This window comes from Macrotis lagotis, chromosome 5, assembly GCF_037893015.1.
Source record: "Macrotis lagotis isolate mMagLag1 chromosome 5, bilby.v1.9.chrom.fasta, whole genome shotgun sequence".
Taxonomy (NCBI): Eukaryota; Metazoa; Chordata; class Mammalia; order Peramelemorphia; family Peramelidae; genus Macrotis; species Macrotis lagotis.
The window spans coordinates 2,961,846-3,207,271 of NC_133662.1; the positions used below are offsets into that span (position 1 = coordinate 2,961,846).

Genomic DNA, 245,426 nt, shown 5'->3' on the forward strand with positions numbered 1-245,426 from the left:
AGCTAGCTCTGGCAATGACTGTGTCAACCCCATTATCAGTGTGTACCTCCCTGGAAAGTACACTGCCAGAGTAAGTGAACTTATCCACCCTATTCAAATCTTCTCCATTTGCTGTAATCAATGGTTCCACATATGGATGGTGTGGTGCTGGCTGATGGAGCACCTGTGTTTTCTTGTTGTTAATTGTTGGGCCAAAGTTAGCACAAACAACAAAGAATCGATCAATCATACTCTGTTCCCTCTCAGCTTCAGAGGCTACATTGATTGTACAATCATTAGCAACAGAAGATCATGCGCCAACACTCCCTCTACTTTGGCTTTGGCTTGTAGCCTTTTCAAGTTGAAGAATATACTGACCTTGATGCTGTGTTTATCCTCAATGAAGGCATTTGATAATATGATTGAAAACATCATGCTAAAAAGCATGGGAGCAAGAACACAGCCTTGTTTCACTCCATTGTTGATTGGAAAATCTTGAGAGCTCCACTATCCAGAACCTGGGCAAGAATATGTCATGAAACTGATATACAATACTGATGAAGTTCTCTGACCAACCAAATTTTAACATAAACTCTCAGACTGATAGTATCTTGGTCAGATCCATAAACATTGTTTACAGACCTCTATTCTGCTCCTAACATTTTTCCTGGAGTTGGCAGGCAGCAAACACCGTTTCAACTGTTCCTTGACTCTTTCTGAAGGCGCACTGGCTCTCAGGGAGGTGATTATCTTCTAAGTGAAGGATCAACTATTGAGAAGGACTCTGGCAAAATTCTTATCAACGATGACCAAACAAGAATCACCCCTGTCCTTGTCTATTCCCTTTACCTTTATAGAAGTGGACAATGGAAACATCCTTGAACTCCTGAGGATAACTTCCTCCTGCCATATGACCTGGAAAATTTAAGTCTCCTTTTTTTTTAAAGTTTTTGCAAGGCAATGGGGGTTAAGTGGCTTGCCCAAGGCCACACAGCTAGGTAATTATTAAGTGTCTGAGGCTGGACTTGAACTCAGGTCCTCCTGACTCCAGGACTAGTGCTCTAGCCACTGTGCCACCTAGCTGTCCCATCAGGCAACTTTTGCATAAGCACTGAACCCCCCTGCCTTGTAGATCTCAGCTAGAATAGAATCAATAACAGGTGCTTTGCCACATCAAAGAAGCCTAATGGAATTCAAAACTTTTTTTTCAGTTAGAATTTCAATTAGGGACTGACTGACTTCAATGTAAGGTAAATGGTCAGTCTGTTAAGAGCAGTATGGAAGTATTCAGTCAATTTCTCCAGGATTGTGTCCCTATCACTAATCAATGTGGTTCCATCAACACTGAGTAGTAGAGATGCACCATATGTTTTTGGTCCATAAATAACCTTCAGAGCATTATAAAAGGACTTTGGATTGTTACTATTTGCATAAAATTGAATTCCTCTGCCCTCTTACTTAATCAAGACTCCTGCATCTCTCTAAGCTTCATTTATACTTTATTTTTAATGGAATTAAATGCTACCTTCTTAAGAAATAAATGAATTATCCTGCTGCTTAACCCTATGGAGTTTTCATTTTTTTTCATTTAGCAGTTTCTGTATTTCTCCATCATTCTCATCAAACCAGTCTTGATATTTCCTAGGGTTCCAACCCACATGAGCAAATGCTGCGCTGTACACCAAATCTCTTCTTCTGTTTCACTGTTTCTCACTCTTTTTCTGGTTCACTGTTGCCAACTATGGATTAGCTTAAATTTCTTTTTTTTTTTTTGTTTCCATGTTGTGCATTAATCCAAATTGAGTGTGATGAGAGAGAAATCATATCCTTAAGGAAGAAACATAAAGTATAAGAGATAATAAGATCAGACAATAAGATATCAGGTTTTTTTCTAAATTAAAGGGAATAGTCCTTGAACTTTGTTCAAACTCCACAGTTCTTTCTCTGGATACAGATGGTATTCTCCATTGCAGACAGCCCCAAATTGTCCTTGATTGTTGCACTGGTAAAATAAGCAAGTCCATCAAGGTTGATCATCACCCCCATGTTGCTGTTAGGGTATACAGTGTTTTTCTGGTTCTGCTCATTTCACTCAGCATCAGTTCATGCAAATCCCTTCTAGGCTTCCCTGAATTCCCATCCCTCCTGGTTTCTAATAGAACAATAGTGTTCCATGACGTACATATACCACAGTTTGCTAAGCCATTCCTCAACTGAAGGACATTTACTTGATTTCCAATTCTTTGCCACCACAAACAAGGCTGTTATTAATATTTTTGTACAAGTGATGTTTTTACCCTTTTTTCATCATCTCTTCAGGGTATAGACCCACTAGTGGTATTGCTGGATCAAAGGGTATGCTCATTTTTGTTGCCCTTTGGGTAGTTCCAAATTTCTCTCCAGAAAGGAAGGATGAATTCACAGCTCCACCAACAGTGTAATAGTGTCCCAGTGTCCCAGATTTCCCACAACCCTTCCAACAATGATCATTATCCTTTCTGGTCATATTGGCCAGTCTGAGAGGTGTGATTGACTTAACTTTCCCTACAAGTTAGCTACAAACTGTTCCCACTCAGAGAAGCACTCTTATCTCTTGACATTAATTCTTCTCATAGTCACTTTGCCTTGGGGTCCCTGCTTCAGTTGAATGTAAGTGTTTAGCTTGAAGAGGATGTGTCTGTGATCAGTCCAGCACTCTGTACCACACATTACCTTACCATTGTCACTCTCACATCTTGTCTTCTCTTTTTCTTACAATCAGATACTTTATTAGATGCCAATGCTTACTGTGAGGATGCTTCCAGGAAGCATTTTATTTTATTGCAATTAAGTAAATAGAAGACAATGAGAATGTCTTGGGATGCACAAGTCTTCAGTAATAGGTGACCATTGCTATTATTTCTAACTCCCTGCTGTGTCAGGTAGTCTGAGGCTATTCTAGCATTAAAGTTGCCCAGAAATATAAGCTTGTCTTTTTTTGGTACACTGATGATAAGGATCTCCAGGACTCATAAAATTTTTCTCTGACTTCATCAGGGTTCATCATGGTGGGAGCATCCACACTGATGATGGTGGCATAGTGTTTTCCTGCAAGCGGCAATCTCATTGTCAAGAGCCTGTCATTCACTCCTTTTGGTAGGTATTCAAACTTGTTGACTAAATTAATTTTTAATCCCAAAACCTACCCCAGCTTCATGGTTCTCTCCTTCACTTTGGTCACTACAGAAAAACATGTATCTGGCTCCAACTTCAGTAAGGTGAACTTCATTTGCCATTTTTGTTTCACTCAAGGCTGCTATTTGGAAGTGATATCTGCTGAGTTCTCTTTCAACAAGAGCTGTTCATCTTTCAAATCTGTTAGATCTTGTGTTGTCTATGAGTGTGTGTGTGTGTACATGTTCCAAGTACCAATGGTGAGTGGAATCTTCTTTGAAGAAGTTTTTGTACTTTTTTTGTATCTTGAAAGGGTAGGATCCCTGCCTGCAGTGGTAATCAGGCCAGGGTTGGGTAAACAGATAATTTTTTAGGGCTCTTTTCTAGCCCCTTTCTCACACCAGGAGATGAACAGTTCAGTCCTTAAAAGGGCTGCTCAGACATCCAGGGTGGGGAAGGGAGCTGCCGAATCCTTGTGGGTTCCAGTGAGAAGATGACCCTATGGCCTGTGCTGCTGTTGTGCAGGGTTGTGACCACAACTCCCAGGGTATCTGCACCTGCTGTTTCATTACTTGTCTGTTACCACAGGACTTTGATATCGGAATGGTAAAGTGGTATGGGTGATGTCTTTTGATTCAAGAATAGATTGGATTTAAGTGAAACAGAGTTGCAGGAAGTAGTTGGCCTCACACTCTCTTCCAAAGTTATCACTGTCCTTTGACAAGACAGAGTCAAGACAACTGGTGATAGCTTGAAATGCAGTGGATGACCTGGGCATCTTCAATATCTAACCAAACTCTTCGCAATCACAGTGTCTACTTCAGGTGTTTTCACAGCCCTTGGAATGAATTATTTTCATCTGCCCAGGCTACCAATGGAACATTTCACAAGCTTGGGATAGACATCTTCTCCTTGCAACTCACTGACAGATTTGAGACCCCCACCTCTTTTACCCTTGACCTGGGTTAGCTTGTCTGCTGAAATGGTTTATCAGGGTGTGACATACAAGAAGAGTGCTGCCCTTCTTGGAGTCACAGGTGAGAGTTAGGTGGCTCAGGTAGACATGATAGATGGAAAGCAGCCCTGAAAAGGACTTGACAGCCTCACACCTGAGGTACTAATCCTCCTACACATCCTGTACACATCCTACACCCTCTCTGGCTTCTTCTAGGTCCTATCTAAAAATCTAGTCTCACAGCAAAAGCCTTTTCCAATGCTTAAATCTAATAACTCCCCTCTTTTATTATTTTCTAATTTTCTTGTATATAACTTGTTCACATACATTTGTTTGTCTGTTGTCTCCTTCACTAGAGGGAGTGCTCCTTCAGGCAGGGATTTTTTTTTTTTTTTTAGGTTTTTGCAAGGCAAATAGGGTTAAATGGCTTGCCCAAGGCTACACAGCTAGGCAATTATTAAGTGTCTGAGGCGGGATTTGAATTCAGGTACTCCTGACGCCAAGGCCGGTGCTCTCTATCCACTGCGCCGCCTAGCTGCCCCTTATTTTTTTTTAAAAAGATAACTTTTAAAAGGAAAAAGTAAACAAATTGAAAGTATACTAGAATAGTGACTAGATTATTCTTATCTTTTGGCCCAAGGTAAATACTTCCAAAAATATGAAAGGAACCATACATACCAAAGTATTCCTAGCTATGTTTTTGTTTTTGTTTTGTTTTGGTGGTAACAAAAAAAGGGAAACAAAGTGGTACCTATCAATTAGGGAACTACTTAACAAATCATAGCATACAAATGTGTTTTTCAACTTTGTTTTGCTTTATTCTCAGCTTACCAAATACTAAATAAAATAAACATTTTCATGTAAAAACAGAATAGAAAAAGATCATACATGAAACATTCCGTTATATATAACTTGCTTTTCCTTTTAAGTGTATCATACATTCAACAAGTAACCTTCAAAGCTGTCTTACTTTTCTTCTCTCTTCTGTGCTTTTAAAAGTGCTTTAATTATTCTCTTATCTTTTTCTTTCTTTTTTATTTTTTATTGCTAGACTCCCTCTCAACTATCCTCCCAAAATTTAAAGAGAGAGAAAAAAAAATGAAAGCATATCCCTTGTAATGGTCAAGAAAAAATAAATTTCCTTAAAGACTTTGCCCAAAAACGTATTTTTTTCCTGACTCTTAAGTCTCCTCAATAAGGAAGTGGCTAACATGTATAATCATTAAATCCTCTGTTTTTGGTCATTCTATTTACAAGTTCTTTATCTTTCAAATTTGTGGTGGTGGTTCTCAGTGTTGTTATTATATATATTGTTCTGGTTCTGCTCACTTCACAATATTGATCAAATTTTTATTTTTTAACCAGTATCAAATAGTTTGGGTGATTACTATTTTGTAAAATAGCTGGAGATCTGGTCCCCTTCTTTCTGTTATTCATTATTGTTCTTGAGATTCTTGACCTTTATTTTTCCAAATGAAAATTCTTTTTATCAATTATTTTTTTCTAGCTCTAAAAAGTAATCCTTTGTTTGTTTGATTAGTATGGACAAGTAAATTAATTTAGGTGCTGTTGTCATTTTATTTTATTGGCATAGTCTGGCACTGATGAATTGATATTTCTCCAATTATTTAAATTTATCTTTATTCTTATGGATCAGAACAACTGGCTAGGTTACATCTTTTTTATGATTAATATCTTATTTTTATTTTCACATAATTCGTTGAAGGGTCAATAAGTTCACATTAGGGGGGCGACTAGGTGGCGCAGTGGATAAAGCACTGGCCTTGGAGTCAGGAGTACCTGGGTTCAAATCCGGTCTCAGACACTTAATAATTACCTAGCTGTGTGGCCTTGGACAAGCCACTTAACCCCATTTGCCTTGCAAAAACCTAAAAAAAAAAAAAGTTCACACTAAATTTTAGTCATAACTGAGATGACCTTTTTTTAATTATATACACAAATTAGCATAGCAGGCACAACAGAATCGATCTTCAGGTGGGTAGATCAAATAGTTGTACAGACTGAAATCCAATGGTGGCTACTGATGGTCAGAGTAATTAATGAAGCAGAGGTCGTAAATACAATTTAGTCCAACTTGATGAAGCCCATGTCTTGCACATACTGCCAGAAGCACTGGCAGCACATGTTCAGGCCATATTTGTGGATCAGGCCTTGGAGGTTCCAACAGACCCAACATGACCCAGACCCCTGGCCGAATTTACGAGGGTGGCTCCAGTAGAGCTGCTGGTGACCCATGGTGCCACTAGCAAAGACGCAAGACAAAAGGCTAGGTTACATCTTAAATTTGGATGTTTTGCAACTGTATTCATATATGACTGAATGAACTATTTTCTTAAGCTTTTTCTCTGCTAATAGAAAAGTAAGATAGTCTCTGCTCTTAAGGTGCTCACATTCTTTTTTTTTATCTTAACTTTTTTCCAATTACAAGCACAGATAGTTTTCAACATTAATTTTTTGTAAGATTTTGAGTTCCACATTTTCTCCTTCCCTGTCTTCCCTCCTTCCTCCCCTCAGCAGTGAGTACTCTGATATAGATTATATATGTACAATCATGTTAAACATATTTCCATATTAGTCATATTGTTAAAGAAGAAGCAGAACAAAAGGGAAAATCATGAGAAAGGAAAAAACAAAACAAATGTTAAAAAGTGAAAATTATATGCTTTGGCATGCATTCAGGTTCTATAGTTCTTTATCTGGATGTGGTATTTTCTATCACAAGTCTTTTAGAATTGTCTTTGATCACTGTATTGCTGAGAAGAGTTAAGTCTATTATAGTTATTCATCACAAAATGTTGCTGTTAATATAAGGTACTCATATTCTAATGGAAGAGAAAGCACATATAGAAGGTTTTAACTATAAAGTATATGGAAAGGTTCCATAGGCCTTAAGATGCAACAGCAAATCAGATAGTAATTCCTCTTCATTGATATCTTTTCCACTGATATATTTCCTGTGGTGGCTTGGTAGTTAAACTCTTAATTATCTTTTTTTTTATATTCTGTAACTGTTTTGAATGAAATTTCTCTTTCTCTCTTTTCCAGTTCATTGCCAAATCTTGTGACATCTACTTTCACAACATTTCTTCTATATATCTCTCATTACTTCACCCATACAGCCACCATTCAGGCTCTCTTCATTCCCACTTGGACTATTGCAATAACCTTCATTTGGTCTCTCTATTTTATGTCTCCACTACATGTTCCATTCATCTATCAAAGTGATTTTCCCAAAGTGTAGTTTCAACCACCCTTCCCCAACTCAATAAATTCTGGTGGCTCCCCATTACCTATGCGATAGCATCAAATATAAAGTTCTAAGTCTAGACCCCTTCCTGTCTTTCCAGCCTTCTTATTTAACTTCTTTAAGTTTTTAGATGCTAGGTTATTGGGTGCACAGCTTAGTATTGCTATTAATCCATTGCCTATGGTACCTGTCAGCAAAATATAGTTTCCCTATTTATATATTTTAAATAAATTTATTTTTGCTATTGGTTGTCTGAGATTATGATTGCTCTCTGTACCATTTTTACTTCAGCGGAAGCATAATAGATTTTTCTTCCATGATTTATTTTATGTCTGTATGAATCTTTTTTTTTAGGGTTTTTTTTTTGTTTGTTTTGTAAATGGGGTTAAGTGGCTTGCCCAAGGCCACACAGCTAGGTAATTATTAAGTGTCTGAGGCCAGATTTGAACTCAAGTACTCCTGACTCCAGGGCCGGTGCTCTATCCACTGCGGCACCTAGCCTCCCCATGTCTGTATGAATCTTATGTTTCAAGTATGTTTACTGTAAAGAATATATTTATTGAAATATTATTGGATTCTGCTTTTTATCCATTCTGCTCTTTCATTTTATGAGTAGGTTCATCCCATTGACAATCAGTAGTTATTGATAATTATGTGGTTTACTCCATCCTCTTGATGTTCATACTTTAAATCTTACTCTCTTCATCAGTAAAATAAATCAATCACCAACTTGTTTTCCAGCTCTACAATTAATTCCATGATTAGACTTCAGAAGGTATTCCCTCTAATTCAAGTTTTTTTAAGGATTTGATGAAAAAAATGTTTGAGCTTAATCCACATTCTTGGTTATCATAGAGCCATAATAAAAGGTTCTAATCTTTTTGGTTTTCTCATAAACATCATCTGTTTCCTTCTCTTAATTATCTTGTAAATTTTCCTCAAGACCCTTTTGGAGTCATTCTCTTCTTCTGGATTATGACTGATTTTTTTGAATGTAGGGGGTGGGTGGGTAGGTTGCTTTCTGTTTTGCTTTCATTCCACTCATCCATTATTGCTTACAACTCTAATTTGTGATTTGAAATTTCTTATCTATCCTCAAATGTCACAGACAGATCTGAGCTGGGGTGGAAGGATGGAAAATGATAGAAGTAAACTGAGAGTGAGTGGGACCCCTGGTGTCAAGCTTGTGAGGGTTTTAGTTAGCAGGTCCACTGCTTGGGTTTTCACCATATACAAACATATAATGTTTTCTGATTCTTACTGGATGATTTCATTTTAGAAATGTTAGCAAACTAAAGCTTCTAAAATAGCTGTGCCATAAAAATAAAGATGTTCAGCTTTTCAGGCTTTCATATATACTAAGTCAGTTGAGAATTTAGAAGCTTTGGATTTGAAGCCTATCTTTAGTTGTATCATTTTACTGTGCCCTTTAATTTTGTGGTCTTAATGATACAATGTGAAATTCGGGGGTGTATACTTTTTGATACTTTACATTTAGAAGCAAATGTAAAAAAAACCCAACAGTCATTCTTGTAAGCAACTAGATGGTGCAGTGGATAAAGTGCCAGCAGATTAATCTTCCTGAGTTAAAATCTGCCTCAGAGGGGTGGCTAGATGGCCCAGTGGATAGAGCACCGGCCCTGGAGTCAGGAGTGCCTGAGTTCAAATGTGGCCTCAGACACTTAATAATTACCTAGCTGTGTGGCCTTGGGCAAGCCACCTAACCCCATTGCCTTGCAAAAAACCTAAAAAAACAAAAAATCTGACTCAGATACTTATTAGTTATGTGATCCTGGACCAGTCACTTACCCTCTTTGCTTCAATTCCTCATCTGTAAGATGAGCTAGAGAAGAAAATGGCAAACCATAACATTATCTTTACCAAGAAAACTCCAAATGGGGGCATGAAGAGTCAGACACGATTCAGAAATTACTGAACAACAACAAACTCATTCTTAAAACACATTGCCTTCCAATAATAATATAGTTTTGAAATTAAATTACTTTTAAAAATACTCATAAATAACCATCATTCAACACAAATTTAAATTAACAATATTTTCTTTCCATTAGATCACTAAGTAGGCATTAAACATTCTAGACAATTGGGTATCCAGTTTCTGCTTGAGCACTTCCAGTGATGGGAATTCACATTCTATCTAATGAAATCACCCACTTGATTTTCACACTTCAGCTTCTTAGGTCTTACTGTTTTCATCAGTAAAATGAGTCAATCACCAACTTGCTTTCCTGCTCCACAATTTTATGACTAAACTTTAGAGAGTATTCCCCTAATTCAAGTTTTTTTAAGGATTTGATGACAAAAATGTTTGAACTTAATGCACATTCTTGCTTATCATGGAGCCATAATAAAAGGTTCTCTCTTATATGTAAATGGTTTTCTCTTATATGTAAACTGTTCCATCTCCTTGATTATCTTAGAAATTTTCCCTAAGACCATTTCTTGTTTCATTAGGTTTTTTTTTCTAACCAAATTCTTATAAACTTAAGCAAGTTATGTCTCTAATTTCTCTTTGTTTGGGATAAATTCTGTTTACATTATTCTAAAATACCTTTACATTGGGGATTTGGCAAATAAGGATGGGGACTGTGATTTCATTTGTATATGAAAGTCTCCCTACTGTGCAAGTCAGCATGTTCTTTGCAGTTGGCTTAGAGAATTTGCTAGAGCATTAAAAGGTTAAATTATTTGTCAAGATTTCCACTGCCAATCTCAGAGTCTGTTTCAGTCTCTGTTATCAAAGATATAATTTGAACTCAAGTCTTTATAGCTCTAAGGACAGCTCTCTCCACTGTACCATAGCAACCTCTCCTTCATTTCATGAAAACTCTGAGGGTCTTCCCCATCCCCAGATTGATTCTTTTGGCAAACTAAGCTTCTTATGCCTCAGTTCTTACTTATCACTGAACAAGTGTTGCCTCAGACACACTGAGATAGCTTAAAAAGGCCAATATCTCCTACTACATCTGGGGCCATTGACAGTTGTCTTGATCTATGTCTTGCCACTGGATTCTCATGCCTCTGTATGGGAGAGTGAGGCTTATGACCCTACACAGCTCTGCCTCACTTAAATCCAGTTCACTCGCAAGTCAAGACAAGACCATTCTGATGTCATTAGTTCTCTTTGAGAACAAAGGACCAACAACAATAACAATAAGGAATCTGAGCCAGGTTGTTGCTTGCTTCTGAACTTATTGCTTCCTCAATATTCAGTCTAGGTTTTGCCACCACAGTACTCATCTTGGAAAACCATTCTTGCCTCCCCTGACCAGTCTGCTTTGGATCTATGACTTGGATCTGAGTAGTAAGCAAAAGAATTGCCAATTGGCACCTGTTCCTTCCCTTCACACAAGATTGGACCCTTTGGGGTCTGGAACCTCTCCTTGCCTGGTAGACAACCTTGATCCTCTTTCACTTGCCTGGAATGCTCTGCTCAGAGATTCTGCTTAGTCCCTATCCCATGGTCTGTACATTTCTTTATCTATCTCTCTAGGTTGACCCAGGCCTGGAAAAATAACTTATTGTGACTTTTTTTTTTCCTTGGTTTTCCCAACCAAGTCTCTGTTGCATATTCTAGGTTGGAGTAGTTGTGGTAGGGAGCCAGGCTCTACTTCTACTACTCCATCATACTTTTTGCTCACTTATTCTTCACAAACAATATTCCTTAGCACTTATGCTCTGAACTACACAATTCTATTTTGCCATATATCTCCCAGTCCTGTTTCATACCTTATATCTCCAATATAATATAAACAACAAATAATAACAACATGGACATACCTTGCCCTATTTCTGTATCCATCCAGAGTTTAGAATAATAACATCAGGCACATAGGAAGGATTAATAAATATGTGTCAAACTAATGATTAACATATTTACTGATTGAGAGATGAGTAAAGCTGGGGTGCAAAGAAAAGATAGACCCCACTTCATCTATGACTTCTAAGAGTAGGTTTATTTAAAATTTAGAATTGTACATCACAAATCCATTGTATTGACAGCCTGGAGGAAAGAAAGTGGATAGGATGGATCAGAGAGCTCCTGGCACCCTGGTTCCCTTTCTTCCTCCTCTGGTCCCTCTGTTTTAGTTTCCACTGACTGGCTCTTAGGGCTTAAGGCTAAGTCAAAGACCAGTATCCCGGGGACCTCAATTGTTTGAAGCCAGAAGTCACTTGGAAAAGGTGTACCTGATCACACCGTGGATTGGTACAGAGTTTGAGGGCATGGAACCCCTGGACATTATTTCTTTTAGAAGATGGCTGGTTTCAGCCACAGTCCTCCTAAGTCATGGTAGAGGGTCTTTGTGAGGCTAGTTGGTTGGTTCCAAATTGAGTTGCTCTTCTTCCTGAGAGGTGGGGGAAGATTTATCCCCTTTATTTAGAGGCTCCTGGGGCTCACAATTGTTGGTTGCAGGTGTCTCACTGTCCCGGGATCCCCAACGAGATAGACGTTTGAGAGAGGAGTCTCGCCGGGCTAGCAGTGGAGGCTGGAAACTAGGGAAGGAGCTGCTCATGGGAGGACGCTTGTCTGTCCAGAAAGAAGGGGAGAAGAATGATGGGAGGTTTCATAAGGAGAGAGATGGTACCAGCCCCCCCCCACCCGCAACCCAAGTCATTTTTTCCTTTGTGTTTCCAACCTCCCAGGACATACAAAGCAACAGAGAGGGGTCTCAGAGAGCTGGCCCCTGCTTCAGTCTGGCATTAGAGCTAGATATAGACTATAGCAGTTCTGTTCAAAATACTATAGTAATAACCTTTCACTTCACCTGATTTCCCCCTTGTAAACTCCATAATTCTAATATCTGACTTACTTGCTATTATCCCATGCTCAGAAGGCTGTCTTCCTACAGTCTCTCTCCATCCCTGCCTCTTGCTCTCACTGCCCTACCCTAGCTGTCAACCCAGAGGCCTATGGAAGCCTCTGGCACAGTAGTCCCAGGCACTGTCCCTCTCACCTCCAGGCTTGATTGGATGCATGAGTCGACTCATCTGAACATTCCAGTGCTTGACGTTGGTGCTGGCCTGGCGAAGCTTCCGCTGAGCCGCCTATTGGCAATAAGGGAAAGAGTAGAGCTATCCGAGACAGAGAAGGGCCCAGAGGAGAGAGAAGCATGGCCTGACAATTGCTCCCAGCACAGAACCACCTTTCCCAATGAACTGTGCTGGCTGGACTGGGGACAAGCCCAGGGTAGAGCCTTCCTTCCTGGAATTCCCCCATAAACATACTGTTTATACCTCTCCTAAGCACTTAATTTGTTCAGTTGGGCCAGTTATTTATTTTTTTATACATTATACCTCTACCTATTCAACTCCAGGGGGATCAGGTTAGTGTCTTATTGATCTCTGTATCTCTCCCAACATTAACAGTTATCAGTAAACAGTAGGTGCTTAATAAACATGCATTGAATAGAATGGAATTTAAAAAATCAACACAGTGAGGGGGGGAAATCTTGGCTTTGAAATATGAGGATCTGGGTTCAAATCATGTATCTACTCTTTACTGCTTCCAAATCTAAATCTATGATTCCATGATCTTGGGAATCTATAATCATGGCCAGGTGCCAAGGAGAAAGGGGGATGCGAACCAACCCATACTGGTATAGAATCTGACAGGTATACACACACACACACACACACACACACACACACACACACACAAAATCTTTATTGTGTCAACTTTTTATCTGACATTTACTGAACACTGTCCTGGATGTAGATAGTTTTCTAAGTATAGAGTCAATCAGGAAACCTGCTGAGAGAAATAGCTCCAAATATTTCTAGTAGCTGCCTTTGTTGTTAAATTGCAAAGCCTTTTTTTAGGGACTTACAGATCCCACTTTAAAAAAAATGACAACAAGCAAACTCTAGTGCCACTAAAGTGGGAATAAACAAATAAATACAGTGAAGAAAAGGGTAGGGTCGTTGGCTAAAAAAGCCAAAAAACCCCACATATCAATATGTCATTTTTCCCCCTTCTAAGATCAATTGGTATTCTTTTCCAATTGTATATTCCAGTTATGATCTTGGAAAAATCTCCAAGAAAAAAAAGTATATGGGTTCTTTCTTCTGCCCTTGGATTGTAAATGTGTTGGAGGTAAAGACAATCTCCTATACTTCTGTCCCCTCACAATGAAGACACAGTAGATGTTCAATGATGATTTATTGATGTATTTGTAGGAAAGGCACCTAGAACTGGGTAGATGGATTGCTGAACCCCTGGGTCAATGGTGTCTAAAGAAGTAGGTCTGGAGGGCAACTAGATGCCATAGTGGTTAGAGCGATGGCTCTGGAGTCAGGAGAACCTGAATTCCAATTCAGCCTCAGCCAGTCTGATACAGCTTAGCTGTGTGACCTTGGGCAAGTCACTTAATCCCATCACCTCACTAAATAAATAAATTAAATTAAAAAGAAATAGATCAGGATCCTGTGTTCTCACCTCCACGTCCTCATCAGCCCTCTGGCGGTTCTGCCGAACCTGCTCCAGTTGCTGCTGAGCCTGCTGCAGAGAGCGGCTCTGGATCTCCATCTCTTGTTGCAATTCTTGCTTCTCCTGTTGTGCCTGCTCAATATAACGTTCCTGCTCCTCCTTCAGCTGCATCAGCTGCCTTAGCTTCTCCTCTTCCTCTTCCAAAAGCCTGTCAAGGGGTTGGGAGGTTAATAGAAAGAAGTACAACCAAATATTGGGCAGCTAGGCGGTGCAGGGGATAGATGGGTCTGCAGTCAGGAAGATTTACCTTCCTGAATTCAAATCTGACCTCAGACTCTGTGTGACCCTGGGCAAGTCACTTAACCTTCTTTGTCTCAGTTTCCTCAACTGTAAAAAATGGAGCAAAATAATAGCACTTATCTCCCAGGGTTGTTGTGATGATAAAATGAGATGATAATTGTATCCACATAGTAAACACTATATGAATGTTAGCTATATTATTATTATTATTATTGTGAGCAGCTAGTGGCACAATGGATAGAGTGTCTGACGTAGAGTTAGGAAGACTTATCTTCCTGAGTTCAGATTCCGCTCAGACACTTATTAGTTGTGTGAATTTGGGCAAGTCATTGAGGAAACAGAATTAAATAACTTGCCCAGGACACATAGTTGGTAAGTGTCTGAGGTCAGATCTGAACTCAGGAAGGGGAGTCTTCCTGCCTCTGGTTCCAGTTCTCTATCCACTGGGTGTGTTAGATAGGTGTGTTAGAGCCAGTTCACACTGGACCTGAAAAAGTCAACTGTTAAATTGTTCACTCAGAAAGTGACCATATAACTTTGGAAACTGGCAAAGAGCAGATGCTACAAAACAGGGTTTGATATATTGTTTTGTTTTTGTTTTTTGTTTTTGCAATGCATTGGGGTTAAGTGACTTGCCCAAGGTCACACAGAGCTAGATATTATTAAGTGTCTGAGGCTGGATTTGAACTCAGGTCCTCCTGACTTCAGGGCCGGTGCTCTATCCACTGTGCCACCTAGCCATCCTGATATATTGTTTGGTGAGAAACTGATGGAGTTAAGAAACTGATGGAGAAAATATTAGAAATGTAAATTAAACTTAAAAGCCTATGTTTTCTATGTCAAACATTTTATCAGCACATTGCTGATTATGCAAATCTCATGTCTAGTTAAGATGTTCCAGCAGTATTGCAGGATAATTACCTGTGAATCAATGCTGTGACCCAGGAGAACTCTGAAGGATATGATAATGACACATGCTTAAAAAAACCAAAAACCTCATACAGCAATATGTGTCATTTTTTCCCCTGCTAATCTCAACTATTACCCTTTTAGTCTTTGGTGAATCCCATTATGATCTTTGTAAAATCTCCAAGAAAAAAAGTGTGTGACTTCTTACTCCTGCCCTTGGATTGTAAATGTGTCAGAAGTAAAGAAAATTTCCTATACTTCTGTCCCCTAACAATGGGGACACAGTAGATGCTCAATGAGTATTTGTTGTTGTGTTTGGAGGAAAGGAAATTTGGAATATTTCTATCCCATCCCAAAGACAGAGCTGATAGTATCTGAATGCAGATTGAAGCATACTTTTTTTTTCATTTTATTTTTCTTGAGGTTTCTATTTTTGGGTGGGGGTTATGTTTACTTTTACAACATGACTATTATGGTAATGTTTTTCATGACTACATATATTTAACCTATATCAAGTAACTTGCTTTCTCAATGAGAGGGTTATGTTTACTTTTTTTATTAAAGATATTATTTAGTTTTACAATTTTCCCCCCAATCTTACTCCCCCCCCCTCCACGGAAAGCAATCTGTTGGTCTTTACTTTGTTTCCATGTTGTACATTGATCCAAATTGAGTGTGATGAGAGAGAAATCATATCCTTGAGGAAGAGACAAAAAGTCTAAGAGGTAACAAGATCAGACAATAAGATATCTGTTTTTTTTTCTAAATTAAAAAGAATAGTCCTTGAACTTTGTTCAAATTCCACGGCTCTTTATCTGGATACAGATGGCACTCTCCATTGCAGACAGCCCAAAATTGTCCCTGATTGTTGCACTGATGGAATGAGCAAATGAGTATCACCCCCATGTTGCTGTTAGGGTGTACAGTGTTTTTCTGGTTCTGCTCATCTTCCTCAGCATCAGTTCATGCAAATCCCTCCAGGCTTCCCTGAATTCCCATCCCTCTTGGTTTCTAATAGAACAATAGTGTTCCATGACTATGTTTACTTTTATAACATGACTATTATGGTAATGTTTTTCATGACTACATATATTTAACCTATATCAAGTAACTTGCTTTCTCAATGAGGAGGAGTGGGGAGAGAGGAAAGGAGAGAATTTAACAGTTTGCCTTTTCAGGTCCAGTGAGAACTGGCTCTAACACACTTATCTAACACACCCAGTGGATAAAGGTTTTTGGAAGTCAAAGCTGAAACTTCTTTTTGCATATAATTGGGGGAAAATAAAATAAAATAAAGATTAAAAAAAATCATTGTTTTTTCCTGTGCCCTGAAGGGATTTAGTGGGAGGATCAGAGAGAAGTCTCCATTCACCTTTAATGAGATGAAGAGTTTCCTTTGAAGGAAATCAGAGGGACTGAGTAGTTTTAGGAAAATGGTGAAAGATTTGCCAAAATATTATAATAATAATGTTTGTCCTTCATTTTCAAAGAAGACTACAACATCAGTAAGGTGATGTCATGACTATGAACTGGATTTGAGTGAGTGGGGCTAAGTTGCCAGACTCACTTTCTCCTCCAGAGCCACCTGGATCCAATGGCCAGATATAAATCAGGATGACTGGAGATGGCTGTGCATGCAAGGCAATCAAGGTTATCAAGGTTAAGGGACTTGCCCAAGGTCACATAGGTAGTAGGAGTCAAGTGTCTGAGGCTGGATTTGAACTCCTGTCCTCCTGACTCCAAGGCCAGTGCTAGCTTCCCTGTCAAAAGATTAAATGAGCTAAGCAGAACACTGATTAGATTTAAATTAATCTAAAACTAATTTTTAAAGAATTGTTTCTGGCAGGTTACAACATAGATTATAGTATTTTATAGTATTGTTATTTTTTCTTCTACATGGGGCTGTTATGAGAACTCTAAGATAAGTAAAGAACTTTGTATATAGGTAAATTCTCTTACACATGAGCTGTTAATATGATTTAGCAGCTAGGTGGTGCAATGAATAGAGTGCCAGACCTAGAGTCAGGAAGATCTGAGTTCAAATTATACCACAAACATTGACTAATTGTGTGACCTAGGTAAATCACTTAAATCTGTTTGCCTCAGTTTTCTCATCTGTAAAATGATCTGGAGAAAGAAATGGCAAACGACTATAGTATCTTTGCCAAGAAAACTCCAAGTGGTATGACAGAGTCAGACACAATTGAACAACAAAGATGTATGGGGGTGGGGGGAAGATTAGAATATGGAACAGGAATATTAGTGGAATGGGATGAGGTCTATAGAACAGTTAGGGTGAGATAAGTTCCAGTAGATCCAGGGAAAGGGTTGAGAATGGGCTCAATTAGGGGGAAGGCCAGGGTGTCCTAATGGTTCACAGGCACGACCTACCTGGTCTGGGCATAGCGCATGGACTCCTCATCCCGGCGAGCCTTCACCTCTAGCTGCAGAGCTTCCTGTAGCCGCCCCTGCATCTCCTCTAGCTCAGAGATACGCTGTCGCTGCTTAATTGCCTCTTCTTCCTTCATCTCCATTTCTGCTTTCATGGAGGCTCTTGCCTGATCCAGAGAGGAAGCACAGGGTCACAGAGGTGACAGCAGACCGGCACAGAATTGGACAGTTTCTGAGGGCATTGAATCAGAAGCCCAGTTTGATTATTAAATCAGTCCACTAAATGATCAATCAACATGCATTTATTAAGTCCCTACTATGTGCTAAGCTCAAAGACATATAATAATCCCTGCCCTTGAAGGAACTTCACTGGGGAAGACAACGTGTACATAGGTAGAAATCAGACTACAATGGCAAAGTGATTTGGGGGAAATTTTAGCAGCTGGAGAAGATATAGAAGGTAGTGTTTGAACTGAGCTTTTAAAAAAATAAAAAGAGAGACTCTGAAGAACCAAGATGAGGAGAGATTGTATTCTAGGCAGGAGGGAACAATAGTTTGTGTCATAATAATCTCCAAAAATCCTCCTGAGATACCTTGTGGTGACATGGAGGAGACCTCAAGATCCCAGAATATTTTAAACACATTTTTATTTATTTCATTAAATATTTCCCAATTACATGTAAATTTTTTTAATATTAAATTTTTAAAGTTTTGAGTTCCAAATTCTCTCCTTCCCTTCTGCCTTTCTACCCTCCTTGAGAAGGCAAGCAATTTTATATCAATTGTATATGTGAAGTCTTGCAAAACATATTAGTCATAGGGGCGGCTAGGTGGCGCAGTGGATAAAGCACCGGCCTTGGAGTCAGGAGTACCTAGGTTCAACTCCGGCCTCAGACACTTAATAATTACCTAGCCATGTGGCCTTGGGCAAGCCACTTAACCCCATTGCCTTGCAAAAAAAAAACCCTAAAAAAAAACCATATTAGTCATGGAGGAAAAAAATGCAGAACAAAAAAAATCAAACTGCAATGAAAAGAAAGGTAAAAAAAAGCTTCAATCTGATATAGGGGGCAGCTAGGTGGCACAATGGATAAATGGATAGAGCACCAGCCCTGGAGTCAGGAGTATCTGAGTTCAAATGTGACCTCAGCACTTAATAATTACCTAGCTGTGTGACCTTGAGCAAGTCAGTTAACCTCTTGTCTTGCAAAAAAAAAAAATGAATAAAAACAAAAATCCGATTCAGAACTCATTATCTAGGGATAGGATTTTTTCATCACAGGTCCCTGAAGACCACATATTGACTTAACCCCCCCCCCATTAACATTATCTGTGTTGTACTGGATTGTTAATTATTTGGTGAAACATTTCCTGGGGCAAGTGGGTGGCATAGTAGCTAGAATCAAACTCAGGTTTGAGTTCAAATTTGACCTTTATACTTACTATCTGTATGACCCTAAGCAAGTCACTTAACCTATTTCCTCATACTGTAAAATGAGCTGGAGAAGGAAATGGCAAACCACTCCAGTTCTTGCCTAGAGACCCCCAAATGAGGTAAGGAAGTCAGGCACCAGTGAACAATAACAAACATTTCCTAATTACATTTTAATCTGGTCCCGACTGCACCAGATTTGCAGCCTTGGCATTGGACAGCACTCTTCTAATCTAAACCCTTCCTTTGACAGAGGACACCGAACCTCAGGCTTGCCCAAAGGGACGCACAGTAAGTGTGAGGGCTGGATTTGCATTCAGCTCTTGCGCTTCTGGCCCGGCTGGCCCCAAGTCCCATTCCAGCGGGGCTCAGCCCCGGCTCACCTGCTCGGCCTCCCGCAGCTGCTCCTCCAGCGCCTCCTGGAGCTCGCGGTGCTGGCAGCGCCTCCGCTCCTCCTCCTCCTGCAGCAGCCGCTCGGCTTGTCGCTGCGCCTCCTGCAGCAGCTCCAGCTCCTGCAACTTCCTCTCCTTCTCCTCTTGCAGCTGCTGAAGCCGAAGCATCTCCTCCTCCTTGGCCAGCCGGCGCCGCTCCCGCTGCTCCCGCTGCTCCCTCCGTTTCTGTTTCAAGTCCTTGTGAAGGGAGGTCTTTCCCTCAGCCTGCAGCCGGATGGCTGTCTGGATTGCTAAAGAGGCAGCAAGGGCTACAGGTTGGTTAGGGACAGAGGATCCGGGGTCCAGGTTCCGTGAAGGGCAAGGGACAGTTACCCGCTCAGGCTAGAGAGCCTGGGATCGGGAGGTCGATAGGCTGAGAGAGCCCAGCCACATGGGATGCTCAGAAGGAACCAGAGAATGACAGATTTCAGAGGCAGAGGGGACCCTGAGCCATCATCTTATACATAAAAGCAAGGGGTGCCATGGGTAGACCTGGAATAATGAAGATTAACAAGAGATATCTGTAAAATGCCTTGCAAGCCTGAGAGTCCTATATAAATGCTTAGGAGAAAGAAGGGGAGGAAAAGGAGTAGTAGTGGTAGTAGTGGTAACTAGTGGTAGTAGTAGTAGTAGTAGTAGTAGTAGTAGTAGTAGTAGTGGTAGTAGTGGTAGTAGTAGTAGTAGTGGTAGTAGTGGTAAGTAGTGGTAATAGTAGTAGTAGTAGTAGTAGTGGTAGCAGTAGTAAGTAGTGGTAGTAGTAGTAGTGGTAGTAGTGGTAGTGGTGTAGTAGTAGTAGTGGTAGTAGTGGTAGTAGTGGTAAGTAGTGGTAATAGTAGTAGTAGTAGTAGTAGTGGTAGCAGTAGTAAGTAGTGGTAGTAGTAGTGGTAGTAGTAGTGGTAGTAGTGGTAGTGGTAGTAGTAGTAGTGGTAGTAGTGGTAGTAGTAGTAGTGGTAAGTAGTGGTAGTGGTAGTAGTGGTAGTGGTAAGTAGTGGTAGTAGTAATAGTGGTAGTAGTGGTAGTAGTACTGGTAGTAGTGGTAGTAGTAGTAGTGGTAGTAGTAGTAGTAGTAGTGGTAGTAGAGATGGTGGTAGTAGTAGTAGTAGTAGTAGTAGTAGTAGTAGTAGTAGTAGTAGTGTTGCTGGTGGCAATGGGGAGTGGTGGTGGTGGAAATGATAGTAGTGGTATTAGTAAAAACGGGAGTGGTAATAAAAGTACTTTGTCTTCCCTTAAGTGATATATAATTGTTAGCTATTATTATTTCTATCTGCATCTACCCCTACCTTGAGCCAGTTAAAGCTTTATGGCGCTCATTTTACAGATGAGGCAACTAAGGCCCAGGGAAGCTACATGATTTTGTTTTTCTAGTAAGTGGCAAAACAGACTAGAAATCCAGTTTCCTGATTATTATGGTAAGTACTCCTTTCATTATTACATCACAGAACCAACCTGCTGTCCACTCCTGGCGCTGACGGGTATCCGAAGCACTCATCTCATATGTACGTGATGCTGTCTTCACACAGAACATGCAGCGTTTCCCTTCCCGGTCGGGTAGTACCTGGTTGGGGAAGATGGACATCCTTCCTCATAATCACCTTGGCCTGAGTGATCATCCTGGGCATCTTAGGTGCAGACTGTTTGGACCAGTACAGCCCATTCACAGTGATCTTTTTTCTCTTTGAGTTTCTCTAACACCACTTATTTGGCACTTATATACTGACTTGTAATGAGTGTTATCTTTGCATGACTATAGGTTCTTACAGCTAAACAGGAGTTTATAAACTTTTTAGGGGATCTTGGATCCTTTTGGCAGTCTGGTAAAACCTATTGTTCCCTTCTCAGAATAATGTTTTTAAGTGCATAAAATTGAATATATAGGATCAAAAACAAATTAATTACGTTGAAATAGTTAAAAAATAATATATATATATTTTTAAAGTTCAACCCAGATTAAGATCCCCTCATCTATTGTTATAAGGGCTTGCTTAGAGGTTATCTAATCTAGCTCTCTCATTTTAGAGATGAGAAAACTGAGGTCCAGAGAGAAGTGATTTGCCTAAGGTAATCTTGCTATTAAGTGTCAGAGGATTAAATTTGAATTTGGGTCATCTGACTTCCTTCCTTGCCCTGTGCTGCAGTCCTGATTTGTATAACAGCTTATACTACTATTGTACTTTTTGAAAAAGGATGAACTTCTTTCCTGTACTCCCCTAACAGCTTTGTGAATTAAGAAATAGAATTATCTCTATTTTTTTAATTATCCTCATTTTACCTGTGAAAAAATAGGCATAGAAAGGTTAGATAATTTTTCACTCATTCACATGACTAGTAAATGTCAGACAAATTTTGAACTCACATTTTTCTGCTGAAAGACCAGGATCTCTTTAATCAATCAATTAATATTTATTAAGCACCTAGTATGAACCAAGCAATGTGCTAAGTACAGAAGACACAAAAAGAGACAAATAACATTCCCTGTTCTCAAGGAGCTTGCTATCTAAAAGGGAGTCATCAAACAAACTAGAATGCATATACTGTATATAAACAGGGCATACTTAAATGAGGGAAGACATCCCCCAAATAGATTGGCTTATGAATTCCTTAAGAGCAGGGATAATGTCTTAATCTACTTTGTTCACAGGAACTAGTCCAGAGTTGGGCACACTGTGAGTACACTGAAGTGGACCATCAAAGGGTTGGTAGCTTTGTCTGATCAAGGCTTTTCCTTGGTCCTGCTCCTCAGCTTATGAGTTAGCTCTCTGCTTCACAGGACTAAGGACAGCTAGGTGAAGCAGTGGACAGAGTGCCAGACCTGGAATCAGGAAGACCCAAATTCAACAGGCTCAGACATTTACTGTGTGACCTTGGGCAAGTCACTTACCCTGTTTGCCTCAGTTTGCTCCTCTGTAAAATGAACTGGAAAAGGAAATGGCATACTACTACAGTATCTTTACAGAGAAAACCCCAAATGGGGTCATAAAAAGTCAGACTTCACTGAACAACAGAGTATTAAAATACCCCCAATTCCTTTTTCATTTCTCTGCCTTTTAGTTTACCCATCAACTGTGCCCATTCTCCCATGACCCACAGTCCCCCTGACTACCTCAACTACTCTGGGTAACCCCCTTGACTCTCTGAAACTCAGACAGTCTCTTGAAATTTATGTAGAAGATAAAATAAGAGTCCTGGAAAGGACCTTGGAGGCCATCTGTTGCAATTCTCTCATTTTATAGAAGAGGTAATTAAAGTTCAGATCCCCTTATTTTTCTGCTGACTCCTCACCTCCACGCAGCATTGAGAGTCCAGGAGAATAGTTCCCCTCTTTTCCTTACACTCCTCAGTTCCATAGTAACACAGACTACCAGGTAATAGCTGGAACCACCGCTCTGCCCAGTTACGCCTCAGATGGCCCCTCTTCCATAGGTAGCCCTGCATGGGGAATAGGGGTGTGGTTAAGCACTTGTTCTCTCCCACCTCCCCACCACCTCCCTGAGCATTGCCCTTTCCTGCCTGTCTCACCTGCTTAAGTACATCTTGTATGAGCTCCTGGTAGACCTCATGAATGGCCATACTGAGTGTGTCTCGGGCCACACCTCGCAGGCAGCGGCCAGAGTTGATGAGTTCCAGGAACTGCCAAACACTCAGCCCACCTGGAGATTGGACCTCCTGGGCCAGCAGTTCTTCCACCTCCCCAAATCCCAGCTCTAGGCTCATACTGCTGTGAACCTTCTTCAGGAGGTATTCTACCTGGGAAGTCAGGGGAGCCAATGAGAGAGGGAAATCAGGACAGGATATAGGTGGGGTACCAGGGACTCAGTAAACCAAGACTCAAAGAAGATGCTGGAATAACTAAGGGCCAGCGACTATTTCTACATACAAAGTATGGATTCATGCTTCATAAAGACAGATAGAACATGGGTCCTGGAGTCAGGAAGACTTTAATTCAAAACCTACCTCCAATACTTACTGGCTATGTGATATTGGGCAAGTCCACCTCAGTTTTCCTATAAAATAATAGAACCTACCTCCCGGGATAATCATGAGAATAAAATGCAATATTTATAAAGTGATTTTCAAAACTTAAAACACTAAATAAAATGTTAGCTATGATCCCTATTCATAATTATTATAAAGGTTTGGGCTAAATTGTAGGATTGTTTGGTTCATTTGGCTTTTCAGTCTTGTGACACCAGTTTGGGATTTTCTTGGCAAATATACTGAAGTGGTTTGCCATTCCCTTTCCAGTTCATTTTACATGTGTGGAAACTAAGGCAATTCAGGGTTAAGTGACTTGTCCAGGGTCACACAGCTAGGAAGTGTCTAAGGTCAAATTTGAACTCAGGAAGATGAGTCTTCCTGACTTCAGGCCTAGCACTCTATGTATTATGGCACAACCTAGATGTTCTAAAAGCATAGTATTATCGATTTATAAATTAAGGGGGAGGGTGCCTCAGAGACCCTTCATTTTATAGCAAAGAAATCTAAGGCCCAGGGAAGGTAAGAGATTTGTCTAAGATCACACAGGTAGGCATCACAAGTAGGATGTGAAGCCAGGTTCAGTTTCATCAGATCCAGTACTCTTTCCATTGTAGTTCAGTAAATCCAATTCTAAGTTTCTCTGACAATCTATGATTCTATGACTAGTGAGAACCTCTAGAAGATCCAGTTCTTTTCACAGTCCATCCAATTCCTATGCATTTAAGCCTGCATTGCTTTCTTTTCTGCGTAAAGAAATAATGATGGTATACAATTGTGAGGACCAGGAAAGATCTAATATTGAAGGAAGGATAGGAGCTAAGACATGAGGGAAGTCAAGGGTCCTGAGAGGTGGAAGTAGGGAAGAAAAGCATTCCTGACACAGAGCATAGCTAGTCAAATACATGGAGATGAGAGATGGAATGCTGTAGGGAGCAAATGTACCAATATTTCTGTATAGGAACATCTACCACAATTTGTTCAGTCATTTCGACTATTATCAATATCCAAATTAACTACAAAGGAACTATGAAGGAAGATGTTATCTGCATCTAGAGAAAGAACTGCTAAATAGGGGGCAGCTAGGTGATATAGTGGATAGAGCACTGGCCCTGGAGTCAGGAGGACCTGAGTTCAAATCCAACCTCAGACACTTAAAAATTACCTAGCTGTGTGACTTTGGGCAAGTCACTTAACCCCATTGTCTTAAATAAAAAAAAATAAATTCAAAAAAAGAAAAGAACACTGGAGTTCAAATCCTGTCTCAGATATTTGTGACCCTGGTGAAGTCATTTAACCCTTCTCAGCCTTGGTTGTCTCATCTACAAATCGGGGATAATAATATCTACTTCACAGGTTAGTAGGGAGGATCAAATGAAACAGTTTTGTAAACTTTAGAGAACTATGCTAATGTTAGCTATGATGATGATGATGATGATGATGATGATGATGATGATGGTGATGATGACACTGGTGGTGAGGAAATGATGAAGAACTTTAAATGCCCCAAAATAGGAAGGGGAAAATGGTCAGACTTGAGTTTAATGATAATCATTCTGGCAGTTAAGTAACATACATTGGGGAGAGAAAATACTTGAAGTGGGGAAAAGAATTAGGAGGCTATAGTGAGAATTTATAACCCAACCTTACCACTCTGGCAATCTTTCCATCCCCAATAGTCTCCTGAAATTGCTATCTTCAAGGTCCCTGCCAATCTCCTTATTGCCACATCTAACAAACAGCCTTTTTTTTCAGTGCTTATTATTCTTGAATTCTCTATAGCATCTGGCTCTACATTTCTTCCCTCTGCAATAATCTCCTCTTCCTCTGAGAGGATCTCCAGTTTATTTCATTTCTACATTTTATTATCCCATTTATATGTCTTATTTGTACATAGTAATTTATATGTTGTCTCCCCATTCCTTAAGAACAGGGATAATTTTTTTGCCTTTCATTGTGACTCTGCCACTTAGCATAGTATTGGACCCTAGAAGGCCCTTCATAAATTCTTGTTGGCTTGACTTTCCATTCCCATCCAAGTCTTCAAGTGTAAGTAACCCCAAAGCTCTAGCAGTGGACATTTTCACTTCTCTTTTGGGAATCTCAATCCCACCCAATGTTCAATGATCACCTCTTCTAGAATGGCAATAGGTACCTGGTGCCCAGTTCATGGAGTGCTTGGCTCCAGAATCAGGAAGACCTCCTCCTGAGTTAAAATCTATCACAATACTTGCTAACTATGTGACTCTGGGCTAGTCACTTAACCCTGTTTGCCTCAGTTTCCTCATCTGTAAAATGAGCTAAAGAAAGAAATGACAAACCAGTCCCATATTTTTGCCAATAAAACCCTAAATGTGGTCCTGAAGAGTCAGACATGACTGAAATAACACCATGCTGCTTCTATGATGGGCAGGGAATACTTAATTTCACTCTCATGTCTTCAGTGGCTCATGGTTCATTTCATGGCTGATGATTAATCTGTCAATCAACAAGCATCTATTAAGCACTAATAACATACCAAAAAAAGCAAAACCCTGGGAGAAAGACATGAAAATAAAATAAAGACATACATGTTATGTGCAGAGTGGATGGAAAGTCAAAGGAAGAGTACTATTAACAACTAAGGTCTTCTTCAGAAGGTCTGATTTGAACTGAGTCTTAAAGAAAGCAGGACATAAGAGACAAAGGTGAGGAGAAGATCCAGCCAGGGCAAAGATGTGGAGGACGGAGATGAAGGAAAGCAAATGGGTCAGTATTGTTGGATTGTTGCAGGATTAATTGAGAGGAGTAGCAAAAAAATTTGGAAAGGCAGGAGGAAGCAGGTTTTTATTTTTTTCTTTCAAAAAATATTTTATTATTTATTTATTTTTAACATCCTTCTTTTCTTTTTTTTTATTTTTAAGTTCCAAATTCTCTCTCCCTAAAGTCCCTCCTCAACCCACTGAGAAGGCTAGTAATACGTTGGCAATTAAACCTGTGAGAACATTCAAAACAGGAAATAGGTAGATTTTAAATAAATCTATGTTAAATTATTAAACATTAGAACTGGAAAGGCTCTTAGAAATCTTATTATTTGACACCCCCCCCCCCCATTTTACAGGGAAGGAAACTGAGGTCCTTAAGTGGAAGTGACTTGCCCAGGGTCACACAATTGCATTTGGGACAGTTGGGACCACAATTCAAGTCTCTTGTTCTGTTACATCAGTCTTCCACTTGGAGGAAAGATGAGGGGATGGGGGTGGGAGGGTAGGGAGGGTGGGGTACAGGGTAGGGCCAAGAAAGTCTCTTGCAGAGGAACAGGAAGTGGTTGGGCTACTTGTATCCTGCTGCTGTGCACAAAGTTGCTGACGCTTTCTGGGCAGGTCATAGAGAGCTATCTTCAGTCGGGTCCCTTTCTAAAGGCTGCTCTGGTCCCAGGGTACCCACCTAGTTCCTCACCAACCTAGCCCCACCCCACCCCACCCTAACATACAGGCCAGTTGCTCCCACCCATGACCTATCCAGTAGCTTTTGGTAGAAAAACAGCAATAATGATATAATTTAAAAAATAGTGGATTAGGGAGAGAGCAGTCTGACACTAATTACTGTGTCAATCAGTCAATAAGTGACTACTGTGTATCAGTTACAGTATTAGGTGATAGGGATACAGAGCAAAGTTGAAGACAGTCCCTACTCTAAAGGTGCTTATGGTTGTATTAAGGAGACAATCTGAAAACTACTTATGTACAAACAAGATACAGATGGGATAAAGTGGAGATAATCAACAGAAGGAATGCACTAGTATTAAAGGCAACTGGGGGGCGGCTAGGTGGAACAGTGGATAGAGCACCAGCCTTGGAGTCAGGAATACCTGGGTTCAAATCCAACCTCAGATACTTAATAATTACCTAGCTGTGTGGCCTTGGGCAAGCCACTTAACCCCATTGCCTTGAAAAATCTAAAAAAAAAGGCAACCAGGAGAAGCTTCCTGGAAAAGGTAATAAAAAGCTAGAGAAGCCAGGAGATGGAGATGAGGAGGGAGAGCATTCCAAATGTGGGGTACAGCTGGAGAAATGCCCGGAGTCTGGAGATGGGAATGTTTTATGGGAAGAATAGCAAGGAGGTTATTGTCACTGGATCTCAGAGAATGAGGGAGTAAGAGGTAGGAAATCTGGAAAAGTAAGAGTGTGAAGGGCTTTGAATGCCAAAGTATTTTTTATTTGATTCTAGAGGTCAAAGGGAGTCATTACAGGGGGAGTGATATGATCAGATCTGTGCTTTGGGAAGGTTATTTTGACAGCTGATGAAATATGGAAGGGGAGAAACTTGAGGTAAGGAGATTTTGAGCAAGTAAGTTTATCAAATCATTTCATTAAGCATTGATAATGTGCCAGGCACTATATTGAGTACTAGAAATACCAAAAAAGGGACAAAAACAGCCCTGCTCTCAAGGAGTTCAAATTCGGTCTGGAGGAGAGAGACATGAAAATAAATGGAAACAAACATGATATGTACAGAGTGGATAGAAAACCATCTCAGAAGGAAAGACTTTACTAACAGCCAGGAGGGTCTAGGGAAAAGTCCTCTTGAGATTTGAGCAAGTCTTAAAGAAAGCCAGGGAGAGAATTCAGGTGCCAAATGTCAGAATGAGGAAAGAAATCCCTTCCAAATTCCCCTCCATACAACTGAAAAACTGCCTCAAAATTGATCTAGGATCAAGGAAGGAGCTCACCAGCCTGGCTAGAAAAATCTATCTCACTGGAGTGGGTAGGAACTAAGGTTCAAGAGCACAGCAGCCAGCCTATAGTAATGGTCCAAGCCTGGGACAATCCACCAGTGAGACCCTACCCACCTGCAAACTAGTGGCCCTTATGCTAGTTAGCAGTCTGTGCAGAGCACCAATGCCCCATCCCAGTGACCCACTACCAGTACAAACCACCAGGAGGCCTTGATCTCATTGCTGACCAGTAGTGAACCCTGGTTCAGTGGTTGGCCAACCACAAGACTCCAACTCCTGGGTCCTACCAGCAGAGAGACCCTGTTTCTATAACAACTCAGCAGCAAAGGCTCACCCCTGGAACAGTCCAACAGCTAAACCCTACACCCAGATGACACCAACTGGAAAATCCCAGGTCCCATCATAAGCCAAAAGGGAAGCCTACCCTCTTAAAGATAGCAAACAACTAAGCCCTGAAGCTCAATGAAAGCCAACAGTAAGACTTAGAGCCACATGACAAAAAACTTTGGACAGTCTAGGACCAGAGCCCAAATCTCACATAAAAATACCAAGTCACAAAAAGGGCAGGGAAAAAAAAATCCAAAAAAGAACTTGACTATAAAAGTAACTATCATGATTGGAAGACAGTAGTGTCAAAGTGTCCACACGTGAAGTCTCAATACATACACATATATATAAAATTTGATCTCGGGCTCAAAAGGAATTTCTGGAAGAGCTTAAAAAGATTTTAAAAAGCAGATTAGACAAGTAGAAGAAAAACTGGGAAAGAAATGTGAGAGATGCAAAAGAATCATGAAAAAACAGTCAATGGGGCGGCTATGTGGCACAGTGGATAGAGCACTGGCCCTGGAGTCAGGAGTACCTGAGTTCAAGTCTGGCCTCAAACACTTAATAATTACCTAGCTGTGTGGCCTTGGGCAAGCCACTTAACCCCATTTGCCTTGCAAAATCCTTAAAAAAAATACAGTCAATAGCATCGGGAAAAGATATACAAAAATTTACCAAGGAAAGTAACTACCTAAAATATAGACTTGTCCAAATGGAAAAGGAAATTCAAAAGTATACTGAAGAAAATAATTACTTAAGAATTAGAATTGAACAAGTGGAAACTAGTAACTTTGAGACACCAAGATTTGATAAAAACAAAATCAAAAAAGAAAAGAAAATGTAAAATTTCTCAATGGAGAAACAACTGACCTAGAAAATAGATGCAGAAGAGATAATATAAGAATTATTGGTCTACCTGAGAACCAGTATTTTTTTTTTGAAAAAAGCATTGATAAAATATTTCTAAAAATTATTAAAGAAAACTTCCTTGATATGTTAGAACCAAAGGACAAAATAGAAATAGAAAGAATTCAACAATCACTGCCTGAAAGAGATACCACCATAGTCAAGTTCCAGAGCTCATAGGTCAAGGAGAGAGTACTCTAGGCAACCAAAAAAAACCAGTTCAAATATTGTGGAGCTGCAGTTACGATTACACAGAATTTGACAGCTTCCTCATTAAGGGAACTAGAGAGCTTGGAATATGATATACCAAAAGTCAGAGTTAGGATTACAATCAAAATTGAATTTAATCTTTCAGGGGAAGAAACTTATATTTAATTAAATAAAAACCTTTCAGGCATTTCTAACCAAAAGATCAGAGTTGAATAAAAAAAATGAACTCCTAATACAAAACTTAAGAAAAACATAAAAAGATTAAAACAAACAAACAAACAAAAAACCCGAGAAAGCATAAGAAATTGTTTCTACTTCAATATGGCAAGATAAAATTTATAAATCTTAACTTTATTACTATAATAGCAATTAGAAGGAATATATGAAGAAAAATAGTGTGAATATAAGATGACTTTGATGAATAACGAGGTGAGAAAGAAAATTGCATTGAAAGGAAAAGGAAGGGATGGGGGTGGCTAGGTGGCACAGTGGATAAAGCACCGGCCCTGGAGTCAGGAGTACCTGGGTTCAAATCCAGTCTCAGACACTTAATAATTACCTAGCTGTGTGGCCTTGGGCAAGCCACTTAACCCTGTTTGCCTTGAAAAAAAAAAATTGAATGGGAATATTCACACAAAAATTGACCATGTATTAGGTCATAAAAACCTCACAACTAAATGTGGAAAAGCAGAAATAGTATAAACATACTTTTTAGATCATAAAATAATAAAAATTATGTTCAATAATGGACAATAAAAATTAAAAATTAATCAGAAACTGAATAATCTCATCCTAAAAAAACAAGTGGGTCAAAGAACCAATCTTAAAAGCTATAAATAATTTTGTTAAAGAAATGACAACAATGAGACAGTATACTAAGATTTGTAGAATGCAACTAAAGTAGTACTTAGGGAAAAAATTTATATCTCTAATTGCTTATATCAGTAAAATAGAAAAAAAAGCAGATCAACGAATTAGGCATGCAATTAAAAAATCACTAGGAAAAAAGAAAAAATTAAAAATCCCCAATTAGGGGCAGCCAGGTGGTGCAGTGGATAGAGCACTGGCCCTGGAGTCAGGAGTACCTGAGTTCAAATCCAGTCTCAGACACTTAATAATTACCTAGCTGTGTGGCCTTGGGCAAGCCACTTAACTCCATTTGCCTTGCAAAAAAAAAAAACTTAAAAAAAAATCCCCAAATCCTGAAAGTCAAAGCAAAAATTAATAAAATTGGGAGTAAAAAATCATTAAACTAATAAAACTAAAAGCTGGTTTTATGGTAAAAAACCAACAAAAAGATAAACCACTGATTATTTTGATTTAAAAAAGGAAAGAAGAAAATCAAATTGCTAGTATCAAAAATGAAAGGGTACATTCACAACCAATGAAAAGAAAATAAAGACAATTGTTAGGAACCATTTTGCCCAATTATATGCCAATTAATTTGACAATCCAAATGAAATGGATGAATATATACAAAAGTATAAATTACTCAGATAAATAGAAAAAATAAAAAAAACTTAACCCAATATTAGATAAAGAAACTGAACAAGCCATCAATGGACTTTCTAAGAAAAAAATTCCCAGAACCAGATAAATTCACAAGTGAATCTGCCAAACAATTAAAGAGCAGTTAATTCTAATACGACATAAATTATTTGGAAAAATAAGAAGTCCTATCAAAGGCTTCCTACCAAATTTCTTTTATCACACAAATGTAGTGTTGATATCCACACCAGAAAGAGTCAAAACAGAGAAAGAAAATTATAGACCAATTTCTCTAAACATTTTAAATACAATACTAGCAAAGAGATTACAGCAATTATCACAAGGATCATGTGCCTATGTGACTATGACTGAGTAGGCAGGATTTATAAGGAAAGCAGGACTGAAGCAACATTAGGAAAAACTATCAGCATAATTGATTATATCAATAACAAATCCTATAGAAATCATATGATTATCTCAATAGATACATAAAAAATCTGACAAAATATAGCATCCTTTCCTATTAAAAATACTAGAGAGCATTAGGAGTAAATGAAACTTACATTAAAATGATAAGTAATATTTATCTAAAATATTAAGCTTTTAAATATTTATCTAAAACATTATCTGTAATGAGGATAAGATAGAAAAACCTTCTCAATACAATCAAGGTTCATGAAGAAGCCCATTATCACCTCTGTTCATATTGTACTAGAAATGTTAGCTACTGCAATGAAAAGAAAAAGGAATTAAAGGAATTAGAATATGAAATGAGATGATACTTTGCTATGATATGATACTTAGAAAATCCAGGGGTGGCTAGGTGGCCGTGGATAGAGCACAGGCCCTGGAGTCAGGAGTACCTGAGTTCAAATCCAGTCTCAGACACTTAATAATTACCTAGCTGTGTGGCCTTGGGCAAGCCACTTAACCCCACTGCTTTGCAAAAAAACAACAAAACAAAATCCTAGAGATCAACTAAAAATGAAAAAAAAGAAAAAAGAAAAAAGAAAATCCTAGGGGCAGCTAGGTGGTGCAGTAGATAGAGCACTGTTCTGGAGTCAGGAGGACCTGAGTTCAAATTCGACCTTAGACTCTTAGTTGTGTAACCTTGGGCAAGTCACTTAACCCCACTGCCTTGCAAAACAAACAACAAAACAAAATCGTAGAGATCAACTAAAAACTACTTGAAATTATTAACAGGTTTTTTTTAGGGTTTTTTTTTTTTGCAAGGCAAATGGGGTTAAGTGGCTTGCCCAAGGCCACACAGGTAATTATTAAGTGTCTGAGACTGGATTTGAACCCAGGTACTCCTGACTCCAGGGCCAGTGCTCTATTCACTACGCCACCTAGCCACCCCTAATTATTAACAGTTTTAACAAAGTTACAGGATACAAAATAAATCCACATAAATCACCAGCATTTCTATATATTACCAATAAAGTCCAGCAATAAAAGATAGAAAGAAAAATTCTATTTAAAATAACTGGAGACAATATAAAATAATTGGGAATCTACCTATCAAGACAAACCCAAGATTTATATGAACACAACTATAAAACACTTTTCACACAAATAAAGGCATATTTAAATAATAAAAATATTAATTGCTCATGGATAGGCCAAGCCAATATAATAAAATATGACAATTCTACCTAATCTATTTATTCAGTGCCATACTAAACTATTGAATTATTTTGTAGAGCTAGAAAAATAATAAGATTCAGTTGAAAAAAACAAAAACTCAAGGATATCCAGAGAATTAATGGAAAAAAGTACAAAAGGGGGGCAGCTAGGTGGCGCAGTGGATAGAGCACTGGCCCTGGAGTCAGGAGTACCTGAGTTCAAATCCAATCTCAGACACTTACTAATTACCTAGGTGTGTGGCCTTGGGCAAGCCACTTAACTCCATTTGCCTTGCAAAAAAACCTAAAAAAAATTTTTTTTAAATGTACAAAAGAAATCTAGCTATACCAGATGTCAAACTGTATTAGACAGGTTAATTATAACAATCACTAAGAAATAGTGATAGATCAGTGGAATTGATTAGGTATAAATCACATTATAGTAAATTACTATACTAATTTATTAATATGATAAACTCCAACACCCAAGCTTTTGGAACAAAAATCTTATTTGATAAAAACTTCTGGGAAAACTGGAAAACACTGGTAGAAACTAAAGTTATAAACCAATACCTCATACCCTATCTCAAGATAACTTCAAAATGGGTACATGATTTACACATAAAGGGTGATACCATTAGCAAATTAACAGAGCACAAAATAGCTTATCTATCAGATATATAGAACAGGGAAGAATTTAGGGCCAAAGAAGATAAAGAGAGCATTACAAAATGTAAAATAGATAATTTTGATTATATAAAATTTAAAAGCTTTTGTACAAAGAAATTATAAGTAATACAGAAAACCGGGAAAAAATTTTACAAGTATTTCTGATAAAGGTCTCATTGCTCAAATACAGAGAGAACTGAGTCAAATTTATAAAAATACAAGTCATTTCTCAATTGATAAATGATCAAAGGATGTAAATGGGCAATTTCCAGGCAACAAGATCAAAGTTGTTTATACTTGGCAGTACCACCTCACACCTATCACAGTGGCTAATCATAAAAAAGAAAAATGTTAGCTATTGGAAGGGATGTGGGAAAATTGGAACATTAATGCACTGTTGCAGAAGTTGTGATCTGATCTAACCATTTTGGAGGAGAACAATTTGTAATTATATCCAAAGACTTATAAAATTGTGCATATCCTTTGATCCAGAAATACTACTGCTAGGTCTATATCCCAAAGACATTTTTTTAAAAAGAAAAGGATCTATTTAAAACAAAAATATTTATAGCAGCTTTTTTTGTGATGGGTTAGAACTGGAAATCAAAGGGAAGCCCATCAATTGGGGAATGGAGTATTTATTGTTATAAGAAATGATAAGCAGAATGATTTCAGAAAAACCTGCAAAGACTTGCATGAAATGATGCATAATGAAGTGAATAGAATCAGGGGAATGCTGTACACAGTAAATAGCAATATTATTCGATGATGAACTGTAAATAACAGCTATTCTCAGCAATACAATAATCCTAGATAATTCCAAAGGACTAAAGATGAAGTATATTATCTGCCTCTAGAGAAAGAATTGATATTGATTGAATACAGACTGAAGGATGCTATTTTTCACTTTCTTTCATTTTTTTCTTTTATTCACATCTTGTACAAAATGACAAACATGGCAATGTTTTACATAATTGTAGATGTATACCCTTTAGGCAGATGTCTTACTGTCTAGGGGTAGGGATGGGATAGAAGGGAGGAATAGAATTTGTAACTCAAAACTTTAGATGAAAATATTAAAAAATTAAAAAAAAATTTAATGAATGCTAAAATAAATAGATACATAAAAAAACAAAAAAAAAAAAAAAAGAAAGAAATAGGGAAAACTAAGAGGCAGAGGTAAGAAGGGAGAGCATACAAGGTGTAGGAGACAGCCAGGCCAAAGTCTTGAAGATCAGACATGAGGCAAAGAATGTGAGGAAAGCAAATAGATCAGTTTATTCCCTGGACCTTATCTTTTATGTTTAACCTAACTTTAGGATTTAGAGTCAAATGGTCCCTTTGAACTCTAACATTTTAGGATCTGAAGAGCATTAAATAATTAAAGGATAACTAGATGGCACTATAGTGAATAGAGCCCCAGACCTGGAATCAGGAAGACTCATCTTCCAGAATTCAATCTGTCCTTGGACACTTTTCTAGCTGTGTGACCCTAAGCAAGTCACTTAATCCTGTTTGCCTCAATTTCCTCATCTATAAAGTGAGCTGGAGAAGGAATTAGAAAACCACTTCAATATTTTTGTCAAAAAAAATCTCAAAAGGGTCATAAAGTCAGATATGACTGAAAAATGACTAAACAGGAATTAGACATTTCATGAAACAAAGGACACAACTAGAAGCAATGGGTGAAAGTTAAAGGGAAGTGGATATCACAAACAACTACAAAAAAGATTTTTTTCAATCTTTCTTCAATCTTTTCCTTTTCTTTTTTTTTTTTGCAAGGCAATGGGTTTAAGTGGCTTGCCCAAGGCCACACAGCTAGGTAATTATTAAGTGTCTGAGGCTGAATTTGAACTCAGGTACTCCTGACTCCAGGGCCGGTACTCTATCCACTATGCCACCTAGCCACCTCAAAAAAGATTTTTTTTCTAAAGAGCAGCTCTGACTAGTTATCACTCTCCTCAATAAACTGCAGTGATTACCTCTTACCTCTACATCTGTTTGGCATTTAAAATTTTGATTTCTAACCTTATCACCCATATAAAACTGCTCTCTCCAAAGTTACCAATCATTTCTTAGCTGCCAAACATAATTTTTTCCCTTCAGGCCTCATCCTTCTCCATCCATCTGTTGCGTTTGACTCTACTGATCACTCTCTCCTGGATTCTCTCCTCTCTTTGGGTTTTCCCAATATGGTACTATCTGTTTGACCTTCCCATTTTGTCCTTCTCTGCTGGCTTTATCATCCCCTTCAAAGCCCCCTAACTGGTATTCCTCAAGGTTCTGTCTTGGATCCTCATTATCTTCTCTCACTTTTCCCTTTCTCAGTAAACTTTTCATGTCCCATGGCTCTGACTATTGGAGAGTATGATGAGGGACTGACCAATTGGGACATGGGATGGGCAGTCAGTCCTTAGAGTATACACAATAGACTCTACCTTTTGCTAATTTACTTGGTGATTCCAATTCTGGAAGTATGTGATGATGTGTTTGGAGGGGTCTGCCCTGTTTCAAAGCATGTGCTGATATTCTATTATTATTTCTGGTTTGCTTACTATGTGGTACAAAAGGAAAAAAACCAAACAAACCAAGGCTTTTAATTGGCTACTAAGTTAATTGTTTCTTTCCTTCCTGGTAGTGATTGAAGAAATATTTGTTTTAAGACTCCAGGTCCTTATTTCCCACATGGCGTTACCATGGGGGCCATAAATACCTAGCTCTTTTTGTCCCTTTGCATTTAATGTTTTTCCTTCTCTTAAGTGAATGAATGTTGGAGATATAAAGGACTAGGCTACATCCTTATGAGTTTCAAAAGGTTAAAAGAGCCATCAACAGTCCCAGAACTAGAGTCTACTCCAGAGATCAATGGCAGCTTAGTCTACTGAGGCATTTGGCCCCAAGGAGCAACTTGTAGAAACCAACAACAGTGAACCAATCTAGTAGATTAGACAGTTTGTCCTTCAGCATCTTCATCCATGTCACACCTGGAAGTGACCTTGGTGGGACAGATGTTCCTACATAGCATCAATGAGTAGGTCTTCAGGAGATTTTCAAACCTACTTGGGAGTGGGAATAATACACTATTATTTCTGTGCAGATGGCTCAGAGATCTATGTCTCCTCTCAGCTTCAGTCCCTCCCTCATCACCAGTAGTCTATTGAACCCTTCCAGCTGGATTTTCCAGTCATCTTAAATTCAACCTATCCAAATTAGGACTCATCAACTATCCCTTCCCATAAAAACCTTCCTTCTCACAAAGTTTCTTATTTTTCTATCAAAAGTATCACCATTCTTACAAGTCACTGAAATTCATAAATTTTGATTCCTCATTCTCTCTCACTGCCACCTGCCATATCTCATAGATTTCAAATCTTGTTGTTTCTATCTTCACATCTCTTGTATCTGATCTCTTCTCTCCATTCATACAGCTAGACCATCACTCAGTGCAAGTCATCACCTCTTGCTAGTTTATTGCAGTAGTTTCCTTATGAATCCTCCTGCCTAGATTCTCCCCACTCCAGTCCATCTTATACTGCTGTCAACAGGATTTTCTTTAATCATAGATTGGAACATGTGACTCCCCTACTCAGTCACTTCCACTGGTTTCTATTCTCTAAGATCAAAAAAGGGATTTCCTCTGTTTAGCTTTTAGAGCCCTGTGCAACTTAGCCCCAACCCATCTCCTCAGCCTCATTTAAGAGGGACATACTCCTTTTCTTGTTGTCTGCCATCCAGACAATCAACCTTTTCTCTGTTTTACACACAAACACACACACACACACACACACACACACACACACACACACACACGCCTAAAATTCACTCCCTTCTTACCTCTACCTTAAAATCACCTAAATAACAGTGTGTGTGTGTGTGTGTGTGTGTGTGTGTGTGTGTGTGTGTGTGTAATACATATTACTCATACATATATTTGTGTGTATGTGTATAATAGCTAAGTGGTACAGTAAATAGAGTGCCAGGGCTGGAGTCAGGAAGATTCAGCTTCTTGAGTTCAAATCTGACCTCACACACACACACACACACACACACACACACACACACATATATATATATATATATATATATATATATATTAATCATACCATATTACTATGTTTGCATGTGTATGTATATATGGCAGCCAGGTGGTACACTGGATAGAGTGCTGAACCTGGAATCAAGGAGATAGCTTTCTGAATTCAAATTCTTTTTTTTTTTTAGTTTTTTTGCAAGGCAAATGGGGTTAAGTGGCTTGCCCAAGGCCACACAACTAGGTAATTATTAAGTGTCTGAGATCGGATTTGAACCCAGGTACTCCTGACTCCAAGGCCGGTGCTTTATCCACTATGCCACCTAGCCGCCCATCTGAATTCAAATTCAGTCTCAAACACTCACTAGCTGTGTGACCCTGGGCAAGTCACTTAATCCTGTTTATCTCATTTTCCTCATCTGTAAAGCAAGTTGGAGAAGAAAATGGCAAATCACTCAGTATCTTTACCATGAAGACCCCAAAATCAGATCAAAAAGAGTTAGACATGACTGAAAAATAGCTAAACAACATGTACTGGGTTGTGTTTGAATGCTATGGATTCAAAGAAAAGCAAAAGACAACTCCCCTGCTTTCAGTGTAGTGAGGAGACAACATATAAACAATGACTTACACACATGTGTATATGCATATAACATGTGCATATAAATACATGTGTGCATATGTATATACTTTTATTGGAGATGGTCTCAGAGGAAAGGACAAAGAAGAGATAAAAACAGCAAATGGTTCATTGTGAGAGTTGAGTGAACCACACTGACTCCATCTTATGACTCATTCTGTAGCTAGCTCAGTTCCCTTTCTTTTTGATTATGGGTCCAATCCCAACTTTTATCCTATGAGAAAACTATTCAGTTGTGGGAATTGGAAGATAACTCATTGTATTGTTTGAACCTAGTCCTGAGTGTCTGGGAAACTGAACCGCCTCTCCCTGCAGTTTAGAGACCCTTAACTCAGGACCTAGGTTATGCTGACCAGAAACTCAGTCAGATCCAAAGATGGATGCAAGTTTTCTCACAATTGTACATCTTGAGCAGCTTCTATGTTTTATCTGAAAACTGGCTTCATACCGATGAATCAGTATTGTTGTTATGTTCCTTTGATTGTTTACAGACACTTGAGGAGAGTGTGACACCTCTTGTTCAGAATTCAGGGAATTATATGTCTACTCCCCCTCCCCCCCCAACTTGGAAAGTCCCTAATCTTTCATTTAATTAGAAATTAGATTACCTAATGTGGTATTGGTTCCTTCTAATCAATTGGTCTTGTTTGATAAATTATTCTTTAATATATAAAAGACCGTCTTCCCCGTATCCTGGAGTCTAATCCTAAACTGAGGAAGGTTCTGGTTCCAGGTTTGTTGGGCAGTTGGAATGCATTGCTTAAAAATTGATATGCTGTAGAGATTGAACCTTTGTTTTCCTCAATTTCATCTTCTACCTGCCACAGATTGAGAACTGGGAAAGTTTGTAGGAGTGTAGTTGAACTTTGAAGGAAGCCAGGGAAGCCTAGAGAAGGAGATGAGGAGGGAAGATCATTATGGTATGCAATACAGCCAGGAGAAAAAAATGACCTGAGTCAGGAGCTGGAGCATCAGGTGAGAGCAACAGCCAGGAGGCCAGTGTCACTGGATTGTAAACTATGTGGAAGGGAATAAGCAGTAAGAAATCTGGAAAGATAGAAGGGGGTCCACTCGTGAAGGGCTTTGAATCTAAACAGAGCATTTTGTATTCAATCCTGAAAGCAATAAGGAACCATCAGAGTTTACTGAATAAGTGAGAAGGGGGAAGTATGGTAAGATTTTAGGAAGATAATCTGACAGCTGAGAGTTGAATCTATATTAGAGATTCTATTATCTCATGTAGGGGCAAGGATATATGGCTAGTGTCAGAAGCACTTCCTGACTCCAAAATCAGCTCTCTAACCATGAAGCCTCACCACCTCTCTGTCATAAGTTCACAGATTTAGAGCTGAATGAAGCCTCAAAAGCCATCTAGGCCATACCTCCCCCCCCCTTTTTTTTTTACAGATGATCTCAGTTTGTTTGCCCTATATTACATATCTAGGAAGTGCCTATGGCAGAGTGCGAGAAATTCTCTAGATTTCAAGTTTAACACTCTTATTCACTAGAAACTGCTTAATATACTCGTATTTTCTATTTTTAAAATTAAATTTTATTTTCATAAAGCTCTATCCCTCTCTCCTACCTTCTCCCCATTTTCCATTGAAGAAGAAAGAAAACCTGTTACAGAAAAATAAAATCTTTTACAAATTATATGCACTTGGGCTCCTTCTCCTCTTTTATCAGGATATAGCCTGTATTTTCCAAGGAACCAGATGACCACCCCCAATTCACTCTTCTGTCCCTCTTCCTGCTTCTGTGGGTACTTGTTCAGTGGGGCCATTCCCCTGGAATGCTCTTATTTGTCTTTACTACTCTCATCTCCATTGGCTAAAATAAGATACCACTAAAATCCTATAAAAGTCACTTCCTCCACAAAAGCTATCTTGATCCTCTTAGTCAGAAGTGAATGTTCCCCTTTTTAAGCTTCTATAACACTTGATTAATAGCTGACCATAGAATTTTTTGAGTTTTACTAAAAAAAAGAATTTCCTTAGTGGAATCAGAGGAGCAGTAACTTGCCCACCTGGATACCCAGTTAAAATATGTTGGGGTCTGTTTCAACTCAGATCTCCTGCCACCACATCGGCATGCCTATCCTACTCTCCTATGCATATAAAAATATCCAAATTTGCAGCATATTTCTTTGTAGAACTCTGACTTCCTCATAGATAACTTAATGTCTAATTTACTTTTGTATTTTTTTTAACTAAAGTTATTTATTTATTTTGAATTTCACAATTTTCCCCTAATTTCACTTCCCTCCCCCCCATATCTTTGTATTTCTTAAGATGCTTTGCATATAGTAGATGAAAAGAAATGTTGATTTGGATTGAACTAAAGTCTAACTTTTTAATCAGGTATTGAGAGGAAGGGGAAAATTTAAAAATTTTAAAAAGGTAGAGAGAGAGATAGACAGGGGAGGTTAGTACTTCTTTGTCATCCTATATAAATCAGGGAATGATTTCTTAGATAAGAGATTCTTTGCTTGAACTAGTGATTCTTTTTTTTTTTAGATTTTTTTAAGGCAATGGGGTTAAGTAGTTTGCCCAAGGCCACACGGCTAGGTATTTATTAAGTGTCTGAGGTTGGATTTGAACCCAGGTACTCCTGACTCCAAGGTCGGTGCTCTATCCACTGTACCACCTAGCCACCCCAAACTAGTGATTCTTGAGAAGAGCAAGGACCTATTTTATCCCAGCAGGACACTGTATGAGAATCCAATTTCTTTAACTAAGATTGATAATTTTTCAACTAGGGCTCCTCTGTCTGTCCTTATTCTAAGTGTGGTTTATAATAAACATTATTATTGTTGGTTTAGATTGATCTGTGGTTTAACTGGTACAGTGAACAGAGTGGGGGGGAACCTATCTTACCATTGTGGATAGGTCCCTATGGGGTAATTGAGAGTCTTAGAACATTGCCCAGGGACTTGAGAAGTCAAGTGACTTCTCCAGGGTCACACAGACAGTATAAGTGTATATATATATATATATATATATATATATATATGTGTGTGTGTGTGTGTGTGTGTGTGTGTGTAGGTGGGTATATGTATGTGTAGGTATATACATATGCATGTGTATGTATATAATACATTATAAATAATCACAAGCAGGAATTGAACCCAGGTCTTTCTGACTCCACGGTCACTCTCTATCCATTTCAGAAGTAGCCTCTTATCACCTCATGCCTGGTCTGTTGCTATGGACTTTTGCTTGGTATCCTTGTCTCAAGCCTCTCCCCATTCTGGTCCTTCTTTCATTCAGTCATCAAATTAATCCATATTCTGCTCCTAGATAATAAATTCTAATGATTACCTATTTACCTTCAGGATTAAATGTATAATCATCTAGCAGTACATATTATAAAAGTTCTAGACCTGGAATCAGAAAGATCTGAATTTGAATTTAATCTCTGACACTTGATAGCGATGAGACTCTGGACAAGTCACTTAACCTTTGTCTACCTGCTTCTTTAATCTATAAAATGGGGATAACAATAGCATCTACCTCCCAGGGGTGTAATGAGGATCAAATGAGATATTTGTAAAGTATTTTTGCAAACCTTAAAGTAGTATATAATGCTATTGTTATTGTTATTATTATTATTATTATTATCATTATTATTAGCAGCTGGATGCTACAAAGAATAGAGTGCCCAACTTGGAGTCAGGAAGATCTGAGTTCAATCCTGTCTCGAATACTCAGTAGCAACATGATTCTAGGCAAGTCTTTGTTGTTGTTTGGTGGTTTTTATCATGTCTAATTCTTCATGACCTCATTTAGGGTTTCCTTGGCAACAATACTGGAATGGTTTGCCATCTCCTTCTCCAGTTCATTTTACTGATGAGGAAACTGAGGCAAAAAGGGTTAAGAGACTTGCCCAGAGTCAGACAGCTAAGAAGTGTCTGAAGCCAGATTTGACTCAAGTAGATGAGTCTTCAGGATTCTAGGCCTGGCATTCTATCCACTGTACCAACTAGCTGCTTCTGGGCAAGTCACTTAACCCCTATTTGTCTCAGTTCCTCATATGTTAAATGTGTATACACTGGAGAAGGAAATGACAGAACATTCTAGTAACTTTGCCAAGAAGGCCTCCTGTCTACAGGGAGTCTTATATAGTTGAACACAATTGAATAAGAAAAACATTATTAGTATTTCTGACAAAGGACTCATTTCCAAAATATACAGAGAACTGAGTAAAATTTTTTTTAAGCCATTCCCCAACTGACAAATGGTCAAAGGATATACAGAGGCAATTTACAAATGAGGCAATCAAAGTGATATAGTCATATGAAAAACTGCTCTAAATCACTACTTATTAGAGAAATGCAAATTAAAGCATCTCTGAAGTATCACTTCACACCTCTCAGACTCACCAATATGACCAGAAAGGATAATGATGAATATTGGAAAGGATGTGGGAAACCTGGGACACTAATGCATTGTTGGTGGACCTGTGAACTCATCCAATCTTTCTGGAGAGTAATTTAGGGCAGGAAAAATGTGCATAGCCTTTGAAATAGCAATAACACTAAGAAGTCTGTACCCTGAAGGGATCATGAAAAAGGGTAAAAACATCATTTGTACAAAAATATTCATAGCAGCCCTGTTTGTGATGGCAAAGCATTAGAAACTAAGTGAATGTCCTTCAATTGGAGAATGGCTTAACAAACTGTGTTATATGTATGGTTTTTTCCTTCTATTTGGATTTGTATCTTCTTTCATAACATGATTAAAATGGATCTATGTTTAGCATAATTACACATGTAGAGCCTATATTGGATTGCTTTCTGTCAGGGGGATGATAAAGGGAGGGGAGGAAGGAAGAAAACTGTAAAACTCAAACTCTTACAAAGGAAATTATTGCATTGTTGCATGTTGTTGGAAAAACAATGAAATAGAAATTTTTTTTGGAAAAATGAAAAAAAGAAAAAAGTGCTAGATGGAGAGCCAGAAGAGACCAGGGATATGCAGGCAGGGAAGGCAGAGGAAGCAGAACCTCCCCTGTTACCACAAAAAAGTAAAAAAATAATATGATAAAATAAAATAAATATTAATACTTGCTCACTGAGCTATTATATTTAATTTCTGTATGATCACAGTCATTTTCATAGATAAAACCAGCTGAATTTGTGTATTTTTAGATCAAATATAGAGAAATACATGAGGTGAGGCAGCAGCAAGCTGTACCTCACCTCAAGAGTGCAAAGCCTCACAGACTGGATTGGGTGTGTACAATAAGCTATTTCTCTTATGTCACCAGGGTAATATTTGTGGACTCCTTTATTATGTATCTCATTTTTCATAATCTCAATGATGCATTTCATGTATGTATGTGTATAAGATATTCAGCATTTGTGATCTTAATTCTAACCACCTGATAAACAACCAGGTGAAGTGGTCAGTATATCTGCCTCACTGAAGTGTGTGTGTGTGTGTGTGTGTGTGTGTGTGTGTGTGTGTGTGGGCTACCTCTATTAGGCTCATACAGTGCAAATCCCATATCTCCTTAGTCACCCCACTGCACATCACTGGGAGAGACATGAGATTAAATCTCACTTTTTTGGTGGGGGGAGTTTGCAAGGTAATAGGGTTTAAGTGACTTGCCCAAGGTCTCACAGCTAGGTAATTATTAAGTATCGAATTTGAACTCAGGATATCTTGACTCCAGGGTTGATGCTTTATCCACTGCACTACCTAGCTGCCCCTAAATCTCACTTCTGACACTTATTAGCTGTGGGAAGTTACCCTAGATTGCCCATCTGTAAATTGGAGGTAAGATTATCTATGGTTCTTTTCTCGGAGGGTTGTTGTGAAGGTCAAATTAAATGATGTATAGGGCATCTCTATTGAACCCGTGGTGGGATTCAGCCGGTTCACACCAGTTCAGCAGAATCAAATGACACATGTAGTCAGGGTTATCTCTAAGGTGGGCACTTTGGGCAGCCACCCAATGTGGAAATCACAATTTTACATTCCTTTTTTTTTTTAAAGGTTTTTGCAAGGCAAATGGGGTTAAGTGGCTTGCCCAAGGCCACACAGCTAGGTAATTATTAAATGTCTGAAGCCGGATTTGAACTCAGGTACTCCTGACTCCAGGGCCAGTGCTCTATCCACTGCACCACCTAGCTGCCCCAATTTTACATTCCTTACTCTTTTTTTTTTAACATTCACATGTGCAACAGCATTTTCTAAGCATCCTGTGGGGAAAAAAATTTACAGAACTATGCTTGTAATAATTTATTTATTCATTTCTTAAAACTCATTATACCTTTGATGAAATGCTACATATGAATTCCCTCATTTTTGTTACATCAGTAAACAAACATATAACATAAAGAGAAAGAATGTCTGTCAAACAATCAAGGGGTGACAAGTTGTCATTTGTTTCCGCTGTGTTCTGCCCAAAAATTCCCCTGAGATGTTATAAGTGCGCTGGTGTTCCCTGAACAATGAAACCAATAGGAAGCTAGGACACAATGATTCAGTAGAAATATAGATTTCAAGGGTTATTTTATCACCATTTTGGAAGCCATGGAAGAAGAAGAAAAAAGACCTAGAATAGAGAGAATGAGTTTTGGTTCTGCATATGTTCCTATATTGGCTGCTGTGTACCTCTTTTATTGTTCATGTTTGAGTATTAAATACATGAAATAGTAAACTACCTCCAGGTATATCTTTTTATATACTTAAAATGGTCAGTAGGGCAGAGAACCAATTGTTAATTTATTTGAATCCTACCATGGGATAGAACCCTAGAATCAGGAGGACTTCAGTTCAAATCTGCCCTCATACACTTACTAACTGTGTGACCTTGGCAAATCACTTAACCCTGATGTCCGAGTTTCCTAATCTGTAAAAAGAACTAGGAAATGGCAAACCACTTCAGTATCTTTGCCAAGAAAAACCCTAAAGAGTCGGACATGACTAAACAACAACAAAAAGGAAACAAATCCATCCCAGGCCCAGATTCCCTGGTGAAACTTCCTGATTATCCATAGGAATAAAAAGATTTTGCCATATTAAGTCGGGTCCTCTTTGAACTGGTGATTTATGAAGATCACTTGAGTCAGTGCCCTTCATCATATTCTGCTCATGTGACTAGATAATTTTTTTTCTAGATAGAGATGAAGGGAGACTCTTTTGAGAAATTAAGTGCCATCATTTCCTTATTGTATATCCTTGCTGTGTTAGGGCAAAGCAAATATTTTTTTAATAACTGTTTGACGACTTTTGAGTATTATATTTTGTCCTAGCATTGAACCTAAACTAAAAGAAAACTGGCATTAGAACTGCCTCCATCATCAGCCCTACCACACATTCATAATCCCTTTAACTTACTCTCACCTTTTTCATCTTTTTTTGTAATTTCAAATCAACATTTTTGTGTTATGGTCCTCTTTCCAGTAAGTATTCCATTCTTTCTTCTTCTTTTTGTTTTTTTAGGATTTTTTTTACAAGGCAGTGGGGTTAAGTGGCTTGCCCAAGGCCACACAGCTAGGTTATTATTAAATGTCTGAGGCCGGATTTGAACTCAGGTACTCCTGACTCTAGGGCCAGTGCTCTATCCACTGCGCCACCTAGCCACCTCTATTTCTTATTATTCTTCATGTTCTCTTCTACTTTCAAATTTTTCTGCATAATCTAAAAAGCTGTTTGATGAAATGAAAGATAAAGGATTCTAGAGAATACTGATTCCAAAAGGAGTCTGAGGATTCAAATCTGGGGGTTAACTACTTCCCTACCTTTATGATCTTGGGCAAGTCATTTAACTCACCTCTCAGTTTTTAACTAACTCTCAGTTTTTTCTTAATTCTAAATCCCCTGATCTATATTCCTAGAACTGAATAAAAATATTCACAGTTGCATTATTGGAAAGGTAAGAAAGGGACAGGTGGTGAAGGGCTTTAAATGGTAGAAATTTATATTCCATCCTGGAAATAATAGGACAGCTAGGTGGCACAGTGAGTAGAACACCAGACCTGGAGTCAGGAAGATCTGAATTGAAATTTGACCTCAGACACTTTCTGTAGTGTGACCTTGGACAAGTCACTGATTCCTGCTTGCCTCAGTTTCCTCATGTTAAAATGAGCTAGAGAAGAATGCAAACCACCACACTATTATGTTTGCTAAGAAATCTCCAAATGAAATCACAAAAACTTGCCTTGAAATGCCTTGAACTTGCCCGAAATGACTGAACAACAGAAGTAATAGGAAACCACTGTAGTTGATTTGGATAAGGAAATGATATGGTTAGTACTGTGTAAATCATTTGAATAATCGAGTGAAGGATGGACTAAAATGTATTTACAAACAAACCAATTTGGGGCAACTCACATTTTCAACAATTAAAGAATGGATTGATAAAGGCTGGCATATTAACAAAATGAAATAATATTGCTTTATAAAAAATGAACAAATATGAAAAAAACAAAGACACATAGAAGAAAGACATATGAAAGGATGTGGATCAAAGAAACAGGAATTAGAAAACATACATATAGATAGACTATATATAAAAGATGACCATCAAGAAAGGACTGTTGAGGCCAAATTTTACAGATGAGAAAAATACAGAGAAAATTAACTCTCTGTGCCTTATTTTCCTCATCTGTAAAGAGAAGGGACCATTAGATGGTTTCTGAGGTCCCTTCCAGATCTAAAACTATGATCTAATCCTGTACCCAGTGAACTTTCAGTTTGATAATATTTTCTTACATATTCTTATATACACATGCATATTATAATATGATTTGTCCAAAATATAATTCTTTTAGAGCTTACAGTTTTATTGGAGACTATATTCCTGATTTTATTTGAAACTATATGGTGCCCTGGAAATGTGAATTAAATTGTTTCAATTGTTATTAAATTTATAAGGAAAATAAAGAAATGCCCCAGGCCAAAAGCAATCATATTGTCTAAAAGGCATGATCTGACTGGTCCAGCATAGGCCTCCCAGTCTCCAAATACCTCCCCTCCCAACCTGCCTGGGCACCAAATGCCTGAAATTCCAATTACTACCATTCATCTCTTTGGGGGAAGGGCCCTTCCAGGTAACCTCTTTTAAAATTCAAATACTGGGGCCAAGGTTAACCCTTTAATAACAATAATAATGGACATTTAGGCTTGTAAAAACACTAACATATGTTATCTCCTTTGAACTTACCTCAGTAAGGTATTATTATCCTCATTTTACAGATATGGAAACTAGTTTAGTGACTTTCCTAGATCATATTGCTCCTATGTGACAGAGGTGAAATGCAGCCCAAGTCTTTCCTAATTTTAAGTCCAGAACTCTCAATTATGTCACCTTGTGATTTGGACTTTAGAAGCAAGGAAGGAGAGAAACAAGCATTTATTAAGAATCTCTTTACAAAAACCTAAAAAAAAAAAAAAAAAAGAAAATTAAGGGGCAGCTAGGTGGTGTAGTGGATAAAGCACCGGCCTTGGAGTCAGGGGTACCTGGGTTCAAATCTGGTCTCAGACACTTAATAATTACCTAGCTATGTGGCCTTGGGCAAGCCACTTAACCCCATTGCCTTACAAAAACCTAAAAAAAAAATCTACTATTGCTTTGTGCTTTACAGATATTCTCCTTTGATCTTCTCAATAATCCTGGAAAATAGGTTCTGTCATTCCCATTTTACAGTTGAGGAAACCAAGGCAGGCAGAAGTCAAGTGACTTGCCCAGGATTACACAAATAGTGGCTGTCTGAGGTGAGACTTGAACTTGGGTCTCCCAATCCCTGTGCCACCTTCAGAATTCATATAAACATACAGATCAGGTCTATTTGAAGATAGCTAAGGACTGAGGATCAAAAAAGGGATGATTTTGGAGCTTTGGTAGGTCTTCATCTCTAGCTTCTAGCTCAAGGATCACTTCCTGATTGAGCGACATCTCCACCTGTTAGTGCTTTTTCTTCCCTCTCAAAAAAAGGAAAGGGGGAAAAATTGCCTCATATTTTATTGAATTTTGTTTAATATATGTGGTAGAATAGAGAACTGGGCTGAAAATCAGGATGGGGTTTCTACCTCTCACATTCTGGCTGTGTGATCTGGGCAAGCCACTTGACCCCTCATTATCCTAAGCAACTCTTTTTTTGTTCTCCTCCAAGACTTTAAATTGAGGAGAAAGTACCTACTTGCTTTGATAGATAGACCATGTCTTCATTGGGGAGTTTCCCTGTATCACCAAAATCACTGGTCCAGACTTTATCCCTTATGTACATGATATCTCCTCCACAGAATGTAAGTTCTTTGAAGGAAGAGTCTTTCATTTTTGTCTTTTTGATTTCAGCACTGAGTCTGTAGTGGGCACTTAAGAAATGTTTGTTGATTGATTATTTTTAGAAGGCAAGCCTTCAAGGTAGTTTTAAGTGGCCAATAGCTAGGGGGAGCCACTGATCTTCTGGGAGTAGGGAAGGGGTGGGTCTCAGGATGGGGAAAGGATGGCCAAAGAAAAAGTGAAGAGCTCTCTGTACTCTTAGGGATCAATCCTCCTTGGGCCTGTCTGCCACCTATTGACTATTCCCCAAGTTCCTGTCCCCTTACCTCATCAGGTACCATGACGAGAGGATACTTGTCCTCAGACAGGAAGTTGAAGAGGCACCAGAGTCGGAAAGCATCCTGATTGGACAATGTGCTATTCCCGTTTCGGTTGGGCTGATAATTCTTCTTGGCTGTCAGAGTCCAGCATAACTCATCAAAATGCTCCTTGACAAAAGCCCCCTCTACCACCTAGGAGCAGAGCCAAAATGTCAGCCTATTTTCAGGATGGGGGGCTTACTAGTCTCAGTTTGATTTACCCTGCCAAGTCCTTACAGTATCAGAGTTCTAGGTTTGGAGACACCTGAGCTGATTTGAAGTCAGCCTGGTTGGTTCCAAACCTAATGCCATCCCAGCTAAAGGAGGGAGAAGACAAAATTCAGGGGAATTTGGGAGTAGAAGGGAAGCAGAGGAAGGAAGCAGACTAAAAGGATGTGGATAAAGCTGGGTAGGGAGAAGAGGTAACTGGAGTCAAATTGGTGAAGGTGGATATGTAGAAGTTAAGATAGACAAGTAGGTTTTGGGGTAGATGTAAGACATGGATATCAGTAGTGAGGAAAGTAAGAAATGGCAGTTTGGCAGCCAAAGTAACTGGGAATGGGTTGAAGGAAGATTGAAGGATAGAAATGTCAAGGGAATTGGCAGGTGGGAAGTAGGAGAGTAAAAATGGATTTACAAGGGCAATGGGGTGGGATCAGTGAGGAATAAAGATAGAGGGAGTGGGCAATTAGGTATAGAGAGGTTCAAAGATGGTGGGTGTAAATGTAAGAATGGGAACCACAGCTTGGCTCTCACCTTGTCCAGGATGTACTTGTTGAGATAGGGCATGTAGCCCTGGCTGGAGACTGGGCCATCATCATCATCCCGAAAGTGTTCCTCCAGGGCCACAGGATCATGGGGGATGTGCAGCACTGTGTACAAGTTGTGGGACAAGACCTGGGGAAATGGTCATTGTTTTAATCCTCAAGTCCCCAAACAAGATTGCTGTTCCATCCCACTGTCCACAAGACAGTCCTTGCCAAGCATGGGAAAGGTCCTTCTTAGACAAAGACTACCAATGTTCCAGAGCCACTTGGATGAGAGCACCTTTTATGCTTAAGAAGATCATAGATTCCTAGGATGACAGGTGGAAGGGACCTAAATGGGGTCTCAAAACCTACAGTGGACCAGAACCCCAAAACTTAGCCTGGATTCCAACACTCATTGTTTCTCCAACAATGTTTCCATTCCCAGGTGTGTCTTCACCTAAAATTCTGCCTGTGGAGGCTATCAGGTTGATGCAACTTCAAAAACACTTAAAGATGAGTATAGGAATGATCAAAAGAGTAGGCATTGGGGATGGCCCTATGAGAACAAACCAAAAGAGGCATTTTGATGCAGTGGGAAAAGCAATGGTCAGAGAACCTGAAAACACTAGAGAGATAGTCCAGGCATGGTCATTATGTGACCTTAGGTAATGACATCCTCTCTACCATCCTGCCATTGTATGACTTTAGGCAAGTCAAGTCATTTCCCCTTTGGGGCCACTGCTATTGTGTGACCTTGGACAAATCACCTCCCCTCTCTCATCTAGTCATTGTGTGACTTTGGGCAAGTCACTTCCTTTTCAATTTCCCCATATGAAGAATGAAGTAAATGAGCTCTGTGATCTCCCATCTGCAGGAAGCCTATTTTTGATTAAAGTACATTTTGTGCCTCCCACTTAACATAAAAGTAGGGTAAAGGAAAGGGTTGTAATTTGTGCTTTCATAGATACAGAGAACTCTTGGGAGAGATGGGAGGGAACCGTATCCATATGGCCAAGGATTCCCAACAGCATCTACACCTTCAACAAAAGTCCTGTTTCCCATCAAATCAGGTCATGGAGTGAAATCATTCTGGGAAAGGCAGTAAGAATGATGTTTTTGCACAATATTCTCCTCACTTATTTTCAACATAATGTTCAAATTATGACACAATTCATTTGATGTCATGGTTAAATGATATCAGTTATGTTGGTTCTTCAATTATGAAGGACACCACCAATAAACAAAACAAAACAACTCAGTCTAAAAAAGGATAGAAGCCTTCACCTTCTCTCCATATCATGGTCTCAGAGTGAGAGGTTAAATGATTTTCCCCAAGGTCATACAGGCTGTTTATATCAAAAGAACCCAAGTTTTCTTAGCTTTTAGAGGCCAGCTCTAGGACTAGGCAGCAGTGTAATAACTTGCCCTTCTTAGCATATTGTTCTGTTAAATTATTTTTCAGATATCTCATGTTTGTACATGTGCTCTAAGTGACTTAACCACTCTGAGCATCTGTTTCATCATCTATATAAAAGGAAGGAATTTGGAGCAGATGTTCTCAAAGCTCTCCTCCAGCTGGCTGGGAGACCCTGGGCAAGTCATTTAATCTTTCTTGTCTTAGTTTCCTCCCCTGTAAATTGAAGAGGATGCACAAGACATCATCTAGGGTTTCATCCAACTCTAAAGAGATGTCCTATGACATTATATGTTGTATGTTTTTAAAATCCTGAGAACAGAACAGATCAAAGTTTATAAAATCATAATGGGAATGGGCAGGAGAAACACTGGCTCATTTGACAAACCCTGGCCCTACTAGAACAAGGGGGCCCCTTGAAACTCAAGAAGCAAAAATTTCTGGTAAATAAGAGTAAGTACTGCTTCTGTACTCTAAGTCAGGACATTGGCAGACTTTCAGAGCCAACAGCCAAAGTTTCATTTATCCAAGGCCATGCAAGTGGGTACAGGGAGGCGTGACTAGGTGCTTTCCAGAGCAATGTATCCCCAAGCTCTGACCTCCCCCCCAGTAATAATAACTGATCCTTAAGTAGTCTCTTAAGATTTTTGAAGAATCTTTCCTTACCTTATTTGAATCTCTCAATCACTCTGTGAGGTAGGGGCTAAAATTACCATTTACTCAGATAAGCTGAATAATTTGCCCAGAGTCAGTCTTAGAGGTAGCTTTAAACCCAGGTCTTTGAGACTCTGAATCAGGGGTTCTTAACCTGTTTGTGTGTTATGGAACCCTTTTGGCAATCTTGTAAAGTCTATGGGTCCATTCTCAGAATAATTTCTTTTTTAAAAATATTTAAAAATATTTTTAAAATAACATTTATTTTAAAATATTTTAAAAATAAAAATTTCCTTCATAATGGAAGGAAATACTAAATTTCAGTTTATTGTTGTTATTCAGTTATGTCTGATTCTTCATGATCCTATTTTGAGTTTTCTTAGCAAAAATACTGGCGTGGTCTGCCATTTCCTTCTCTAGATCATTTTACAGATAAGGAAACTGAGGCAAACAGGAAAAAAGTAACTTGCAGGTCTAGCCCTGTATCTACTATACCAACTAGCTGGCCAAAATTTCAATTAAAGGTTAATGAAAATTGAGATGTGAATTTTTTTCTTATCTAAACTCATGGATCCCCCCCTTCCATTCTATCCATGGGGATAAAATAGTACCTGTGGAGCCCATGTGAAGAGCCCTTGATTGAAGTTCAGTGCTCTTTATACACTATGCTGCAGACAAAAGGAAATGGGCAGTGCCAAGGGATGGATACCTCCCTCTTCTACATGGTCAACTTGGTTTTGCTCAATAGCCTTGACACAATGGCATCATGACCTCTAATATGACATCTAATATGGTAGCATCATCTCCAACACTTGATCTAATACTTCAAGTGTTAGAATGGATTAGGTCAAGAAAGATTCCAGAAAATCCATGAATGATATGTACAGAACAGATCACTAACAGGTGTTTGGGAACTATCCCTGTGAATGTGTTGTTAGGGAGCATACAGACCATATAGTCTTCTACCTTTTGCCCTGACTATACTGATAGAGGAACAGAACTTACCAAAAGTGGACAATCCCATGAAGACTGGCTTCCCCAGCCCAATTCATGGGACAAAAGTACAAATAAAGCAAGTGAGGAATCCATGCATTAGTGATATAGATTTGAATATATGCATAGATACATGTACAGAAATATATGAATATACACATACATATACATATTTACATACACACATTTTGTTTTTTAGTCCAGACCTGTAAATGTAAGGAAATCTCTCCACTAATACTGACTGGCAACTCTCCTCAAACTTAAAACTTGGAGAGTTACTTGGGGAGACTGGAAGGACAGTGAGCCAATCTGCCTTATTTTTAGTGCTTTTTCCTGTTTATGGGCAGCTAGATGGTGTAGTGAATAGGAATCAGGGAAACTCCTCTTCCTGAGCTAAAATCTAGCTTCAGACACTCTGGGCAGGTTACTTAATCCTGTTTGCCTCAGTTTCCTCATTTGTCAAATGAGCTGGAGAAGGGAATGGCAAACCACTCTAGTATAGTTGCCAAGAAAACTCCGAATAAGGTCACAAAGAGAAAGACACGACTGAACAACTTACATATACTTATTTTCTTTCAAAACCTGGCTAAACGATCAACTAAAAACAAAACAACGCCCCCCTCTTTCTCCAGAAAACCTTTTCTAATTAACCTCAAAGAAATGATTGTGCCTCCCTTCTTCACACAAAGGTCGCCTTGTATTAACTCTCCTCATTCTGTATGAGCCTGCCTCAGGTTTGTGCATTCCTTCAGGAAAAGGCTCCTGCTATCTTCTTTCTCTGAGCATGAAGTTCAGAGCACAGTGGGACATCACAAATGAACAGAGATCTTCATGTATCACCTAAAGCCTCTCTGCTGTCAATGTAAGCCTCTCCTTGCTCCATTCCTTTAGCTGGGTGACTGAAGTTAAGGCACATTCCCTTCTCTCAGAAATGGTCTCCTCATTGATTAAATGAAGAAGAATTATAGAGGGAGAGATTCTAACATGTTTTGTGTTATAGACTCCTTTGGAAATATGGTGAAGTCCTCAGAATGTTTTTTAAATGCACAAAATAAAATTCACAGGACAATAAGGACACCAATTATGTGGAAACACAGCTACAAATATATTTCTAATGAGTTTTGGTCTTTTTTTGTTAAGTCCATGGCTTCCTCCTAGCAACTAGAAGATCTCTAACTAATGTCCCTTGTTCCTCTTCATGCTCTTGACTCTTTTACTATCCATGTATGGGCAGTTCCTCAGTCCCCACCTTACTTTAATCACACTAGTCATCTCCTCTGAGCCCAATTTAACAACCAGTTTCTTCATTTCTCTTTCTTGCTACTGCCCTTCCCCGGCAGGGCCCACGCAAGTCCAAGGCTGGGGGAAGGGCTGGAACTCATCGATTCCAGGGCTATGGCTATCAGTGTGGACCTGAATATCCTTGTGGGGTATTAGGACGATGAGAAAGGGAGGGCTTCAGGAAGCCAGGGCCTCAGAGTCTGTCCCCAGACAGAGAGGTTGGCAAACCTCAGAGAGCTATGGCTTCCTGAAGAGGGTGTGCTCTGGCTAGCGCAGCTGGGGTCAGGAAAGGGGTGTGGTCACCTTGGAGTGTGGTAGCCAGGACCTAGGGATCCCAAGCATGGTGAGCAATGCAGAGCCAACGTAAGATATCAGAGAACCCCAAGTTGGGTTATATTTTTCCTCTAGCCTCCCCAGAGAAATATGGAATAGAATCATAACCCATTAGAGCTGGAAGGGGAATCTTAGAAGTCATCTATTCCCATAGTTTTGTGGGGGAGAAAACTGAAACACTGAAGAACTTTAGAAAAGTGACTTGCCTAGGGTCTCACACAGTCCATGAGGGAAGGAGTCAGGACTATTTCAGGTCAGAGTTTTCCCCATATACATATACGTATATATCCATATATATATATATATATATATATATATATATATATATATATATATAATATAACCCCTCCATTGGTTTAGGGGTTGGTCACTGTGTTATTCCACCCTCAAGTAGGGTGGAGGCGATGTTGGCTATTAAATCAGGATAAGCACCAAGGCTGCTACTGGTCACCACAGCTGGTTTGGCACATTATGTTAAAAGATGTCAAACAACAGGGAGACTGAACCAGATCAGAATGCAATTGGGAAACATTTCATGAAATAAAAACACAACAGAAAACAGATAGTTTCTATGTGACTTTCTAAGTCAAAATGTGGGGTGCAGGAATCCTTATGGTCCCTTTTCTGGTTGAGTTTGACACCACTGCCATACAAAACTTTATAAGGGAGAAAGCATTGTTTGTTTATATAGCACTTGCTGACACAGGACAGAGGACTGGATCTGGAATCAAAAAGACTCATCTTTCTGAGTTCCAATCCAGTCTCAGAAACTTAACTAAGCTGTGTGTCCCTGGTCAAGTCACTTAACCCTGTTTGCTTCAGTTTCCTCATCTGGAAAATAAGCTAGAGAAGGAAAAGGCAAACCATGCCAATATCTTTGCCATGAAAACCCCAAATGAGGTCACAACTAAACAACTACTACATTTTGAACCCTGTGCTTATAACTGAGGTTACAAATAAAAAATGAACAAGTCCCTGCCTTCAAGGAGCTTACATCCAACCAGGAAAGCTAATATGAACTTAGGTAGAATATTATATAAAAATGCATACAAAATACTTTTGTTGATAGATGGCATTGGGAGCTGGGGTAAGGAAGGACACAGAACCATGACAGGCTTCATATAGATGGTGTTTGAGTGGAAATTTGAAAGAACAAGAGATTCTAAGAAATGGAAGTGTGGAGGAAGTGAATCGTGTGCATGGGGAATAGTCAGCAAGGGAGTCATAGAGATGGGAGATGGAGTGCCAGTGGAAGACAGAAAAAAGCCAGTTTGAATTGTAGAGTCTACAGAAGACATGGGATGAAAAATGAGGCTGGAGAAGTCTTACAAGACCAGGTTTAAATGCCAAACAGAAGAGTTTATATTGGATCCTAAAGGTAAGAAGGGAATGCTAAGAGTTTACTGAGGAAAATGACTAATGTCATCAGACCCATACTCAGGGAAAGGGCACCAACTAGGAAACAAGGAAACCTCAGTGACCATCAGATTTTTGATCTCACCCTCTGAAGGAACTGCTTTGTATGAGAGGAGTCAAGCTCTCTCATTTCAGGGATATTTGACTTGACTATGCATATTTGTTACAAATAATTTGTTTTCCTTTTTTTCCCTTTTTCTTTTTCTCAATTCCATGGGAGGGAGAGAAAACAAATTTTTGTCAATTGAAAAAAGTTAATTTTTAAAATTCTTAAGGTTTTACCCTTTCTTTCTCTCTGGATGGCACTGAAGGAGAAGGAAGTATTTGTTTCCCCCAAGCAGAAGGCCTTGAAGGTCAAGAAGGAAGTGTTTGAAGGGTGTACATAAGAATAAAACTCAATATCCCTTACCCTTTGGAGTCTCAAGACACTTTGGCTTTGCAGATAACCCATGAACCCTTGGAAATGCCCCCTTAGCTTTCAGTAGGGTATTTGGGATTCAGTAGGCACTTGATAAATATTTATTTATCGACTAGATCATCAGTTTAACCAGTTTTGAACAACAGAACTGTGGTATTTATTATGGACACCAAGGTTAACAAATATCAGATGAAGTAGCCTGTGACATTAATGTCCTATCATTGTCAATGCACTGTTCTGGCTTGATGGAATTAAGAAGGTCTATGTCTAAATATAACAATAAGGTTGTCTACTTTTAAAAACAAATAAAAAACTAAAAAAATACTTTATAGCTCCCAGTTGTTATGAAGTCACAAATATCAAGCTTTAACCATGCTACTACAGTTCAAGACCCTTTCTCCTAGTTCTGTTCTTACTGTAAATGGACAAAGATATTTTCTACTCTGTAAATAACCTTTCAAAGAGCAAAAGAATTATTTGGTGCCTTTCTTTTTTTCTAGGTTAAATAATTCCTGACTATTTTGCCTTTCCTAAAAAAAAAACATTTTCCTTCTTTCCTCTCATGATCTCTCCTTTTGTTTTTTTAGGACCAGTCAAGAGCATTTGAGGCAACGTCAGTCAGCTTGTTTCCCCCAAAGACAGACTGAGGACACCGGAAAGTCCATTCTCCCTCAAAGCACCAATGTTAGGAAGTAAGGAGAGGGAAAGGTGGAGAAAGAGAAAGGCAAGGAGGAATTCATTCTCCATTTTGGCCATCTGGTTTTGGCATTATTTATCTCTATTAATCTCTCTTCTTAACTTCTTCCTCTGTCTTCTGACCACTTCTCTATTGCTCTTTTGCCCCTTCTGGCCTCTATGACCAGATCATTACTTCCTCCCATTCCAGTTCCCTTGTCACCACTGAAGAGACTTCCTAGGACTTTTCTTGGTCCTCTTCTTCCCCTGCATATCCTGTAATGTTGACCATCAACTGCTCCACTTTCCCTGGAGTTCTTCATTATTGTGAATCCCAGGGAATTTAATTTAAAGTCAGAGAATACCTACTAGGACTAACCCCATCATTTTGTAGTAAACTCTACCAGTGTCTTTTGTGTGACTAAAGTATTATAATATTATAGTGTTGGAAGAGAACTTAAGGGACATTTAATCCAACCCTCTCATTTTATAGATGAGGAAATTGAGACCCAGGAAAATGGAATGACTTGCTCAAGGTCACAATTGATGCTCAGCTTGATTCTCATTCAAAATAAGATGTAGCTGCAAAGAATCACAGGCTACTATTAGACTCCCATCATCATAAAAGCACATAAACCAAATAACCTAATCTCCTAGTACACCCTTTCCTGGAGGAATGCACTGTCCCTAAACACTTCAGACACTGGGTCTGGATTGGGTAGGCCTCTCTGGATGAACATATAGCTAGAATAGTAAAGCCATAAATCAGGTTGGAGCCCCTACATAAAGGGGGCACAGAAAACATGGAGTTTTGAAAAACTGGATGCCCTGGTGAAGGAGGATAAATCACTGGTACCTGGAATGAGGAAAACTAAAGGAGTGAGGAAAGATAAAAGTTTTAGATTAAGTAAAGGAATTGGGGGACACTGAATAACAGAGAAATTTTTGGAGGGGGTTAGTATTCAGCCAATGGAATCAAAACTATACTTTTCTGCAGCAAAAGGGATTCAAGAATAAAAGGGAAAAAAACCTGTGAATATTCTAACACATTCAGGATGGCCATGGAATCTCCTTCTTTAGATGTCTGTTACCCTTAAACTTATGTCTAAGGGGATTAATTGCCCTAGTTATGAGGCAGTGGTAGATAGAGGGTAGGTTTAGGAGACCCCTTTCCAGATCCTCCACTAAAAGTAGGGTCTCAGGGGACGGCTAGGTGGTACAGTGGATAGAGCGCTGGCCCTGGAGTCAGGAGTACCTGAGTTTAAATCCGGTCTCAGACACTTAATAATTACCTAGCTGTGTGGCCTTGGGCAAGCCACTTAACCCCATTGCCTTGGGTGGGGGGGAGTAGGGCCTCAGGACTTTGACATTCCACTATGATGGGTTGTTTTTAATTGTTGTTTCATCATTTTTAGTCATTTCCAACTCTTCATGTCCCCTTTTGGGCTTTCTTAGCAAAGAAATTGGAGTGGTTTGCATTTTCTTCTCTGGCTCATTTTACAGATGAGAAAATTGTAGTAATCCAGATTAAGAGACTTGTCCAAGGCCACTTAGTAAGTCTCTGAGGCTGGATTTGAACACAGATCTTCCTGACTCCAGGCAGGGTACTCTAGGAGGGCAGGGGGTTGTCTTGCCCTTCTTGTATCCCTAGTGTTTAGCCACGTCCAGCACATAGTTTATTGATCAACTGAGGGTGAACTGAGGCCCTGTCAGAGGCACCTTACAATCCTGAAGTCAGATTTTCAGGATAGCATTACCTGAGGTAGGAGGTGCAGGAGGGAATGGGACTGGAGTAGTTTTGGAGTTTTGGTAGAGCTCTTCCTGGGATGGGGTGGGGTGAAGATGTGGGGTCTAGCCCAGTCACCTGAGGAAAGCTTAGAGAAGACAGAACAGTCTGGGAAACAGGCTGACTTGCTCTGACTTGCAGTGACTGATCAAACTGCCAGGAATTAGTCCTGGGTATCCTTTTGAGGGATGGGTGGAGTAGTGAGAGTTCCAAAGCCTCCAACACTTTCCTTGTAAATTGGCCCAGGAATCCAGGGAGGCAGAAGTTGGGTGGGACTAGGCTCATTCATCCCTGGGGCTTCATTTTTCTCATCAATAAAATGAGGGGGTTAGATTAGGGGGATTGAGGTTCCTTCCCATTCTAGGTCCATAATCCTATGATCCTTTTATCTCTTTACCTCAGAGAACTCCTATCCCCAGGGTCAAATACAAATTCCTCTGTTTGGCAATTAAAACCCTTCACATTTTGGTTCCCACCTATTTCTTTTTCAGGCTTATTAAATGTTAAAGTATTATATGGTTCAAATAAATAGACTTCCTTACAGATTCTAAATGACCATTTCCCATCTCCATCCCTCTACATGAGAAATGTATTTTCTCTTCTTCTTAAAATTCCTGGAGTTTCCTCCAACTTGAGAGCAGTAATCCATGAGGTTCTCTAGCTGATTTCTCCAACTGCTAGTGTCTCCTACCCCTGGAGCGGACTTTTATACACTTATATGCTAGTTTATTAGATGGAATAAGGGAATTGAAGCTGGGGATTATTTCCTTTTTGGCACCTAGCCCAGTTGCGATGTTCGAGAAACCTGCCTCTCAGATGCCTTGGGTTTCCAGGATCAACAGGTTGGGTTCGTCAAGGCAGGGCAGATGTGTCTCTCTTAGCCCAACTTGTTGCAGACTTGAGGACAAAAGGAAGGAGAGGCTGCAGCTTACAATTACTTAGATAGCAGCTTTTTGTTGAGCAATTGCCTTTGGAGGCAACCCCTGCTTACCCCTTCTACCTACCCCCCCCACCTCAAGCAATAATTCTTCAGCCTCCATGTCTGGCCAGGAGGGCCAGGCAGGGCTCCAGTGGAGGAAAGAAGGTGTAGTGGGATGGGGAGAGCTTTTCTCCTGTGTCCTGGGTGGGAGTGGACCGACTCTGCCTCTACATGGACTGGGGGCAGGGGAGATGCAGCCCCCAGGCCCTGAGAGGAAGTGACTGAAGAGCTTTCTAACTGTCTCCTTTCAAAGCCGCCAGAGGAAATGGGGCAGGAAGATGCTGGCTACACGTCCCAGCATGAACGGGGAGGGTGAGGGCTTGGGGGGCCATGTGCGCTCAGAGTCTGAGTTAGGAACTTCCAGCCTTCTGAAGCTCCACAGTCTCCCTCCCTTCATACCCTACTAGTCTCTAGCCCTTTGCTGGGGGTTTGTGGGAGCTATCCCATGCTTAGCAGGAGTTCCTACCAGGATATTGGATCGATCCCTTCAGTCCTCTGGTAAGCCTCTGGGTACCTCCACTGCCAGGCTGGCGCTCTCCTGGGGCAGTGCAGGAGCAAGCACAGCCAGAGGTAGGGGCCACCAAAAAACACCCCTGCCCTAGCCTCATCCCTCCCTCCCTCCTCAGACCCCTTGGGTAGCCTCTGCCTCACCTTGAGCTGGGACTTGGAGACCTTGCCGCTCTTCTCCACATCCAGGGCTGTGAAGGCATACCAGATGGATTTGAGCAGTTCCTTACGGAGGGCCATGGCCGAGAAGCCTGGGACCCGGAGGCTGCTCTGACACCCAGGAGATCCGGTTTCAGGAAATGCAAACGGCTTTGGAGACCGCAGAGGGGCCATACTACAGAGCACTAGCTCCACCTGTCTGCTCTGAACTACTCTAGGTTCCTCCTTGAAGGGGAGAGGGGGTGGGTATCCAAGATGAATAGGAACTGGCCTCATATATTTGTCAGGTCACTGAAAGCACAGATCTCACCAAGGACCCCCTTGGCTAAAGAACTGGTGGGGGGGTCCTAAGATCATTCTGATGACTTGATGCTCTTTAGTTCTTGGAGACTTCTTGGTGATGGATGGAGTGGAAGATGCTTATCCCCGGGTTACATTGGTAACAGCGCCACCGCTGTAGAATTCTCACATCAAGTAGAGGCAAAATTTCTTATTATAAAATGACTGAAACACTTTCCCTACTCCCTCTGCCGCCAGTGTGCTTCTTCAGAGAATTTAGGACATGATTCTGCTCAAACTTTGAAAGATCTTTACTCAGAAGGCCCTCCCTGACCCATATGAGAATCCAACTTCAGGGAAATCATTTTCCAGAGAGGAATCAGGGGCACTGATCCCCAGATTCTTTTAAGAAGCTGAACTAAGGGGGCAGCTAGGTGGCATAGTGGATAAAGCACAGGCCTTGGAGTCAGGAGTACCTGGGTTCAAATCTGGTCTCAGACACTTAATAATTACCTAGCTGTGTGGCCTTGGGCAAGCCACTTAACCCCATTTGCCTTGCAAAAACCTAAAAAAAAAAAAAAAAAAGAAGCTGAACTAAGGCAATTTACAGATGAGGAAATTAAAGGGATCCATAGTCATATGAAAAATTGCTCTAAATCATTACTTATTAGAGAAATGCAAATTAAAGCATCTCTGAGATAGCACTTCACACTTCTCAGACTGGCCAATATGACCAGAAAGGACAATGATCAGTGTTGGAAGGGATGCAACAAATCTGGGGCACTAATACATTGTTGGTGGAGCTGTGAACTCATCCAACTTTCTGGAGAGCAATTTGGAATTAGGCCCAAAAGGCAATAAAAATGTGCATACCCTTTGATCCAGCAATACCACTACTGGGTCTATACCCCAAAGAGATCATGAAAAAAGGATAAAAACATCACTTGTACAAAAGAAGCTGAACTAAGGGCCTGCTCTCCAAGTGCAAAGTTCAATTTGTTTAGTGATTTTCTGTGGAGGAACAGTGCTGTTCCCATCCCTACAGTATTCTCCTTGGGCATTTCTCATCACACAAACAAACCTGGGGAAGTATGAATTGAAAGCATGGTTATCACCAATTTATAAATGAATAAAGAAACTCAGCTTCAGGAAAGATTGAGTAATTTGTACTTCACCCAGCTGATGAGAACTCTGACCTAGGTGTTCATATCTGATAGTCAATCCAGTACTACCTCTGTGACATCATGTAAAAGGCTTGTCCATGGCCAAAGAGCAATGCCAGCTAGATCCAGGTCATGCTGAACAATGGGAAGTCTCACAAGGAATTCTCTTAGTAGAGAGATGAACATGGGGCTGAAAGTCTCCTGGAATTTGAAAGTTTATAGGTGGCAAAGGAAGCCTGGCATACTTGAGAAGAGCACAGAGATTAAGAAGATGGGACCCTCTTGGACCCCCTCTGCCTAGCCAGTATGACCCCACACTACAAAAGGCCAAATTCTTTTGTAACAATTTGTTTCCTGACCCACACCCGAGCCCCAGTATATTCTAGTCATAGCTAGAGAAACACAGGGCTCCCTTGGCTCCATGTGAGGGTTCAGAATTACTGAGGTCAGTGTTGGTTCTTATCACAAAGGGAGAGTGACCAACTCATATGGAAATTTGAGACCTTTATTAAATAAGCATCCACCCATTCGCCACCAACACCCTTAGCAGAAAAAAAATTATAAAAATGGAATTAAAAAACAAAAACCACACACACACACACAATTCCCAAACCCAGCAATCCAAGTGCAGGGACCACTCTTTGCTCCAACCACAGTGTAAGTGACTGAGGGTGAGCTGAAGGATGTTGCTTCTTTTCTCCTGTCTGCCATAGGCCCTTCAGGAAATAATTGCCATTTGTCTTGACATCTTGGCCCTCCCTTTCTGCCATAGTTATTGCTGTATGTGGCTAGATGGGCTCTAGAATATCCCGGTGGAGCCAGGTGCTCCCCTCTCCCCTGCCTCAGCTGGGGCCTCCCACATAGTGGGGAGCAACTACCAAGGGCAGAAGGCCAGCCCCCAAGGCATCCTTGGTCTCTCCTCACTGTCCTAAGGAAAGGAGTAAGGGCAATAGGGTGTTCTCAAGAGCAAGAGGAGCACCCAGACAGGCTTCAGTGGGAGCCCCAGGGCAGTCTGGTGACCTAATGGGTCTTTTTCACCTTCTCAGGATGTCTAGAACTCCCCCATTTTGGCTGCCACCCTTATTGATGGCAAAACCATTCCTTCCCCCAGCTATGCTTCTCTCAACGCTGCTTTCTCTGGCTCAGCGACCTCTCCGTGGCCACCTTCTGTGGTTCATCCACAGGCTGGACGCTTGGAGACAGTGATGCCTTTACCACACGGCATCTTCTTTGCCACTGTGTGGGACCCAGCTCGCTCTAGGGTCTCAACAGCCACTTTCTGCTATAGATGTCTCCAGGGTCACGGCCCCCTGCTGCATGGCAGCAGTAGCCATACTGATGGCCTCCTCCAAAGTCTGCTGCTCCTCAAGCTACAATGGAGGAGAGGAAGAGAAAGAGAATGAGACTCATTGTAGGCAAGAAGCAAGTATTTTGTATCCTCCACTTACCCTGACACTAGCTGTACCTCAACTACTCAACTGCTTGCTATTTGGTTGATACATAGGAAAATAAACATGGTCAAGGAGACTGGAGGAGTAAGGGGCCTGAGTCATCTCCTAGGGGAAAAGGAGTCAAAATCATAGCAACACAGAACTTTTGAGTTAAATAGGTTCTTAAAGATGCTAATATGTCTCTCTCTTTCTCCTCTTACAGATGAGATTACATACTGAAAACTCACAAAGTAAACATTTCCAAGACAACTACTCCATCTTAGTTAAGTTAGATTAGTTGGCCTTTTGAAGTTTCTTCTAACTCTGTGATGTCATGAATTTGTAATTCAGTACATTACTGGCAGACTAAGGTCACCTGATTTTGCCCAGTGTCTTTCCTACCAATACCATAGCACATTACCACTCAGAGTGAGGAGAAGCTGCAGGGAACAGGATGCAACTGTGGCCTAGTAAAGAGCACACTGAGTTTGGAGTCAAAGAACCTGGACTGTGGTCCTGGTACTTCTGATACTGGACCTTATTAAAAAAAAAGTCTCTATTCTGATGCTCAGTCACTGCACTTGTAAAATGGGAAGAATAAAATGTGCATTAGCCATCTCCCAGAGCTTTCTGGAAGTATGTAAAGTTCTTTATAAAACCTTAAATTATTATTATGACAGAGTACATCCAACTACCTTATCCTAAAGGGGCATAGAAAAGATACAAAGAATGATGCTGAATAACTATAGGAAGAACTGGACAGAATATCTCTTGTGCTCTATTCTCAGCCAGGATACTTTAAAATTCTACTGTGTTCTCAGAGAAGTCCCAGAATCAATTCCCTTGATATAGGGTCTTTCTAAAAATCCATTTCCAATTTCTTTTTTCTCTGGACTCCTGTAATAAATAGCCTGCTCCTGTTCCTGCTTCCACATACCTGCACTGCAATGTGAGTACCATTGGCAGTGGCCAACAGTGCCACTTGCTGGTGATGAAGGGATGCTACAGCTGAATCTTCAGTCACCATGGCTCCGGAGGTTATGATGGTAACCTGAAACACAGAAAAGTGTTGTGTATTGTTGTTGTGTTGTTTCCCCTCTCCCAGCATATTTTCAGGTATCCTGGAATAAAAATCTTCTAGAAAGACCAAGGAAAGAAGAAAAGACTATTACCATTTAGAAGCTTACTAGCCTGAAGTTCAGGGCTAAGTAAGGCTGGTCTTTCTCCAGGCCCATAGGTTTCAGATCACAGAATTTCAGAACAATAAAGAACCTTGGACTTTCTCTAGTTCCCTTCCCACAGCCACATTTTATAAAGTACAAAAATGAAGCCCAGATAGGAAAAGCTCCACAGAAGGAGATGGGACTAATGTCCTGAATGAATACATTGGTCTTTAAGATAACACTGACTTAAGGGAGAAATCCTCAAGGAATCCCCTTGAGAAGGGGAGAAGTCATTAGAGTTGTAAGAGTTGAGTAATTCCACCCATGGTCGGATGCCTCTACCAAGACAGGGACAGAGAGAGAATAAAAACCCTTGGTCATACTGGCTGGGTCTCGGTGCCGTCAGCGCTGACCATGGTGACAGTATGTGTGCTGGAGGCTGCTAGGTCTTCAGGGCTGGGGATGGCAAGGGCTGTGCCACCATGCTGGGTCACCATGCTGATGGCACTTCCCAGGGCCTGTAAGTCTTCAGGGGATAAACTGACCTGTGGGTAAGAGGTTTGAATGAAAAAGAAGATTGTTCTGCTATAGGGTCTGGATGCCCTTTGTTAGCTGTTTATCAAACCTTTCCTATAGGGATTAAAAGGGCATAACCTGGACTTGCTCTGTTCACAATTCAACAAACATATATTAAACTATGGTCTTGCTAAAGTACAATACATTGGGGTGGCTAGGTGGCATAGTGGATAGAGCACTGGCCTTGGAGTCAGGAATACCTGGGTTCAAATCCGACTTCAGACACTTAATAATTACCTAGCCATGTGGCCTTGGGCAAGCCACTTAACCCCATTGCCTTGAAAAATCTAAAAAAAAAATAATAAAGTACAATACATTGTACTAGGTCTAAGGGAGATAAACAAAAGAATAAGGATACAATCTCTATTGCCCAAGAGATTATACACTAGTCACCAAGGACAAAATAAATTTTGGGATGGAGGACTATGGCAGAGCTAGGGAGTGTGGTAGAAAGAAAACTGAATTTGGGCATCAGCAGACATGGGTTAGAATCCAAGCTCTGTGTATAACTTTGGACAAATCACTGTCCCTCTGAGCTTCAGTTTACTCATCTGTGAGGAAATGAGGAGGGTGGATTAGATCTTCTCTACTGTCTATAAAGTCTATATCATGGATCCACCTTAAAGTCTTATGATCCTGTATATATCACCAATATTAATAACTTGCATTTGTACAATGTCACATATATAATTTATGACTATCTTTATAATAATTGCATGAACAGGGGAAGTATCTTCTTTTGACATATGAGGAAACTGAGGCAGAGAAATGAAGTAACTTGCCAGAGATTATCAATCTAGGTTGTAGATCAGAACTGAGTCTGTGGTTAAAGTCTAGAGCATCCGCTGTATCCCTTCTGTCTTGTTCAGACAGTTAGGAATCCCCCTTATTCCTCTAGAGGAGCAGAACCAGTGTGTTGGGGCTTTCTGCCCAGAACTCACAAGATGTTCATATAAGTCTTAGACTGGTCAGTCTATTTTCTGGGGATTGTGCAGCCCTAGCTTCTGCCAATCTGCCAATCTCTGAAAGTGGAATGTTTCGGAGCCCAGCAGCCATCACAGACAGACACAAACACGTGTCCTGTTGATGACAACCTCTCTTACAATAACCATGTGATTTGGTCAGCCATGGGGGATCTCCTCCCTCTACCCTGAGCTCTAGAGTCTGTACCTGTTGGGTGCCATCCTGGGTGATCAGGGCCACCTGGGGAGCCCCATCCTCCTCTGTTACCATGGTCACCTGTGCTGGGATGTCACCTTCCTCTTTCACTTCAGATAGGAAAGTGATGTGAGACCTTTTGGGTGGGGGGCTCTCCTCAGCCACAGAAGCAGCTGGGGGAGGGAGGGAAGGCACAGGTTAGTTGCTGGGTAGCACATCAAAGCTTGATTTTTCCCTCTCCCCTGAGCATCCTGGGGGTGCTGGTGCACGGGGTACGGAGGAAGCCCCCTGCTCCTTACCTTCTAGCTGCTGCTGCTCATAAAGGGCCTGTTCACTCTCCTCAGTGGCCTCCAGCTCGCCATGGGCACTGCGCTTGTGCATGGCCAGGGTGGAGGTCTGTCGGTAGGTCTTGCCACAGCTACTACAGGTGTAGGGCTTGCAGTGTGTGTGCACCACGTGGTGCTTGTAGAGGCTTGAGTACTCAGTGAAGCGCTTGCCGCAGCCCGGCACAGTGCAGACGTACGGCTTCTCCCCTGGGGACACTGGGCTGTGAGGGGGGTGGGGACTAGGGCTGGCAAGGGGGGAACTAGGGGGACAGAGAGGGGAGGATGGGGCTGGTGAGTGAGGAACTGGGGGACAAAGGTGGTGAGAGGAGAACTAGGGGGACCAAACAAGGAGAAGGGACCATGAGAGGGGACTCAAGGTGACAAAGGGGGAGGGATGGCTGTGAATGGGGACACAGGGCCTGGTCCAGGGTGTGAGAGTTGGTGAGACAAGAGGGAGACAGAGGGAAAGATGGAACTATCAAGTGGAAAGTGAGATAAATGCTTGCTTGTGGCCTCGGCATGGGGTGAGAGGGACAACATAAAGCCAAGGAAGGGGAAGGGCTACAAAGTTGTGGGGAAGTGACATGCAAGGCTAAGAGTGTGGGCCCTGAAACCAGGAGATGGGGAAAGAAGGTGAGGGAGGTGGCAAGTACAAGAGTCCTGAGGCAAGGTGGATGGGGGGACAAGGGGAACATTACAATTGACCTTTCCCCCACATGTTCCCATCTTAGTTTCTCTTCTGGGGCTACAGCTGAAGAGGGAAGAACTTGGAATAGTTAAGTAGAGGAGCAGGGAACTGAGACCTGGGACCTGAGTCTGTCAATGCCAGTCAGAATGGAGAAGCACATTATCAAAAAACCAGCCAAACAGTAACTTTCCTGCCTATCACGGGAGTACTTAAAAAGGAAAGGCTATCAGGTTGTGAAATGAGATAACTGCCTGGGTCAAGAGCAGCTAGAAGGGTGGGGAAAGGTCCTGGGCTGGAGCCAGCTGTCCCACCTGTGTGAATGCGCACGTGGTTCTTGTAGTTCGTAGCACTGGTGAAGCCACGGCCACAGTGGGGCTCCGGGCAGGTGTAGGGCCTCTCCCCTGTGTGAGTGCGGACATGTACCTTTCGTATATTAGATGTGGTGAAAGATCGGCCGCAGCCCTCAAAGGGGCACCTGAATGGGCGTTCACCTGTAGGAGACCAGGACAGAGGAAGGCAGCATGTGAGACCTGAACAGAAGGTACCAGAGAGGTGCCAGGGCCCTAGCATGAAAGTGTGCTGTGTCTGAAATGTTAAGAGCTGGGATGGGGCAATTTTCCTTGAGAATATAATCATGTTTGGAAGGAATGGGAAATTGTAAAAGGGAAATTATAAGCTGTTGTGTCAGAGGCAGGGAGTACTGAAATGAGAAGAGAAGGCAGAAGCCCACCAGTGTGGGTGCGGACGTGCTTCTGCAAGTCTCCTGATGTCTTGAAGGCCTTGTTGCACAGTTCCTCTGGACATTTGTAGGGTTTCTCACCAGTGTGGGTACGCACATGGCTCTTCAAACCATACCCTGTGGGAAGGTAGAAGTGGGTATTAGCTGGTATGTCCTAGAATCCTAACCTCTCATAGAGATTTCCTCCACCAATTCTCTTCCCTTCTCATCATGAACATAATTATCTACTCCAAAGGCCCAAGATCTTTAGGTGCTCCCAGCTCCAGCTTTCCCAACCCTCAAATCTTGAGTTCTTAACCTCTGCCTGTTTTCTCCAATCTGCTCTAAATCAAACAGTCACAAAGGGACTATGGGAAACAGTCCTACTTCTCTCTTGGGCCAGTCTGAGTCTTTGATAGAATTACAGAGCTGGGAGGGATCAGAGATAATCTAAGCCCACTGTTGTAATTTCATATATAAGACAATTGAGGTTAAGAGAGAAGTAATCTATCTATAGTAACAGAGCTAGAATGTGACACATACAAGACAAGAATCTAGTTCCCTTGATTCCTGATATGATACTCTTTCCAAGAGATTATGTTAACCCTTATTCCTGGGAAGAGGAATCTTTCAGAGCCACTATGTAGAAATCAAAAAAGCTCCACAAGGTGGCACAGTGGATAAAGTGAAAAGCCTGGAGTCAGGAAGACCTGAGTTCAAATCCAGTCTCAGACACTTAACTAGCTGTGACCCTGGCCTTAATTTAACTGTTTGCCTTAGTTTCTTCATCTGTAAAATGAGCTGGAGAAGGAAATGACAAACCATTATAGTATCTTTGCCAAGAAAACTCCAAATAGGGTCATAAAGAATCAGAAATAACTGAAATGACTGAACAACCAACAAGAAGAAGCATCTTGGACTTCCCAGTTATTCCCAAGTGATTTGGTGATGCTGTTCCTCCCCATTTATAGTCCCCCAGCCACCCTAATTGTTTTACCTGTGGCAAAGGCCTTTCCACAGCTGGGAAAATCACACCTGTATGGCCGATCACCTGTGTGGGCTCGTTCATGTACCTGTGGGGTCAAGAATGAAAGTGTTTCAGAAGGCAGTAAGTAGTGACCTGGGCTACTCTGCTCTTCCTTAAGCCCCAGGGCACTAGGGAGTCTTCCAATTTTTTCCTTTATATTTGTACATTTTCACACTGCCCCCTCCACCCCCACCCCCTCTGCCAGTCACCAAGAGGAGCAAAAGGTTTTTCAGACTGACATTAATGGTGTCATTCCTCTACCTGAGGGAGGAATCAGATAAGAACTCGAAAGGTTATCTCAAAATAGTCTTCAAAGGAAGGTATAAATTTATAGCTCTATTTTGTATCTGCAGCCTAGTCTCCCAGAATAAACACATCACTACTACTCTGTTGCTGAATCCAGTCTTGGATATTTCCTCCCTCTGCCTCCTTTTCCTTCTAATTGGAGGACTGAAAGGTGGAGTCCCAAATTCTCCCAATACCTTCTTTTATGGAGGACAGAACTTGGTCTTCCATACCACTCTATTCTGCTAATTCAAGTTTTCAACTCCACAGAACAAAATGTTCCCCAACTCCCCTGTCCCTGTGTACCCTTTTCCCTCCTTTCTTGCTTCCTTTTGATTGCAATCTTCATTAGATTGTAAACTTTTTGAGGGCAGGAACTATCTTTTTTTCCCCCTTATTTGTATCCCCAGTGCTAAGTATGATGCCTCCACATAGTAGGGGAATTGAATAACTATTTCAGATATGTGATATTTGGATTAGTGGTGTGGTACCATGTGATAACATGGAAAGAGCCCAAAATATAGAATCAGAAGACTTGTTTCAAACTCCAGTTCTGCTATTGACTAAAAGCAAGAACCTCTCTTAGCTTAAATTTATTCACCTGAAAAATGGGGACTGTTTCACAGGGTAATTATGCCACTGAAATGAGAAAAGTTATGTCAAGTTCTTTGTAAGCAAAATGCTATGGAACCTATGATCACCATCTGATCCCTCTTATGAACACAAAAGGGACTTTTAGGAATGTCCAGAGAGGGACAAGAGAACACTGGACAGGTGTCAAAGACACACCTGTTAGGGAGGAGTCTGACTGATGTACACCTGATCAGCTAATGGAAGGGAATGTATATCACTGTCACACAAGCTAGAGAAAGAGTGGCAAAGCAGATGTGTGTATTGGACTTGGAGCCAGAAAAAATCTGGGCTCTGACATGAGCTGTTCCATTATCTAGAAAATGAGAAAAATAACTCTAGTGCTCACCTCACAGGTTTATTGTGAGACTCAAAGGAAATAATGTATGTGAAGCACTTGGAAAACTTTAAGATTCTACAGAAATGTCAGATTTTAAGATTTTATTGACAGATTTTGTTTTTAAAATGACCTTCAATTCCAAATATGTCCCTCCTCAGAAAGCCATCCCTGAAAACAAATGATAAAGAGAGGAGAGGGGAAAAAGCAGTTCAGCAAAATTAACTAAGCCTCAAGATACTTGACACTAGTTGTGCAAGTCACTTAGCCCCAATATCCATCCTTCCCACCCCAAAGTAAGACTATATAAGATAAATGAATAAGGGCTGCATTCTCTTTTATAGTTAAAAAAAGACATTCCTGGCTTTTAGAGGCCAGCTGGGGCTAGAGAGGGATTTTGAGGCCCCTGGCAGCTCCCAATGCCAGAGGGCCCTCTAAAATGTCTTCCTTCACTGAGAAGGGAAACTTCCCTTTCTAATGTCCCTATATCTCCTAGCCTCCTGTTTCTACATTGACCCCATGTCATCTCAAGTAGGGTCCTGAATAGTAAGGACAAATGTGCCAGGGATGCTCTACTCCATTTTAGATAGCCTGGAAGGAGTTATAGCCTCAGGAATGGCACACAAAGTCATCTGATGCAAACTTACTTTCAAGTGATGAGCAGTGGTATAAAGGCGGCCACAGCCCTTGTACCCGCAGCGGAATGCTCTGTCTCCAACCTGCTGCCCTTTACCATTGTGAGAGGTCTGGCTATTGTGCAGGACCTGCAAAGGAGAACTGGAGATCCTCACTCCCATCCTCCTGCCTGAGAGGAGTGGAGGATAAATGTGGCAGAATAAACAAGTTAGCTGGCACAGTTCAGACCTAAGAAATGAGGTTTGATCTGCTAGGGAATCCTGTGGTGCATGCTGCAAAAGAAAGGACTAATTATATTTACACCAGGATGAAAAAAAGAGGAATGCTGTAATTAAGGCAGAATACAGAAGAGACATGTACTTGAGCTGCATGTGAGCTGCAAACTGTTGTGATGGCCAGCTTCGAGCTCCCTAGTCCCAGACTTCTAACAGAACAGCACACACCTGAGAAGCAGCAACACCAGTCTCATCCATCTTCAGCTGGGAATGGACACCCTCCTCCACATCAGACACCTGTGGTGGGAAGAAGCATGAATGTGGGTGTTCCCTATTGTGTACATGTACACTGACTCCAAAGTGTCTGAGAAAACCTAAGATCAATAAAAATAAAAGTAACATCCCCTCACATTTTAAAGTTAAGCAAACAATTTAATAACACACCCAAAGCACTTAATATATCTTATAATAATAAGTGCTAAAGAAAATGGGTTACAAGGTGGCTAGGTGGCACAGTGGACAGAGTACCGGCTCTGGAGTCAGGAGTACCTGAGTTCAAATCCAGTCTCAGACACTTAATAATTTCCTAGCTGTGTGGCCTTGGGTAAGCCACTTTAACCCCACTGCCTTGGCAAAAACTTAAAAGAAAAGTGGGTTAGTTTTTACATATGGGGAAACTGAAGCCCCAAAAGGGAAAATATCTTGCTCAAGGACACTTAGGACAAGTGGTAGAGCTGAGACTAGAACCCGGGTCTCATGATTTTCAGTCTAGTGTTTTTTTCTACTACACTAAAGAAAGTGACTTTTGCTCCTTGGGTCTTCAAACAAATGGGCAGGATAACCAGCCTCTGAAGAAATAAAATTTACTCACCTACAGGGCACAGAATGAGCCTTGTCTCTTTAAGTTCTCCTTACATAGATGTCTGTGGCTGTTACTGTTTTATGTTCTAAAATGTCACAGATGCTTTAGAATATCTGAGCAAACCTCTACCCATTGAGATAACTTTTCCAAAGAATCATGAGTAAGAGGGAAAGGGAGAGGAGAAACAGATGGAGGGAGGGAGGGAGAGGGAGAGAGAGAGAGAGAGAGAGAGAGAGATTGTGTGTGTGTGTGTGTGTGTGTGTGTGTGTGTGTATGAAGGGAAAAGAAAACAGAAGGGTTGCTGATTTAAGTGGCCCTCACAAGAACATGAATCATCTATTTAGTCCCTCTCAGACAAGATAGCTAAGCCATGCTCAGCTTCAAACCCCAATGAATAGAGCCCCCTTTGCAATCAGGGCAGATGAGGTCAATGGCAAACAGTCTCCTTCAGTGCTCACTGTCCCTCACTCCCCTGGAGGCTGGTGTGTCCTGCAGGAGGGTGAGGGAGGCAAGATGATGGTGAAATATGCTATGGAGCTGAACAGTTGGTTTTCTTCAGCTGCCAGCTATCATCTTACCTTGCTAGCATACTGCTCCAGGGCTACCACAGCATCAGCACTGAAGGCTTCATCCTCCTCTGCTGCCAGATCCTCCAAGCCCACTTCTGTCTGTACAGCCAGGACAGTACTCTCAGAGGGCATGGCCACTGGATGATGGATGTAGGCAGTGGAGCCATCTTCCAGTTGGACAGCTTCCAGGGCATTAGGGTCATAGCCCTCTGTGGAGAAGGGGAAAAGTGGCACAGTTGGCAGACAGATATCATTGCTTTAATATAAGTATGCATCATCTCAGTTGGAAGGGTCTCTTTCTCCTCTGAGGGCTCTCTGAGGCCCTCTCCCTAGAGCTAAGGGACAGGATTTCTTGATCATGGGGCAGCAGTACAAGATCTCCTAAAGATCCATCGTCAGTGATTTCTAAACCTCACCTCCCTGGAGAACAATGATATGACAAGAAGTCAAAGGGAAAGGGGCAGCTAAGTGGTGCAGTGGATAGAGCACTAGCCATGGAGTTAGGAGGACCTGAGTTCAAATCTGACCTTAGACACTTATTAATTACCCAGCTGTGTGACCTTAGGCAAGTCACTTAACCCCATTGCCTTGCAAAAAACCAAAAATCAAACAAAAAAATACATCAGAGGGAAAATAAAATCATCCCCTGTCCCCAGTTAGGATATTCAGGGATACTGTTCTTTTTCAACAATAAAGACCTTGTGGGATCTTGCCACCCATTATGCCCACACTTACCCTAGCCCCCTGCAAACTCCTAGGAGTGAAGATAGTGTTTGGCTCTATATCACCCCCTTTCCCTCCAGTCCCCTGCTGACATGCACCTTTGGGTGTGCGGTGTATATAGGCCATGCTACCATCTTCCAATTGTACAGGCTGTCCATCTTCAAAGGAAAGAGATTCTATAAAAACAAAGAAACAAAAGAAATGTTTTCAATGACTCCCTTGCCCCAGATGTTTTTTTCACATTTACCTTCTAGGGCAGTTGTCTTGCTTTGGAGTCTTTGCTTTGGAGATCTGTTCCAGGATGTCCTATGCACAAAGAAGGCCTTTCCTCACCTTTCTCAACTGTCACTTGATGGATATAGGCTGTGGTTCCATCCTCAAGCTGTATCATTTGCCCTTCAAGTAGCTTCTCTCCTATAATAATAGAAATGAAGGAAAGTTGATGAAATACTATGAAATGACTAGTCTAATGGGCTGAGAAATGGTTGATCTAATAATGTTACAGCAAGCATCTAACTAAATTTCTAGACCTTTTTATCAACATAATGGGGCATGGCACTGACACTCATTACCCTCCCCTAAACATCCAACTTGTGTGAGTGGAGAAAACTAGGATAAAATCAGCTAATGAAGCAGGAACTCTTTTTTTTTTTGGTTGTTGTTTTTGCAAGCCAATGGGGTTAAGTGACTTGCCTAAAGACACACAGTTAGGTACTCTTCACAGCACTCTTTCTGCCTGTGTTTTCCTAGGTACCTACTATTAAGTGCTTTCTTAAGTATCTACTATTTGCCAAGAACTATGTTAAAAGTGCTAGAAATACAAAGAGAGAGATGAAAGAACATCTGCTACTAAGGACAGGTGGATTTCAGAAAAGCCTGGAAAGATTTCCATTAACTGATGCTGAGTGAAGTGAGGAGAACCAGAAAAACATTGTATACATCAATAAAGCAATATTGTGAGATTAACAACTATGATGGACTCAGCTCCTCAACAGTTCAGTGACCAGGAACAATCCTGAGAGACTTATTATGTAAAATTTCATCCACAACCAGAGAAAAAACAATGGAGTCAAAATGCAGAGTAAAGCATACTATGTTTACTTTTTAAGCTTCTTTTATGCTTTTTTCTTTTTTTCACATGGTTTTTTCCTCTTCAGTTCTAATTCTTTCACAACATGACTAATATGGAAATAAGGGTAGCTAGGTGATACAATGGATAAGAGGACTAGCCTTGGAGTCAGAAGGACTGGTGTTCAGATCCAGCCTCAGACACTTACTAGCTGTTTGACCTTGGGCAAGTCACTTAACCCTGATTGCCTCACATCCAGGGCCAGTCATCCTGATTCATATCTAGCTACTGGATCTTAGATGGTTCTAGAGAAGAAAGTGAGACTGGTGACTTAGTATAGCCCCTCTCTCTCAAATTCAATTTATGTGCTTGTCATGACATCACCTTCCAGATGTCACAGTATTCTGCAAGAATGAAGGACAAATAAAAAAAAATATGGAAAGATGTTAAACACAATTACATGCATAACCTATATCAAATTAGTCCCTGCCAAGGGGAGGGGTTAGGGAAGGGAGGGTGATAAAAAAAAATGTGAACTAAAAGAAGATGAATGTTGAAAACTATCATCGCATAATAGGAAAAAATAAACTATTAAAAAAAGAAAAAACAAAGTAAGAAATACAAATTATAAGACTGGTGGTGAGAGGTAGCTGAGTGACAAATATGTGGAGGCAGAAAGACTTGTCAACCAAATGGATATTGGAAGTAAAGAAGAATGGACAGTTGAGGATGATTCTAGCGTCTCAAATTTGGAGACTTGGAAGCAAGATGGTGCTCTTGAAATAAATGGGGAAGTTAAGAAGAGGGTTGAGATTGGGGGAGAGATCACGGGTTCCATTTTAGACATTGAGTTTGAGACACTTATGGGACATCTAGGTAGAGATGGTGACAGAAGAATGGAATTCAGGAAAGAGACAATGGTTAGATTGGTAAATTTCTTTTTTTTTAATTTAAATTTATTTTTTATTAAAGATATTATTTGAGTTTTACATTTTTCCCCCAATCTTGCTTCCCTCCCCCCTCCCCCCCACAGAATGCACTGTGTCAGTCTTTACTTTGTTTCCATGTTGTACCTTGATCCAAATTGGGTGTGATGAAAGAGAAATCATTTCCTTAAAGAGAAGTCTAAGAGGTAACAAGATCAGACAATAAGCTGTTTTTTTCCTAAATTAAAGGGAATAGTCCTTGTACTTTGTTCAAACTCCACAGCTCCTTATCTGGATACAGATGGCACTCTCCTTTGCAGACAGCTCAAAATTGTTCCCGATTGTTGCACTGATGGATTGAACATCACTCCCATGTTGCTGTTAGGGTGTACAGTGTTTTTCTGGTCCTGCTCATCTCACTCAGCATCAGTTCATGCAAATCCCTCCAGGTTTCCCTGAAATCCCGTCCCTCCTGGTTTCTAATAGAACAATAGTGTTCCATGACATACATATACCACAGTTTGCTGAGCCATTCCCCAGTTGAAGGACATTTACTGGATTTCCAATTCGTTGCCACCACAAACAGGGCTGCTATAAATATTTTTGTACAAGTAATGTTTTTACCCTTTTCCCTCATCTCTTCAGGGTATAGACCCAGTAGTGGTATTGCTGGGTCAAAGGGTATGTACATTTTTGTTGCCCTTTGGGCATAGTTCCAAATAGCTCTCCAGAAGGGTTGGATGAGTTCACAGCTCCAACAGCAGTGTAATAGTGTCCCAGATTTCCCACATCCCTTCCAACAATGATCATTATCCTTCCTGGTCATACTGGCCATAGATTGGTAAATTTCAAAGCCCTAAACATATAAATGATGTGATCACTTAGAAAAAGAGAGGCTCCAAGACATAAATCTAGGGTAAACTTATTTATAGGAGTATATAAATAAAGCCCAATTTAAATCATTATTATATTTACTCATATGATTTTCCCTTTTTATCCACTGCAATTTTAACTCTTAATTGGGGAAGAGTTATGTGGTTAACTTGGTTTTGGCCAACTGCTGTCCTTCATAATTGCCTAACTCTGATAATGTCATTCCCAACATACTTTTATTATTTTTTTTATTTTCTTTGAAATTTTATTTTATTTTTCCAATTACATGCACCAACATACTTTAAAGGGAATGAATTTCATAATTAGCACATGGCAAATAGTAGAAATATTAATAGAATCTAGGTTTCTTAAAATTCTTGCTTTCATTTGTCTCAGTTCATTTCAAAAATGTTTTAACCAAAAGATTAAAAAAAAAGGACAGGGAGTGAAAAGGTATAAGAATTTGTGTATGTGATAAGAGAGAAAGAAAGTATAATAGAAGTGTCATTATGTTTCTGAAAGAATTCCAATAAGAGAGAGAAAATGATTACTGGGTAACTGAAGGATACTATTTATATTTAGGATTTACTTCCTTTTTTGCATACTTTTATCCAGGAAAATAAGAATCTGGTAGTAGAGGGTAACCCCAAAGAAATGCTTTTGTCTAGAGCAAGGAGAGAGAGAGAGGGAGGGAGAGAGAGGGAGAGAGAGAGAGAGAGAGAGAGAGAGAGAGAGAGAGAGGGTTTGGAGAGGGAAGTCGAGTACAAAAGTGGAATAAGCTGCCCTGAGAGGTTGAGACTTCTTCATAACTGGAAATTTTCAAGCACATGTTGGGAGATTCACTTTTTGCAACTGAATGTTGCAAAAAAAAAAATTCCTACTCAATTATGTTTTGGAATAAAAGGCTTCTAAGATGCAACCCAATCCTGAAATGGTGACTACTGAACAACTTCCAGAAGGCAGCTGGATGTTCTTTTCATTTTGACCTGGTCTGTCAGGGGCAAGTACAAAAACTGGTGGGGTGAATTTACATAGGGGACATAGTTTTTTCCCCCAGATTTTCTTCTCAAAATGAGAAAAGAATCTGTGAAGAGGAAATGAATAACTAAAGATGGAAATCCAAGAAATTTGAAATAACATTTCAGAAGCCCTGTTAGTGAAATAATGTTCATGATGTCTCTCCTTAGAGCTCATTCGTGTGAATTTTCAGGACAGATATAGACACTGCAGAAATCCTCATTATTCAAGAGAATCAAGATTCAACCTATGCTTCAGAAAAAATCCTTACAAGGTCATAGATAACTAAGATGGAAATATTTACTTGGTTGCTCATAGCACTGTGACCTGGGTATGTGCATCAGAATGAAGAAACATAAATTCACAAAGGCAGATAGTAATAAACCAAAAAAAAAAAAAGAGGGATAGGAAGAAAGAGACAGAGAATGAAGATACTAGAAAGGAAATAAAGGAGTATGAAAAAATGTGGGTTTTCCAAGCAAAGTAAAATAACATCACTTACTTAGAGGGGAAGAATGTACCATGTTATATTTTAAATATGGAATTAGTTTGCAATAGGAAATAAATAATGTCCTGGAAATAATCTTTAAACTTTTCCATTGTATTTGCAATAGAGGGGAAAGATATCAAGGGATTAAGGATGTACATGTCATCCTTTTCCTCTTAGAATTCTTAGCTTCTTTCAAAGCTCAGTTTAAGTACCACCTTTCACAGAAAGCTTTTCCTCTGTTCTTCTGACATTTTTTTTCCCCTATCTGATTGATAGTGTTCTCTCTCCTCTTGCATTTATGTATCTGTTTATATATTGTATTTTCCAGTAAAATTTAAGCTCTGGCAGGGATGATTTAACTTTCTTTTCATCCCATGGACCAAACACAATGCTTTGCATATAGTAAGTGTGGCCAGGTGGCATCATAGTGAGCAGAGGATGTCATCTTCACAATTCCAAATCCAGCTGTGTGACCCTGGGCAAGTCACTTTACCCTGTTTCCCTCAGTTCCCTTATCTGTAAAATGAGCTGGAGAAGGAAATGAAGACTACTCTAGTAGCTTTGCTAAGAAAACTCCAATGGGATCATGGAGAGTCAGATATAAGGGAACAACAACACAATAAATCCTTTTCGAATTAAATTGAATATTGTGAATTAGAAGGAGATATAACTCTTCATTTTGTAATCAAGGTTAGACATTTTTTCCTTTGAATCAGACATGAAAAATTTCTCTGTAACAGAGAACTCTCAATGAAGGAGATGAGTATCTGCCCTCCTTGGGGGAAACTGCCTCTCCAAAGTCATAAATCTATGTGATGCACACACAGTATGCCTTAAAAGTGGGACCTGACATGAATCGTCCTGCTCCAAATCAGCATTGCTGACAACTACACTACACTGTCTCTTTAGATTACATCAATCTCTAAAACAAGATGCACTCTTAAGTCTACAGTCAATGTTATGAAATATGTTTTCAAAAGGTTCAGAGAAAATTCGGGTAGAATCCCATGGATTGATGCTTCAGGGGAAGTCCATCCAGGAAGGATGGGAGATGTCCAAGAATTACATTCTGGAGACTCAAGTGGAAACTGTTCCAGTAATGAAGAAAATTGGGTTTTATATGAAGAGGTGGATGTGGATGCACAGGAGAAGCAACTGAGATTTCTTGTATGGAAGATGGAAGGAAGCAAGACCAGACAACAGAGGATGAATTTAAGAATGTGACATGCAAAAACACTGTCAGAATTGCTTAAACACAAAACAAGCTGAACTTGCAAGGGAAGCTAAGGACAACAAGAAAGGTTTCTTTAAAGTTATACTGGCAGATTGGTTGTTATCCTTTGTTCTCAAAGAGGATCAAATTGACATCACAATGTTGAGGTCAAGGTACGGTATGTACTTTGGCTGTGACTGAGCAGACCAAAATGAGCTCAGAAGGTTCTACCACAAATTGGGTACAAATAGTTCACATGAACAAAATTTACACATCTCATATTTCTTTTGTGCTATTACAATTCTGCTTTGCTCACAGAGCATAGTGACTTTTTTGATGCTGCAATACAATGTTAGGTGGTCCTCTACCATTGTTTTCCATGTCACACACTCTAGAGTTCTTCAGAGAGACCTTGAAAGTGCTTATATCACTTCTTCTGACCTTCATGTGAGTACTTGCCTTGTGTGAGTACTTTGTAAAATAATCTGTTAGGCAAATATATCTTTTGGCATTTGAATTATGTGGCCAACTTGGAGTTGGAATCTCTGCAGCAGAGTTTGAAGGCTTGGCAGTTTAGCTCAAGAGAGAACCCCAGTATCTTAGACCAAGTGATCTTCAGAATCTTCCTAAAACAGTTCAAATGGAAGCAGTTCAGCTTTCTGGTATAATGCTGGTATACTGTTCAGGTTTTCACAGGCATACAAACATACCTTCAGTTTGCTAGTCAATAGCTTCTCTGTCACACTCTCCTTTGGAGCCTCCCAAACTCAAGTGTTTAGCTAGCTCTGGCAATGTGTACATCAATCTCATTATCTATGTATTCATCCCTGGAAAATATTCTGTCAAAGTAAGTGAACTTTATCCAGAGCATTCAAAATCTCTCCATTTGAAGTAACCAATAGTTCCACATATGGATGGTGTGGTGCTGGCTGATGAAAACCCTGTGTTTTTTTGGTGTTAATTATTAGGCCAAAACTAGCATAAGCAGCAGATAATCAATCCATATATGTTGCATATTAGTCTGAGAGATTACATTGAATGTAAAATCATCTAGGAACAAAAAATCATGAACCAATTCTCCTTCCACTTTAATCTTGCTTTGTAGTTCTTTTCTTTTATTCTTTTTTAGGTTTTTGCAAAGCAATGGGGTTAAGTGGCTTGCCCAAGGCCACACAACTAGGTAATTATTAAGTGTCTGAGGCCAGATTTGAACTCAGGTACTCCTGACTCCACAGCCAGTGCTCTATCCACTGTGCCACCTAGCCATCCCTGCTTTTGTAGTTCTTTCAAGATAAATAATTTTATCATGAGGATGGTAGATGACTTTGATGTCATTTTCATCTTCATTGCATACAGACCTCTGTTCTTCTGGCCTTTTTTTTCCTAACAGTATCTTTTTTTTTTTAAGGTTTTTGCAAGGCAAATGGGGTTAAGTGGCTTGCCCAAGGCCACACAGCTAGGTAATTCTTAAGTGTCTGAGACTGGATTTGAACCCAGGTACTCCTGACTCCAGGGCTGGTGCTTTATCCAATATGCCACCTAGCCGCCCCTAACAGTATCTTTTTTAAAATGATCTTGGTTAGATCAGCAGTCATTTTCTTTTTAATTTTTTAAATTTATTTATGACAATGAGATTAAGTGGCTTGCCCAAGGTCACACAGCTAGGCAGTTAAGTATCTGAGGTCATATTTGAACTCAGGTCCTTCTGACTCTGGGGCCAGTGCTTCATCCACTGCGCCACCTAGCTGCCCCCAACAGAGTCATTGTTAAAGTTCAATGTCAGTGTGATAGGAGGTCTCCAATGAATAATTTGGATAAAGGTATATTTGGTATATGCATCAAATCTGAAGATGATACAAGGATGGAAAGGAATGACTAGATAGGGGGATTCAAAAGAATATTGATAGGCTAGAGCATTAGGCTGAATCTAATAAGATGAAATTAAATAGGGATAAATGGAGTCATACACTTGGGTATAAAAAAAACTTCATAAAAATAAAGAGGCATTATGGTTATCTAGTAATTTTCTAGGAAAAAACTAGATTTTAGTGAATTTCGAGCTCAGTATAAATGAAAAGTGTAATGTAGCAGCAAAAAAAGCTAATGCACTACTGAGCTGCATTAAAATAAGCACAACTACTTCCAGGAAGCCAATAGTTCCATTGTATTCCGCCTTTGTAAGACCTCATCTGGTAGATATGTTCTTTTTGAGGAGTCACAGAAATGATGGTTGGGTTCTGCCCTCTGAGAGGTCTTCAAGCAGAGGCTGGTTAATCCTTAGGTTATTTCTTTTGTATATGGGTTGGTCTAGGTTGGTAAGTTCCCTTCAAACTCTCTATCTTCTGTAATGCCATTCTCAAATTAAATTTAACAAGCAACCATCCACACACATCATGGATTAGATTAGTTGTTTATAAGAAACTCATTCAAAAAGTATTTATCCCAAATTATGGTTTGGAAAAATATGGCTTTTTTCAACTACATTTTAGCCTTTCCAAGTAATTTTTATATTAGAATATTATAGGCTCTAAAGAACATACTCTAGTCATGTGGTTACTGATGAATGCAAATATAGTTTATTTCAACATCACTTAACCATTAGGAGCACTTTAAAACTGTTCAACTAGCATCCCCTATCCTTTTTATGTAGATATAAATTAGAGCACTGGTAGTTTTGTTTACAACTGAAGTCAAAGGTCATCTCAGAAGGATTAAAAAAAAAAACCAAAACCCAAACCAAGCAGGATCCTGTTGCTCAGAATTTCCATTTACACAATTCCATTTCAATCTTCAAAAAAATTTGAGTTGTCTGGGGATAAGTTATCAAGAATTAATTTTTCAAGAGTCTGTTTTAAATATCCAGATTCTTGGATTTAAGTGAGATCCTCCTGATAAGACCAACACGTTCTATTGAGTTGTTATTTTTCCTTTAAGAAATTATGCCCAAACCTTTCATAACTCAGTGTATAGTCACTGAGCTTTCTTGGTTCCATGTGGAAACACTCAAAATCTGAGGAAGCAGACATTTCAGACTGTCACATTTGCTCCCAAGTTACTCCTCCCCATAGTTTCAGCTATTCCTTTGCAGTGTTTTAGAATCTTTTCTTTCCCTTCTCCATGAAATAAGAGCTCATCTTTTAAAGTCTCTCTTCTTCTGTGAAACCTTCCCTGATGTCACCTCCCAGTGATCCCAACTTCTCCTATACTCTCACAGAAACTGGCATACCCTGCTTTGCAATGCTAGTTATTGTTTCAGTCATGTATGATGTAACCCTTGAGTAATAAATGATCTCTCCTTAAACCATACAGGGGATCATTACATTGTAGTTTACCTACTCAAGTCTACTTTCTTGCTCTCATCCCCTCAACTTTCTCAGCTCAGTACAGTCTCATCAGAACACACAGTATTGAGGGAATAAACAAAAAAAAGGCTGGACCCTGGATCTGGGCCTGGAGAACATGTGTTTGAATTCCAGTTCTGCCTCTTGGATGTGTCTCACCTCCTAGGGTCTCTGAGGTCTCTTCCAGTTCCACACACTATGATCTTATGTTACAGAGAAGTACAATGGAAAAAAGACTTGGGAGTCAAGAAGACTTAGGTTTGAATTTGACTTCTGATACCAGCTTGGACAAGTGACTTATTTACATGGTTATTGTTAGGGTAGAAGGAAATAACAAAGTGAAATGCTTAAAGCACTAGATAAATGTCCACTGTTATTAAACTAAGTGAAGACAGAACTCTGATGGCATGTTGAGAATGAGAACTATTAGGCAGCAGATCCTGCTTCCTATACCTGAGATGATTTGAAGATTAGTAGTTAGGATGGACGATCCATATATACCTTTCTCCAGGTGACTGCAGTGTACTTTGCAATGAAGGGCCCCACAGCTAATGGAGGATTAGGTTTGAGAGCAACCCTAAAAACCTTTACCTTTGACAGCTTGTTGGATGAAGGCTGTTGTCCCATCACTGAGGGTCACCGTTTGCAGTCCCAAGTTCTCCATGGCACACTGCTGCTTGTTCTCTCAGGCATGAATTTTGGTTTGGGGGCAGCCCTGGAAGCCACAGCTGGATGAATAGATTTCCTTTTAGGTCACAAATCTGATAAGAGAGGACAATGACATACTATCAATCACACAACTCTATTCTGTTGAAAAAGTATTTGGGAAGGAGTAGCCAGGGCCTAGAAAGGAAAATGGGTGAACCATTTCAACATAATTATCAGAACTTTCAATAAACATGTTAAATAATTGATCAAAATGGAGAATACAAATGAAATGGAGACATTATGGTCATAAAACTTGGAAAAATAAAGAGTTCATTTATCAAAACCCATTTTCCAGTGTAATGCTATCTTAAAGAGGGGCAGAACAGAGGGCAGGCATCTGATGCTTCCCACTGTTCCTACTTTTCAGGGTCCATTATTACCAGAGCAGGAAATCATCAATTGTCAAGATCACAGCCCCAAAGATTTAACCCTCTATCTATGCTGTAAGTCAAAGTTAACATCACCTGCAGAGAGGTATCTCTTTCAAACTCCAGGAGCATATATGCTTGTGACTTCTTGCCTACCTCCACAGAGAGTATATAGGGCAGAAAGTAGATATCTTCTGCCCCAAGTTTAATAGGCATAGCTCCTATTGTCTGCTGATAGCTTTTCTTGATCCTGAACCCAATCTACCTACATGGACACTTGCAGCCTACCTATACTGCTCTGGTTCTGTACCCAGATCCTAAAGCTGGATTTATATGCCCCTATCTAGTCTAAAGTTCCTCCCAGCAGTAAGGTCTAATTTGTCTCATCCAACTCCTGGTCAAGAACTTTTCTGTCTCACACAGGCACAATCTAGATCTCATCACAACGTGGGGCTAACTGCTACAAAGTGAATTCCTCATTCTATAAGAAAAGCTTGATAAGAAGTCCATCTTTTTAATCAAAATGAAGACAGTGAAGAGCAATGTGTCACCAAAAAAACCAAAACCAAACAACTGGATTTCCTTAAGGAAATGTAGGTAAAATTCATATCTTAATTTATCAATGATTTGGTTATTAACCTCCACCAAAGTGTCATACAGATATCACTGGTTCAACAGAAACTTTTAAATCAGATTGTCAAGAAAGGTCAAGTCTTCCTCATTGCTATCAATGAAAAATTAATGAATATAGACTGCTCTTCCTGCCCTTTACCCCTAATTTGGCTTGTAAAAAACCTCAGTGTGACATATATCATATTCTTAGTACATTTATTATTAAACACTTATTAAATGTTTATTTACTGATAATAGGTAGAGAAATGAATGATAATCAAAGGAGTTAAGAGAACAGGGATGATAGTAATAAAAACTCCTTTATTTGAATAGATTTTTTCAAAAATAAAGATATACATATATATTTTAATGATAAATTTTTATCTTTTGCTGTATGCACATATATATGTATATATATTATATATATTCCCCCCCTTTCAAAAGAAACAGGTTTTAGGGATGAAGCCTTTATTTTGGAAGGGCAACAAAAGATTGGATTGGAGTTGAGTTCAAATTGCTCCTCTGACTGATCATGAGCCAATCACTTTACTTGTCTCAGTTTTCTAATTTGTAAAATGTAGTAATATCTCTAATACTGATCTCAAAGGGTTGATAGAAAAATACATGTAAAATGCTTTTGACACTTTAAAACATTAAAATATCAGTAGAGATAGTACACACACACACACACACACACACACACACACTCTCTGATGGATACAAAGCAATCTTTAGAGTCATGAAGTTCTGGGTTCAAGTTTCTGACACACAAAGTCTATGTAATCCAGGAATATCACTTAATCCCTCAATGCCACACAAAAATTATAAATTGCACAATAGTTACCATCTACATTGATAGAGGAAGTTTCCTGATTGAAAATTTCCTAAGTTAAGAAAATTATAGATCTGGAATGGAATGGAAGTATTTCTTTATTATACAGTAAGACAAGTCAATTTTTACCTCCTGGTCTTCTCCAAATTAACTCTAGCACATTTACTATGTGTTCTCATCGATTTATAAACTTTTAACAATTTTTAACACTCTTCCTCAACTTTCCATAGTTCACAATATATACTATATATACAAACCTCTGTGTGTATGTATATAATTTTTAAAGGAACTTTAAATAAAGTTCTGAATATAGTGAGATATCATAAGATTCCATCTAAAATTTATCATTTTCCATCTGTTAAAGGCCCACCAAAATCATCATGGTGTTGGGGGAGCCTGTTTTCACAACCCCATAATAATGTTTGTCCCTCATTTTTGAAGAACATGACATCAGGGAGGTGATGCCATGGCAAGCATATGAATTGGATTTGAGTGAGGGGGGATGCTATACTAAATCATCAGCCTCACTTTCTCCTCCAGAGCCATCTGAGTCCAGTGGTCAGATATGAATCAGGATGATTGGATGTGAGGTAATGGGGGTTAAGTGACTCGCCCAAGGCCACACAGCTAGTAAGTGGCAAGTGTCTGAGGCTGCATTCTAACTCCCACCCTCCTGACTCCACGGTTAGTGCTCTATCCACTGTGCCACCTTAGCAGTCCTATATTAGGGTGAGATCTGACCTACCAAAATAGTAAGGATTCCAAGATGAGTTTGGAAATGGACTAAGATGGTCTTGACATAGCCAGTTAAGTTCTATGAGGCTCATCTCTAAAAGATAAGCATTTAATTACAGAAATTTACATTTATATAATATATAAATTAAAGGTCTATCTAAAGCACCTCACAGCAATGGCACCAATTAATTTTAGGATCCTAAATAGCTGTTTAATATAATTTCAACTCAGCTGCTAGAAATCTATATACATAATTTACATCAGATTTGTAAGGAAGATTAGGTAAAGTGGGTTAAGGAATGTTTGGGGCCATAACAACTCATGAGAATGTGTAAGGCATGTCTATTAGGGTACTCTTCTGCAAAGAGTATCCACAATGATGAAATAATGGTATCTTTAATTCAAAGAGGAACGAACATACAAATTTGTCACAATTTTTTAAAAAACATTATACTGGGGCAGCTAGGTGGCATAGTGTATAGAGCACTGGCCCTGGAGTCAGGAGTACCTGAGTTCAAATGTGACCTCAGACACTTAATAATTGCCTAGCTGTGTGACCTTGGGCAAATCATTTAACCCCATTTGCTTAAAGAAAGGAAAAATTCAAAAAAATTAAAAAAAACAATTAGGACCTTCTGATATTTTCCTGTTCATGTGCTAAAATGGAAGGAGTAGTAATCCTCATCTGTGAGAGAATATCCATTCAGATGAAATCATTGATCTAAAGCAAGGGCTGAGGCAACCACTGAGCCTAAACATATATCAAAGTAGATGGTTTTGACATGGTGAAAATTGTTTGCCATCCTCCCCCACAATGACTTCAATACTGCAACGAAATAGTGCATACTCCAAAAAAGTCTTGTTCTGTTGTGTTGTTACAGCTTGGTTTGCTGATATGTTCCACCCCACCACCACCACCAAAAGCTCTAAGGGTGTACTGGGACTTCAAGCAAAACAGATGATGAGAGGGATAAGAGTCTATCAGAGTCAGCAGTCACTGAAGAATCAGATTTATTCTCCCTTTAAACTTTTGTCTAGTCTGACACAAGCAATTTGATTCTGTGTAATAACTTTTCAATAATGTAAAGATGGTGAGAAAATTTCAAAAAAACAGTTTTTTGTTTTCTCTCTAGCTATGAAATTGACCACTAGTCTTAACCCTACACAAAATCCAAAGTAGAAAAATAAAAGTATATTATGGGTTGTGAATTTTGTAAGGAAAAAAACACCTCACATTTTTTCTTGATTTTCTTTTTAAAAATAGGTGGAGGGACAGCTAAGTGGCGCAGTGGATAGAGCACCAGCCCTGGAGTCAGGAGTACCTGAGTTCAAATCCGACCTCAGACACTTAATAATTACCTAGCTGTGTGGCCTTGGGCAAGCCACTTAACCCCGCTTGCCTTGCAAAAACCTAAAAAAAAAAAATTGGCTCTGAGGGCTTCTACAAAGCAAAACCCAAATGGAAAACAGGAAATTAAATGCAGAAATCTGCATTAATACAATACTCTTATTAAAAGCATATCTAAAGCAACTCACAGCAACGGTACAAATTGATTTTAAAATCCTAAGTAGCTTTTTGATATGATTTTAACTCAGCTGCTAGAAATCTACATACATGATTTACTTCAGAGCCATGAAGATTAGGGAAAATGAATCGTTCTCCATTCCAAAGGACATTCAAATATGCTGGATTTTAACAACAAGCTGTAATCTATTTAGCCAAAACAAATCCTTTTAAGAATCACATTTTTATGTGGAGTTTGAACAAAGTTCAAGGACTATTCCCTTTAATTTAGGAAGAAAAACAGCTCTGTTGACATCTGTTGCTCAGTTTTTGATATGTTTCAGTTATGAGTATGCTAACTAGTACACTGATTTAGTCCATCTACTAGCACGTCCACTTATTTGTCACTAGGCAATATTTGGAATACCAATATTTACATCATCTTGAGTATCTTTTATACAACTTAACTCCTCTCTACCATTCCTTCACCATTATATACAAGCAGGAATGGGGGTTGAGGGAGTCAAACAAAATAGAAAGTTATTTGGTTTTTTTCTGTTTATATATACAATGGGCAAAGATGTCATTATCAAGTGCAGAGACTATTGATGACTGGATTTTTGAAGTGGACCTGTCAGGCTATTCCTCTTAAAGAAGATTAAGTTTGTTACTGGAACTGAAAGTTTTTCTAGTACAATAACCATGCATTCCATTGGTATATCCTTGGAAAACCTGGGGTGATTTCCACTGTAACCATAAAGAGAACTTTGAGGAGGAGAAATCGTTAGCCATCTGTCAGACTCCTCTAAGAGCATTTTTTTTAGGTTTTTGCTAGGCAATGGGGTTAAGTGGCTTGCCCAAGGCCACACAGCTAGGTAATTAGTGTCTGAGACCGGATTTGAACCCAGGTACTCCTGACTCTAGGGCCGGTGCTTTATCCACTGCGCCACCTAGCCGCCACCTAGCCGCCCCCCCAAGAGCATTCTTAAAAGTCTTTTCACCTCCACTCTTTTCTTCCTACAATCCATCCTTCATACAGTTATAAAAATAATTTTTGTTATCCACAGAGTTAAGATCATTTTACTCCTCCGCTCAAAATTCTTTGATGGCTCCTGGTCACTGAGAAAAGGGTCACAGAGGGTCCTTCATGGTCTAGTACCACTTTACTTTTCTGCCCTTGTCTCATATTACTCCCTTCTATTCATGCCATCCCCAAATCATATCTTTACCTCATATATCAGTCTCTATTCCCTAAATCTGAAATCTCTTCCTTTGTCCTTTTACATTAGGGAACAACCCAAGACTTCTGAGCAGAGAAATGACATGACCATATATATATGAATAAGAAAGGCAGTATAAAGAAAAATTCAGTGTTTTCTTAATTGAATATATATTTTTAGGTTTTATTGGTGCCTTTTGTTTTATATCAATCATTTTCTAGATATATTCCTCCCACACCCTGATCAAGAGAACCTTCCCTTGTAACAAAGTGGAGAAAAAAAAAGCCTTCATCTTATATTCTTCAAACAGATGGACTACACTGTGATACATTATGTGCTGTGTGGGGGCACATTTTCATTGCAAATTGCTACAAATGAGGGCAGATATCACAAGCCTCTAAGTTTACCTTAGGGAATCTTGGTAATATTTAAAGGAATGCTCCAGGGCATGCTTAGCTACAAACAAGTCTAAGATCTTCTATTCATGAGATATATTGCTGGTTCAATGAAACTGCACAGTTCTAGGGCACTGTTGGGTTCAGAATTTTATACTTCATGTATATTTCTTTTTTGTTGTTGTTTTTTTGCAAGGCAATGGGATTAAGTGGCTTGCCCAAGGCCACACAGCTAGGTAATTATTATAAAGTGTCTGAGGCCAGATTTGAACTCAGGTACTCCTGACTCCAGGGCCGGTGCTCTACCCAGTGCAAGCTCCCCTTCATGTATATTTCTTAAGAATTGCATGTGAAGGGGCAGCTAGGTGGCACAATAAATAGAGCACCAGCCCTGGAATCAGGAGTACCTGAGTTCAAGTCTGACAAGTCTGCATGTAAAAATGACCAAGCTTAATGAGGCATTATCCATATATAAAATATAACAACGTAGTGAGTCCCACAATACATCTATTTACTATTCTGTGTCATGGAGACACAGCACTAGAAGAGAAAGGCTTCCAGGGTTTCTGGTATTAGTAGGACCAGAGTGACATCTAGTCTTGTCTAATCCATTAAATTATTAACAATCATTTCAATTATGGGCTACCACTATATAGTCCCTGTCCCAGAGAAGTGCTCAGATAGCTGATATCAATGTTTTGTTTTTGCTATGAAAGCACTGATCACATTTTAAATCTAGATTTTTATCCAAATTAAAACCACAAGGGCTAGGGTTCAGGGGGATGATGTCACAGGTCCACCAAAAAGCACCTGAAGACCAATTAACTGATCCCTTCAATTGAAGAAGCTACATTCATTTATTCATCACTCATTCATTCTTTCAACAATTCTAAACACCGTGTGTACCAGGCCTTATTTTAGTGTTGTTTCCCATCCAATTCTCACATTCAGGAGGCTCATTTTTATTGCCAATGGTGAGTGAGAGAACACAATCTATATGCATGTGGGCTTTAAATGAATTCTGTCCATGACCTGTCAGACAAATAGGATAACAATGGGTGTCTCAGACTAATAGAGAGATAACTATTCCTATGATGTGAGGAGCAAAACATAAATTGAAAATTAAAGGCATATAGAGCCTAATGTGTAAACTGTTCTTTACTATCCTTGAGGCATTTAAGGAAATGTTTACATAGGAAACTCTCAATAAGTATTTTTTATGTAAATTAGGTATATATATTTATCATTTCATAAGCTCTGAGGATAGGGCAATAATTCACAGGCAGTAGGCATTTAATCAATGTTTGCTAAATTAACTATATGCAAAAAACTTTTGATAAGTATTTAGTAATTAAAATCTTAGCAAAGCAAAGGCCCACAGGGACCAAATGAATGATAAATAATTTTGTATCTCAATTTCAAACTAGGCCCAAATTTGAATTTAGATCCCAATGTTCCTTTTTATTTGTTGGGATGCGCTCTCAACTCCCACTCTAGCCCTCCTAACTCTAGCCTTCTTTACTGCCATCAAATAACCTCCTGTCTCCCATTCATCTAATCTGAGAGTATTTTACTCACCAACTAATCCTCTGTGGAAGTCACCTTACTATAGTTTCTGTTCCTGCCTCCACTCATGTTTTCCCCATCTTGCTTCCCCTCTGTGATTCACATGCATAAACCACTTCAAGACCCAGCTCAAAACAAAGCTTTCTCCAACATCTCACCTTCAAATCACTTCTTAGTCAACAGAGACAACCAACCAAGTGATCTCCAAAGGTTTCTTCTAGATCTACCATACTGAATTTGAAGTCATACTTCCACTCACTATCACACTTTAGTTTTCAAATGCTTAGACACACATTTTTTCATTGGATCCATAAATTCTTAATAAATGTTTGTAAACTTGAATTGAATCACTTACATATTCCCCTATCATTGTTCCTTTTTTATTTCATGTTTTATGGAATTCTGGCTACCTTTTCTATACTGCCTATACTTTTCAGGCCTCCAAGTTATCGAAAATGCCTTGAAGAAGGGTCAAAAACTGAGGTTTACTATATAGCCTTCCCATGAATTGTGGTCTTTCTCCTACTCTAGTCCCTATGATCCACTGCCTTACCTGGTTTACCCTGGATCCACTACCTCCTCCTACTCACTAAGGGAAGTTGCCAGATGGTAGCAAAGGTATGGTGTTAAGGGTGGGCAAGAGAAGAACTAGGGAGTAGAGCCAGGGCAGGACAATTAATTACAATACTTGTGTCAGGACTGAAAAAAAGAACGGAACAGAATGAAAACACCCAAACCACCAAAAGAATTAATTGCTCTAGGGTGTTGATTTTTGTTATCAGTGTATTAATGAATCTTGAGACATCATCTCCTCAAATTGCATAAATATGACTCAGGGCAAGCTGTGTACTTTGTAGCCTTTCCCCAGTAGTTGTGATGATTTAACACCAGACTGAGACTCATGCAAACTAACCATATACTATGACCTAAATATGTGCTTGTCTTAAGTACCAGAAATACTGAGTAGTCAAAGACTAACACTTATGATAATTAAAGTGGGGGACTAAATCATTACCTTTTGAGGGACACATTTATTCAATGCGTGTAGAAACCAGCACAGATTTTATGCACCTCTTAATAGTATTATTTTTGACTGTGAATTAAAGCATTGGCTTTTTCTTCTTTTCTCCTCTTGGAATTTGCTAATTACTGGATTTGGGACTTCAATACCTAATTAATAATTCATTCACCATTGTCGTAAAAACCAAGTTTGGGATAAAATCCAGTCACCATAACTGAATTGAATATTTAAGTAGTACACCTTAACTATCAATCAGGTTCTGCTACTCCTCAGCCTATACTTTTTTAAAGTGTGAAAAGAATGGCTCCAAAGATCAGAGTTTGTAGGCTAAACATGGGGCAGTGTATGCATGTACATATTGAAGTATAAAGCATTCTATATGAAAAGAATACATAGGACAATGCTTTAAAAATACATTTATGGCAGTGATATGTGCTTCCGAGGGGAACTGATGGCTTCAAATACTTTAAACCAAAGTAAGAGTCCTTGGTGACTAAACTGCTGTCCAGAGAGTTAGCTTTAAATAGTTATGGTTCTTTAGACAAAGATGAAAATGATGATGTTGTGAAGCTGAGACCTCTTGGTCAAAATTAAATGAACAGGGTAAAGTGTCTGCAGCTCAAGAGAGAAGAAAGGCATAACTTTGGGAAGGAAGAGGCAGGTCCTTGCTGAAATCAATTTGTTAGGAAGGTAAGCACAGGATCAGATGGGAGGAAAAGGACATTGGGAAACTAGTGGGGTCCAGAGGTGAAGAGAAGGGGTGATGTTTAAGAAGTCATCCATGGGGCGGGGGGAAGTATGATGGGGAAAAATTGTAAAACTGAAAATAAATAAAATCTTTAAAAAAAAAAAGAAGTCGGGGCAGCTAGGTGGTGTAGTGGATAAAGCACCGGCCTTGGAGTCAGGAGTACCTGGGTTCAAATCCAGTCTCAGACACTTAATAATGACCTAGCTGTGTGGCCTTGGGCAAGCCACTTAACCCCATTTGCCTTGCAAAAAAAAAAAGAAGGCATCCATGAGAATTGAGTTAGGACAGGTGTGAGTCAAGGAATCTGAGGGGCAGTATGACATATGGGATGAATTGCATTATGACATAGGAAGCCACCAGAGTTCATGGTCCCTGGAAATCAGAATCATTATGGGGAAAGAGGAGGGGAGCTTCAGGGGATCATGTGCTTTTAGGCCTATGGGGGCATTGTCAGTTAACAAGCATTTATTTCTTAAGCACTTGCTATATGCCAGGCACTGTGTGAAGGCTGAAGACTAGCTAGCCCTGGGGATTCAAAGAACAGCATAGGCGTTAAGTAATGGGGACCAGAAGGAAGGACTATGAACATAAGGGGTAAAGAGATTCTAGGGCAGGTTACTGAAAGCGAGAGACTGAGTGTTGTGAGCAAAGGGACAGGCCATGGAGTCAAACTATCTTAATATCTGCAGGAAAAATACTTATTATCCTTTCCGGATAAGGTTATTATCCTCTCTGGATTCTTTTGGGGAGGTGGCACAGCTGAGAGCTGGGCCTGAGGTCAGGAAAGAAATAAGTCTAAAAATGGACCCCAGACACTAGCTTTGGAACCCCTAAACCTTGTCTTTCTCAATTTCCTCAGCTGTCAAAATAGGGAAAACAATGGCACCTACCTCTCGGCTGCTGAGAGAATCAAGTGATGTAATATTTGTAAAAAGTCCTTTGCATAGTGCTGGGTACATAGTAGGCACTTAATCAGTGCTCAGTTCCCCTCCCTTCCCTCGGGGCTCTGAACAAAGGGCGCGGGAGCGGGCGAGGCCTCGGGAGCCGGCTCTCGTGCCCGCAGCTTGGGGGCTTGCGGGTGGGGAAGCTGGGCCCGGGCACACGGCCGGGCACACGCCGCTGCCTGACAGCTGGGCTCCCCGGGAGGGAGGGATCCCGGGGGCACGGGCCGAGGGACCGGGCCCCTGCCCGAACTGAACCGGCCCACGGGGACGGAGGGGGTGGGTCCAAGCGGAGGTGGAGCAAAGTGCAAAGGTCACGGGGGCAGGGAGGGCGGCGGCCCGATCACGCGCGGTGGGGGAGGGGCCCGGACTCTGCTCTGGGGAGGGGGCGCTCCGAGGGGCAGCCGGGCTGGCCCAGGCCGGGCCTACCCTCCTTCCCGCCCGGATGCCCCATTCGGGCTGGAGAAGGCCGGGCATGGCGGGCTTTGGGCCTCCGCTCCCCGTAGGGCCCCGGGCCCGCCCGGCTCCCCCACCCCGGGACGGCGGCCCCGCTTTCCCCGCAGCCACCAACCTGACAGCCCCCGAGGCCGACTCCGCCGACAGACCGCCATGCACCGGGCCCCTCTCCCGGCGCCGGCCCCGCACCCCGCCTGCGCCATAGCCCTCCCGCCCGCGCGGAGCGCTGCCTCGCCTGAAATACAGGTTCCGGGGCCGGAGCCCCCCCCCACGCCCTCCCGCCGGCCGCGCCCCTAGAGCCACCCCGGAACCTGCATGGCTACGGCACCGCGCGCCCGGCTTCCGCCCCCTGCCGAGGCGATTCTTCTGCTTATCCTGGTTTCGGGGCCGCCGGAGCCTCGGCCGCCCGGGCTCGGGTCGGAGCCTCGCTGAGCTTCCCTCCCAGCCCCCGCCTCGCCCCTCCCCCCGCGAGCGCCGACGTCGGGGCTGGGGGAGCGGGGCCATCCGGAGCTGGGGCGTGATGGCGTCACGACGTCGCGCCTGGGAGGCGTTCCCGATGCTAGGCGTCGTCATGACGACCGGCGAGCCGCCGCCCCCCGGCCTTCCCGCGTGGATGAACCGGCTCTTCTCCCGGAGGGGCCGGGCTCTCTTGAGAGAGGACTGAAAGACCCCGGCCCGGCCCGGGCGCTGCTCGCCGCCCTTCCGGCGGCCTAGGCTGCCTTCAGGGCGGGAGCCCGGGCCCGGGCCCAGGCTGCAGAGGAGAGAGGCCTGCGGGGCCCCCAGCAAATGATGCCGGGCTGGGGCCAGGTCGCGTCACAGCTGAGCCTGTGTCCTCAGCCCTTCTCCCGCTAATCGCTTCCTAAACAGTCGTCCAAATGAGGCTGAAGAGAAAGCTGTGGAGTTTGGACAAAGACAAGATTGTCACCTTTAGTTTACAAAACCTGCTACTTTATTGTCTGATCCTTCTATCTCTTATACTTTGTTTCTTCCTAAAGGATGTGATTTCTCTCTCATCACATTCAATTTGTATCAATGTACAACATGGAAACAATGTAAAGACTGACAGACTGACTTCTGAGGGGGGGTGGAGGGAAGGAAGGAAGATTAGGGGAAAAATTGTAAAATTCAAAATAAATAAAATCTTTTTAAAAAAATGAAATTGAGGGGCGGCTAGGTGGCGCAGTGGATAAAGCACCGGCCTTGGAATCAGGAGTACCTGGGTTCAAATCCGGTCTCAAATACTCAAACACTTAAATAATTACCTAGCCGTATGGCCTTGGGCAAGCCACTTAACCCCATTTGCCTTGCAAAAGCCTAAAAAAAAAGAGAGATTTAAAAGGGAGTTTATGGTGTGGCAGATCAATTAATGCTGAAAGTGTTAATAGTTGATAATGACTTAACTATTGGCCCTACATATTTAGTTACTTAAAAGTCAATCCATCAAAATACTGACAAATACAAAATAAAGGGACTGTAATGATAGTGTTTTAGGCATATTGGTGAGGATGGGTGTTTTTGATTCAGGGCATCCATTCCTTCCTCTATAGGTGACTGAATATGCAGTGTATTAAAGTTCTAATTAATGCAAGCTTTTAGGAAGTGGTAGATGGTCTTGCAGTCAGTGTGGTCAAATGAATTGAGCACAAAATTTGTAGTAAGATGTGAATTTGAGTTTTGACTACACCATATTAACTTTGTAATGTTGGGCAATTTTTTAACTTTAGTTTCCTCAGTTATATATTGAAGATTTTAATTGTATTATAACTTATTAGTTGTCCCAATGATAGAGTTGAAAGGTAAATCTGGATAGGGACTAGGCAAAATTTCAGGGTCCACACCTTCTCTCTAGTGCCTCCTTCTCAATTCTTTTAGGTATGTCTACCATTGCCAGATGTATAGGGCCTCCATGTTGCTTGTTAATTATCATAGGGTCATTGACTGTGATGCTCAGTCCTGGCTTTCTCCTATTTCATCTCCTCAAGTAAAACTTGCTCCTCGTGTGTGTTTGTGTGTGTGTGTGTGTGTGTGTGTGTGTGTGTGTGTGTCTGTGTGTGAATTATTTGTGTTATGACATTCATTACTCAACTTCTTGTTTTGTAATGCTCATTTACCATGTCATTTTCCATTTTTCTTCAATTGATTTTCACTTTTACTTGGAAACTGTAGAGTTCCATGATTTGAAGCCATAAAACAATAGTAGAATATTGGTATTAAAAAGATGAAACTTTGCCTTAAATAGAAACTAGGAACATTAAAATAATGTTGAATCTTCAACAAAGGCAATCCAAGCTCATCTCCTTTTGGTCCATTCTAGACTCAATCCATCTGCAAAGTCTGTCTACAGTTTACAAATGATGAAAAATATCGATGAACTTTTGGGTTTTTTTTTTTAGGTTTTTGCAAGGCAAATGGGGTTAAGTGGCTTGCCCAAGGCCACACGGCTAGGTAATTATTAAGTGTCTGAGACCAGATTTGAACTCAGGTACTCCTGACTCCAGGGCTGGTGCTCTATCCACTGCGCCACCTAACCACCCCTTGATGAGTTCTCCATTCAACTCTATAGAATAGCCATGACAATATACATTTTTGTGTGCTTGGTTTTCCTGTATGAGTAGTTAAGGCCAAATTCTTTTTTGATTGATTTGTGGGTCTCATTCAGAATATTCTACAGTGTTCTAGGTCTAGATGCAGTCAGCATATTGTTATCTGCAAATATGACATCTGAAGGCATCTGTAGAGAATCTCTCTTCAGCAAGTATTCTGTTCTGGATTTCCTCTATGATACTGATGAATACCCCTGGTGAGCATATGTATTCTTTTTTTATGCTTTATCTGATATTAGTAATCAAATGATTGTCAAGATTATTTCTATAGAAATCATGAAATTTTATATAATTTCGATGTTGTATAGAGTTTTTTGTAAGAGTTTTCCTCTATTGAGAGAATATTTTCTTCTGTTGAATGAAATGCTTTTTAATAATAAACAAAAAAATAAAGAGTAAATACCAGGGATCTTTATATTCTCTACATCTTTTTGTTAGTTGTGTAAGGTAAACTTGTAGTTTGCTAAGAAATGTTGTTTGCAGAGGTGTACCTAATATCCTGATCAATGCATGTGTATATTTGTCTGATTAAGAAGTTTTGGTTTTGATTCACTCCTACAAAATGACATATTCACACCAACAAAACTAAAATGTATATTTAATAAAGTGATTATGAAACAGATAGAAATAAATCAGTCTTACAGCAAAAGTAACCAATAAGTCCCAATATAATAAAAAGAAGAGCAAAGCCTACATAAACATAAACATTAAGACAAAACATCACTGAATTGGGGGAGCTTCAACATCTGAATCAACAGTGGCCTGGGGAGACCGGGCTACAGCCTCCAGAGTCCCAATTGGGAAGGTCCTTGGCAGAGCATCTTCTCCATAGGTGAGACTCTAATTAGGCTAAGGTCTAATTAGATCTTATATAGCTTGAGAGCAAAGAAAGGCTTCTTGCCAATTTTTTTGTGGAATAAAACCAAATTTTTCAGGTGGTTCAAGGAGGAAGTCAACTCCTCCCCAAACCCCAAGAATTATTTACATTCAGGAATGGCTAGTTCCTAAAGAGATAAGCAATGTTAATCAAGTACAGCCTTGAAAGTCTGGCCAGGACCAGTCAAGGACATTCAGTGGTTCTTTTAACTACTCAAGCTGTTTTAAATATATGCATTAGATCAATCCTGCTCATCTTCCCTTCTTGTACATCAGGGGTAATTGGGGGGTCAGTAATTCTCTGTACACCAGAGGTGTGAGGGTCAAGTAATTCTCTGTAGCTAAATTATAAGGCTTTACCATGGAAAATCTTATATCTTATGCATTAACCATACAATATTAGTCTCATAAAAATCATCTATAGATGGGATAGTAGGACTATGGTAAGTGGTTGTTTACATTCTTTCATTTAACCTTTTTGAATAATTATAAGTTTTGAGATTTAAAATTTTTATTTAATTTTTTTGTTTAGAATTGTTTTTTTTTTTAGATTTTTTTTTCAAGGCAATGGGGTTAAGTGGCTTGCCCAAAGCCACACAGCTAGATAATTATTAAGTGTCTGAGGTTGGATTTGAACTCAGGTACTCCTGACTCCAGGGTCGGTGCTCTATTCATTGCGCCACCTTGCTGTCCTTAACATTTTTTGAAAGTGCCTTAGTGTTACAATTTTCTCACATCCCGTCCCAAATTTATCATGTTTCTTTTTTGTTATATTAGCCAATATGATGGATGTGAGGTGGTTCCTTAGGTTTAAATTTGCATTTCTTTAGTCATTAGTGATTTAGAACAATTTTCATTTGACTTTGATTAGATAGCTTTGATTTCTTTGTCTGAAAACTGCTTATTCATATCCTTTGACTATCAGTTACGGAATGACTTTTATTCTTTAAAATTTGACTCAGTTCTCTATATATTTGAGAAATAAATTATTTATCAGAGACACTTGATGTAAAAAAAATTTCTCAGTTTTCTGCTTTCCTTCTAATTTTTATTGCATTGGCTTTGTGAACTCTTTTAATTTTATAAAATCAAAATTATTCGGGGGGCGGCTAGGTGGCGTAATGGATAAAGCACCGGCCTTGGAGTCAGGAGTACTTGGGTTCAAATCCGGTCTCAGACACTTAATAATTACCTAGCTGTGTGGCCTTGGGCAAGCCACTTACCCCCCTTTGCCTTGTAAAAAAACTAAAAAAAAAATTATTCATTTTACATTTTGTAATGCTCTTTATCTCTTGTCTGTTTCTAAATTCTTCCCTTATTCATAGAACTGACCATTAAACCATACTATGCTCTCCTAATTTTCTTATGATATCATCCTTTAGGTCTAAGTCAAGTTCCCATACCTTATCTTGTTACCATTTACATGGTGTGAGATGTTGGTCTATACCTAGTTTCTGACATATTATTTTTCAATTTTTTCAGCAGTTTTTGTCAAATAATAAATTTTTATCCAAAAAGTGTAGCTTTTTGAGTTTTTCAAACATTAAATTACTATGGTCATTTACTATAATGTATTGTGTACCTAATCTATTCCATTAATTCACCATTCTGTTTCCTAACTGTACCAGAATGTTTTGATGCTTAAAACATTATAATAACAAATTTGACATCTGGTATGACTTGGTTAACTTCCTTTACATTTTTTCATTGATTATCTTGATATTCTTGACTTTTTGTTCTTTCAGATGAATTTTATTATTATTTTATTTAGTTTTATAAAATAATTGTTTGGTAGTTTGGTATGGCACTGAACAAGTAGATTAATTTAGATTTGTTTTTTTTTATTTTGCAAGGCAATGGGGTTAAGTGACTTGCCCAAGCCCACACAGCTAGGTAATTATTAAATGTCTGAGACCGTATTTGAACTCAGGTACTCCTGACTCCAGGGCCGGTGCTCTGTCCATTGCACCACCTAGCCACCCTACAAGTAGATTAATTTAGGTAGAATTGCTGTTTTTATTATATTGACTTAGCCTATCCAATATCAAGGACTTGCACTTTAAATGATGATGAGATTTTTTTTTTGCTGGTTCCAGAACTAGATGAGTCAGTGATTCAATGAATATTTAAAAGGGATGATCCTCTCTTTCAGTTTTCTTTTTTTCTTTTCAGCTCTGAATCACGTCAGGACTTTTTATGCTATTGTATAGAGAGGGTTGGGACACAGGGAGGCTTGTTCTAGCCTTACTCTGCCTCGATACGGCCATGACATGTAGTATTTAAAGTACTCATTCTGCCAATGCAAGCCTGATCCTGGGTTTGGTTTCTTCTTCTGTGTTTCTTCTTTTCTGGCCTTGGGTGAAGAAGTATTATTCCCAAGATGAATATGTCTAGGGTTGGAGGTGAGTTTATGAGATGGGGCGGGAGGGTTCAAAGGTCCTGAATTCTAGTCAAGTCATAGCTAAATAGTGGCAGCTTGGGAATTCTTTGAAGTTTATTTTTATCAAATGCATGATAGTGAGCTATTATTAATTTTACATGTAGGAAATAAATGCCTGTCTCACACCTGATTCAAATTGTAGATTGAATACTTTTCTAATCTGTTTTACAGAAACCTCAGGGATAATCCAAAATCATCATCAACAGCAGGAATTTATTAAGCACTTTAATATATTCTGTGCACTGTGCTAAGTGCTGGAAATATTAAAGAAAGGCAAAAATACAATTCCTACCCTCAAGGAGCAACAGTGTGAGCAAAAACAGAGTCAGGAGATGCTCAGGCTGCCAAAAGGGGGACACAGGAAGAAATGAACAAAGAGAGCATCACCCTTCTCACTAAGAGTCCATGCTCCCCCAGAACTGAATCCAGTTGAACTGTATGCCTGGGTCCTGAATGTAACCTAAATGTAACCTAAATGTAACAGGGAGTCATAGCACACCCTTGATTTACTAATGTTAGAAAGAAGATGAATTTGTTGGATATGTGCACTAGGCACTGAAGGAACCAGGAATGGCTTCATACGAAGTTTTTTTTTTATATAAATGTATTTATTTTTCCAACTATATGCAAAGATAATTTTCACAACTAATTTTTTTATCAGATTTTAAGTTCCACATTTTTCTCCCTCCTCTTCTTCCCTCCCCCCCAACAGCAAGTAATCTGATATAGTTATCTATGTTAAACATATTTCCATATTAGTCATATTGTGAAAGAGGAATCAGAACAAAAGGGAAAAAAAGTTTCAAACAAAGTTTTGAAGGAAGAAGTAAGATTTTAGGTGCCATGAATGAGGTGGAAATGCAGTCATTTTTGTATAATAACATTCCTTACATTTATACACTCAGTTTGCTCAGCTATCCCAAATGATAGATAAACGTTTTTGGAACCATTTCATTGTTACTGCAAAAAATTATTATGAATATTTTGTAATGTTTTAAGGTCTAAAAGTTATTCTCTTTCTCTTACTGCTTTGGTATCTTTTTCTCATTCAGGTACATTGAAAACCATTCCCTCAATTCCTTCAAACTTCTGATGTCTATGGTACAATCTAGTCCTACTATTTTTTTTCATATTTGTTTTCCTCAGTATCATTTCTATATTCTCTATAACTTGTGTTAGATTCCAAATGCAATTTTGATAGTACCTTGTTTTTTGAGTAAACTTTTTGACTTGAAAATTTTTGCAGATTTTTTTCATCTTTCTTCTCTTTTTTGTTTTTCCAGGCTCATCCTTAAGGAACCTCCAGAATCACTTTCTTTAGTTGCATCTTTCACTAGGCCTTCTTTAAACTGAATTTTCTGTCCATATTCTTTGATCCAAAAATTTAACTGTGACACACATAATCCAAGGAGAATAAAGTTATAAGGAAATGTCCTGTGTATACCCAAATATTTATAGTAGCATTTTTAGTAGTAAAGAACTGGAAATAAAATAGATTCATATTGGGGAACGACTAAATAGTTACATAAATTTAATAGAATATTACTGTGTCATAAAAAGTAAAGAATATGAAAGAAACATGGGAGGACATATCAAATGATACAACAACATACATGATTACAAAAAGGAAATAAAACGAATCTTCTTCCCCCAAATGAAACTAAATGCATCATCATCATCATCATCATCATCATCATCATACTTGACCCAAATGAAGGGAGAAAAAATATATCCTGCTTCCCTCTCTGTAGAGATGGGGAATATGCATGACAAATAATGCTAACAGACTCATTTGATATATTGGTTAATTTTCTGAACTGCTTTTTCCTCTGTGTGTATTTATCCTAGCTATAGGGCATGGACCTTAGCAGATATTTCTATCCCACTTGGAATCCCAAGTGCTTTCCTTTGTAGGGTGAACTCAACTCAGAGTATGCTATAAATCTTTTTTTTTTTTTAGGTTTTTGCAAGGCAAATGGGGTTAAGTAGCTTGCCCAAGGCCACACAGCTAGGCAATTACTAAGTGTCTGAGACCAGATTTGAACCCAGGTACTCCTGACTCCAAGGCCAGTGCCTTATCCACTACGCCACCTAGCCACCCCAAGTATGCTATAAATCTTAAGACCTCAAATAAAGCCTGTGTACAGATGTGAGCCAAAATGTGATAATGTGACAAATAGATTTACATTTAATTCTGGACCATTGATTACATATTATATTTATACAGACATTTCATTCTTTCACATTCTTTGAAGGCAATCTGTTTTCTATTTGATTTTTGTATCTTCAGTCCACAGTGCCTTGCAATAGTATATAGATACTTTGTCAGTGTTTTTAAAATTGTCTTTCAGATTGAATTAATTGGAATATTTCATGATTGAATGATGATTAACTAAAAGTTAGGCACTCTTCAGAATAAGGTGTCAATTTATGCAAAACAACATGTAAATAAAAAACCCTATGACCTGACTATGTCTTTTTAAAAAATGAGATTACTGCTCAATTCTGAAAACTAGAGCTTATTTCAGGAGGTTTCTGTTATTTTCCCATATTCTATATGTTGATCCTCCATTTTGCCTTCAAGTTTGGGAAAATCATCTAGAAATCCATGTGGCTGAATCTGAAAGTTGTTCCTTATGGAGAAGGTGGGGGAAAAGAAGCAGTAACTTGCTGCAGTTTTTTCCTATGATACACCTTCTCTTCCTAATCCCCCCACTCCCACCCAAAAAAGACAATTTGTTAATAATTCTGGTGTGATTTGTCCCAGTGTCTGTCTTTCTTTCTTTCTTTCTTTCTTTCTTTCTTTCTTTCTTTCTTTCTTTCTTTCTTTCTTTCTTTCTTTCTTTCTTCCTTCCTTCCTTCCTTCCTTCCTTCCTTCCTTCCTTCCTTCCTTTCTTCCTTCCTTCCTTCCTTCCTTCCTTCCTTCCTTCTTTCCTTCCAGGGTTGGTACTCTATCCACTGTGCCGCCTAGCTGTCCCATGTTCCAGTGTTTCTTGTTGGCAGCTGCCATCTTTCCAGCAGTTCTGTTTAGGTTTTTCTGATCCTGAGATGTCAGTTTCCCTCCTCTAGCCTGGTACTCTCCCACCATCTTGAGGCTTTCCAGGGCTTACAGGACTCTTTAGCTAATTCTCTGCTGTAGTGACTGAGCATGACCCCATGGCACTGGTGCCTACTGTAGTTCTTGTGCCACGGATCCCACAACTGCACCACCTTGGAGGTACAGATGATGGGCTGTGGAAGTAGCCCAGGTATAGAACCAGTTCTCATCATAGGGTGCCAGCTCCTTATGTTTGGTCAGTTTGACCATGACTACTCATTCAGGGACTTTTAACTGCTCTGACTTTTTCAGGATGAACTTCTGCTGGGTCACTTCTTTCACAGTGACTTTGGGCATCAGGTGAGCTCCATTTGACCAAGCTTTTTTTTTTTTTTTAATAATCTTTTTGCTTTATTTTTGGGAGGCAGTCAAGGTTAAGTGACTTGCCCAGGGTCATATAGCTAGTATCAAGTGTCTGAGACTGTATTGAACTCAGGTTGCTCTGATTTCAGGACTAGTGCTTTATCAACCATATCATTTAAGGTCATAGGATGTGAAAGCCAAAAAAAGATGTATTATAGATGCTCATCCCCCATCATTTTATAGCGGAGGAAACTGAGACTCTTAGAAATTGTGATATGCTCAGGATCACAAAATAACAGGATTTGAATAGAGACCCGCTATTCTGTTTCCATTTTCAGTATTCTTTCCGCTGTATCAAATAACTGCTTCTCCATGATGTGTTCTACTTTGTTCAGTTATTAGCTAGCTGGGGTTTGCAAGATTAAATGAAATATCCTGGTTCTTCAGGGAATTAGTTTTATGACCTTAGGCCAAAATTGCACTCTACTTAAACTATTGGCCTTGGTCTACTCATCTGGAAAATGAGAGGGTAACTTTCAAGATCCTAAATTTCTTTAGATCTGAAATTCTTTCATTCTTTGTTTGCTGTGTGGGTACTGGTCCAATTACCCTTTTCATTTTTTTTGTAAGTCAGTGGGGTTAAGTGACTTGCCCAAGGTTACATAGCTAGATAATTTAGTGTTTGAAGTTAGATTTGAATTTAGGTCCTCTTGATTCAGGGTCAGTGCTCTAACCACTGTACCACCTAGTTGCCTTCAGATTACCCTTTTCTAAGCTGAAATTTTCCTTTCCTTTTCCCTTGGGACCTGAGCTTCCATTGCTTCTGATCCTTTTGAGGCTTTGAAGCTCCTAAGGACCGAAAAACAGGGAATGAGTTACTTCATCTGAAGATATGTTAGTATATTTCTCATATCTTTTGGGACTGATTGATTGATATAATGGGATTTATTAGTGGTTGATATTATAGGACTTACTCTTAGATAGATTATGGTGGTCATGGGGGAAGCCCCCAGGAATGCTCAGCATTTATGTATACTCTACTGGAAGAGGAAGGACTCAGGACATCTTTGATTCTCCCAATGCAGGCAAAAACAGGACTATGAAGTGGGAAGACTTTGCCCAAAGTCTCAGGGCATCTTTCTTTCTAAATTAAGCCACCTTCTTTTGACCTAGGCCTGCTGGAGAACCAAGGGCCTCTATGCCTTGTGGCTGGACTAAGCCAGCCCTTATGGCTGTCTCTCCTTTCCCTCGTAGCCAGGTCTCCTAGCTATTTTCCTTTTCACTAAAACCTTACCTAGCCTTTGTTACTCTCCTACCCTCCAGCAGCACCCTCTAGGTGCCTGCTGCTTCTCCAGGAGGAGAAAAGATTTTAATCTGTATACTTTGTAGGCTTGTATAATAAATCCTGAGCAGTCTCATTATTTATTTATTTTTAGGGTATTTTTTGCAAGGCAATGGGGTTAAGTGGCTTGCCCAAGACCACACAGCTAGATAATTATTAAGTGTCTGAGGCCAGATTTGAACTCAAGTACTCCTGACTCCAGGCCCGGTGCTCTATCCACTGCGCCACCTAGCTGCCCCATCCTGAGCAGTTAAAAAAAAATGTTTTAGGCCTCTAAACTTCCTTACTCCCCAAGTCTCTTCTAAAGGGGCATCCTTTGCTGCTATTACTGCACCAAAATCACAAGATAAACAAAAGAACTTTCTTTGCAACCTTTCTATATGATTCTCTGTGTGCCTGCATGCATGCAGGCTCTAGGATCAAATATGTACACAAATTCAAGAGAGGATACTGGCTAGACCAGGGGAAATTTCATTTAGTAATTTAATAATAACAATAATAATAATAATAATAATTAAAAAAGACAATACAAAATCCAAATGTTTCTTTTTACAAGTTCAGATACAAATTTTTTCCCCCAAGTGCAAAATACTTTATGAACTGCATTGGTTATTTAATGTTGATTGTGTAGGAGATGCTTCAAGTGGCAGTGGTGGAAGGCAGATAAACAGCATTTCAAGATTTCTTTTGCATTTAGAAGTAAAACTAAAAACCCATATTACCCCTTATTTCTTTTTGGGAACATTCAAACCAACCCTCACAGAAGGATGAAATTTTTAGTTTGTTTAAACCTTATCTCAACTGTGCCATTTAGCTGGACTTCAGGCGTAAGATTCCACTTGATAGCAGAACTAGGGGATTCCTTACCTCCAATTAGACCTTTTCTTAAATAACTCTTGGTCCTAATAAAGTTTCAAGACTAAGAGGTGTTTTCTTTGTATAAGGCCAAATTCCAGCAACTTCTTTAATCCATTTCCATTCTTTCCCCACTGTGCTCAGGAAAACTAAACAGGTAGACTGGTTTGGCTTCATTTTCTGAAGTAATTAAAAATTTTATCCCCCTTCCTTATTTGAGGATGGCATTTTGGGGCTGATATGTCAGATAAAAGAATCTTAAATTCCCGAAAACTTCTTAGGGACATTCAAGGAAACAACATCCCAAATTTGCCTTAAGTGTGATTATGGAAAGCACCTTTTTCAGAAATCAAAATCAATTTTGAATTAAAGCCCCTGGACTGTACACTAAATCTGCCCAATCTTTCTGACTGACTGACCAAATCCTGGGGAAGAGTTCAAATCCCTAGGGAGGGAAGCACCACTGCCTGGGTCAGTCCCAGTTCAATGTCTATGCCCTTAAGAGTTTTCCAACCTATTTCAGAAGGAGGTGAAATGCAGGCCTCCCTAGTGAGGCCCACTGTAAGCTGCCCAAGAGTCTAGAACAAACAAATCCCATCATCAAGGTATCCATTAGAGTTTCATCTAATTTTGGAAATCTTAACCAATCCAGGACTCAGGCCTAAACTGGCAAAATACAAAGAGAGAGGCAGAAAAGAGAAAAGTTGGCATTGAATTGTTCTTTTGCTTTTCTGGCATGCCCCATATGTCCATCAACAGTCCTTTGAAAAGAGCAATGATACCTCATTCTCAGAATGATGCTGAGCTGAACTAAGTGAATAAAGCCCCAGGAGACTTTAAATACTGGGAGAGCTTCCTCTTGTTTACGAGTTCCTTGGATCCCACGGGAAGAGTCCCCATTTTGGGGGGCTCCAAATCCTCTGTGTGATTTAGAAAAGATCAATCAATATTCCTGGATCATTGATCCTTCACTCTCTGTTAACACTCCTGGAGATGGAACTCCTGTTCCATCACCAGCAGCCAGATATTTGGGGAGTTGCTTCCCCAAAGTGGATTTTCAATGATCCTTGTGTCCAACACACTTTGTTCTTTATATCAGAGGAATTCAGCAAACTGTTGGAAGTCACTTTCAAGTCTCAGGAACCATAAAACTAAGATTTGGGAGAAGGCAGGAAGAATCCAAATCGATGAAAATTTTAAAGAAATCTAGCTAAAACCTGAGGAATGCCTCATAAATTGTTTTCTAAGATGAGAAGTAATGGAGAAGAGAATCAAGGAAATTTCCCAATCTCCTGTTGGGCAGCTAGTTGGGAAGGTCAGTTAGGGGGAAAAAGTCTACAAAGCACTTCCTGGGAAGTGTTATCATCTTGGCCAGTTAATTTTTCTTCTGCAGCATCAGACTGTCTTACTTACCCCAGGAAACAGTCAGCCACCTACTCCTTAAGAGCCACATAGTGATGGCTAATGCATGAAAAAAATGTCAACTGGTTACAAGGTCCATCCAAAGAGCTTCATTCCTTATTACTGAGCCTTGAATGGGAAAAGGAGGGATATAGGCAAACAGCATTTTCTCTAATATTCTGCCTTATCTCCACATTCTCTAGAAGTGATTCATAAAAACTGGATGATATCGTGGGGACCCACTGTGACTACTTTTTGAACTTAAAGGAGAAAAGAGGTATAAAGGGTATGGGATGCATATTTTGGTTCCATTCCCCCTCTTCCCTTTGAAAAAAAAAGCAGCACTTGAAGATAAAGCCCTTAAAAAGGGGTTTAGAGGATTTAGGAGTTGGGACAGGGCTAGGTAGACTGGCTGAGATCTGTCACACATCTGGTGACTTCCTCAGCCTTATGCTTTGGAAGGAGTCACTTTCATGGTCCCTCTACCCCTCCTCCTGGCCATAAGAGTCTTAAAACACTCCTTTTTGAATGCCTTTTGGTTCTCTTCCATTGAAACCCAGGGATATAATCTAAAGAAGGCAGAACAGCAAGATTTCCATTCTCAAAGTTAAGGGGAAAAAAAATGTAAGTTACTTCTACTTGCAATGGACAACTAATGACCACTTCCATCAGGTCTCTGGAATCACAATATCCTAACCACTTCTTCCAGGGGAAACAGAAGGAAAATGTAGCATGGACTGAGTGATTGCTAGGCTACTCTGCTTTCTACTCCCATCAGGTCTCCAGAATTCCCACCCTTGTCTCTGAACTATAGCCCTGGTCCAGCCTGGCCCATGCCCCTTGCACGTCTTATAAGTGGCTGCTGAGAACTAAAAGATATTCCAGGTCTGAAAATTTCAGTACACATGGTTCATGTGATTCAAAACCCTCTCTTCTTCCATTCCAAACATATATTCTTCTTTCTTGGGCAGCTATAAATAGGATTGTTTCTAATAGAAAACAAAAACAAAAACAAAAAACTCCCTCTACAAATATAAAGACTCAAAATGATTGCACTTATTAGATGTGGACAAGGTGGGCAAAAGGCTCTCCAAGTGCACACACATTCCTCTCATTGCCCAGGGCCTGGGGCCAGGGGTAGGCAGCTCTAGTCCACAGGGCTGAGCCCTCCTTGGTGGAGCCATTGAGACACCTGGGGCTGCCAGGTTAGCCCAGGGTGTTGGCAGCCATGGTTCTTTCAGGATGTGACTTAGGAAGTGGTGCAGGACTCCCCCAGGGAGCACTGGAATAGGGGTAAGGGAGGATGGCTGAGCCAGGGGCTATAAGTTGGGTTAAAGGGTTAGTGTCTGTGGTTAGTATTCATTCATTCTGTAGTGTAGTCTTTTAGATTTTTTTTTTCTTTTTTGGTGATGCTTAGAAACCTGGTTTCTCTTCTGAGGAGTTTTATGTTTTCTCCTGGAAGCCACAGCAATGTGATCTGCATGGCAATAGCCCATTCCTCAACTGTTCCTCACCATTTAGTTCAGGGATCACCAGCTCAGTGGTAAGTATCATTGTGAGTTCTTGAATGGTAAAGCTCAGACAGTGTATGTGGGAGAAGGAGGAGGAATACTCGGGCAAGCTAGACAAGACCCACCAGGTCTCAGTGGTGGTGGAGTGTGGGGCTGATGGTAGTGCCCAAATGTGCCCCACAGAGGGCCAGTGCTAGGGAAATGCCTGCAGACCAGACTTCTTTGGTAAGACCCTGGGCTGCCTGAGTTGCCATGGGTTGAGGGATATGTATCAGAGAGGAGGGGAAGATTCTGGCTCTAGACAGTCAGGGCACAGCCCTGAGAATGGCAGATACACCCTCTCCCTGCCTTGCTTCAAAGGCATAATTGCCCTATGACTAATTGCCTTCATGGACCCCCTCACCCCTTTCAAACTGATCCTGACTCCAGAGGCTGGGGAAAAGGCCAGTTTGAGGGGCTGTTACTCCATCCCTTAAGGGGAACAGAGCTAGTATTTTATGGCTTTCCCAACACTTAGGGAGCATGTAGGAAATGGAAAAATGGGTAAATTCGAGAAAGGCAGGGAGATGAAGGGACAGAATGGGAAAGCAAGTAGTCTGCATAGTGAATATTTGTTTTCCCCAAAAAGAGAGTTTCTTGACGGTGGATTGGGGGGAAGACTGTGGGTTTGGAGGGTTAGGCAACCAGGGAGCTTTGAAGCTGGGGTCTGTGGTGCTGGGGAGGGCTATTTGTAAGGTCGAAGGAAACTGGAAACTTTGGAGCGTAGCAGCTTGATGAAGGATCGGGGTAACATCTCCTTGTGCTTCTCTGTGTACTTGAAGTAGTTCTGTGGGTGAGCTAGCACTTCAAAGAAGGCCTTGATGAGCTTCTTATCCTGTAGAGGAAAAGATGGTGCACTGACTATATTAGCCTTAAAGCTAGGAGTTGGAAGTGGAGAGGGGGCTGCAGTGAGAGGACCAGAGTGTGCACAGTGAAGATGATAGGCAAATGAAAACCAAGACTGGGACTTGCACAATACTGTGCACATAGTAGGTGTTCAACAAATACTTGTTGAGTTAGTTAATTAAATGGCTTGCCTCCCCCTGCCCCCCCAGCCTTCCTTTTTAATCATTCTAAGCCCCTTGCCTAGTCCTTTGTACACTTAAGAACTCCACCTAGATCCTCCACTATTTAAAGATGGCTCCCAGGGAATCCTCTGCTTCATTTCCCAACTTTCTACTTTCCTTAACTTCATCATCTCTAGAAACTCATCCTTCCACAAGATGAAATCAACTCAGATGCTCACACCTCCTCAGATCATTTCCCACCATGGTTACATGACTTCATCATGCCCCTACATGCTTTGCAAGCTCCTCGAGGATATTTAAAATTATAACTATCTTAGTTCTTTGTATCCCTTGTCCTTACTTGGAGCATACATATTTATTAACTCTGACTCCTTTGTGGCACTGAAAGCCTATTTCTAAGCTTACTACTGTAAGCCATATTCTTTTTCTTTTAATTTTATTTATTTAAGGCAATGGGATTAAATGACCTGCCCAAGGACACACAACTAGGCACTTATTAAGTGTCAGAGGATGTATTTGAACTCAGGTCCTCCACTGCACCACTTAGCTGCCCCCTATAGTCCATATTCTGAATGAGTTTCCATTTTCTTTATCCTTGCTATTGTTCATATTGTTTCAGTCATGTTTCCATGACCCTATTTAGGAGTTTTATGAGAAAAGATACTAGAGTCTTCAGTTCATTTTTCAGATGAGGAAACTGAGGCAGACAGGTTAAGTGACTTGTCCTGGGTTGCACAGCTAGTAAATGTCTGAGGTTGGATTTGAACTCAAGAAGATGAATCTTTCTGATTCCAAGGTCAGTGCATCTAGTTGTCTTCATCCATAAAGGAGATCAAAGAATCATAAAATGTTAGAGCTTGGAGGGGGTCTTAGAAATTATCTAGGCTAGAATATTTTTTATCTGGAGAAGAAATGGAGTCTTAGATAGAAAATGAGTTTCAGGGTTAATCAGTGGCAGAGTTGAGGCTAAGAACTCTGCTGACTTCTTTTTTGGTGCCTCTTAGTCTTATGACCCTATAATACTTTCAATGCCTACTCATTACCTTCTTTTCCCTCAGCCTCCCCCCCTACCCCATATACTTCCCCTTCTTTTTTCTCACCTTAAGAATCTCTTGGTGGTTTTCAGAGGCATAGAGCCGACCATCTCTTACAATGTCCTCTACTAGCTGTTCATAGTCCTCTGCAAAGCCAACAGATATGGTAAGGCTCAGGGGTAGGGAAGTTGCCCACTTCCTAGTTCACTCCCTGGTTTTTCTTCTTGACTATCACTGAACTTGAGAGAATATATAAGCCCCCCACACCCCTGACCTCCTAACCATCATAGGTGACATAAGGTATCTGGAAGCCCCTGGCACTGTTGGCTTCACTTGTTTTGAAGTTAATCCAAAGTTTTCGGGAGCGAGCAGTGAAGGCAATGGGCCGCTCATAGGTCTGGCATGTCTCATAAGTGGTGATGGAGGATGGAGAGGCTGAGGACATAAAGAAGAGGGAGGTAGATGAGGAGAGGAAGTGAACAGAGTTTGCCCTAGGAGCAGAGTTTAGAGATGAGAATTGGACAGAAAGCATCATCTTGAGAAATTGTCATTGTCATTATTCTCTCCCCTTTACCCCACCACATACACAAATCTAATACCCCATTATGCTGGAGTGCTATTTCTATGGAAAACTGGTACCCAGAGAATATTTAAATGTTGGCATTTGAAATTATAAAAAGGTCAAATTTCTAGGATGAGGAAGGAGAAAAGCAGCTTCTGCTTTTCTTAGCACCTCCTTCCTTCAGACTCTTCTCCCTGACCCCAAGTTCCTTTCTTCTTTTCTTGGTCCCCCATCTTCTTCCCTCTTTGCCTTGGTGTTTGGTTCCTTCTCCCATCCATTTTAGCCCTCCCCAGATCCCTCACCCCTACACGATGCTGCTACTACCCACAGTTCTTGCGCATGACAAGGACATCCCCGCACTCATCCTCAGAGGGTAGGAAAATCTCTGGCACGACAATGAGGATTTTTCGCTTGGGTGGTGGGTTGATGTTCCAGGTGCACTCTACTCCTGCTGGGTAGTTGCCAGGATAGTTGGGGGATTCAATATATCCGGTGAACTCACCTATCTCCCCACCACACTGGCGATCTGTAGCCAAGCCCAGGTGGATAGGGAGATATGAAAAGAGAAGTAAGTGTTAGGGGTACTGAGATGGGGAAGAGAATGCAAGGATCAAAAGGATTTCATGGGGGAATCTAAAAAGGACCTCCTGAGGGGCAGGTGTTGTGGTCAAGCGTGTGGTTTACCATATTGTCAGCATATTTCCTTCTTATGGTGACTTGGATGATCATAGGATGACTCTGGGATCACTCTCCAAGTTCTTTATCTATCTTTCTTCCTGCCTTTCTTTTCCCCAACCTCCCTGCCTCCCCAGTACCAGATTTGGCTGCTACAAGTGTATATGAGAGTTTAAAAGAAGTAGAAAGAGAAGCTTCCCTGCCCATTATCCTTCTAGCCCTGGGTCTTCTTGTTCCAGTCCCCTCCAACTTTTCCTGGTGTGTCTCACCCCTAGTCCTACCCACCTTCCCCATCCAACCCACTGCTCCCCTTCAGCACAATTCACTGTCCCCTATCACTTGATCCAGACACATACTTTTACATTGGCTCACGCTGGTGGAGCCATCAAAGTCAGTGCTAGTGTTTCCTGGACATCGGGTGCAGAAGTTCTGGCGGAATTCAGGTTGGTAGGAACCCAGGGCACAGCGGATACAACGATGGATACTGGTGTTATAGTAGTGACCTGGGGAACACTGGACTGTGGGAAAAGAGAGAAGTAGAGAGGGTCAGATAGGTCTGCAAAGGAGCACTGTCTCAGGAGTCAAGCACACGATGACTTGCATGCAATAAGCTAACAGCCAGCCTTTCACAGAGTTGTTTCAGGGTTTGGGACCATAGTGTCATTCAGTTTAATGGGGTGGGGGTGTATAGGACCCCAACTCAGGCAATGACTAGAGTCCTCCTCTGCCTCCTAATAACCCTGTGCTCAGAGCTTTTCTATGTCCAGCCCCTCTTCAACAGTAAAGATTTGTTGCCTTCAAGCTGAACTGAACAGGATAAAGAAGACCTCACCAACTCCTGTTTGTTACTTAGGTTTTTCTATTTAGTGATGATAAAGGCAGCTAGGTGGCCCCATCGTGCATAAAGTGCCAGGCCTGAAGTCAGGAAGACTCATCTTCTGAGTTCAAATCTGATTCAGACACTCCCTAGCTGTGTGATCCTGGGCCAATCATTTATCCCTGTCTACCTCAGTTTCCTTATCTGTAAAATGAGTTGGAGGAGGAAGTAGCAACTACTCCAGTATCTTTGCAAAAGAAAATTTCAAATGGGACAACTAGGTGGTGCAGTGGATAGAGCACTGGCCCTGGGGTCAGGAGGACCTGAGTTCTAATATGGCTTCAGTAATACTTACTTAGCTTGTGTGACCTTAGATAAGTCATTTAACCCCATTGTCTTGCCAAAAAAAAAAAACTCCAAATGGTGTCATGGAGAATCAGACAGGACTGAAGGACAATAACAATATCCTCTGCTAGGCCATCTACCATCAAGGTTGTATCCTCCTTTCTTTTATTTGAAAAACTGGACACATGCTGATTTTTCACCAGTGCAAGTAGGTGTGGTAGCGTTTGGAGGTGAAGGGCCTGGTGGATCTAAATGGTGTTCATTCTGATGATTAGAACTCTAGGACTGAACCTGATGATTCTCTGAAGTGGCTGGGTGGTGCCGGACCAATAGTAGCTCTAACCAGTGATAGGAAGGCAGCATTGGAGCAGTATTTACTGGCCCAGATGCCATCAAAACATGAGCTTATGAGCACTTGTTTCCTGCCCTACTTCCCTCCCAAAGTTGCAGTGATATCCAAGATTATATTTTGAAATCATACATGAAATTTGAAATTTCAGCCTATGTGGGGACAGGGATACAAATGCCTTGTGAAGGTGAGAGGCAATCTGACTAAATAAGGATAGCCAGAGGACCTCAGAATATGACCTTGGGCAAATCATTACTCTCTCTAGACCTTAGTTTCCCCATCTGTAAATTAAGAGAATTAGTCTGCTATCTAAAGACCTTTCCAATTCTAAATCTATGATCATAAGGAGTTTATAGTTCACATACCTTTGGTGTCGCAATCTTGGAAAGATACAGCTCCTTCATGCTTGGTGGTGAGGCCCCCGCCACATGGGAAGCACAGTGTCCGTCCTGACTCAGGCTGATAGGTGCCACGTGGGCATTGCTGGCATGGTTTGAACCCATCTGTTGAGTATTGACCTGGTAGGCACTGACCTGCAATAAGCCAAGGCCCAGACTCTGATGGGGGTGGTCCTAAGGCCCTGCCCATAGGCTCACCCAGTCCCATGGGGCAGGGGTGCATGGGGCAGCAATTAAGGTAGCAGCCTATGGCTTTGTCCTGTCCCCTCGGGAACTTCAGCCCATGGGCTTCCCTTATCCCACCCCTCCCCAGGCTGGATTGCTTGTTCCCCTGGCACCTGTACATGTGGTGATGTTGGTGGCTCCGAGGGGCCCATGGGCATCACTCCCAGGGCACAGGTCGCAGGAGAGCTGCCCTTCCCTCTCCTGGAAGGTGCCTGGTGGGCATGGCACACACTGCTCCGTCTGGCCGTGGTAATACGTTCCCTGCGGGCAGCTGACTGAGGGAGAGTCGGCCGTGCTAGCCACCCCCCCCCTCAGCCCTAGGACTGCCCTCCCACTCCCCCAGAATAGGGACCCTTTCCCCATGGGGGAAAAGTAAAATCTTATTTGGAAGGTATATGATATGGGTTGAAGCCATATTTAAGAGGGATGGAAGAGTATGAGAATATGAACCCAGACTGGTAAATATAATCTTAGTATATCTAAAGGACATGAATGGGACAGGATATGGAATGGTCATAGCTTGAAAATCTGGAAAGCCACAAATTGGAGCAGTTCAAATAGTTAGGAATAATAAGGGGGCTAGCTTCAAGAATCCATGCCTGTTTCCTAACCCAAATCAGCCCCTTCTTTGACCCCCCCACCCAGTTTTGTATCCCCATCACACTCTCTTACCACACTTGACCCCAGAACGATGCTGCCCAGGCACACAGGTCTCTGCCTGCTCCACTCGTTCCCCAGCTGGGCTGGGCTTGTGTGCCAACTCATAGTCCAAGCCTGCAAGGCGCAGTAGGAAGCGATCCTGATTGATGGATTTCCTTAGCATCCTCAGTGACCCTCTAAGCCGCCGTTCCATCCTCTGTCGGAGGCAAGGCAGCCCACAACTTGCTGTGGAAGGAAGCAGCTGTGAGTAGGAGGGCATATGTGTCTATTGGGGAAACAGTTAAGAATGGGGAGGGGGTCAAGAAGAATGAGCATGTACAGAAGGATTTAATGAGGAGCAGCCAGCAGCCAGGATGGGGCAAGTGCAGGCATAGCAGCACTAAGTACATGATGGCTAGGGATGGGAATGACTCTCATGATGCTTTCTCTTTTTTCCCATCTCTTATTCTTCATTCCCCAATTTCCTTATAAGCCCAGCTCTTCTCATCTAATCTTCCCATCTCATGCCTCCATCTCATGCTTGCTCACGCCCTAGCTTCCGAAGTTCTACCTGTGGTTTCTTCAGCTTTGACTTCAGCCTCCAGTTCCAGAGTGACACGGGTGACTTCCTTGCCAGGAGGAGTCCGAGCACGGCGTCCTTTCCCCTTACGGGATGAATCACACTTGAGGTGGATAAAGGTGACTTGGCAGTCAGAACAGGGAGTCCCTCCTGGAGAAGAGAACAGATCAGTCCCATCCCAGATCCCTAAAACTAAAATCCACTTCAACTAAGGAAAAAGAGCCAGCTCCAATGCTTATGCCTATTTCTCATTCTCTTGCTTCTAGCTTTACCTAATGAATAACTGTCTGTACTTCCAAATCTCCTTTATTTCTCAGACACAAGACTGAAGTCTTGGAAGGGTTGGAAGGATACCTTCCAAGGATCATATGAGCCTTCCCCACTCTATGTAAGGATCTCTTCAAGTGACTTCTTTTATCTGATTTGATCCAGGCTCTAAAGCATGAAGAACTCACAAATTGGAGCATTTATAGGGCACCAAGTCATCTGGAGCCAGAAAGAGGATCAAGAGCATAGAATGAAAGAATATTAGGGCTAAAAGGGACAGATTATCTAGTTCAGGGTTTTTTTAACTTGAATTCTGTGAACTTGGTTTTTAAAATTTTATTTTTATTGTAATTGGCTGCCTTTGTAATGCTCTGTATTTTATTTTATGCATTTAAAAGCATTCTTAAAAGTGGCCCATATCCTTTACCAGAATATCAGAAGGATCCATGACACAAAACAATTAAGAAACTCCTGATCCAGTCTAACTCCTTCATCTTAGAGATGAAGAAACAGACCCAGAGGGGCAGTAGATTGCCTGAGGTCATAGCTAGTGGCAGAGCAAAGGAGCAGGACTCAGGTTTCAAGTGCCTTTTTCTTTACATCTCCTGCCGCTTGTTCCATGAAACTGGGCACCAAGAATCCTGACCTGAGGATGGAACTCTGCCTGCCTCTTCCAGCTTGCCCTTGTTTCGAAGGTGCAGGCGACACTTGGCATCTTTCATCTTGAAGGAAATTCGTTGTTTAACAGATAGCGCAGCAGTTTCTAAATAGAATACCAAAGTTTCAGATTAATCTGAGTGCTGACTATGGGCTGACTCTGGAGGGAAATGAGTAGCTGATGTGGGAAAGGAATAAAGTAGGGATTTGGAGGATATGGTGAGATGGGGAACTGAAGAGTTAAAAAGGAAACTGGAAGCAGGGAGTCTGTAAGGTTTGAGGAGGAATGTTTTAGGATAGATTAGAAAAAGAATAGTAATTAGTGCAAGACATAAAGGAAAATTAGGATTAGGGAATTTAAGAGCAGGTAAAGAGGAAATGAGACTTTCCAGAGATGATTGACATTATGGGAATTGGGATAGGAGCTCACCAAGGCAGTGATGGGTACTGGTGTTGTTACCACTCTTGGATTGGGAGGAGCGGGGACTGGGAGTGCCACAGCTCACCATGAAGCCATTCTCTGATTCTGGGGGAAGGAGTGTGTTACAGATATGACCCTCTCCCCACCCCTAAAGCTCAGATGCTGAAAGAACCTCAGGAAGAACAGGGCTGCTGTCCAGACTTCCTGTGATCTTTTCAGTTCTCCTTCCCTACCACCCACAGTCTTCTCATCACCAAGTCATTTACCTGGCAAAAATCGAGCCCGAGAGGGGCAGGTCAGAGCACAAGTGTCCTTCTTGCCTGACCTGCTACAGCTGATCATGGCCCGAGGAGCACCAAGGCTGCCCTGGCACTTCACCAGCTCTGGGAGAAGAGACAGGACACTAATATATTCATTTGCCATTAAGGAAGGAGGAGTGGTTAGATAAGACAGACATTTCCTTTTCTTCTATTGTCCTCTCTATATTTTTCTCACTCTAGATGCAATTAGAAGCAAGAAAGTCTTTTATATTGTCTTAGGGATTCTTTTCCACTCTCCTCTTATTAGAATGTATGTAGCCTTACCCTTTATAGTCATTGGCTCAGAATGGAGAGCTCTCCACCTGCCACCCCAGTACTCATCCCCTTCCTAATCCCAAACTCTGAAAATCCTTGAAGGCCCAGTGCCCACCATGGCCAGCAGAGGGCATTACCCACCTGTGCAGTCCTTGCCATTCCAGTGAAGGCGTCCCTGGCCTGAAGGGCAGGTGCACTGATAACTCCCAGGGGTGTTGATGCAGCCAAAACGGCATCCTCCTCGGTTAATGCTGCACTCATCCACATCTGGAGATAGGAGGAGGATATCAGTAGGCAGGCGTGAATGGGGGTGTGGATATCCCTAAGATAACTACCGGCCCCAAAGAAAACCTATAAAGAAACAATTCTTGACAGAAGGGGGTTCTTAACCAAATCCTAACCTCTTCACACTTGAAGTTTGCTTAAATTTGCTTTCTCATAAGTTCTATCCCTAGACCTGTTCTTAAATCGGTAACACAGATGAGCTGCAATGAAAAGATCTGTTAAGCACAGATCTACTAAAAAATGATGAGTCTTGATCCCTCTCCTGCCATTTCTTGTCCATAGCTGCTGTCTGAAATCTTTTCTAATCCTGTCTTCAAAGCTCTTTCCCAACTAAACCATTTTTTCTCTCCTGACTACCTATGTGTAGACAACACTGTAGGGCTTTAGTCAAGAGGAAAGGTCAAGGAGGAAGCTTTGGGACTTTACAGGCTGGATGCCATTATCAGACACTTAATTGCTTATAATGTAAACAGGAATCTTGAGCATATGGTTATGCCCTAATTATTATTGGAATACCTTTTCGCTTGGCATGGCACCATCCCACCTTCTTAGTCCTTCTCCTCAGGAAGGAGAGGGTGTTTAAGTACTGGTTTGTTTAGGCAGGTCAAACATAGTCCTAACAACAGAATTTATTACTGTCTTCTGAGGTCCAGGCTAGATAAGTTCAGAGAGGCTTATCATTAGAGAGGGATTGTAGCCTGCACCAGTAGAGGGAGACCCCTATCACAGGTGTTTGGGCTGTTGAAGTATCTCAAGTCCTTGGTTGTTTCTTTATATGCCTGGGAGAACAATGTTTTTTAATAATCTAAGGGTATTTGGATGGATACTGTGCACCAATCTTATGGACTTAGGAATAGTGATGCCAGCAGGAGAGGATAGAGCTGTGTTACTTGAATTTGATGATTTAAGTTCAAATGTTTCCAAGTATTGGCACCTTAATAGATATTTGTGGGATACTGAACACATAGGATGCTTGCCAATATAACTTAATTCTATCTGAACTTGAAGTACAATATGTCATCTAATATGGAGATCTGAAGTATGCATCAAGTTCTCCTTTGGAGCCCCAGCAGTAGCCTTGTCCATTGCTGTCCAAAGGAAGTGAAGACATCACGGGGTAGACATGTCAATGGTAAGGTGTCACATAGAAATTCCTATAAAGGTGGATACAAATTGGAGACCCAGAAATCCTACCTCTCAAAGTAGGTCTTAGTCTTTTCCTTTTCATCATAATTCATTCAGACATCAATAAACATGTACATGGAGTTAGAAAGATAGAACAGGATTAGTTCATTTGGTGAGGTAAAGGGGGTCACACTTGGCTGGTGAAGGGGAAGGGCCCTGGGAAGGTAAGAAGGACTAGGAAATAAAGATCAGTTTGGGTTAATGGCAAAAGGTCTTTGGCTCACCCCCACAGTGGGTGAGCCCGTAGAGCAGGTAGCCTCGGTGACAGAAACACTGGAAGCTTCCTGGGGTGTTGACACAGATGTGGTCACAAGTTCGGTCGAAGGAGCACTCATCAATATCTAGAGGTGAGATGGGGGATAGTAGTACAGGATTCCTTGGGGATTTAAGCCCCTTAGCATGCACTATGGTATCTAGATCCCCCCCCCCAACTTCTATCACTTGCCAGGGCAAGATCAGAATGTTGGAGAAGGATATAACCCAACCACAACCCTCCACCCTCACCCCCACCCTGAGAAGGACTCCTTGTCCTTTATGTGTCCCTGCCTAGATTTCAGAGGTGGGAAAAGGAATGGTAAGTGACTGCATCAGAAGATGAGAACTGAAGAATTCAAGGGGTTCTGGTCTTAAGAACCAGGGAAGAAGGAAGGGGATCTCATATCACTGATTATTATAGTGTTTACTTGGTCTTAGATGCCCACTTTCCCTCTTATTGCACCCTCTGCCACCCCAAATGAGAATTGCCTGCCTCTTTGCCCCTCACTCTGTCCTTCATTCCCTTCATTCTACAATCACTCTCCTAAACCTGTTCTCTTGACTCCTATACCCAAACTCATACTCACCCTGGCAGCTTCTCTCATTGATGAGTAGTTTGTAGCCTTTCTTGCAACTGCATTCAAAGCTGCCAACCGTGTTTCTACATATGTGGTCACAGCCCCCATTGTTCAGGCGACACTCATCTATGTCTGAATTGGAGGGATTTTAAGGACAGAAACAGGGGAAAAACAGAGATGAATAAAGGAAGACTCAGAAGATTGAGGGAAAAGGAAAAAAAACCCAAACCACCAAAACAAAGGAGAATCATAATAAGTCAAAGGACCTGGGACAAGTTTGGGTTACTTAGGCTCCATATCTGCCCCCCTCATTTCTTTCTTCCTTGCTTCCTCCCTCTTATTCCAAGAGAGTGTGCTTGAAAGACAACTTCTCCTTCCTGAAGCTGAGTTCCCAGATGAGGAGTTGGGGCTAGGGAAAAAGATGACTACTAAACTTTCAGAGCATGGACTAGGATCCCAAGAGCAGGGGCAGAAGATTAGTTGAAGAAAGGAACTGGGGACTATTTAACTTTATCTTTCATTCTCCCTCCCTACCCATGAAGGTATTTGGGAGCTGAAAAAGGGAGTCTTTCTTTACTCCTTGACAATGTCATTGTGGGCAACCCTGAAGAGAGGGCCTGAGAAAGGGGCACTAAAGTGGGCATTGAGAGGTATGGGCATTGAGAGGTAGGTGGTGTAGAAAGGAAACTGGGAAAGGGACCAGGTTGGAAGGGAGAGATAGAGGGAAACCAGTAAAATGTAAATGAGAAGGTGATGGGAAGCCAAATTGGAGGACTGGATTGGGAGGGTTCTGGAGAGAATTAGGCCTGAGGCAGCTTTCAGCACTAACTTGGAGAAGATTCCCAGGATCACAGTCTTTGAGTTGGTGACAGACAGGACCCAGGCTACTCACCTCTCAGTTGGGAGTGGAGAGGGCAGACTTCTGCTCTCTCTTTACATACTTGTCAAAAACCCTCTCAAGACAGAAGCCCCCTAACTCTGGCTGGCTGACCTCTGTGTACCATACCTCCCCACCTTTTGTTGCAACAGTTCCACAGAGAGACATAATGAACAAGACCAAAAAGCTTATAACAATCCCCACTCCCATTTCCTCAGAAAAGGAGATGAAAGGGAAGAAAAGAACAAATGATAATGGGTCAGTGTTTTCAATATGATTCCTTCTCCCTCATGAGAAAAAAGAATGTGGGTAGAATGTAGGGGGTACTAAATAGGATAGAAATAGATTGTAACGCTATATCCCTTGGACTGAGCTGAGAAATGTGAATGGAAAACCTGGAACTATTAAAAATGGAGAGGCAGCATGTCATAATTTTTTTTTTTTTTTAGGTTTTTGCAAGGCAAATGGGGTTAAGTGGCTTGCCCAAGGACACACAGCTAGGTAATTATTAAGTGTCTGAATCCGGATTTGAACTCAGGTACTCCTGACTCCAGGGCCAGTGCTCTATCCACTGTGCCACCTAGCCACCCCTCTTTGCAAGTCATTTCAACTCTCTAGGACTTATTTGCATATATATATATGAAATTTAATTTAAATTTAAATTATATAGAATTGAAATAAATGAAATTTAATTTAAATAAATATGCAATTAAAATAAACTAAATTTAATTTAAATTACTTCAAATATATATATATATATACATATATATATATATATATATATATATATATATGTATATATATATATAGTCCCTGCCCTTCAACATCTCTGCATCCACTGAGAACCAAGATTTGGTTTCTTAGTTGAAAAAATGAGGGATTTTAAGAAGATAATCTCTTTAAGTTCTCTAATTATTCCTAAATACCATAATTCTATGATGGTGTGAGATAAGTGTTGGGGATAGAGTGAACAGGAATATCTGCTATGAAGAATTTTTGATACATATGTTTGAGTCCGCCCTTTCTTCTATTGCACGCATCTTCAAACAGGAGCCTGGGTACTTGGAGGATAGAGATATACTTTAGATAGGATACAGATGTCCTATAAGATTGAGATATATTTTCTATTCTCTGAAGTTAGAGGGTCCTCCATGAGCATAGGTTAGGGAGACAGTTGGAACTGCTATGGCCTTAGGTGGAAGGAAGGAAGTTAGCTCTTTCCCCTCTTGCTCCCTCCCCCCACTGGGGGCTTCCTTACCTTTGCAGGTCTTTCTGTCAGGCTGTAACATGAAGCCCACTGGGCAGCTGCAGTGGACCCCAGTAGCTGCGTCATGGCATTTGCTGTCACATCCGCCATTGTTGACAGCACATGTCTCTGTTTTGGAGAGGGAAGTGGGGAGGAGGAAAAAGAATATTATTGACCAGGAGTGGCCCCTAACTCAAGGTCAGTGGAGGCAAGTGAGGCCTGGAATGGGAGACCTCAGCCTGCTCAGTACCCTCACTCAAACTTAGAGGAGGAATCTTGGAGGCCAGGCTCCCATCCCCCACTCTGTCCCCCCCTGCAAGTGCAGCCAAGCAGTCAGCTTCCCTGCCCCCAACTTGATTGAAACAAGGTGGACATCAGTGAGGCAGGTACAAGCCAGAGCTGTCAGGCAGGAATGTGCTGAAGGGGGAGTGGGGGATGGGAGGAGTTTAAAGGGGGGAAAAGTCAAGTGGGGTAGAGGGAGCTAGTGGGTCTGTCTCTCAGCAACAAAGATAAGTAGATAGGGCTTCCCTTTCTTCCCATCCTCCATACCCTTCTTTTAAGACTGTTGGGGATGGGGATAGGGAGAGTTAATAGCCTATGGGGGAGGGGCATGTCTAGGCACTGACTCTTAAAGGACTGGGTCTGGTATCATCAAGAACTTAGCTTGGCAAAGAATTACCAGAGATCACTGAATGCATTCCTTTCCTTCTGGAACTATCTGACAAATGCCTATTCATCTTTAGATGAGACACCAGGACATCTCATGGTTCCAGTGCTTTCCACTCCTGGCCATCTGAAAATGCATCTCCTCTATCCTAAAGCCCTCCTGGTTTAGGTCTATTTCTTTCTGAGTTCTGGATGGAATTGATGCTCTTGTACTGACAAAGGAATTTTTTCCTCCTCATTTCGTCAGTAAGGACATCTGTGAGGTTCTGGGGAAGGATGGATTTGGGAGAGGAATGGTGAAGAGAAAATCTTGTGAATAAGGGATGAAAGAAATGGAGAGTCACAGAGCTAAGAGGGAATCATTTAGGACCTAATAAAAACCATTTCTTTTAAGCTTTATTCCTTCTATTACCTCTACTCTGATCTATATAATCTTTTGGACCTGGAAGGTATCAGTATTTGGGAAAAGGGAAAGGGTTGAAGCTGGTTCCCCTTTTTACCTGAGGCCTGAGGAAAAGGAAATAGGCTTAAATGGCATCACAAGAGATTTAGTTTATATGAAGGCAAAATTGCCCATTTATAACATGCAAGGCCTGAAAATGGGTAAACAAGAGAGGCTATGGGCTTTTCTTAGGACAAAGCTGAGATTCTCCTTTAAAATGAGAAATCCTTAAATTGTAGCTTTAGCTTCTATTTTTTTAAATTAGCCACTTTATTACTCTTTATTAAAGAATGTTAAGATCCCTGAAGTGGTAACAGAAGCTTGAAAACCAGGACACTTGATGAGATGAGCTCTAGAAGCTGCTGCCAGCTTGAGTAATCTTTGACCCACAAGTTCAGGCCCTACTCTTAATATTAGGATAAGGGTTCAGAATGTCCTAGAATTACCTCACTTCTGTCTCTCTTTACTCAGATCTTCAAGACATGTCCCATATTCTCCTTGAACGAAGAGTCTTGCCCATGACAAAAAGGGATGGTATTTTATTCAAATGAGTTGTTGTGTTTTATCCAACTCACCTCCTCCCTCATCCTACCTCCTAGATTCTAGAGTTTATTTCTCTTTGACTTTCAAAAAAGGAAATCTTAATAGATGTAAGACTTCTTCAGGATATTCTTTAACCCATTCCCAGACTCAGACTATCCCAAATCTCTCCAAAGCATTGTGGAGAATTTGAGAACTTTGGGATGGAACCCTGAAGTCTTCCCTGAAACTCAACTTTAATGTTGGAGCTAATTTTTTTTTTGTATTAGGTTTTTGCAAGGCAAATGGGGTTAAGTGGCTTGCCCAAGGCCACACAGCTAGGTAATTATTAAGTGTCTGAGACTGGATTTGAACCCAGGTACTCCTGACTCCAGGGCTGGTGCTTTATCCACTATGCAACCTAGCCGCCCTGGAGCTAATGTTTTAAAGTGGGGTTGAGACCAAGAGCAGGAGAACCTCAAGTTGGGGGAAAAGGAACATTATTTAACCACTTTCTTAGGGTCCTGAAAAAGAAGAGATATACTTGGGTAGAAGTAAAGGAAAAAATGCCTATCTCTAAGACAGTCCCAGAAAGCCAAGCACTAACTACTATCATTAGAGCAGGGCAGCACTCTCAGGCAAGTAGAACAGCACCAGGGGCAGATCAAAAGAATTTAAGTGTCTTGTCCTTGGGCTCTCCAGATCATCAACCCTTATTTTTTTTTCAAAAGCATGGGGTGGGGGGGGCGGGGTAGGTGTTCTAAAGTGGTGAGGGTTAGGAGAGTGAAATTCAGGTGAGAATGACCTCCCATGATCAGCATACTCTTCCCTGGCTACTTAGAGAGGTATGCAGGGTGGAGTTGACTGAACATTTAGCTGTATAGAAGAAGGTAGGAAAAGATAAGAACTGATAACTCTATTTGAGGAATTCAAATGAAAAGTAAGTGAGGGAGACACTGGGGGCAAAGGGAGGAAGAAGGATTGGGGAGGGGAAGGAAAGCAGAGAAAATAAAGAATAAAGACAAGATCAATCAAGACTTTGGCCAGTTCTTGGGGACCCAGGATTCCTGCCATCCAGGTACCCTCCTGCCCCTTCAGTTGGGCTGATGCCCAAGTTGCCAGGGTGAGCCTGTTTGGTAGGCTGGGGCCCAGCCTGGCCTAAGTGAGAGTAGGCCTGGTGGGGCATGCAGTTAGTGGGAGCCCCAGCGGGTTAGCCCCTCCCTGAGCAAGCGAGCATGGGAGCATGGAGAGAGCAGATATATTTACCATTAGAAACGGCCTGGGGGGGGATGTGCTGTTCTAGCCGCCTTTCCCCTGTTTGACATTGTAAAAAAGCTGTTTAGATGATGGGCAGGAGACACCTGACCCTCTGAGCCCTAGCTCCTGCCCTGTGGACTAGAGCTAGCAGTCCCAAATAATGAACCCTGGAATTCTTTATTACCTCTATTTCCAGAGTCCTTTTTTCTTTCTGGCATCTTATTTTCCTAATTATACCACACAGGCACTAGGTTCACCCTCCCCATGTTATAGTTGGGAAATTCAGGGTCCAGAGGCCAGTCACAGAGCACATTGATGGTAAAGATAGGAATTAAACTCTCAGTTTTCAAATCCTAATTGAATGCACTTTACTTGTCTCTGAGACTAATTGTCTCAGTCTTCCTAAATAGACTAAAAGCCCTCTCATCCCCAAACATTCTTCAGAAGGCTTCTTCCACTAATAAACTTGGAATGGGGAGAATGTGGAACGCAGGAGAAAGACAGAAAATTAACTCTCTAGGGGAAGGGGATGGGTGTTGGAAAAGGAACTAACTACAATTCAGGGAACAATCACATTCTCTTTTAATTGTAAGACAGGATAGCAGAAAAGGATATGGGAATTAGAATGGAACCCAAGCTAAACAGCCATTCTTGTTTGAAAAAGAAAAAAAAAGGCAAGCATGACTCTGGGACATCTAAATACAAAGAAGCCAGGCAATCTCTCTATTAGCCTTGAGCCTGTCTCAGACTATGACTAAAAATTCCATCTGAGCTTCATGATTTATGCGAACTGGGGGGACATGGAACAGGTTCAGAGAGCCCCAGAGAGTATCAAAAGGAGAAGGAAAAATGAAAGAAGATGGAATAATCCAGCTTGAAAAAGTGAAGGCTGTACAAATATTAAAAATAGAAAGAAAATATAATGGCAAGGATTTAAAGTTAAAATAAGGAAGAACCGTTAGGATGTTAGTTCTGTGAACAAGTGACTAAGGGAAGTATTCAAAGACTATGGAGATCTTTGAGTTCAAAAGGACTCTCTTTAGGACACATAATTAGGACATGCAGAGACCAATCTAAAACATGTATATTCTTTCTAACTGTGTGATCTTGGGCAAAAAGCCCAAGTTGGAGCTTTTTAGATACTTTCTATCTATAAAAGTAATAGGATTGATTGTAGTGAGAGTACTTTGTAAACTTGGAAGTGATAGTGAAATGGGAGTTGTTATTAGGATTCCTGCCATTTTATTATCCACAGTGGCTGTTCTGAAATACCCATCAATGAAAACAAACTCTATGGAAGGAGAGAAGAGCAAAAAAAACGGGGGGGGGGGGGGGTGTTTGGGGTTGACTAATTCAGGAAACAACCACATTTTCGTATGCTTCTCCTGACTATAACAGCTCCAATTTAACCCAAGATTCAAATCCCATCTAGACTCAGCCCCATGGAATCCTGTTAAAGGGAAACCAAGGAATCTCTAGGTCAAATTCCCTTTTGGTCCCTCACCTCTCTGAAATGACTGCCTTTCCAATCTCCTCCCTTACCTTCCTAGGAAATTTTTCTTCCTGATTCTGAGAGAGGCATAGAACAGATAAATGCTTATCCATTAAATCTATTAAATGCTTAGTGAACTGAACTATATATGGGACAGAATTAACTTGACCCTATGACATGAGAGACAGCATGTAGGGTTCAGGAACTAAGGAAATAATGTTAAGATATATAAGCAAAGACTAAGAGAACAGAGGCCTGGGATTGAGAGGGGTGAGAGCCTGGCGCCGCTGAGAAAGGGAAGAGTCAAAAGGGGATAGCTGAGAGGTTATACCACTCTCAAGTCACAATGGAAAAGAAGAGGGAGAAAGTAGATGCTATGGGGAGGTGCCAGAAAGTGAACAAAAGGAGAGAGATAAGTGTCATAAAGACGAGGGGAAAGATACCTAAAGTCAAGAAAATCCCAACCATTTGCCCACCTATTCCAGGCTCTGCTTCCTATAGCTGAGAAAGGTGCCTGGCTGCCCAGTCCCTTCTCCCACTACCTTGGTGTGCAAAGAGGATTGTGCCAGGTTTTACTCAGTTCCGTCAGTCACTGTCAGGGATTGGCAAACCCCACAAGTCCTCTCTGATTTGACCCCTCAGTCAGGGTCAGGCAGTTCCTGTTTTCCAGTTCTTCCCCTTCAGCCACAATCTCAGAGCAGTCAAGGTTTCTGAGGTCTATTATGCCAGGGCTGGCAGTGGCCTGGATCCAGTACCCCTCCCACACACACACATGCAAACTGTATCTGTCCCCAGGGCTGCCCATTTAGTAAGACTGTAATTATTTGGGCTCCCTACCTCTACCCCTTGCCCAGTGCACATTTGACACTCCGTTCTCATGCTTCTTTCTCCCAGAGCTTTACCCACCAATGCATGTCTTTCCATCAGTGTGTAGCACAAATTTGACATGGCAGCCACATTTGGGTCCTTGTTCGGTATCATCACATGTATGCTGGCAGCCACCATTGCCGTAGTTACATGTCACTGTGAGTGTGGGGAGAGAAGGCAAAGTAAGGTGCTGAATGGCTAAGTACTCCCTAGGTATGACCCCTAAATTAAGAACACTGACCCAACTTGGTGAGTAGTTCCTTTTCAGAGAACCCTGACCCTTCCTTTCCCCACCTTTCTTTACCCTGCTACTCCTTAGCCCCACTCTGTCCTCTGAAGCCCTCTTTCCATCCCTTCAAATTTTTCCTTCCTTTCTCTAGTACCCCAACTTACATTTGCAGTCTCGCTGGTTCTTGGTAAGCTCAAAACCTGGGCGGCATTCACAAGCAATACCCCCCTTGGGTGTTTCACGGCATATATGGGCACAGCCATGGTTCTTATTCATGCAGTTCATTCCTTCTATAGGGGAAGAAGAATATACCAGGCGTGCAGCCTCTGGTTATAGGGAATCAGGGAACTTCTTAGAACTGCTTGGCTCAGTGGTCAGGAAGATCCAAACTAAGAATCTTTGATCTAAGAGGCTTTCTTTGTTCCTAGCATACACCAAAGTGCCACTGGTTGAGAGGTACCAATTGACTCAATAACCCTGGGTTAACATCTATTCATTCAAATTATGTAGTGTTGCCCATTTGTTCCTCTTCCTAAGATATCCCAGTCTGCTCAACCTTCTATTCAGTCAACCAGGAAATGTCTACTAAGCACCAGACCTCTAATTTACATATGACTTCATCTATCCCTACTTTAAGGACTAGTCTTATAGGGGAGATAAGCATAATATGAAAAATTAGTTAACTCCATAAAGTCAAGTGCAAAATGGGTCAAATGAATGGGACAGATATTAAACACTAATAGTATTCAAAAGATGAAGTCACTCTGGGTTATAGCACAACCCATTCTTTTGTTCTTTGTTACTTACGTGCAATGTACCCACTGTTCAGTGTTGGCAGTTAAGGAATCTGTAGTGAAGAAGGTTCAGCTCCCTCTGCCACACCCCAAGAACAAAATATCCCATCTCCTCTGCTTCCTCTGCTTCCTCTGCTCTGCATCTGATTCCATAGCCTCTGTCCCCAATCACAGCCCAGAAGGTCTTCACATGCTGGGCGAGCACAGGCCTAAGGACTTGTGCTGGGCACAGGCAAGCCCAGATGTCTAGTTATACTCTACATCTACATGGATACATAGGGTACTCCCTTGATTCCCCAACTTTATATTGCCCACAATCCTTCTTATCCCTTACCTACCCTAACCCTATGCGTTATCTCAAACCTATGCTGACTGCCATCTCCTCCTAATCCTACCTCATCACTGACTTCAGGCCTATACCCACCCTATATACACAGCTAGGTGCCCCAGGGGATGGATAGAGCTCTAACCCAGTGTCCAGGAGACCAGAATTCAAATGCAGCCTCATTAGCTTATTAGCTTTATGGCCCTGGGCAAGTCATTTCACCCTGTCTGTCTCAGTTTTCACATTTCTAAAATGGGGATAATAATAATAATAATACCTACCTCCCAGGGGTTGTTATGAGTTTCAAGTGAGATAATGAATTGCCTGCCACATAGTATGTGTTACATAAATTGTTATAATTACACTAACCCTTACCTTTATATCATACCAATTCCTAATCCTCTACTAATGATCAGTCTGAGATTCCACTGAACGTGCACTCTTCTCAACCCTTCCACTACATCAATTCTACACTGACTCCTATAGACTAACCTTCTCTTGTGACCTATGGTGACTCTGTGCAATGAGGACATAGTGAAGGGAATGCAGGAGAATGGAGTTCCATGGCTGAGGTGATGGAGAGTATAAAAGGTCTGCAGAGAATAGAAATAAGGACTTGGGGAAGCTGGGGAAAGGAAAGTATTATTCTCTGAATTTGGAGACTGACCTTCCGGCCGCTGGATACAGGTGTGCTGGTTGTCACTGAGGAAGAAGCCATCTCGACAGAGGCACTCATAACTGCCCATCATATTGACACAGCTCTGCTGACAGCCCCCATTGCCCTCAGCACACTCATCCACATCTGTAGATCAAAAAAAGGTTAAAGGAGCTTTTGGGACCAGCTACCAAAGGGGGAAGTGAGGTAGGGTAAGTAAGCAGTCCCTGAGGGTGAAAGGATATACCTTAATACTCCCTTTCCACCTTCCCTTCCCTCATCCCTCCATCTCTCCATCCCAACCTTGAGATGGAGACCCTGGGAAGAGAGAATCACAGGAGAAAGGTAGGGAAGGGGCTTAGTCCAGCTCCTTTATTTTAACGGGAGGAAAACAAGACCTACAGACAGGAAGCACCACAAGTTCTTTTGACTCCAAATCTAGTGTCTTTCCCACTCCACCATGATGTGTTGTCCCTAGCAACTGGAACAAGTCACCTCCCCTTTCCCCAACCCCAATTCAACACATACCATTGACTACCTTACTTAGCATGGAAATATAAACCAGAAGAAGGGCAAAGCTCAGGGTCAAGGAAGGGGAGAAAGGGAGTCTCTGATAGGTCCCACATGGTGGTATGTAATACCCTTCTGCCCATACCTAGAAGAATAAGCTGGAAAAGGAATTAGTGAAATGGGGAAATCTCAGGAGATGGAAAATGGATTATGATGATACTAAGGGAAATCAAAAAAAAAAGAAATTGAATTTAGTGAGGGTCTTATGGATATGAATTCAGAGCAGGAAAAGAGAAAGGCAGACCAAGTTCTAGGCTTTCTGTGGGGGCAGTAACTATTTCTCTCCTCTCTTCCCCTTCCCACTATCCTTCACCCCCCCCACCCCCACCCCACCCCCAGCCTGGGCTTATTGCCACACTCCCCAGTCTCTCCTATTTTGGTTTAACAAAACAAAGTTTAGCAGTCTGGGAGGGAGGGATGGAGGAAGATAGTGGAACAATTAGGCCACACCCTGGGCTCTGGGGACTGAGAGAGGGCAGAGAGGTTCTCACCCCAAACTTATACCCCTCACACCTTTGAGTCAAGCTCTCTTAATGGCCATCAGTCAGCCAGTGCCCAGAAGCTTTCAAATTTTCTCAGATTCTATATGTATCTCCCCAACTTTGCTTGCCAGTGCAGTTCCAAACAGCATCATAAGTCCCTCTTTGTTCAGCTAGACCCAAGAGGAAAAGGTATTCTTCTGAGGAACTTTTCCCCTCTGCTGACCCCTAAGAGCCTAGACCATCCCAGGTAAAAGCACTGAGAGAGGAGGTTGACCTAGATCCCAACAGTTCTTAGTCTTAAGATCATACATAGGGAAAGTTCAAGAGACTTCTTCTTCCTCCTCTTCCTCTATTCCTGTCCTCATCTTTCTATATACCCCTGTCCCTCTAAAGGTTTTCATATTCAGCTCTTTCGCTCTCTTTTTCCTTTCCTTTTTTTCTCTCTTTTTGACTCTGCTCCTGTTTCAGCTTTGACTCCACTTTCATTCACTCCAATTGTTCAGGGTTCTGTCCTGTTTCTAAATAGGACAACTAAGGCTCCAAGGAAGTGAGAGGCATTGAAGAATTCAGGAGCCTCCAATGGCCAGCCCTTAAGGCAGCTTTCCTGTCCAACTTGTGCTGCTTTTAGAATTTGACACCTACCAATTGCTCAAATCAGAATGCTAGGAGCTCTGTAATAAAAGGGCAGTAATGAAAGAGTATACCAGGGTATAAGCCTTGGGGCAGTCTGGAGCCTAGGGACAGGTGATTAAAGTGAAAGCATGGAGTTAAGAAAGTAAGGGCATGAAGACACAGGATAAATATAGGAGATAGAGTAGACCTAAGACTGAGGAAAATTGGCTTTTAATTTTGAGTCCCAGAGTAAAAAGGAAATAGTCAATGTGGGAAGGCTGGAGGTCAAGTGAGGCAGAGCTTCGTCCAGTATATTGTAATGGGGTCAGATCATCTCCTTAACCCCTCCCTTCAAAGTGCTATCACTCCTAATTTCCTGTCTCTCCTTGTCTCTGGGACTAGCAATAAATTGAGAGCAGCTAGTTGGTGCTTTGGATAGAGTGTAGCTCCTAAAGTTTGAGAAGACCTGAATTCACACCCTACCTCAAACTCTTACTAGCTGGGCAAATCACTTAAAAGTATCTTTATCTACAAAATGGGGATAATAGCATTTACTTCAAATGGAGATGATATGTAAATTGCCCTATATGAATGCTAGAGATTATTGGCAAGGACTTCGGGTTCCATCTCAAATGCTTTTCTGTTCTATTCCTTAGTTTTGACATCTGAGGAGAATCTGAACAGAGACAACTTCCTTGTTCTGTTTTTCCATTCCCATAGTAATTTCTGTGGGATTCCAGGAATAGCCCATGGCTAAGGGCTGTCTAGTCCTTTATCAGACCTCCTCACCTCATACAGAGGCAAGGAGGGCAGACTGGGGTAGCAAAAGAAATAAGGAGAGCAGAGGAGAGAGAGAGAGAGAGAGAGAGAGAGAGAGAGAGAGAGAGAGAGAGAGAGAGAGAGAGAGAGAGAGAGAGAGAGTTGTCCAGTCCTCTATCAGACCTCCTCACCTCATACAGAGGCAAGCAGACCAGGGTAAAAAAAGAAATGAAGAGAGGGAACTGTGTGTGTGTGTGTGTGTGTGTGTGTGTGTGTGTGTGTGTGTGTGTGTGTGTGTGGAGAGAGAGAGAGAGAGAGAGACAGAGACAGAGACAGAGACAGAGAGATTGATTTGGTGTGAACTTCCTGTAAGATAGTACCCCCCCCCCATTTTATCCTTTGCACAGATTGAATCAAAGCACTTCCCCTACTCCTAGATCTACCTCAAGGTGCCTAAATTTAGGTTATTTTCCATCAAGGCCCTTGAAATTTTTCCTAACCATGTGCAGAATGAATTCATCCTTAGGAGCTGTTCTACATTAGAGAATAACCCCTTCTCACTTGTCTTAGAAGTCAGGCACTCCTGGCTCTTAGGTATAGATATTAATCATGGCCAGTAGCCTAGCAGAGAAGAAAATTTTTACTGCCCCACTTCTCTGATTAAGAAAGGATTGTGATCTCTTTCCCTCCCCTTTTTCAACACTTATTCATTACTCCCTCCCCCCAGATCCCTGCTCACCCAGACAATTATGTCCATCATGTGCTAGGTGGAAGCCATCATAACAGGTGCAGCGGTAGTTACCAGGGATGTTAACACATTCGTGTACACAACCAGCATTATCATCCCGTTCACACTCATCCACATCTGAAGGAGAAAGAAAGACTAAGACAGAGGTCAGGTCCCACCCATCCCACCAGCCAACCATCCACATCTATCTGGGTTCCTTTTGGAATCTGGAGACAAATGTTCTCACTCAAGGATGGTAGATGTCTGTCCCCTCCAAACTGAGAACTGTGCATGCTTTCCTATCATCCTATTGATTGGCTCTCTCCTATACTTTTCCAGGTGCCTCCTCTCTCCAGTCTCACCTTTGCAGTGTTTGCCATCACCACTGTAGCCAGACTTGCAGATGCACTTATAAGATCGGGGAGTGTTCTGGCAAATAGCATCAATGTGGCAGTTGTCGGTGCCTTCCACACATTCATCCACATCTGTAAGAGGAAATTTAGGTCAAATGGGAGCTCGACCATCATTCCCCCAAAGGAGTTTCTTCAGTAGAGATTTCTCTGGGGTGGGTCCCTCTCCTCCTCAACAGAGGCAGTGGACTCTTCAGAAGCTGTGCACTTACTCATATATGTCCTTATTTACCACTTAGGTACTGACTTGGTATAAATCCAGAGAATAGAGTGATTTCAGGAGTCCAGGAAGTTCTCCCTGCCCAAAAGTACCTCTTTCACCTATTCTCAGATGACTAGAATTTTGAGTTAGATATTTCTTTCTTTGTCTTAAGTCTTTATCCTTGGTTAAAAAGCAAATATCTCTAGTGTGGAAAACACAGAGCTATCAGTATCTTAGTATGAATGAATTTACTATATCCTTTCCTTAAAGAATAGAAAGAATGGGTAATGGAGCACTCTTAGACTGATAGGAGCTGACATTCCTCCTCAATTCCAATTCCCCATAGTTTTCCTATACCCCTCATGGGGCAGATGTTCAGCGAATACTTCTCTTAGAGTCTTCCAGACTCCCCAGCCCCAGTCCATCTTTATCACAATCTTGAAGGTATATAAGGCCCTAAAGGAAGAGATTTAGAGATCTAGAACCAGGGGTGGCTAAGGCAAAAGGTCTGGAAAGAGCTTTCCTCTGAAACTGAGGCCCTGTTTCACTAGCATTAGTTAAAGTGTCCCTTCCCAGCAAGACCCCAAACTGCAAAATAATTTAAAGACTGTCACTAGGTGTAACCAACCTCAAAGATAAAGTATAAAATACATTATCTGTGTAGTGATCTGAGATTTCATCTTCAAAGGCAAAAAAACAAACCTGTTTCAAATATAGCTGTAGCTATAGCTTTTCATCTTAGTGAGATACATATGGTTCAGAGAGGACAAGAGACTTACTACTAGTAAACATCAAACGAGCAATCAAGGATTTCAACCTGTCTCTCTGATTGAAGTTCCTCCAATCTATTTCCTATAGTACAGTAACTTCTTGAATAAAATAGAAACTAGGGAATTATAATTTACTAGGAAAACTTATTTAAGAAAGAGGACACTGATAAGTATTGTTTTGTCCAGAAAAAAGTGCTATTTTTACTTTGTATTTTTAAAGTTTTCTTTCATTTCACTTTAAATAAAATGAGATATTTAAAAAACACTTGGTACAGTGCCTGGTCTGTAGTAGATACTTAATAACTGCTTATTCTTTCCTTCCTTTACTTCTTTACAGTAAGAATTGGTTCATAGCTTTGAAGCACAGTCCAGAAAAGAAAATATCATAATGAAGGGGATATTCTTATATCTTCAAAACTCTCAGTTAAGAGTCCAGATTGTGTGGAATGAAAACTCTCTCTTTGATAAAAAAAAAAACTTTCGGGAAAATTGTAAGTTAGTATGACAGAAACTTGGATTAGACCAACACCTCACACCCTATACCAAGATAAGATCAAAATGGTTACAGGATTTAGACATAAAAACAATATTATAAGCAAACTAGAAGAACAAGGAATTGTCTACCTGTCAGATCTATGGAAAAGGAAGAAGTTTATGACCAAGGAAGAGATGGAGAACATAATTAAAAACAAACTAGACAATTTTGATTACTTTAAATTAAAAGCTTTTGCACAGACAAAACCACTGTAATCAAGATTAAAAGAAATTTAGTAAATTGGGAAACAATTTTTACAACTAATATTTCTGACAAAGGACTCATTTCTAAAATATACAGAAAACTGAGTCAATTTTTTTAAAAAACAAGCCATTGCCAAATTAACAAATGGTCAAAAGATATGCAATTTACAGATGAAAAATTGCTCTAAATCACTAATTATTAGAGAAATGCAAATTAAAACATCTCTGAGATACCACCTCACACCTCTCAGACTGGCCAATAGGACCAGAAAGGACAATGATCAATGCTGGAAAGTATATGGGAAATCTGGGGCACTAATACATTGTTGGTGGAGCTGTGAACTCATCCAACCTTTCTGGAGAGAAATTTGGAATTACCCCAAAGGGAAACAAATATGTGCATACCCTTTGATCCAGCTATACCACTACTAGGTCTATATCCTGAGGAGATCAAGAAAAATGGTAAAAACAACACTTGAACAAAAATATTCATAGCAGCCCCGTTTATGGTGGCAAAGAATTGGAAATCAAATAAATATCCTTCAATTGGGGAATGGCTTAACAAACTGTGGTATATATATGTCATGGAACACTATTGTTCTAAGAGAAACCAGGAAGGGATGGGAATTCAGGGAAGCCTGGAAGGATTTGCATGAACTGATGTCGAACAAGATGAGCAGAACCAGAAAAACACTGTATACCCTAACAGCAACATGGTGGTGATGATCAATCTTGATGGACTTGCTCATTCCATCAGTGCAACAATCAAGCACAATTTTGGGGTATCTGTGATGGAGAATACCATCTGTATCCAGAGAAAGAATTGTGGAGTTTGAACAAAGACCAAAGACTATTACCTTTAATTTAAAAAAAAATGTTATCTTATTATGTAATTTTCTATCTCTTATACTTTATTTTTCTTCCTTAAGGATATGATTTCTCTCTCATCACATTCAACTTAGAGCAATGTATACTATGGAAACAATGTAAAGACTAACAGACTGCCTTCTGTGGGGGTGGGGGAGGGGAGGGAAGGGAGATTGGGGGGAAAATTGTAAAATTCAAAATAAATAAAATCTTTCTAAAAAAAAAGAGTCCATATTGTGGTAATTCCCTAAAGAACAGCACCGTTTGAAATAACCCAACTATCCTCTTCTTCATTATTTTGAGAACTCACTTAGGAGAGGGGAGAAACTTGTGAGTACTAAGTGCAAGCAGGAAAAGGAAAAAAAGGTAGTGTGGGGAAGGACTGACAAATATGTTGCCCCCTCACCAGATTTTCCTTTCATGTTTTTTCCCTTACTACTTCCATCCCAACTCTTTAGTCACTACCTGGCTCAAGGAATGACTCCAGGAGCTGAGATCTGCCTACCCATCTATTTCTTTCCCCAACTCCTATCTCAGCACCACAATCAAGGTAGTCAATTTAGTCATTAGGCTTTCTGTTTCAACCTAGGGAGCCCCTAACCCAGCTCAGGATGAGAGAAAAACTGATCATAGGGGAAAAGGTCAAGACGGACTTGCACAATGCTTTGTAAAACCAGTAGATGTTAGGGCAGCTAGGTGGCGCAGTGGATAAAGCACCAGCCCTGGAGTCAGGAATACGTGGGTTCAAATCCGACCTCAGACACTTAATAATTATCTAGCTGTGTGGCCTTGGGTAAGCCACTTAACCCCATTTGCCTTGCAAAAACCTAAAAAAAGACCTAGATGTTTACTGATTGTTTGTTAAACTGAATTGATTGTTCCAAATAGCAGAAGCAAAGAGAATGGAAAACTCTCTTATACATTCTTTTGTCTTTAGGATGGGTTTTTGTTCCACCAGGACCAGTGGTCAGGACTGTGTCACAAAGCATGGTATAGAAAAGAAAACTGGGTTTTGAGTCAGAAAACCTGACTTTTAATCCTTTTTCTGCCCTTTACTAGCTTTGTAACTAGGCAAATTGGGGAAAGCACAGCTAGGTGGCGCAGTGCCTGGAGTCAGGAAGACTCATCTTTCTGAGTCCTAATTTGTCCTCAGATATTTACAAGTTCTGCCACTCTGGGTCAGTCACTTTAACCCTATTTGCCTCAGTTTCCTCATCTGTAAAATGAGCTAGAGAAAGAAATAGCAAACCACTCCAGTCTCTTTGCCAAGAAAACCCCAAATGGGATCACAGAGAGTCAGACACGACTGAATCAATAGCAACACAACAAAAAAATGCATTTATCATGTAACATTATAGTTAAATATCTTTGTGCCTTACCTCCTTATGAACCTGTGAGTTCCTTGGGGCTAAGGACCATGTCTCATCAAAATTTTGTATCTCTCCCATCAACAAGCACTACTCTTTAGACACAGTATTCAAATATTTATTGAATTGAATTTGACAAAAAAAAATATGATCAGCAATGTATAGCATAAAAACAATGTAAAGACTAACCCACTGTCTTCTGTGGGGGTGGGGGAGGGAAGCAAGATTTGGGGGAAAACTGTAAAATTCAAAAAGAAATAAAGAATTGAACTTGACATATAGTGGGTTGCAGCAAGCCTTGTCCTAGAACCACCTTTGACAGAGATACATCCTACCTAGGACATAGTAAGCACCTTTATTTTTGTTTAACCCCATAGTGAAAATTCCATGTGAAATAAGAAGAGAACCTGGCAGCACTATAGCATCATTAGAGAGAGAGTTTTGAGCTAGATTGTCTTAAGAGTCCCTTGGATCACACTAGCGGAGCAGCTGCCTTCTCAGCCTGTTTCCAAGTCAATCCTGGCGCCACTCTTCCTGACAGGGCTCTGCACACAGGGGTGCTAACCACACATTGACTAATAGACTGGTCTCCCTTCTTCCGAATCAGAGGCAGCCTCAGCTCTAACCCTGCAGATCTTATTTCCATCCAAATTTGGGAAAAAGAGCAACAACAAAAACAGCAGTGTGTCTTTCTTGTTGTGAAAAATACATCAGAGGCCCAAAATTCCCAAAGGGAATTTAGAGATTAGTACATCCAACCTCCGTGCTTTACAAACAGATAAACTGAGGTTCAGAGATAAAATCTTTGCCCAAAGTCACAAAGTTAGAATCCCAGGTTCAATCGCCCTCCTGTTCTCTTCTACACCTTCTTCCCACCTTGCTTTTCCCTAGCTTGACCTCCATGTTTCAATGTGCTCAATGTACTCAATGTTCAATGTACTCAACATCAATCAAAATCTTTCATCAGCTCCCCAGAGACTATTGCATAAACTCTAGATTCTTTTTGCCTCATATCTAAAGTCCTTATGATCTGGATTCAAACTCCCTTCATGTCCTATACTCCAGTCAAACTGGGCCACTTAACAATTTCTGAACATATTCAGTACTTTCCTTTTTTCATGCTTTTGTTCACAGTGCTCCCTGTGCCTGGAATGCCCTCATACCCCCCTTCCTCTTTCCCAGTTGAAATCAAAGGATTATAGATTTACACAATATTAGAGCTAGAAAGGAACTTTAGAGATCAAGTATTCTCATTTTACAGATAAAGAAATTGAGACTTAAGAGTTGAAGTGACTTACTCAGAGGTCACAGAGGCAGAAAGAGAAAAAAAAACAAGATTCAAACTAGACTTTCAGACTCCATACTAAGTGCTTTCTCTTCTATACCATTCTACCTATACAGCATTTTAATTACAGCCCGTACTCCTTCCAAGGAGTCACAAGCAAAGCTATCCTTTGTGTCGTTTTGTGTCTCTAGTATTTTCACACTCCTTTGCATTATATTTATTTGTATACAATGTCTTATGTCTCTGCCTTTTACTCCCACTCCATCCACACTAAATCATGAGCTTCTTGAATGTAAGGATTGTGTCTTTTTCATGGGATTAATCTTTGTATCCCCATCTATTTCCATCACCAGGCTTGTACTGGTAGTAGGTACTCAGACAATCTCTCTCTCTCTCTCTCTCTCTCTGTATGTGTGTGTGTGTTTTTAAGTTACTTGCCCAAGGTCATGCAGTTAGGTAATTATTAAATATCTGAGGCCAGATTTTAACTCCTGACTCCAGGGCTGGTGTTCTATCCACTTTGCCATCTAGCTGCCCCTCAGACAACATCTCTTGAAGTGAATTGCACTACTCCTGTAGCCACTTGCTATAGATCACTCCACTTATAGTTGTAGGACCACTGATTTCAGATCTTACAGGAAAAAGATGTTATTCCCACACTCTTGTCAGATTTTCTTCATGTTTGAGTAGTCTGGACTAAATTTTCTTCTCTGGGAATCCCCTCTATATCTCCCTCTTCAGTAACCATTCCCCTCCCCCCCCAAGTGCTAAAACATTCTGGATAATTCCTAAGCTGTATTTAGTTCAGAAAGAGTAAGCAAGAGAAGAGGGAAGGAAGTCCAAATCAACCTCATTGGCTTTGGTGAAGGAGGGGGTTGTGGGGGATAGTGGGGAAGGGCAGGCACCCTGATCTGTCTCCAGAGAGTTCTAGGAGCCACCAAGCAAGCTAGAAGTGACAACTTCAGAGATTCTGTGGTTTTCCCAATCTGATTTCCATCCCTCAGCTCAGGCTCCAAAATGTAAATAAATCATTTGCCTAAGTAAGGGAAAGAGCTCCTGGGGGTGGCAATTTGTGGGTTCCTTCTTGAAAATTTACTTGATATTCAGTCAACCAGGCTCTCCAGTAAGAAGCCCTCCCTTATATTATAGTTGAAACTGAAAGTCATTCAGGCCCAGGGATCTCTTAAACACTCCATCAAGTGGGTGTCCCTATCCTAGCATCAATCAATCAGCAAACATTCATTAAACATCTATTCTGGGCCATACACTGAGCTAGATGCTAGAACTACAGACAAAAATGAAACAATCCTTGTCTTTAAAGTGTTTATATTCTATTAGGGGAAACAACACACACAGAAACATACACACATAAAACATATATGAAATAAACAAAATGTATTTTTTTTTCTTAGTGGAGGAGTGGGAAGGCACTTGTGGCTGGGAAGATCAAGAAAAGCCCTAAATAGGGGGTGGCTAGGTGGCGCAGTGGATAAAGCACTGGCCTTGGAGTCAGGAGGACACTTAATAATTACCTAGCTGTGTGGCCTTGGGCAAGCTACTTAACCCCATTTGCCTTGCCAAAAAAAAAAAAAAAAAAAGTCCTAAATAAGAGATGGGGCTTGAACTGAGCTTTGAGGGAAGTCAGAATTTCTTAGAAGTGAGGATGAGAAGAGGCTGTTTATTCCATACATGGGGGGCAGACAACCTGTGTAAAGGCATGGGGATAGGATATCTTCTGTTTAGAAACAGCAAAAAAATCAGGTAGACTAGAACTTAGTGTGTATGAAAAGTAGGAATGTATGATAAATCTGGAAAAAGTAGTCTGGATATAGGTTGTAAAGGTTTTATTAAATAAAGGATCTGTAATGATTCCAAGAGAAGAAATTCTTAACCTTATGATCTTTCTCCCTTTCTTTTCCTTCCTTCCTCCCTCCCTCCTTCCTCCTCTTTCTTTCTTGCTATATTTCAGTATAACTGATTTCTTTTGTAATTTTATGTATTTGATTTTATATATTTATAGACATTCTGAGAAGGGGTTCATAAGCTTCACCATCCATCCAATAGGATCCATGAAATGAGAGGTTAAACTCTACCTCCACACCTTCTAGAGACAATAGACTATCCAGATGTTCCCTTCTGGAGATAAGTTTGTTTTTTGGTTGCAGCCATTCCTTCTAAGGTATTGGATTGTCAAGGAGGATGGGACTCTAACATGTCTGCCCACCTTACCCTATGCCTAGCTTTCTTTATCACTTTGAATATCCATGAGTTTGGGGCTTTCACTAATGACTCCAAGGGAAAATATCTTTAAACTTCCTAGCCCCTCTCAACAGTTTTTTTTAATATCTGATGACTCCTCATTGTCTTTTCCAGTTATCTTCCTACTTCTGATTCACTGTCTCCCTTTAAAGACAGTCCTTAGCATTATAGGAAAGAGCAGACTATCTCTAGGCAAAAATTATAAAAATCTGGTGGTCTATGGAAGACACTTGGTGTTCTCATACTGCTATCCACCCAGGCCTGTTCTTGAACAATAGCCCTTGATCTGGACATTTCCCTTTCCTCTTTCAAAACTAAGTCATTCCATGCTCCAACCCTTCAGAGTCCTGTTTTCTACTACTTCTTTACATAAAAATTGGGGAGCCTCTTAAACTCTATCTTTAACACATATATATTTTCACAGAGTTCTTCTAGAAATACTTCTCCCTTAGATTTCAGATGGGGCAGCTAGATGGCACAGTGGGTGCCAGAAAGGGACCCAGGAATATTCATCTTCCCAAGTTCAAATCTGGTCTCAGACATCTATTATCTGTGTGACCCTGGGCATGTCACTTAACCCATTTGCCTCAGTTTCCTCATCTGTAAAATCAACTGTAAAAGATTTTTCCCTCTTCTCTTCTGGTTTTTGTATATATTTTTATATGCAATGTATACATGTATATATGGAGTTAAGTGGTTTGCCCAAGGCCACATAGCTAGCTAATTATTATGTATCTCAGGCCAGATTTGAACTGGCCCTGACTCCAGGGCCAGTGCTCTATCCACTGTGCCACCTAACTGCCCCCTATTTTTTTCTTTTTTTTTAGGATATTAATTTTAAAGAAAGATTCAACAATGAATATGATAGATACAGAGAAGCATGAGAAAACTCATATGCAAATATTGCACTGATGAAAACTGAAATAAGCAGGAGCAGGTAGACCATTCAATGAGAGTAATAAAGCAAATGAAAAGAAATCAGTGTTGTGAATTTATAATGACCCAGTTTAGAACCAAAAAGAAAAAAATATACTGGGAAAATGTCTCTCTCTTTTTTTAAAACAGATGGGAGACTATGGGTATAAACCATTTACATATAATATCAGACTTTTTTTATTATACTGGTTAGTTTCATTGGACTGTTTTTCTTTCCTCTTTTTTATTCTTTGTTATAAGGGATGGCTCTCTAGGAGAATAAAGGAAATGTAGATTAAAAAAAAAAGGATTTTATTTATTTTGAGTTTTACAATGTTTCCCCTATTCTTGCTTCCCTCCCCACCCCTCCGCAGAAGCAGTCTTTTAGTCTTTACATTGTTTCCATGGTATACATTGATCTAAGTGGAATGTGATGAGAGAGAAATCATATCCTTAAGGAAGAAAAATAAAGTATAAGAGATAGAAAAATTACATAATAAGATAATGTTTTTTTTTCCCTACATTGAAGGTAATAGTCTTTGGTCTTTGTTCAAACTCCACAATTTTTTCCTTGGATACAGATGTATTCTCCATCACAGATACCCCAAAATTGTCCCTGATTGTTGCACTGATGGAATAAGCAAGTCCATCAAGATTGATCATCATCCTCATGTTGCTGCTAGGATGTACAGTGTTTTTCTGGTTCTGCTCATCTCGCTCAGCATCAATTCATGCAAATTCTTCCATGCTTCCCTGAATTACCATCCCTCCTGTTTTCTAATAAAACAATAGTGTTCCATGACATACATATACCACAATCTGTTAAGCCATTCCCCAACTGAATGTCCTTCATTTTCGAAGAAGACTACAACATCAGGGAGGTGATACCATGACAAGCACATGAATTGGATATGAGTGAGGGGGTGCTGTGATAAGTCACCAACCTCACTTTCTTCTCCCAAGTCATCTGAGTCCAGTGGCCAGATATGAATCAGGATGACTGGAGGTGGCCCTGGATGCGAGGCAATCAAGAGTTAAGTGACTTGCCCATGATCATACAGCTAATAAGAGTTAAGTGACTGAGGCTGGATTCAAACTCCCCTCCTGACTCCAAGGGCAGTGCTCTATCCATTGTGCCACCTAGCTGTCCTTCTCAGAATATACAGTATATTTACCTATACACTCCTTGAGAAGAGAGACTGAATCTTTCTTTGTTTTCTCAGGGCTTGGCACAGGGTCTGAACAAGTTTGCTGACTGATGAATAGGGAGACAATTAGAATGATTAGGCTGTGTGTATGTGTGTGTATGTGTATGTGTGTGTAACTATGAAAACTGTGCTTCCCTGTAAACTATTTGGAAGTTAAAATGGACATTGGAACCTTATACATACATGTCTCTTAGAAGATCTTTCCTAGTGCTCGCATTGGCAGCACATATACTAAAATTGGAATGATACAGAGAAGATTAGCATGGCCCCTGTGCAAGGATGGCATACAAATTTGTGAAGCATTCCATAAAAAAATTAAAAAAATATAAAAAAGATCTTTCCATTAAATATGATTTTTATTTCACATAGACTGAGAAACTTATGAAGATTTGAAAAAGTTGGCTAGTCATCATGTTGGAGCACCAATGTTTCTATTTTTCTAATAAACTCAGAACCTTCTGCAGTCAAATTTATCCCCCTCATTCCTCTTTTTACTTATTTACAACTTCTTTTCACCATTAAAAAAAAAAAATTGATCTCTTTTTTAAGAGGCAGAATAGTGCAGTTGAGATTTGGGCTTTGAACCAGGTTCAAACCCCTCTTCTGACTCATGCTGGCCATGGAATTCAACTCCTGTGGCAGGGAAGGCACTGGCCTGGATTGACAGATGATGTTTCCTTATCTGGAAGTTCCTTACCAATATACCAACATACACAAGTTTAAATGGTAGACTCATACATACATACATATACTTGTACACACAGATATATGCAGATTTGTCACTGAACAACAAAAGCTTTCAAAGTACATGAGTTAGTACACCTCCTTCCCATCTCTGCAGATACAGGAAACTGCAGGGCTAGGCTAGGTAACACAGTATATTGTGTTTGATGAAATCTGCATTGGTTAGTTTTGATGAACTAGATTTTCTTCCCCCTACCTCTTTTTTTTTTTTTAAACAAGGGATGGCCCTCTGGCTATGAGAAGGGAGAGGGGTGTTTTTGGTAATGAAGGCAGTACAAAAACAAAAGATAGCAATGATTTTTAAATGGTGTGATTGAAATCAGATAGGGTTAGGAAATGGACTTCTGTGATTTCACTGGTGTAAAGTTACAAAGAATAGGACATGACTGAACAACAAAGTTCCAGTTCCTTCTTACTATTCCTCACATATGACATAATCTTCTGTGCCTGAAATGTTCCTTCCTCACCTTTACCTCTTAGGCACCATAGTTTCCTTCAAAGCTCAAGTTCAAATGCCCTCTTCTATATGAGACCTTGCCTGATTCTTCAGCTGGTGGTGCTTCTTTCCTCCCCCCCAAAAAAACTGTATATATTTTTATATACAATGTATACATGTATATATTTTATTTGTACTGTGTATACAGATTTTATATACTTTGTGTATATATATTTATACATATATATGTATATATATATATATATACATATATATATATGTCATCTCTCTGATAGATTAGAAATTCTTCAAGGTCAAGAATTGTTTTATTTTTGTCTTTGAATCACAAGCCCATTGCATAAAGTTGGTAGGTACCTACTGCTTAGTGACCGACTGACTGACTGTGGTGGTTGGTTTAGACTGAGCCTTGAATGATGGATCAGATTTGGTAAGAGAAGTGGGAAGACATAGAATATGGGAAACAAAGCTAATGGCAAAAGAAGCCTCTTGGTTTGAGGAAATGTTAACTACAAGGCTTATTGCCCCTTGCCTGGTCATCTGGAGGGGGTAGCTGGGAAACTACCTCTACCCAGAGGATTTTCCTTAGCACTGTGGCTAGGGATTAGAGGTCAAGTGATTCCTATTAGACCCTGACCCATAGCACCAGGCCCCTCTATCTCCACTAATTCTCAAAGTTTGTCCAAGTTCATATTCATTGTTTCCATGACACTATCTGTCCATCTCATCTTCTTTTGCCTTCAATCTCCCCCAAAGTCTTTTCTAATGAGTCCTGTCTTCTCATTATGTGACCAAAATATTTCAGTTTCAGTATTTGACCTTTTAGTGAATAGCCTAATTGAATTTTTTCAAGTCTTGAATGATTTTACTCTATTTACCACCTATAGGACTTGGAAGAAGTCTTCTCCAGGATACAATTAAATTTCTTAGTATACAAAAGTTCTCTTGAATATCCAACAAATTCCTCTTGCTGCCCCTGAAGCCCTTACCTCTTACTTCATCTATGACAGTATAGGTTGGCAACTGTACTATGGGGGAAAGACAAAGAAATTTGGTTTCTGTTGCTCCAGTTTCAGTCATGTCTGATTCTTTGTGAGTGGTTTGCCATTTCCTTCTCCAGATAATATTACATATGGGGAAACTGAGGCAGACAGGGTTAAATGACTTGCCCAGGGCCATACAACTATTACATGAGGCCAAATTTGAGCTCAGGTCTTCTTGACTCCAGGCCTGATACTGTACTACCACCTAACTGCCTAGAGGCATTTGTTTTTCTGCCACAATCAACATAGCTTTTGCTTCTGGTTAGTAACTATGACCAGAGTGAAAAGCACTCTCTCTCTTCCCCAACATAACATTGCATCCCTACACTAGAAGGAGATGAATAATCTTCTGCTTTATCTTTCTCAGGGCTTGTCCTATGCATAAATGGAATAGATAACTGTCTATTCAATGTGATTCAAAGGAAATTATAAGGCACCTATCTAATCTGAAAGTGCTTTCCTCTCCCATCTTGTCTGAAATCTTGTTCAGTTGTTTCAGTTGTGTTCAACTTTTCATGACCCCATTTGATTTTTCTTGACAAAGATACTGAAGTTTCCTTCTCCAACCCGTTTTACAGATGAGAAAATTGAGGAAAACAGGGTTAAATGATTTGCCCAAGTTCACATAGCTAGTGAGATTCTGAGACAAGATTTGAATTCAGAAAGATGAAACGTCTTGACTCCAGGGCCAGTGCTCTATCTACTGCTCCACCTCACACCTTAAGCATAGAAGGTTCTTAATAAATAATTATTGATTGATTGGTAAACTGAATCATGCTCTAAGGATAGTAAATGAGAGGGGCAGCTAGGTGGCACAGTGGATAGAGCACTGGCCTTGGAGTCAGTAGTACCTGAGTTCAAATCTGACCACAGACACTTAATAATTACCTAGCTGTGTGGCCTTGGGCAAGCGCCTTAACCCCATTGCCTTGAAAAATCTAAAAAAAAAATAAAAATAAAAAAAGATAGTAAATGAGAAAGGCTTACACCTGCACTTGAACTTACTTCTTAACTCGAATGACTAGTCCCAGGATGGGAGTTCAGGCATATGGCCTTCTAGTAGTAGAAATATTTTTTGGCAGAGGATCCTTCATTCCCATTCTCATCATGAAGGTGGAGTCTAGAAGGTTGGGCAGTAAAGAATGTAGAAGAAAAGTTCTCACAAGGTCCAGCTGGTGAACTAGATACACTATGTTCTATCAATTGAGCATCATTAGAATTCCCCAAATCATAACTGGAAAAAAACTAAATAAAACCATAAATCCAGAAATAACACTACATAAGTAAGAAGGTACCAGCTCCTCGATAAACTAGAAGCCCAGTCAGTAGAAGTAGGCATATGGAGGTTCTATAGCGTTCATCTCCCTGGGCTCACCTCACTTAACCCAAGTCCTGGTGATTGGTGACTCAGTTATTACCTGAGCCCAAGCTCTGCTGGATACAGAGGGGATCAAATAGAAGATGTTCTATCTACCCTCCAGACTTCTAGAAGAATGGAGGCAGCATCTTGTAGTGATGGATGTGATGTCAGTAGAACTGGGCTCTGATGTTAGTCTGCCATTTACTGGCCTTGCAACTTTGGCCAAGTCACTCTGGGCCTCAGTTTTCAACATCTACCAAGAGAAGTATTGGATTAAAGATGACCATTAATTAAAGTTCCTTTTAGCTCTAAAATGCTGTAAAGTTATGATTTTTTTTTTACAGACAATAAGAACCAAATTGACTTCAGTTGTTGTTCGATCTTGTCTGACTCTGTGTGACCCCCCCCCCCCCCCAATTTGGAGTTTTCTTGTCAAAGATATTAGAACGGTTTTCCATTTAACAGATGAGGAAGCTGAAACTGGGGCAAACAGGAGTAAATGACTGGCCTAGTGTCACATAGATAGTGAGTGTCTGAGGCTAGATTTGAACTCAGGAAGATTAGTCTTTCCTGACTCTAGGCCCAACACTCTATCCACTACACCACCTAGATGCCAATGAGAACAAAACAGTGATGTGATGACGTATGTTAGCATGTAGTGATTGCCCCAATGAGTTCCAGAAGAAAACTATAGAGGTGGTTAGAGAAGGGGAGAGAGTAGCAGAAAAGGTACTTATAAATGGGTACAACACACTTTTAAGAACTCTATTCTGTCTTTTTTTTTAGGTTGGTTTTTTTTTTTGCAAGGCAAATGGGGTTAAGTGGCTTGCCCAAGGCCATACAGTGTGTGTTACCGGATTTGAACCCAGGTCCTCCTGACTCCAGGGTGGGTGCTTTATCCACTACACCACCTATCGGCTCCCCCCCTTCTTTCTTAAATCTAGACCATCAATAAAATGATAAATCAAGTCCTAATCTCTTTGTTGAAATTTTAACAGTAGGCTCTCAAAAGCCAGTTCAAGCTGGCTGTAAGCAGGGGCAGTCCAATAAAGTCACTCCAGTGGTTCCTTATTGTTGCCAAGAATCAAATGCACATTCTTCTGTTTTGGCATTTAAAGTCATCTGATTACAACTTATCTTTTTAGACTTTTATTGCATATTACTCTGTTACTCCCTAAGTTCAAGTCAGCTGGGTAGTACAGAGGATAGAGTGCCAGACCTGAGTCAGGAAGGCTTTTCTTCCTGAGTTCATGTCTCACCTCAGACACTAGCTGTGTGACCCTTGGCAAGTCATTTAACCCTGTTTTTCTCAGTTTCCTTATCTGTAAAATGGGCAGGAGAAGAAAATGGCAAAGCACTCCTGTGTCTTTGCCAAGGAAACCCCAAATGGGGTTGTGAAGCATCTAATATGACCAAAATGACTAAACAACAATGAATGCATCATTATGCCTTGTGCTAGGAACTATGGTACAAATTCAAGAGAGTGAATTCTAAATTTCAAGGAATTTCCTTCCTATTGAGGGAATAGAATGTATTTGTAGATATGTAGTATCCACACAAAATAAAAATAAAGTAATAGGGGACAGAGGGGAATAACATGGGGAATCAGAAAAGGCTTCTTGAAAGAAGTGCTATTTTGATGAGTTCTTTAAGGAGCTTTCTAAGGGGCCATAGGAGGCAGTGGGGCACAGGGAAGGTCAGTTTTTTTGACATGCAGGTATAAGGTGCTACCTTGTGGGAAGACTGACCTGAGTGAAGTTCTACAGTGAGTTGCCCAGGCCAGCATGAGGGCACTGAATGCTTCGAACTGTTTTATGGTGGGTAATACAAGGGGTTGAAGATGACAGAAAGCCAGAGATAGGAGAGCATCAAAAACCTTCATATCATAATTTTGCCTGCTTAACAAATATGCAATGCAAATTAAAGGATTCATCCAGGTCCATGATTAATGGAAAAAACATAAGTTGCAGGTAAGGCAGACACCCCTAGGTGGAGCCCACCCCCCACATCTTCCGAGACTTGGACAGTCAGGGATTGGAAAGTTAGGGAACTTGAATGTTCTTGTGCTAGTGACTAAGTGGGTCAGAATAGTAGTTTTGTAATAAAGTAGTAATAAAAGATTGGAATCCTTTAAGTCTTATCACCTTTTTGTCCTCCAGTATAAGAATCCACTGCTGTAGTCAGGCTACTCATCTCAGTCAGTCAACAAAAGGTTATTAAGTGCCTATCTACACAACAGTCATGTCTTGCACACTTTGTACTATGGCAACACCTTCCTCCTTCCACCATTCTACAGCCTCCTCCTCATCCTTCATTAACAAATATTTAGAGTTAGCAAAGTATGTTTAAAAAGTCCTTTCTTCACAACAATTCTGTGAAGTAGAAAATGCAATGCTGGGGCAGCCAGGTGTCAACCTCTGAATCAGGAAAACCTGAATTCAAATCCAGTTTCAGATATTTGTTAGCTATATGATCTTGGGAAAGACATTTAACCCTGTCTGCTTCAATTTTCTCATCTGTAAAATAAACTGAAGAAGGAAACAGCAGACCAACCTGGTATTTTTGCCAATAAAACCCCAAATTGGTTTAGGAAGAATTGGACATGACTGAAAACAACTGAATAACAGAAAATGCAGGATTACTCTTATTAATAAACTGAGGCTTAGAGATTTCCTCGGGGTCATCTAAATTTCTCAGTCAGTATTTGGGCCCTTCAAAGCCACATTTTCTATTTCCCAGATATACCATCCTATCTCTCCAGATTTGGCTCAAGTCCTCTCTCCTCTATAAGTCTTCCCAACATTCTGGCCACCTTTGGCTTCTCTGCTTCTCAGAACTCCTTTAGGGCTTACTTGGCTTCCTTTAATTATTGAATGCTATGTGTCATTTCTCATATTGTTGCTGTCTTAAATTGTGAATTTATTTATGTGTTTGTCCTATTTACCACACCAGTTCCTCAAGGGTAGACAGAGTTTTATGATTCTTTATAGTCTTTATACACCTGGCTCAGCTCTTTGACTGGTCCCTTTCTCTGCCCTCCTTCCTTAACTCCCTACCTTATATTCTACTTATTTAGTACCCATCATATTCTCCCCAATAGAGTATAAGCTTCTTGAGGGCAGAAAATTTCTCTCTCTTTTTTTTTTCACAGCACTTTGCAAACATTAAGTACTTTAATAAATAAATAATTTTTGAGTAGCCTAGAAAGTACTCAATAAATACTACTCTATGAAAGGGGATGAGATGTCCATGGCATTAAACTGATGAAAAGTTAGCTTTTCTCCATATTTTTCTCATTACTTAGAAAAATCATCCAATCAACTGAACCCATTGCTCTGGAGGAGGAAGTAAGGCTGGTGACTTGGCACAGCACCTTCTCATTCAAATTCAATTCTTGTGCTTGTCACGTCATCACTTCCCTGATGTCAAGGTCTTCTTCAAGAAGGAAGGACAAACTATTATTATACTATTCCCTTGAAGGGACATGTCAGTCAATTGCTTTGACTTCCCACTTTGAAACATTCTTCTTTGCCCAATGTTCCCATATATATGTAATCTTCCCCTAAGGTGCAAACTCCTTGAGGTTAGAGATTGTCTGGCTTAAATTTGCATCTGCAGCACTTAGCATGATGTCTAGTACAGAATAAGTACTTAATTAAAAAAAAAATTCATTGATTCAGTCATTGTTATTTTGTCTTTGCACCTTCCTTAGGGGAAGGAAAAATTTAAGAAAATTATTCCCATTTGGACTCCTGAAATCTGAGGCTCTTAGAAGAGGTAGAGAGAAAGTCATCATGTGCGCACGCTTGTGCGCTAAAAGGGAAACCCTGGGCTTTGAAAGTTAGTTATAAAGGACCCAAAGTCATTTCATCTAACTTCCCATCCAATGCAAGCTTCCTCTTCCCAGTACCCATAACAGGTACTGCCTCAATCCCACAAAAGAACCAATCCCTTTTCCTTACTCAGAATTATGCCACTCCCAATGCTGCTTCCCCATAGGAAAGTTACATCAAGTAGAAAACCAAAAGCCCAATCAGATTGAGTTAGGACTGTTGTGTAGAATTCTGGGTGTCATGTTTTAGGAAGGATACTCATAAACTGAGGAGAACAACCAGGATTGTGAAGGGTCTGGAGTTGTTATTGTATGACGCATGGTTGAAGGAACTGGAGATATTTAGCCTGAACAAGTAAGGTCAGCTGCCTTTGGAATAAGAGTAGACTCCGGAGTTAGAGAATAGGGGTTCAAGTTACACCCCTAATGTTTATCTTCTGTGACCTTAGGCATACAAGTGAACTTCCTTGTGCCTCAGTTTCCCCATCTGTAAAATGTCAAGTTTGGACTAGCTGATCTCTGAGGTCCTTTCTAACTTTAGATCCATAACCCTATGATAACCTGAAGGAGTATCATGTGAAATAGATATTGGACTGATTCTACTTGAATTAAGAGGCAGAATTCAGAGCAATAGGTGAATTATGAAGTGACAAAATGTGCTTTGGTATAAGAAAAAGTCTTCCTGACAATTAGAAATTCTCCAGAGTGAAAAAGACTACCTTGGTTGATGATGAGTTTCCCTCATTGGAGATTTTAAGGCAAAAGCTTGTTGGATATTTTGCAGAGGGTATTTAATTAGATGACTACTAAATTTCCTTCCAAACACAAGGTTCTATGATTCTCCAATTCATTCAGACTCATTATTATCCAAGACCTATCAACCCAAGCCCTTTTCAGGCCTTTAGAAGTCTTTGAATGAATGTGCAGATGCTCTTGTATTCACATATAGCTATCCTGACTATATCCCAAAAAATCCCCCAGGAAAATGGGGCAATGGAAGCAACCTAATCTAATTTATTGGGTGAATGGAATTGATCCCAAACTGTTTTCCTTAGACCATATTCCCAGGATATCACTGGATTTAGTGAGCTAGTTCCATGAGGCTACTATCTGGGGGATTGCCCCAGGTATAGGGCCCAGGAGTAGGGGTGGAGAGTGGGGGAAGACTAGAGTAGAAGCAAAAGAGAATTTCAAAAATAACATCTTCCCCCAACTTACCCCCCCAAGCCTCCTTTCCCTCCACACAGGGGAAATAATTTCCCTTCCAAAAAAAAAATAAAAGATCCTCTCACATTTGACATGTTAATAGACCTATATAGCATTAGATAATAATCATCTGTTTATTGCACCTGATAGATTTCAACCATAGTATAGTTGAAAAAACACTGCATGAAAAAGAAAATAGAGATTCTACTTCTTAGCTATCTGACCTTAGGGAAGTCACTCCCCACTCTAGCCCTCCCTTTCCTCATCAGGAAAATGGTGATAGTAATTGCCACACAACTTACCACAATAGCATTATGAAGAAATCGCTTTGTAAACCTTAAAACTCTATAGAAATTTGTTATTATTGCTACTTTAAGTCTGTGTGTTAGGCAGGGAAAACAACTTTTTTAGTCATGATTTTAGATTCATCTGCAGAGGTTCACATTATCCTCGGAATCGATTTGCATTGTATTGAATTGAAATGAACTAAATTGCAATGTGCTGCAAATATATGTTCAGAGGAAACTGAACAATGGGCATGGCATCAAAAAATAAATATCATAATATTTCCTCTATGTGTGTATGTAGGAAGTGGGGAGCAAGAGAGATGGCTGGCAAAAGAGGGGTAAGTTAGAGTATGGGGAAAAGCAAGGAGTTTGCCATGGGGATGGACTGGAGTGACTGGAAGCCTGGGCATTCTGACTATGGGCAGGTGCCTTCTACCCTTGGCTTCCCTCTGCTGGGGCCAGGCAGCTGGTTAGAAACAAAAACAAACACCAGAGATGCAGGTTCCTGCTGTTAACAGCTTCAAACCACTGGAGGAAAACTCCAAATAAATATAATTAGAAACTTGTTAAAACGTCCTCTTTGTAAACCTATTCCCCAGGGACCCTTGGACTCCCCCTCTCCCTAACCCCAATGCACATAAACTGCCAGCCCACCCCCATCCCCAGATCTTACTATCCAATTTCTCTAGGCAGGTTGTTTTTTCACATGGGATGCCCACTATGCCAGCTTCCCCTCTCCAGTTCTTTCCTCTAAAGGTCAATAGAGACCAAAGAATTCTCAAGTTTGGGTATCCTGAAGGTCAATCCTTGTGCCCAAAGCCCCCAGAGTCATGTCCCTATGGCCCTGGCTATAGCCACAGGGAAGACTTCAGGTTTAAAGTGAAGGTACCAGGGGCTTGTTTGTGGAGCAAGTAAGGTCAATTCAGTACAGAAGTATTAACTGTATATTGGGTATAGAACAATATGTTAGGAGTTGGAGTAAGTAGATTCTCCTCTCATGAAGCTTATAGTCTAGTAGGAGATAATGGGCTCTGGTGAGATGTATGATACACAATGTTACATGATAAGTACATTGTTCAGTACAAAGTGTTGCATGAAGTCCAGGAAGGTGTATGGGGAGCTAGAGGGGAGGGGATGGTGTGAGGGTAGAGGTGACAAGAAGGATCAAAGAAAGCTTCCTGAAGGAAGTAACATTTGAGTTACAGGTATTCATCAGAAGAGGGGAGAAAGAAAACATTTTAGGCAAAGAAAATAATATGAAGGAAGGCACAAAGGCAGCAGGAAATCTAGGGGGGGGCAGAAGATAATCCAGTTTAGCTAGAGTTTGGTGTGTAGAAGAAAATAATCTGAAAAATCACTAGGAAGGCACAATAGTGTCAGGTTGTTCTTGAGTGCCAAGCAAAAAGTCAGCGGCCTTACAAAAAGGAAAACAGCAGGGAGGGAGGAGAATGGAAAGGTAATACTGACATAATACTACTTAAAGGTTTGGCCTAAGGCTCAGTATGGGCTCTGGACTCAGGGATCCAGAAGTCAGAGCCAGAACACCTCCTCAAATCATCCATGTGGAGGAACCCAGTTCTGAATCCTGTTCCAAACCCACAAGAAAGAAAGAAAAAGAAAAGATGGAAGGAAAAGACAAGAAAAATGTTTTAAAGAGGCTGTTTTCAAAGGTAAACTGTGGGGTTAGGAAATAATGAGTGTTAATAGGTACCTGGGAGGGAGAAAGACCCAGGGTGAAGAGGGGGCATATACAAGTGAGTCAGAAATAAGTAAGAAGTACAATCAAATCCAAAGAAAATTCAGGTAGGATTCCCAATTTCTGCAGAGAGAGAGAGAGGGAGGGAAGGAGGAATGAAGGGAAGAAGAAAGAGAAAAGGAGGGAGAAAGGGAGAGAATTAGAGAGAATATGTATATTTGTGTTTATGTGTGAATGTATATATATATATATATATATATATATATATATATATATAACGATAGGGAAGCCTTCCCTTTCACACAGAAGCAAGAAAGATTTAGACTAGAAAAGAACTTTCAGACCCTACTTTGGATTTCCCCAAATCAAACTTCCTTCAGCAGCAGTCCTGAATGTCATCTGGCTAGCCAGTTAAGGGGGAGGGAGATCAGCTAGTTTGGCCTTCAAGGCTCTACTTTGCCTATACCCACTGTTTCCCCTCATCAGAACTTGAGCTCCTTGAAAATAGAAACTGTTTCCTCAGGGTTTAGCAGTGTCTGACACATAGGAAATATATAATATATGATATCCATCTGTCCATTTCTCCTTTCTCCCCACATCTCTACAGTGTTAGCCTGAGGTTTCTGATGATGCTCCATTTCTCCTCCAGTTCTTTTTTTTGTTTGTTTGTTTGTTTTTAGTTTTTGCTAGGCAATGGGGTTAAGTGGCTTGCCCAAGGCCACACAGCCAGGTAATTATTAAGTGTCTGAGGCCAGATTTGAACTCAGGTACTCCTGACTCCAGGGCTGGTGCTCTATCCATTGTGCCACCTAGCCGCCCCTCTCCTCCAGTTCTAAGAAGTTATTAGTTGTTTTTTTTTCTTCTTTCAGATTCCAAAGCATATGAATTTTTGATGAGAGAATTCTTGAGAGGAATGTGGTAGAGTGGAAAGAATGACAGATCAAGAGAACTGGGCTTAGGGTCCTGGCTCTTACTGGTTATAAGACCTTAGGCAATCTCTCTAGGCCTCAGTTTCCATATCTGTAAAATGGACACAATAATACTTGTGCTACTCACCTTCAAGGTTGTGAGGAAAATGATTTGAAAATTTTAAAACACCACATAAATGTGAGTCATTCTTGTCAATATGGTTGTTGTTATTGTCATTACAGACACAGTTTTAGGTCTCTTGGAGGTATCAGCAGCCTCATGGCTGCACAAGAACTCTGAATTTTAAAGATCTTTCTTATAAGTTTTTTTTTTAGGTTTTTTTGCAAGGCAAATGGGGTGAAGTAGCTTGCCCAAGGCCACACAGCTAGGTAATTATTAAGTGTCTGAGACCAGATTTGAACCCAGGTACTCCTGACTCCAAGGCCAGTGCTTTATCCACTACGCCACCTAGCCGCCCCTCTTATAAGTTTTGTGTTGATGTACTAAGGGAGAGGGGGAAAGAAGGACTTGGAAAAAGAGAAACACACCCCAATAACACAGGGCTAGGGGTGAGGATCAGGTAGGTTATCCAACACCTTCTTCAATGGGCTCCAAACTATATCCTCCTTCCCTTTTAGTTTTTAGCCCATGGCACTGAAGCTAACCATTCTACTCCTTGCTTCTTCAGATGAAACAAAACAAATACTGCTTTACTTCCTTTTTCTTCCCCCCCCCAACACTTTGAACACACACGCACACGCACGTTCACACACACACAGGTCCCAACGGGCACACACCTCACATTCTCAACCTTACAAACATGGTTCTCTCTTTTTTACAACAGGTCTCAGCTGGGTTCGCAACCAAAATTGGTTCTTACGTGCTAGTCCCTATAAGCTTCGAAAACAACCCTTGTTTGTGGCTTGCTGATAACTTTCTTTCTCTACCTTTAGAGTATTTTGATTTTGAGGCCTCTGCTGAGAAAAGTCAGATCTCCAGGTAGGTCCTCCTTGCTTTTATTCAACGATGCAGGTGGGGAGAGGGGCAGGAAAAAACTGACTCTTCCTGGACCATCCTAGATTTATCTCACCCCCCCCCAGTACCCCCCACCCCAGCATCATACACTCCCCAGGGATTATCCAGGCAGGATCAGAGACTCAAGGGAACTGGTCAAGAATTTCCAAAAAGTTTTCTCCTTCAAGCCCTTGTCTTGAGTGGAGAGGTGTCTTTTTAAAAATATTCTCTTCGTGCCTCAAATTCTTTCCCATCCCTTAAACACATGAGAACTTACAAGAAGGCATCCCTGTCCGTGTGGAGAGTTCCTGAGCAGTCATAAGCCTGGCAATGTCCCTAGGAGGCCCAGACTTGGGAGCTGCTAGTGTGTGTGGATCAAGAAATCATAGGGTCTGGAGTCAGAAAAGGAAATGGCTCCCCTGGCCCAACTGGATGGGAGTGGGGGGAGGGGAAGAAAAAAATGGACCATCAGCAAGCTCCAAGCCACAACTGGATATGGGAAAGAGAGGTCATTTGGAGAACAGTGGGACAGAGTAAGAAGGGCCTAACAGAGTGTCTGACACTTAGATGCTTCATGCTGGTTGAACTGAAATTCAATTGAATCTTGATCTTAGAGGCCTAATTTTTTTCCCTTAACAAGGCTGACCTGCAGATGGCACTCAGGAAAAAAAAATGAGATTTTGGTAAATTCCGAGTCTAGAGTTTGGGGACCCCAACAACCTCCATGCCCATAGATTGGGCTTCAGGAACATTTCATAATGGGTGCTTCCCTTCTTCCATCCTAGGCCCACTGGGGCATAAACACTTAGAAACCAGCTGTCCACGGGGCCACCGTTACTTACTGACATAGTTATGGTTCTCATTTCATATTTCGGAGGGAGGGGCGGGAGGAACAGTCCCCTCACTGTAAGGCCCAGCCACAGGAGCTGAGGGAAGCAGGGAGGAGAGGAAACAGCCACATTAAAGAGGGTGAGAGGGGTGGGGGAGAGAAAGAGACACACATATATCCCCAGACAGAGACTGGAGAGACACCCAGAGAGACACCTAGAGACAGAGAGACACTGTTTGAACGCTTCTTCCAAAAAGTGACCTCTTTCAAAGTTTCCAAGACTTCTCATTTTAAAGTGTTAAATACCTTTATCAAAAGCCTATCGATAATAAGGAGAAAAAACAACAAGGTAAACTCTAATCCTGTGGAACCAGAGCTGGCAGCGTCAGGGGAGGAGCTTTCTCAGGAGGCCAGAAGACCTTTTCATGCAGCTGTAACCTGAGCTCTGCAGAAGGATTATGTCTTTTTAGCTGCCCCCCCCCAAGCAAATTAATGCTTTTAAGTTAACAATTATCTCAGTTATTCAGTCAGCCTACTTAAAATACATACACATACACTTGAAAACACTCAAAACCACATACTCAACATGAACTCACATTTGCACTCACTCTCCTGCATCCACTCTGTGGCCATTCACTTGTTCACATACATTCACATGTCTTGCACCTAGTTGCACTCCCACAACATATAGTCATATTCACTTTAATACACCAAAACACACCAACAATTAATAGCATTCACAGAATGGTAGGGATGGAAGGGGCCTTAGAGATCATTCAGTCTGTCTCTTTGGAGATGGGAAAACAAAGAATGGGAGTGACAGTCAGAACTAGAACCCAATTCTTTTGACTAGAGTCTGCTGCTCTTTCATAAAAATAAACAAATAAACTTTATGCACCTAAATACTCATAATTACAAACTCTACTGTAAATCCGACATACCTTATCTTGAACTCTACCAACCTTCTGATTCCTTTCTTCCCCTTTTCAGTGCACAAACCCCCACCCTCCTTCTTTAGCCCTAGGTTTCCCAGTGTTTTCAACAGCAGAGCTGAAAGAGCTGAAAAAAGGAAAGGAATGACAAACTAATTTAGACTAAAGTGTTAGGGACATAATATGCTACTCCTCCCAGGGGGTATTTGCATCCTAAAAGAGGATCAAGAATAGGACAATGCTTAACCCAAAGGGATAAGACTCTAATAATAGAATTTCAGGCACTAGTGGCACCTCAGTGGGGGAGATAATTTTGAACAAGGGGAACTTCTCAGTGGCCCCCCCAAAAATCATACTACACAGATTGATTCTCTCAGCCTGTTGGTTTTAATCAGCTCTGTTCTCCTGCAAGTATCTGTCCTGCAGAGATAAAGACTAGAGCCTCCCCAGCCACCTGTACCCCCAAGCTCAGAAAACTTAATATTAAATACATCTGTGCAAGCTGAACCCAGTTCTGAGAGCTTCCTGTCCAAGGTAGTTAAAATTGAGGGGCTGTCAAAGGCAACTGAAGGACTACTCACTAATGCCAAACCCATTTCCACTCCCACTTCACTAGCTCCAGGGTCCTAGACTCAAAGATCAGAGACAAAGTAGAAGCTACAGGAATCCCAAACTCCTTCAGGATAAGTATCAGCAGCTGAGATATGTGAGAGATAAATCACCCAGCGTCCTGGAGATGAAAACTACCTGTGAAACTGTTCCTCTCTGAGTACAAAATAATATAATATAATGTTTGGAACCTCCAAAGCATCATTGGTGCTCAGTTTAAGATTTGCTGAATGAATGAATGAATGAAATCTTTTAAGGGGTATGGGGATGGAGAGAGGTGAGGGATTGAATACTTCCAACCCTGGAGATCTGGGGAAACTCCCAGGGCCTTTGGTGACACCTGCCTCATCCAGTGGTTTCCATCTGGACCATCTGTCAATGTAAACCCCGAGGATATGCTGCACCCCACTCATTCTATTTCCCCTTCGACCCCCCAGGCATTGGTCCACATCAGACACTGGCTCCAACTTGAAAGAGGTCCTTATCTTGTCTCTAGATTATTGCATGAAATCTGTTCCTTCCTTCAGACTAAACTCCCCTGCTAATTCCATGTTATGAGTAAGTCAGCACGCACTACAAAAGCCAGCTTTGTTTATGAAAACGCAAGCAGATCCATAGTGGGGAGAGGGGTTGCTCCCAAGCTGGGAGACAGCCATGGTACTGGCTGTGGTAGCTGCCAAGGAGCAAGACTTGGGGAGCAAGGATTTGAGAAAAGGTGGTTGGGAGTGAGGATGGGGTGTGAATGGTGGTGGTGGGAGGGGAGTGCTGGTAATTTGACAGCTGCAGATATTCAGGGAGGGGGTTGCTCTTTTATGAATGGGCAGTATTTTGTGAAACTAGTTGGGGGAGGAGGGTAAAGAGTTGAGCTGAATGTTCTAACCTTTTCTGTTCAGTTTGGTGGGAGTTTATCCTTTTCAATAAATGTACTCCATCTTCTACTTAAGAGACTCTTTCTCCTCACCTTAATTTCTTTCCCTTCCCCCATTCATATCCATAACACACATCAGATTCAGGTTAAGATTGAAGTTACTCAGGGCTCAGACCCTCCCAGACACCCAGGCTTCCCTAACTTTCAAGTTCAACTTTCCCCTTTCACCTTCCCCGGGCTGCTCCAGCCAGGCTCCAGAGTAGTTAGGTAGAGTTACCACTCCAGTTCAAACCCTTGCCTGGAGGTGTTTTCTTTTTTTCTCCAACTTCAACCCCCTACCCCACCCCCCTCACACCCAGAAGGACAGGGAGATGGGGGAGGGGAGGGATGTCTTGGGAAGAACTGTCCTCAGGCCAGAGCGGCTGCTCCACTAAAGAAGCAGCTCAGCCTGGAGAGTTGAAAAAGGATAAGCAAGGGGGCTCCAGGTTTGGAGGCTGGAGGCCCTTTTTGCCCCTCTGTCTCTAATTCCTAGAGGGATCTGTCAGAGCTCCCAAGACTGGAATTTTACTTTGTTATTTTAATGAAATTCTGACCTGGATTTAAATGGAATTGGAAACCCGAGGCCTTAATAAATAAATATTATGATAAGAAATGAAAGCCATACAAGACGAAAGAGATTTCCCCTCAAAAGAGACAGAAACTCAACATTCTTCTTGGAGCCGGCATCACAAAGATTTTTCTTCTCCTTTTCAGCCCCTCAGTCCGGGTTGAGGGACTGGCTGATTTTTCCCATAAAGTCTCCTATTGTTCTTTTAACACTTTTCAGCTGATAAGACAGCAGCCTCGAAAAGCTGTCTAACAGCCCGTGCATGGGGTGGGGGTGGGGGGGGATATAGTATGGCTGAAAAGTTTGATTTTTCTTAGATTGAGGATGTTTAGGAAAGCAGGCAACAACTCTGACTCTTTCTCTTTCTTTCTCTCCTTCTCCCTCCTCTCTCTGTTTTACTCTCTCTTCCCTTTTCTACTTCTCCCTCTCAAATTCTTGGAAGCCGCTACAACTCATTAAGCAGAAGAATGGACCTAGTGAAACCCCTCAAGGGTCGTCTTCCAGTACCCCAAACCTAAGATTCAATGTAGCTCCCTCTCCTTTACAAACTCCACTGTGCCGACTTCCTACATCAAGTTTCCCCCCTTTGGGGATAGTGCCACATGAAGGCACGTGTAAGCTCCCCCACCCAGTCCACTGATCAGAGTAAACTGAGGTCTCCAGTCTGACAGCAGCAGCTCCCACACAACACACCTGCCCAGCACATCCGACAGTGCTCTTCCCTGGTCTCTCGCTCCTCCCCACGGAGCCCATCCTCCAGCCCCCAGGAAAGTTGCTGTCTCCAGCCCCAGGACTCTCCGAGACCAAGGGCAGGGAAGCCAGCCCCGCCACCCTGGCTCGTGTTCTGGGCGCCTCGGCCCAGAGGATGGGGGAAATGGGGCCAGACAGAGCGTCCTCTTACCTTGGCTGGGTTTACTTTGCTGAGAGGCGCGGGCGAGGACCAGGACGAGGAGCAGGCAGAGTCCAGAGACGCTCCCCTTCCCCATGGCCCGAGTCTGCAGGCGGGGAGGGCAGGGGAGAGCAGGCAGGGTCTCCGAGACCTCTGGGAGGACGGAAACCAGCCTGGCTCCCGCACAGGGCTAGGGGCCGGCAGGGGAGGGCGAGGGGAGGGGGAGGGGAGGGAAAGGGAGGGCGGGGGGCGCGAGGGCAGGGGCTCGAGGGTGTGCGTGAGTGTGTGCGCGAGCGCGTGCGTGAGTGTGTGTGTGCGAGTGTGAGTGTGTGGCGGGTCTGGCTGTCTGCGGGGATGCGGGCGGCAGCGGCCGCTCCGCTGGAAGCTCCTGATGCTGCTGGGGTCCCCGGGAAGGAGGCTGCAGGCAGGGCGAGGGGCGCCCGGAGCTGCCGACGGAAGGGGGAACTGCAGCCCGCCCTGGCTGGGGCCGGAGCTGCGGCTGGGGCTGCGGCTGGGGCTGGGGCTGGGGCTCGCGGCGGCGGCGGCTCCTTTTTATAATCCCACCCAAGCCCCAGTTTCGCCCAGCGAGCAGCAGCCCGAGTGCAGAGCCTGAGCGAGGGACCTGAGAAAGGGGAGGGGAAAGGCAGAGACAAGAAACACGCCCTTCTGCCTCTCTTTCTTCCTCGCTCGCTCCTTCTCTGCCTTTCTGGGAACCTCTCTGCCCCTGCCTTTCTTTGCTTCGTCTACTTCTCCTTCGTCCCACGCTTCGCCCTCGGCTTCCACTCTTTCCTCTCCTCCTCCTTTTCCTCCTTTCTTCTCCGTCTCCTCTTTTCCCCCCTTCTCTACCTCCTCCTCCTCCTCCTCCCCCCCCCCCCTTTTTTCTTCTTTTTCTTTCAAATGGGGCCTTGGCTCGGTAGTTGTTCCCCTGCCCGGGCTCCCTCGGCCCCCTCCCCAGTCTGCTCTGCCTCTGCCTGCAGGAATTTACAATCCACCGCTGGGGGAGCGGGCCCAGTCTCCATGGAGACGGCTTCCCCGGGAGCAGGGAGGTCAGGCAAGAGACCATGTACAATCAATGGATCAATGCAAACTCCGCTCAGCTCCAGACCAAACAGTGCTGGGGCTCTCGCTCTCCTCCTCTCCTGGCCCTCCAAAGAGGGGGAGATCTTACAGTTCATGAAACCAGACCAGAGGCTTACGTACTTAGGTTTGCAGGGAGAGACATCTGCACCCAAAATGGACAGGTTGCATGCACGCACAAAGACACAACAAGATAGGCATTTGTATTTGCGGAGGCAGGTATATGTGCAGATTCACAAAGATGCACACGTCGTGTACATGCATATCTGAAGAATAGCAACAGTACTAAAAAGAATAACTCACATTCATAAGTCACATTAAGGTTTACAAACAGTCCAAGGCAATACCTAGGTATTTCTGAAACTTCATTTCCAATACCTAGTTTTCACTCATAGGGCTGGGTCCACTTATAAACTGAGTCATTGATGCAGGTGAGGAGAAAACCTTCCACACTTTTAAAAATCATCAGCCCTCCCTAATTATTTTTAAAGTCCATGACCATGGCCACACTTGCCAAACTTTCAGCATAGACTAACATATAAATATTACAAACAGCTATATAAATGTTTTGTTGCAGTTATTATGGGCAGACTCACGTATTCATACTAATATAAATGCTCTCCCAAAGTGAAAATAATCATTTGCATATGATCTTCTGCACACTTCTTCCCTAAACTGACTTCACTGCCCAGTTCTAGACAGAAAGAACTTCCTCTACTCTTCACCTTTTCCTTTATTAATTGCTGAGGGTTTAGGAATGGTGGTGGTGGATTTTTTAAAAAAGGGCCAAAGTTTGCAATAAATAGCTACCTCTTTGATTCAGCCATCCTTCTGACCTAATCTATCTCTTCTGTCTTCTCTCCCTCTAACTTAAAGAGCAGAAAGGGGGGGAGATTTTTTTTAAAGTGTGGGGGAAAAGATTTGAAAAAAAATGACCTCCCAACTCAAGGTCTGAGGAGCCAGTCTTCCTCTGGGGTCAGTTCTAGGCAGAAAAGAGATTGATTTAGATAGAGACTCTTTGTATGTAGTAATTTAAAACAGTCCCCAGGGTACCCAATCCCCAGTGTCCAAGGGGGAGAGAAAGTGACTTTCTTCCTGGAAATTTCGAGGCCCCTTACCCTCCTAACCCTGCTTCATTATATCAGTAGGTCTGAACCTTTAGCATGAACTCGGGACTGAGTGTGATGGCTGGGTTTTCCTAGTCAGCCTGCTTCCTTTCATCTAGCCAAGTGTGAGGAGGAGAGAGAAGCTTGACCTGATTTTAGGGTTTTATAGACAACTATGATATAGTGGAAAGAATACTGGACCTTGAGAAAGACTTAGTGGAAGAGCTAGGACTAGAACCTAATAATGTGACCTTAGGCAAAGTGTGAGCCTCAGTTTCCTCCTTTGTAAAATGAGGAGGTTATGCCTTTGATCTCCAAAGTCCCTTCCAGCTTCAAGATTCTATAATTCCCTCCCTCTTCCATTCCAGCCACAAACCCCTCCCCCCTCCACAGCTTTGCCTGCCGCCACCAATTATGTTTGCAGGGCTGTGGGACATGAGCAAACTTGCCATCCCTTTCTGCCCCAAATGAGAGAGAGTTGTAAAAAGAAAAAAACAAAAAACAAAACTCAAAGGTTGCCAAACTGCACGCTATCCATGTGGGGGGCACAGAAAGCCAGACACAGACCTGGCCTGGTCTAGGCCTCTAGATTTAAGGTAAGGAGATGGATGAGAATGAGCTTTCTATTTAGAGATGTGAAGCTGGTTCAGGTGATGCTCTGACAGGAAAGATGCTGGGGATTCTGTGGTGTTTCTGAAGCAGACATTCTGTAGGGCTGATTGCTAGAGGTGAGCTGGAAAAGGGATAGCTAATTTGACTCTTTTAGGTAGGGATAGGGCATGGCTAAGTTGACAATATATGTACCTATTGTCACTTTGCAGTTTACAAAGAGGCACTTTTCTCACAACAATCCATGAAGTTGGTAATGTATGTGCTGCTATCCCCATTACATAGATGAGGAAACAGGCTTAAATTGTTGAAAGGATTTGCCCACAATAACTCAAGCTAATAAATAATGGAACTAGAACTCAAATATGGGGGGTTTTTTGAACCTTCAGGCTGGAACCACAGGGATCACAGGAAAGTACCCTAATGGCCAATCTAGTCCAACTCATAACAAAAGAATTCCCTCTGTGATATATTTGATGAGTGATCATACAGTTTTTATTTGAATCCCTCCAATAAGCAAAACCCCCCTGCCCTCTAAGGCAACTTTTCTATTTTTCTATTGTTCTCCTTGTTAGGAAGTTTTTCTTTGACAGCAAAGTCTAAATTTTCCTTTTTGCAACTTCTACTCACTGGTCCTGGTTCTGCCACCCTCCTGGGACAAATGGAAAAAGTCTAATCATTCTTGAAGGTATAGCCTTTCAAATACTTGACGATCACTTCCACATACATAAAAGAAAAAAACTTCTGTTTTACTTTGGGAATCTAGGTGGCATGGTGGATAAAGTGCCAGGCTAAGAGTCAGGAAGACTAGTCTTTCTAAATTCAAATCTGCTCTCAGACATTTACTAGCTATGTGGCCCTGGGCAAGTCACTTCACCCTGTTTGCTTCAGTTTCCTCAACTTTATATGAAATGTAAAATGAAAAGGAAATGGCAGACCACTCCAGTATCTTTGCCAAAAAACTCCAAATGGGTTTGAAAAGATTCAGACACAACTGAAAAATGACTCAACTTTCTTTAACTGCATCCCAAGATCCTTCAAGAGACATTCAGGTGAATTCAAGGTCTTTTATCTACTATTTTCTCTGGGTGCTTTCCAACTTATCAATGACCTTACCAAAATGTGGTACTCAAGAATTGAACACAATCCTCTGATGTGAGCTGATCAAGGCATCATATCACCTTCCTCTTTGGTATTAGAAAGTATCTGAGAGCACGGAGTAGGGGATGAGTAGGGAAAGAAGGTAGCAAATTTTACCTACTTTGAAATTTCACTTTCCTCATCTGTAAAAGGAGAGGGTTAGACTTGATGGCTTCTAAGCTCCCTTCCAGCTCTAAATCTATAATTCCATAAACAAACTATTCCTGGCTTTCTGTAATAGAGGTGTTCCTGAAAAAGTGCACACATAAATAATGCTATAAATCCAATTTTGACCAGACAGGTTTTCCTATTTTGGTTTTGGCTAAAACAGTATAACCCTGAGACTGTTTTTCTCTGCTCATCATGAGAAAAACATAACTCATGGAGAACACTGGAGGGTTTAGGATGTTTTTGACCCTTTGTCCATCAATGAGCTCTAAAGGTTCCCTGAATTCTGAACAGGCATTCTAGAAAAATGTTCCACGATGTCTTTCATGCTCACAGCAAGTCCATCAGCATAGCACAGATGACAGGTGATATCCATCATTGCATCAAGGCTCTCCCACTGAGCTCTAGCTTCTCATCAGGACCTCTTAAGACTGACAAACAGCATTTTATTTTTTTTAATTTTTTAATTTTTTTTTTTAGGTTTTCTGCAAGGCAATGGGGTTAAGTGGCTTGCCCAAGGTCACACAGATAGGTAATTAAGTGTCTGAGGTCGGATTTGAACTCAGGTTCTCCTGACTCCAGGGCTCGTGCCCTATCCACTGCACCACCTAGCTGCCCCAAACAGCATTTTAAAAATGCAAAAATCCTGGTTCTGTTAACTATTTCCATTGATAACAAGCAACATTTCTGGAACACTTTAAGAAGGACCAAGAGCTTCTCTTTCCAATATGATAGTGAAAGCACTATTGACGCCCTTATAGTCTGCAAATTTGAGACTCAGAATGGTGAAGGAATGGAGCCAAGGGTAAGAGAGAAAGGCCTATGAAGAGTTTCTAGAGTGAGTATCTAGAAGTGCCTTGAAGGAAGGTTTGTTTATTCCACAGTATAAGTACTTGTACTTGTACAAGTAGGTGTTAATAAATGTGCAGAGAGTTTCCTATGATCATAGAATAGAATAGAATGGCACAATGTAGTTACACTGTGTCACCATGTGTATATAGTCGCTTGCAGAGACTTCTCTTTAAATCTAATCTTACTGTCTCATTCTAAAGAGAAGGAATTTCATCTCTCTTCCAAATCTTCGCTTTTCTCTCCAGCTGCCTGGGGTTTGGAAATAGTGGTAGCGAATTTTATGTAATTGAATTTTAATAAAAACAGCCAGAGAAAATAAAAGAAAACCAAACAAACCCCAAATCCTGAAAGCAATTAAGCAAACAATGTATAAAAGTGTTTGGATATGCAACAGTACCTTTCTGTTACTGTTATTTATAAGAGATTGATCAAAGAAAACAAAGAATTCAGCCCCCATGAACTTTCACAAGGTAGCACCAATGTTCTTCCATTATATTTAGCATGAGCTTTGTTGTTCCTTTTGGATGTTTTCTTCCTTTACATAGTGAGTGTACATGTACATGTCTTTTGGGTCTATTTTTCTCTGCATCATTTCACAAAAATCTTCCCATATTTTTTGTATTTCTAATATTAATAATTCCTTGTTACCAAGGTTGTGTCCCATTTCACCACACTTTATTTAGCTGTACTTAATTCTTGGGCACAAGTTTTCTGTTATATTAGTGCTATGAAAAATTTGGCATAGGTATTTTTCATTGATTCTTACAGGATTGTTAATTGTTTTCTCCTTTCTCATCTTGCCTTCCCCTACCCCTTTATCTCTGAATCATTATGATACACCTTTATTTGGGAATATAATGAGGATGTGTACATCTGAAGATGGGTTTAGAAAGGATCTGGAGTAAATGCCAAATTTGTCCTAGCTGGCACCCTCAGGTATTTGAGGGATATGATTTTCCCAGGGTCTATTCTTTTCTCTCCCCCCCCCCCACAACTATTTCAGTAGCAGGCTATTGGACAAAGCTCTTTGGAAGGAGTTACCTTGATAGAGGTTGACTCACTTCTCTTTTAGGAGGTTCAGATCACTCAGCTTTAAAATGAGGATTCTGGACTTGGTGGGCTCCAGGGTACCTTTCAGGTGTAAATCCTAGGAATTAATGTCCTTTTGTCCTTTTGTAAAAATAATTCCCAATAATAATAATAATGATGATGATGATGATGATGGATAATTTCATTAAATAATCTAATAATTATAAAGGCAGCTAGGTGAAAAATTGAATACAGCACTGAACTTTGGAGTCAGGGAGACCTGAATTTGAATCATTCCTCAGGCATTTTCTAATTGTGTAACCTTGGACAAATCACCTCACCCCCTCAATTTTATTCCCACCTTGCCTCAATTCCTGAGAGTTTGATTCAATCATTGTTTGCCACCTCCTCCCCATCTTCTCCTCCACTGAAAAAAGCTCCTTTTCTCACACTTCTTTAAGGTGAGATAATTTACCCTATTTTCCCTCACCTCCTTTCTCCCAGTCATCTCTTTTTCTCATCCCTTAATTTAAGTTTTTTGAAATCACCCCTTAACCTCTTTAAACCTCTGTTTCTTCATTGCTAAAGTGAGAATTATAGTAGCACCTACTTTTCAGAATTGTGAGGATCAAATGAATTAATATATGGAAGTATTTTTCAAACCTTAAAGAACTATAAAAATGCTAGTTATTATTATTTAATGGCAAATATATTATGAGCTCTTTGGAAGGAGCTACCTTGATAGAAGTTGAATGAACATTGATGCTCCTTGACTTGAGTATGGTAGAGATTGGCTCCTCCCACCCTCAACAGGTTATGTCTGTCACACATTCCAATTGAGTATGTTCCCCAGATTCCACACATTCCAGCACACTGTTCCTGTCTACTCTGTGTGTGTGTGTGTGTGTGTGTGTGTGTACATACTCTAGGCAGAGGCAGAGGCAGAGGCAGAAGAGATCTGAAAGGCCAAGCAACCTGGCAGGTAGTAGAGTTCTGGGATCTCTTCTATTTCATAATGGCTCACTTTTTCTGTCCCTTTTTTTTTCTTAAGGCTTATGAAATACCTTCTGTCCAAAGCCCTGTGAGGTAGATAATGCAAGCATAGGATCTCTGTATTGCAGAGGAAAGTAAACTGCAGAGCTGGGAGTGGAACCCAGGATTTCTGACTTCAAAGGCCATTACTGTTCCTGCTGCTTGATAATATTCCTCTTCCCCAGTAAGTAATCATTTTCCCTTGCACCTTATTGTGCAGGCACACTGACAAATTCTCTGCCCACTTCTTTCAGTACATATATGCAAATATGTATCCATACACATATACACACATGTGAGCTCATATGTACAAATAGATTCAGTCAATTACCAAACATTTATTAAATGCATACTATGTGAAGTCCCTGTCCTAGGTGCTATAGATGCTAAAACAGAAAGTAAAACAGTCCTTTCCTATGAAGAACTTGGATACAACAGTTTCACAGATAAATAAATTCCACAGTCATTGCTGTGGCAGAAGCAGCTTGTTGTTTAGTTTTAAGATACTAGTAATTTGCCATTTCCATCTCCAGTTCATTTTATAATTGAAACAAACAGGATAAAGTGACTTGCCTTGGATCACACAACTGAGTAAGTGTCTGAGGTCAGATCTGAACTCAGTCCTCCTGACTCCAGGTCTGGCTAATCTGCCCATTGTGCCAGATAGCTTTCCTCTCAAGTAAGCTGTCAGAAGCAGGACTTAAACCCAATTCTTTCCAATTCTAAGGTTCACTCTCTCTCTTTCTCTCTCTCTCTCTCTCTCTCTCTCTCTCTCTCTCTCTCTCTCTCTCTCTCCTCTACCACCTAGCTTCCCCCTAAGGCTAGCTCTCAATCTACGTTACTTCAGTAAAGGTATGTACAAATTCAGTGATTGGGAACAGAAGATATTAATAATTAGGAGATTAAGGAAAGGTCTCTTGAAGGAGAGGGCATTTGAGGGTGGGAGGAAGAGTATTTCATGAATACAGGGATACCTGGAAGGGGGAAATGGGGTATCACTTAGAATAATTTTAAAAAATTTTTATTTAAGGCAATGGGGTAAGTGACTTGCCCAAGGACACACAGCTAGGCAATTATTAAGTGTCTGAGGTCAGATTTAAATAGATCCTCCTGACTCCAGGGTCAGTGCTCCATGCACTGTGCCATCTAGCTGCCCCTATGATGTCACTTAAAGAGATTAACAATAAGAACCTCACAGGATTCATGAAGGAGAATAATGTATAATCAGTCTGAAAAGACTAACCAAAACATGATTTCAAAGGGTTTTAAATGACCTAGAACTTTGAATATTATCCTAGAGTGACAGTTCTTTTTTAATATATTTTTATTTATTTCATTATTTCACATTTTATGTAAAAACAATTTAGCATTTTTTGTTTATTTTTATTTATTTTTTTTAAGATTTTTTGCAAAGCAAATGGAGTTAAGTGGCTTACCCAAGGCCACACAGCTAGGTAATTATTAAGTGTCTGAGGTTGGATTTGAACTTAGCTATTTCTGACTCCAGGACTGGTGCTCTATCTACTGTGCCACCTAGCTGCCCCTTAGTATTCATTTTTAAAAATTCTCTCCCTCCCTTTCACCTCTCCCCTACTTTGAGAAGGCTAACAATTTTATATTAATTGTATATGTGAAGTCATGCAAATATATTTCCCTATTAGTCATGTTGCAAAAGAAAACACAGACTAAAAAAAGAACAAGAAAAATAAAGTAAAAAAGTATAGAGCAAGAGTTCTTAATCATTTTTGTATGTAACACGACCCCTTAGCCTCTACCTTCTTAAAATTAAATTTCATTATTGAAGGAGAAGCTTAATTCCAGTTAGAAGTTAGTGAAAATCAGATGTCTTCTTTGCCCCCCTCCCCATCTAAGTTCATAAATCTCCTGGTATCTCCATATACTGGAGAAATAGGGAGTCATTAGAGCTTTTGGGGCAGGAGAGTAACTTGGTCTTATCTGTGCTTTAGGAGTATCTAGTTGGCAACTGTATGGAGGATGGATTAGAAAGAGACTTAGTTAAAGAGATGAAACTTAGCATCATCTACTGGTGTAATGAAGACCAGGAAAATAAAGTTCTTACCCAAGACCTTGGCATCGTCAAATGTTCAGTGTCAGAAATGTTTGTTTGTTTGTTTTTTATCAGTGGAATGATATTGAAGAAGATGAATTTTGTGCAGTGTTGCTGTACCCTAAAGATCACTCTCTGGGCCTTTTCAACTGATTATATACATATATACATATATATGTATATATGTATATATATACATATATATGTATATATGTATATATATTGTCTTCCCCTAGTAGAATGTGAGACTGTCTTCTCTACTTTCACCTCTAGCACTTTTTACAATACTTTGTGGGCAGTAAACACTTAATCAATGCCTTTTCATTTATCAGGGATTCCCATTAGGGGTCTGTTTGCAAAAGTTCATGCAAAAAATTTTGAGGATCTATTATGAAATGTGAGTAGAAAGAAGGAAATGGGCATAGAAACTCTTCAGAAGATAGAATTGCTAAGACATTGCAATTGTTTGGATGTGGGCATTGGTGAGAGTGAAGCGTGGAAGATGATATAGATTGTGAACCTGGTGACAGAATATAGAGAAAAAGAGTACTGTTTGGTGGTAGAGGAGATAGAGCTCTGGAACTGGAGTTAGAGAAACACATTTTCCTGAATTCAAATGTAACCTCAGACACTTATTAGCTGTGAGATCCTGGACAAGGCACTTTATACCATATTTGCCTCAATAAAATGAACTGGAGAAGGAAGTGACAGAATACTCCAGTATCTTTGCCATGAAAACTCCATATGAGGTCATGAAGAATCTAACATGGCTGAATAACAAAAACCACTGTTTTCAAGGACTTATTGAATTTAATATGCCTGTGGGATGTCGAAGTAGAGGTATATGGCAGGCAATTGGAGCTCAGGAGAAAGATGAGGTGGGATATATAGATTTGGAACCTATGTAAAGATTGTGTAGAGAAATCACCAAAGCTATTAAGCTCACCAAGAGAGAACAGAGAGAGGCAGAGGGCCTAGGACAGGTCTCTGATGTACACCCACAATAGGGAGCAGGATATCTATAACTATCTTGCAAAGAAGATTGAGACAAATCCACAGTACAACAGTGTCATTAATAACCTAAGATGTGGGTAGCTAGGTGGAATAGTGGATAGAGTACCAATCCAGGATCTGGGTTCAAATCTGACCTCAGACACTTAAGATCACCTAACTGTGTGACCTTGAGCAAATCACTTAACCCCATTGCAACCACCCCCCAAAAAAATTCAAAAAGAATGGACTATCTAGAAGGAAATGAGTGTCAAATACTGAAGAGAGGTCAAAAAAGAGGAGGATAGAGAAAAGTCATTAGATTTAGCAAAGTCTGGCAGCTTCCTCCATCCCCCTGCTGTAGAAGAGGCAAAGGTAACTAGAGTAGCCCATCAACCAAGTATTTATTGAGCTGGTGGGGGAAGGGGGAGGATCAAGAGAGATTTCCAAAAATTGCTTTAGACTCTTACTTTTTTCATGCCCACTCTGACTCAATTCCCATTCTCTTGTGATTGCCTGGGGCCTAGGGTACTCCACATCCCAGGGGACACCACTCTTCTGATTCACAGGTCAAATGGTTTGAACATTCCCATGTTAAAAATGTTGCTCTGTACACTCAGCCAGACTAGTGAGGGGAGTTGAAATCATGCCATTTGAGGAACATTTGAAGAATCCAGGCATGTTTAGCCTTGATAAGAGAAAACTTAGTGGGGACATGATAGCTGTCTCCAAGAAGTTGAAACCCTGTCATGTGAAAGAGGGATTAGACTTGTTTGATTTAGCCCCAGAGGGCAGAACTAGGAGCATCTGCAGAAAGGCAGATGTAGATTCAATGTGAGTACAGCTTGCTTCTAGTCAACTTGGAATTCAAATTGAACTATTAGGAAGGTCCACTATGGAGTTTATTGGATGACAAGTGGGCCCCTTTTGGTTTGAGCATCCATTTACAAACAGTTTAGGAACTTTTTTTTTTTTAGGTTTTTGTGCAAGGCAAATGAGGCTAAGTGGCTTGCCCAAGGCCACACAGCTAGGTAATTATCAAGTGTCTAAGATTGGATTTGAACCCAGGTACTCCTGATTCTAGGGCCAGTGCTTTATCCACTGCGCCACCTAGCTGCCCCTGACCTTTTTTTTTTAGAAAGATTTTATTTAAAGTCTTACAATTTTTCCCCCATTCTTGCTTCCCTCCCCCCACCCTCACAGAAGGCATTCTGTTAGTCTTTACATTGTTTCCATGGTATACATTGATCTCAGTTGAATGTAGAGAAATCATATCCTTATGGAAGAAAAATAAAATATAAGATATAGCAAAATTACATAATAAGATAAGTTTTTTTTTTCTAAATTAATTGATAGTCTTTGGTCTTTGTTCAAACTTCAATTCTTTCTCTGGATACAGATGGTATTCTCCATTGCAGATAGTCCAAAATTATCCTTGGTTGTTGCACTGAAAGAATGAGCAAGTTTTAGGAACCTTTTAAAGGATCTAAATTGCTTTGTTCAGGACCAGTAGACTAGACAAAGATCATTCATTTAAAATTAAAACATCTAATCAGAATTAAACAATTAGCAAAGAAATAGACAATAAAATCTACCTTAAGACTTAGGCTTCTGAAAAAGGAAAGGGAAAGTTATCCCTTTCTTTTTCCTTCTGTTTCTCTTTTGTCTTTCCCCTTTCTCTTCTGTCTCTGTCTTTTTCTGTTTCACTCTTTCCCCTTTCCCTCCCTTACTCCCTCTTTTTTTCCTCCACTTTTCCTATTTCACCTCACTTCATACACACACACACACACACACACACACACAGACTTATTCACTCACTCACATTTTATAGAAAGAGGAAAAGTTAAGAGGCTTTCCAGTGAAGGTGTCCTTGTTTAAAGGCTGACTAATAATCAGGCTACTTATCCCTCTTCTCTGCTGTGAGCAATTATCTTTCTTTGTTCTGTAGTTTCAGGTACATGCCAAGACTATTGCTATTTTAGGCATTAATATTGCAGTCTCTCCATGAGGCTCCCTTTTCCTTTTCTAAGGCAACTCTGTTGACTTCCTGACATGATCACACTGTGTTGCAGGTACACAGTTTCACATGAATTGAAATCCTGGAAAATTCAATCTGGTCTGTCAATGAGGCCCAGAATATCATGAGAAATGTAGTCCTTCTGCTCAGATATTATACCTAGTATGTAAAGAAATTTTTTTTTCTTTTTAACAATGAGAGCTGTCCCAAGTGAAGAGGGCTGCCATGAAAACTTTTGGTTCCTTCATCATTGGAAGTTTTTAATCAGAAATTGTATGTTCTTTTGTAAGAAATACTGTATAGGAAAGTGACTCAGGATGTATAAAATCTACAAATTGAATAAGATGACCTGTGAAGTACATTCCAACTCTAAGGTTCTGTTTTTTTTTCTATAAACCACTTTTTCTATTCTCTTTGAGATCTTTATTTAAATTTAATTTTTGTAAGATCATAAGGGTTAGATAACTTGCCCAGGGTCACACAGCTAGTTTGAGGTAATATTTCAACTCAGGTCCTTGTGACTTCAGGGCTGATACTCTATCTATTGTGCTATTTAGCTGCCCTAACCAATCTGAGGTCTTTACTGCCAATTTAAGATTAAAGGTTAAAACATGCATTCAAAATATAAGAAAATTATAATGCTGAAAAATGATCTACCTAGTAGAAGACACAGTGGCTCTAAAACTCTCTCATTCTAAGCTAGTTTCGCACACTAAACTCTATCCTGGATTTAGATCTGAGGTTTATAGAATTCTAATCAGGTTTTGAAGTACCTTAACTCTTGTCTCCTCTGTTAGAGTGTCAGATCCAAAATAGTATCTTTCCTAGATAATATAGGGTTGGAGGGAAGACTGAATTGGGGCAGGGATATTGCCCAGTTTTGCATTGCCCAGTTTTGGTGTTCTTGTTAGTTTTTGGTAGCTCTCCTCCTTGGGCAACTAGGCAGTGCAGTAGAATACTACAGTATAGTAGTCAGGAAGACCTGAATTTAAATCCAGCCTTAGATACTTTACTTACTAGCTGTGTGACCCAGGGCAAGTCACTCTACATTATTTCCCTCCGTTTCCTCATCTGTAAAATGAACTAGAGAAGGAAACGGCAAAGGTCCCCAGTGTCCTTGCCAAGAAAACCCCAATAGGACCAAGAAGAATCAGACATAATTGAAACAATTCAGCAACAACAATCCTAGCTAGATTATAAACTGCATGAATGAAGAACCCATTTAGACTTTGTAGCTCTTCTTATTTCCATCACAGTGCTCTGCTTATTACATTTTTGGGGAGGTTTTTAAAAGATTTTATTCATGCTTATTTCCCCTACTGCCCAATAAAATCATCCTTTGTAATAAAAAGTTGAGTTAAGCAAAACAAATGTACACATTGACCATGTCTGATTCCACATTTGTATTCTAACATTTCTTGACTAAAATGGATGTTTCATCATCAGTTCTTTCTTACTTTTTCTCTTTAATATTCCATTACCTTCTTATATCACCATTTTTTAGCCAATACTGATTCCTTTAAGGCATATGATAAGTAGGAGGTGAAGTAAATCATATGAGTATTTTAGTGACTTTTCCCACATGGTTACAAATTATTATTCAGAATTGTGAGACTAGTTGATGACTCTTTCTACAGTATATTAGTGTACTTGTTTTTTCTACAATTCCTTTAAAATCATCTATTTCTGCTTTTTATCATCTTGTCAATTTTATGGTTGAGAGGAAAAAAATCTCAGTTATTTCAATTTTCATTTCTTTCATTATTAGTGATCTGGAGCATTTAAAAATATAATCTTTGTGATCTAAAAAACCATTCATACTCTTTGATGACTATCTATTGAAAATTAACTATTGGTCTAATATATTTGAATCAGTTTTCTACATGCCTTGGATTTTCATCAGAGATCTTCCTTGCAAGCATTTTTCTTTCTTATCCTAGCTGTATTTATTTTATTTCTGTAAAAGTTTTTTAAATATTATGTAATCAAAATTTACTTTTATCCATGTATAAGCATGTATATTTTTTGTTCAACTAAGAGTTCTTTCTCAGTAACAAATATGAAAGGCAACCCATGATCTTCTAATTATGTTGTGATTTGACCTTCACATTTGAGACAGACAGCCATTACTTTTGTCATTGTTTTTCAATTGTGTTCCACAGTTTGTGACCATAGTATTCCAATACTGTCCATGGTGTATTTTTTAAATTTATTTTTATTAAAGATATTATTTGAGTTTTACAATTTTCCCCCCAATCTTACTTCTCCCCCCCCAATCAATCTGTCCGTCTTTACTTTGTTTCCATGTTGTACCTTGATCCAAATTGGGTGTGATGAGAGAGAAATCATATCCTTAAAAAGAAGAGAAGTCTAAGAGGTAACAAGATCAGACAATAAGATATATGTTTTCTTTTCTAAATTAAAGGAAATAGTTTTTGAACTTTGTTCAAACTCCACAGCTCCTTATCTGGATACAGATGGCACTCTCCTTTGCAGACAGCCCCAAATTGTTCCTGATTGTTGCACTGATGGAATGAGCAAGTCCTTCAAGGTTGAACATCACCCCCATGTTGCTGTTAGGGTATACAGTTTTTCTGGCTCTGCTCATCTCACTCAGCATCAGTTCATGCAAATCCCTCCAGGCTTCCCTGAAATCCCATCCCTCCTGGTTTCTAATAGAACAATAGTGTTCCATGGTGTCTTGGCAAAGATAAAAGAGTGTTTTGCCATTTACTTCTCCAAATCATCTTAGAGGAGGAGGAAAATGAGGCAATTAGGGTTAAGTAACTTGCCCTGGGACACATAGCCAGTGGTTGAGGTCAAATTTGAACTCAGGACTTCCTGATTCCAGCCACCCAGCTGCTTCAAGTTTATTGTGGTATATGGTGACTTTCCCCCTTTATTTGGCTACATTGCTTTCTGGTTTTCCGTTAGTTCTTGTTGAATAGGAAGTCTTTTTTCTCTAACATGTTTGTTCTTTTGAGCTTATCAAACACAGAGCCACTGTATTTGATTGTTTTGGGTCTTTCTTATCTAAACTGACCTATTGATGTACTTTTATGTTTTTATTCAGTACCACTTAGTTTGTTGCTTGTAATATAGTTTGGTATCTAGACCAGGTAGCAAGTTCTTAACCTCAAGCCCTTCTATACAGGAGGTTAGAGTTCAGGAAGAAATGTCCTTTAATTACAGTCTCAGGCAACAGCATACCTTCCTCGGCCACGTGCTTCTACTGAAAGATGCTATTGTTGGAAATCCCCTCCCTTGTTGCACTAGAAATGCTGACTGTCTTAACTCAGCTGCTTCTGAGTAAGGGAAATTTGGTTTTCTTCAAGGCTTCAGAGGATATTTGGTTGATCCTCTCAGCCTATCATTAGAAGTTTGTTGTGTTCCCTTAGCTGGCTTTAGCCAATAGCTAACAAACTATTACTTCATCAGATGGATTGAGGAACTACATGTTTTATCAGTAACTAATAATAATTTGTGTTCTATTATTGCATAGGGCACAGTGGATAGAGTGCTAGGCCAGGAATCAGAAAGACTTGGGTTCAAATTCAGCCTCAGACACTTACTAACTATATGTCCCTGGGCAAACCACTCAACTCTGTTTGCCTCAGTTTCCTAATCTGTAAAATAAACTGGAGAAGGAAATGACAAACCACCATAGCATCTTTAATGAAGAAAACCTCAAGAGTGATTATGGAGATTCAGACATTTACAAAAACAATTAGACAAGAACAACATTATTTCATTAGAATTTCAGGAAAATTGCCTAACTTGATTAAGGACTTCCCCTGATCAATTTCCCTTGCAATTGGTATAGTAATTAAGTTTGTAAATTAATATAATATCATTTTTATTGTGTTGATATTCTCAAATGATTCTCCTCAATTGCTTATCTTTCTAAAAGAAAGATTTAAATCTAGAAAGAGTTTATTTATATTATGTATATAAGCATATATACATATTTGTATCTGTGTTTTTGTGTTTATAAGTCCTATATGTAGTTTCATAGGCTAACATTCAGGGAATATATGCATTTTGTAGTTATTTGAATGGAATTTTTGACTTATTCTCCCTTAAGTTTTTTTTAATTCACTAAATCTTTGTGGAATTAATTTTTTTATTATATTATATTTAAAAGTTTTTTTTTTAACAAATAAAATGAATGTAACCATGATTAGGAGGAAAACAGAAAAATGGGGGAAATTTTTTTGGACAGTTTCTCCAATATGTCTCATATCTCAAATATGTTTAGAGAGAACTATGTCAAATTTATAAGAATACAAGTCAATCCTCAAGTAATAAATGGTCAAAGAATATGAACAGGCAGTTAAAATTTTTTTTAACATTTTTATTTAAAGTTTTGAATTCCAAATTCTATACCTCCCTCCCTTCCCCCTCCCTTGAATGGTAAGCAGTTAGATGTAGGTTATACATGTGTAATTATGTAAAACATTTCCTTATTAGTCATTTTGTACAAGAAGACTCAAATAAAAGAAAAAAATGAAAGAAAGTGAAAAATAGCATGCTTCAATCTGTATTCAGTTAGTATTAGACCTTTCTCTGGAGGTAGATAGTATCCTTCATCATTAATCCTTTGGGATTCTCTTGGATAATTGTATTGCTGAGAATAGATAAGTCATTCACAGTTCTTCATTGTGTAGTACTGCTGTTACTGTGCACAATGTTCTATCTACTTCAAGAGAAAGAACTTACAAATTGAAGTATGCATTATATGATTTGACATAGATTTATAAATCTATGTCAAATGGTGATCTTTTCTAGTGTGAATAGGAAAGGGGAGAGAAAGATAGTTCAGAACTTAAAATGTGATTTAAAAGAAAGTCAAATTAAAAAAATTTGGCGGAAAACAAAACTATTATTTAGAATGTTTGAATAACTAGCCCAAGACTGCTGGTTGTTGGCAGAGTTGGAACTTCAGCTCAGGATTCCGGACCCTGTGCTCTTTTTGTACATCATTTTGTCTCTCTATCTATGTGTATATATAGAACTTTGCTTTATTGACCTTGTTTTCATTAGATTATGACAGAATGTTAGAGAAAGAGATAAACAGAAGAGGGAGATGAAAAGATTGAGGGTAGAATTAAAGTGAGATGATGGGGGAAGTAAATGAATAAAATTGAAAAGAAAATCAAAGTAGAGCAAGGGAGATCCCTGTTCCTTGTTTTCCCCTTGCCTTGGTTTGTTTATATTTCCTTCCTGGAGTCAGGAAGATTCTTCTTTGTGAGTTCAAATTCAGCCTCAGAAACTTTCTAGTTGTTTGACCCTGGACAGGTCAATTAACCCTATTTGCCTCAGTTTCCTCTTCTGTCAAATGCTGGAAAAGGAAATGGCAAACCACTCTAGTGTCTTACAGAGAAAACCCCAAATAGGGTCACAAAGAGTCAGATTGACTGAAAAACAATTTAGCAACAACAATAACAACAAAATCCAGAAAACTTCAACACAAACTCATGTTTTAATAAATATAATGAAAGAGATGTCCTTTCCAGGTTCCTTGTACCTCTGGTTTTCTGAATTTCTCTCCAAGCAGGGATCAGGAAAAAGATAACTTGTGTGAACTCATCCACCGATAATAAAAAATATTCTCATCCTTTGAATGTGAACAGAGGAATGCTGCCACCATGCAGTTTTATTAACACTGGACCCTGCAGCTAATGCCAAAGTAAGTAGGAAACATTTGTTCTCATTTTTTCCCCAGCTCGTCATGTGGGAATCCCACAAGAGGGTAGAATTTTGTCTTTTCTTTTTTCTCTATTCCATAGCAGGACAATATGAGAGCTGCCCCTGTACCCACAGTACCTCTATCCCCTTTTCCTCAGTATCAGTGAAGAGGACAATATGACAACAGAGTCCATCGTTTAATAGAGGAGTGAAAGATAAAGCAGAGGGTCTCCAGTTAAGGGGAAGCTACAGAATATCAAGATAGATAAGAGACAATTAAAGAAAACCTCAGGAGGTAGGGAAAATGAAGCATCTTGAGCACGAGGTGGTGAAGCAATAGTACAAGCCTAAAATCTCAAGAAGTAGGGGGGAGCTCAGTTTAAGCTGTCCCAGAAAGAGATGGTCATAGCCAAGATGAAGCAGCCCAGCTCCTTTCTCCCTCCAAAATCCTCTTCCCCCTAGCAGCTGAACTTTTCCTGGATTGGTTCTCACCAAATCTACTCCAGGTGCAGGAAAGTGAGAAAAGCCCCACTGCCCACAGGCATCAGCAGATGTGAGTAAATCCAGAGATAGCCTTCATTCCAACCATGGGTAGTTATGGCAGAAAGAGCAGGAAATTTTGGAGTCAGGAAGACCTGGGTTTTGAATCTCATCTCAGATCTTTATAATTGTCTAAACTTCAGTTTTCTGATCTATTAAACTAGCAGAGCAATACCCTTAATACCTTTTATGAGATTCAAATGAAATAATGTGTATAAAGTGCTTTACAAACTTTAAGAGTCAAGTAAACGTCAGCTATTATTTAGATATGCAGGCACAAGAGGTGATTGTCTTTGTGGCAGGATCTGAGGGGCATTGAGGAAGATACCCCCACCCCAAGTATCTTTCCCAACAGTTTGTAATTCTACTGTCAGATTGACTTATCTAGCTTAACCACTGTGCTCTCCAGGTCTTTAAAAATTCACATATTCTTGGGAGGGGTCATATATTAGTTTAGCTAATAGACATTAGTTAACTCAGCAGAGAATAACAAGTCAGTCACTGAAGGCAATGGATGGGGGAGGGAGAAGGAACACCTGAAGAATAAAAAGAGCCGTCATGACACTCTTCTTTATGATGACTATTGTATCTCCAGTCATCCATATCTTCAAAACTGTGTCCCCAAATCTATATCTTCACTCTTAAACCATTCCGATAACTCCAGTTCCATATTTCTGAATGATTGCTAGATATCTTTATCTGAATGTCCCGCCAGTGTTAAACATAACTTGTCCCAAATTGAACATGTGCACTTTTCTCCCATCCCTTCTCCTAACTTTTTTTGTTGATGGCAGTATCATCTTCTCAGTCTTCCAGGTTCCATGCTTTAAATTGATTTGAACTCTTCTCTCTCCCTTATCTTAAACTCTATTGCTAAGACCTGCTGATTCTGCCCAAAGTATTTCTCTCATCTTTCCCTTCCTGTCAGCTCTATTACAACCATTTTTCAGACCTTCCTTCTTAACCTGTCCTAAACTATTGTAGTAACCTCTTGACTAGTGTCTCTATTTCCAATGTCCCTCCCCTTTCGCTAATTCATTTCCATACTGCTGGTCAAGTAATTTCCCCCCAAAACCATTTGATCATAGCAGTCCACTAAAAAAAAAAAACCTTTTAAGGAGTTTATTATACTCTTTAATTAAATGTGTGCAAAAATAATATGATATGATGCAAAAGAGAGTAAGTTAAGGGTACAGGGCAGGCTTCACATTGCCTACTCAAATAAAATGTAAACCTTGGCTCTTGGTATTCAAAGCTTCAGTAATCCTGCTACAATTTACCTTTCTAGCTTTATTGAATACTCAAGGTTCCTATCAAACTCCCTATCCCCCCATTCTCATCTTGCCCTCTCTTGGCTTGGTGCTTTTGCCTTCAGATTGGTAGAGTCTTCTTCTCACCATCACCAGCTTTTAAAATACCACTTTTCCTTCCAGGCTCAATTCAGGTGATACTCTTGTCCTATTCTTGATCTCCTTCCATAGATTATGTAAATGGCACAGTAGATAAAATACTTGACCTGAAGTCAGGAAGACATCTTCTGGAGTTCAAATCTGGCCTTAAATGCTTTACTAGCTAAGTGACCCTTACCTCACTCTCTTTTTTTTAAAGAAAGATTTTATTTATTTTGAGTTTTACAATTTTCCCCCTATTCTTGCTTCCCTCCCCCACCCCTCACAGAAGGCAATCTGTTAGTCTTTACATTGTTTCCATGGTATACATTGATCCAAGTTGAATGTGATGAGAGAGAAATATTATCCTTAAGGAAGAAAAATAAAGTATAAGAGATAGCAAAATTACATAATGAGATAACCTTTTTTTTTCCTTCTCAATTGAAGGTAATAGTCTTTGGTCTTTGTTCAAATTCCACAATTCTTTCTCTGGATACAGATAGTATTCTCCATTGCAGAGAGCACCAAATTGTCTCTGACTGCTGCACTGATGGAATGAGCATGTCCATCAAGGTTGATCATTACCCCCATGTTGCTGTTAGGGTGTACAGTGTTTTTCTAGTTCTGCTCATCTCACTCAGCATCAATTTATGCAAATCTCTCCAGGCTTCCCTGAATTCCTGTCCCTCCTGGTTTCTTTTTTATGTCTATTTTTTTAGGTTTTTGCTAGGGAAATGGGGTTAAGTGGCTTGCCCAAGGCCACACAGCTAGGTAATCATTAAGTGTCTGAGATGGATTTGAACTCAGGTACTCCTGACTCCAGGGCTGGTGCTGTATCCACTGCTTCACCTAGACGTCCCCCCCCCTCGGTTTCTAATGGTACAACAGTGTTCCGTGACATACGTATACTACAGTTTCTTAAACCATTCCCCAATTGATTGATTTCCAATTCTTTGCCACCACAAACAGGGCTGCTATGAATATTTTTGTATAAGTGATATTTTTACCTTTTTTCATAATCTCCCCAGGCTATAGACCCAGTAACCTCACTTTCTTTTGCATCATATTGTAATATGTTTGTGCATATTTTATTCCTAAATAAGAAAGAGTCTATCCTTGCACTCACATAATACCATGCACCCAGAAATATTTATTGAATGAATAAATGAGAGAAGATAGTCTAGGAGAGTTGAGACTGTGCCAAATCAGTATTGAAAAGTCACATGGGTATAAGATTTGTATAAGATTTGAGTTTAAATTCAGACTCAACCCTTACTAGCTATGTGACTCTGGGCAAGTTACTTAACTTCTGTTTGCTTCATTTGTAAAATGGGTATAATCATAGCACCTATCTCCAAGAGGTGTTTAGGGGATCAAATGAGATAATAATTGTAAAATGCTTATCATGTGCCCAACATATAGTAAATGCTGAATAAATATTATCTATCTGTCTATCTGTCTATCTATCATCTATCTATCTATCTATCTATCTATCTATCTATCTATCTATCTATCTATCATCGTCATCATCACCACCACTACCACCATCACTTAAATCTATTCACTTTTACTCCTGGAGGCTAATTTCCATTAAAGATTGAGTAGAAGGAGACTAAAGGGACAAATATTCTTAACTTTATAAAATGCTTTAGACAGAATCCAGCCACATTGGCAATAAAATGTGTTTCTGAAAAAATATAAGTCCATTTCCCCAGGAATTTCCATTTGGAAGGAGGGAGTGAGGTATGGATCAAAGATTTCATTGACACTGGGCACTGATATGCATCTGCTCTGCAATTTCTAACTTTAGAGAGTTCCAAGGACTCTGAGAGGTTAAGCAACTTAACTTTTCAGGAGTCACCCGACCAGATTATGTTAGAGGCAGTGTTTAAACCCAGGTCTTTTCTAACTTGAAGAGCAGCTATCAATCACACACACACACACACACACACACACACACACACACACACACACACACACACTCAAAAATATGCTCCAGTAGTACTGTGGGAAAGAAGGGGAGTATAAAGAGTCTCTCTTGATGAGACTACTTCCAAAATAATGTCAAAAACTATAGGCAAGGGGGTGGCTAGGTGGCACAGTGGATAAAGCACCAGCCCTGGAGTCAGGAGTACCTGGGTTCAAATCCGGTCTCAGACACTTAATGATTACCTAGCCATGTGGCCTCGGGCAAGCCACTTAACCCCCATTGCCTTGCAAAAAAAGCCTAAAATTAAATAAATAAAATAAAAAAAACTATAGGCAAGAAAAAAAAAATTAAGGTACTGGATATTCCTAAATTCTCACTGGGCACTGAGGTACTTGCATAGCTTACTGGTAGGACCTTCACCCTCATTCCTCTTCTATCATGTAGAGTGGAGAGGTACCCTGGAAAATACCCAGAAAGGCTTTGTGGAAACAGAGCGATCTTTTGGACTGGTAGTCTCTTGTCCTTCCTGGTCACTCCAACCATGAAGCTCAGTCAATTGAATAGTTAGGAGAAAGGAGCAGACTGTTCAGAGCAGCACAAATACCTCAGCCACAGAGCCCCTCCCTTGACTTTGCCTGAGGCCCTTGAATCCCAAGACCAATTGTCTCCTGATTGCCTCCTGCCATCTCCTACCCATTTGCCCCCTGGCCCTGTCCTTCTGCTGGGACTCATTAGTCAGAAATAACAGTCATTTTAGTGTAATAGAACCAAATTGTATTATTTATCTTCACCAGTAGGTGCCACCATCTAACACATGATATAGTCTATTAGGAAAATTCCTTTAGCTGGAGATTCTTGGCTTTGCAAAATGAATTTGTGCCTCATTTGATTAATTTAGTAACTTAGAAATTCACTAATTTTAAAATGACATTCCAGTTCCCCATCATCTTGGATATTCAAGAATTTATTTATTTTTATTTTTATTTTTATATTTAGGTTTTTGCAAGACAAATGGGGTTAAGTGGCTTGCCCGAGGCCACACGGCTAGGTAATCATTAAGTGTCTGAGGTCACATTTGAACTCAGGGCCTGACTCCAGGGCTGGTGCTCTATCCACTGCGCCACCTAGCTGCCCCTAAGAATTTATTTTCTAAGTATAGTACATATATGTCACAGGGCTCTGCATATTTTCATTTTTTAAAATAGAATTCAGGTCTCTTTCCATGCATCTTTTGCCTTAGTCTATCCATTAAAAGTAAAGATGTGAGTTTTGATGAATTTTGTCTTAATTAGTCTATCATCTATGAGCATTCATCAGTTCATTCATTCAACAAGTATGGTCAAGGGGAATGAACACTCTTCCTCTGAATCTCAGTTTTCTTATCAATAAAAATGAGGAGGTTGAATTGGATGATTTCCAAAGTCCCTTACTGCTTATGAGAACTTGTACCTAGTCCCCCATCTCTTCTCTGCTTCTTGGCTTGATTATGTTACTGTTCCAATGCTATCTGTTCTGGTCCAGGTATATCTTGGCTATCTGTTTTTTTTTCCCTAAATTAAAGGGAATAGTCCTTGCGCTTTGTTCAAACTCCACAGCTCCTTATCTGGATACAGATGGCACTCTCCTTTGCAGACAGCTCAAAATTGTTCCCGATTGTTGCACTGATGGAATGAGCAAGTCCTTCAAGCTTGAACATCACTCCCATGTTACTGTTAGGGTGTACAGTGTTTTTCTCGTTCTGCTCATCTCACTCAGCATCAGGTCATGCAAATCCAGGTTTCCCTGAAATCGGGTCCCTCCTGGTTTCTAATAGAACAATAGTGTTCCATGACATGCATATACCACAGTTTGCTAAGCCATTCCCCAATTGAAGGACATTTACTGGATTTCCAATTCTTTGCCACCACAAACAGGGCTGCTATAAATATTTTTGTACAAGTAATGTTTTTACCCTTTTTCCTCATCTCTTCAGGGTATAGACCCAGTAGTGGTATTTCTGGGTCAAAGGGTATGCACATTTTTGTTGCCCTTTGGGCATAGTTCCAAATAGCTCTCCAGAAGGGTTGGATGAGTTCACACCTCCACCAACAGTGGAATAGTGTCCCAGATTTCCCACATCCTTTCCAACAATGATCATTATCCTTCTTGGTCATACTGGCAAATCTGAGAGGTGTAAGGTGGTACCTCAGAGAAGCTTTAATTTGCATTTCTCTAATAATTAATGATTTAGAGCATTTTTTCATATGGCTATGGATTACTTTGATCTCCTCATCTGTAAATTGCCTTTGCATATCCTTTGATCATTTGTCAATTGGGGAATGGCTTTTTGTTTTAAAAATATGACTCAGTTCTCTGTATATTTTAGACATAAGTCCTTTGTCAGAATCATTAGTTGTAAATATTGTTTCCCAATTTACTACATTTCTTTTGATCTTGGTTACATTGGTTTTATCTGTGCAAAAGCTGTTCAATTTAATGTAATCAAAATCATCTAATTGGTTTTTGGTGATGTTCTCCAACTCTTCCTTAGTCATAAACTGTTCCCCTTTCCATAGATCTGACAGGTAGACTAGTCCTTGATCTTCTAATTTGCTTATAGTATTGTTTTTTATGTCTATGTCCTGTAACCATTTGGATCTTATCTTGGTAAAGGGTGTTAAGTGTTGGTCTAATCTAAGTTTCTTCCATACTAACTTCCAATTATCCCAACAGTTTTTTTTTATCAAAGAGGGAGTTTTTATCCCAATGGCCGGACTCTTTGGGTTTATCAAACAGCAGATTACTATAATCATCTCCTGCTTTTACACCTAGTCTATTCCACTGGTCCACCACTCTATTTCTTAGCCAATACCAAACAGTTTTGATGACTGATGCTTTATAATATAATTTTATATTGGGTAGGGCTAAGCCACCTTCTTTTGCACTTTTTTTCATTAAGCTCCTGGCAATTCTTGACTTTTTATTTCTCCATATGAATTTACTTACAATTTTTTCTAACTCATTAAAGTAATTTTTTGGAATTTTGATTGGTAGGGCACTAAACAGATAGTTTAGTTTTGGTAGAATTGTCATTTTTATTATATTAGCTCTACCTATCCATGAGCAGTTGATATTTGCCCAGTTATTTAAATCTAATTTAATTTGTGTGAGAAGTGTTTTATAATTGTTTTCAAAAAGATTCTGAGTCTGTCTTGGCAAATAGACTCCCAGCATGTTCCTTTTAACAACCCTATGAAGTAAGTCATGTTAGTAAGACACCTTCATTTGATAAATAAAGAAATCTAATTTGGTATGAGGTCAGGCAAGAAGAGGTAACCTGACCATCACCACACAGTAAATACTGGGGATAGAGCTTGGTCCAGGACTTTTGATTCCAAATTGAATGTTCTTTACACAATTTCACATTGGATCCTTGCTTCCCATACCTCTCCTGAAACTCTACTACTAGATTTCCCTCTGGTTTGAGGCACTGAATACATCATCCCCATTCCTTCCAAGGGTTAAGTCTCAGCAGTCATATTTTATAGTTCAACCACAGGGTAGACTTATCAGGACTTTTCCAGAGAATGAAGAAAGGAAGAATACATTGGCAAGTGGATAAAAGTTGTCAAGATTTTTAGCTTGTAAAAGGGAAAAATTTGGTAGGTCTATCAAGGTGGTAGAATGAGTGGCTTTGGATTGCCTGGAGGTTTTCTAACATGCTGAAAGGTCCCTTAGTAGCAAGGTTATTGACCCCTCTTTTTGTTTTTGTTTTTTGCAAGGCAATGGGGTTAAGTGGCTTGTCCAAGGCCACACGGCTAGGTAATTATTAAGTGTCTGAGGTGGGATTTGAACCCAGGTACTCCTGACTCCAGGGTCGGTGCTCTACCCACTGTGCCACCTAGCCACCCAATAGCAAGGTTATTGAAGGGATTTCTGTTAGGAAGGTGTTATCCCAGGTGACCTCTAAGGTCCCTTCCAGTTCTGAGATTCCTTTCACCTTTGAGAAGGAAGAAAGGAAGTACCACTATGATAAGTGTTATTGGAGGATGAGAGGGAATATAATTAGGAAGCTGTGATAGAGAAAGAAAGTTACACTGGCTCCAGCATTTTGCCCAGGCCAGTTCCTTCTCCTGGAAAACATACTTGTCTCATCTACTCAAACAACTCTTTACTCAACCTCCCAATGTTGAAATTTCAACTTATTTTCCTCACATTTTCAAGTTTCTTCTAAATCTTAAGATCAAATTCAGGATAGAAAGTTGTTCATGTGTATGGAGGGAGGTGAAGAGAACCCTTTCACCATGTGTTGTTTTGGACACTTGAGATTATAAATACTCATAAACAGGGGTGGCTAAGTGGCGCAGTGAATAGAGCAATGGCCTTGGAGTCAGGAGAACCTGGGTTCAAATCCGACCTCAGACACTTAATAATTACCTAGCCATGTGGCCTTGGGCAAGCCATTTAACCCCATTGCCTTAAAAAATCTAAAAAAAATAACCAAAAAACTAGCTAACTAAATAAATACTCATGAACCTGATTGCAAGCATACCTTATCACATGTCTTCAAAAAGTCAAGATCTGCCACCACATAGAAACCTAGGCTGGGAAGGGACCAAGGGAGGGAAGCAGGGGGTAAGAATATTGAAGTATCATGATACTTGGCTATTGTCAGAGAAAGGGGAACAGGTTTGAATCAGGGAGTAGGTAGGACTCGGCATAGTTTAATATGGAGGAAGGAATGTGGGCTTGATCTTGGAGGGAATGGAAGCCATTGAAGGTTTTTGATTACTCAATATAATTCTTTCCAAATGATCTATGACTATAATTTATTTGTGTTGAGAGGAAAAACTACTGTTGACCTTAGTCAAACTGAACACCACCCCCCAATACCTCTTCATTCTAGTGGCATTAATGGAGGGCCAGAAATGTGTCCTAAATATTTCTCCAGTAGGAGTCATATGAAGAGGGATAACTTGACCATTGAGTTTATAACCCAGGGCAGAGAATCCTAGAATATAGAGGTAAGAGATCTGAATTGGAGTCCTGCCTCCTGTCCTCACTTGCTGTGTGGCCTTGCACATAGGATTAAGCACCCTTGGACCTCTGATTCCTCCTTTGGAAAATAGGGATAACAATACCTGCTCCTCTAAGAGGAGAAATGAGGTCATTCTTTGGAGCATGGGGAGCTCCGGGAAAACAATGAATGTATTCTTCTTAACAGTAACAATAATAATCATTACTGAAGATCTAACCAGAAAATAAATCCCTTCCAAGCTGGAGTTAGCCCCTTGGTGGATTTGTGATTGAAGCAGAAAAACCTCTTCATGGGGGGAATGTTTCTGTACCCCTTTGAGTTATAGAATTATTCAGGGATGATATTTCTGCATGAGGGAGAGATGCCTAAAGCAGCCATCAAACTCAATTCATTTGGATTAATGGGCTCATTCTTCCCTTTGAGTTTCCAGAATAGAGTTAACAACGTCCCTCCTGGGCTTGAAGCAGGGGTGGGAGGGGTGGGGGGGGGAAATCTATAGGGCTTCAACACTGGGCACCAGTCCAAAAGCCCAGTGTGGCCTGAAATGGTGATTTGCCTATTTGAAAACACTGGGGTTCAGGGACTGGTCTCAGTTAAAAAGGGATGCAGGAGTCCAACTTGGGTACCTTCCTCTCCTCTCAGATCTCCCCCTCACCTCACAATGAATGTCCTCATTGCTAACTCCTGGCTGCTGACAACTGCTCCCTTAGTCACTTGGCCATATTTTGGAGCAATAAATAGGCAGAATGGATTTCTCTTTAACCCCTCTGCCCAGTAGAACTTTTGGATCCTAAACTTCACACTCTCAGAGTTCAGCCTCATCTTAAGGAAATGATAAATAAAACTGTGCTAATGTGTTGATTACTAATGGAATAATGTGTTAATCTTCCCAAGTAACATTATGTATGAATATATTTAGGACCTTTTTGAAGATAATACATTAATCCAAGAAGTGATCTTGATTGTGGAATTTTAGGCACTGTGGAAAGGCAAGTGGTGAAGATATATGTGAGAGGGGGCCTCAGGATTTTGTCCCCTAAAATTATGCAAGTATTTGGCTGTTTATTGTATATATATATATATATATATGTCTGTCTATGTATGTTTGTATATATATACATATATATGTATATATATATATATATATATATATATGTCTGGGATGCTAACAGCAACAACAAACACTAAAGATTTTGAATGCTTAGAATATTATACTAAATAATAACATGTAGATAAGAAATAATTCCTTGCCCTCATACAGTTTATTGACCAGTAATGGGATAATACAGCAACAATGATTACTATAACATAAAATATTACATAGTAAGAGCTATAGGAGGTCCTTGGAGAAAGGTTGTCATTAATAAGAAAATTAAAGGAAGCTTATAAAAGAAATGAAATATTTATTGTACTTTATTTTTATTTTTAAATGAAAACATTCTTTATTGTTAACACCAAAAAGGAGAATTTCCATACACATAGCAGAACATAAAAATAAGATTCTGTATGAATATGCAAATTTTATCTCATACTACTTACTTTTCTAAAAATTACATAATAAATTCTACATTTTACTTTGAAAACTTCTGTTAGTCTATGTGATTCCTTCCTGTCTTTAAAATTTTTCCATGTCCCCCCTTTTAGCATTAATATTGCCAACTCTCAACTCTCCATTGCTTCGCAAATAAAAAACCTGAAAAAACTTATAACAAATAAACACAGTCAAGCAAAACAAATCCATGTCCAAAAATATATATCTTTTTCAGTCCCTTGGGTCTCTTGCTTCTGTCAAGAGATGGAGTCCTCGAGAGACATGGTTGATAAAAGTTCTTTCAAAGTTGTTGTCCTTCCAATGTTGTCCCTGTATCAACTGTTCTCCTGGTTCTGTTCACATCACCTTGTATCAGTTCACGCTACCCAGGATTCTTTATGATAGTTTCTTTTGTTAGCTCTTTTTTTTTATCCACTGCGCCACCTAGCCACCCCTCTTTTGTTACTTCTTACAGCACAATAATATTCTATTATATTTATATACCAAAATTTGTTCAGCCATTCCACATTGGTGTAAGAGGTAACCTAATTCACTCCTCCCTTCATTTCTAGTTCTTTCCTTTTTTCTCCCTTCAGATTTCACAATTAGTTCTGTCACATTATTTTTATTGTGAATTTTATTTTTTTTCATATTACTACAATAGTCATGTTGTAAAAGTAAACATAATCCACCTCCCCCTGCACAAAGAAAGAGAAATCTCAAGAAAAATAAAATGAGGGAGGAAAAAAGTGTACTTCAGTCTGTATTCAGATATCATCAGCTCTGTCTTCGGAATGGATTCCACTTTTTTTTATCATAAGTCCTTCAGAGAAATTGCTTCAATATTTTTTACCTCAGTTACTATTGCTAGCTGTTTTTCCCCTCTATCCTGTCCCCTCACCCCCATTTATTCTATTCTCTCTCCCCTTTTACCCTATCCTTCCTCAAACATATATTGTATTTGACCACCCTCTCCCTCAATCTTCTCTCTTCCTGCGGGGGTCCAGCCTCCGTGGGGTCCTTGGAACTTGACAGGAAGGATAGAGTCGGCGAAATGAGTTGAGTCAACAAGTGGGTAAAGGCAGGAGCAGGTTGACTGACTGTCAGCTGCTTAGATTTATTTTTATAGTCTCAAAAATCATATGAAACAAGCAAACTAAAATCATTTCCTTGGTTACAAAAGTATACAATTTTCATCATTAATCATATAGTTCATATGGTTACAAGTTTGATCATGTAGTGGTTACAAGTATGATTATCAATCATGTAATTAATTTTCTTGTCCCTGCTCAGACCATGATGACCTCAATCTGCCTGTTGCCTAGTTTGCTGCTGCATAGTAAAGTTATTGATTAAACAGAACTTTCCTTAGAATAATCTTTGATATAATTTGTTTAATGGAATGCTTCTATGTTTTTGTACCGCATATGTAATGTTTTTCAATATGCTCCCTTGACAACCTATAGTGAGGGTAGCTATGTTTGTCCACCTGTCCGTTGACTTCTTTGATAACTAATTTTCCTTTCAGCCCTTGTTGATAGATGCTACGGTTTCTATGACTTTTTATTCTTTGCCAATAAACTAAGGCTGTTAGAGTTCACATATTGGTTACCTATACTAACTATTCTCTCACCATCTTTATCATATATTCCTGTGTATGATAAGGGGAGCAAAACTGTTAATTTCCCTGGAATTCTATCTGACTCATCTTGTATCTGGTTTCCCTGTATATATTCTGACATCTCCCTGGAACTCCCAGTGCTGTGTCTTCCAAAGATTTCATAATGTTGAAGCCTTTTGTATGTCTCAGGGAGAGGCAGTCCTGTTAAATTTGGACAGAGTTCACAATCTGGTTTATTCAAGGAATTTCTCTGAAATCCTTCCTTTATAGTCATTTCACTATTAGGATGAGTAAGTTTTGCAATCAATAATAGACCTATAAATATGGGTATACATGGAATCCCTATATATATTGAAGAAGGAAATGTTGTTCGATCAGGCAGTGTGATTGCCCTGAGTCTTCTTGCAGTGACTGTGTCAAACAGCTTAGAGACCCTGGCTCCCAGCATCTTCCATCACCTACACTTCCCTCCCCTCCCCTGTCCCCTTTCTCCCATCCCTTTCCTCTCCTATTTTCCTCTGGGGTAAGATAGATTTCTATCTTAGTGTGGTATCTATCTGAGTATGGTATATGCTCTTTCCTCTCTGAATCACTTCTGATTACAGTGAAGGCTCACTCATTCTCCCTCACCTTCCCCATTTCCCACTCCATGGGAAAAGCTTTTCCTTGCCTCTTTTATGTGAAATAACTTACCCTGTTCTATTTCTCCTTTTCTTTTCTTGTCATTAACTCCATCTTTATAATGTATCTTCTTATTCAGCTTTTTTCCCCCCTGTACCTTCTCTATATATTCTCCTTCTGACTGCCCTAATAAATGAGAGGGTTCATATGAGTTATCAGTATCATCTTCCCATGCAGGAATACAAACAGTTCAAAATCAAGTCCCTCATAATTTGCTATCTACCCTTTCAGTGCTTCATCTGAGTTCTGTACTTGAAGATCAAACTTTCTATTCAGCTCTGGGCATTTCAACAGGAAAGTTTGAAAGTCCCCTATTTCATTGAATGCCCATCTTTTCCCCTAAAACATTCAGTTTTGCTAGACAGTTGATTCTCAATTGTAATCCAAACTCTTTTGCCTTCCAGAATATTATATTCCAAACTCCTGCAAGCCCTTAAAGTAGAAGTTATTAAATCTTGTGTAATCCTAAATTGTAGCTCCACAATATTTGAATTTCTGGCTGCTTGTAATATTTTTTTCCTTATATTGGTAGTTCTGGAATTTGGCTATAATTATTCCTGGGAGTTTTTATTTTAGGGATCTCTTTCAGGAGGTGATTGGTAGATTCCCTCAGTTTCTATTTCACCCTCTACTTCTAGGATATTAGGGCAATTTTCCTGGAGAATTTTTTGAAAAATAAGTCTAAGTTCTTTTCCTGGTCATGACTTTCAGGTAACTCAATAATTTTTAAATGATCTTTTTGGATCTGTTTTCAAAGTCAATTGTTTTTCCAATGAAACATTTCACTTTTTCTTTTAGTTTTTCATTCTTTTTTTTTGTTTCTTGAATTCTCACAAAGCCATCAGCTTCCCTTGGCTCCATTCTACATTTAAAGGATTTATTTTCTTCGGAGTATTCTTCTCCTCATTGACTTTTTCCATTTGACCTAAACTGTTTCTTTTTTAATTTTATTTATTTAAGGCAATGGAGTTGAATTACTTGCCCTAAGTCACACAGCTAGGCACTTATTAAGTGTCTGAGGTCGGATTTGAACTCAGGTCCTCCTGACTCTAGGGCCGGTGCTCTATCAACTGCACCACCACCTGGCTGCCCCCAAACTGTTTTTTAAGATGCTATTTTCTTCAGGTTTTTTTTGTATCTTCTTCACCAAATCACTGACTTGGTTTTCATGATTTTCCTGCATTGCTCTCATTTCTCTTCCCAATTTTTCCTCTACCTCCCTTGCTTGATTTTCAACATCTTTTTTGAGCTCTTCCATGGTCTGAGACCAATTCCTTGGAGACTTTGGATATAGAAGCTTAATATAGAAGATATAGAAGATTGAACTTTGTCATCTTCAGAGTGTGTGTTTTGATCCTTCACTGGACCAGAGTAATTGTTTATGGTCAAATTCTTTTCCTTCTGTTGTTTGCTCATTTCTCTAGCCTATGATTTGATTTTTTTAGGTTTTTGCAAGGCAAATGGTGTTAAGTGGCTTGCCCAAGGCCACACGGCTAGGTCTATGATTTGATTTTAACTCTTGGGGGAATGAGTGAGCCTTCACTCTCATCAGAAGTGATTCAGAGAGGAAAGAGCATATTCCACACTCAAGTGGGTATAGAAATCTATCTTACCCCAGAGGAAAATAGGAGAGGAAAGGGATGAGAGAAAGGGGACAGGGGAGGGGAAGGAAGTGTAGGTGATGGAAGAGAGAGAAGATTTTGGGAGAGGATGGTCAAATACAATACATATTTGAGGAAGGATAGGGTAAAAGGAGAGAGAGAATAGAATAAGGGGCTCTGCTTTCAGGGTGGAGGATGCACTTATCCAAGCTTTTGAGGGTTTTTGTCACTGTTTTCAGGGATATCCCAGGGACCTCTATTCCTTCAAGGTCCCATGAGAGTCTCTAACTGCTCCTCTGGTCTGTGCTCTGGTCTGTGGATGACCACAAGCACTCACCTCTGCCCTGGAGTCATGAGGAGGATCCCCACACTATTATGGCAGTAAAGCTCCTTTTCCTGAGATTGGGGCCCAGACTGAGACCTGGTATGGGCAAAGTGTGAGCAAAGCAACAGAATCCTGCCTCAGAGATAGCAAAGAGACCTCTGCAATCTCCCCTGAAACTTACCATCTGTGGGCTGAGTGCTCTGGAAGCAGCAGCTGGGTGACACCCTGCCAGGTGACTCTGCAAACCTGTTCCTGGTCCCCTGACCAGGTCTACACTGAGGCCTGAGCTAGACTGGGCTCCCAGATCACTCTGATATGGCAGTTTTCCCGCTGACTTCCCAAGTTTTCCTTGACAATTCCTGGGCTGAGAGGTCTGGAAATCTCCCCAACTGCCACCAACCCAGGGGCCCCCAGGTACCTAGGCACCCTAGGGCTGTTCTTGGATGGCTGGAGCCGATTTGCTCCCATAGCTGGTGCAGCCTGGGCTTCACTGCAGCCCTTTCTAACCCCAGTGTAATAGACCTTTCCTGTGAATCAAATTGTCTTGGGTTGAAAAATTGTTTCATTCTAGAGTGGGGTTCCCACTCTAGAATTTGGTTAGAGTTGTTATTTAAAGGTATTTAGAATGTTCTGGGGAAGAGCTCTCAGGATTTCCTGCCTTCACTCTGCCATCTTGGCTCTACCCCCCACATTATTTTTAGGGTTTTTTTTTCAAGGCAATGGGATTAAGTGGCTTGCCCAAGGCACACAGCTAGGTAATTATTAAGTGTCTGAGGCTGGATTTGAATTCAGGTGCTCCGGTACTCTGTCCACTGCACCACCTAGCTGCCCTACCCCTACATTATTTTTAAAAGTCTTCCTATAACCCTGATCTCATTCATGTCATCATTTCTTTCCCTCAAACTTTCAATGACTTCTGTCCAACATTTACCCACCTCCATTTAAGCCTCTCTTTCTTACCCCATATATTCAATCAGTTGCCAAATCTTTATACCTTAACAACATCTTTTTCATCTTTACCCTTCTCACTACTCATTCATTACTCTTTCTTATCTCCAGAACACCCCATACTTGTTTTTGGTTGGATGCTTTTACTAACTTTTCCAATACACATCTTCCTACTCAAGTCCTCAGAGCTCCCATTAAGAGTCTTTGGTTGTAAATGTCATATACTGTTTCATGTATGTGGGGCTAATTTCCCCAGTTAAACTGCAAACTCTTTGAGGGTAGGGACTATCAAATGCTATAATGGAAAGAATGCTGAATTATGAGTCAGAAGATCTATTTTGTCTCTTTAAGATTCAATTTCTTCATTTGTAATATGGGCAGCTAGGTGGTCCAGTGGATAGAACAACATGTCTGGAGTCAGGAAGACTCATATTCCAGAGTTCAAATCTGACCTCAGACATTTCTGAGGTGTGTGACTCTGGGCAAATCAATCCCTTTACCCTGTCTGCCACAGTTTCCTCATCTGTAAAATGGACTGGAGAAGGAAATGACAAACCACACCAGTATATCTGCCAAGAAAATTCCCAGTGGATCATGAAAAGTTGGATATGACTGAAGAACAAATAACGACTACAAAAAATATGGGGATACAAATAATGGCACTGCTTATGTCATAGGACTGTTGCAAGGGTTACAGCCAGACAGTATCTGTGAATCAGATCAAAAACTATGAACAGCTCTATAGACATAAAATGGGAGGTCTACACCACAAGTCCCAGTTGACCACATTTTAGGTGCTTAGTAACTAGAAAGTAAAAAAAATGTTTATCCAGCTGAGAAGTCAATTAAAGAGGAACAAGAATGGAGTGTTGGCCCTGTCCCTTCTCCTAAACTTCTTTGCTTTGGATCTGGCTGAGAGTTGGACTAAAGGGCCAAACGATGGTCTGCAATCAGGGTGTGCTGGTAAATGTTTAACAAGCAGGTCTCTTGGGGGTGGGGGGAGGGGAGTGAATGCACACATGCTTTTAAACCAGTATTATTTTAAGATATCTTTTTTTAAAAGATTTTTTTATTTATTTAAGGCAATGGGGTTAAGTGACTTGCCCAAGGTCACATAGCTAGGTAATTATAAAGAGTCTGAGGTAAGGGGAGGCTAGGTGGCACAGTGGATAAAGCACCAACCCTGGAGTCAGGAGTACCTGGGTTCAAATCCGGTCTCAGACACTTAATAATTACCTAGCTGTGTGGCCTTGGGCAAGCCACTTAACCCCATTTGCCTTGCAAAAAAAAACCTAAAAAAAAAAGTCTGAGGTAAAATTTGAACTAAGGTCCTCCTGACTCCAGGGCTGATGTTCTATCCACTGCACCACCTAGCTGCCCCATATCTGCATTATTTTAAATTTGCCTTATTATATGATTTCTCTCTCATCACATTCAATTTGGATCAATGTATACCATGGAAACAATGTAAAGACTGGCAAATTGCCTTCTGTGGGGGTGGGGGGAGGGAAGTAAGATTAGGGGGGAAATTGTAAAACACAAAATAAATAAAATCTTTAAAAAAGAGAGAAAGAATGCTGTGGGAATTGAAGGGTTCCTTTGGGAGTGATAGTAGCATAATAAAGCACAAATAAAATATCTTTTCATATTAAACAAATCTGCCCTATTAATATTTTCTTAAGCTAGACAATCAACAAAATAATAAATCAAGCCCTGACTTGTAGTGATTTCAGATTTCTGAGGCACAAACACTGACATTCTATATTCAATAATAGGTTGTCATAAAGAGGTTAGAACTGATTCTAGCACACCTCTGGTGTTGTACTGATTTTAGTCATTGACCCACGAGAATTACTTGTACTTCTCTGGAGGGTAAAAGTGGGACAAAATGGATTATGGAAGGGCTACTCTTCTCCATCATGCAGGATCAATCAACTTTTTCAAATTAATCTTGTGAAATCTTTACTATACCAGAATAGCCAGATTAGGCTGAACAGATAAGAAATGTGTATGAATGGGGTTTAAGGACATTGGAGAATGTGTTACCAGTTCACAGACAGGGGCTTGTGTCTGCTAACAAGAATCCAGGAGCAGAGCTTGGATAACATCTGTATTCTCTGGACAAGGCTTGAAAATTGTGTCTTTTCTTTCTGACCATTTGAAGGCATTAACTGAATTTTATCTCTCAGAACATTAGTTTAGAGGTGGAGCAGTTTCAGTATAGGAAGATCATATAGAACATCAATGCTTCAAGGATCTATGATTTCCCTGATGTGGATACTTGCCCTACTAACATAGTTCATAATCCCTTTACACCTCAGTGGTTGTGATAAAAAAAAATTCTTACCTACTAGCCAATCTTTTGCTGATGGAATTTTTAGTACTTCAGTGAGATGATCTTTAGATGATGGACAGATGTTTCCTCCCTAGATTCTTTTGATCTTGCTAGAACCTCCCAGACTTTGTGATCTATTGACTCAGAGAACTGTGACTTTGAATATTCACAATCACCACTCCTAGTCATACACACACACACACACACACACACACACACACACACACACACAAACACAAACACACGCAGACACAAAAGCACTTCAAAAGGAGTTTAATGAATCATTTTTTAAAATGTAGTCATTTATAGGTAAGGTGTAGTTGCAAATTCAATAATCATTATGATATAATCTTTCTTATTTTAATGACAATAACCATTGCATCATCAAAATTAATTACTTGAATAATATTATATTCAATGGAAAATAAAATTAGATCTGGTCATGTCTCTTATCTCATAGATAATATTTAGCATGACAGGGTGGCTAGAGCTTAAGACTTGGAGTTAGGACTCAAGATTAAAATACTGTATCAGATACTTACTAGATGTGTGACCTGGGACAAATCACTGAACTTCTCTGGGCCTCAGTTTGAGAGAGTTAGACTTGATGAATTCCAAAGTTCTTTCAGGTTCTAAATCAATGGCATAACAGAAGGAGACTGAACTTGGACTCAAAAGATTAGTATTGAGGTCCTGGCTCACTGGTTGACTGTCCCTTAGGACTGAAATACTCTTCTTCCTAATCTCTGCCTCCTAGCCTCCCTGGATTTCTTCAAGTCCTAAATAAAACCTTTCCTAATCTTCCTGAACACTGTTGCCTTCCTTCTGCTGCTCATCTCCAATTTATTCTGAATATATAACATATTCATAATATAGTATAGTTACTTTAGATTGTATTCTCCCAGTAGACATCTCAAGAATAGGTGCCCATACTGAAGAACCAAAATTGGAAACTCAAGCTCCTGTTTGTCTCTTTGATTCTGTGTTTCTTTTTGTGAACACTGATGACCAATCAACAATCCTGAGATATTTCCAGTCTCAGTGGCAACCTAGTGTCAGCAGTACCACAGGAAGAGGTCCCTGTACCTACCATAATGCTTCTTACAGGAGGAGATGATCACCAACTCTTACTAAATGTCATAGACTTTGAAGTTGTTTAGACAGTTCAGAGCCAAGGTGAAGGTGAAATATCTATTTAACAATCCTACCAAGTGTTTCACATATTAACCTCTCAGAAGAATACATTAGTAGTATATTGGATTATGTAATACTACATATTAGAGTGTATTATATATTCCTGCTTCATATTTATGTGTTTGCCAAAGCATGCTTGTCAGTCTTTTGTGTTTAAGCATTTCTTAGGTGTGGATAAAATAAATAGCTGTCCTATTCCTCACCTATATTGTACATTTATATTGTCCTTTCAGCCTCTTTTTTGGAAAGACCCTGGATATGAGTCAAGCCTAAACTTTAAATGATTCTCTCCAGACTATAGGGTAAGTGCATAAAGAATCAGAAACATTAAGGGAAAAAACCCTGAAACCTTTCTTTAGGAATCAGGTTCCTCCATGTCTAAACTTGAATCCAGAGCTAGGGTACCTAAGAGGAAGAAGGTGCATACCTCAGCCCTTCTGGGAGGTTTTATTGCTACCTATGTAATATCATTACCTCATTTTTTTTTTAGGTTTTCACAGCAATGGGGTTAAGTGACTTGCCCAAGGCCACACAGCTAGATAATTATTAAGTGTCTGAGGTCAGAATTGAACTCAGGGCCTTCTGACTCCAGGGCTAGTGCTCTGTCTACTATGCCACCTCATTTTACAGATAATGAAACAGGCTTTAAAAAGATGACTTGCCAATGGTTACATTACTAGTGACTTTTAAAGCTGGGGTTTAAAGCCAAATCTCCCGAATCCACCTCCAGTGTTCCTGCCACTCATTATAACAGAGTACTGGTTGATCTTATCTTAGTACAGTGTTGTCTACCCTTTATGTAGTGACCCTTCATTTTTGAATCAAAATTGTTTTGTGCCTCCTGCTTTTCATAAGACAATGCACACACAAATTATTTGTATTATAGAGACAATAAAACATTAAAGATTATTAAAGTAGTTAAAATTTTCAAATATACACAAATTATTTGTATTATACAGACAATAACATTAAAGACTATTAAAGTAGATGAAATTTTCAAATAATGATCTATAACTATTCTCAAGATTTCAATTTACAGTTTTTTCCAAGTTGCAGTTTTTTGGAAAGTCATCTTATTCTATTAGACCATTACAATGGAATAATATTATAACTTATTCTTGTTGCTTGCCAAAATGAATGGCATTAAGAAATATAACAGATATGATGATGCTTTTAACTTTGCACACAAAGGCAGTTTAATTTTGAATTTACATCCTTTATGCTCAAATGCAATCAAACAGTGGGGTAATACAACTTGTCTTTGTCAAGAGCCTGTGCCAAATGATGTTTGGTAGATTGCGCCTAAGCAGAGACAATGCATGAGTCAACTTAAATCTGACCTCTTTTGCATGTACTATATTGCAATTCATTTGCTCTCATTTGGAGCATTTGTTGACTTTGATTTGAACTTCCATTTAAATCCATTTAAAAAAGTATATGTATTTACTTGGGAATTGTATTACAAAATATCTAACAATTTTGACCATTGCTTTGTGTAGACACCTCTCCCCAGGGTCTCATTCTTCTCCTTTTTGCCCTCAGAGTATGCCCCACAATCCGGAAAACTCTTCCCCAGTCTATTGCCTTCACAGGAGGGTTTTAATGTCTATGAGATCCCCAGGAAAAAGATGTGGAATTTTAGTCACTAACAACTCACTTTCCTTCTCAGAGCTGGTATTTTCCCCTCTGCAAAAGAATAGGTTTGGGCTAAATGTCCTCTTAACCCTAAATCCTATTATTTTTTACTCAAACAAGGATTTCTCAATGTCTTGAATGAAGGCACAGGTGGCCTGCTGACTCAACATGTGAATGATGCAAAGCTGGAAGAGATAACTAATGTATTGATGGGCTGACTTGGGATCCAGGATGAAATGGTAGGCCAGGCACTAACCAAAAAAACATTTTATAAGAATTTTATGGGAGGAATGGGCTACAAGAAGACTAGTGTCTCAGAAAGCATGTGGACAACCATGACAATGGCAGCCCTTGAAGTCAAAAGTTTTGTGGGTGACTGAACTCATAGACTTCGTCATGAGATATTGTAACTGGAAGGGAGTGGAAAGATAAGCTAGTTATAAGATTATTTAGAGCTAGAAGGGATCTTAGATTCATTCAGTTCAATCCCTTCATTTTACAGGTGAGAAACTGAAGTCAAAGTTACACAGCACCATATTTTCATTCTGCAAAAAGGTAGGTTGAAACCCAGAGAAGTTAAGTGGTTGACTCAGAGTCACAGGTAGTGTGTAGGAACTCTAGGTCTCTAGTAGAGACAGGTTGCTGGGGGATAGAGTGCCAGTCCTTCAGTCAAGTAGACTTATCTTTCTGAGTTCAAATCTGACCTTAGACACTTACTAGATCTTAGACCCTGTTTGCCTCAGTTTCTTATCTGTAAAATGAGCTGGAGAAGAAAAGCACAAGCCATTCCAGTACTTTTACCAAGAAAATTCCAAGTGGGATCACAAAGAATCAGACACAATTGAAATGATTGAACCTGGATCTCTCGAATCCAAACAAAGTGTTCTTTTGCTTGTACCACTTTAATTCCTAGAAATATCAGAAGTGGAAGAGATCAGAGATCATTTAGTCCAATAACCTACAGGTGGAGAAACTGAGACCCAGAGAGGCCAAAAGGGGGCTGGTTTGTCCTACTGAAAAGTTGTATATAGATAGAAAATGTGTTGAGGTATGTGATGGAAGGATTGACTTATTAATTTAGGATTGGAGGGAAATCAGGAATACTGAATAAATTGAATTGTCAGAGAGAGACACCATACTCATTGTCATGTAATCATGTAATGTTCCCGAGCCATTCTTTCCCTTTCCTTCTGAAGTCAAACTGTCCGGTGGCTCTGACCCCACTTTGCTACTCCTGGTCTCTCATAGACAGATCTGCTCAGCTCTAACCATCCAAACTGACTCTTTTTTCTCCAGCATATGACTGGACAAATCCCTGTCTTGTCTCCATCTCCATATGTGGAGCCAGACCCGAATTCCTTTGGGTCCTGTTCTGTCAGAGAGATGGCCTCTGCCCAAAGAGAGAAAGTCAGGAAACAATACATCTTAAAATGAAGGCCTCTTTGTCTTATCCCAGCAAACAATGGTCAGAGAATTATCATAGAAGCAGAGCAGAAATGGGATTTGAGGGCTCAGATGGGGAGATCATTTGTTTAGGATGAAGGAGTCTAGTGGAAAACTGGAAACAAAAGAGTTGAGGAACTAGGTGGGGAAGGGGTGAAGGATGGTCCTGAATTGGGGAAGGAGGATAAAGGTGCCAGAGGTCAGTTCTCTCTCTCCAATCCAGAAGTTCCAAACTTCTCCTCCCTACCTCCCAATTCACATGTCTCCCTGTGCCTTTTCCTGGTTTGACCATGGTTCAGTTCCTTCTCTCCTCCTGGTCTCTGAAGCCTCTGCTTTAGTACTCCCAAGAAGCTCTGTGGATGTTTCAGGAAGGCTATAGCCCTTGCAGATGTAACCATGCATCCATCCATTTTTCACCTTTAACAGAATCCTTCCAAGCACATATCTTCTTACACACTTCAGAAGATCCCTAACCTCTGCACTCACTTTCCTGCATTGTACCATCTCTGGAATCTCACAAATCACAATAAGGAAAGAAGTTTAAAAAAGAAAAAACCAGTCACCAGTGGCTAGTCTGCCTCTTGTTCAGTAGCTATTGTATAGTGCAGCCGGGGTCTGAAGGACTCTGCGGGTGACATCAAGGGCAGTGACTAACCCCACAATGACTAACCCCCTAATCCCATCATGGCTGGGATCACCACAGCCTTGTTTATTCTTCGGGGGAGCACTGGGGGGAGGAGGTAACAATGCCTAGACAATGGGCCCCACCACGTGGGGGAGCCAGGCCCTGCCATGAGTTTGGAGATGACGCATTATCTGCGGCCACAAGCTACTTTGGCGGGGTCCTCCCCATTGGGGAGCAGCCGAAACCTCATCCCACCCAGCTCGGCCTTTGTCTGCACCACATATTTGTCTTATTTGGTGGATTTTTGTGGGTTTTCCCGTCTTTCTCCAGAGCTCGGACTGCCCTAGGGAAAGATGGGGGAAGGGGAGGGGAAGGTAGGGAGACCATTGTGGGGGCCTAGGGGAGGGGAGATTAGCAACCATTGGCCATGATACTTCGGGGGGGGGTATGACTTGCCTGATTTCAGGGAAGGAATCTGGTACTGGAGAGTACTCTCTTTTAGCCTTGTATGGGTGTTTTTGGATTTCTGATCAGATCCTGGATCTCTGATGCCCCAATCTCCTTTTCTCAACAAGAGAGACCTCTGTTCTTGGGCCTGTTCTTACCATTTCCTATCTCCTACTTCAGTTCCCCTCCATAACTCTTACTTTCTTTCATTCCTCTTTCTACCTTAATTCATCGTACTGGCCCTGAGAAAATCTTACCTCCATTTTGAAATCTTCATTGACTGAGCTCTGAACCCTTTTGATATCTAAGGAACAATTCCCATGCTACAGTGGAAAGAGGCCTGAATTGGGGGTTAGATGACTTGGGCTTGAATCCCTGCTCTTCTGATACCTATGGGGCCTAGCTGTGTCATTTTGCCTCTATAGGTATCAGTTTACCTACTGGTAACATTAGATTAGGACTAGATGTCCAACATGAACTTAGGTACCTTCCAGATCTAATGTTAAGATCCTGTGACTAGAGGACACCCAAATGCCTTTCCAGCTCTGAATTCTCTGATCTATGTTACAGTTCATTGATGCCTTAGAGCAGAGTGCTGGCTCTGGATTCAGGAAGATTCATCTTTCTGAGTGCAAATCCAGTCTCAGACACTTCCTAGATGAATGACCCTGGGTGGGTCACTTAACTCTGGTGTCTCAGTCCCCTCATCTGTAAAATAAACTAGAAAAGGAAATGGGAAGTCATGTCAGTATTTTTGTCAAAAAACCCCCAAGTACATCAAAAAAGGTAGAACAAGACTGAAAAATCACTAATAACATCACTTATATGACACTGATGATACATTGACATATTACTAGTTATCTTTTTTTGGTAAGTATTAGTTATAAATCAGAGTGCGAGTTCCTTAAGAGTAGGATTACTTCTCAACCTACTCCACCTTATTCCAGATGATACTATGAAATGTATTGGACTCAAGACCTGAATTTAAAACTTGTCTCTGACACCAACAAATGTTTGCTGATTTAATTGAACTGATAAATTCCTACTTCAGTTATTTTCCTCAGCATTCTCTTCTATATCTTTTTCTTTATGACCCTAGATATGTCACTTAACCTCTCAAAGCCTTGGTTTCCTTCTTTGTAAAATGAAGATAATACTACTTGTAATCTCATCTCACAGCATTGTTGGGGGAAGCACTGTGTATACCTTGAAGCACTTAAAATTATTCCTCATGATGAAAATAGTGACTGTTTTTTATATCTCATCCATATTCAAACCCAAATTATAAGGACAGGTACCAGTCCTTTCCCTTTTGTTTTCCCCTGGCTCTCCTTCCCCAAATTACCATTCTTGGTTCCAAGCCACTTTTCAGGAAGTAGGGGGAAGTGGGTTACTTCTGGTTAAGTGCAGGGTCCTGCCTGGGTAATGAAGAATTCCCTAGCTCACTGCTGAAGTGAGTGGGAGAGTTTGAGATCCAGTTCGCTGTGCAATAGGAAATAATGGAAATTCTTAATTGTCTTTTTTATTTTTTTTATTTTTAGGTTTTTGCAAGGCAATGGGGTTAAGTGGCTTGCCCAAGGCCACACAGCTAGGTAATTATTAAGTGTCTGCGATCAGATTTGAACCCAGGTACTCCTGACTCCAGGGCTGGTGCTTTATCCACTTCACCACCTAGCTGCCCCTTAATTGATTTTTACCAGAACTAAGTGGATACACAAAAGGGATGAGCAGCCCTTCTGCCTTCATCTTTTCCTGTCTCTAACCTTTTTTTTAAATTGATATTTTATTTTATTTTTCCATTTACATGCCATGAAAGTTTTTCAACATTCATCTATTTGCATATTATAAATTACACAATTTTTCTCCATTCTCCCTTCCCACACTCCCATCCCATCTAATGAATGTTTTACATGTACTTTTGTGTTTAACATGTTTACATATTAGTCATTTTGTATATGAGAAATTAGGACTAAGGAAAAAAGCAACAAAACCAGGAATTGGAAGGAAAAACATAAGAGAAAGCTGTCTCTAAGTTTAAGGACTATTCTGAGCAGCACCAGGATTATGGGCCCTCCCCACTCCTACCTTCCTCCTGTCCCATTTCCCATTCTATATATCTGGGGTGGGGGGACGACCCCAGAGCACAGTACTTCTGGGTTTCTCACATTTGGTACAATGTAAAGAACATAGTAGATGGTTTAGTAAATAGATGAATGAATGAATGAATGAAAGAATGAAGTGAATGAGGTAAGTGGATAAGGAAGGGGACAAAGACCAACTCCCCCACTGAGACAGGATTCTAGGAGATCCTGGACAGAGAAAAGGTCTCTATATTTATTATGTATATACTTATATAAATTTCCTTACTGCTTTCCTCAGGAGAATGTAAGGTCCATGAGGAAAGAGATTATTTCATTAATTGCATTTCTATTCCTGGTGTCTAGTACAGCACCCAACACATAATAGGTGCTTAATCAATATTTGTTGATTGATTGATTGATTCAAACTACTATGGAAGGAAGAGTATGGGGATACCTACACAAGAATAAGAAGAAGGCTGTTTGCTGTCTAGTTTGATCTGCTCAATATCTCTTGCATCTCTTAATAAGGGAATTAATAAAGAATAATCCTTCTACTTTATTTTAGGTTTTTGCAAGGCAATGGGGTTAAGTGACTTGCCCAAGGCCACACAGCTAGGTAATTAGTAAATATCTAAGGTGGGATTTGAACTCAGGTACTCCTGACTCCAGGGCCAGTGCTCTTATCCACTGTGCCACCCAGCTGCCCCTACCTCTATTATTAATTAGTTCAGATTGAGAGTAGAGTGAGAGGTGAACAGCAGATATGGATAAGCAACCCTAGAAAGGACTGAGCAAACCCTCATATCAGAGGTCCTGGCCCTTGCTAAACATCCCAGGGATCTCTAACCCAAGCATGTGAAGACTTCCCCTGGTGGAATAGGCACATGAGAACTGTTTGTTAAATAGATATGAAAGTGGCTGAAGCTCAAGCACTGGGGGTGCCTGGAACATGGTCAGGCATTGATGATTCTTCCCAAAATGAGACATCACCCCATGATGTTATTGGTCCTTTTAAACAAAAACAAGGGTGATCAACAACCCTAGTTCAGAATCTTACTAACCACTATTTCAACTAATTCAATAAACATTTATTCACTAACTAATGTGTGTAAGACATTATGTTAAGCCCTGGGGATTCAAAGAGAAAATAAAGAGTCCCTGCCCTCTAGAAGCTTATGTTCTATTAATGTGATACAATATGGAAATGTGGAGTCAGAGGCTCTAGGTTTAAATGCTTAGGGAAATTACTGAAATCTCCCAGTGCCACAATAAATGAAGGTGTTGGCTTAGATAGCTTCTGATGTCCTTTACAGCTCTAGATTTATAATCTTATATACATAGATAAGTAATGAAACGCAGCCAGAGATTCATACAAATTTCAAGAGAAGGAATTGAAGACTAACCCCTGGAGGGGTTGGAAGGGATGCCACCCCCTTAAGGGGGTGTCAACTGAGTCGCACTTTGAAAGAAGCTAGGGAGGAGAACAGGAGGGAGGACAAACTCAATATGGAGGACCATCTTGCAGAAGCAAAAAATAGAATGTCATGTGGCCAGTGGACTAGTTTGACTAAATGGGGGATTAAAGAAAAGGAAAAAAATATGAATCAACTAAAACTGGAAAAGATGGGGAGGAGGATTATGCATGCCTTGATAGTTTGTCTTTTATCCTAGAACTAATAGGAAGCCACTGAACATTTTTCAAGTAGGCTAGTGACATGATTAGATCTGTGTTTTAAAACATTAACCTATCATCCATATTAACCTGACATCCATATTATTTGGAATATTATAATAGGCTTCTAACCCTTCTATATATCTCCTGTCTCTCCTTCATCCCATTCACTGCTGTCAGATTAATACCTATATACTGCTCTGATCATGGTACTTTCCTGCACAAAACATTTAGTGTTTCCTTGTCTACTGAATAAAATCCAAACTTCCTTAATCAGACATTCAAACATTTGTCTTCAGTGTATCTTTACTTGATAAAGTTTCTCTCAGTATCCTTGTAGGCATAGAGAAATGTGGCCTAGATTGTAGTCAGGTATAGAAATAGTTGCTTTAATAAACCCAATGATTATGTATCATGTGCTTTTGATAGTTGAGAGAGGTCTAACATATCACCTGGATTATTGAGAGGACAAGTCTTAGTGGTATGCCACAAATCTCTGTATTTTTCCCATTTATTTTTTCTATATTTGTATTAATCACTGGAATGAAGGACAGATAGCTTTCTTATTGAAAGTGTAGATGAGACCAAACTTGGAAAAACTTAGCTAATATTAGAGAACAGAATTGAGAACCAGGATAAAATGGGGAAGAACATGGTTAACAGAGTAAAATTTAATAGGGAAAAATGTAAATTCCTGATTAACAAAAAACCAACAGCCAACTGCATAAGTATAGGAGGTGGATTAGAAAGTAGTTTTATGTAAAATATCTAGAGATTCTAGTGAACTTTAAGGTCAATATGAATCAGTTATATGAAATAGACAAAAAATAGAGTAAAGTGAACTTGGACTACATTAAGAGGGGAATAATGTCCGAGGTATCAGAGGTAATAGTCTTACTGTGGTCAGATACTATGTATAATCTTCGGGATGGTTCTTTGAATAATGTTTTAGAATGCATATCCAGAAAAGAACAACCAAGACAGCAAAATGACCATATGGAATTTTGTAATTCAATTTAATAAGTATCTATTAAATACCTAAAATGTGCAAGTAATATGCTAGGGATATATAGATGAGAAAAAGAAATGATCCTTGTCCTTGAACAAGGCAGTTAGGCAGAGTGAAAAGAACACTGGGCCTGGAGTGAGAAGGACCTGACTTGAAATCTTGTTTCAGACACTTATCAGCTATATGATCCTGGGCATGTCATTTAATCCTGTTTGCCTCAATTCATCACTTGTAAAATGAGTTGGAGAAGGAAATGGTAAACCATTCTAGTATCTCTGCCAAGAAAACCTCATGGAGAGTAGAAGACTGAAAATGACTGAACATCATTAACAATCTTGCCCTTGAGAGACTTACAGTCTATTAGGGCAATAAAACATATCAACAGATAATTTTTTTTTTAGGTTTTTGCAAGGCAATGGGGTTAAGTGGCTTGCCCAAGGTCACACAGCTAGGTAATTATGTCTGAGGCTGGATTTGAACTCAGGTAGGTACTCCTGACTCCAGGGCCAGGGCTCTATCCTCTGCGCCACCTAGCTGCCCCTCAACAGATAATTTTAAAGGTATGACTGGAGTAAAGGAGAGATCCAGGCAATAATTCTGGTCAGGAAAACCCTGGACTTTAAATTCTTCCTTTTAAATTCTGGATCCAGTTCATTGTATACTTTTAGTATGTATTCAAGACAAATGTGCCAATGCTCTGCAGGCTTCCCAGGCAACAACATTGTTTCTGAAATATAGAAATTTTTCTTCTACTTGGTCTTAATTGGGAAGATAATTAGGTCAAACTAGGTATTGTGGAGATATGACCTATGACAAAGGAAGAATAGCAATAGAAACACCCAGATGATACACAGGCTATTTATTTGTTGTTGTTCAATCATTTCAGTCATTTCCAATTCATTGTGACCCCATCTGGCATAAAGAGTGGTTTACCATTTCTTCCTTCATCTCATTTTACAGATGAGGTATCTGAGGCAAACAGGGCTAAATGACTTGCCTAGGGTCATACAGCTAGTAAGTGGCAAATACAAGAACCAACAACCTATGAAAGTCTTTTCAACTTGGTAATCAAGGTTAGCATATGTTATACACAAGCATATAAAGTATAAAACTTGTAAGCTCCTAAGTCAAGGAAGAAAATCTCAATTCATAGATTTGAATTCATTTGCTTTGATGAGATGAGGCACATGGATGAAATATGGACCTAAGAGGTGATTGTTGTTCTTGTTCAGTCCTTTCAGTTGTGTCCAAAACTTTGTAACCCCATTATTTTGGGTTTTCTTGGCAGAGAGGGAGGAAGGGGGGGGGGAGAGAGAGAGAGAGAGAGAGAGAGAGAGAGAGAGAGAGAGAGAGAGAGAGAGAGAGAGAGAGAGAGAGAGAGAATGCCTAATTTCAAAGAAAGAGAATAAGTAAGGGTAAAGCAGAGTTGCATTTTATGTTTAAGAAGGCATATGTGCAAATCCAGGGGCCAAAGAGGGAGATTTTGATGGAAAGCATTTATATGAAGATCACCACAGAGAGAGAAAGTCAGTCAATACACATTATTAAACCCCTGCTATATATCAGATGCTGGACTAAGTGCTGGCAATACAAAAAAGAGGCAAATTGCCTCCATGCCCGTAATGAGTTCATAATCTGATGGGCAAGACAACCAGCGCACAAATATGCACATGCAAGTTCTATGCAGGCTAAATAGGATATAAATAAGAGAGGAAAGGCCCTAGAATTGAGGGGTCAGGAAAGGCTTCCTGTAGAAAATGGGATTTTTGTCATAGCTTAAAGGAAGTCAAGATTGCCTAGTAGATGGAGAAACCAGACTTGGGGGAACAGTCAAAGAAAATGCCTGGAGCTGAGATGCCTAAGATTTTAATCATGGAACAGCCAGGAGGCCAGTGTCACTGGATCTGAGGACAGGACAGGTGTAAGAAGACTGGAAAAGTAGGAGTCAGCCAGGTCATAAAAAGCTTTGAATGCCAAAAGGAATTTTGCATTTGATTCTAGCAGCAATAGGGAACTATTAAGGAGCGGAGGGACGTGGTCAAACCTGGGATTCAGGAAAGTCACTTTGGTAGCTGAATGGAAGATGGTTTGAAGGGAGGAGAGACCCACCAGCAAGCTATTTCGGAAATAATATTGTCATGGGAGCATACTACTGATCACTTGGATTCTTGCATTTCATTGGACTTGTGATCTTATCAATGTGGGAATTCCTTTGAAAAATATTTATGCCTCTTCATCTTGTGTGAGTCTTGTTCATATCCTCCCAGAAATCTTCCTTGAAATATACCCAAAGTGCTAGGGGATGTTCCTCTAAATTTGATGACATTTTATAAGTAACCAGACTTTCCATCAATTATTCTTTGCTCTCACAATGTCTGACCCATTTCTTTTCTGACCATACATATCTCAATTGGCAATATGCTGCAGCCTATTCACACTAGGTACAATATTGTCTATTGTCCTTTAAGTGACTTGAAACTTTAATTCTTCAGAGACACGGTCATTCAACATTACAGTAAGAATATTGATGGCTTTTGTTTCATAAAGAAGCTTGTGGTCATTAAAAGCAGCAGGCAGCTTCCCAAAGGCAATTCATCTAGCCCCCTCTACTTTTCATATTAGATTTGGGGCCCAGTTCATTGTCCATCAGCAGTGTCTATCCAAGACATGTGTTCAGTGGACCAATTTTATAGTATATCCAGCCAATTGCATTCTGTCTGAACAGTAGGCATTCTTCATTTGCATAGTTTTTCCTGGGTGGATGGTTAGGCTGAATTCTTTTGAGTGATTGTGGGTCTTATTCAGGAAGCTTTGAAGTGTTCTGGGGCTTGATGCAATAGCACAATATTGTCCACAAACAGGAACATCTGGAGATCTTTGCCATCTTTAGTCTCTCTTCAACATGTACCCTCTTCTTAATATTTCTATCTTAGCTGTGAATAGTCTTGAGGAACATCCATTTCTCTGTTGTATGGCTCACTCGATATTAATAATCAGAGGATCACTGAACAAAGTTACTTTTGTTGTTTCTTTCAAGGAATCTCTGTATGATCTCAATGTATGCATGAAAGATATTTTGTTGGACAAAAGCCTTTAAAGTGACAATTTGCTCTACTAAATCAAATGCTTTTTAAAAAAAAAGTCAACAAATAATAATCACAGTGGGATCTTATATTCATTATCTCAGTCAGGTTGTATGATCTTAAAACATTTGGTCTTCTGGAGTAGAATATCATTTACAGAGAGTTATCTATTCTTTTCTGGCACCTATCAATCTATGTGTAAGATTATTCCCTTAAAGATCTTGAAGAAATGGGGAAGTAGGTCTATTGATTAGTTGTTACTGATGTTTTCTCTGCTTCCATTTGGGAGATAGCAGTAATGACCTTGACTTAGTGCATTTGCTTCTGAAATGATTCGTATCCTTCTTTCTTTTAGCTACTAGATAATAATTCACTTGACCTTTGCTTTTGGCATACAGATTTTACACCCACAAATATACAGGTAAATGAAGTCACTCACCACTATTTTGTCCTGTTCGATTTTCATTGTTTCCAGAATTCCTTCCCTGCTTTCTTATTCTGCCCAGGTAATTATCTTGACCAAAGAACTTATGAGCAATATTCCTGAGTGCTCCATCATGAAGGAGAGGAACTAATTCAGAGCCACTATCAAGCCCCAGATGGGGTAGATTGAGGAAAGGGGATGTTGAGTGGGTTTTTGATTCCTCTAAGACAAGAGACATGGGAAATGATTTGGCTGTCCTTACAGAACTAAGAAGAGAAGCAAGACTTATTTCTTTAGCTTTAGACTTTACAGCTAAGTTGTTCCCTTGTAATTTGCCGACTAGATTCTTGTCAGAAATAAACGGTTGACAACCAGGACTCTCCTCATGCAAGTAGGCTCAACAGAGGGTCTGTCAATCTGCCAAAAGAAAATAGAAAACAGTTGGAGTAGATTTTCATTAGCTGTTCCCCATCTGAAACCAGTGAACTCCTAGGTATTGGGGGAATGGATGGTCTCTCACTGGCTATCTCATGCTGGCCATTTGTCCCAGTTTAAGTAGATAGAAAATTATCATGGGCTTTGTTTCTCAGCTGAGAAATTTGTAGAACTGTGTGGGCCAGAACTGTATAGGCAAGTATTCCTTGCTTATAGCAAATCAACTTCATTCCTGTTGTATGGATGTGTGAATTGGTATGACTTCCTCTAAATCAGGAATTATTAACTTAGGGTTATTTTTGTTCATATATATATATATATATATATGTATATATATGTGTATGTATATATATATATATACAGCAGTATTTTATGCATGTAATTCTTTTATAGTCTTATACATTTTATTTTTTGAATCCATAATGGAGGTACATGTCTACAGAGGCAAATGATTGAGTACTGAATCTGGAATCAGGAAGACCTGAGTTCAAATCCAGTCTCAGACACTTACTAGTTCTAATCCTGGGAAAGTCATTGCCTTGGTTTCCTCAACTATAAAGTACAGTTAATAATAACCCCTCCCTCCCAGAGTTCTTATAAGGATCAAATGAAATAATGTAAAAATCCTTGGCACAGCATCTGACCCATAGTAGATCCTGTATAAATCTTATTGCCTTCCCTTCCCTTTCTAAGATGAAATCTTTCCATACAGAGGGGCTGAGAAACTGCTACTGGAAGAATGAACACCTTTAGACATTTTACATTAGTCTACTGCCTGGTTGGAAAGGGCAGTTAAGTGACACAGTGGATAGGGCACTGGCCTTAGAGTCAGGAGGATGGGAGTTCCAATTCAGCCTCAGACACTTAACTGTGTGACCTTGGGCAAGTCACTTAACCCTGATTGCTTCACATCCAGGGCCATCTCTAGTCATCCTGATTCATATCTGGCCAGTGGACCCAGATGGCTCCAGAGGAGAAAGTGAGATGGTGACTTAGCACAGCACCCCCCACTCAAATCCAATTCACATACTTGCCATGGCTTCACCTTTCTGATGTAGTGGTCTTCTTCTAGAATGAAGGACAAACATCACTGCATGGTTGGTAGAAGGCTTTTTCCATGGGCTCCTTAGCCAAAACTGTCTATATCTTCAAACCTCCTGAATCAGCACACGCTGGGACTTTTGACAGCATCAGATCTTAGGGTAGAAGTGATTACTCCACTTGTGACCAGTAAAATTTTGTATACATCCCACCTCCATTATACATTTTTGGTTTGTTTTTTTTTTTTTTTTTGCAAGGCAATGGAGTTAAATGACTTGCCCAAGATCACACAGCTAGGTAATTGTCTGAGGATGGATTTGAATTCAGATCCTCCAGTGTTGTATCCACTGCTCTACCTAGCTGCCCCTTCTGTTATATATTTTAAAAAACATTCTTCTTAGAAAGTCTTCATAGGCTTCACCAGACTGCCAAAGGGGTTTGTCCACATCACAGAAGTGATTAGAAAGTCCTGATCTAAATCCATCCATTCAGATCTAATTCCAAGGAATAGTCTCTAAATTTATGTGCTCTTGTGAGAAGAGAGTTCCCTGAGCAGAGATTCTAGTTTGTATCTATCTACCTGTGGAGTGGCCAGTTAGATGGTACAGTAGATGAAGTGACTGACCTGGAATCAGGAAGACTTTTCAAATCTTGTCTCAGACACTTACTAGCTGTATAAACCTGGGTTGTTTGCCTCAGTTTCTTCATATATAAAATGAGCTAGAGAGGGAAATAACAAACTGTGTCTTTCCTAAGAAAACCTCAAATGAGGTCATTAAGAATTAAATATGATTGAAATGAATGAATAAGAAAATCTACTGTGGGCTTTGGGGAAGAACTTGAGCTGGTTAGATTGCTAAAGATAGTCACTGTTAAAGAGAATCTGCTCTAGATTAGGTAAGAATAGACTTTTGTTTTAGCTTATAGTTCTGAAACTTCTGCTCTATTATCCAAATGACTTCTGAAAAAGAAAAAAAGCTAGCATTTATATAGTGTTTTAAGGCTTAAAAAGTGCTTTACAAATATTATCTCATTTGAAATTTACCAAATTATCCTTTAAAAAAAAACCTTATTCATTGTTTCTACTTTCCTCCTCTATTAAAGGCTCTCTTTGTCTTCACCCTGCATTCCTCCTCACCCTTTAAAGTCCAACTCAATTATCAGCTCTTCTGTAAAGCTTTCCCTGATTAACAGCAAAGATGTTTATTTATCCCTGGAACTCAATTTGTTTTGAATATCTCTAATTTGTTTATCATTCTGCCTTACCATAATCTAAGTTTGTGTCTTATCCCCTAGGGGCAGTTGGATGTCACAATGGATAGAGCACTGCACTTGGAATCTGGAAGGTTCATCATCCTGAGTTCAAATCTAACCTCAGACACTGTTTGACTTGGGCAAGTCATTTAACTGCCTCTGTTCCTCATCTGGAAAATGAACTGGAGAAGGAAATGGTAAACTACTCCAGTATCTCTGCCAAGAAAACCCCAAATGGAATTATGAAGAATTGGACATGATTGAATAACAGCAACACCTTAATCCCCTTTTAGACTGAGTTCATGGAGTTAGAAATAATGTCTTTTATCTAAACTTTATATCTTCCCCAGTGTCTACCTAGCACAATGCTCCTCACACAGAAGGTACTTTTAATAATACCCCCCAGCAAGAACAGAGAGAGAGAGTTTAATTTACCTCCTAGAATCTTTTTTTTTGTTTGTTTTTGCAAGGCAAATAGGGTTAAGTGGCTTGCCCAAGGCCACACAGCCATTAAGTGTCTGAGGCCAAATTTGAACTCAGGGACTCCTGACTCCAGGGCCCGTGCTCTATCCACTGTACCACCTAGCCACCCCTACCTCCTAGGCTATCTGCATTATCAAAGTTGCTGAAACTTGGATAAGTTAAGATAAGCACAGATAGAATATAAATTCTTTCTTTATTACAGGACAGGAAGAGACATGGGCATCTATATCAAAGTATCATCCTAGATTTCTCCAAAACTATTTTTTTGAATTATGTAAAAGTATTTGATTTATTTATTTTTTTATTCTCATTTTGTACAAATTTTTTTTTACATTAATAAAATATTCTTCTTTACAAGTAAACAAAATACCCCTCCTCCTCCCCCATGAATATAGATAGACTTGTTTGGGCGAAAAAAGTAAAGGGGAGAGGAAAAAAATTAAAATAAAAAAATAATAATAGTAATAATTGTAGGTATGGCCAGGTGGCGCAATGGACGAAGCAACAGCCCTGGAGCCACGAGCACCCAAGTCCACATCCAGCCTCGTAAACCCAACAATCACCCAGCCGTGTGACATGCAAGCCACTCGATCCCCACTGCCCTGCAAAACCCCCCCCCAAAAAAATGAAAGAAAAAAAGACCCAAAATAAAATAAAATAGTAATAATAGTAGGGGTGGCTGGGTGACAGACAGAGCATTGGCCCTTGAGCCAGGAGCACCTGGGTCCAAATCCAGCCCCAGACACCCAAAGATCACCCTGCTATGTGGCCCCAGGCAGGCCATCCAGCCCTACTTGCCCTGCACCCTCCCCCAAATAATCATAACAAAAAATGTGCTTGAGTCTTTGTTCCAACACCAACAACTCTGTCATAGGTGGATCTCGTTCTTTATGATAAGTCCATCACAAAAGTTACTTCCATATATTTCCACCATTGCCATTGCTGATCACAACTCCCTCCTTTCTTATTTCTCCACTACCATGTACTCTATTTTCTCTCTCCTTTCACTCTGACTCTGCTGTAGGGTAGCTGAGTGGTGCAGCAGACAGATCCCTGGTCCCAGGGCCAAGAAGCCCTGAGCCCCCATACCACCCCTTAGGCCCAGAATCCACCTGGCCCTGTGGTCCTGGGCAGGCCTTCCATTCCCAGCCCCTTGCAAGAAGTAAGAAAGAAAATGTGTTATATCTGGCCACTCTCCCCCCACGGTCCATCCTCTCCTCCTTTATTCACATCCCCACCCCTTCCCCCTGCTCCCCCCTCCTTCTTATTCCAGATGCCTGTACCCCATTGAGTATATATGCTATTTCCTCTCCTAGCCACCTCTGATGAGAGCAAAGACTCCCTCATTCCCCCTTGCTTCCCCCCCTTCCATATCATTGCAATAGCTCATTGTAATAAAGAAAAATCTTATATGAAATATCTTAGCCCATTCCTCCTCTCCTTTTTCTTTCTCCCATTACATTTTGCTTTTATCTATTGACTCCATTTTTTTTTGCAAGGCAAATGGGGTTAAGTGGCTTGCCCAAGGCCACACAGCTAGGTAATTATTAAGTGTTTGAGGCTGGATTTGAACCCAGGTACTACTGACTCCAGGGCTGGTGCTCTATCCACTGCGCCGCCTAGCCGCCCCTATTGACTACATTTTTATACCACATTATATCTTCAAACTCAGCTCTCTCCTGTGCTTCATCTATAAAAGCTCCTTCTACCTGCTCTATTAAATGAGAAGGTTCATATGAGTATTATCAGTATCATTTTTCTATACAGGAATACATGCAGTTCATCATCATTAAGTCCCTCATATTTCCCCCTTCTCCTCCACTCTCCATGCTTCACCTGAGTCCTGCATTTGAAGGTCAAACCTTCTGTTCAGCTCTGGCCATTCCAGCAGGAACATTTGAAATTCCCCTGGTTAATTGAAAGTCCATCTTTTTCCCTGAAAGAGGACATTCAGTTTTTGCTGGGTAGTTGATTCTTGGTTGTATTCTAAGCCCTTTTGTCTTCTGGAATATTATATTCCAAGCCCTACGAGCTTTTAATGTAGTTGCTGCTAAGTCCTGTGTGATCCTGACTGCAGCTCCATGATATTTGAATTGTGTCCTTCTGGCTGCTTGTAATATCTTCTCTCTTTCTTGGGAGTTCTGGAACTTGGCTATAATATTCCTGGGTGGGGGTGGGGGTTGGATCTCTTTCTTGGGGAGATTGGTGGAGTCTCTCCATTTCTATTTTGCCCTCTGCTTCTAAGATATCAGGGCAATTTTCCTGTAGTAATTCTTTGAAAATGATGTCAAGGCTCTTTTCCTGATCATGACTTTCAGGTATTCCAATAATTTTTAAATTATCTTTCCTAAATCTGTTTTCCATAGCAGTTGTTTTTCCTTTCCTTTTTTTTTTTTTGGTTTTTGCAAGGCAAATGGGTTAAGTGGCTTGCCCAAGGCCACACAGCTAGGTAATTATTAAGTGTCTGAGACCGGATTTGAACCCAGGTACTCCTGACTCCAGGGCTGGTGCTTTGTCCACTGCGCCACCTAGCCACCCGTGTCCTGATTTCTCCTAAAGTAGCAATCTCCCTCAGTTCTATTCTTTGTCTGAAGGATTTGTTTTCCTCAGAGAGCTTTCTTATCTCCTTTTTCATCTGGCCAATTCTGCTTTTTAAAGCATTCTTCTCTTCATTAACTTTTCGAACTGTTTTATCCATTTGACTTATGCTGGTTTTTAGCATGTTATTTTCTTCAGCATTTTTTTGGATCTCCTTGACTAAGCTGTTGACTTCATTTTCATGTTTTTCCTGCATCTCTCTCATTTCTTTTCCCAATTTTTCTTCTATCTCCCTCACTTGATTTTCAAAGTCTCTTTTGAGCTCTGTCATAGCCTGAGCCCAGTTACTGTTTTTCTTGGAGTCTTTAGATCCAGGAGCTTGTGTTTCCTCATCTTCAGATTGAGTGTTTTGATCCTTCTTGGGCTCCCAGGCAAAGTATTTCTCAATGGTGCTCCTCTTTTTTCTCTGCTGACTCATTTCCCCAGCCTGTGGCTGGTTTTGGGGTGCTTACTGAGCTTTTGAGTGTGTGAGGTTCTGTCTTCCCTCCTGGTCTGTGAATGATCACAAGCACACCCCTCTGCCATGGGGCTGAGGTGGGGGGGGCCCTGCTGTTCTATGGGGGGACCTAGACTGAGATCAGGATCTGAATGTGGTCAGAACCCCAGAGTCCTGTTCCAGGGACAGGGGACAGAGCTTGGCAGTCTCTAACTGCTCCCTCCCTAGGATCAGCCTGCTCATGCCCTGGGGGCTCCTGTTTACTGGCTTCTGCTTCTTGTTCCTGGATCTGGGATGCCAAGACCATGCTGCTTGCTGTGTGCCTCGAGGGCTGGGCTTCATGTGCTTGCTCTAGCAGAGGTCCTCTGCTGTTCCCCAAGTTCTGCCTGGTGCTCCCTGGGGTGTAGGTCAGGAAACTACCCCACTGTTGTGAGCCGCAGCTCCCAGTGCCCTGGGGCTGCCTCCAGGAGCCTGAAGTTCCTTCACTTTGGTGGGCCACCCCTCTGGTGGGCCACCCCTCCGACCTGTGGAGCCAAGCCTTTCCGCTCTTTTCCAGGTTACCTTGGGTTGGAGAACTGCCTCACTGGGTCCTTCTGTGGTTTTTGTCTCTCAAAAATGTAGTTAGAGTCCTTAGTTTACAAGTTTTAAGAGAGAGTGCCTAAGAGATGATGCTCTCTTGTTGCCATCTTGGCTCCGCCCCCAAAAGTATTTGATTTAGTATAGCAATACATACCTTATAAGTTCTCTTTTAATAAAGTATCTCTCATTCATACATCAAAATCATTCAAGATTCCCTAAAAGATTTAACAATGATGATGACTCTGGTCAGTGACCCACTGATAATACATTAAGCAAGGCATAAAAGAAGATGTTTGTCTTACAAAGGTGTTCGTCACTGGAATGGAAGAGATTCAGTGAAAAGTCCAAATTAAAGAGGGACTTTCTATGACAAGCAAGGTCCTCCACACAGATGCTTCTGGTTTTGAATGACATGGTGCTGGTTACATCAAACCCTGGAACACTATAGAACTTCCTGAAAGAGATCCATAATCCCCCAGGAGAAAATGATTTAACCATCCACATAGGGAAAACCAAAAAAGATGAAAAATGTTTATTGCTCAGGGTATGACCTTCATTTAAATGAACTTATCTTTGAGCATGTACATTGGGAACAGACATAGAGAAAGACAACAAGTTGGACTCAGAGTTGAGAAAGAGAAAGAGAGCAAGTTGAATTGCATTTAAGAAACTAAAGGAAAACTCCTTTAACCCTAAGTTTCTCTCAGAACAAATGCCCATCTTTTAATATCACCATTTTGTCAATGTTTCTGTAAGACAGCAGAACATGATATGTATTATTCTCTGAAAACTGAAAATGGGCTGATATGATAGAAAAAGAAAATGCTCAGTGTTGGAAGGGATGTGGAAAATTGGGGCACTAATTGGAGCTATGAACCGATTGAATAATTCTTTTAGGTTTGTTTTTTTTTTTGCTAGGCAATGGGGTTAAGTGGCTTTCCCAAGGCCACACAGCTAGGTAATTATTAAGTGTCTGAGACTGGATTTGAACCCAGGTGCTCCTGACTCCAGGGCCGGTGCTTTATCCACTGTGCCACCTAGCTGCCCCTGATTGAATAATTCTTGAGAGCAATTTGGAATTATGTCCAAAGGGTAATAAAACTGCAAATCCTTTGACTTGGGTATGGGTAAGGAATTCAGACTAGGTTTGAGTCCCAAGGAGATCAAAAAAAAGGGAAAAGAATCTACATATACAAAGCTTTAAGAGGTTGCAAAGAATTGGAAATTGAGGGGATGCCCATCAGTTGGGTTGAACAAATTGTGCTATATGATTGTGATGGGATACTATTGAGCCAGAAGAAATGATGAGCAAGATTGTTTCAGAAAAACCGAGAAGATTTGGAGTAACTGATGCAAAGTGAAAATGAGCAGAACCAGAAGAACAATGTAAATAATAACAACAATGTTGTATGATGATCAACTGTAAATGACTTAACTATTCTCAGTAACAAAATGATCCAAAACAATTAAATGAAAAGAGAAAGAAAAAGACAACTTAAAACTAAGCAACATATCAATTGAGTTAATAATTCAGATTAAGCTTAAAATTTGTCAGGCTCTTGGGGGAGAGAGAAGCCCTACCATATTTCTGGTTGTTAATATTGATATTAATAAATTTCATGGGGGCATATAGGTGGCATAACAATAGCACACTGGCCCTGGAATCAGGAGGACCTGAATTCAAATCCAGACTCAGACATTTATTGCCTCCAAAATAAAAAAATTAAAAGTTCACCTAATGGAAAGAAGGGAGTTTGTTTAGTTGAGCAAAATGAGTACCCTCCTCTTCTAGAACAGACTATCAAGCATCAATCCAGGGAGAAAGCAAGGTGATAAACTGAGACTCTATATGGCAGGTTGACCGGGCTGATGTCTAGAACTTTCCTACTCTCAGCTTCAGTCAGGATAGAGAATGGAAGCCAGAAGGATCAGTAGTCTGAGGTCAGCTTCTTCTTTCTCTTCCCTTTCTCTCCCTTCTTCTCTTCCCTACTCACTAGGAGCACTGTTGGCAGGTAGCTCCCTGGGTCCAACTGCCAATGCCACAGGCGGGAGGTTGGTCTCATATGGTAGCCAGAAAGCTGGGTGTAAAAAGTATCCAAATACATCATCAACCACATAGATGGCCCAGTATCCACATTGAAAAAGTGACATTTGGGGCTTTAATTAGCTCCCAACTCTGGAGCCCCAGAGCGTAAGCAGAGCTATTAATTCCCCAGCACTGGAGAAACCCCCGTCATTCTATTTGCACAGGTTGTAGAAAATCTCGGACACTTTCCCACCTGCCCCCTCCTTGCTTCAGTTTTGTTATACCATTTAACAAGGGATGAGTTTATTTCTAGCAGTGGGCTGTGGCCTAAAAGCCAACTGCATAAATATTTTGTCCCTCTCATGGATGACACCAGTAGAGTCAATAGCAAGTCCCTTAGGTGTTTTCTTTTTAACCTAACAGTATCCATAATGATGTGTAATTTGTTCTAAAATATACATCTATATGAGGGTGAGGGGAAGCCCCAAAGAATCTGCCTTTCAATTCTGCTTACTCAGAAGTAGAGAGGCTGAATTCTAATAGGGGCAGATGCTGGCTAGGAATGAATGGGAAAAACACTTGATTATACCCTGCCTCTGTGTGCACTACATTAGGAGGATAAAGCTGGCACTGAAGGGACCTCAGAGACCCATCTTTTACAATTGCTTCATTTTACATATGGAAAAACTGAGTCACAAGGAGGTTTAGTGACTTGCCCAAGATCACACAGGTAGTTTGCTAAGTAGGTAGAATCTAAACTCAGCCTCTCTGAGGCTAGAAAGGGTGCTATCTCATTTTTTCTATTATTCTCTTAAAGATCACCCTCTCTGCTCAACTAAACTTTTGTTGTTGTTGAGTCGTTTCAGTTGTATCCAACTCTTTGTGACCCCATTTGGGGTTTTCTTGGGGAGAGACATTGGAGCAGTTTTCCATTTGTTTCTTCAGTTCATTTGGCAAATGAGGAAGCTGATGCAGAGTAAAGTCACATGGTTTGTAAGTGTCTGAAGTCAAATTGGAACTCGGGTCTTCCTGACTCCAGGCCCAGTTGGTCATATATTGTATCACTTAGCTGCCCTCAACTAAACTAGATGCTTTCAAAGGTACTGGGTGTCTTCTGCTTCCTTTGCTGGCTGCCAAACCATCTAGCACTTGGGGGCTAGGCCCCTAAGAAATGCTTCAGAAATACTTGTTAATTTGGATCCATTTTCCAACATGTCCAACTTTCCTGAGGTATAGTCTAATTAGAATGCTGAGCATGGATTAAGGAGAAACTGATGCTCAGAGACTCTCTAGGTGTGTGAACTTGGGTAAGTCATGCTAAGTTTCAATTTCTACCCCTGTAAATTCAGGCTAGTAGTAATAATAATAATAATAATAATAATAATATCAAGATTATATATTCATATGTATCAAATACATACATATTATTATACATATATCCATACATGTTATATATCATATTATAGTGCCCACTATGTGCCAGACACTGAACTAATAGCTAATAATAATATCTAACATTACGTAGTGCTCACTGAGTGCTTACAATTATTATCCCATTTGATCCTCACAACAGCCCTGTGAGGAAGGTGCTATACTATCCTCATTTTACATTATAAAGACACTGAGGTAGATAAAGGTTAAGTGACTTGCCTAGGGTCTCACTTCTAGAAATTGTCTGAAACCAGATTTAAAATCAGGCTCAGTTTTCTAGCTATCTCACTACCTAGCTGCCTACTTATTTCACAGGGATGTTGTGGGAAAAGTGTTTTGTGAACCTTAACAGGACTATAAAAATGTATTATTACTATTCCCAATTCCAAACAGCATCAGTGTTTCCTCTCTTTCCTGGTTAAAATAGTTGGATGTGTTGTTATAGCCTTAGATTTACTGAAATGCTATTAGGGGTTTTTACTAAAACTACCCAAACCTTAACATCTGATGAGCAAACAGAGGCATAGAAGGATTAGGGTTGTGTGGTTCTGCTGATTTCCAGTCAAATGCCTTTTTATGGCATACCAATCTGCTGGTTGAGTATTTGACTTCTTACTTTGACTGTTGTTTGACCAAAGCTGACCACCATCTATGGTTCTCGGCATCTCAAGTGCTTGCCGGTGTCAGACATTCTCTTGTTCCTCTGGTTTTCCATGTCCCTCCCCAATTACTTTTGTTCACCTTCACTGCTCTTCTTCCACACTTCAAATTAGCTGTAGATCCTTCTAATGCTCAGTCAGGTCTCATTCAACCTATGTTTTTGTCTTTTGGTAATCTGTCCATCAGAGAATTCTACCACCATTTCACAAAATCCCTTCTTGAATGCATCTTCCATTTATATGGGACTCATGGCTCTGGACTAAATTCTAGGCTCACAAGAATAAATAAATAAATGACTGAATGATGAGTGAAAAAGCACTTAATATTCCCTTACTATCATCCCAGTGCTGTTCCAAGTGCTAGGAGTACAAATACAAAAGAGAAAGAATTCCTGCCCTCAAGAATCCTACACTCTAATGGGGAAATGAACACACATAGGGAAGTGATTGCCAGGAAAGGCATTTGGGGTGTGGGGAGACACAAGGATGAAGTTGACTCATGAGGCAGTTGACTGACAGGCCTTTTCCAATCACAGTGGATGACTATGTTCAGAGCAGAAAGCAGGAATAGGAGATGGGGAGGAAAGTCTGTGTGTGGCAGCTGGGCAGGTGTTAAGTTGCTCAGGTGGGTGGCCAGGTGAGATGTAAAGCATGGTTTGTCTGATCTGAATCTGCTTAGATATAGTAGACAGATTCACATTCTGTAGTCACTCACCAATCTAGACAGCTCAGCTCCAGAGCAGGCATTCCAAAGTGGGAATTCCCCATGTACATCCCTTCCATTTACATTTTATTTATTTTGTAGATACTGATTTTTTAAAGTATATGTTGTCTCCCCAAATTGTATCTAAGCTGCATGAGGGGAAGAGCAGTTTCATTTTATCCCAGCACTTAAGTATAATAAACACTCATTTGTTGAATTACTGATTGATCAGGTTGAATCTCAATAATCAATCTTTTTTTTTAAGACTTCTTGGCCTCAAAAATTTCCTCTAGAAATAATCTATCTTTGACATATTTCAAGATCTCACCTAGAACAGTGGATAAAGCACCAGCCCTGGAATCAGGAGAACTCATCCTCCTGAGTTTTAATCTGACCTCAAGACACTTACAAGCTGTGTGACCCTGGGCAAGTTGCTTAACCCTGTCTGCCTCAGTTTCTTCATATATAAAATTAATTGGAGAAGGAAATGACAAGCCACTCCAGAATCTTTGCTAAGAAAATCTCAAGAGAGATCACAGAGTCAGACATGACTAAAAATGACTAAACAACAATAAAACATCTTACCTAGCAGTACCCATCTCCTATATAAGCATCAAGCTAACAAGACCTGGGAGACATTTTGTTATACATGGTACGAATTAGTCAAGAACTTGCCTTGGTTTCTGGTTATGAATCTCAGTGAGTGTCAGCTACCCTACCTTCCTAGTCTCTCTAAGATTCAAATTCTCTTTGCCTTTATTGATATAATCCCAGTTCTCAACCAATACCTGTCATCTGCTCCCCTAGAAACCCTTACCATGTGTTTCTAATCTTAATTTCTTTTCTGACCAATCCCACCAAGAGGAAACTCTCTACTACTGACATCCTCTGAACATCAATCATTTTAGCATATGCCTTCTACATTTTACAGATGAGAAAACAAGCACAGGGAGGTTGGGGGACTTCATCCTACAATTTACTTTTTGTTGTTGTTCACAAGTTTTCTACATTTGAACAACTCCGTACTTGATTGGTTGGTTCTTGTCCTTTGTTATCTCAAAAACCCAAATGACTTCACCATGTTAGAGACAAGTTACAGTGTGTCCAACTGTGGCTGATCAGACCAATATAGCTTGGAATATTCTACCTCAGGTTGGGCACAAATAGTCCATGTGAACACCTGGGGTGGGTACTCTAAACCTGTGCATCTCGCTTCCTTTGAGCTGCTTCAATTCTACCTTGCTTATAGAGAAAAGCTCTGTCTCTGATGCGACCCATGCTGAACAATCAATTCCAGAGTTCTTAAGAGAGACATTCAGAATCTAAATGTGATTATAATAACTAATATTTATTTAGTGCTTACTAATGTGCTAAGTATTTTATAATTTTTTTAAATCTTATGTGATCCTCACAACAACTCTAAGATGGAGGTGCTATTATTATACCCATTTTACAGATGAGGAAACTGAGGCAAGCAGCAGTGAAGTGACTTGCCCAAGGACACACAGTTAGTAAGTATCTGAGGCCATATGGAACTCATGAAGATTTTTGACTGCAGGCACTGTGCCAGCTAGCTGCCCCCTCCATGATTGGCAGTGATAGATACAGTAATAAGGTATGGTGGGGTTAGATTATGGAATGTTTTGAAGGCCATTTGATATGATTGGAAATATGTCATCCCTGGAAACTTTTCAAAGTCATGATGACAGGAAAGTCGTATTTAGTGAAATTGTGAGACCCAAGGTTGGGGTTTGACTAGTCTGAGTATCAATAGGCCAAGGGAATCAGGGAATCAAGAGGAGAAGACAGGGTTGTGTTGAACCACTACTTAACTATAAGGTAGAATCTGGGAAAGGAGGAAAGTGAAATGAAAACAGAAGTGATGACCCTGGAGAATACTGAGAGATGGGAGGCACTGGTGAAGAAGAAGAATAGGGTTGAAAAGAGTAAGGCACAGAGAGAGATGGAGGGAGAGGACGCCAAGATTTGAGGAAAGAATTTCAGACAGGTCTGAGTTTTCTCCTCTGTAACAATCAATCCTGAATATTTCTTATTAAATACCTTCTATGTGCTAAGTGCTGTGTCTTGAAAAGGTTGGACTGATAGTCCTCCAAGAATCTGTCTAGAAAGTCTGGGGTTTTCCAATCTTTCCTCCTGACTTTCAGTAAACCTCCTGTATACTCTATTCAATTTGAAAGGAAATAAATACTTAGAGGGTACCAGGAAAATGCACGTAGGAGATAAAATAGATTAGCTTCCCACAAATAAAACTTTATTCAATACAAAACCTTTTAATATCATGAAGTTAATATTTATCAGGACACAATCAAATAAATTAGTGAGATCCTTGATTCTGTTTCTTGTCAGTCAACAGTTTTATTCTCAATAGTTTTTGAGAGAGATCACCCACATATCATGTTCAGCCTCCACTTTGTTTCTTGCTTTCAATTTGATTGAGCCCAGGACTGAGAAACTCTGTGTACAGAGATAAATTGTTATAAATGAAATTAAAGCCTCATAAGTACATTTAATCATAAAAAGGTAAGTACCTCCAAGGGTACATCAAAAAATTTGTGGCCTTATTACTTCAAATTTCTGGTTATTGCAAAGATCAATCGACTCATCTTTCACCAGGTTGCTGTGGCTGTTTTTTTCTCACTCAATATGAAAAAGATTTCATATCCAAATTCATTCATCTGGGTTTGGTCACTAGAAATTGTTCCTTATGCTGTCTTTTTCAAAATTTTCAGATGCACTGAACCTATCCTGCTATTTCCTTTTCATACTTTGTTCCAGACTCCTCATTGTTTTCTCTGAAATCCACATTTTTTTTTCACAAAACCTTACACTTTTGGAAATATTACAATATTATAATACTATATTTATTAAATATTTCTTACACCCCCATGAAAGCTTCTTCAGTCCCCTGGGGATACGTATAGTCCAGATTGAGAACATGAGTTCTAATCAATCAATACAACCAGTATTTATTAATCACCTACCACCTGCCAAGCACTGTGCTAGGTGCTGGAGATTCAAAGACAAAAGTGAGAGAGTTCCTATCCTCAAAGAGTTTATATTCTATTGGAGGGATTATGATACATATAATATTTTTGTTGTTGTTGAGTCATTTCAGTCATGTCTGGCTCTTTGTGACCCCATCTGGGGTTTCCTTGGCAAAGATACTGAAGCGGTTTGCCTTTTCGTTCTCCAACTCATTTACAGATGAGGAATTGAGGAAAATAGGGTAAAGTGACTCCTCTGGCCAGGGTCACACAGCTAGTTAGTGTTTCAGGCTGGATTTGAACTCAGGAAGATGAGTCTTCCTGACTCCAGGCCCACCATTCTACCACTGCCGCCTCTGTATGAGTGTCTGTGACTATGAGAGTGTGTGTGAGTGTCAGTGTGTGTGCGTGTGTGCGTGTGTATGTGAATGTGTGTGTGTGTGTGTACATTACCTAACTACCCTTTGTTCCTCATCTGTAAAATCTACTACTGCTACTACTGATTACTACCATTAATACTATTATATTAATTTGTGGTTTTATGAGTTAATATAATATATTATATATTATGTTTATAAATGAATAATTATATTCATTATTATTATTATACATATAATTATTATACATATAATATAATAATAATAAAACTGTAGGGATCCATTTCTATTTGACACTGCTCTAAACACAGCACTGCTGTCTATATTTTTTAATCTCTGAGGGAAGAGTTATGTTTAAATCCCATAGCCATCAATCCCTCCAGCTACTGTATTCTAATGTTCTTTGATAATAGGTGATAGATTTGTTTTTATTTTTAGGTTTTTTTGGCAAGGCAAATGGGATTAAGTGGCTTAAAGGCCACACAGCTAGGTAATTAAGTGTCTGAGGTCAGATTTGAACTCAGGTACTCCTGACTCCAGGGCTGGTGCTCTATCCACTGCACCACCCCGATAGGTGATAGATTTGTGACATATATATGGTAACTTTCTGTAGAATATTCACTTTACCAAAATCCTACCCATTTTAGATAAGCAGGAGTTTTTGTAAGGCACTTCTATAAGGATAATTCCCTCTGAACATGAAGATCCTTCAAAGCCAGAACTATGTTTTGTTTATTTTTATAATTTCTTCAATGCCTTCCAGAGTGCCAAAGTCTTTCTTGCACATAGTAGGAGCTTGAGAAATGTTTATTGAGTGACCAAATACACCTAGCTAGCTATAGCTCCAGACATCTATGGCTTAAATCAAGTTGCTATATTCCCCTTGGTGCCAGCTCCACCCTGTATGTCCAGGTCTCCTTTTGAGGCTGGGAGGCCCAGGCAGGGCCCATAGTAAAACAGCCATCCTGTGTATGAGGCTGGCTCTTCTCCATCCAAGTCAGGGAGCTTAGGGATGACCAGGATGGTCTTACCCTGGCGCCAGTTTTCAGCCTCTGGAGATTCCTGAGTATGAAGCTGTGAGTCACCAGGGCAGGTCAGTTCGGTCCCAGTTCCTGAGGGAATGAGACCCCATCATGTAGAATGGAATCTGTAACCTCGAGGAAAGCAAATGTTCACCCAGTGCCAAGGAAACCACTCTGGGATTTTCCAAAGAGGGAAGGACTGACTCTTTCTGACGGCAGGCAGCCTGGGGAGGATCTATGGCTCCGGCTGCTGGCTGCCTTCCCTTCTATATTTACCCTCCTTCACCTGAAGAGAACATTGTCAAACTTTGGAGTGCTGGCTGTTCCCCAGGAAGGAAGCAAGAGGGAAAGAAAGAACAGGACTCACATAGGCAAAAGTCCAAGCTCAGGGTGCCTGCCTTGGGGCTGCTTTGGGGATGAGGGGGAGTACAGCTTTGGAATTGACTGACCCATTTAATACCTCCACCTGACACCCCCTTTTTCAACAAAAAAGGAGCAGCTAGCAATAATATATTCTTCAGTCAGTATCCAAATTGACCACATAGAATATGGAAAAGGCATTAGCTCTGAAGAAACCTCAAACATTAACTAAATCCAGGGAACTTGAAATTTTTTTTCAACGATTGATGATGATAGTTCACATTTAATACAGTGCTTTAGGGTTTGCATCATCTCATTTGATTCTTAAATAAATCATGTGGAGAAAGTGCTATTATTGTTCCCATATTTCATGGGAAAAAAGGTGAACTGGCACAAAGAGGGCCAATTTTTTTATTTGTTTGTTTTGTTTACTTGTAAGGCAATGGGGTAAAGTGACTTGCCCAAGGTCACACTCTAGTAAGTATCAAGTATTTGAAGTTAGATTTGAACTCACAGCCTCCTGACTTCAGGGTCAGTGGACTACACCACCTAGTTGCCCCAAGGGCCAATTCTTGAAGCATGCACAGATATTTCCCTACTTTATTTCATCTCACACAACCACCTGAAAACTTGTTGCTAACGGAGAGCCCCAAGATGACCCAAGGTGTGATGATCAAAAGTCTTCTAATTCACTATAGAGCCAGAAGAACTGATGACTCAGGAGTTATTAAACCAGAATTCTGTGTGCCTATAAAAGAGTCAACCTATCCTTCTTTGTTTCTTTTCTTTGCAGCTATAAGGATGGAGAAACCTGGCTATAAGCTCTGAGCATATGGCTGTTTTTTTTTCTTACATGTTCTTTTTTGATCTTAGATGAATTTGTATTTTGAGATGGACATATCCAAGCATTGATTTGCGAATTTAAGAGATCCAGACATCCCCTCAGAAGTCCTATTGGCAGTAGAAGTAGCCATCAGAGAGGAAATGGCCCATGGCCAGAGAAGCAGCTACTATAATAGAGGAGGGTCACCTGAGGATGGCAGCAGCTTCCAAGAGTGTGGTCCCTCATTGCAGAGAGAAATATCAACTATAGATTCTATAAAGACTGATCTTCAGAGACCAGCAGATATACATATATATATATATATATATATATATACATATATATATATATATATATATATGTCCATGGGGAACTTGGTTAGGATTCCACAAAGGGAAAAATGGATTTCCAGGACCAGGAGTTGATAATTTTATTTTTGTTATGTGTCTTCTCTACACACATGCCTCACTAATAATATGCAATGAGTTTGAACCCAGTCTTTCTAGGGACCTTGTATGGGCAAAGGGATCCTGTAAGCCCATTTTTTTTGTATAACTGTCTATACCATGTATCTTCAGTAATCCTGTTTTCTAAAAGTTAATTGATGTTTACAGGGAGTGTGCTGGTGGGGCCTTGGAAGTAACAGTACTAGAAACCCAGCCACCCACAGATTTACCCCTAGAACCTTGAGAATAGGAGCAGCTGTTTCTCTGTATATAAGAAGCTCTCAAACATTTTTCCTGGGTTCTGTTATAGGAAAGAAAGGCAGTCTGCTTCAAGGAAATTCTGTGAACCAAGTGAACAGAAGCCCTGAATTGGTGTTCAATGTTCTCAAAGAGAGTACTTTTGATCTGGATCCAAGGTTACACTTGGACCCCAGAAAAAAGGGTCTTACTTCCTCAAGGGGCAGAAGAATCATTAGAGTTTAGGAAGGGTAACCTTGACAATGGGCTAGAGATCATTGCAAAAGCCTGGTGTATACAGTAGACTGTGCCAAGCTAAAATGAGTAATAAGCCTGGACTTATAATTACACATCTGAATATAGTTTGTACCCCCAAACTTCCACACACTGTAGTAAAATAACTTCTGCACTCTATAAACAGTAGAATGCTTAAGGGCTCTCCTACAGAGGAGACAGTAAGGGGTGGGGATTGGGAGGCAGGAGGGAGGGTGACTACAGGAGACAGTTGAGTCAAGGCCAACAGCATGGGCCTTGAAGACTGGGCCAAGTCAAGGGCATGGTCTTGTTAGAGGAAACTCCTGCTCCCCTGGGGGTGGGGAGGGTGGTAGAAATTTACCAGGGAGCAGTGGGAGAATGGAGAATGAGGAACTATGGAATCTTCTCTCTGGGGGCTGTTTGGAGCAATGAGTAACTCCAAATTCTAAAACCCTTCATTTGATGAATGAGGGGGTTTAGGAATGGACCAAAACCTTGGAGAGGGCAGTTAAGTGGCACAGTGGATAGAGTGCTGGGATTGGAGTCATCTTCCTGTGTTCAAAGTTGTCCTCAAACACTTCCTAACTGTATGAACTCAGGCAATTCACTTAACCCTGTTTGTCTCAGTTTCCTCATTTGCAAAATGAGTTGGAGAAGGAAATGGCAAATTACTCCTTTGTCTTTGCCAAGAAAATGCTAGTGGGGTCATGAAGAGTCAGACAGGACCAAGCAACAGCAAAAGGCCCTGAGAAGGACAAGGGATTTACTCAAGATAGTAAGCATCAATGGAAGGTTTTGAACCCAGGTCCTCTGACCCTGGGGCCAATATTCTTTCCATTGTACCATGGGGTAGAAGGAGAAAAGAAGGACCAAGGTGAGAGGACAAAATTGGATGTCCTCAGAATTTGTTTTGAAACCTCTAATGAATTCCCATTGCCAGTTAAATCAGTCCACTCTCAAGATACTACATAATTAATCTAGACCATTTACCTCTTGCATCTCTCTAAAAGAATTTCTTGGGGCAGCTAGGTGATGCAGTGGATAAAGCACCGGCCTTGGAGTCAGGAGTACCCGAGTTCAAATCCGGCTTCAGACACTTAATAATTACCTAGCTGTGTGGCCTTGGGCAAACCACTTAACCCCATTTGCCTTGCAAAAACCTAAAAAACAAAAAAGAAAAAAAAAGAAAAGAATCTCTTGGCTTCAGTCAGCCTGGTCCCCTCATCCCGCCCCCATATACAAGTCATACTCTTGTAGCTGATCCCTTCAAAGAGTGCCTTCACCTCATCCATATGAAGATCTTCCCCAAGAGCCACTTCAATGTTACTCATGTCACTAAAGTCCTAAAGCAAATTTAAGGGGAGTAATTTTTAGAACTTAAATGACCCTGTGAAATAGGGCACTGTTAACCCCATTTTTCACATGGGACAGGAGTCAGTGAGTAACTCATTCATTAAATGGGGGATTCAGGAGTGAATGGAAGTACCTCCCTGTTTCAGAGTTAAATAATTTGTTCAAGGTCATACACCAAGTCTAGGACCCTCTTCCACGAGGCCTTTACAACTTTTCAGAATTTCCATGACATGCTTAGTCCATATCATACTCTTGTTGCCTTGAGTGTTGTTCTTGCCTCTTCAACTTAGTCCTTGAAGATAAAGAATATATTTTATGTTTCTTGTGCTTTATACATTCTTGTGGATGAATCGATGGTTTGATTTTATCATTGTACCTTTCAGATCCTCCAGAAACTCTACTGCTCTCTTCCAGGAAGGGTCTTCTTCCAGGTCTTGTGGAGCTGATTCCACCATACATTTAAAGCAAATACCAGGGTTCTTTCCAATTGTAAAGGGAAGAATCAAGACCAAAGAATGGGAACGGAACTGAGCTGACTCAGCTTGTATCTACATGATATCAACACAATAATTTGAAAAGTGAAAAATAAAAATAACCAATCCATTATGGGGTAGAGGCAGAAAAGATAGAAGTTCTAGGGGTCATCTTTGGTTCTATTTGATGCCAGGCTGACAAATAACAGCCCTAGCTGCTTTGTTGTTTTGTTTTTCCTTTGACTTAACCAGTGTGTTTGACTAGACTGACCCAATCAACCAGTCCATTGTTTTGGCCTACAGGAGGCCAGATCTGTCCCGAATCCCTCCCGGGTTTTTGCCCCCTGTTGTACTTGACCACTCCCCTGGGTGTTCAGTCCTTTTCCCCCATGCTGGTATCCTGTTTATATGCTGCTGTCTGGATTCTTCAGGCTATAAGTTCCTGGGATGAGGATTCTGCCTTTCCACATTTACACAAACAGTTGCCCTTGAGAAACATCCAGAATCTCAAGACTGGAAGACATTTCAGAGGTCATGTAGTCTGAATTCTATTTCTTAGTATTTACTATGGGTTTAGCTCCATGCTAAACACTGAGGATTCAAAATGCAAAAACAAAGAAAATGCTTGCTCTAAAAAAACATATATTCTAGTGAGAGAGACTAAACACAGAGTAAGGGTGGTGGCCTAGAAGGAACTCTTTGGTCCAGAACTTTAAAAAAGTGAGGCTGATGACTTTGCACAACTCCGAGTCACTTAAATCCAAGCAAGTCAAGACATCATCCATGAATGAAAGGGTACAATTCAAAGCAACAAGGAAATTAGCAAGAAGATGACTTTCTGGGGACTTAGCTGAAATAACAGTGTGGAAAAGTCTAGGGGGAAGGCCCCAGGGTAGAAGTTTCTTCCAAAGGGCAAGGTGAGGATCTGATGATCAGAGAATAGGGAATGTCAGAATTCCCTCTAAAATATCCTCAATAAAAGATTATCCAGTCTCCATCAGAAGATTTCTAGCTGTCAGGGAGAACTTACTTCCCAAGACAATATATTCCACTTTTGGATAGAACTAATTGTTAGGAAGTTTTTCTTTAGTTGTAACTGAAATTTGGTTGTCTGTACCTTCTATCTTTTGCTTTGAATTCTATTCCCTGATGGGGCGGCTAGGTGGCATAGTGGATAAAGCACTGGTCTTGGAGTCAGGAGTACCTGGGTTCAAATCCTGTCTCAGATACTTAATAATTACCTAGCTGTGTGGCCTTGGACAAGCCACTTAACCCCATTTGCCTTGCAAAAACCTAAACAAAAAAAAAATTCTATCCCCTGAGACTAAGCAGAGCAATAACTTGCAAATCTGGTATTTGGGGCAAGCAATACAAAAGGTACCCTCAAATCAGCTTTTTAAGTCAAAATAAATTGAAAAGAGGAGATTTTGGAGAGTGATCTTGGACCTTTGGCCTTTTGATACAAGTTCTCATGGAAAAGAGACTCACTGAACCATTGGGAAGTAATTGGATGTGCCAGAAGACCCTAGAATATCATCAAATTATAGCTAGAATGGGATTACTAAAACTTTGCCCCAAAGATCCTGAAATATAGAGAGTACTAACAGCATTCGACAGCCTTGAGAAATTTAGAAACAACTCAGCTTAGCACCTAGATAGAAAATAAATTTAATTAAGGTAGGAAGTCACAAGAAGATCATTCTTTCTCTTCCCTGACATTTACCATCAAAACTTATAGGTAATGGAGATCATCCAAGATGGTCCAAAGAAATGGAAAATTGGTCTTTTAAGCAAAAATAAAAAATAGAGAAAACAATTAACTTCTTTAATGGCCTAACCATAGAAATTGCACAATATCTTTACCCAAAATTGATCTACAAAGACCATCATCTCTGAACAGTTATTGTCTGAACCTCTGACTTTCTGTCTAGGAGGATGGTTCCCTTACATTCTGCTCATTGTCCTCCTAGATTTATGATTACATTGGGGGAGATATTTTTGGAGTCTTAATTTTTAACTAAAAAGCAAGGTGACTCATATGAAGCCTAGATTTCTCTAAAGGAAATTAATCTTCTATCACAATATAGTAATGAGAAATTATTTCACAGCACTAACTAAAATGCTTATGGTTATCCTCTCATTTTCCTCCATTTAATTATCATCTTTTTGTTAAAAGATGATCATCTTTCTTGTTAAAAATGAAAATTCTAGTTATTCCTTTCTCTTTCTATGTTTACATCTTTTGGAATTTCAGTTGCTTTCTTGATATTAGCATATTGTAGAGTAAAAGTCAACATAACATGGAAATTTACAGTGAGTAGAGAGAAACCCAGTGTATAAAGCAGAAACTTCAACCCAATCCCCCTCTGCACAGTTTCCCTAGCCTGTTGTTAAAAATAGTGAGGATGTAAATGAGAATGAAAATCACCTATGCCCCAGCTTCTATTCCCTAACCCTAACCCTTCAACTTCCTACATCATAAATTGTACATTAACATATATATATATATATATATATACATCTATATCTATATCTATATATCTTAATTTCAAATCTCTCTGGCCTTCATTTTCTGCTCTCTGCAGGATATCTCCCCTTAAATGTTCATTTAAATCTTAACCTGAAGTTAACAAGTAATTACTAAGTCCATCCTAAGAAAGACAAAAGACAGTTTCTGTCCTCAAGGATCTTAAAATCTAATGAGATGACATACAGACCACCTTGTACATACAAACTAAATACAGATGAAATGGAGATAGTGATTTATTGATATGGAGAACACTGGGAGAGGCTAGAGGTCTCATGTCTGCCACTATCTTTAGGATCCTGACTAATTCACATGATCTCTCCCAGTCTGTTTCAGTAATAATATATAGCACTTATATGGGCACTTAATAAGTGCTTTATAAATATTATCTCACTTGATCCTCACAGCACCCCTGATTAGGAAACTGAGGCAAAGGTCAAGTGATTTGCCCAGGGTCACCCAGCTATTAAGTATCTGAGGCTATGATTGAATTTAGGTCTTCCTGACTCTAGGGCCAGTGCTCTCTATCTGCTCAACTGGCAGATGAAAGGACTGGACATTTCTCCTAAGATCCCTGAAGTTTAATGAGGCTAGATGACAACTTGTTGGGTATGTTGTAGAGGGAATTCCTTTTGGGTTTGGGTTTTAGATGACTGCTGTGGTCCCTTCAGATTCTCAAATTTGAGCACTCCATGAAGTCCTCCTCTCCTTGACAAAGCTGCCCTGTGAGACTCCCAATGCCCAGTTCCTCTTCCTCTCCTACCCTTCCCCCCAACTCCCCACCACTCTCAAGCAGAGAATTTTGAAACTATTTTAGACTTTACAGTGGCAGACCCCATCAGGGGAAAAATCTAAGGTCTTGGCTCCAAGGTCTGGGATCTGACCATTGGGGAAAAAAACCACCTTCCTTAGAAGGTATGAAGGTCACTGACTTGGTCTTGAGTACATCTCAATCTGGTTTACCTAATACCACTTTTCTGGACCCCACAATGACAGTGAGTAGCCAGGAGATCCATCACCAGGGATGGGTTTCCTGTTGACAAATGCCAGCTTGTGGCATTGGGTTGTGGTCATGGTCCAAAAGAGCATCTATCTAAAAATGGACCCCTTTTGCTCAGAAGATCTGGAGTGTGTGTGTGTTTTTGAGTCATCACTGTTTCCTTCACACTGAAAAAAAAAACCCAACCCACTTCCCCCCTCCCCCACTGTTTTCCCCTACATAGTCCCACAAGTCCTACAAGCCCCACAGCTATGAAAAATCTGGAGTCTATTCAGTCCTAGACCTCCTCCCCCAAATTGACAGCTCAATTTTCCTGGCAGAATCCATAGGGTGGCCAAGACGTCATCAGGGGAGCCAGTATGTTTATTGGTTAGAAGGAGTCAGTACTTTTATGTTTTGTTCCTAGCTCACTGTGTGGCCTTAGGCAAGTTATTTGACCTCTCCATGCTTCTGTTTTCCCAGCTGGAAAAAAAAGGACCATAATACCATTCTTCTCAACATTTATTTTGGCAATGGATTTGATACAGGAGAAAGAGCATTCATTGACTTTGGGGGTCAGAGAACCTGGGTTCAAATCCTGTCCCTAAAGTTCATTATATGTGTGATCCTAAGTCATTTTAACCTCCATAGACCTCAGTTTCCTCATCTTTATAGGGAGTTGGACCAGATGATGACTGAGGCTCCTTCCAATGCTAGATCTAAAATCAAATCTTACTTACAGACCTTACTAAATACTTATTAGACTGGAGTGAATGATCAGGAGGGTTATTAAGCATCATCTTGTTCACAAATTTTCACCTTATAAGGAAACTGAGACCAGAAATATCAAGTGCCACACAAGCAGCAAAACAGAGTCAGAATTTAAAAAGAACCAAGGTCCCCTAACTCCTAATCCCCTAAGCCCTACCTCTGGGATAGGGTTGGGGTGAAGGATAGCCTTGAACAAAGGTTTATCAAAGCTTACATTTCAATCCTACTTCAGCCATATTGAGGGCTAAAATGGCTCTGTTATTTACTATGTGTTCAACATTCTTTAAGTTTTATTAGTCTGCCCATTTCTCCCAGTTGTTTTCTGAGATCCCTGTTCTATCTCTACCAAATGAAAAACAAGATATAGTGATCATCAGTTGTGACAAAAGATATAGCCTGTAGGTGTAGATACCTCTGAGAAGATACCAAGGAGACATCCATTTGTCTGGGCTGGTTTTCAAGTCATCCTTCTTGGAGACAGGGTACTTGGAAGGATGTCCAGGGCAAGGTATAGTCTTTGATGACTTCCCATCCCAACCTCCCATGTTGTTGGCAGGGGACTGATCTCTAGTTTAGGTTTTGGTCTCTATTAAAATGCAAATACATTTTGGAGGATTATTGGTTCTTTCCTAAAAGCAGATTCTAGAAAGGGGATTGGTAAGCAACGATGGACTAGATGAGCATTAAGCCACACGAGTGGTGATGCTGGTAAAAAATACAAAATAGAAGAATGAAATTGTGGTGAGGGTAATGACCAAATATCATATTGAATTGCCTTCTACCTCAATGATAGGAGTAAGGCAGTGAGAAAGGTGAAAAGACAAGAGGGGAAATTCCAAAGTTAAAGGACATGAGATGGTATACTTTATGTGATATTAAGGTCCAAGGTATGACCATTTCTCTGTAGATGATAACAAGTGGAGATGGAAGTCAAAAGAATTCTATAAGACTGGTGTTTGTGTGTCATCATTATGAACATTAAATCACCAAGGACGAGGTTATGGATAGGGATGGAAAGAAAGACCATAACTCCTTGAGAAAGGTGGGGCAAGGTAACCGACACAAAATAGTAACAGGGATGGGGATGGGATGAGATCAACAGATAGAATTATCTTCTAAGAGAGGTGGTGGCAGAGGGAGTCAGTCAACCAATGATTCAATAAACATTTATTAAGCACCTGCTATGTAGCTCTTCCTTCTAGCCCAGGCTGTACATGTGGTGGTGGTGGGCAGGCCAAGAGATGGTTAAAGGAGTTGACATTTGCTGGAGGGATGACAAGGATGAAAGGCCTTCAGGTGAAAGTTAGGTTTCTAATGGTAACAAGATAGAAAGAATAAGAGGGTAAAGAGTTCTGTGCTGGAGGAGAATTTGTTAACCACAGATTTCCAGAGAGCATATTGGAAGGGGAAGGAAGAAAAGAATAGGGTCTAGAAATGGTTAGACCTAAGGTTGCTGGACATGAGTGCAGGGAGTTCAGAGGAGAAGCGCCAGAGAGGACTCTGAATGACAGGGATTGGGAAGCAGAAAGTAAAAATATGTTAGCCATAGAGCAGGAGAATTCCAGGGATTGTGCTAATGTTCAGCAAGAGAATAAGCATCATTATTAAGTGGATCTCTCCTTTGTTAACATCACTCCTTATCTTATAGCTATCTATGTACATTTCAGCAGAACTTCTCCAGAAGAATATAATTCCTTGAGGGCAGGAAGATAAGACAGGTTATGTGATCCATTCATTCATCCATCCATCAACTTTTGTTAAGCCCTTACTGTCACCTTAGAATTGGGGGATACAAAAAATAACAAACCACTCCAGTATCTTTGCCAAGAAAATCCCAAATGGGGTCACGAAGAGTCAGACATGACTTAACAACAACAACAACAAAATAGATTGGTTAAGAACTACCTAGGTCTGGCAAGAGCTGTGCCCAGGCAGACTATATTACAGCTGTTTAACTGTGTTTGGTTTTATTCCTTTTACCTCTCTGGGGCCAAATAAGAATATATAGAGTTAAAACCTGACTGTATGAATAACTCCACTATGCCATACTCCCATGATTGAGTCCATTAAAATGCAATACAAAAGTGGGAAGGAGCTGAAAAGAGACTAATTCAAAAAAATCATACAAACTGCACCTCCCTGCTACCTTTGAAAGGACTGGAGATAATAATAATAACAATAATAACAACAACAACAATAATAATAATTAAAGTATTTATGTAATATTTTGTTGTTCAATTGTTTCATTCATGTCTGACTCTTTGTGAGGCTTTTCTTGCCAAAGGTACTGGAGTGGTTTAACCTTTTCTTTTTCCAGTTCATTTCTCAGATGAAGAAACCGAGGCAGAGAGGGTTAAGTACCTTGTCCAGGATCACACATCTAGTAAATTTGAACTCAGGAAGATAAGTCTTTCAGATCCCAGACCTGGCACCTTTACAAGTCCCTGAACCTTTTTGTCTTGGTTGAGGAAAAGAACCTGCTCTCTGATTCTGTCTCTCTGTGTCTTTTCTATCTCTTTAGGTCTTTATCCCTGTCTCTTTTTGTCTGTCTCATCAGTTTTTTTCCCTCCATATCTCTTTCTTAGGGAGGAAAAACAGTTTCTGAAATATGCTTGCCTAGAAGGGGTCAAAGAAGTGATCCTTAGTAGGGTTGCCTTTGAATCCATCTCTTCATACTTTCTCTCCTGGAGAACTTGCTCCTGATGCTGACTCAGACCTTTGTCTCCCTTTGGGATCTGCTTGTCTTTTCATAAACAGACTCGGGATTTTTCCTGGTCAGGCACTGCTACTCATAGCCCAGTGGATTGTGCCCTTTAAGCGTTTACTCCCAGGTGATTTGGATCAGGATATACCAGGAAGTTGGTTTTTCAGTGTTGGAGTCAACATGTGGGTGTATAAACACTGACCCATTTCACTGTCGAGTCAACTGCTTTTAAATGGGGACTTTCACATGCATCAGACCTTTCAAACTAGCATAATATTTAAACAGAAATCTGTTTCCCCTCTAGGACCAGCAGCCAGGACTGATGAGATTCTTGTTCCATCAGAGACTTCCTACTCTCATTCTTGTAAATGCCTCCCTCCTAGGTCATAGCTGGTGTGAGTGAGGTCATAATATGGAGGGCATGATGTCATCCCCTACGCTGGGCCTCAGTTTACCTACCCATCCCATTTATGAAGTCTGGGGTCCATGAAAGCACTTTGTGCCTCTCAGACTCTGCATGGACCAGATTCTCTCTGTGATTTGATTGCATTTAACAAGTGCTTCCCCAACCTCACTTCCCACCCCCAACCCAGGGCTGACCCTAGGCAGAATTATAGCAGCACAAAAGCTCTTTGAAAGCTGTATCTTTTTTTTTTTTAGGGTTTTGTAAGGCAAATGAGGTTAAGTGGCTTGCTCAAGGCCACACAGCTAGGTAATTATTAAGTGTCTAAGAACGGATTTGAACCCAGGTACTCCTGACTCCAGGGCCGGTGCCTTATCCACTGCACCACCTAGCCACCCCAAGAGCTGTATCTTTTGAAGAAGTGGAGTTGTTTTTTTAAGGGTGAGTGCCTGTTATACAATTAACACTTAATAATCACTGAACTGACCTGAATCATGATGCCACCAGCTAGGTGGCAAAGTGGATAGAACTTAGGTTCAGGAAGACTCATCTTCCTAAATTCAAATCTGGCTTCAGACACCCACTAGTGACCCTGGGCCAGTCACTTCATCCTGCTTGCTTCAGTTTCCTCCTCTGGAAAATAAACTGGAGAAGATACTCCAGTATCTTTGCAGAGAAAACAGGACTGAAACAGCTCAACAACAAATAACAGAGTAGGGCATCAGAACCCTGCTTCCTGGTTTCTAATAGACAGTAGTGTTCCAAAATATACATGTACCATAGTTTGTTCAGCCATTCCCCAATTGATGGATATTCACTCAGTTTCCAATTCTTTGCTACCACAAACAGGGCTGCTATGAATATTTTTGTACAAGTGATGTTTTTACCCTTCTTCATGATCTCTTCAGGGCATAGACCCAGTAGTGTTATTGCTGGATCAAAGAATATGCACATTTTTATTGCCCTTTGGGAATAATTCTAAATTGCTCTCCAGAAAGGTTGGATGAGTTCACAGCTCCACCAACAATGTACTAGTGTCCCAGATTTCCCACATCCCTTCCAACATTGTTTGTTGTCTTTTCTGGTCATTTCAGCCAGTCTGAGATGGTACTTCAGAGATGCTTTAATTTGCATTTCTCTAATCAGTAATGATTTAGAGCAATTTTTCATATGATTATGGATCGCTTTTATTTTCTCATCTGTAAATTGCCTTTGCATATCCTTTGACCATTTGTCAATTGGGGAATGGATTGTTGTTTTTTTTATAAATTTGACTCAGTTCTCTATATATTTTAGAAATGAGTAATTTGTCAAAAATACTAGAAAAAAATCATTTCCCAATTTTCTGCATTTCTTTTGATCTTGGTTACAGTAGTTTTGTTTGTGCAAAAGCTTTTTAATATGATGTAATCAAAATTATCAAGTTTGTTTTTAATGATATTCTCCATCTCTTCCTTGGTCAAAAACTGCTTCCCTTTCCATAGGTCTGACAGGTAAACTATTCCTTGATCTTCTAGTTTGCTTATAATTTTGTCTCTTATGTCTAAATACTGTACCTATTTTGATCTTATCTTGGTATAGGATGTGCAATGTTGGTCTAATTCAAGTTTCGGCCATACTAACTTTCAATTTTCCCAACAGTTTTTATTGAAGAGAAAGTTTTAACCCAGAAGCTGGACTTTTTGGATTTATCAAGCACCAGATTACTATAATCATTTCCTGCTATCTCTTTTGCATCTAGTCTATTCCACTGGTCCACCTCTCTATTTCTTAGTCAATACCAGACAGTTTTGATACTTATGCTTTATAATATAATTTTAGATCTGGTAGGGCTAAGTCACCTTCTTTTGCACTTTTTTCATGAAATCCTTGGAAATTCCCCTGACTTTTCATTTCTTCATATGAATTTACTTACAATTTTTTCTAACTCATTAAAGTAATTTTTTTTGGAATTTTGATTGGTAGGGCATTAAATAAATAGTTTAATTTAGGTAGCATCATCATTTTTATTATATTAGCTCAACCTATTCATGTCAGGCCAGTTTTAATATTCTTTCCTTTCACCTTTTTCAAGGAGCTTCCTATTCATTTTCTGCCATCAGAACAATATCATCTGCATATTTGATATTGGTGATATTTCTCTGGGCAACTTTTTTTCCCCTTGGATATAAAATATTTATTTGACATAGATGAGATCTTTTTTTCCTCTCTGCTTCTCATATGTCTCTTATTATTTTCATTATGGGATTACATATATACATACATACATATATATACACACACACTCATACACACACACATATATGGCAACTTCTGTCTTGTCTCTGGGCAACTTTTAAATCATCCAATCTGGCATTTTGCATGATGTACTCTGCAAATAAAGTAAATGAATAAAGTGATCATTTTAATAGTTAAATTGTGGGAATCAGATTCTTGGATTAAACTAAGAAAAGGAGGTACCTGGAACAAGCAAAAAAAAAAAAAGTAAGGTAGAGAAAGAGCATGTGACCCATGTGGCAAGTCCCAATTCCAGATATCTGATTTGGAATGAATTGATATTTCTGGCCAAGGTCTTTAATAACAATATCTCATTGCCCTTTTATCCACCTATACCACTACTATAACACAACTCAAAGAGATCAAACAATGAAGAAAAGGTCTTACATGTACAAAATTATTTGTTGCTGTTCTTTTTGTAGTGGCAAAGAATTGTAAACTAAGAAAGCATCTAATTATTGATGACTGGTTGAACAAGTTATGGTAATGAATGTGATGGAATATTATCAATATGGATATATGTAGAGCCTATACAGTTTGTTTTTTTCGGGGGAAGGGAGAGGGAAGAGAGAAAAATGTAAAAGTCAAAATTTTGCAAAAAGTGATTGGTAAAAACTACTGTTGTACATAGTTGGAAAAAACAAATAAATAAACTATTTTTTTAAAAGTAAAAAAATAAATAAATGTGATGGAAAACTATTATAGTGTAAGAAATGATAAAAGGGATAATTTCAGAGAAACCTAGGAAGACATGTATGAACTGATGAAAAGTGATGTGAGGGAGGAAGTAAGAACAATTTATGAATTGATAGTGTTGTAAAAATAAATAATTTGGATTTGAAATATTTGATCACATAATGACCAATCATGATTCCAGAAGGCTGATGATCAATGCTGCTCACCTCCTGACAGAGAGGTGATGAATTAATATGAAGAACAAGACACACATTTTTGGATGTGACCAGCATTGTGATTTATTTTGTTTGACTATGCTGATTCTTCTCAATTTTAGTATTTTCTTCTGTTGATTATCTCCAGTTTCTCCTCTATATATCTGGGTTGTATATGGTTGCTCACATGTTGTCTCCATAATTGGAGAGAGCCCCTTATAGCAGGAGACTGTCTTTTACCTTTCTTTGTATCTCTAGCTCAGTATCTGAAACATGTTTGTCGAATGATTGACTGAATATATTTATTACAAGAATCTTGTTTTTCTTTCTTTTTTTCCAATGGGATCAGAGAAACTTGGAGGGAGAAAAAAATAAATGCTTAATAATTTTTAAAATTAACTTAAAATAGGAGTGGCTAGGTGGAGCAGTGGATAGAGCACTGGCCCTGGAGTCAGGAGTACTTGGGTTCAAATCCAGCCTCAGACACTTAATAATTACCTAGCTGTGTGGCCTTGGGCAAGCCACTTAACCCCATTTGCCTTGCAAAAAAATAATTTAAAATAATTATATAATTCATATTTCTGAAGTACTTTAAAATTTACAAAGTGCTTTCCTTGCAACACCAAGTAATATTACTACCTTACTACCTTAAATATTATTCCCATTTTTCATATGAGAAAACTAAAGTTTATAGGAGAATATGAGGATTGCCCAAAGCAAGATCACATATCAAGAGTTGGGACTCACCAGGTTCCTAGATCATGTGCTCTTTCCTAGTCTTATTTTTATTTTTTTGCTTCTCCTAAGGACCTTCTTTTTTAGATATTCCTCTAAATACAGACTACACAAAGGTCAGCATCTCAAAAGAATCACCTTCCTCCTGATCACATCCCATTATTCATTTTTTCATTCAACAAACATTTGCAGTGTGCCTTTTATGCTTATGTAAGGCCCTGTATTAGAAACTCTATAGGATACCCCCTCTCCCCTCCAAAAAAACCAAAACTCAAATCAAATCATCAACTTGCTCTCTGGGAGTCTCTCTATCAGTAAGGAAGGAAGGGGAGCCCTGGTAATGAATGAACAAGGTCTTGAGTAGCATACCAGGGCTAACATAATTTCCTCACTGATTTACCTAGCTCATTAAAATAAGACAAGTTAGAAGTATACTCAGCGGCTGGCCTCATCCTTTCATCTTCAAAGCCCTTCCTAAACTCAAACCAAATTAATCCTTACAACACCTCCTGGTTCCATAGGCAAATATTTATCCTCATTCATACCCAGACAAATTGAGACTCATGGAATCTGAAATTAATTTCTCATGGAAATGGAGTGTCCGAAAATTCTGTATCTCCAGATGCCCCTGGGAATATCAGTTGCTAACTAAGTCTTGGGGAATGGGAGGCATTCTTTCTGTAGGTTTGCAGGAATCTGAACAAAAAGGGAATTTAGAGATCACTCATTCTCACCCTTTCCTCTTCCCCCCTGCCTTGAACATTTTTATAGAGGAGAATAAACTATGGTTCAGTAAAGGAAAGGAAAGGAAATTCAATACAGTGGAAAGAGTAGGTTGACTCTTCTAGCTCTATAGTCATTTTCCTGTGATCCCATGCAGGTCACTGGGACTAGAAAGATAAAAAAAAACCTGACTTCAAGGAGTTTCAATTATCCTATGATGGAGAGAGGAGGGTTGGGAATATGCCATTGCCCAGTACTAGGGTGTCATGGTCACCATTCTAACCATGGTGAAGACTGGGGCCCTACCAGCCTGTACAGTGGGTTAAAGACTGGGTTGCAGTGCCAGATGAGTTTGGCCTCTATACTCTATGCATGCAGTTCTATACTAAAAGATCTGATTGTGGAGGCACTGGGAGCTTCCTCCTGGCAGGCTGCACAAGAGCACTGACAAGGGGCATAGCCCATCCCACAGATGGGGGGTGGAGACTCAGGCCCATGCAGGTGGCAGCCACAGTGCAGTGAGCAGGGCACAATGGATGTCTATAAGACTATCACTGAAAAAAAGGGACTTCAGGGCCTATGGAAAAGAATTTTATCCAATGTTGCCTACAATACTATTGTCAGCTATGCTAAGCTGATTAACTAAATTCTCATCAAATAATAATATAATGTTTATCCTTCATTCTCTTAGAAGACTAAGACATCAGGGAGGAGATGCCATGACAAGCACATAAATTGGATTAGAGTGATGGGGTGCTCTGCTAAGTCACCAGCCTCACTTTCTCCTCCAGTCATCTGGGTCCAGTGGCCAAATATGGATCAGGATGACTGGAGATGGCCCTGGATGTGGGGCAATCAGGGTTAAGTGACTTGTCCAAGGTCACACAGCTAGTAAGTATCTGAATCTAAATTCAAACTCCTGTCCTCCTGATTCCAAGGCCAATACTCTATTGACTGTGCCATCTAACTGCCCTCCTAAAGACCAGCCAGTCATTTCACATCAAACTTTGGGAACTGGTTGCTGTACCACCATCACTGCCCTTCTCCCTTTGTGTCTTCTTTGTGCTTTGGAAGCAGGGACTCCAAACCTTCTCTGAACAATTCATGCATTTCTTCCTCAAGTTGATGATGTCTGTCACCTACAAGCAACTGAAATAATCCCTGATGGCCACACTCACTTCCTGGAAAACTTCTTCCTGAGCCCTCTCCTGCTACTGTTCTACCTTTGCACACCTTTCTCTTTGAGTCCAGACCCCATTCCCCATTTTTCTCCTCCCCTTCCTCATCACTGAAGAACCTCTCCTGCCCCCTTAGAATTGGCCCCACTTAATCCTTCTCTAACCTCCTTCCTCTGACTTTGTATCCTCACTTAATTCTCAAGTTCCTTACTTCTAATAAAGGCACACCAGAACCCAGAAAATAAAAGTCCCCACTCATGACAAAGTACCTGTGTGACTTTGAATACAATGGAAAAAACTGGACCTCTCTTGTCTCATCTGTAAAATGGTCCAGATGGTCTCTGAGGACCCTTCTAGCTCTACAGCTATGTTTTTATGGTCCCAGACAGGTTACTGGGAGTACAAAGATAAAACTCAGATAGTCCCTAACCACAAGGAGCTCCATTATCCTATGATGGAAAGAGGAGGGCTGGGGATGTGGGCACAGATAAATATAACACAAAGTAGGGAGTGACGGAAACAAGGAAGAGAGCTGGACAAAGTTTTCTAAGAAAAATTGGACGAGAAAGGAAAGCTCTGGGTTTATGGGAGAAGGGCAAGGGAAAGATTCCCTGGGCAGTCTTGGGCCAAGGTCATGCATAGGTAACAAGGAACAGAGCCCCAGTTTAGGTCTTCCTTCAGATTCCAAAGCCCCACTCCCTTTTCCATTACACAGCCCTATCCTCTCTCCTCTTTTATGAAAGCATGGCCTTTTGGAAGTTCAGAAGAATTAGATTTCTTTAATAGCAACCTGCAGGAAATACATTAAAAACACATTCTATCAGTTACAAATCTTAATGTCACCAGCCAAGGATGAGGGAATTAAAGTCAGGGCCCAAAATACATATAGTCAGCAACTCTGGGGCAAGGGCAGAAAGGATTTATAGAGTGCGAGGTCTGGACGTCTGGAACTAGGCGCGCTGAGCTCTGGGCTGAAATGGAAACAGGACTGGTTTCAGGCTGGGGCGGGAGGAGGTCATCCGAATTGATTCAGTCATTGTTTTCCATTTATTCTCAATGTAAATAGTTTTTGAACTGTTCCTAAGGCAGGGCTCTGGTTTGTAGTATGGAATCAGAATTCATTAAGGTGGGCTGCTGTCAAGGGCATTTTGAAAAAAATCCACACAAAGAAAAGCAAAACCTTTAAAAAACAACACTCCCTCCCTAACCTTGGACCCTTACCCAATCCCTCCCCCCAAACACAGCTCTAACAGCACTGGCTAAGTAGCCAGAGCAAGAAGGTCTTTGTCCAGAGTACCAACATCAAGGGACAATTTCCAGCCTGTGGTGAGAGCCCAACCTCGTGTCCCTCCTCCTATAAACTCCCTCTCTGTAGCTTGTTGACTGGTCATTTCATTCTCTGTCCACAGTCCATGGGGACCAGGTCATTTCCTTTGCAAGTCCAAATCCCCCCATATCACTATCTCATTCTCTCCCCACCTCCAATTGATATGTCCCAGGGACAAAAATTCCTAGTCATGGCTTTGATCTCCCATCTATATTGGCAAAATAAAGGTGAGACTGGATTGATGGTTTACCTGAGGAATCTGCAGAGTGAGGACAATCTGAATAATTAAAATGTTTTCCCCCATTTTGTCAAATCTGGCGTTGACTCAGTCTACTAAAAGTCAGACTTCAAACAAGATGAGGTGGGTAGGTGTCTAATTTTCCTCCACCATAGGTAGATTGGTGAGGGGACCTTAGAGCACATACAAACATTGGCTTTGTTCACAGGTGCTCCCAGATGAGTATTCTGTACGCTCTGGCTGATTAAGGCAAATGATGTTTTAAATTAGAACCTGGAAGTCAGTATTGCCTTCAAGAAATAAAACATCCCAATTCAATGAACAGAGGTCAGACTTAGGTTCTTAGCTACTTGCCTTCCTCATCATAACAATGCAGTAATGCAGTAAAGTATTTCCACTGCCCCCAACCCTGGCCTTACTGAAATGTCTGTGTCATTTTCCTTTTAATGTTGTTTGTGTGTTGTGGGATGAGGGGAGTCCAGAAGGGAAATGGTTCCCCTTAGAATGACAGTCGCTGGAAAAGATCAGCTAGTCCCATGCCTTTGTTTTACAAATGAGGAAACTGAGGCCCAGGGAAGTGACTTGCTCGTGGTCACACAGGTGGTTTTAAGAAGCCAGGTTCTCAGGCCTTAAATAATGAAAAAATCAGTCACCCATTGGCAAAGACCATTGAATCCTCGGTCTTACTTTATGGAATGGGTACAGAGGAAAGAGGCCTTATTTGGGAATCAGAGGGGATGGGTTTGAGTCTGATCTTTACCTGTGTGACCTTGGGCAATCTCTGTGACCTTCACCTTCACTAATCCCCAGATTAGTGTTTTAGATTATATGAGCTCTAAATTCCCTTTCAACTTGTATATATACTCTTTCATGAAACTTTCCTTTACTCTTGCCATTCATATTGATAGCTATTGTAATTAAGTTAGAGTTCATCTCTAATTATTTCTTGTATTCAATCAATTCTTAATTTTTTTTTCTTAGTGTACATCCCTGACCTTGACAAATGCAATCTGGTTGGGGAGATAGGATATTGTGTGTGTGTGTGTGTGTGTGAGTGTGTAATTTTTAAATCAATAAAAAAAATTTTAACCAAAATTTGTTGTCATTTCTAATCAATGGGCATTTACTCTTGTTTCCAATTCTTTTGATATTTTGCAAAGAAGTTTTGATATTTTGACATATATGTGAGACCTTTTTTTCTGTCTTTAACCTACCTGGGAAATAGATTTAGAATTAAAATCTCTAGTCAAAAGGCATGGACTTTTTAGTCACTTTAAAAAAGGACAATTACAAATTTCTTTTCAAAATGGTTAGAACAATATACAGTTCTATCAATACTAGATCAATGTGCCTATCTTTCCACAGTCCCTTGAACATTAACTATTTCCATTTTTGTCATCTTTACCAAGTGCTATAATTTGTATTTTAATATAATTTTAATATTTGCAATTCTTCTTTGGAAAGCTATTCTTCATAGCATGTTATCTAGCCTTCAGATATCATTCTCATCTCCCCTCCATGAGAATCTTGGAATGTTCCTGGTCTTATATGAGCTTTCAATTTATCCAGTTGGGTTATATTACATGCTCCTTCTTGGTAGTCTATTTCATTATGCTCTCTACCCACTTCCATCATATATATGTGTGTGTGTGTGTATATATATATATATATATATATATATATATATATAGTAAGCTCCTTGAGGACAGGGACTACCTCAGTTTTTCATCTTGTCTTATCTTGATCACTTATTGCAGGGCCTAACATATAATAATCACTTAAATGTTCTGTCTGTCTTCTATCTATTTTCATCTGTCTATCTGTCCATGTATCTATCCATCTCTTTCTTTCTTGTCCTAGTTGCATTGATTTTGTTAGTGCAAAATCTTTTCAGTTCCTTTGATCTATTCTTGTCCTCTGAACTACATATTTCTATACTTATCTTTTTCATGCTTTCCTTTACTCTTGACATTCATATTGATATCTATTGTAACTATGTTGTGCACCCTATAGTTTAAAGTTGAGTTCATCTCTAATTATTTCTTGTATTCAATCAATACTTAATTTTTTTCTTAAGTGTACACCTTTGATCTTCACAAATATAATCTGGTTGGGGAGATAGGAAATATGTGTATTTTCATGCATGTGTATATATGTGCACACACATGAAGCCCAGCCCTCAGGGCACACAGAGAGCAGTGTGGCCAGAAGCAGGCAGAGCCAGTAAGCAGGAGCCCCCAGGGCATGAGCCCATTGAATATAGGGAGGGGAGTGAAGAGAGAGAGATTGCAGAGCTTGTCCTTGACTCCTGGAATAGGACTCTGGGGTTCTGACCACATTCAGATCCTGATCACAGTCTAGGCCCCCCCATAGAACAGCAGGGCCCCCCATCTCAGCCCCATGGCAGAGGGGGGGCATATGGTCACTCACAGATCAGGAGGGAGGACAGAGCCTCACACACTGAGATCCTTGTAGGAATATCCCAAAAGCTCAGGAAGCACCCCAAAACCAGGCTCAGGCTGGGAAAATGAGCAAGCAGAGAAACAGGAAGAACACCATTGAGAAATATTTTGCATATGAGCCCAAGAAGGATCAAAATACTCAGTCTGAAGATGAGGAAGCACAAGCTCCTGCATCTAAAGACTCCAAGAAAAACAGAAATTGGACTGAGGCTATGACAGAGCTCAAAAAAGACTTTGAAAATCAAATAAGGGAGCTAGAAGAAAAACTGGGAAAAGAAAGGAGAGTGATGCAGGAAAAACATGAAAATGAAGTCAGCACCCTAGTCAAGGAAACCCAAAAAAATGTTGAAGAAAATAGCATGCTAAAAACCAGCTTAGGTCAAATGGATAAAACAGTTCAAAAAGTTAATGAGAAGAATACTTTAAAAAAGCAAAATTGGCCAGATGGAAAAAGAGATAAGAAAACTCTCTGAGGAGAACAAATCCTTCAGACAAAGAATAGACCTCAGGGAGATTGATGAATTTACAAGAAATCAGGACTCAATACTTCAAAACCAAAAGAATGAAAAATTAGAAGAAAATGTGAAACATCTCATTGAAAAAGCAACTGATATATAGAAAACAGACTTAGGAAAGATAATTTAAAAATTATTGGAATACCTGAAAGTCATGATCAGGAAAAGAGCCTTGACATCATTTTCAAAGAGTTACTACAGGAAAATTGGCAAAATAGAAATGGAGAGAATCCATCAATCCCCCCCAAGAAAGAGATCCCAAAAAACCAACCCGTAGGAATATTATAGCCAAATTCCAGAACTCCCAAGTCAAAGGGAAAATATTACAAGCAGCCAGAAGGACACAGTTCAAATATCGTGAAGCTGCAGTCAGGATCACACAGGACTTAGCAGCAACTACATTGGAAGCTCATAGGGCTTGGAATATAATATACCGGAAGGCAAAAGAGCTTAGAATGCAGCCAAGAATGAACTACCCAGCAAGGCTGAATGTCCTCTTCCAGGGAAAAAGATGGACTTTCAATGAACCAGGGGAATTTCAAATGTTCCTTTTGGAATGGCCAGAGCTGAACAGAAGGTTTGATCTTCAGATACAGGACTCAGGTGA

At 40.3% G+C, this 245,426-nt stretch overlaps 3 protein-coding genes, 1 non-coding gene and 1 pseudogene across 9 annotated transcripts; 1 reads left to right on the top strand and 4 right to left on the bottom strand.

Moving 5' to 3' along the window:
- Window positions 1–11,313: 11,313 nt before the first annotated feature.
- On the bottom strand, window positions 11,314–61,651 carry DEF6 (DEF6 guanine nucleotide exchange factor). The gene is made up of 11 exons (XM_074236472.1): window positions 59,793–61,651; window positions 49,200–49,340; window positions 48,411–48,596; window positions 22,784–23,011; window positions 22,547–22,693; window positions 20,714–20,822; window positions 19,220–19,518; window positions 17,404–17,570; window positions 13,813–14,011; window positions 12,332–12,422; window positions 11,314–11,904 (listed from the first exon to the last, which is right to left on the bottom strand). The coding sequence occupies exons 1-11, from the start codon at window positions 60,081–60,083 to the stop codon at window positions 11,687–11,689; spliced, it is 2,076 nt and encodes a 691-aa protein (XP_074092573.1). The 5' UTR covers window positions 60,084–61,651; the 3' UTR covers window positions 11,314–11,686.
- An 89-nt stretch (window positions 61,652–61,740) lies between these two features.
- ZNF76 (zinc finger protein 76) lies at window positions 61,741–93,101 on the bottom strand. 4 transcript variants are annotated; one of them, XM_074236476.1, is made up of 15 exons: window positions 92,939–93,101; window positions 82,113–82,282; window positions 72,926–73,006; window positions 72,691–72,768; window positions 71,879–72,078; window positions 70,667–70,735; window positions 70,235–70,351; window positions 68,306–68,381; window positions 67,321–67,446; window positions 66,902–67,081; window positions 65,876–66,109; window positions 65,589–65,749; window positions 64,226–64,387; window positions 63,617–63,730; window positions 61,741–62,619 (listed from the first exon to the last, which is right to left on the bottom strand). In XM_074236476.1, exons 2-15 carry the CDS (start codon window positions 82,183–82,185, stop codon window positions 62,515–62,517), a joined length of 1,776 nt encoding a protein of 591 aa, XP_074092577.1. In that variant the 5' UTR covers window positions 82,186–82,282; window positions 92,939–93,101; the 3' UTR covers window positions 61,741–62,514. The 4 variants fall into 4 exon arrangements, with proteins under 4 accessions (XP_074092577.1, XP_074092575.1, XP_074092576.1 ...); XM_074236474.1 differs by lacking the exon at window positions 92,939–93,101 and adding an exon at window positions 92,743–92,847; XM_074236475.1 differs by lacking the exon at window positions 92,939–93,101 and adding an exon at window positions 92,121–92,439.
- Window positions 93,102–101,484: 8,383 nt separating this feature from the next.
- LOC141488131 (small ribosomal subunit protein eS19 pseudogene) lies at window positions 101,485–103,600 on the bottom strand (annotated as a pseudogene).
- A 132-nt stretch (window positions 103,601–103,732) lies between these two features.
- Window positions 103,733–157,947, bottom strand: SCUBE3 (signal peptide, CUB domain and EGF like domain containing 3). 3 transcript variants are annotated; one of them, XM_074236478.1, is made up of 23 exons: window positions 157,801–157,947; window positions 130,851–130,973; window positions 130,501–130,626; window positions 127,351–127,485; window positions 125,729–125,854; window positions 125,375–125,491; window positions 122,986–123,033; window positions 120,105–120,221; window positions 117,979–118,101; window positions 117,361–117,477; window positions 115,808–115,933; window positions 115,358–115,474; window positions 115,101–115,196; window positions 114,660–114,776; window positions 113,738–113,896; window positions 113,200–113,412; window positions 112,641–112,802; window positions 112,270–112,437; window positions 110,750–110,911; window positions 110,047–110,244; window positions 109,439–109,591; window positions 109,223–109,302; window positions 103,733–107,929 (listed from the first exon to the last, which is right to left on the bottom strand). In XM_074236478.1, exons 1-23 carry the CDS (start codon window positions 157,883–157,885, stop codon window positions 107,780–107,782), a joined length of 3,018 nt encoding a protein of 1,005 aa, XP_074092579.1. In that variant the 5' UTR covers window positions 157,886–157,947; the 3' UTR covers window positions 103,733–107,779. The 3 variants fall into 3 exon arrangements, with proteins under 3 accessions (XP_074092579.1, XP_074092580.1, XP_074092581.1); XM_074236479.1 differs by lacking the exon at window positions 122,986–123,033; XM_074236480.1 differs by lacking the exon at window positions 112,641–112,802 and having other exon boundaries at window positions 103,734–107,929.
- On the top strand, window positions 140,717–140,823 carry LOC141490385 (U6 spliceosomal RNA). The gene has a single exon (XR_012469211.1). It is a non-coding gene; the product is annotated as a U6 spliceosomal RNA (small nuclear RNA).
- Window positions 157,948–245,426: the final 87,479 nt, after the last annotated feature.

Bases quoted from the DNA above. Each gene is read 5' to 3' on its own strand.
- DEF6 (XM_074236472.1), bottom strand. From the start codon at position 60,083: ATGAGGCCAGTTCCTATTCATCTTGGATACCCACCCCCTCTCCCCTTC. The intron at 23,012-48,410 runs GTAAGGGGACAG...CTGACTTCCCAG, and splicing joins TCGTCATGGTACCTGATGAG to GTAGAATACCTCCTGAAGAA. The intron at 22,694-22,783 runs GTGAGACAGGCA...TTCCCCATGCAG, and splicing joins TACAAGATGTACTTAAGCAG to GGCTACCTATGGAAGAGGGG.
- ZNF76 (XM_074236476.1), bottom strand. From the start codon at position 82,185: ATGGAGAACTTGGGACTGCAAACGGTGACCCTCAGTGATGGGACAACA. The intron at 72,079-72,690 runs GTGCATGTCAGC...CCTTCTCCACAG, and splicing joins TATACACCGCACACCCAAAG to AGGGCTATGACCCTAATGCC. The intron at 67,082-67,320 runs GTGGGCTTCTGC...GGTCTCCTACAG, and splicing joins GCACGTCCGCACCCACACTG to GTGAACGCCCATTCAGGTGC.
- SCUBE3 (XM_074236478.1), bottom strand. From the start codon at position 157,885: ATGGGGAAGGGGAGCGTCTCTGGACTCTGCCTGCTCCTCGTCCTGGTC. The intron at 127,486-130,500 runs GTGAGCAGGGAT...TTTGATCTACAG, and splicing joins TGATGGACATAATTGTCTGG to ATGTGGATGAGTGTGCTGAG. The intron at 117,478-117,978 runs GTGAGTATGAGT...TCTCACCTCTAG, and splicing joins CAATGAGAGAAGCTGCCAGG to ATATTGATGAGTGCTCCTTC.